The sequence below is a fragment of the Girardinichthys multiradiatus genome, chromosome 20 (assembly GCF_021462225.1).
Source record: "Girardinichthys multiradiatus isolate DD_20200921_A chromosome 20, DD_fGirMul_XY1, whole genome shotgun sequence".
Lineage (NCBI taxonomy): Eukaryota > Metazoa > Chordata > Actinopteri > Cyprinodontiformes > Goodeidae > Girardinichthys > Girardinichthys multiradiatus.
Window position 1 is genome coordinate 38,631,395 of NC_061812.1, and position 284,757 is coordinate 38,916,151.

The following is a 284,757-nucleotide window of genomic DNA, read 5'->3' on the forward strand; positions in this document are numbered from 1 at the left end:
AATAGAAACATTAAACATAAGCTAAACATAAATAGTAACTCTAGAGAGAACTAAATCTAAGAACATGTAAACAAGCACAAGAATCTAAGCAAATATAAACTAAACCAAGTAAACTATTAATCAAAGGAACAGGGAAAACCTTTAACGGCAAAGTAAACAAAAACAAAGAACAAAATGGCAGATCCTGACACATACACTGCGAACACCGAACATTTACATGATTACTGAATTATTCGATTAATTAAAGAATTCAATACTACTTGATAACTCTGGTTATCAAGTATTGAGTACTTGATAAATAAATACTGGATAGCTGCATCCCCAGTGTTTAGGACATCCAAATGCACCTAACCCAGTATACTGATATCAGTGAACATTTAAGTGTGGAAAAATTAACAACAAACAACAAAAATGTCATCATTTATCTGTTATGTACAAAGTGTCCAACAAGTCAGTCTCTTCTTTGATTACATGTTGCTACCTTTTCAATCTGGCAACAGTTTTTGAGATTCTTGTTCTCGTCGACATTACTCTTGTTCATTTGAGATCTCTTTCTTCCACTGAGCCCCATGTCTCATCAGTCTAATAGGAGTGTATTGAACAAAGCATTTCAAAAGGCGGTCTCCTCAGGCTATAGACTAACCCCCACTGTCCCTGGTCCAATTACAGCTAGAAGTAGAGGACATTTTTATTGGTCTGTGCGGGAACATTTTCATGGCTACCATCGTCTCAAGTAAGCTTCCCCTACCCTCCAGTCGAGTCATCTATTGCTCAATTACTCCTCCATCCTAAACTCACCCGAGACAGAAAATATCACCTGCTGAGACCTGTTGGGTCCCAGTGCATCACCGGTACTGAATTCCTGACCAACTTCAAACACTTAAATCTTGTAACTTATTTCCTTTGCTATCCAGAGTGCTTGATGGAATATTGGGCTGCTAATACTCCCAAGATATTTGGATAAAGAGGACTAGGATGGAAATCAGTGCCTCATTTCTCTATACAAATGATCAAAACGAGATTCAACCAGTTTTAATAATTTCTCATTTCAAATATAATCTATACCAATAAAGTATCTAAAGTAAAAATGTATTAATAAAAGCTATATTTTTGAATATTCTTGAAAAAAAATGTGTCAGCTGCTCTACCAGAAAAAACAAAACATTGGATTTGTTTTATGCAAATGTCAAGAACTCATACATCTCTACAGCAAGACCTCCTCTAGGCAAATCAGATCACAATCTTGTTTTTCTCTGCTCGAAATATAAGCCCCTTGTTCAGAGGCAACCTGTAATAAAGAGGACTGTGAGAAAATGGTCACAGGAAGCTGAAGAAGCTCTGCAAGGTTGCTTTGAGGCTACAGACTGGGACGCACTGTGCCAGCCACGTGGAGAGGACATCAATGTCATGACTGAGTGTGTAACCGACTATATAAACTTCTGTGTGGATAACATCATCCCCACCAGAACCGTGATATGCTTCCCCAATAACAAACCTTGGATCACCAATGACCTGAAGGTCCTGCTTAACAAGAAAAAAAGAGCCTTCAGAGAGGGAGACAGAGAATTATTGAGGAGTTTACAGAAGCAACTTAAAGTCAAGATAAGAGACAGCAAGGAGGTATACAAGAAGAAGCTGGAGAGCAAGCTCCAGCAAAACAATATCAGAGATGTGTGGACAGGGATGAAGAAGATCACGGGCTTCAGGCAGAGGGATGATCGGACTGATGAAGGTCTGGACAGAGCCAATGAACTGAACACATTCTTCAATAGTTTCACTTCAGAAACAAGCTACGCATCCTCCTCTCCTGCTCACAGCCAAACAGACATTCCACCTTCCTTTGACCCACAGGACCCACAGCTGTCTAGTAACACCTCACATTTTTTATCTTCCACCTCCGCCCTAGACCCCTCTGCTTCTACATGTATGCCTTCAACCATATCAGAAGATGCTGATGCTTCATTTGCTTCCCCCTTCCACCTGTGTGTCTCAAGAAGTCAAGTGAAGATGCAACTGGAGAGACTGAATCGGAATAAGGCTGCAGGTCCAGATCATGTCAGCCCTAGAGTCCTGAAGGCCTGTGCAGAGCAGCTTTGTGGGATTCTGCAGCACCTCTTCAACCTTAGCCTGGCCCAGAAGAAGGTTCCGATGTTGTGGAAGACCTCCTGTCTTGTTCCGGTACCAAAGAAAACTCACCCATCAGTCCTCAATGACTATAGACCTGTTTCCCTGACATCTCACATCATGAAGGTCCTAGAGAGACTCCTGTTGGCCCACCTGAGTAAGCAAACAGTAAACCATCAGGACCCCCTTCAGTTTGCTTATCGCTGTGGAGTTGGAGTTGAAGATGCCATCATACACCTGCTTCAACAAACCCACTGTCATCTGGACAAAGCCAGCAGCACTCTGAGCATCATGTTCTTTGATTTCTCCAGTGCATTTAATACAATCCAACCTGATTTGCTTTGTCAAAAACTCCAGAAGACTCGGGTGGAGGCCTCAACAATCTCCTGGATCAAAGACTACCTGACAAACAGACCACAGTTTGTGAGACTGAAGGGTTATGAGTCTAACCAGGTAGTCAGCAGCACAGGAGCACCACAGGGGACTGTACTCTCACCATTCCTTTTCACTCTGTACACCTCAGACTTACAGTACAAGACAGACTTCTGTCATCTGCAGAAATATTCGGATGATTCTGCAGTCGTGGGGTGGATCAGAGATGGACAAGAAGCTGAGTACAGGAAGGTGGTGGACCGCTTTGTGGCATGGTGTGGAAACAATCATCTCATCTTGAACGTGACTAAAACAAAGGAGATGATTGTAGATTTTAAGAGAAACAGGAATAAGTCAAAAACTATTTCTATCATGGGAGAAGAAGTGGAGGTGGTGGAGGAGCATAAATACCTCGGTGTTCACCTGGACAACAGACTAGAGTGGAGATGCAACTGTGAAGCCATCTACAAGAAGGGACAGAGCAGACTGTACTTCTTGAGGAAGCTTAGGTCCTTTGGTGTTTGGAGCAAGATGCTGCATATCTTCTATAAGTCTGTTGTGGAAAGTGTGATCTCTTCTGCCATCATCTGCTGGGGAAGCAGCATCAGAGCCAGGGACTTAAAAAAGCTCAACAAGCTGATAAAAAGGCTGGTTCTGTTCTGGGGACTCTTCTGGAACCTCTGGAGATCATTGTGGAAAGACGGATTCTTTATAAAATGAAGAACATTATGGAGAACCCTGAGCATCCTCTTCATGTGACTGTCCTACAACAACAGAGTGTCTTCAGTCAGAGGCTTCTTCAGATCTGCTGTAAGACGGATCGCTACAGAAGATCCTTCCTGCCCACAGCCATCAGCATTTACAACGGCTCTTTGAGGAAACCCTCATAATGAGCTACAACAACATTTAATTTCCCTTTGGGATTAATAAAGTATTTTTGAATTTAATTTAATTGAAATACAGGGGTTGGACAATGAAACTGAAACACCTGGTTTTAGACCACAATAATTTATTAGTATGATGTAGGGCTTCCTTTTGCGGCCAATACAGCGTCAATTCATCTTGGGAATGACATATACAAGTCCTGCACAGTGGTCAGAGGGATTTTAAGCCATTCTTCTTGCAGGATAGTGGCCAGGTCACTACGTGGTACTGGTGGAGGAAAACGTTTCCTGACTCGCTCCTCCAAAACACCCCATAGTGGCTCAATAATATTTAGATGTGGTGACTGTGCAGGCCATGGGAGATGTTCAACTTCACTTTCATGTTCATCAAACCAATCTTTCACCAGTCTCGCTGTGTGTATTGGTGCATTGTCATCCTGATACACGGCACCACCTTCAGGATACAATGTTTGAATCATTGGATGCACATGGTCCTCAAGAATGGTTTGGTAGTCCTTGGCAGTGATGCGCCCATCTAACACAAGTATTGGCCCAAGGGAATGCCATGATATGGCAGCCCAAACCATCACTGATCCACCCCCATGTTTCACTCTAGGCATGCAACAGTCTGGGTGGTACGCTTCTTTGGGGCTTCTCCACACCGTAACTCTCCCGGATGTGGGGAAAACAGTAAAGGTGGTGTTGAGGTAAAATAATGCTATCACTGATATCCTTGCGGCCTCAACCTCTCCCAGTCCGGATGTCGTGAGAAAGAACAGATGAAGAGCAGGAAATTAAGATTAACGCAACTTTAATTTGGGAGATAATAAGTCCAATGATTTCTAATGCAAAATGAATATACAAAATAACAGAATCTTTACCCCGATGTCTCTGTCATTTACAAGTTCCAGAACATCTTTGTACTATTGACTTTAAAGCTTACTGACAGTGCCTCCCCCTTATGCAGTCTGGTGTTGTAAATCAGCCAAGCTCCCTTGTGGTATCTATACCATGCCCAAAGTTGACCTTTATTGCTTTATTGTCCCTACAGCCAGCTTTTACTGCTTGCAGCTGTTGAGAACTTTCTAACCTCTGTTTCATCCTTGTGCCATCCTGACTCCTGCTGTGATCTGTGATCTCTCCTCAAGGCTCACTCATGTTAAATCTCAGTTTAATGTTCTAACATGCAAACTAAACTAATAGCATGAAAGTACATGATTTTAATTCTCAAAAGTGGACTCATCAGATAAAATTACATGTTTCACATTGTCCACAGCCCAAGATTTGCGCTCCTTGCACCATTGAAACCGACGTTTGGCATTGGCATGAGTGACCAAAGGTTTGGCTATAGCAGCCCAGCCGTGTATATTGACCCTGTGGAGCTCCCGACGGACAGTTCTGGTGGAAACAAGAGAGTTGAGGTGCACATTTAATTCTGCCGTGATGTGGGCAGCCGTGGTTTTATGTTTTTTGGATACAATCGGGGTTAGCACCCGAACATCCCTTTCAGACAACTTTCTCTTGCGTCCACAGTTAATCCTGTTGGATGTGGTTCGTCCTTCTTGGTGGTATGCTGACATTACCCTGGATACCATGGCTCTTAATACATCACAAAGACTTGCTGTCTTGGTCACAGATGCACCAGCAAGACGTGCACCAACAATTTGTCCTCTTTTGAACTCAAGTATGTCACCCATATTGTTGTGTGCATTTCAATATTTTGAGCAAAACTGTGCTCTTACCCTGCTAATTGAACCTTCACACTCTGCTCTTACTGGTGCAATGTGCAATCAATGAAGACAGGCTACCAGGCTGGTCCAATTTAGCCATGAAACCTCCCACACTAAAATGACAGTTTCATTGTCCAACCCCTGTAAAGTATGTTTAATTGAATGAACACACAAAAATATAAAACTATTTTAACTGTGTCGGAATCAGGGCGGTTCTAGGCATGCAGGGGGCAGGCAGAAATGTGAAGGGGGCATCATCATGGGTACACATTATGCGCATGCGCATATTTATTGTTGTAGATTAGTGTTTTCTTTACGGGATTGGGGTAAACTGTGTAATATTGTGCAACTTGCCAGACTGAACTGGTATTCTCCTGTTTGGGCTTCTTTTGAACATGTTCGGCTGGGAAAAAAATAGCTTTGGGTGGGTTGTTAAAATGTGGGCTGCTTTTCACAACATGTGGAATGTTTTTAGTAATTATTCATATCAAAATAGTTGTCATTGGTGGTAGAAAATTAAACACCTGCACATTTTGTCTTTTTACTCATTAATAGCTCATTTATTTTGAAAAAGAGAATCTGTTGAACATGACATCATCAATCAGTCAAACTGTCACTGTGAAATTACATTGGTCAATTGTGTTGGGACCCCAGCCATGAGTTACAACATTAAAGGCCAGTAAGAACTTTTCTTGAACTTTCAAAATAAATCGCATTAACTACTTCCAGCACAGCCAGGAACAGGAACAAGAGGGGTAACAGCGGACTTCCCGTGACGTCACTGTTTGAATAAAAACCCTGCGTTCCAACAAACAGACCTCTTCCACGCAGGTCCCCAGCAGAACTGGAAGGAGCAACACACACACATAATTGCCTCCTTGCTGGCAAACAAACATAACTCTTCAAACTGGATCCAGAGTGACTACGATCACATGCAACAAAGCTAAGTAATGATTTGCTGTTTGAGTATCCAGCATTCATTCATGTAAAGGATGTAATGAGACAAGCTTGACTTGACTTTTCTTCTGAGGCCTCCAGAAGCAGGCCTAATCAAACCGGATTTCCTCTACGGCCTGGAAAAGGAGGCCCGGACCGCATCGCACACCTACCTGCGTGCACGTCCAGGTAGCGAGAGCTACCCTGCTGAATCGCGGCCACTCAAGGAACCAAACATGCCTTTGTCACAGTTCGGCCGGGCCAGCTAATGCTCTTTCCCACAGCTAGGGGGGTTAGCTGCAAGTTAACCCTTTGTTCACCGTGGATGCTTTCCTCAACTTCGTCGCCCTGGACAACTTCTCCTCAGCAGAGAAGATTAGTTTAGAGTTAAATAATCTAAATAATGTCAGTTTAATGACGTTTGTTTTTGTTTGTGTTGAGAAACTCAGCTACATTAAGTGCTAGCGGACTAGCACTCAGATAAGGATGTGTTCTGTGTTGTGTTTTTAAAGTTAAAACAAACTTACATTTCAACCCTTTTATTAGTGGTATTTTAAAGATATGTGTTTGATTCTGGTAACCAGCTATAAGCTTCTTTTGTTAGCACCAACCACTAATAGCTAAGTACACGTGCTCGCCCACTTTATGAGTCAGCCGAAGATCATTTACCCAAATGTTGTAAGTTTCCAATCTAGAAAATAATATTTCCCTAAATATTATTCTACTAAACTTGATAACTAATTAAACATCATTAAGACCCATTTATCCAGAAAGGTTTGGTTCTTATTCAAAATAATATTTCCTTAAACATTATTTTACTATTTCCTTGATATTTCTTTGAATATTATTTTAACAAATAAAGGCAGCTAATTAAACACCGTTGAGAATTAGTCATCTAGAAGGCTGGGTTATTCAGCAAATCATTCTTTAAAATGTTATTTTATTAAAATAGCGTTTTATCTGATCTTGCATTGCAATTATTGCAATTATTGCCTAAGTTGGTTCCAAGACTAACTTAACTTCATTTCCAGATTCTTCAAGATAATCCTTGGTTCTCAAACATAAATACCATTACATGGTAATGTCTCATCACTCTTTGATTCACTTGTTTATATTGTACATAACCCATTGGTCGTCCTTATTATTTCATTTTGCTTGGTAGTTTGTTTGGGTTGTTTTAGTAAAGAGTTTGTTGATTGAAATATGTTCGACTTTGAGTTGACAAATGTTTGTTAATAAATTCTTGTATTTTAAGAAATTGTATGAATTCATTCCATGTGTGTGCAGAGCTTTGTTGTTCAATAATGCCAGAGCTTGGCTCATCCCTTTAAAATGTTGTCCTAACACCACCACCTTATTGGCGTGGTATTCACAGGACAACCCTTAACAGACCGAAATATTATTTAATAAAATATAAAAGTTTAATATTAAATATTAAAAAATATATTAATATTCATAATCACAAAAAATGTAAACGCCCAAAACGCTGTTAAGAGTTCATCTAATATACACTGAGGAGCAGCCTTTACTTTGTTAAGCTTTGACTTGATATTGAGAGACAGCAACATGCTGAAGAGGAAAATACAATAGATATCCAGAAAGCTAAAACCACATCAGAATATGCACATACGTTTTTGGAGGCAGGTGCTTAAGCCAAAAACAGGGCATCCATTGCCAAATTTATTTATAAAATTAAAATAAAACAGGATATATTAATGCTTTTATATCAGTTTTCTTGGAATTATGCTGCAAAATTTGTAAATGAAATAAATCAATGATCAAAAGAGACTTACTAAATCAGGTGAGAAAACTGTACATTATTTATTTTCTGACAGATTTGAAACATCACACTAATAATAACTAATAAACCATTACCAATATCCATATCATCACACTTTCCTGTAGCAAAACTTAAGACCTTCCTTCCTACTCTAGGTAGTTAATGTTAACATTGGCTCTGTTATTATGCTAATAAAATCAAACAGACAAATAAGTAACATTTTGTTTGCTGCTTTCTATCAGAGCGTTATATTCAGCCTTCGGCATATATTAGCCTGTAATGTTAACTACCTAGCAAAATGATTCCTCGACTGTTGGGGTAGAAATGCTTGCATGTAAAAAGCTCCTTGAGTTAAAGTGACTTTTACCTACACAGAACAGATTTTGGTCAGCATGCTGTAATTATACAATACTGTATGTTTGTTTTTTATAATCAACACTTTATTGTGAGAGTTAGGCTACTAGACATTCAGAAAAAGGGTTGTGGTCATGCTATTTCTTTTTTTCTTCAGACTTTACCATTAAAGTAATTAAGCAAAATGAGTGAAATGGTCTAATGGTTTGGTTGTATATCTCCCTCTCTGTCTCTTCACTGAACCTGACAAACATAAGTCAACAGCTGGATTTTATGAGTACAAAACATGGAGCAATGCGATACGCAGTCATGCGTAGATGCTGATTGGAAGAAAATGCAAGCATTTTACAGCAGGTGTGGCTCCAAAATGCCCCCCTCTCAGGTCCTTTCTCTAAAGAAACTTTAGGCCAGAATGTAATGTTTTCAGCAGTGCTATAATGTTAATAACATTGCGAACATGGTCGTGAAAATTGAGCTTTGCGTGGACATGCCTGGCGGACGTCCGCGCGTATGTCTGCAGAGTCAAGTAACGACTATGTTTTGCTCTTAAGTGTAGGAGGAGAAGGGAGAGGCAAGGCGGGGTGTTGTGCTTGTGTGATTGAGGATTGATTTGAGGGGGCCAGGCATTTGTTTTAGGGGGCATTGCCCCCTCTTGCCCCTTCGTAAAGCTGGCCTCGGTTGGGATGCGGAAGAAAATAAATGATGATTTACCTTTGTTTCTGAAAAAATATGAATAGTTGTGTTTGAGTTTTTTTTTTTGCAACATTTCACTTTATAATTTACTGCAGAAATTAAACTCTCAATAAAGAATAATTTACCAAAACAAAGTCTTATTTCAGTTGAAAGATATACAACAAGTCTGCTTTTGTCTTACATAAAGAAAGAAACCCACAATTGATAGTATTAAAGAATATGTGAGCAGGTATAAATTATTCATGGACCTACAGGATAGTAAGTGAAAAAATAATACAAATATTGAAAAAAAAGTAAAGGTTAGTATGTCAACTTAGAGGGTCATTTCTGATATTTTGATTAAATAATTAAGGCAGAGGCAGATCAAATTAGTTGACAAAAAAGGTTTCAGCACATTTGTTGGTAGTGTAATACTTTCAATGCAGCGTGTCAGTGTTGCAAACAACATCTAAATAGGCAAACAGGAGGCTTTGACCTCAGCAGGAACTGAACTATTTGTCTCCAGCGCACAAACACAACTAAGGTACATTATTGCTGAGATAACTTACATATTAGCTGAATAAGTGGACTTGCAAAGTTCAAAATTTAGAATTTTAAGATATGAAAGGACAACAATCAGGACTTCTGATGGTGTGGGAAGGACCTAAATGCACCAAAGGAAGGACCAGACAGGCAGGAAGCAAGAGGAATATGTTTAGTAAATAAAACAGAACTCACAACAAGGAGTCTGAAGCAAAAGCAAAGTCCAAACCAAAGTTGCAGAGGGAGATGAAAACTGGCAAACATGACAATGCTGGAAGAATTGATAGGGAGCAAAGCAGGGTGCATAATGGGGAGAGAAGCGGTCTGATCCAAAAAAGATTACTGGGGTGAAAAGCAGTTGAGTGATTACTGATGAGGTGCAACAGTGACAGACAAACCAGGGCCTAAATTCAAAAAAATTATCTGAATCAAAATTTTAATCGAGTTTGTTTACCAAACTTGTGCACACAAAGAATTTGGCTCAGTTCTATTTACTCTCAATCAGGTACTGTGTTTTTCAGAAATATAAAAGGGAAATAAAATAGTTTTGTAAACATCATCCTCAGAGATCCTAATTCCAGACAGAAAGTCTGATGAGAGGAGGGTGGTTAGTATAGTATGGTATAGTGGTTGTACCATAATAGAAAAGGAACACAGAGTTCATAAAACAAACTGAACAACCACTTGACGCCTAATGAAAAGCCTGAGGTATGACTTTTCTTAATATGGCTCCAGAACAGTCAAAGTTACTGGAATAACTATATACTTACAATTCTGATGGTTAGTATCTCATTAAAACAGTGGTGCACACGGTACTGGACAGCATCTGTTTGTGAACATGTTCCTTTAATGTTGAGTCTACAAAATGGTAAAAAATATGTTATTTTCAGCTTGCAGTGATAATGATCGTTACCAATTACCAACAATTTCCAAATGAGCTCAAGTTAAGTATAACTTCATTCCCAGACCCATATTTTGATTTTGAAGACAAATCAAACAGAGCAGAAATGATAATAATGTTTCTCCTGTTGTTATGTTGGAGGGACGCAACGCACCTTCAACAACCCCCTCCGCCCCCTAAGATGGTCTAGTTAATTATATTAAATTTATTTTCTAAATAACGTATCACAAGAGTCTAAGGTTACCTTTCCTATATAAAACAGGTCTATACCTTGTCCTTTTATGAAATAAACAAAATGATGTTATTTTCACAACACTGTCATTTCTCTACACGTGCCTCAACAATGATGTGTTCTCTGTATCACTCATGACAGGTTTTGACTTGGCTTTGCTGTCAGAGGGGAAATACTCCCCCGGTTGTGTGAGGCCTATTTTGGTAAGTATGTAAAAACATATAAGGCAGATAAGGTGGCAAAGGTAGACACTTTGTAGATAACAGATAAACGTTTTGAGTGTTCTTTTGATAACTGTAAAATTATGCTGCTTCTATATTGATTAAAGCAATTAATCGAAAGAAAACTTTAAAAAAAAAAACAACTTTGAGGTAGCCATCAGCTCTGCTCACCATAGAAAAAATTGTGGAGAAAACTGAAAAAGTGAGTGTGAGCGGCCTTCAAATCTGACTCAATCATAAAACAAGTTCTACTTCTCTGTATTTCACTTCACTTGAGTCATGTTTATGAGTTTATGTTTATAGATGTCTCTTAAATTCACGGACAGATTCACGGCAGAAAATTTTAAACCCAGTTATCCTTTAACTCAGCCATTAAGGAATAGTGCACGAGCTGAAAATATAAAGTTCAACAAATGTCCATATAATTGTATTCAGTTAATCAGGTTCATATATTCACTATCCACTGGTGTGCAAGATCCCTGCTGCATACTTCATCCAAATGACTGCTCTCTGCTCCCCCTTCCTGCTTTCTGCCTCTTCCTCTCTTTCTGCATCTGTGTTACAATTTAGAATAGCTCAGGAGAATAGGCTTTGTCAAATGGAGAAACCCTTTGTTTGTTCTAGTAAAAAATGTTAAGTAAAGCAGACAAGCCCAGGGGGTGAGAGGGAGGGAATGCCTAACTTTGTATTTTGGGACATTGTTGGTACAGGCTGCACTGGAAGGAAGAATTTCATAAACCGTTAGGAGAAATAGATGACAAAAATACAGAGAATGACTTGATGAGAGAGAAAGATGGGAAACAAAAGAGCAGCATTGGCAAACGCCGTTGTTTAACAGGGCTGCTCAGATCCAAACACCGAACTGGCCGGTGATTGGTCGGCTCTAGTTAGGTCTTGGCACGGGCAGCCATGACAGCTGCTTGGAAATGATAAAAACCCCTGAGAAGAGAGAGCGCGACAACAATCCAGAATTACTGTTAAATTCTGTTGTCCCTTTCCATTTTCCCAACACAGCACAGAATGATGCAGAATGAAGATCAGGAGATCAGAACAAATTGCCAGAAGGAAGATAAAATAGCTTTAGACATCTAAATGATTGTACTGCAAAGCAAATGTAATAATCTGGTGCCTTCAATCCTAAAACTGGTTTAAGGGCCTGTTTCATTTATACGCTTTCGTCTTAGTCCAGTGGGACGTATCAGAAAGGCATTAAAACAAAATCAAATTAAAGCGTTCAGCTTATTAGTGCCTCCCATAAAAAACAAAAAAACAAAAAAAAAACTATTCGGACAAAATTTTAATCTGCGTATTTATTGGTAATCAACTCATACTGTGCAAGTAGATCTTGGCAGGGTGGAAACACCAATCAGAGTGATAATTACCCTGCAGTTTGTGCTTAGCGTAAATCTCTCTCTTAACATGCTGAGCTTTATACCCAATGGGGATCCAGATGGCGGTTTTGCTGTTCATTCAATTCACTTTGCCAGTAGATTACTACAAATCTATGCAAATACAAGAAGCAAGGTCCAAAAGCAAAAGACACATCATCACTTACCACAGAACACACACACAAACAAACACCATGCAGACCCCCCCTCCCCCCTCAAGTTTTTAATGATAAGATGTCCGTTACAGTGCCTTGGAAAAGTATTCATGATTTATATCCTACTTGAATTAGGCCCTGTCCCTGCTAAAGAAACACTTCCACACCCCATGATGCTGCCTCCACCTAGCTTAGATTTGACTACGTTTGAGATGTGCATGACTAAATAATTAATGGAGTCAACAGCTTCTCCCACCTGAGCTGTGGATCTCTGCAGCTCCCCCAGAGTTTTCATGTGTCTCTTGGCTTTGCTAATTAATGCTTTCTAGAGTTGCGCAATATATCAAATTGCAGCAATTGTCTTTTCAATATTAGTGTGTCAAATATCACAAAGGATTGCTCAGAGGCAATATTTGATAGGATACTACTATACTATACTATACTATACTATACTGTACTATACTATACTATACTATATTAAATTATACTATCCACATGTCATGCATTCTCGTATTTGTACTGCATATTAATAATATATTTGTGAAGTTGGAGGGACTCTAACTACCCATAATCCCTTCAGCCACATTTTCTCACCTTTTTATTAGTAAAAGTTTTTAAAATCCATATATAATTTATAATTTTGCTTCCACTTTAAAATTTTGTGCAATTTACCGATGAAATCCACTAACGTTTATGGTTGTAATATGATTCAAAGGTTCAAGGCAGAAATACCTTTGCAAGGCATCAGATAGACTACAGTTCTAGTAATTTACCACAAGAAAAAAAAAAACATCCTTTGGGTTTTTTTTTTATTTTTACTCTCACTCCTTGTCCACCCTGCACACTGTAACTCTGCGGGGGTGTCTGCGTCACGCTGTCAAATTGCTCTGTGGTGAGTAAAGAACAGGCGCAGGTGATGGCAGCAGCAGCAGCTGAGATGGCCCAGGATGCCTTATATTATGGCACGGTGACCAGCAGTTGAAGGGCTTGTTAACCATGTCAAAAATGTCTCCTGGTAGATAACTGGAGGGTGACAACCAATGATGAGGCTGCCATTTTACAGCACAGCTCTCACATGGTACTGTATGCAATGCTGTGTTTATGGATTCAACTCTGAGACAAAGTAATCAGATGCTCATCATCAAGTCAAACACCCTCCTGACCGTCAGTTTTATCTCCCCTCTTGTTTCTGTATTGCTTTAAGTGGCATATAGATCATTTTGTGCTAAATGACAGTGTCACTGAGCCAGGAATGGCAGGTGTTTGGGATTGACACATAATGACATAATAATAAATCTCTAGTTAACAGGACACTGACGTAAAGGTTAGCGTAAACATATAGAAGGAAAACGTTAGGAGAAAAAAAAATAAATCCACCCCACTCCTGTTTGCACCAATGCAAATTCACACAACCAAACCAGAAAAAGGGTTGTCCTTTATCTCTATAGCCAGCAGACTCAGTTCTGGAGAAGGTGATAGGAGAATGTTTGAAAGCTCTTTCAGGCTGCTGCTGTTGCTGCAGGTGTGAGGTTGCTTCGAATGTGGAAAAACAACATCTAGGGCTAGCTGGCAAAAAAAACCAAAAAAAAAACATCCTCATTGTGATTACAGAAATCTAATGAGACACTGCTGAAGCCTTGTGAGACAAAACTGAAAGGCAGACATCTCTACCCTGCACAAATATAGATGTATTCATGAACAGCTTGAAGGATTTCTCTTTTTAGATGTTGTGGATGGCAGGTTGAGATGTAAAGAGGCTTCAGTTAATAAAGCATGCTTCATTTGATGATGGAGTATGATGCAGGAGCGGGTAGTCTTGCTTTAAGACTTGTGATCAGACTCCCCCCTTCTCTTGCTCTCTCTCTCTCGCTTTCCAGCTGGGCTACAGTGTAACACACACACACACACACACCTACACACATGCACGGTCACACACACTCGCTCTGCCTGCATGCCCGACACAGACGCTCTACTTACAGCGTTGGAGGCAGGACTGAGGCTCACACTATCAGCGCAGCTTCTCAATGGGGGGACGCAGCCAAGAGCAGACAGAGCGGTCATTCCACCGGAGCCTTCCGCCGAACGCGTGAGAGAGAGAGGGCGACGACAAGTGAGGAGGGCAAATTAGGACCCCTTTCATCTCAGCAGAAGAGTTTCGAGAGACTCTGAAAGAGAGAAGGAGGGAGAGAGGAGCAGCACCTATGTGGTTGATAGAGCCGTGGCTCGCTCACACCTTCAGTTTGTGACACATCCTCTCCTCACCTGGGCGGTGTTTTTAATTTTTATTTTTTGGGGGGGGATTGTTTGCGTTGATTTGTATTTAAAAAAGCAGCGGCAGAAGTCCAGTGTTTTTTTGGGCTTACCTGCAGGTGGACCTTCATGCAGAGACCCCCTCTGGTTTCCCCCAAAATGGATGGAATTAAGACGGGCAGGCTGTGATTCTGACTGAGCTTCGTCCTCTATCTGAACTGCTCAGGTAAGGGTGTGGGTCATCTCCAGGAATTCCTCTGGTGTCTGAGGACGGGAGTTTTATGTAGAAGAATGTCTGATGAAAAACTATCTGGGTTGAGTGAGGATGATATAGAATTACTTTCTAATACCTTCTGTATTCAAATTTGATCAAGCACTTTAATTGCAGACATTACCTGCTGGATTAAAAGCATTGTTGAGTAACAGCTAGTTATGATATTAGGTCCACTTTCGGACTGATTTCCTCCGTTTGGAACAGTCAGTGTTGTTGCATAGCTGAAGTTGTGTCTGCAGCAGTTGACGTGCTGTCTGTTGGAGATGAAACATCTGACTTGTTAGAGATGTGTTGCGCGCAGGTGCATCAGTGCCTGCAGGTGTGTCTCATGTTTCCACCCTCCGTCCGCTTTTACTTTCTCCCCCAGCTGGACTCCATCTCTGAGTGTCTCGTTTAAGGTTGCACCACAAAAGTGAGCGTGAGCTTCTTTTAGAAGTCTCTATCTACAAAAGCGTGGGCTGCATGCTTCTGAAAACTATCGCATCTATTTGGATTTCACGACCCTGTAAATAATCCTCCATTCTTTTTTTTTATTTTTTACTTCAACTCTGCTGCTGCGCTTTCAGCTCAGGAGATAAGCTGCAGATATCAACTACATTTTTCCCCTCTCCCTATACAAGCCTCAGAATACTGTAGATCTGCGGCTCTGTGGAATATAGCAGAAACAATTACCTGTGCAAGTCTTCTGAATAATACACCGTGCAAATCTGTGACTTACCGAGAACAACGTGTGGTAGCAGAAAAGTAGAAGAGGATTCACGCTTATTCTAAACTCCGCCTGCTGGTGATGCATAATGATATTTAGGAATTATATGCTCATTTTTCTTTGTTTATTAAGCAGCCATAATGTCACAGAGGGTAATCTTTCATTAGCGTACTGCTCTCAACCTCAACTGCATATCATAACACGAAAATGGCTAGATTTCCATCTTTAAATAATGCATTAAATCAGACCTGCTCTCATTTTACTTACTTTAAAAGTTAAATGGCTAATGGCTGTGCATACGTCATTTTAATGCACTAGCATTTGGTATAAATTATGAATTCAGTCGCATTAAAATCACTAACTTGTAGTAGGCCTATTCAAAAGCTTCAAGCTTCCAAAGCTTTCAAATTGCCTTAAAAGCCACAAGCTCCCCGATTAGTTGGATAAAATCCTTACACAGCACAGCAAACATCTTGTTTTACAGAAGGTGGAGTTATTGCAGAAACAACTTCTCATTATTAGATTTCTGGTTGGAAAGAAGGACTAACACCACGTGGGAAGGAGACGAATCTCATTATTCAGCCAGGATAAAGGTGTGTCCACATATGCTGCCCTTCATAAGCAGTTAAGCAATCCCTTAATAGGATCAAGACTGCTGTCTGTGATCAGCAATGATTTATTTAAATGTCAGTTTATTAATATAAAACCCATTTTTGTAGAAATTAAATAAATGGTGATAATAACAAATACCTAAACAAAAAGAAAACACAATTTTAAATTGATGTCCAAAACATAGTAGCAAGGAGTATAAATGTACAAATTAAGTTTGACATATCTATTACAAGTGACCAAGATTAGCCATTTGATCAGTGGGATCAGCCCTTGATTCGTGATAGGAAGGTCAAAGTAAAAATAAAAAAAATCTTTTTTTTTGACCACCCACCATTTTTGGTCTATAAACAGATGAGTTGACAGCATGCACTTTGATGCACTACCTTTGAGTTGAATATAAATCAGATAAAGGTTAGGGACAAGATTTGATGCATAAATTGGAAATATCTTGTAATTCCCACATTTTATGTTTGATTCAAAACTACTACCTCCATCATAGAAACTGCAGTGTTTTGATTTTTATACATCATTGTGCTTTAGAAAATTGGCAGCTCAAACCTCAATGAAAGTCAGAAATGGTATTGGCCGGGAAAAGCTTGAGCGGTACATCTCCTATTTCATGTGTACGTTATCTTTTTGCATTGGCTGTGTTTTATATATATATATATACACACACACATATATATATATATATATATATATATATATATATATATATATATATATATATGAACGCGTGCACATTTCTTTGAGTAAATCACTGCAGTAAATATATGGGTATTTTTGCATCTTGTTTACCTCCTTTGTTGTTCATACTGAGTAAAGATGATATCTGTAGTAAATATGTATACATCCTTCTCTAATAGAGATCTGATGCTTCTCTCTTCTTCATGCTGTTCTGCAGACTCAGCCTTACCATGTCCTGGTTGTTGGCCATGTGGATTAGCCTCGGCTTCCTGCTGCTGTGCCAGGCCACTCTCTACCAGACCATCCAGCAGCACCATGTGGCCCGACCTGGTCGCACTGACATCCTCACTCTGGGTACGTAAACATGCTCTTTGTTTTGACCTACTTCACAGCTCAGTGTTACAGCGGGTAAGATGTTGTCCTCTCTAGGTTAGCTGTTCTCAGCTCTGGCTGTTTGAAAGACAAGAATAAGGACTGCTGCAGAGTGTCAGAATGACTTGCCATGTCAGCGTGACGGGATGATTTATGGTGCTTGATATTATACAGAATAAGCAGAGGTGGGGGCTGCTAATTGTGCCTTCTCATCGATGTTATGTGACTTTGTGCAGTTAGGTCGAAATACAGTTAACAAGATATGGTTCATTTGCAGTGCTGTCTGCTGCTGTTTGGATCTTAACATGCAAGTGCTGCTTAAACATCTCAGATTGGGAATTGGGAGATGACTCACTTATGTGGTGAGGAATTCTTGACTAGTCCACCCTGAATCTCTCTCGCAGACAAATAGGAGTAGGAAAAGCTATGGGCAACACTACATAGTACTGTGCTGGTAGCTAGGGCAGCTTTGATCACTATAGCTAAGACTGAAATGACAATTATGTTTTCCTCCTTTGCCCTGGAAATGCTTGGCAATTAAGCCTGATGCCTTCTGCGCCGCAAGGGCTAAAGGGGAGGGTAGACACGGAGGCGGATCTAATTCTCTGATTATGGAAAAGCTTACTAGAATTGTGTATGGTGTATGTGGGAGTGTTACAAGGAAGGGAAAGGGTTTTTTTTTTTAGAGCAAAGGAAATGCTTTCCTTAAGCTTCTAACAATGAGTGTTACTTCCACACTGAACCCTTGTGCAGAGTGGGGCTTTCTCTCCATGCCAAGCTCCTGTTAAACAGTGATGGTGTCTGCTGCTTAGTTCCCCCTGTCTGTGTCTTGCACTGCCAAGTAAAAAGACAGTAATTGAAGCAGAGCAATAGGAAAAAAACACAGCCCTGAATTCTGTATGCTTGTGAACATTGGTGACTTTAAGCAGCCTGTCAGAGAATTGGCTTACTTTTGCTGCGGAACAGCTGACACATGAAAATTCTTGCTCTGAGAGATAAAAATAAGTTCTAAAAGTATCCCTGCCCCCATTAATTGAAGCAAAAAGGGGATAGGGATTCGTATGAGCAGGGTTTTGAATACATTTTTAAAGGGGGACTTCCATTTTTTTTTGTTCTTTTTTTCTTTTTTGTCTGGTTGGCAAGTCAAGCTTGGTGCCAAAGATGTACAAGGAAGTGCAAGGCTCAGTAAGTGTCGTTTTTGAATAATGCAGTGGACCCAAAGGGGAGGACAAGGAAAAAAAGATAGTTGTTGTTCCCTGCTTCCACCCCTTCTGGTTATATCTCTAAAAAAGTCACACAGCAGTGGCCAACATGGTTTAGGGAAGGTTTGCTGTCAGACAGATCAACTCACACACTTAATGTTCATCACACTCCTGGGTAAAGAAGTGTACATACTTCCACACTTACGTGCTCTCTTCTGGCGGAGGCCATTACGGAGTGGCATTTTCATGGGTCCTGTGAGGATACAGGCGCTGCTATTGATAACCTAATGGCTTCATCCAATGACCTCTCCTTGAATGTTAGGATAATAAGTAGAGATGCACCGATCAGAATTTTGGGAAAGATCAATAGCATAAGAAGATGTAGGAACAGCATTCAGCAGAATTTGTCCTTCCTGCCGCTAGCGGTCATTTATTATTTATATTAGTTGATGAGGTGATGTTACGCCATGTGTGTGAGAGAACAGTCGCTTTAGAACAGGGTTTTACTCTTTTAAAATAAATACAAAATTATCACAGAGCTGGAATCTTTAGCACCTTGTACTAGAGACTAGCACCATTAGTGTAGGTAGCATTACTAGCTGTAAACATCAGTCTCTGTGTGTATTCCCTAGAGTAGTGATTCCCAACCTGGGGAGCCAACCTCCCTATGGGTGCCCAGGGAAAGCTCAGATGGGGACCCCAGGCTTTTATGCCACAGGGTCTGTCTACATGTTTTGCATATATTAAAAACAAAAAAACCCACTAAGATTATGAAAAGGTAAAATGTCACTTTAATTGTAACATTTGCTGTTTTTACACGTATATCCTACTATATTGTGTCTATGGAAGTAAGATAGAAGGAAAGATAAAAACACAAAGATAAAACAGAGTACATTGTATTAACTGTGCTAGAGTGTTTTTTGCATAATCCAACTGGCATTTTCTGCACATGTATTCACTCTTGATGATGAGTTCAATAGGTACATACAGCATCCTTAACCAAACCTTGTAGACAAACTGGAGTAAAAACTAAAAATATGTGATGCATGTGTCTGTCAGAACAGGCTTTAAATGTGATATGGGAAGGAATGTATTTTATCGTGACATGTCATCCCTGAATAGAGCCGTGAAAGAACAAGGTGTCTCTAAAAAGTGTTAAAACTGGCAGAAAAGAAATAATCAGTTTGCAAGCTTCATATTTGCTGTTTGCATGCATATGTGCAGAAGCATGAATGTGCGAGTATGCATTCCTGTGTGTGTGTGTGTAACTATTTAGGCTCTTTACAGAGGTTCTTAAAGAGTTTGGCCATTAATGAGTATTATTTTTAAATAAAATAAAACCAATTGTTTCAGGGGCCCTTTCCTACTTGTTTTAACGCAATATCTGCATAACATTTCCGCAACCTATGGATGCCAATGTTAAAAGGAATATTTTTTATCCTTTTTTGTGCATTCAAGGCTGTCAGGTTTTCCATAATTATTGCATATTTTAGTAAAAAAATGAAAATCAACAGTTTGTTATAGTTTTTCTTTAATCTTAAATTTAAAAACAGAAATAAAATGTAGTTGTTATTTATAATACATAAAATTATCCTTTTTGAAGGGCCATTTATGTTTTGCAACTCTAATTAGGTGTGACGGGAAAAATGACCCTTTTGATTGTAAAGATTGCTGATCCCTGGCCTAAAGATGTAGATTATCTCTGGTGTTTCCAAATCCAACATGCTCCATGGCAGACTGAAATTCAAAGCTCAACAGAGGAACATTGTTAGGAATACATTCAGCCTTTCTGTTGCCTGTTGAAGTTGACTCGAGGTCAATTTGACTTTTACCAAATCAAAAACAAAAGTTTCAAACTTGGTATGAATGTGGCAGACAACATTTTTTTATAGGCACAGAAATATTTTAGAGCAAAAACAAAATGATAAGAGATTAGAGAGCTGACTGTCTTTATATTAGCGATTACTGTGGCTACTTTGGCCAGCATTATAAAAACGCTCAGTCTGTGTGCCTAAATTGAGAATGTAAATTTTTGCCTTCAATCTGAGATTTCCAAAAAGATTTTCAACATTTCATAATCCAGCATCTTCCATGACAGACAGGAATTAAAAGTCCAAAGTGAAAAAACAAAGCAACATTGCTGAAACATGCCAAGCCTTCCTGTTTCTACTGAGGTCTCGCTGTCTTGCAATGTGAATGAAACGCGAGCATCTCTCTGCATGTTGTCGATTATACGGTTTCCTTTTAAATGGCTTATTTCATCTTTGATAACACCAAAACTGAAAAAAGCTAGCTTTGAGTCGTCTTCACTCAATAACAGCTTCTTCACTGAAAAGTGTTGCTGTTAGTGTGACCTGGAAGAGCTTACAGAAGGTGCCTTCAATGACCAAAAACAAAGGATCATATTTTTGTATTCCAGTTGGTCAGCAACCAGACAGTTCAATGGAAAAGAAACCATCAAATCCCGCTTAGCAGACAGTTTCTGATCTTGTGAAAACATGAACAACTGTTACTTTAATGGCATGGTTATAGATGAGCTGATGAACATTCAATACCATCACAGATGTGTAATCAAAACGGAGACATTTAACATCATCACCCCATCATTCTCATTTGCAAACGGTTCGGTTTACTGTGTATGATGTTTTTCCATGAGGGTCAAGCCGACATCAATCCTGCTTAGCCATAAAGTGCTGTTACCCGATCTAACCAGAACTTTTCTCTCTGAATTGAAATGCTATAATAAATATTTGAATTAGAATTGATTTTATAATTTGAGAAGCTCTCTGGTTTCGCTGAGGCCAAAGAGCTCAGCTATAAATAGGGATGAGTATGTAGGACAAAGAATAGAGATGTCTTGAAAAATCCATCAACTTTCAAGCTTTGTTGTTTTAAGCATGTGGCTATAATAGTTTGTAGCATAGCGTACACTGTTAAGTGCTTAATCATAGACTCATACACAGCATCCATTAGCTGATCTCATTAATTTGTTGTCTTCAAACAACTCGATGGTGAAATATGGTGAAGCTGCTTTACCATGTTGTGCCCCTTGGCAGGGGCGTTTTTCGGGTCTCAAAACATTGGGGGTTTTAGCCCAAATCCAAGATATTTAGATTGCACGGTGGCGCAGTTGGTAGCACTGTTGCCTTGCAGCAAGAAGGTCCTGGGTTCAATTCCCGACCGGGGGTCTTTCTGCATGGAGTTTGCATGTTCTCCCCGTGCATGCGTGGGTTCTCACCAGGTACTCTGGCTTCCTCCCACAGTCCAAAGACATGCCTGATAGGTTAATTGGTCACTCTAAATTGCCCTTAGGTGTATGAATGAGTGTGTGCATGGTTGTTTGTGTGTTGCCCTGCGATGGACTGGCGACCTGTCCAGGTTGTACCCCGCCTCTTGCCCATAGACTGCTGGAGATAGGCACCAGCTCTCCTGCGACCCACTATGGAATAAGCGGTAGAAAATGACTGACTGACTGACATTTCTAAGTAATTTAAGGTTAAAATAACATAGCACATATTGCACCAGTTCTCTGTCTCGGCTGGTTTTAGACTGAATGTAAACTATTGTGAATCAAACAAAAAAGGTTTGCAATAATTTTGCTTTTTATTTTTGTTAGAAGCGGAATGAAGGACAAGGAGGAACAGAGTTTAGGTCTGATGAAAAACCATTTTGCTGAAGCAAAGAATGACACATTTTGAGGTATTTAGAAAATAACTTAATCTGAATTTTTGCTGACAAATGTTTTTCTTAAACTCAGAGATGTTTACTATGGGGCAGATAAATGTGCTTGTTTTGTCATCTACATAATATACCTTTTTTAAACATTACATTCTCATCAAAGTGTTCCACTCCTGAGGCCCCATTGTCTTTATTCTTATATTTCAAAAAAGGAAAGTGGTATGAAGTTGATTTTCCTAAATCTTAGCCAAATGGTAAAATCCTAAAACACATTTATTTTATTATGCCAAGGGCTTCTGAAAAATTTTTATTAACATTGTTCCTTCTTTTATGAGCCTGTTCTCTTTTATCGCCATCTTTTCAGCCCTTCATTCCACTTCTGAGGAAATTTGGCCTGCAAAAAATAATAAATGAAAAATTTTTCAACAGAGTCTTTTGTTCTGCACTGAACATGTGAGACATTAGTGCAGTTCTTACTATTAAACACTTTGACAGGAAAGGGTGTTAAGTTGTGGTGTTTAAAATATAGCATAGAGCCTCATCCTGGACCTTATCAGTACTAATATTACAGTTATTAATAACTGTATACATATGGTATGTATGTCTCACTTTCATTAAAACTGTATCCTTGTTTAATTAGTTTAGTTTACATAATATTTCATGTTAAATTCCAAAAAAGTAAAATAGTTAACTAATGAATGGTCCACCTGTGATTAATTGCTATGATTTATTTCTTAATTATACTGCATCTTTAAAGCCAGAGCTGTATGTTTAGAATCAGCAAAGAAGATATAAAAGAGAAGAGGGAGGCTTACTTTTACACTTTCTACTACGTCTTACTGGCACCAGGAGATATTTTCCTGGTTTATTGAGCAACACCTGGTTCTGTCTACATGTAGAACTAGATTTTAACACTGGCTGCTGCCATGAGATGCAATGTGTTGATCTGAAGGACCTTTTAATGTGTTCAGCTACGTTAGGATTAAATGCTTTTATTTTGACTGAAGTAAAGGACCAGATATTTTCACATTATGGTGCAAATCCGGCTAGAAGCTCACAGAGAAGGTTGCTGCTGTTTTCTATCACAGATCATTTAACTTCACCTGTAGCTCAGGTGAAAGTTCCTCAACATGACCCTGAAGGTGCTCATTAGAGTGAACCTCCACCTCATGGTTTGCTGGGTGAATAAGTGATTAGCTATAGCTTACAATTAGCTCATTCTGAGTCATCATTCAGGTTTTACCGCTATCTTCGTCTGGGTTATACCGCTCGTCGTCCACCTATTCCTGAACACCCACACCCACCGCAGGCTCACTCTCTCCAGTTGGCTCTGTGGTTGCTCTGAAATAAGCCCTGTTCGAGCCGCTCAGTGTAACCTTTCAGGTAATGAAGGAGGCAGGTCGACCTGGAGTAAACTGGTGTTCTGGACTTCTCCAGAATGGAGTCCGTCTCTGGCTGTGCGCGTAGTTGTGGATTAGCGGTGCTGCGAGTGCGCAAATAGCTATTTTTTGTCTTCTCCTTTTAACTCATTGTCAGGTTAGGTGGTTATATGGAACACAATTGAAAAAATCTGATTGTTTTTTGATAAAATGTGAAGTCCAATACCATTTTGTGGCTGCATCTTTTTAATACTTCTAAATTTCTTCTATCAAGAAGTCCAGGGCTATTCAGAAAACATCCGGTGATTCCGCCCCAGAAGCCCAGGTCTAACTATGCGCCTGCCCTTTGGTATGCCACTGTGTTGTTTTCATGTCAGTCGACCAGCTGTTGGGCAGACATTGGGGATTTGGATTCTCTTCAAAATCATTATTTCTCAAACCCAAAATGCTGCTCTGCAAACTTTTCAAAAGATTGCGTGGCACAAAAACTAACATTCACTGGACAATAACTAAAATACACAGAGAAGCAGCTGTGAGGCTAAGTGGAATGGAGGTTGCACAGGTTGTTTTATTGTCTCTATTAGATCATCTAGCAGTTTTTGAGAAATCCTCCAATCTGCCTCCAGCAACTTTGGGATGTAAAAAAAACACAAGCTGTAAAGTTTCAACATTTTTTGTAACAAATTTACAGTCAAGACAGAGATTGAGTAACAAGTAGGATGTCTGCTTTGTCACCTGCTCGGGAAGTGGCATTGCTCTCTTGTTTCCCATGAGCCTCTGCATCACAAAGTGCCCTCCTCCTACCCCTTGCGTTTTGCTTGTGCAGCGGAAGATTGATGGTGTTCTGATTCTGGGCAGCCAATTCTGGTCTCTCAAGAAATAATCCACTACATTGACAGATGAGCTGCATGTGACATGACATAAACAAGCCAGGCTATGCACTCTTCCTGCCTGCCAGCACTGCGCTGAAGGGCTCACTACCAGCACTGCTGATCCACAAAGACCCTTATTGACTGCTCTTACTGCTCTTTGTAAAACGTTTTGGTGGTGTACAATTAAGATATACAGTTTGTACCTTACTGGAAGTTTTCAACACAGACTTAGCATCTTCTGCAGATACAATTAAATTGCTCCCAAATGTGTCTTCCTGTGTGCTTATATTAAGTCATAATTAGCAGGTACCATACATATTTTACCCTTTTTTAATGAATATAGTCTATAACAGCTTAAAAGCTCTTTAGGGTTAGTGTACTGCTGCCATTCTGTCTAACCATACATTTTAGCCAAATGCTTTACCCTTCTGTGCTGTTTGTATTATTCTAGAATAATTTGATAATCAAAATCTTAAATTAAATGCAATTCTAGTATTAGTGTTATAGTCCACAATTTTTTAACAGGATTGAGGCCTGAGCATTTTAAAAGAAGCAGAAGCATTCAGAAACCTTCTTGAGAATACTTTTATAATCAGAGGAGCCAATGAGTCGAATGAGTCAATGTGAGGCTTTCAAACCTACCGACACTGTATGGACTGTCAAGGTTGGCGATGGCAACTTCATACCGTGGGGCTGTTTTGCTACGATTGGTAATGGCCCACTAAGGAATAAAACCTGATTTCAACGTTGAGGCTACATTTAGACCTCATTTAGACATGTGTCAATGTTAAGTCTACATATAGTCCTGATTTAGAGCCCTGAGACAACTGTGGCTCAGTAGGAAGAGAAGTTGTCTTGCAATCAGAAGGTTGTGGGTTTGATTCCAGCTTCCTCCTGCCATATGTCAATGTGCCCCTGGGCAAGGCACTTAACCTCAAGTTGCCTACTGATCTGTGTATTGGTGTATGATTGTGTGTGCGTTAGTGAGTGCGACTGGGTGAATGTGGCTCTAGTGTAAAGCGCTTTGAGCGGTCTGTATGACTGGAAAAGTGCTGTATAAGTTCAGTCTATTTACCATTTAGAGGTATATATTTCATCAGGGCTTAGACCAAGCAAAGCGGTCTGGTCTAAAGGTGGTCAAAGGATACGTTCAGAGTTAAAAATTTGTATGTCCACAAAAAACTGTATAATTCATGTAGAAATGCAAGAAAGCATAGACTGAAAGTTAAAAACAGCTTCAACTGTTTCAGTATAAATGTATTTTTCCTTTTTATCAGTCTTGATCTTGCTAGAAAAATACTAATGCTTAGAACAAACATTTTGAAAACTGTAGAGATTTGTGGTAAATATGACAACATACTTACATATTTGCACTGTGTTGGCTGATGGAAGTAACACACTTTTTAATGTGAAGTGTTGTTACACTTTGAGTTGTGCAGGCTGTGCACTGACAAAAAATGTTTTCTTGATTTCACCAGAGATGAAGATCACAATGTTTAGTTCTGGAATTTCAATACCCATCCAGAACCACTACAGTCTCATACAACAGCAGAACCTCTGTGGCACTGAAGTTAACTCACCGAGTTTTTCTGGAAAGATACAAATTACACATTGCTGACATAATGTCTCTGAGGCTAACGAGGAAACTGAATTTAATTAGTTTTTGTAAAAAGAAAAAAAGAAATCACCACATGAAAACAGCTGAACCTATATATTTGTGCAACTGAGCAGCTTATCTAGGAAACCTGCTTCGTTGAGAGGTGCTGATCTATTCTTTAGTTATTCTCCTAAAAACTTTTAAACCAGATATGTAAAAATGTTAGTATAGACATCTTTGAACTGCTTAGACAATATTTAGACATATTTTATTAAAATATATTTGGCGGTTTTGCATTGCACAAAGTGGGTATTATGAGGAAGAAGGAGAGCAACCTTCAAATTCTTCAAGATCCCTACAAAATAATTGCCAGATGGTTGAAATTTGGACTCAAATGGGTCTTCAAACAGGACAGCCATTTTAAACTCACAAACTGTTTTTGGAATGGATAAATCAGGCTAACATTAGGCTGGAATGACCCTGTCCTCAAGGATGTTGACATTTTTGGAAAATGCTTAAAAACTAATCAACTGATTTTTTAACTCAACATATTTAAAAGTGCTCTACAGTTTTTAATAAGAAGATCGGTTCAATTTCTATCCAGAATGATGTCAGGACCTTGCAGAAGGCTAACAAAGTAACCATGGGGGTGTATGTAAATGTTTTATTTGACATGTATAATAATAATTCAAATTTGTACACCCATTTCTTGCTTTTAAAAATCACTGAAGTAGTGAAGTATAGTGTGGTTTATATTAATTTTACCCTAAGAGAAGCATAATTGAGATTCATCATGATATTTCTGCCTATGATGGGTGTATGTAAACCTCTGATCAAAACTGTGCAGCTCGTGCATGAAAATCAGAAGACAATGTAAACATAGCATGAAAATGCTGAAAACCAGTGCAGTGGTTCTGTTGTTGTGTTTTTCTATGATCTGAAATGTCTTGTAAAGTCTAATCCCAGATGATTGGAATGCATCTTAATGAGCTCATTGTTCAACGTGCCATAATGCTCCCTGAGTGTTAGAAAGCCTTTGAGGTGAAAAAAACATGTAATTACTTTGATTAGCCGAGATTTATCATATGTTAAAATTCTGAGCAACAGCGTGATCACATGCGTGAATCCATCTGGTAAATTAAGAATTATACCCCAAGTTTTTAAAAGCAAAATTTGTAAAAACAATGTTTTACAGATTCTAAGACAATGAATCTGCTGAGGTAACAGGAAGATCAAAACATGAAGTTTCCTGGGGATGAAAAAGCCAAGTGACGTGCAGAGGGTTGAACCTGAACTGCCATCTTGCTTTAAAAAATATTCAATTTATGGTAAATAGAGATGGGATTGAAAAATGACTATTTCTTTTTACTGCCAATTGATATGGGTTGTCCAGTAAATGTAAAATTTTCTGCCAGCATTTCGTAGGCTAAGAAATTACCGTCCCCCACTTAGAAACTAAGTGCACCCACATTCTTCTACTCATTTCCATAGTTGTCAAAATGAGTGTAAGCAGCAGAAACAAGGTGAGGAATGTGCTTTTCTCCTTTACGATAATCCTTCCTCTTTGAGGTGAAGGAGTTGTTTTTGTTGAGTGACGGGTCCATCCATCTCTGCCCACATGAACGTCTTATTCAGCCAGCCTCTCCCTTCTGTTTTTGTTTTGCAATTAAATTAGCTTTATTTGTGTCCTCATTAAATTGCACCGACTAATTAGCGTGTGAATTGATGGTGAAAGAAAATTCAATTAAATAGCAGTTACTTGAAAAGGTGACGCCTTTGTGGTGCTTTCCTAAAGTGGATGGAAGGGAAGCGTGGAATGCGGACTCATGTGGAAATAGTTCTTTTTCCAGACATGTACGGAAATTTATATTTACAATCAAATAATTTCTGTTCATGGCTGGAATGACTGAAATCCCCTTTTTCTTCATGCTAATTTGTATTCAATAAACGCACAATGTAAAACCATCTAATGAACCATGAGATGATGAATATCATAGAGAATTTAAATTCAATTAGAAGTATTTATTCCCTAAACATGATGCCCATAAATCTGGTTGTTTGCCCACAAAGAAACTTAAATCCTATAATCTGCCTCCTCATGGAATTATTATTGCCTTGAAAATTGTGGGTTTAGTTGGACTCCTCGTCAATGCTTTATGATGTGTCTATCACTCAGCATATCCTTTAAGGTAATGATAGCAACCCTTTTAAAGACTCGCCAATAACTGCCTGATAATCCAGGTGCTGAGCAGTACTGTCTTCGCACCAGGCCTTCTTCCGCCCAGCTCACTGTGCACTTGAGCCAAGCAGCCCTCCCCTCACCTCCTCGTCTCCATCAGCCCCTTGGACGAGTTGTCATGGATCAGATGAGACAATTTGTCATGGATTAGTTCACTTAAATGTCTGTGTGATAGTGGAAGCAGTCACTGGAAAAGCTTTGGAATTCCATTACGCTGCCTTTTATGGCCGACGCGACGACCGAAAGAAGTGGAGATTGGACGGGTACTTTCTGTGGCCTGTGTGCTGTTTCTTGACTTCACTTACCCCCCCTACTGTAATTAGGATGTTCTGTTATTACTGAGCCCATATGTATTTATATATATAAATTTATATATTATATTGTATATATATTTATACTCCAAAGACATGGATTACGAATTAAAGTTTACTAGAAACTATGATCAGCTGAAAACAGTAAAGTATAAATCACCTAGAGAAAGACTGCTCATGCACAGAAAAAACATGCAAACTCTACACTGGAAGGCTCCGACTGGGATCTTCTTGCTGCGAGGCAACAGTGCAAACAACTGCTCCACTGTGCAGCCCTAGCTACATGCAGCACATTTATTACAAAGGTTAATTCACTGTATAACACTGCCATCTTTTTTCAACTGGTATCTTGTGCATTTCTTTATTACCTGTGGGCTCCTGAAGCCTTACAGTAGCATCTCACTGAAGTTAAATAGCTTGTTAATGTTAATGGAGCAAAGAGACATGTTGCTGGCTGATTGTGATGCAAAAGTGTGACTCTGTAGCAACATGTAAAAACATCTGCATTTAAACAATGTGACCAATTCAGTAGTTTGTTGCTGAGTGCTTACCTTCACCAAGTAGTTCCTTTATCCAAATGGTAGGATGTTCTATGATGGAAAGTAGAGAACATACCTCTATTGCTGCCATGTAAGGATTACCGGTTTGGAAAAAGTAAATGGAGTAAACAGGAAAACTTACTTTCATGGTTTTATTATTGTTTCTGCTACAAACCTGAGTCATAGAGCATTCAGAGAAAAAGAGATATTTTGGCTCTTGTTTGCCTTTTTACTTTTTTTACTTCTGGTATATTTTCTTAGACAAAACAGAAAATCACAGAGGCATCGCAAACTGCAGACCTTTCCTCTGCTCTCATTTGATCCATTCCTTCACCCACAGTTTATGTTCTTTAATATTTATAGTTCAAAATTGTTATTTCTGCTATAAAGCAAGCTATTAAAGAGAGTTATTAACTGACTCGATGGTATGGCTCTGCTTAACAGAGCTTTATGATGTCTCCTGGATTATTATGCTGGTTTTCTAGTTTGCAGTTTTGTTGTTTTGATTTGGGGTTTCCAGAGTGTTATTTTAGCAGTAGAAGGCAGCACTTTTTCACCGTATGCTGCCCTGCAAAGCACCAAACAGCCCTCTAGCAGCATTTGTTAGGATTGGTAAATATAATGTAGTTTTTGGCATCTGAGGAGTAAGATATTTGAATTCTCACAAAACGATCCGAAACATTCCATCTAAAGATCCTTTTTTGGAATGTGAGTTTGCAGCCGAGACGGTGCTTTCTCAGTTCGGTCCAGGGAATCACTCAGCCAAGCCCTGACAGGAGACACAAATGGATTATGGGGTTTGGAATTATGGAAACAGAAATACTCGCTTGAATATGTCCCAACTTGTCAAGTAAATGATTGAATGTCTGTCTAAATTTTCCACCCGGGGTGGGGGGCTCTGTCAGTGTTAGGCAAAGTCTATTTGTCTTGTCTGATGTATCTTGCTGAATCCATGCGGCTGCTGTGCCCAGACCGAGGCACATTGTCTTATCGCGCCCTCAACTGACAGCAGATGCTCTAATAATGGAAGTTAGGTTGAGATGTCACAGCTAAACGTTCGTCACAGTGCGCCTGGACAGGATGCGACACATGATACGGATGTGGCCAAATGCCTCAGTAAACGGATGGGAAGTCTTATTTTAATCCGCTGCAATCACTGTGTTGTGTGGTGAGTTGTGTGTCCTGGATTAAATATGCCACTCACTCATACTGTACTATGACAGACTGCTGAAAATGGAGGAGGACAATTAGCATCCACAGGCTGAGACGTGTATCTTCATTTGCCACAGTATCTCCAGCACGTCATGCTCAGTGAACATGGCTCGGCGCCCTGGTGGCTGCTGGGCAGGAGAGTGAGAGAATGACGGATGAGGTGGCACCTGCATGTGTCAGTCTGTAGCCTAATGACCCGCAGGATTTTTGTCTTTCTCACAGCCCCGACTATTACTGTACATTTCCTCTTTAATCCTGTAGTGCTTCGGACTTCTCTTTAGCCTTTTAGCTCATCTGCCTCAGGCCTCGTTCTGATCTTATGGCCTACTTGCGCCATCTACAAGCTGCCTTACATTTCAGTCTTCGGTGTGACACTTCCTTTAGGTTTGAAACCCTTTATTTTCAGGGAAAGATCATTTTGTTCTGAGACAGGCAGTGTATTCTTCTATCCTTCATCCCCACATCCCAGAGGTTTAGGTGGTTTGAGACACTAAGCTTTTTCAATGAAAAGACCTTTTGACCTGCTTTCTCTAAGTTTAGTGTGTTCAATGTAAATGTGGATTAAATGCCTCTCTGAGGATTTTGTTCCTCCTTTCTCTTTTACCTGAAGGCATCAACAGTGTTAGGAGAATGCCAAACTTGGGTGCAGTGTGAGAAATATACTAGAACTGAGTGGATTGAACTGAATACTGCACTGGATTCTTTCTTTGATCATGAGATCCTTTTCCCTGCTGTTTGGATTTCAGTCCTCTCAAATGAGCAAAATGCAAGGCATGTCTGCATGATTAAAGTGCTTGAACTGTACCGATGCATAACCGTATTCATTACCTCATTTTTTTTTACTTTTCTTATTATGTGCTTGTGGATATAACATTAACGCTTTTGAACTTAATCTCCTTTCTGAAAGGCAAATACAGCTTTTTATTTGGCAGCACTTTGACATTTATAATCTTTGCTTACTAAACTGAGCTGCACCCTCACCTCATTCATTTTAGGCCACAATGTTCTGCAGAATTATTCATTCACAGATTTTGTAATTTTTTTATTTTAACATTCTTAACCAGAACCCTCATTGTTGATTTTGGAACTTTATGTGTTAGACCAACACAATGTAATGCATAACAGAAGGAAAAAGAACCATGGATCTCAAAACCCTTTTACAAATAAAAATCTAAAACCTGTGACATGCATTTTCAGCTGCCCTTCTCTGAAACCCCTTTATTAGGTGCAACCAATCCAAAATGTAATCTCATTATAAATACAACTGTTGTGTGAAGGCCTCAGAGGTTTATTAGAGAACATTAGTGCTACTTAAACATCTCATGGACCACAGTTCAGTCTAAAAACTATGTATGACAGACCTTCCAGGTAATGGTGGGTAAGGAGAGTTTTTATGAAAAAGGCAGCCAAGAGGTCCATGGTCCACATTGAAGGAGTTGCAAAAATCCACAGCCAATATGAAGGTTTTTGTTAAAAGGTCATATCATAGTTGTGCACTCCTAAAATATGGCCTGTTTGCAAGATTTGCAAAATAAACCCATTGTTAAAAGAAAAGCCATTGTTGTTTTCAGCTTTCCCCAATCCAGGTAGGGAACACAACAGATGTGGAACAAGGTGCTCTGAATAGACTAAAAGTCCAACTTTTTGGCCAGTCTGCAAAATGCTATGTGTGGGGAGAAAACAACATTGCATATCACAATGATTACATCACCATTATGGTGAAACATGATGGTGGCAGCATTGATCTTGGGGGGGTGTTTTTCGTCAGCAGGGGGAGGATAAATGGTCAGGGTTGAGGAGAATCGATTAGAATTGATGAGAAAGAAAAAAAACTAGTAAAGGTTGCAAAAGATTTGAGACTAGGTTGGAGGTGCAGGAAAGCAACGCTAACACAGCCAGGGGTACAATATCATAATTTAGATCAAAGCATATTCATGTATTAGAATGACCCATTCAAAGTCCAGATCTCAATCAAGTTAAATTGACTCAAAAGACTTAAAAATATTTGTTCGCAGATGCTCTCAATCCAATGTGATGGAGCTTGAGCTATCTTAGAAAGAAGAATAGACAAAAATGTCTCCTGATGTGTAAAACACATTGAAATGTTCCCAATAAGATTTACAACTGGAATGGCTGCTAGATCTACAAAATACTAACTTGGAGTTTACAATACACCTTTAAGGTTTTTATTTGTAAAAGTGTCATTTTCCTTTCTTTTCACAATAACACATTACTTTGTGTTGGACTGTCACATGAAATCCCCAAACACTACAGACCCATTCAATAAATTAGAATATTACTGAAAATTCATTTTATTTTGGCAACCTAATTCTTTAAGTGAAACACATTTTACAGATCAATTACACACAGATTGATGTTTTCATGCTTTTATTTCTGTTAATTACATAGATTTTCCATTTACAGCTAATGAAAACATAACATTAAAAAAAAAGAATATTACATCAGACCAATAAAAAAAACATTTTTAGTACACAAACGTGTGCTTAATGAAAAGTATGTTTACTACCTGCTTAAAGGGTGTTTTTTTCAAAAGGCCATTTTAATCTGACAAACATACCCATTTCAGAATGCATAATCTAATTTACTGAATAGCCCCTTTTCCATTGCCTGTAGAAGGCCCCAAGGTTTGTAAACCCCAGGTCATGTTTTGATTGAAATTTACCCAGGTAATTTCATGTTCCACGGGTAAATGGTCCTACTCTGGAGTAAGTCTTTTCATCTTTTCCTAGGATATGTTAAAGGGATTTGTTAAAGCAGCAGCTTCAGTAATGGCAGAGGTTACTATACAAATCGTAATTGTAAAATAATTTTTATACCATTAATTTGTCACAAAAAGTTGTTTTAAGATATTTTTAAGCGAGAAAGTAGACATCAAAACTTCATCTGTGGAGTCAGTTCATCAAGAAGAACCTACATTTAAATGTTTTTTCTGAGTTTTCGGAGCAGCAGAGCTTTGCTTACAGGCTTGTTGGCTGCTAAACTGGGACTATTCCACTAACCGCTGCCTGATCTTGGCAGGCACTCTGGGATTTCCCGCTACTTGTTATCTGTTGTATCTGGCGGGTAATTGTCAATGTAAAGCGTTTAGTAGGTATGTGGTGAATAACCGCAAGTACAGGAAAATAAAACGGTATATTTTTTGCCGGAAATTATTATAGTAGCATTAATTAACTATCTCACCACAGTTCTGTAAGACAAATATTTTAATGCAGTGCTGATAATCAGAGCACTAAATGTTTCATGTACATAAACAATAAACATTTTCATAAGACTGTCTTTTTGTGTAAACCTAACTTAGTGGAGTATGAAATCTTTAATATTTTTAGTTTTTCATAGGCTCTGCAGGAGGAGAGACAACAGTTCCAGGTTTGGATGCAGAAGCTCAGTGATCCTGCCATCCTCTCCTCTACTCTCTACACATTTTCTACTTTATATACATATTTGCTTATGATTAGACAGTCAATGTATCAGTACCTTGTAATTCTGGACTGATTATCAATTTCTTTATTCTAATAAATAACATTTGTGACTAAAAAACATGTTTTGTAGTTATCTAATCATGAGGCACTAATTTATGTAGTTATTGTAAATTAATCATGCAGTTGTAAAGCAACAACTCTGGCCAGATGCAGGTTGGTAAAAAATAAATGTAAAATAATGATTTAGCCTTTCCTGCTTATGGATCCAGTGCAACTTAAGGAATAATGGAAGGAATTAATCAACTGTATAACTCTCATGCTGCTCATCATCAATTATTTGACACAAAAACTTATTTTAAACGGAGTAAGGGAGTAATTTCATCTGCTGGAGTGAAGGTCTATTGCAGTTTTCTTCACAACTTCCCCATATATCATTAGGCAGATTTAAATAAATGGTCCTTGGCCTCTCTAGGCAATGGAAAAATAACATAGGAGATTTCCTGGGATTCCTATTACCCAGGTAAAAGGTAACTGGAGAAGGGACTATTGTGACTGTTCATTGAAGTTTGTGATGTAACTGACTAAATGTGAAAATGTTTTAGAGGTAATACTAGTTGTTTTGTATTAATTCAGGGTTAACAGATACAAGTTTTATCCCATCCGGTTATTGTATCTGTTTTGCTCAGCTAAATGTTTCTTAATGTCTCTGTGTCTGTTTTGATTTTTCTTTCCACTCATGCTCAGTATCCTTAGCTAATTAGGTAAAATATCTGCCATGGAAAATGTACCAATAGCTGAGCTCAAGTTATCACCTCATGTAGAGAACAGGGGAATTAGCTTAAATCTCATTGTGTTTTTGAAGATCACAGAATTGTATTGTGTTTTTTCTTAAGAGAGATAGAAAGCCTCCAGCTCACTTAGTGTATATTAGCTTTCAGTGTTATATTTCCCCTCACGCTCTAAGGTCAGAACATTTTTCACTCTTCTCCCGGGTACAATCAAAGCATCAGTCTAAAATAAAACACAGAAATGTTTTTGTGATATATTCAATGGAGGGAGCAGCACTTCTGTCTGACGCTCCATTTTCTCCCTTTGTGCAGAATGCATGTCAGCCAGGGAATCACCATCTTTGTCACTTATGTCACAGTGTGTTACTCTTATCTTCTGTCTGGTAGAATGACAATATATCTTCTGAAGAGACAGAGATCCACCTTAACATAAAGCAAGGCTTCAGCAGGAGTTGCTCCTTTCCACACTTTATATGGATGCTGAAGAGTTGTGTACTGCCGGTGAGTCACTCTAGACTCCAGGTCTGCAACTGAATCTCGCTGTGGTGATGTTAGTGCAATTTGGAGGATTTACATCAGACGGCAAAATGTTGGGGTTTCCTCTGTTTTAACCTCTTTGTCATTCAGCGCATGAGAAATGTCACCCAGAACTGGAGGAGGCTTGAAGGGGTGTAACCTAAAAGAACAATTTCTGTTTCTAACAGTTTTTAGTTGGCAGTAGATAGTGAATTAAAACTGTGATGAAGAAATACTATAGAAGAAATGGGAAAGTGGCAAAATGTTGATGGGAAACCTTCGCTATATACACAGTCATTTTAAGTATGCATTTAGTTACTCAGTTACCTCAGTACAAACAGCAAACTGATAAAAAAAAAAAAAAAAATTCTTTCATCATTTCTACTGTCCTATCTTGCTGCTGCTTTAAAGAATAAACACCACACAGTTAAATAAATCCTGAAGATAAGTGTTCCTCTGGTTAACAGAGATTCCACAAAGTAAGATAAAATAGGGGTGGAATAAATAAGTACAAGTGTGGGAGTTGTTGTTTGGAGGCACGTCATCATGGGATGTTTGAGCCAGAGTCAGAACAACACATTTATTTGTAGGTTTGTTGTAGCTATCTGATACAATAATTAATACATCAACTCTTGCAAAGGCAAAAAATTTAAACATACAGTATGTAGTTTACACTGATGAGCAGTTTTAGTATTCTTGTTTACAGAATTAGGTTGTATTGTACATATAACAAATCAAATCATTAAAGAGCTAAGAAAATATTGACCTGAGATAGATGGGCAATTATATACAGATGTAAAGAGGTAAGCAGAGATAAAGAATATGACATTTTTGATAGAACTACAAACCCCACTTTTAAAAATATTTCAGTCCAGGTTTTACCAGTCCATATATTATATTTTTTGTATTTGTCTCAATAAAAGGTGATGCTAATTTAGAAAAAAGAAGCATTTTTCAGTTTGTTTTTCCAAAACATTTAATGTTTTTTGAATCTGAAGTTGTGTCTGTAGAATCTGTGTGCAGTGTAGAATATTCCAGTTGAAGTCTGTCCATATATTGTGTATATGCTTATATGATTAGGGTGGTATACTAAATATGGTCAAATGCAACCCAGACTCCTTAAATAAAAATTTGCCCCTTAAGCTTCAAACTAGACACCAACTTCAGCAGTCAATGATGCATTTGGGATAAAGCAATCATTTCTAGCACTGCTCATATGGTATGCAACACAGAAAAGAGCCATATCAGCCATTTTAAAAACTGTCACCCACACACAGTTAAACCAAAAACCATAACAGAATTTTAAAACAAGGTGGATTGTTAGGGCATAAGTGAGTTACAGAAATTTAAATGTAAAAAGCTATGAAGGAAAAAAATAGTTATTACCTACGTAAATTAATATTGGTTTGAAACGCTTGAAGCTTATCTGCTACTTCGTCTTCATAAGATATTGCATGCATTGCCATTGGTGTGTGGGCTTAACAAATTCAGCAGTGGAGGGGCTTTGAATTCAGGCATCGACCCCCCAGAACCCCCACCCATAGATGATATCACTGATGTGCTGCCAGTATAAAGTGAAACATTGCTCTGGAAATATTATTGACTTAGGTTAGCTGGTAGTCTGTCTGATGCTCTATAATTGTCTTTAATTATACCAAAATGTTAAAGATCAGATAAGCTTGTTCAAAAGCTGCAAAGCTGTTGACCTATGAAATTGCTTTGTGCTGTATTATGTTTCAACCAGCCATGATGACCCTGTGGTCTTAGATTAAATTAAAATCCAACCTAAATGGTGAACCTGAAGTGGACCCACCAGGTTGAACTAGCTTCAGCTGATTTTTTTTCCCCCGATTGAATGAGTGAGAATCACACACCTAACAACTGTACCCGCTGAAGGTTCGCAGACCAAAGGATTTATCAAATAATCTAAAGCCAGCTGAACCCATCAGGCTCTTTCGTGAAAAGTCACGAGCGCCTACGTTATAAGGCATACAGCATAACTTAACAAAAATTTTGAATCCCTTCATAGTGTATATTAGTGTTCTTTTCAGGGTGTGGCCAATTGAGACTCCAATTTCCTATATTTGTAATCTGTTTGAGCAACCTATGAATAAAGACGTGGAAAAAAAAATCAAGTCCGGCCAGTTTCCCTCCCACATTTGCAGACTCCGATCTACATGTCACACTAACACATTTTGTGAAGACTCACCCAGCCAACTGACGCCAACTAATGCAGGGTAGGTGAAGTCATAAAGTTGGTTATAATACTACAATTATTATACATTCAGTTGTACGAAGGAAAAATATCTGCTGGAATGTGTTTTAATTTAGTTCTTTAAATGGAAAAATATACTGCCACGTTTGTTCTGACTTTTACTTGTCACTTTGTTGAAATCATAGATTATTTAGATGAATGAAATCCTGAATTTAATGTGATTTTAGATGGGATGATTGAAATTGAGAGGAATTTATTATGAAAATAGGATGGCTAATAATTTACCTATATTCACAAATTGCATTATTAAATACTAAAGGTACATCTCAATAAATCATTTTGAGGGTAAATATGGGAGCTGGAGAAGTTGAAAATCCAAGGGACTGACTGAAGTCACCACTGTCTCCCTAGAGGTGTGATGTGTTCTAATGTCAGTAATACTGCTGATACTGACAGATGCTTCTTGTAAGGTCTTAGTAACTGTTGTGATCGCTTACTGAGGTGAGTGAGTGCAATTCCTGTAATAAGAATGAGAAATATTAATGAAACACATGGTACTGATCTGCTAATCATGCTAATCTCTTATTGTTTGCAGGGCATGGTGCTTACGTGTGTTTATGCTCTGAATCTTAGCAGAAGAACAGCCACAATAACTTTTTTTTAATGTTTGGATCTTCCTGCAGCCTTTTTGCTATTTGTGAGAGATAGTTTGGTCAATCAATCTCACATGTCTGTCTAGTACCAGACTACCATTGAACCTCATTTACTGGTTGCATCTTATTTACATTCTCCCCTCAGACATGTGCATGTTTGTTCGGTTTCAGCTGTTTCTATGGCCTCACATGTTGGGAAGAAAGAGTGATATACAAGAAAATTAGCTTATGTGTATGCAAAAGAACACACAGGGATGAAGCTGGTTGAGGAATCCAGCAGGCATGCTGTGGGGCTGCTGCTGAACCTTGGCCAGACAGATGGCATTCATTTGATCAGAGCGATGCTGTAATGGTGGGCGAAGAGCAGCGAAGAGAGGCGGCCATTAGGTCTTCATGAGCAGGCCTTATTACCAGTCTGACAGGCAGGGAACTCTTTAAAATTCATGCAAACTTTCCCTACAGCTACACTGATGTGTTGGCTGAGGTGCTGCATTGCTGTCCCAGAGCCCCAATTGTGTGCTTAGCATCCTTCACATCAACATGCCAGTGTGTCTTCTTGTTCTTGTACATGTTAGTGTTTGTTTTGCAAGCTATTAGCTGTGCTTGATGATCACTATCGCCTTTACATCAAAAAGGTTATGTGTGAATTTATTATTTTGTCTGGGTCTGATTCTCTCTTTTAAGTCTTTTTAAACCAAATGCTACTTTTTTTATTTTTAGGAGAGAAGTCATTTGTGAGATCAACATTTTCTATTTTCCACAGAATTAACCCATTAGGTTTTCTCTCTGTAAAATGATGAAAATACTGTGCAAAAGTAGGCATGTTGTCACATTACTGCCACAAACTATAATGCATTTTATTTTAATTTCATGTGATAGACCGAAAGCAGAGTAGCATATGTTAATGAATTTCAAGCACAGACATGGTTTTCAAAATGTTTTACAAATCTAAATCTGCAATTTTGGCTTGTATTTGTATTCAACCCAATTCTCTAATACTTTAATAACCCAAAATAAAATCCACAGGTCTTGTCGGGGTGCGACATTTTAGACTTTGTTTGTGGCTTTGTGTTTGTTTACCTTTTGCTTAGATGTTTCTATTTTGGTTTTTGTATCATGTTTGTTTAGTTCTCTTGCTCCCTTTACTGCCTCCTAGTGTTTTGTTGTTTCTTTCCCCCCGCTCCTAGTCTCCTTTAGAGGTTGCTTTTCTATTATTTATTATGGTTTTCTTATGATTATGATTATTATTATATTTGTTGTTATTCTAGTTCTCTTGTCCTCGTATTATTATAGTCCCCTTGTCTTCCTTGTATTCTCTAGTTTAATTTCTCATTTAGTATCTTTGTGTTTATTTATGGTTTGGTATTTGTTCACTTTGCACTCTTCTTGTTTACTAGTTTATGTTCTCTGTTCCTCCTCGTCTTGGTTCCCTTTCTGTGTTTTATTCTATTCTGTGTTAGTTCCTTTATTCTGTTCTTTCTAGCTTAGTTCCTCATGTCTAGTTTCTATAGTTCTAGTTCCCCTCCTGTTAGGTCAGCTTTAGTTATTGTTTACATTTTAGTTTGTATTTATTTTAGTCCTCTCTTCCTCTGCTTCATTCCCTGTTTTGTTCAATCAGTGTTTAGTTTTGTTTACGTTTGTACTTAGGGTTTATTTATGGTTTCTTTGGATAGATCTTAGGTTATGTTGTTCTTTTGTTCCCTCTAGTTTCTCTGTTTACTTTAGTTAATCATTATTCTAGGTTCTTATGTTTCTTTGGTTCTTTATCTTTGTCCTTAGCTTCCTTTAGTTCTGGTTCCCTGACTGTTGTTTATGCAGTGCTTACTTATAGTTTTGTTTTTATAGTCAGTTCCTTTTAGGTTATGTATTAGTCCGGTTCCTCTCATGTCCCCTTTGTTTTCTAGTTAGGTCTCCTTAGCAACTATCCATACTCCCTCAATTCTTTGAAGGCTGGTTCACACCTGTTTTCTATTCTCCTCTGATTTCCTGCCTCTGTGTCTCATTGGTTCATACCTCACTCCCATCTGTTATAAGCTCTCTAGTTCTCTTTGTTCTTCGCTGGTTCCTTCCAATTTGTCACCCTCGTTCTTGTCCGTTCTGTCCACTATTATGCCTAAGTTTGGGCTACGTTCCTGCAGCTTGTCAAAGTTGATAGGAAGATACAGCGTTCTAAATACATCCAGATAGACAGAATTCACAGAATTATTTGGATCAATACATATTCATGTGTTAGTATGACACAGACCAACATCCAATTGACAATGTGTTGCAAAACTTGAAAATTGGTGGTCAAAGATGCTTTCCATCAAATTTGGCTACAAAATTGAAACTAGCGGATAGAAACCTATCCCAAAACTGTTGTAGGTGTAAGTGCAGTGAAAGGTAGTTCTACTGTTTTCTTTTGAATTTTCACATGCAATAAAGTTTGAGGTTGCTGCATGGCAACATATTTTTGCAAGTCACCACAAATTATTGTAGATTCCCAGACATGAGTATTTATCCCAATAAACTGCTACTAAGATGGAATTAGAATAATTGTTATGAATGGAATAAGAAAAAAAGTATTTATCTAGATGGCCATGTTTTCCCAGAGCTTTCAATAGAAAATTAAGCTGCAGTTTTGTTGTTATGAAAATGAAAAATAGAGAAGAGAATGAGGTATCATTGTGATTTGCCATGGATGTTGGTATTGAAACGAGTTTGAACATTTACTAGAATGCAGTGTGTCTGTTGAGTGATATTATGTCTTTGTTAAACTCACAGTGGGGATTTGTCCAGAGTTCATCTGTCCTTCTGTAGTCTAGGTTGGGCCCCACCCTCCTACAGGATGAATTTGTTCAGCAGTATTCACAAAAAGTTATATTGCAGTAACACTAAACTTACTGTAAAGAGGCATGACTTAATATTGCCAACAGATGTGTTTGGAAAATTAAGTTCATTTTTGTTAAATAATTCCGTTTTCAGCACTACCCAACCCATGGGGCTTTTCCCTCTTTCACCAGCAGCCCCAGCATACACACTCTACCCACCCCTCCATAAATATTCTTAAAAAATTTAAAAACAACATGCAAGTGTGATTTCCTTGGTGTATTTGTTCCTTTGCACTCAATTCTTTTGTTATATGGGATGAAAGAGGACATTTTACTATTTAATTTTCCAATGATTGTCTTCTCGTCCTCTTCTGGCTGGAACTTGTCACAGGGCGGAAATAATTTTTGGATCATTTTTAGCCCTTATCTTGTCACAGTCGCAAATCCATTTTTTAAAAGGTTAGACATTAATAGCACAAATTCCCCCCTTTTTCTGCCTCCTCTGTCTCCTTTTCCTGTGATATGAGATTAGACTTTTCACCCAGAGCAACAGACAGAGACTAATCCACGGCCGATGTGAGATATTAGTCGTATAACCCCATCGTGGGGCTGACAGCTCTTTGGAGTTTCAGATATTGGGCATTTCATAGGCCCCTTTAAAAGTAAGACTATACGCTTGCTTTGGCACTTTGTGCATAAATGAAGATAGCACATTAGTTCTGAAATGCCAAAATGTGTTTAAAGCACAATACTGGTACAAAATCGATTTTTTATTCTGTTAAATACCAAGAAAAGGATTGGATCAGTCACTGGGGTCCATCAATCACTTGAGTCACTGGGGCAACAGGTCCAGGAGAAAAAATCCAGACATCCATCTTGATCTCATTCTGAGATATTCCGAGGTGCTCCCAGTCCATCCTGTTGGTCATGGGTCTGCATCAGGGTTTCCTTCCAGTGGGGCTTTTCCAAAAAAATCTCCAAAGAGGGGTGTCCAAGAGGCATCCTCTAAATATGTCCAAACCACCTAGGTGATTGTTTTGAGGACCAGCGGCTCTATTTCAAGTAACCTCCATATGTCTTCACCCTAACTTTGAGGCTGAGTTCAACCACCCTATAAAGGAATCTCTTTAGTCAGTTGTATTTGTAATGTTGGTCTATCGGTCATGATCCATATATCATGACTATAGGTAAGGTTTTAAACTTAGACATGTTAGTTAAAGCAGAATTTTGCTTTTAGGTTTAGCTCTTTCTTTACCACTGTTGTGATTATGAATCTGATAATATTATTTAATATTAATATTTTAATATTTTATCAAATAATATTTCAGTCTGTTAAGGGTTATCCTGTGAATACCAGCCCAGTAAGGCGGTGGTATTAGGACAAAATAGAAAGGTGTGAGACGAGCTCTGACATTATTGAACAGCAAAACTCTGCACACACATGGAATGAATTCACACAATTTCTTCAAATACAAGAATTTATTAACAAAATTAAGTCAACTCAAAGTCAAACATATTTCAATCAACAAACTCTTTACTATGCTAAAACAATCCAACTAAACTACCAAGCAGAATTAAAGAATAACAAAGACTAATGGGATATGTACAATATAAACAAGTTGATTAAAGATGATTGTGAACCATGACCGAAAGAGTGATGCAACATTACCATGCAATGTTTATGTTTGAGAGCCAAGGATTATCTTGAAGAATCTGGAAGTGAAGTTAAGTTAGTCTTGGAACTAACTTAGGCAATAATCAGCATACCTTTAGACAACCATTCACAATGCAAGATCAGATAATATTATTTCAATAAAATAATGTTTTAAGAATGATCTGTTGAATAAAACCAACCTTCTGGATGACTAATTCTCAACGGTGTCTCATTAGCTGCCTTTACTTATTAAAATAATATTAAAATCAATATTATTAAGGGGATGGTAAAATATTTAAGGAAGTACTTTGGAAAAGAGCCAAATCTTTCTGGAGAAATGGGGCTTAATGGTGTTTACTTAGTTATCAAATTTAGTGAAATAATGTTTAGGGACTATTATTTACTAGCTTGAAAACTAACAACCTGTCTGGGTAAATATTCAGCTCAGCAAGATGTTTTTCTGCCGCGGAAAAACATCTTGCTGAGCTGATTACAGACGTGGAGAAAAAATACACGGACTCTTTCATCATAATACTGGGAGATTTTAACAGAGCAAACCTCTCCAATGAACTCCCCAAATACAGACAGCATATTGAGTGTCCCACCAGACACAAAAACACACTCGACCATTGTTACACAGCTTTAAAGGGCTCATATCATGCTGTTACCCGGCCTGCTCTGGGTTTTTCGGATCATTCTCTAATCCACCTCATCCCAACCTACAGACAGAAACTAAGAGCTTCCAAACCCAAGGTTCACACTGTTAAGAAGTGGACTGAGGAATCAAAGCAGATGCTACAGGCCTGCTTTGAATGCACAGACTGGACTGTTTTTGAAACCTCAGCCACTGACCTGAACCAACTAACTGATGTGGTGACATTATACATCAGTTTCTGTGAGGACATGTGTGTGCAGACCAAGACCTTCTGCACCTTTGGGAATAACAAGCCATGGTTTACTCCACACCTCAGGAATCTGCGCAGGGAAAAGGAAGAAGCTCACAGCAGTGGAGATTGGGCGCGGTACAGGCAGGCCAGGAACAGACTTACAAAGGAGATCAAAGCAGCCAAGAGAAGCAACAGTGAGAAGCTTAAGAAAAGCCTTTCTACTGGTGACACTTCAGCTGTATGGACAGGTCTGAGAAACCTGACTGCCTATAGGAGTCGTCTCCTGGCCAACCGTCTGAATGGCTTCTACTGCAGACATGACAAGATGCCATTCACACCTCAAATCATCCCCTCCACATCCCATTCAGGAACAAGTTCTTCCCACAAAGCTACCAACCCCCTACCTGAAGAAGAAGACCTGATAACGTCACCCCATCATGCCTGAAAACCTGCGCACATCAACTCGCTCCGATCTTCACAAGGACCTTCAACAAGTCACTGGAGAAATGTGAGGTCCCCTCCTGCCTCAAATGATCCTCCATCATCCCGGTGCCCAAGAAACCCACCATCCTAGGATTAAATGACTACAGGTCTGTAGCCCTGACGTCTGTGGTCATGAAATCCTTTGAGCGGCTGGTGTTGAAGCACCTGAAAGACGTCACAGGGCCCCTGCTGGACCCCTTGCAATTTGCTTACCGAGCAAACAGGTCGGCAGATGATGCTGTTAACTTAGGTCTACACTTCATCCTGCATCACCTCGACCACCCAGGGACGTACGCCAGGATCCTGTTTGTAGACTTCAGCTCGGCCTTCAACACTATCTTACCAGTCATCCTCCACCAGAAGCTCACCCAGCTCAACGTCCCAGCCTCCACCTGTCAGTGGATCAACAGCTTCCTGACGGACTAAAAGCAGCAGGTGAGACTGGGGAGCATCTTCTCTCGAACCAGATCAATAAGTACTGGTGCCCCCCATGGGTGTGTTCTATCCCCACTCCTCTTCTCCTTGTACACAAATGACTGCACCTCATTGGACTCGTCCGTGAAACTCCTTAAGTTTGCAGACAACACCACTGTCATTGGACTGATCCAGGACGGTGATGAGTCTGCATACAGACAGCAGGCGGATCGGCTGGTACACTGGTGCAGTCAGAACTACCTCGAACTCAACCCACTCAAGACTGTGGAAATGGTGGTGGACTTTCGAAGAACACCACCCCCATACACCCCCCTCACCATCCTCAACAATACTGTATCGGCCGTGGACCACTTCAGGTTCTTAGGAACCACCATCTCTGAGGACCTGAGATAGTCTTCACACATAGACACTATTCAAAAGAAGGCCCAGCAGATACTGTACTTCCTGAGGCAACTCAAGAAGTTCAACCTTCCACAGGAGCTGCTGGTCATCTTCTACACTATCATTCAATCTGTCTTGCCTTCATCCATCTCAGTGTGGTTTGGCTCATCCACAAAACAGGACAAGTCCAGACTGCAACGAATAATCAGGAATGCAGAGAGAATAATCAGGGCTGACCTTCCCTCCATCCAGGACTTTTACAGGTCTAGGGTCAGGAAAAGAGCTGCTAAAATCTCTGCAGACCCCACACCCTGCACATAAACTGTTCAGAGCTTTACCTTCTGGCCGCCGTTACAGAGCACTGTTCGCTAAAACCAGCCGCCACAGAGACAGTTTCTTCCCCCAGGCTGTTTCTCTGTTGAACATTCAATAGAGTACAAAACAACAGCATACAGATGTTGCAAATGCACCTTTTTATTATATATGTGAATATTGTACATTGTAAATATGTATATTCTGTAATACAAAAACAAAACCAAAGAGCACAAGTGTACCGGAGTCAAATTCCTTGTTTGTATGTACGAACTTGGCAATAAAGCTGATTCTGATTCTGATATTCTTTAGTGGGCAAGCACGTGTCCTAAGCTGTTAGCAGTTAAAGCTAACAAAGAAGCTGATAGCTCAGTACCAGAATCAAACACACACCTTTAAAAATACCGTCAATAAAAGGGTTAAAATGCATAAGCGCGGCCGGCGCGTAATGGCCGATCTTCAGTGTTTAAAATCACCCTTTAAATAAAGTTCGTCTTAACTTTAAAAACACACAAACACAGAACACAAAGCTGAGCATGTGTGCTGCAGATAGCCTGCTAGCACCACGATAGCAGAGTTCAACACAAACAAAACCAAACTTCATAAAATGAAAAACGTTTAGATAATTTCATCCTAAATAACTCTATTACTCTGCCCAAACCTAACCTCGTATGAACCATGCTGAGGAGTTGTCCGGGCGATGACGAAGTTTGAAGAAAGCTCTGTGAACAAAGGGTTAGCTTCCAGCTAACCTCCGGAGCAGTGGCTAGGCGGCCCGTTCTGTCCGTGGACCACACTGCACGTTACCACGGGATGCGGCTCCTGTTGTCGTCCTTTCAGACTGGGAAAAACCGCTCCACTCTTTGTAGAGACAACGTATCTACTGGGGACTACTCTGGAACACAGTTTGCTTCTGCAGGCGTCAGAGAGAAAGTCAAGCCAGGCTTATACCTTAATTACCCCTTTTTATGAATGAATACCGGATTCTTTCCAACAGTAATTCATCAGTACATAACTTGTGCATATGATCGATGATCGTATGACACCCTTGGATCCAGTTGAAGAGTTTATGTCTTTTTGCCAGCAAAGAGACATTAGCACGCTGCCTCTCCGGCCAGTCTCGCAGCGGAGTCCGGGTGGTAGATATCAAACCATTGGAAAGAGGGGTGCTTTTATACAGCCAGTGGCATCATGGGTAGTCTGCTGCTACCCCTCCCTTCCTCAGTTGCTGGAAGTCGGTTAAATGCAATTTATTTTGAAAATTCCAGAAAAGTTTGTACCGGAGTTTTAATGTTGTTTCCATGGCTGTAGGTCCCAACACCACTATCCTCAACCTGTCAAACAATATACCAATCCATATATCCATCCTTTATACTGATCCCCCTGAGGTAAAGACTGGTTCTTTACCTGGATGGAACCATTCACCTTTTTTGGGTTGGGAACCCTTGCCTCAAACTTAAGGCAGCTGTCTCTAACCAGTGCCTCCTCACACCTGGCAGCAAACAATTTCAGTAAATGCTGATAGTCATGGTTTTAAGACACCACATAAATAAAAACCATATAATCTCTAAAAACTAAAGATGGGGCTCTGAGGTTCCCAAGCCAGACACACTCCTCAATAATTAGACCTTGAGCTCCTGTCCATGACTACCACTAACAAGTCGTGTGAGTAGGCAGAGTTTATGATCTGCACTGGAAACAAGCCTGACTTTGTACCGAAGAAACATCAACAAAGCTCTTTTTTTGAATGTACAAGAATCAGATAGGCCTTAGAAGCAACCCTAGAATCCTGTAGCCTCATAAATTACCGCAAGGGACATGGTCAAACCCTCCAAATCCACAAAACAGATGTTGAGTGGACAACCAAACTTCTATGAAAACTTCAGCAACTCTGTAAGGGGAGAGATTTGGCCAACATGAGAATGAGGCTGAAAGCCACATCTATCTGAATCCAAGGTTCTGCTCTGTATGGCTGCTGTCAGACTCAGAGCAAAAAAAGAGCCAGAGAACACTGTGGGCACCAAGACAAAGCACTCTGGATAATTACAGGAGAGAGGGAATCCATGGAGCTGAAGGGTACAAGCTGGAGGATGTGTGAATGTTAGCTAACTCTACCTAATGCTAGCTTGCTACAGTGATCATATACACAATAAGTCCTGCGTACAATGATTTAATGGTTGAAAATATTAGTAGTTAAATAATGCTGTGACTAGTGATGTCACCCGCTTCCAAATCAGTGACCGACAGTCTTCTGACATCATGTTTTCAGCACCCTTCGGCAGGGCTTGAACCACATCCAACCAGCTACTAAAAATAGTAATCGTTAAACTTAATGTGAAAGATGGGCATAAGTATTGTGATCTCTCAATCGTTGAGATACACTGTCTACTTTTGTGAAAAACTGGCTTACACGATCTGCTAGTCCACAGGTGCCGTCACAGTCCTTCTTGTTGTCATTGACATTATATAGTGCCAATTCACAACATATGTAGTCTCGAAATACTTTACAAAGACAGTTCAACTGAATCATACAGATTCCAAGTCAAGTACATGCCATTTCAGTCAAGAACATTCCCGTTGATCCTAGTTATCAACCGAATACCTTAACCCTACCCCAATATAGTCAAATTCATTAAACACAGCTGAAGTAATGGTGGCTAACGTTTTAGGTATAGCAAGTTGTAGCTTTTTAGCATTATGGAGACTGGAGACATAATTTAGCATATTTATAAGGACAATGTGGACATATTTTATGCAGGTTAGTGAGAAGGAGATTTGAAGCCATCAGTGTTTATTCATTCAAAGTTTGTCTTAACATTAAAAACACAACTCAAAAAACATTTTCCAGCATCAATGCCTAGAGGCCTATTAGAACTCAAGCATTTTAGGACTACAAAGAAAATATCTGATTTGGCAATGCAAAATTAAAATAAACAATATTTAAATTGTTTTATCCTTAACTTATTTTCTCTGCCCAGGCACAACCTCTTAAGTGAACTGTTCTGATGAATATAAGGACATCCTATGTGGGTAGTGAGTTCAGCAGGTCCGATGAACAAAGAAACCATGGCAACAGCTCTCTGCCTACCAGCTTGGAGGGGGAGCATCTGCTTGGACTGCACGCCTTAAGCGTACAGTCCAAGCAGATGTTGGAGACTCCTCCTTCATGGGAGCTGTGCAGGAGGAAAGGTTAAAACTGTGCATTATGGGATTCAGGGGTTTTACCAGTCTCTTTTCTGTGTGTAGTTCAGTCACAATTTCATCCCATGGCTGGGCACCAACAAAATGTTTTATAGATCTCTATTTGAAAATCCTTTCAGATATTCCCCCCTTTCTCATCTGTTGGATATCCAGTGTTTTTTTTTTTTTTCATAATATGTGATTGTTATGTGAAATTTATTTGAGAGCCAAAAAGTTAGCATGACATAGAAGTTGTCTCGTTGGAAAAATTAGTCCTGGAGCCAACACTCCTGTTGCTGCCTTTTATGACATTACCATCAGCAATAGTCAAGGATGGAAAATAAATGATCTGGTGTTGGTTCATTGCTGATGAGAAATGTTGCAGATTAATCAGTGAGCCAAAAAAAAATAATTCTCTATCTTACTTCATTCTAGTTGTTTGTATTTAAAACCCATCTATTAGGCTCCACATGGATGTTATTGAATGTTTTCCAATGGCAGTTTCACTTTAGAGCTCTATTAATGGCAGTTGTATCAAACACATTATCATCATTTAAATTTGAACAGTTTGCACTGTTTAAGTGAACTACAGAAAGGACTGCACTTTCAAGAACCAAAAGGGAATTAACAAAGCATTAATGTCACTTACTCATTAACACAAGGGGATTGTAATTTAATCATTTAATTTAAAATCTTAATTATAACACAAAAACTTGCTCTAATTATTATATTACCACCATATGATATTCAGTAAGATGTAATAACATGAATGAAACATTTTTTGGCTTAAGACATAAAAATCTTCATTACTGATTATCTAGAAGTGGAGTTATTGTGCTAAAACATGCTCTAATTTAATTATTTGTATTTTTAATAACTTTTTTTTTACTTTTTTACTGCTATAGTCCATTCCCTATGTTCAAACTCAAAGCAGCATGTAACACTGACAGATCATAAGCATGTAAGTGTCTAGCACTGCCTCGTCCCTGATGTTAAATTAAAAGCTGCTTGTTGCATGTACAAGATTGCATTAACGGCATAACTCCAGGCTTGTCACCCGTATTTCTTTGAGATCTCGCCATTCAGAAACTTGTTGGCGAGATTAAAGCGTGTTTTGTCTCTTAAAAAAAAGAGTATGCTCACAGCACAGCTCGTTTTACAACACAGTGTAGATGTCTGTCAGTAGACTGCCAAGGCCCCATTGTGTTTATGTTGTGAAAACAGGCATGAGCTCCGCCGCGCTGCACTCTTCAAAAACACGAGCCAACATTGAAACAATTTCATTCACAGGACTGCACAAATGAGTTGTGGGGGCGGGGGGATTTGTCTGTCGGCTTGTGTGTTCAGACACAACGTTCATACCAGTTTGCAGATCTAAATCCAATTCATCAGCCCTTAATGGTCTTCACAAATGGTCTCTCCAGGATCTTAACTCAATGAGTTGATGGATTCAGCAGAAACAGAGTGATAACATATGGTGCACAGAATAAACAGACAAGGGATGAAGGGCTGGTCATAAACATGGGACACAAGTAAGGGTCCTATTGTCTTGTCACTTTACAGTGTGTCATTTCTCTTTTTTACCATAAAGGGGATTCTTTTTTCTTATAACCAAACTGGGGAAAAGTCAAATCTAAAGTTTTGTGGGAGGTCTAAATTCAACAAGTGACATCTGTTTTTCGTTCTGCACAGTGACATTTTCACTTCCAGCTGAAACACGCAAAGGGTGTGTATGCACCAGCTGCACCTTTACCTCTCTAATAATTCAGAGGAGTTTTTAAAATGTTTTATAATGCCTTGCAAAAGTAGTTGCACTCCTTGAACTTGTCACATTTTCAGTCACAAGGCTCAATGCACTTTACTAAGATTCATAAAACAACCAAGTTATACCATACACGGGGAAACAGAGGGAAAAGGATTCATAAATTTTTGCAGCAACAAGATTTATTAAGAGATTGCCCTGTATTTACCTCCACTAATCTCTGGTCAGCCTTTGTCCAGTGCTGGACAAAAAAAACATACATCATTATGCATGTTTTGGTGAGGTAATACTGTGTTCAAGGTGATGTGGATCTGAAGAAGCCTCTGAGTGAAGACATTCTAATATTTTATAACAGTCTCATGAACAAGATGTTCAGGGTTGTCCGTAATAGTCGTCATTTTATGAAAAATCCTTTTTTCACATTCATCTTTTTAAAGTTTTTTAAGTCAGTGGCTCTGATGTTGCAGCATCAGTCCTCATGTTCCGATGGGTTTTGCAGTTGGCCGTATGATTTTAGGAAGATGCGTTGGACAGTGCTCTGTGAGATATTCAGAATTTTGGATAATTGATACTGGTTCTGGTACTGTAACAAACCTCTGAGGCTTTCACAGAACAGATGTATTTATACTTAGATTTGTTTACATACAGATGAACTTCTGAAGTCAACTGGTTGCGCTGTATATTATTTATGGTATCAGATTAAAGGGGGATGAATAAAAATGTGCACCATACTTTTCAGATTTTTGTTTGTAATACATTTTGGAATAATTTTCTTCATTTTTCTAATACTTCACAAATTTATTTGCGAGTGTGTTTATCAATCATTTAAAATCCCAATAAAAAATAGGGGCCTTTGTTGCTGTAACATGAGAAAAGGTGAAAGTGTTCAAGGTGTATGAATACTTTCACGAGGCACAATTATGTGGTGGTTATAATGGAAAACATGTTTTCATGTTACACAAAGCTGAAACTGAATTACAGAAATAATCATCAGCGGTAAAGCCATGTTCACTGGCATGTTGCTTTACCTGTGAGAGGAGTTCTCAGAGCAATCCTGTCCCTTAAAATCGCTTTGCTCCCTCCGTTTTTCTACATTTCAACATGATCACAAAGCTCACAGGGCTCCAGAGCAGGAACAACAGCAACTTTGGCAAATTGCTAGTCATTTTCTCAGGAGCAGCAACACTTACAGAGAACCCTGTCAACTCCATTAGGAGTATGATCTTATTTGTGAAAGGAGTGAGTTTATGCAGGATGACACACACCGTCAAATAGTTCTTTTTTTTCAGTCCAGTATTCACCTGAAAGGTGCATGATATTGTAACGTCTACAGCTGAACATGTGCTGCAACATTTTAACTTTAAACATGGGGTTTTAACACAGAGGCTCGGTTTTAGATTCACAGTTTAGTTTGTGTATAACTCCTTCCAACCATGACTCCTTCTTGGCAACTGATTACTCAGTACCATCTACGTAAAAATTTGACACAGGTGGTAGGCTGTCTTTATTGCTTTCACAGTGGGATTTAAATAAGAAACATATTGGAGCAGAACAAATCCAGCACCACTCAAATGACTTACCAGTTTGATCCAAACAATTTGGGAACTCAGTCAACATCTCTCAAAAAATTAAACTGTGTGTGTTTTCTGAAAAGACAAATGTGGGTATTGGGGGGGTGTTAGTTAAAGTCAACCTGGTTCTGTAATGACTCTGAACCTTGAAACGAAGTAGTAGCATCTCAATAATAGTCTCTTTCTGTAAGGGTTATCAGGAATTATGTCATGTAAAAATGACAGGTTTAACACTAGGACAACTACACAATGGTGAGCCATGGATATAATTATATATATAAAAATATATATTGTTTGCCATTAAAACGCATTGGAAGATTCCTGACAACGTACTTTGAGACCGAGAGATCACTGGACTTTAGCCAATGACACATTCAATGCTTAATGCCCTATGTTTCCCTTTATGCCCCCTTCAGCTCCAGGATTCCAGCTTCATTTTTTACAGCTTGCATGTGCTGGGGACGTGGCCAGCTCAATTACAGATTTTTAAACAGCCAGAGGCAGTTTAGAGAGAAGCCTATCTTTGTAACTTCATGACAGAACTGTTATGTTAAAGAAATAATGCCAAGGTCTAGTCATGAAGAGGAGGGTGTCTGGTTTGGGAACCTCAGGGTCTCATCTTTTTCTTTTTGCAAATGATGTGGTCCGGATCTTCATCATCTTGGGAGAGGAATGTCAAAGTTTCCCTTATAGCACTTTTACCCTCTCAGCCTGATCTTGAATAAGCAGAACAGGATGGATGGACGGACGGACAGATTGAGAACAAGCAAATTTCCAGAGAAACCCTGGCTGAGAGTCAACTCCAGGACCAGTGGTACCCGCATTCACTTACAAGCTAAGCAAGTTGAACGTTTAAGCTCATATAACAGTTATGTAAGCTTTAAGCCTATTCATAATTTTGGATTGCCCTGGGTTTGTTCTGATGACTTACAAGAATCAGTTCTGGATCAGTGACTTCTGCTAAATCGACGGAGTAAGGGACTCCTTTTCTCACCTCACTATTTCTTAGCACTTTTATGCAGCTCTGCTGACCTAACTTTACGCTCCGCTTGGCAGGAACACTTAGTCTTCTTCCCATCCACTGGTATCAGCTCACTCTCCTTCTCTCACACCTTAGCTTTCTTCAGCCCTGACCTAACAGAGAGGAACAAGTCTTCATGATTTTTTTACCTACCACATCTTGGGACTCCTTGTCTGAAGTTAGGAGTTTTTTGTGTGATCAATGTTTTCCAGGCTTGACATCTCGCTTTCATTAGGATATCTCCCCTACAGAAATTACTCGGGCAGATGTATCTTCTTCTTTTCACTTTCCTGCTTTCACCTTTTGTCTTGCACTTTTCCCTTTAACTCACCCTTTCCCTGAAGTGTTAGGGTGTTATTGAAGTCTTCCTCGTGAGTGATCTCTCCCCCACAGAAGGTGGGGAGAAACTGTATGGTGTTAAAAAATAGATGTTTGACTGAAACGTTATAATGCAAAGTGGAAGGCAAAGCCAGTGCAACGCAAATGGTAGAAGTGAGTGCAACCTCAATAGAAATATGCATCACTGTCAAATGAAAATATAGACTTCTGATGCTTTTGGATGTATTTTAACACCTGCAAAAAAATGCATATGGCACTGGATCTTGAAGACAAAAGTGTGATATTTTAGTTTATGTTCACACTATGGTGCTATCACACCTCACTTAGTGGTGCAAAGCTGTCATATTAGCAATTTACCAAGTATTCAAAAACACAGCAAACAAATGCATTTTTACAAAGTTAAATTATGAAGAATGGTTGTTGAATGCTCTGCTAAAACTCTTTAGATTGTATTTTCCTTTTTCATCTTTTTTTGGGAAAACATTTTGGGATCAGAGTAGGAAGTTGCTTATCAGAAGTTTCATGGTGCTCCAGTGTGGGCTGGATCAGAAGCAATCATAGGATCAGGATTGAAACCCAGTTGTGAACTGGCTTTGCAAAGGTCATGGCCCATTTCATCATTCAAGAAGCTCCCATGCTGAAACCATGAGTGCTAAAATAGTAAAGAGAAGGATAAAAGGTGACTGAGGGGTTGCTTTAGATAGGGTCTTTTTTGACAATATACATGCAACCCAGCAGAGATTCAACAATTCTCATCTACTCCAAAAGCTCACTTGTAGCTAGCAAACAAATGTTTGGAGGAAAGGAAATAGGATGGACGAACAGCTGTGTGCCCTGACCCACTACCTCACAGATGCCTGTGAACTGATTTTAACATCATTTGTCTTCTACCTCTTCCCTTTGAGACAGGAGACCTGAGAAAGGGAGTAGTTTTATCCACCCTTAATGCCATATTGATATCAAAAGATTTCAGCTCAGTACACTTTAGACAGCATAGTCAAGTTGAGAGTTACCAAGAGCAGAGTATATTTATTTAATACAACACTTTCTGAAATGCCAGCACCTTTCCCATCACTTTCTGCAGAATTACCCCACAGCTGGGTTATCTCATCCTTTTCAGTGAAGCATGTATCTGCTCATTTCTGTTGAGGATTTTAAGAGCTGTTTTTTACTTCAATTTTCAAACCATAAAGACATTTTGAATTGAGCTTCTGTGAAGTTATTATCAGTAACAGTTTCTTTGTCCATTCATCCGTCCATTTTCTATACAGGTCCTTCTCAAAATATTAGCATATTGTGATAAAGTTCATTATTTTCCATAATGTAATGATGAAAATTTAACATTCATATATTTTAGATTCATTGCACACTAACTGAAATATTTTAGGTCTTTTATTGTCTTAATATGGATGATTTTGGCATACAGCTCATGAAAACCCAAAATCCCTATCTCACAAAATTAGCATATCATTAAAAGGGTCTCTAAACGAGCTATGAACCTAATCATCTGAATCAACGAGTTAACTCTAAACACCTGCAAAAGATTCCTGAGGCCTTTAAAACTCCCAGCCTGGTTCATCACTCAAAACCCCAATCATGGGTAAGACTGCCGACCTGACTGCTGTCCAGAAGGCCACTATTGACACCCTCAAGCAAGAGGGTAAGACACAGAAAGAAATTTCTGAACGAATAGGCTGTTCCCAGAGTGCTGTATCAAGGCACCTCAGTGGGAAGTCTGTGGGAAGGAAAAAGTGTAGCAGAAAACGCTGCACAACGAGAAGAGGTGACCGGACCCTGAGGAAGATTGTGGAGAAGGGCCGATTCCAGACCTTGGGGGACCTGCGGAAGCAGTGGACTGAGTCTGGAGTAGAAACATCCAGAGCCACCGTGCACAGGCGTGTGCAGGAAATGGGCTACAGGTGCCGCATTCCCCAGTCCTGGGCTACAGAGAAGCAGCACTGGACTGTTGCTCAGTGGTCCAAAGTACTTTTTTCGGATGAAAGCAAATTCTGCATGTCATTCGGAAATCAAGGTGCCAGAGTCTGGAGGAAGACTGGGGAGAAGGAAATGCCAAAATGCCAGAAGTCCAGTGTCAAGTACCCACAGTCAGTGATGATCTGGGGTGCCGTGTCAGCTGCTGGTGTTGGTCCACTGTGTTTTATCAAGGGCAGGGTCAATGCAGCTAGCTATCAGGAGATTTTGGAGCACCTCATGCTTCCATCTGCTGAAAAGCTTTATGGAGATGAAGATTTCATTTTTCAGCACGATCTGGCACCTGCTCACAGTGCCAAAACCACTGGTAAATGGTTTACTGACCATGGTATCACTGTGCTCAATTGGCCTGCCAACTCTCCTGACCTGAACCCTATAGAGAATCTGTGGGATATTGTGAAGAGAACGTTGAGAGACTCAAGACCCAACACTCTGGATGAGCTAAAGGCCGCTATCGAAGCATCCTGGGCTACATAAGACCTCAGCAGTGCCACAGGCTGATTGCCTCCATGCCACGCCGCATTGAAGCAGTCATTTCTGCCAAAGGATTCCCGACCAAGTATTGAGTGCATAACTGTACATGATTATTTGAAGGTTGACGTTTTTTGTATTAAAAACACTTTTCTTTTATTGGTCGGATGAAATATGCTAATTTTGTGAGATAGGAATTTTGGGTTTTCATGAGCTGTATGCCACAATCATCCGTATTAAGACAATAAAAGACCTGAAATATTTCAGTTAGTGTGCAATGAATCTAAAATATATGAATGTTACATTTTCATCATTACATTATGGAAAATAATGAACTTTATCACAATATGCTAATATTTTGAGAAGGACCTGTATATTCTTCCATACTGGATCGCGGAGGAGCTGGTGCCTATCTCCAGCAGTCTAGAGGCAAGAGGTACACCCTGGACGGGTCGCCAGTCCATCGCAGGGCAGTTTCTTTGTATGTAGTAAAAATACTTTATATCCCTGTTAGTCAGAGTGGTGTGAAGTTATCAGCTAGTCAAGCTAGGACCTGTGTTTGTTGGTGTTTTCTCAGCTGAACAATGTCTATGCTACTTGTGGTAATCTAAAATAAAAATCTTCGTAACAGTTTATGCAAATGTAATTTTATGAATGTTGATTGTGTTGTCATTTATATAGAAACCAATGATATTTTGCACAGGAAATACAGACAGAAGCTGGCTGCCATCGATGATCTTCCTGCATTAAGCTTACTGAGAAGGGAATATGTAAAGTATTTAATATGTGAAAAAGTGTTTCCAGTCAGAGTGCCTGATCAAACACTACTATAACCAAGGCTTCTAACACAGTTCCTGGACCATCTAATCTAGAATTAAGTAAATTAAGGTGTTAGTTATTTACTGCCTATAACCTTTCAACAGAAGCACACTTTAAGAAATTGGAAATTTGTCTAATTACAGGGATTGAATGGGAGATTAGAAAAAATTCACACATTCTATGTTAACTCTGTATAAATCTGGGGTTGTACTGTGAACTGTAATCCCTGTCCAGCATACTGCACTGCTTGGTATTATAGGCTTACCCCCATATACAGCGTCCATCTCTGCTCTGCCACGGTACATACTCCGCAGTATCTACGCACCCTTTATAATCAATGAGGGCATTTACACTTCCTCTGCAGGGCGGCGCAGGGTGGCGGCATATGCACAGCCATCTGGCAAAACTTGACCGATTCTATTTTTGCCAGATGGCAGAACCAGATCGGATTCAATCTACACAGATTGCACTGCACCAACAGGAAACTGAACGTGCACATCTGTATTTTCAAAATAATTTACTAAAGACAGAATAAATTTTCTGATAGATTTATTGATAAATACACATTTATTTGTATGTGTATATGTGGATATTACCAATTGTACACATTGGATCAATTACTGGGCTATACACAATAATTAGGCAATCAAAACCTAACAAGTAAACATTAAATGAACTGAAGTAAGCAAAGACTATAACTGCTTTGTACTCAGTGTACTCAGCCATTGTAGAACAAAACTTGTGAAAATATTGTGATGCAAAAATACAAAAAGTGAAGCAGTTTTAACAGTTTTAACTTCCACTGAATGAGTTGTTTTATTTTGACTTCTGCATTTATTACCGGCTTTTACTGAGTGATCCTAGCATGATTCTTGGAGCGCCTCTGGGCTTTGCAGCGGAATGCTTCCAGTGTAAATCAGGACTGGAGCGAATGCCATCAAAGGGCAGGGCGGAGCAGAGTGGAGACGGACACTGTGTAAATCCAGGGATAGACCTAAACAAAGCTCTTAGGGACTAGTGTTCGCCACTTTCCAGCCTTTTGAAAAACCGTGATATCCCTGCTACCCATAGGAATGTTTCAGGGAAGATGTGTGACAGGAAGGATCAATAACTGAACACATATCATATTCTTATCCCAAGCTGGCAACACTAACGCTCCAAAAATTCATTACACCATACATCTGCTCTACCTCAGAACAATGAAAACAATTGTGAGATCCCCACGTTACAAAAAAAGTTAACTCTCCACTCATTTTTTTTTTATGGCAGCATACAGTATCAGCAAAATTACTGCGGCTCGGAGTCAACACTGCAGCAGCCTTGCTAGAGTGTGTCAAGCCCAGAGGGTTTTAAAGCTTTGATCTAAAGCACAATACCCGCTCTGTGGGGGGGGGGGGGGGTGTACATGCACGTACACAAATGAGCGTTCATGCTACGAACAAGAAAACACACCAAAACTCTCCCTCACATGTAAAATCCCCTTTGATATAGTTCCAGGCTTTTAGCGGATGATTAGGAGAGGGGACCGAGCTAAGGTCTAGAGTGATAGGAGGAAGTAGGAGCCTGCTGCTCTTTAGTTAGAGGAAACCAATACTCTGTCTGTAGATAGAACGGTAATTATGCTCAAGGGTTGAGGTTAGAGAGGAGTGGAAGCCCACGAGAGGGAGAGGAAAACTTGCCTGGAGGGTTGATGTCTGATTCCTTGCTGCGTCACCTCCAGCAGACTGCAATTAAAATTTCTCCAGAGGGTCTGTGTTCATTGTGTGCATATGTGTGTGAGTGGGGTGAGGTGAACGCACGTATATTTACACTGTGGTGCAGGGTGCGGATTTCATCCTGTGCTGCATAAATGCAGCTGAGGATACTCCTGTGCAGTCTGGACACTTTTTTGTGTGTGTGTGTGTGTGTGTGTGTGAGAGAGAGAGAGAGAGGTGGGCCTTTGCCTGTTAGCTGAATCCACTCCAACACTTGTTGGTGGTCTAAGAGCTATAAAATATTAATGTCCTCCTTCTCTTAATGATTCATATAGTATGGTGATACTTGCACTCTGCTTCTTCTCTTACTTTGGTTAAGGAGAAAGGAATGAGCGAGGGAGAGCCGTCACAAATTTCAGCTCACCACATGCAAAGAGCTGAGGGATCACAGTGTCAGTAAACATTATTCATAAACACATGTTCTCCTAGGAAAAATGTTTCTAGCGTTCACATCTAGAATCGTGCTGCATATTAGCAAGAGAGCGTCTGCCGACTGCTTATAGCAGCACGTCGCAAAATGTCCACTTAGGTAAACAGGAAACAAGGGGTTTCTTTATTTGCTGTGATAAACCCTCCGTTATCAGGAGACAGTCCAGGGAAGGTTCTCTCTCTTTTTTACTCTCTCTCTACCATGGGATAAGGAAGGGAAAGCCTGGTTTTAATACGTTGTCATCTAAAAGAAACTGATTCGTATTATGTTTGTTTTATTTATTTATCACCTGGCATCGATTGGAGCCTCCAAATCAACACCTGGGACTAAATGAAAAAGAAAATGAGCTCCTCACTCTAACTCTTTATCTGCCTCTTTTCTTAACTCCCCAATCCCTCAACCTGCCTTATTTTCATTCAATAGCACTTTAAGAGATGGCAACATTAATATTAACGTACAGGAAAAAGTCACAGTGTGGAAAAACTGGCTAATGTTTCCTCGCACACGCACTCACACACAGGCAGGACTAAAATTGGCTCATCTGCAGGACCAGCTGGATGTCTATTTACAATAATAGGTGAGGTAATAAACCGCAGAGCTCTACTTATTTGCCTGTCTTAGAGAAATTCATAGGGCTGATTGGCTTTAACGCGACGACATGTCTTCTAGCTTTGAGAGACTACACTTGTGCCTAAGATAAGTGTCAGCATAATCCCCCTTATTTTGGACAAAGATATAATGAAGCCAAGGCTTTTGTTGTAGGTGAGTTGTGAGAAAGGAATAGGAAACACAAAGTCAGTGTAATAAAACTGTTTGATTTGACCTGCTTAACTACTCTTCTATGCTGGAAAGATATAATGTGGAAAACAGTATCTTTCAAAATTATCCATACCAGTAAAAACATTCTTTTATGTTAAAGTCAAACACTTTAGTGTATTTTTGGGGGACTTTGTGTTACAAACCAACACAAAGTAGCACATAATTGTGAAGTGGAAGGACAAGGATAGATTATATTTAAATTTTACAAAAATAGGAAAAATGTGTCATTCATTTGCTGCTACATATACTCTATTCCTAAAAAAAATCAGATGCAATCAATTCTCTTGGAAGCCACTTAATTAGTAGATAGGGTCCACCAGTGTGTAATTAATCTCAATGTAAATCCAGCTGTTCTGTGAAGGCCTTGGAGGTTTGTTTGAGAACATTAATGAACAAACAGCGTCTTCATGATGCTGTTTGCTCGGAGGACTGTCATGGAGTGACATTTTTGGACTTTATGGTTTCTTTTGCTAGTCCTTAGATCTTAGGTTGTTGTGCTACCTCCAGTTCTCAGTTTCCTTTAGTTCATGTTTATTCTTGATTCTGTTTTCTCTTGGTCTGTAGTTTTCGTTTAGGTCTGTTTCACTGTTTTGTTAATCAGTCCCTTTCTTCATGTCTTAGTCTTATTAGGTTCACCTGCTCCCTCTGTCTCCCTGCGTCCATGTCACACCTGTTCCCTGTTTCTTTGATTACCTGCCTTTTGTTCCCCTCTTTGTGCTCTGTGTATATTCGTAGTTCTCCTTGCTTAGTTCCTCACTGCTTCGTTTGTAGACTATGCTACGTTTTTGCTACGTTTTTGCCTTAAGTGACCTGCAGAGTTCATGTAAGTTTTGGACTGTACTTATGATTCATCCCTGCAGTGTTTTTGTTACATTTTGGATATTGTTTTGAATAAACAAGGAAGTACTAAGATGCGGCTACCAAGCTCTTGTCTGCGCTTTGGTCCGACCCACAGTCCTCCCCCGACATTGACATTACAGGGACAAAGTTGTGGAGACATTTAAGACACTGTTATAAAATAATGTCCCAATTTATCATCGAAAATAGAAAGCGTGTGGCATAACTGTAAACCTACCAAGACATGGCTGTACATCCAGGCAAGTAAGTGACCTTTGGAAACTTTAGGGGCTCTAGTAATCCACAACTCAGGTGGAAGGGTTTGTTAACAGGATAACTATAAGTCTTTATGAAATAGTTAAAGGAAAAAAGATATGGTAAGAAAGTATTGTTTGGAATTTGCCCTAACCTATGTACGGGACACAGCAAACATGTGGAAGAAGGTGCTGCTCTATTGAGATAAAAACAATTTTTGGCCTTCATTTAAAACAGTATAAGTGTAGGAAAAGTAGCACTTGTTGTCACTCTGAACACACCATCCCCACAATGAAATATGTTGGTGACAGCATCATGCTATGGGAATGATTTTGTTCAGCAGGGGCAGTGAAGCACGTCAGAGTTGATTAAAAATGGAGGGAAATTCTTGACAATCCTCAAAGAGGTACCAGAAGACAACTTATTTCTGTATTCCAGTGGTGTAGTCAAAGTTTAGATCTAAATCCAACTGAGAACATATGGCAAGACTTGAAAATTTATCTTTACAGAAGTTTTTATCCAATCTGACTTGAGCGTGAGCTATTTTGCAAAAATTGCAGTAATTGTAGTAAGTGGTGGTACTTTTTTCAAAGGCACTTTAATACTATACAGAGTCTTGTATGTTCAGTGATGCTCACCTTCATTTAAGGATTCGGCAGGAATGATAAACCCCGCTGGAATTCTCCTTCCTGTTACTCCAGTGAAATGAGAATATGCTGACGCAGAGATCATCACTCGTTTATGCTTTGCACTGTGGAGTAACAAGAACATCTATATCTTGCACCTCACATTTGTTGAGGATTTGTAGAAAATAAGCAACTCAAAACTCAGCAAGAATATTTAGTAAAAAATGCTCCGTCGGACAGGTCAAAGTGGTTCCTTTGTCATCCCTCCAAACCTTACTGACTCTGGTGTCAAAATGAGATCTTTCCATGTAATCCATGCAACATTTAATAACTGCTCACAGTTAACTCCATTAAAGTTACAATAAATATCCTTATGTGTAATCCATGCAATAATTATTAAAACACACAGTTGAAGCAGTAGGGGGTGAAACATGCATGTTCTCATATTCTGGAGCTGAGAGACTGGAGGGGCCTGTGTGGAGCCACATATTATCTGCCACATGTTATCTGTCTTATCTTTTGCAGAGGTATAAACAACAAGTATCCAATGATGTATGATGATTTTACATTCTTTCACATGTATTAAATGACATTAGTAACCTTTGATTAACAAGTTAAAAGATGTATGATTGAAATGTGGGTAAGAACTGAGGTTTGACATTCTCAATCAGCTATATATGAAAGAGATATAACGTTAATCATTTGTGAAGCATGAATAAAAAGAATGAAGTGATGGTTTTGTAACTGTGTTTTAAAGTAAATGCTGAAAGCTGAAGAATGGAATGTGTAATACTGTGTAAAGTTTAAAACTGAGCAGATTAGGGAAAGAACTGTAGGATGACCAGGAGTGACGAGAGCCAGTGGCTTGCTGACATCGAACCTTTTGAAGTCTAAACGGGAGGAAGGGAGGATGCGACTAGAGCCAGCTGCGTGGCTATTATCGGCATCTCCATGGCCGAGAAACAGAATCAGTACGTCATGATGACCATGGCTAAAGTATTGAGCAATAACCAAGAGGCTGAGCTGAATAGGTTGTGCAATAATTGAGAAGCCTAATAAGGGGCTGACTGGTGAAAGCATCAAGCACCATAAAAGCAATGCTGAAGGAGGGAATGGGCTTCGTTTGTAGACTATGCTACGTTTTTGCTACGTTTTTGCCTTAAGTGACCTGCAGAGTTCATGTAAGTTTTGGACTGTACTTATGATTCATCCCTGCAGTGTTTTTGTTACATTTTGGATATTGTTTTGAATAAACAAGGAAGTACTAAGATGCGGCTACCAAGCTCTTGTCTGCGCTTTGGTCCGACCCACAGTCCTCCCCCGACATTGACATTACAGGGACAAAGTTGTGGAGACATTTAAGACACTGTTATAAAATAATGTCCCAATTTATCATCGAAAATAGAAAGCGTGTGGCATAACTGTAAACCTACCAAGACATGGCTGTACATCCAGGCAAGTAAGTGACCTTTGGAAACTTTAGGGGCTCTAGTAATCCACAACTCAGGTGGAAGGGTTTGTTAACAGGATAACTATAAGTCTTTATGAAATAGTTAAAGGAAAAAAGATATGGTAAGAAAGTATTGTTTGGAATTTGCCCTAACCTATGTACGGGACACAGCAAACATGTGGAAGAAGGTGCTGCTCTATTGAGATAAAAACAATTTTTGGCCTTCATTTAAAACAGTATAAGTGTAGGAAAAGTAGCACTTGTTGTCACTCTGAACACACCATCCCCACAATGAAATATGTTGGTGACAGCATCATGCTATGGGAATGATTTTGTTCAGCAGGGGCAGTGAAGCACGTCAGAGTTGATTAAAAATGGAGGGAAATTCTTGACAATCCTCAAAGAGGTACCAGAAGACAACTTATTTCTGTATTCCAGTGGTGTAGTCAAAGTTTAGATCTAAATCCAACTGAGAACATATGGCAAGACTTGAAAATTTATCTTTACAGAAGTTTTTATCCAATCTGACTTGAGCGTGAGCTATTTTGCAAAAATTGCAGTAATTGTAGTAAGTGGTGGTACTTTTTTCAAAGGCACTTTAATACTATACAGAGTCTTGTATGTTCAGTGATGCTCACCTTCATTTAAGGATTCGGCAGGAATGATAAACCCCGCTGGAATTCTCCTTCCTGTTACTCCAGTGAAATGAGAATATGCTGACGCAGAGATCATCACTCGTTTATGCTTTGCACTGTGGAGTAACAAGAACATCTATATCTTGCACCTCACATTTGTTGAGGATTTGTAGAAAATAAGCAACTCAAAACTCAGCAAGAATATTTAGTAAAAAATGCTCCGTCGGACAGGTCAAAGTGGTTCCTTTGTCATCCCTCCAAACCTTACTGACTCTGGTGTCAAAATGAGATCTTTCCATGTAATCCATGCAACATTTAATAACTGCTCACAGTTAACTCCATTAAAGTTACAATAAATATCCTTATGTGTAATCCATGCAATAATTATTAAAACACACAGTTGAAGCAGTAGGGGGTGAAACATGCATGTTCTCATATTCTGGAGCTGAGAGACTGGAGGGGCCTGTGTGGAGCCACATATTATCTGCCACATGTTATCTGTCTTATCTTTTGCAGAGGTATAAACAACAAGTATCCAATGATGTATGATGATTTTACATTCTTTCACATGTATTAAATGAAATTAGTAACCTTTGATTAACAAGTTAAAAGATGTATGATTGAAATGTGGGTAAGAACTGAGGTTTGACATTCTCAATCAGCTATATATGAAAGAGATATAACGTTAATCATTTGTGAAGCATGAATAAAAAGAATGAAGTGATGGTTTTGTAACTGTGTTTTAAAGTAAATGCTGAAAGCTGAAGAATGGAATGTGTAATACTGTGTAAAGTTTAAAACTGAGCAGATTAGGGAAAGAACTGTAGGATGACCAGGAGTGACGAGAGCCAGTGGCTTGCTGACATCGAACCTTTTGAAGTCTAAACGGGAGGAAGGGAGGATGCGACTAGAGCCAGCTGCGTGGCTATTATCGGCATCTCCATGGCCGAGAAACAGAATCAGTACGTCATGATGACCATGGCTAAAGTATTGAGCAATAACCAAGAGGCTGAGCTGAATAGGTTGTGCAATAATTGAGAAGCCTAATAAGGGGCTGACTGGTGAAAGCATCAAGCACCATAAAAGCAATGCTGAAGGAGGGAATGGGGTTGTTTCCTCGCAGAAGACCAGCGAACAAGATCGGACAGAGAAAATAAGCTTAGATAGAAAAGGAACAGACACACAGCCCAACTGATTGACTGCATTAAAAAGAGGATCAACCCGTGAGCCCAGAAAGGACTGTGCCTCAAGATTAAGACTGATTTAATCTAAAGCCTTTTTATAAAGACAACATAAGTGAACTTGATCGGTGAACAGTTGATTGCTCTAGGTTTCAGGCTTCTGGAAGTCCTGAATCAACCTCATTTATGTCTCTGGGTTTCCTTCAACTCTTCAGCCTCTGGAAACTACTGTCTTCGGAGATACATGACAACAAAGATCCTGTTTAACCATCGAAGCCTGGAGCATCAGTGCCGGCCACTTAAAGGAAGAAAACTGAAGATTGAGTCGTATTCCCTTCAAGAAACCACTCGTTGCTACCAGAAGAATCTTCTCCATCAGGTGCATGGATGAGCCTCCGTCTTCAAAGCCTCTCCAAACTCACCAGTTTCAGCATCAGGGAAAGACAGGTTGAGTTGATTGATTCGTTTCTATTATTGAAATTATTTTGTGCTGCTGAATTTAAGCTGTTACTGACCCCTGCAAAAGCATTACTAATTAAAGAAAGCATATAAAATTCTAGTTAAATCGTGGACATTCAATTATGTGAGTCACCGTATTTTTTGGTTTTTCATTGGTGGTAAAAAGTCTTGTTGCCTGGTTCCAAAGGTTATTTTCTCTGAGCTCAAATTGAAATGACCGGTTGTAGATAACTTGTGACAGAAGCATCTTCTCTCTTACTGCCCAAAGCCTTGCCAAACAATGATTAATGATGATTGATCTAATGTATTATAGGAGTAACAATTTCTAGGCGTTAATAAATCTTGTCAAGGTGTTGAGAGTACAAACAAAAGGTGGAAAAAAAAGTTAAAAGAAAAATGGAGAAAATAGAGAGAACAACTATACACCCATCATAATACCAGAATGATCTGAGATCATCATGACTGGATTTATATCTGATTTGAGATCTGCTGACTTGGAGTTGCCTTCCAACAGTTTTGTCAAACATTTAGTCATGCTGAGGTAAAACAAGTAAATGTGACTGCCACTGGAGGGAAACATGAAGCAATCTAACTCCTGGAAACTTTCCCTAAACAATAAACGCATAACTTAACAGGGGGATGAATGACTTTGAACTTCCTTTTGACTGTTTTTATGTATTTGTTTTGCTACATGTACTGTGCCCACCAAGCTTATTACCTGTCATCTTACCTGAATCATCATTACCTGGCATCCCAGGTAAAGATGACTAGACCTTCTTGGAATTTTAATTAGTAATCCATAAGTGTTTTTCTGAGGTATGAATGCGACATAACACAGGTCCTGTTTACATGACAATGATCCGTTGAAACGTTTTTTTCCCCGTATCTGTTAATATGTCTACATGAGAGGCATTTTAATTACAATCTAAAGTTCACACGGCAACAGTGGAGACGTGAAAATGGGGTAATTCCTCTGCCATTCCACTAGCTGGCAGTATATTCTTTGAAACTCAACTACATGCACAAAACATTTCCTGCATACAAATATGGAAAGAAAATTAACTCTTTTTTGGACAACCATTTTTAGATTCAAAACAGTGAGCAGCACAAGTAAATACTCTTCAAACCGCCATCGGTAATGTTGATATCTTCATCTTCTGTGGCTTTTAAACTGGTCAGCAGCCGTTATGCTGTGCATTCATATCTACTGATTTCAGTCATACTGCAGATGAGCCAGGACTTCCCTATAAGAAAGATTCAATTTTTCCCGTCTACCTAATGGAGACTGCGACGTTTTCAAACCATTACACTCTGGAAACCGCTCTCAAATTGTGCCATTTTCAGAGAAAATATGCGCTGTTGTCATGGAGACAACCAGTAGAATTCCAGCTAAACTTTTTCATTTTCACCAGAAAATGTTTTCGTGTCAACAGGGCCATAGAGACCCATTTCTTTTAGCGACTGGCCTCTTGGCCATGCGAGGACAATATTTATCTTGCCACTAAACACAGTGAGCAGGATAGATATGAAGCAAAAAAAAAAAAACTAAAAGAATGCCTTTGTTAGAGATTTGTGGAAAAGAGGGGCATCTCAGGTTCACCAAGACATCACAATTACAATTAGACAGTATCTACGTGACAATGCACTTGTTGTTTTGGAGTATAGCTCCAAAATAAATCGAATTATAATGGTCATCAGAACATCAACTACTGTATCTTTTGAATGCCATTTCTGTTAGATACATCTGATAAGTGTTGTGCTTTGTTGGCTTGTTGGATGGCCTTTTACTGGCTTTGATCCACACACACTTGATGTATACTTTTAGTGGCCGAAATGATAAATCTAAAAGAGTCATGAGGACATTGTGATAAAGGAAAAAAGAAACGAGACTGGAAAATGTAGGTTAATCACAATCACCGTAATATCATTATTGCAGTGCTTAGCAGCAATTGCATGTTTGCCTGATTTGTGCAGCTGTATTTGGGAGGTATGTGTGTGTATTGATGGGTGGGGTGTGGATAGTCAGTCATTTGGCTAGTGATTTGTAGCTGGCTTTAAATTGTGTATTTAGACAAATAAAATGAAAGCAAAAAAGGTTTTAAAATCTCATAAACTGAGGTAACTGAAACTTTACCTAAAACTGTGTGCTTTCTGACCTTTCAGCAACAGACACTGCAGGTGAGCCTGGTGTAAATCTGAGGTTGTGAAAAACAAACTCTTGTCTGGTGGAGGATCTGTGATGTTACGGCCATTCTGTCTTCTAAAGGCCCTGAAAACCTTATTAGATTGCTTGGTATTGTAAATTCTTTAAAATACGAGATTTCAAACAAAACTTGTTTGGCTACTGCCAGAGAACTGAAAATTGACCATCTCCGGGATATTAACAGGAAAATTATCAAAAACATATAGATAAATAAACTGAAATGGTTCAAAAGAGACAAAATCAATATTTTTCAATGACCGTCTCAGTAACAATTGCTAATTTTTCTTCAAAACCTTTGGGGTGATGTTGGGGGAATAGAGTATTAGAGTGGAATGTGAACTATCTAGAGAGAGTGTGTAAAGAGGAATGGTCAAAGAACCCTCCTCCAATAGATTACAACCTTGAAAAATGATAACATCATATTCAAAAACTTATAATATCGTTGAAAAGTAATTTTATTTCTTTAACTCAGTTTAATAAGTCCAACACATTAACAGACTGATGTTTTCAAGCCTTTATTTCTGTTAATTATGATGATTTTCCACTTACTGCTAATGAAAACGTGACATTTAAGATTACAATATTGCATCACTTTAATAAAAATTATTTGCTTTGTTAATACAGAAATGTGGGCTTAATGAAAAGTATTGTCAAGTTTGTCGGTTAAGCCAGAGATCCAAGTGCAGATATGGCCGGCAGACTTTGAGTCAGTTTAACGGAAGAATCCAGCAATAAACAATAAATACTGAGGCACAGCTGGAAGATGACAAAGGAACCAGTTGAGCTTATCAAAGAACATTTAGAACAACTGAGGCAGAATGAAAGCAGGGGAGCTGAGGGAGGGAGACTAATTAACACAAGCAGAGTTGAAATGAGACCCAAAGAAACTATCAAACCATGAAGAAAAATCTAACAGAGATCCGACAGAAATTGTATTTAAAATGTACAAAGAGCAGAAGAATGAACTAAGAAACTAGTGTGAAGCGTTACAATCGCTTCCATGGCTGCAGTTGTAAAAGGTTTGGTGTGAAGATCCTCAACCATTTTGTGCACCTTTGTGATGAATTAGAACAGAGGCTGCAATTTTGTCATCCATGAAGATACTCCTAAACCTTCTTCCACCTCTCTATATAATTGCTACCTAAAGTGCGCAACATTCCTCCCACATCGTCTGGGGGTTATTTTGTTTTAGGTGGAACCATGTGGACTGTGTGCCTGGGGCTTTCCACATCTGGACTCTGTCACTCTCCTCTGGCAGGACTGTGCACAGCAGTGATGGCCGCTGTGAGGCATGACTCCTGTCATATTGCTTTCTCTGTTATCTCCTCTGGGTCAATGTGCACACAGGCTACTTACATGAGTCAGGTACATGTTTATTTATGTGCTAATTCTTAGACAGGTCACATATTTTATTTGTCAGGGTAGATGGGGAGGGGTACGTTCTTGTAGAACAGTCTGTCTCCTCTCTGGCTTGCTCCTATGTGCTGTCAACAAAGGCGACAACAGAGCATTGTCTGTTTGTTTACGCACCATAGGGTGCTCAGGCGCAAACTGCTGCCTCTGGCTGTTTGCGGCGTGCCTCCCACCCTCAGCCATGCCAGTGTGTCACAATTAGAATAAGCACATCTGTGCATAACAACAAGTAGTGGATTGTCTTTAAAAGTATCCATATCTGTTTTCTTTTTACATTTTGTCTTTTTACAACTACAAACTTGAATGTATTTCCTTGATTTTTTTGTGACAGGGAAACATAAAGAAGAGCATAGTGGTGAAGTGAAATGAAAATGATTCATGGTTTTCACATTTTTGTACAAATAAAAATCCATTTAATTAGTAAATACAGGCCATTTTAGGTCATTTTATCTCAGCTGCTCTGTGCAGGCCTCAGAGGTTTTTTAGGGAACACTGTTGAACAAACAGCAACATATAGACCAGACAAGTTAGATATAATGGTTCTTAGCTGACAGGCTGTTAGAGGAAAGCATTATTCAGAGAAGCAGATAAGAGGCACCTGGTAACTCTGGAGGGCTGCAGAGATCTACAGCTCAGGTGGGAGATTCTGTTGACAGGACAACAATTAGTCATGCCCTCCACATATCTGGCTTTCATGGTAGACCAGCAAGAAAAAAGCTATTATGAGTAGTCCAGGATTTTAAAACCATGTACCTCTATCACACAAAATACCAATAAAATGCAGTGAAATTTGTGGACTTAATGCAACAAATTGTGAGTTCATGGGGTGCTTTAGATATAGTTGATTTCTCAGATGAATGAACTTGAATGTTATTTAAACTTTAGTCCAGGCTAAACGTTTAGGAGCAGGACTGATGGCAGAGGAGATGCTAGGTGCAAAGGAGAAAAAAAGAGCAGAGAAGAGTGCCAACCTAATAGTGGGGGATAGTTCCCTGCCAAAGGGAGATGGCGTTCCATCTCACTTACGTCCGTTTGCTCAATTTCCTCCATGTGCGGCAGAGCACCTGAGGTCTAGCTGTGGCCTCCTAAAGCTCCTACGAGATAATAGCCAATCGTTCTCTTCCTACTCCCAAATCAGACAGAGCAAAAAGACCTTGTGCCTTGTTTAAGATTTCGTATGAAGAAACCCCTGCTCCGGTATACACAGACTAAAAGAAAGGCTTAACAGCCAATAGCACAAAAAAAAAACAGTCTTTGGTTTCAGAGGTTGTGTCAACCAAACAGAAAGGTACAGCTGTTGTGTAGCACAGCATCACTTCTTTCACATATAATTATTTGTAAAGTATCCTCTTATGATAACTTTGATGTCAAAAATCCTCATAATCCAAATATTACCCTAAGTGCCGCAGTTTGTGGGAGCAGAAACAGTGCTGTGATAACAACAGCAAAGCACTAAGTTGCAGAGCTGCTGCTGCTGATGCTTTGATGTCTTCTCGTATTATCCTCCTACGCAGCACCTTTGTCTTCTTTGTGGTTGTTGAACAAGTCATATGCAATTATCAGACACCTCTTGTGGTGGCGTCAACCAGTCTCTTATCTGCCAGATACTTAGATCTCCTTTCAACTTGGGGTTCCAATGGGCTCAAACCAATTTAAAGTGTACTGCAGAAGACCTTTAATCTAGTAAAAGGCTAAAAAAAACAAAAATGGGGAGTTTTATATTTATAGTTTCAGTCATATTTTGAACTTTTTTTGGAGAAGAAACTGATTCTTTATTTGTTTTGCCACCCTTTTGCTCCTCTTCTGGTTCTTTTAATTGGTTTATTAAGTGAAAACTGAAAAATTAGCTTCTAAAAAATGCTTGCAGCAACATTTCAATAGATCAAGACACCCTTTACTCTGATAGCCCTAAATAAAATCTGGGGCAACCAAAAACTTTCACAAGTCACCTAATTACTAAATCGAGTCCACCTCAAAGGTTTGTTTGAGAACATTATATTATATATATTAGTATATTATAATAAATAATATTATATATTATATTCTAGAATTGCGCCGCTCAAGGTGGCAGCAGGTTGGAGTAGCTCTGTTACTTTTGATTCTGATTTATTCTTTTTTGGAACTATTCCTCTTGTGGTGGATACAGTTGATTTTTTTTTTGGACTACTGTCCACTCCGGTGTCGGATGCTGTGCAGCTTGGAGGATTTTTCTTGATACTTTCTATTTTTGGACATTTGTTATGATGCATTGCCATGGCAACGGGGTTGTTTCTTACAACCGGGAGCAGCTGATTAATATCTCAATTGCTCAAATAATACTTCAACTACAACCCCAAATCCCTGATGAGTTGAAAAGGAGACGCCGTGGATGCAGAGCAGGAGCTAAGAGAAGAGAGAGAAGGAGGAAGTTCAAACCATCTCTTCCGTCGATTATGATGGGCAATGTGAGATCGTTGGGAAACAAGTTGGATGAACTCCAAGCCCTACAAAGGACCCAGCCAGAGTACCGGGCATGCAGTATCATGTGTTTTACTGAGACATGGCTGCAGGATCATATCCCCGACTCCAGCGTCTCTCTGCCGGGCTTTTTAACCATACGAGCAGACAGAGACTTAAAGAGGAGCGGCAAATGTAAAGGAGGTGGACTGGCAGTATTTGTGAACAACAGATGGTGTCATCCAGGACATGTTACTGTGAAGTGTCAACTCTGCAATCCAGATATTGAACTGTTGGCAGTAAGCTTTCGTCCATATTATTTACCCAGAGAGTTCACCAGTGTTATTTTGGCAACAGTTTACGTTCCACCTTCCGCTGTTGCCGACACTGCATGTGATGCCATCAGCTCAGTTGTTGCTAAGCTACAGACACAAAACCCCAATGCTTTTGTGGCAATTTCTGGTGATTTTAACCATGCTTCACTCTCTGCCACACTTCCAACGTTTCAACAGTTTGTCAGCTGCTCTACCAGAGAAAACAAAACATTGGATTTGTTTTATGCAAATGTCAAGGACTCATACATCTCTACAGCAAGACCTCCGCTAGGCAAATCAGATCACAATCTTGTTTTTCTCTGCTCGAAATATAAGCCCCTTGTTCAGAGCCAACCTGTAATAAAGAGGACTGTAGAAAATGGTCACAGGAAGCTGAAGAAGCTCTGCAAGGTTGCTTTGAGGCTACAGACTGGGTCGCACTGTGCCAGCCACATGGAGAGGACATCAATGCCATGACTGAGTGTGTAACCGACTATATAAACTTCTGTGTGGATAACATCATCCCCACCAGAACCGTGAGATGCTTCCCCAATAACAAACCCTGGATCACCAGTGACCTGAAGGACCTGCTTAACAAGAAAAAAAGAGCCTTCAGAGAGGGAGACAGATAATTATTGAGGAGTTTACAGAAGCAACTTAAAGTCAAGATAAAAGACAGCAAGGAGGTGTACAAGAAGAAGCTGGAGAGCAAGCTCCAGCAAAACAATATCAGAGATGTGTGGACAGGGATGAAGAAGATCACAGGCTTCAAGCAGAAGGATGATCAGACCGATGGACGTCTGGACAGAGCCAATGAACTGAACATATTCTTCAATAGGTTCAGTTCAGAAAGAAGCTCAGCATCCTCCTCTCCTGCTCACAGCCAAACAGACATCCCATCCTCCTTTGACCCACAGGACCAACAGCTGTCCAGTAACACCTCACATTTTTTATCTTCCACCTCAGCCCTAGACCCTTCTACATGTTTGCCATCAACCATATCAAGATGCTGATGCTTCCTTTGCTTCCCCCTTCCACCTGTGTGTCTCAAGAAGTCAGGTGAAGAGACAACTGGAGAGACTGAATAGGAATAAGGCTGCAGGTCCAGATCATGTCAGCCCTAGAGTCCTGAAGGCCTGTGCAGAGCAGCTCTGTGGGATTCTGCAGCACCTCTTCAACCTTAGCCTGGCCCAGAAGAAGGTTCCGGTGTTGTGGAAGACCTCCTGTCTTATTACAGTACCAAATAAAACTCACCCATCAGTCCTCATTGACTATAGACCTGTTGCCCTGACATCTCACATCATGAAGGTCCTAGAGAGACTCCTGTTGGCCCACCTGAGTAAGCAAACAGTAAACCATCAGGACCCCCTTCAGTTTGCTTATCGCTGTGGAGTTGGAGTTGAAGATGCCATCATACACCTGCTTCAACAACCCACTGTCATCTGGACAAAGCCAGCAGCACTGTGAGGATCATGTTCTTTGATTTCTCCAGTGCATTTAATACAATCCAACCTGATTTGCTTCATCAGAAACTCCAGAAGACTCAGGTGGAGGCCTCAACAATCTCCTGGATTAAAGACTACCTGACAAACAGACCACAGTTTGTGAGACTGAAGGGTTGTGAGTCTAACCAGGTAGTCAGCAGCACAGGAGCACCACAGGGGACTGTACTCTCACCATTCCTTTTCACTCTGTACACCTCAGACTTCCAGTACAAGACAGACTCCTGTCATCTGCAGAAATACGCGGATGATTCTGCAGTCGTGGGGTGGATCAGAGATGGACAAGAAGCTGAGTACAGGATGGTGGTGGACCGCTTTGTGGCATGGTGTGGAAACAATCATCTCATGTTGAACGTGACTAAAACAGAGGAGATGATTGTAGATTTTAAGAGAAATAGGAATAAGTCAAACACTATTTCTATAATGGGAGAAGAAGTGGAGGTGGTGGAGGAGTATAAATACCTCGGTGTTCACCTGGACAACAGACTAGAGTGGAGATGCAACTGTGAAGCCATCTACAAGAAGGGACAGAGCAGACTTTACTTCTTGAGGAAGCTTAGGTCCTTTGGGGTTTGCAGCAAGATGCTGCAAATCTTCTATATGTCTGTTGTGGAAAGCGTGATCTCTTCTGCCATCATCTGCTGGGGAAGCAGCATCAGAGCCAGGGACTTAAAAAAGCTCAACAAGCTGATAAAAAAGACTTGCTCTGTTCTGGGGACTCCTCTGGAACCTCTGGAGATCATTGTGGAAAGACGGATTCTTCATAAAATGAAGAACATTATGGAGAACTCTGAGCATCCTCTTCATGAGACTGTCCTACAACAACAGTGTCTTCAGTCAGAGGCTTCTTCAGATCTGCTGTAAGATGGAGCGCTGCAGGAGATCCTTCCTGCCCACAGCCATCAGCATCTACAACGACTCTTTGAGGAAACCTTCATAATATGAGCTATAACAACATTTAATTTCCCTTTGGGATTAATAAAGTATTTTTGAATTGAATTGAATTGAATTATTGAATAAACAGCATGGTGAAGATCAAGGAACACAGCGGACAGGTCAGGGATGAAGTTGAAGGAAGTTTAAGGCAGGCTTAGGCTATATAAATAGTATAGAACAACAGCAAAATTAGCAAGACATGGCTGTCCACCTAAACTGACAGGCTGGGCAGGGACAGCATTATTCAGAGGCGCATGGTATCTCTGGCCGAGCTGCAGTGTAGCTGTGGCAATGGAACCAATCTACATACAAAATTCTGTGTGCGGCTAAAAGCTAATACTTCATGTCACCCTGAAGATGCCATTTGCACAGTGAAACATGTTTTTTTGTAAGACGTGTAATTTTCCTCCAACAATAATGCTCAACTATGTGTTGATCTATCACATATGCTTTAATCCCAAATAAATACATACATTTAAGTTAATGCTTATAAAGTGATAGCATGGGAAAAGTTCAATGGATATTTATACTTTTGCAAGGCATTCTGTGGTAGACTGCTTTTTTTCATTGGTTTATTGAATGAAAAAATTAACAGCATTACCCTATAAGACAGCATGGTGGTCCATTTTAAATAGGGAATGGAATTCTGTCCAATATCTGTCTTGAGTTTATTGCAAACACAAAGACCGATCCAGCACACATCAACATCCCAAGGGTCTGATCTTTCTGGCCTAACAGGAAAAGAGCCGCAGGTGAATGGTTAGGGAACTCAAACCCTTGAAAATCATGGCACAAATCAATGAGCTGAACTGCCTGTAAGGAACACCGGGCAGCCTTCGACTTCCCGATTGCAACACTATCAACATTTCACGATTATATGACAGGATGAGCAGCATACTGGGAAAACCACTTGGGCCCTGTCCATCAAGCTAGAGACATATGAGCTGCTGGAGCCCTTCAGAGATGAAGCAGCGATACCACCCACATGCAGTGCAAACCGCCCACAAGCACCCATTCACATGCATGTTCATGTTTGCATATTCATATTGTGAGCTATCAGAGCTTGTAAGCAGCAAATCCATTTGATATAAGACATCAGGGGAGATTAACAAGACAATCAGCACCGCCGAGATACAGCTGCTTTTTTCAGTTCCACTGCACTTCCACATCTTCTTCCCCTGCTCCTGAATTCCTCACTGTAAAAGAATCCAATCTTGATATGTACTGTAGCATATTGGCAAGTGCTTTTAATGTCTCCTGTTTCTCTCAACTCAAACTCTAAATCATTGCTAACCGCCTTAGACTAACACCTACAGAAAAGTCTGAGAGGTTAGATCAGACTTTGATCCCTCAAAGACAAAAAACAGACACTTGAAAAAAGGAAGATCAGATGGACTGTTTTTTTTCCCTCTCTCCTAATAGGCTCTAATGCTTTTAAATGTTGGATTAAACAAGGAGGCTCTTGTTGTTACAGAAGTTTGTGGGGAGACCCAGAAGATCCGTGGATGCAATGAGAATCAGATTCAGATAGTGTTTGATGGCGAGAAAGATGCAAGAGAGAATAGGATGTGCAGTTTGATTCTCAACACAAGAAGCCATTCAACACACACTGTAAATAATGCAGGCTTAGACACTAATCCCTTACAGCATCATCGAGAATGCCATATACGTTTTGTTCTTTCCAACTAATTGCAGCAGGAGGATAAATCAACAAGACAAGTTTAAGTATGCCAAGCTTTTATCATACTTTAGATGTGATGCTTTAAAAGTAAGGTACCTGATTCAGTGTCTCTGGGGAGCTACCATGACAAACCAAGCAGGTAGGGAGACTGTAAGCTAGATGGCATCAAATTGGGGGATTGCAGAGAAACAGATGGTGGTAGGCTGTATGTTTACATCGCCAGTTTCAACTGATGAGACCTAAAACACACACACTGGTGGACTCCCAAATCACTCCCATTAGGATGAGTCAGACAAGAGAGCTGGCCAGTGTCGAGAGGAAATCAAGAATGCTTGTTTTGGAATTAAAGGAATGTGTAGCGCTGGTGGAAGAGACAATGAGACTCTTCTTTTTACTGCTATTGCTCAGACTCTCATTGCAGAGAGGATGTTTTAATTTATAGAGGCTCATGCCAAGTTTTTTCAACACTTCATGTTGCTGTGTGCATGCTGAGATATTTGATGCTTCATTTGTGCACTTGTGGACTTACTGTGACCTGGTGCTTTCTTATGTATGTGCATGTGTATGGGTTCGCCCATGCACAGAGAGTGCCTTGCAAAAGCAGTCATGGCCCTTGAACATTTTTCACCTTTTGTCACGTCACAATCACAAACTTTAATCTTTTTATTGGGATTTGACATAATAGATCCACCTATTTTCCATCAGCTCTGACCAGCTTCCTTGTAGCTATAAAACATAAACATCTAAGTAACATTTATGCTGCCACCACTATGTTTCATTATGGGAATTCTGTGTTCAGCATTAGTTTTGGCCACACAGAATGGCCAAAAAGTTTACTTTTGGTATCAGCTTACCAGTGCATCTTCTTCCACATGTTTGATGTGTCCACTTGGGTCATAGAATATAACTTCCAATTCAAAAAGGAATGGATGATATACCCTCATCTCTCTAACGGGACAGATGAAACCTTCTCCTTGCTAATTTGTTCAGTCCCTTACCTGCATTGTTCCATCAGCACTGTCAATAATTAAAACCTCCTTAAGACAGGGTTATGTTCCATCCTACTTCAAAATGGCTGAGGTGACCCCTGTCCTAAAGAAAGCCAATCCTGATGCTAGCTCGATCTGTAACTTTCATCCTATATCTAAACTGCGTTTTCTGAGTTAATTTTTAGAAAAGGTGGTAGAAACCCAGCTCAGATCATGGTTCCGTAGGTTACAGATTTTTGATCCTTTTCAGTCTGGCTTTCTAAAGCAGCACTCCACTGAGACTGCTTTAGTGAAAGTTTGTAATGATCTTGTAAAGACTGCAAATGCTGGTAAATGTTCAGTATTGGTTTTGTTGGATCTCATGGCTGCTTTTGATACTGTTGACCACACAACCTTATTAAATAGGCTCAAGGTTCTGGCTGGCATTTCTGGTTCTGCGTTGGATTGGTTCTCTTATCTGACCAATAACACATTCTGCATCAGGTCAGACAAGTAAACCTCAAACTCTGCATCTATGTCCTGTGGTGTCTCACAAGTATCAGTTCTGGGACCTTTATTATTTTCATCTAACATCCTTGCATTAGCTGGCATCATTCAGACATTTTCACGTATGCAGATGACATCCAGTTGTATGTTTCTTTTAAACCTCACCAACTAGATAGGCTGTCCACCCTTATGCAATGTCTATCTCGGGTCAGCGACTGGCTCACTAACATTTATCTAGTCTTACATACTGATACGACAGAAACTTTGATAATCGCTCCTAGCCACCTGCATGCTCAAATCAATTATACAGTTGCTTATTTTTGCCCAGCAAGCACATCTACAGTAAGAAATTTAGCAGTTACATTTGACACTTCATTAGGCTTTGAAACATCTATTTCTCTATTTCTATTTCTTGTTCTTGTTTCTTTCATAAAAAAAAAAAAAAGAAACGTCTCTAAAATACGTCCCATGGTCTCCCAAGCAAATCTAGAAAACATTATCCATGCATTCGTGTCATCCGTCTAGACTATCGTACTGCCCTGTTTATAGGTCTGGACAGATCTTCAACGAAAACGAGTACATTTTCTCATATCACCCTACTCTTATGCTCCTTACACTAGCTCCCAGTTGAGTTTAGAATTCGTTTTAAAATTCTTGTACTTACCTACAGGGCTCTAAATAGCCAGGCTCCTAACAATTTGCGTCAGCTTTTACCAAACACTGCTCGTCGTTGCCTTCAGTCAGTAGGTCAAAATCTCCTGGATGTCCCTTGTACAAGGCTGAAAACCAAGGGAGAATCCAGCTCTGAAACTGTGGAACAGTTTGCCTCTGCAGCTTCACTTTGCTGACTCTGTAGAGATTTTTTAAAAACTAACTGAAACGTGTTCTGTTCCGCCAGGCTTTTATGCCGTGATTTTATTGTGTTTTTTATGTAGACGATAATGTGAATTTCTTGTACAGTGCCTTGTGACTTTGTATTCGTGAAATGCGCTTTATATATAAACGTTAATACCCAAAATGGGGCTAAATACAAATGTTTGCATACCTTAGCAGATTATTGCATAATAGAAAAATAAAAGCACACCATCATCAAATACCTTCCATTTCACAATTGTCCTCTACATTATGTTGATCTATGACCTAAAGCCCAGGTAAAATAAATTGATTGTTGCAACATGCAAGAATGTAAAAAGGTTCAGTTGGTGTTAATACTTTTGTAAGGCATTTTACATAATGAAAATGTTTGTCTTTGTGTAATCATATACGCACCCTTACAAATTGCAGTTTTTATCTTCAGAAAGCCCACCTCCTGAAGCCCAGGAAGCTTGTTCTCATTCAGAAGGTGACAACGTCTCTGTCTGCGCCTCCCAGCTCATTAAATGTGCCAGTTGCTTTTGCTTGACGAGTATCTAAGAGATAAGCAAACACAAATAATGATTCATCCACATGTAATTACTGTGGATTATCATTACATTATAGTCGCCACATTTAAATGTCATCTTCAATGTTTTCTTATGTAATCTGCGCAAACTTTACATAGCTGTCTTTTCATTCTCTACCTTCACAAACCGTGTGCCTTAACAAAACGTTACATGCAGTTAGTCGGAAGTGCTGATGTTTCACAAAGACTTTTTCACCCTGAAGAACAGGCAATGATGCCTTATGGAGATACATATCTGTGAAGACATGAGGCAGCTGCGCCTGAATGCTACAGTCAAGTCAGGATACTGTTCCTACTGAAATCCTCCCACTCTGAAATGCAGAAATAACTCCTGAATATGCAGACAGGATGATCGGGTTTCATTATGTTAAGACATTTTTAACTGGAGGCAGGGAAATGGAAGTCTAAAATGTTTTTTAACAGCTAAAACAAATTAAAATAATTAAATAGTATTGGATAGCAGAACAACATAAATAAAAAAAGGAAATTATAAAGAAATAGAAAGTCAGAACTCATGAGCATTACTTTTAGAATGAAAAAAAAAAAAACACAAGCGAATATCTTTTCTATGTTTTACATGCATTAACAGTGGTTCTGGCTTTTAACATTAATTACCCTGCATGGCAACTGTTCCTGTGCACATTCTTGTTTAACACTGTTGGATTATCAGCTTTTACACTGAATATGATTGCTAGAAAAGTAACTGTGCCTTTTATTTTTCATAAAAAGCTGCACAAACGTAGCCAGGGTGGCTCTAATTTTTAATCATAGTAACAGGTAAGAATAATACGTTGGTTTAAAAAAAATATTATTAATACTGGTGTGTTCAAAAAGGACACATGAGGCTCAGGGAGCACGCTTCATCTTTTGGGTTTGTTAGAAACTAAAATCTATTTTATAGTTTGGCCTTGGAGGTGTAATTAGGCTGCTACCTGGCGAATTCCCTCTGATGCCAAAGTTTTAAAAACTCACCAGGCTTCAAAGCAAAGAAGTACCTGAGAAGTAAGAAATCATTTAATTCTTTACATAATCTGACTGTACACCAGTAAAAACAAAATCTTTTTTTAAGCACCAAATACCACCTCTAGGCTAGGCTCCTCAGAGAGTGAACAATGGCTGATTTTAGCCCTGCATTTTTTTGCTTCCAGCCTCTGTGTTTCCTTCATGTTGTGTTGACTGTTTGTGGCACTCTTTAAACCAGAAATGTAAAACATAAATCTGTGCAGTAAAGTGTAGAACATTGCCCGCTGCTATAAAGTTTGAGTTGTTTATGTAACAATGACAAAGAGTAAAAACATCTGGAAGCAAGTAAATGAAAAGCATATGAAAGTGATAAAACATGGAAAGACTGAGTCTGGGTAGCACTGGAACAAATGACAGCATTGACTCAGACACTGTTGAGAAAAGATGATATTACAGGCTGTAAGAACAGCATGCATTCCCTTTGATTTTTTCTCCACACCTCTTCTGGCCAGAGTGGTTCTGAATTGTAATTTATTTTTAAAACATTGAACATGATGCATTGCATGTGACTAAACGCATCACAAACCGATGCAGTAAAGCAAGACTTGTGAATGTAGGTAAAAAAAGAGACTAAAATGAAGCCAAATAGCAAAAATGAGAATTACATTTTCAGCTTAAGAGCTAACTGTCAACTGAACCTTGGAATGAACATAATAAAGGGTTTTTAAGTCTCAGTACTGATGTGAGCCATTGAAATTGGATTGTGTGCTGATGCTTAGCGTTCCCTTGATGTTCATTTACCACACAGTTGTAAACAACCCAATTCCAAAGGTTTCCATACTGTGAATTGCTCCACGTCTTGTCTCTTTACAACCACAAGCTTCGATACAAAAGCATCCCCACAGCATGATGCTGCCATCACCACTTTGGTGATATGCAGTGTTACTTTTAGTATTGTTTTCAGCCACACATAGAATTTGGCATGTACACTCAAATGTTACATTATTATCTAAGGCATCACATATTTGCTGTGTCTGCTGAGTTGCTTGTGGCAAACTGCAATTAGGACTTTCTTATTTTCTTTTCGACACTGTTCTGTCAAGGACAGATGTTTGCAGTGCATAACCAACAGTTTTTTAACAACATTTTCTGCCACCTGAGCTATAGATTTCTGTATCTTCTCTAGTTACCAGTTATTTTGGTATTTGTGATGCTGTTTGTTCACTAATGCTCTCTGAGAAACCTCTGAGGCCTTTACAGAACAGCTGTGTTTATACTGAGAGTAAATTGTGTGCAAGTGGACTCTATTTAAAATTCAGGCGAATTCAATGGCAATTTCAACCTGGAAAGACTCACAAAGGGAAGACAGGGATGCAATTAGAAAAGTTTATTAGTGAATGTTTATTTCTTTGGCGCTCAAACCCCAGTGGAAGACGTGAATGCTGAGAATGACATGCACTTGAATGAACATCTTAAGGCTAGATTTAGAGATGTCTTCCACCCTGGGATCCAATCCTGGTGGTGGAGTGGAGGTTTGAGGAGTTTTGGAAAGAGTTTGGAAGCCAAATGGTGGAGATGGGGTGGAGGAGGGTCAAAGTTCCGCTGCAGAACGGAGGGATCCATTGTTGAAAATCTTTTAAAGCGGAGCCTTGAAGGATGATTGGCTGGGGAGAAATGCAGACTTGAGGCTGATTGGTGGAGCAGAGCCGCATTGAGGAGTAATTAGACAAAGCTGGAGGTGATGGTGAGTCTTCCATGTTGAATTTTTGTTTAAACTCCATTAGTTACACTGGATGTTAATGAGGGGTGTCAGAAGTGAGGGGGCTAAACACCAATGTAACTAATCACTTTTAAAAACAATTTGTCATTTTCCCTACAATTATGTCCTACTGTGTGTTGATCTATCGACTAAAACCCCAATATGTTTTTGTATTAATAATGTGACAAAGTGTGAAAAAGTTCAAGGGGGGGAATGACCTTTACAGAGCACTCCACATTGAAGTCAAAACAATACTTTAATATATGTTTGTTTGTTTATGCTATTCATTAAGCTGTTTGATCTCAGCATAATTTTAAAAAAGCCCAATAATTGGTTTAGCTTTTTTCTTCTTTTATCAGAAATAACCATGCAACAATTTATTAAATCAAAAACATCTTTCCAAAATGATCATAAGAATACAACAATGTGCAGCAATTTTGATTTTTTTATAACAAAAGTGATATTTATTACAATAATCCTTATTGTGCTTATTACACAAATTTTACATGACATTTAATGCTGAGTTTTCTTCTTCAATTGACTTAATTGAGGAGTTTCCTTCTGTTTAGGTGATATTGATGAGTTATATTTGTTTTACCTGTATGTTATGCTGCAGTGGTTTAGAAAACAAAACAGGTTTATAGGGCTTATCTTTGTTGATATTCTGATTACCCTTGTGCTCACTGAATGTTACTGTGGCTGTTTTCATTAGATGTCATTAAACCCCAACCCAAAAAGGTAAAAGAAAGCCTTAAAAAGAACTCAATAATCAATCAGTATCACTTCAATCTTGTGTCATCACTGTATATCTGTAAATAGTTGCTATTCCAGAGGGCATTTACCCACATTTTTAAATTGTCAGAGTGTATTTGCTGTGTTGGAATACTATAGTATGATTATTATATTCCATAATGAATAATGCTTTAAATATCATTACAGCAGAATTAGCAGCAAAGATCATTGTTCCATCACCTCAATTTTAACGCCTTGCTTTGAATAAAAATTTAAATTGTCACAAATTTAGGGTTGAACTGCTTTTGCACCTTTGAATTTGTCCCTATATAGTTCTGCTAGAGATAATCTGAGTGCATGCTTTAAGGCATGTATTCAGTGTGGCAGGACTAGCAATGTCTGGCATGAAATTATCACTGCATGATAATCTTAGGTTAAAACACCATAGTTTCACGGTACTATTACAAAAATGTAATTACAAATCCACAACATGATCCAATAGCTTTTATATATAATGCTATCTTAAACATGTAGCAATTAATAATTTGCGGTTAGTGCATGATATAAAGCAAAATATAGAATAGAAGCCAGCTGCGATTAGGATTAGTTTTCAAGTGTTTGTTGGGGAATATAAGAAGCCATTGTTCACTGGCAGTGTGCAGCTACAGGTGGGGAAGGGGCAGCAGTGCATTACCTTATGTTTAAAACAGCTGGAGAAAACTATGATCCCTCTGACATCTCATTAAATAGACTTTTAACTTTCAAATGGCACAATGGAAATTTGTTTGCAGTTTTATAACTTTTTAAAACCTTGGTAGAATTTGACATTGGTAACCAGCCCATGTCTATTGGAAACACATTTACATTTTCATAAACTAATGAAAGAAAGTAGAGATATGCTATCTCTAGCTATTTGTCCTTTTATTTAGAGCAGGTTTACAACCAATAACAAAATTAGCTGACTGACTTGTAAAACACTTGTTTTAAAAAAGGTCACAATATAGACTTAACTGCATAAAGTTGTTTTTAAACATATAGCATATGAACACTGCTTTAACTGTACGAGTAACTTCTGCATTTTTATGGAACTTTAAAGTAAATAACATTGCATTTGATTTGGTAGCTTTCTGCTGGCTGGAGTACAAATTGGTTGGCTCATATGACAGATTTTGCACATACAGGTACTATATTTCCTATTATTGTTGTCCCTAAAAGTTTTTACAGGTCTACTAAGCATATTAATATCCAATAAAGGTGAAAATGAAATTCCTTGGCTGACGTGTGCTTGCTGTTGCCCTCTAAATATGCTGGGAAAGAAAGAATTCAGAGTACATTGAATTTCTAGTTTCGGTCTTTATGTGTCTGTCACAGTTTGAAAGCAGATGCAGATGCGTCACAATTTAATTTGGCTATTGACTTTTATATTTTGACAAACCTCCATATTGTCTTTTTAGACTGCTTATTACTTTTGATTTTACCAGCAAACATGAACAGATTTGAAAGCAAAAACAAGAATATTTTGTTTTGTTGTATTATGAATAGAAATCTGTAGCAGTCTCAAAGGCAGCATTATTACCATTTAATCTAGTGCTACGTGCTCCAGGTAATTTTCAAAACAGACTAGAGATGTTTTAGACATGTTAGTTTATTTTCCCTGGTTGTTATTGACCTTTTATTAAAAGTATGTTTTTTCTGTCAGTGCATATAAAATGCCACATTAGAAACTGTCTTAGTGGTTTCTTGGTGTGGACTCAGCTTTTAAGCCCACACAACAAATTTCTTTAAGGCCTTGAGATTCCGGACCACCCAATAAAGCTTGATCTATTCCAGAAACCAGTTTTGATATGTGTTTGTGCCTTTTGTTTTCCTGTGGGAACACCCAGCTGAGTCAAGGTTTTAACCAATAAACTGCCATGCTCAGATAAAAGGAAACTTGTAGGGATGTTCAGGTTAAAGTCTGGAATCATCAAGTCTCAAACCTGCTTTAAATTGGAAACTGGTGGAACAACAGTAAAACAAGTTTTACATTCTTGTGGACACAGAGAATGGAGACCAAGAAATACACTTCTGTTCAGAATTACCAACTTCAAGCTGGTCTGGAAGTTGCAGACAGTTGGATAGCCCAAAAGCATTTGTTATAGTTGAGCTATTTGGCCATGATGAAGTAATTTAGGAAAAATCAAGGTTAAATTTTACACCTAAGCATAGTACATCAATTGACAATCATGGCGGTGGTAGCATCATGCTGTGGGGCTTGATTTGCTGCCTGTGGTATGAGTTCATTGCACAAAGTGGATGAAATACCTAAGGAGTATCTGCAAATTCTTCAACTTTACCTAAAATTAAGGGCTAGATGGTTGAAACCTGGACATAATTGGGTGTTCAAACTATGACTACTATGATCCCAAACACATATCTAAATTGCAATAAAGTGGATCAAGCAGGCTTAAGTTTCTGGAAAGTCCCCATGAAATCCCTTACCTCAGTCCTAATAAAAATTGAATTGACTATGCTTAATAGTCTGGTCTGTAAAAGGAAACCAGATTTTAATTAAACTGTATCAATTCTGACCCTAAGAGCTGTCACATATTTAGCCAGAAATTTAACTGGATGGCAACAAAAAGGGTTTGTTGAAAAATAAATTAGGTAAAATGTTTGTTCTGACATCTGAAATCAGCAGTTACTGAGCAGAAATGTTTTCTTTACCGCCTAATCAAATACTGCTGAAGTAGCATATAGGCTTTTTGGCTCATTGTTTATGAAACGTGACACAGACCAACTGCATGTGACACACAGGGGGAGTGTAAACGTGTGAAAAAGGAGTCTTTATTGAAAAATGAAGTGTGTCATAAGACTTAGAAAATTACAATGCCACCCAATGCAGTGCAGCAGATTCTGTGCACAAGGGTTGAGGGTTGCCATGGAGACAGGTATCTGGACTACACAAGTCATGGTTTATCAAACACCCTCAGGTATTTAGCCTAGATGCTTTAGACTCTCTGAAACCTCTGCACAAATAGCTATTACTCATGGTTGCTCTGGAAGTTTGTTACAAATTTACAGCAGCTTAAAAGTTCGAAAAGAAGTTTCCACACTTCTAGCTTGAAACTATATGTTCAGCTACTGAATTTGGCTTTGTAAACACTTTAAAGTTGAGCAGCGGACACTATCAGGAGCAAAAATCAGCCAAGACTGGGTTCAGAGGCTATAACCCAAGTGAACAGGAATCATTACAACCCCATGGACCTGGACCTGCAGAAATAAAGCTGTCTGCTCAGAGCTGAGGAAAGAAAGGTCAGGGGCCAATTGGTGACTGGGGAATGGGTCAGTGATTACAGTAAGAGGCTCGGTCTCTCATTGATTCCTGAACTCTGCGGAGTGACTGGAGCTTTGGCAGACATTGTGAGACACAAATGGAGCCACTGCATGGTAACAGGAAGAGACAGGGGCCAAGGACAGGCCGAGGACGCCCAAGCAGCCGAGTCAGGGACAATGAAGTCTTTCTAAATGAGAGTTGGAAGGTCCATGTCAGCGAGGGCTGAGCAGGGACATCACAAAATGTGTGAAGTGAACCGGAACTGAGCACCCCTAGAGAAATACTTTGCTCTTACTCCCACTAGTAAAGTGAAAGATACAGTCCGTCCAGTACATTCAATTTACAATTGTATATTTTTGTGCATTGCAGTTCTGGTTGCTTTGTACCCGACTTTTTCAGCACACCTTAGGGAACTGACGACCAGAGTTGGATAGTAACTAGTTAAATTGACTCATTATTTTGAAGTAACACTACTACAATATCTGACTACTCATCTCATCTCCAGTTACGTCACTGAATAAAGAACAAGGATGTTACACCAGACAATACACAGATACACGCACCAGCTTTATTTTTCTATTGTTATTTTCCATCTGCTAAGCCTGTTGTCCCATTTGGAGATCAAGTGAAAACACAGTAAATTAAATTGTATCACAGAAGTTATTTTGCACTGTTCTAACATATATACATTATCTACTGTAGGTATTGATTTCTCAAGCTTTATGTTGTAAAATATTATTGCAAATGTGTGCTTCTTCTGTCAGAAATTATTTTGTAATCATTTGTCATTTGTTTTTACTCAGTTATTATTATTTTATTCTTTAAAATCAGACCTTGCAAAATTTTACATTTTTGGCTGATTACATATATTTTAAAAATATTAAATCAAATGTTATGATCACACATGTACTCAGTACTTGAGTAGACTTGTTACCAAATACTTGTTTACTTTTACTCGAGTAATTTTTGGGACAATTACTTTTTACTTCTTCTTAAGTAAAAATATAGAGTAGTAATGGTACTCTACCCACCTTTGCTGACGATCCTGCATGGATTAAAGAGAGTTATAGACAGTAGATGGATCAATGGCTTGATCTTCCACAGGACATTTAGTACTGACTAGTCGTCAATGTGTTCCCTCAATGGGAATTTTTCATACCCGCTTTGCCAATTGATGGCTTAAAATCATTTTCTGTAATCTACTTTAAGAAAATCAGGTCATATGACTTCAGTAGATATCATATTCCTGAAGGAGGTCACACAACTGTATTGTTTTTTTTGATTGATCTGGGATTGTATTCTCTCATAGGGTTGAAACCAAATATTTACATACATTATTTAAAAAGAGACATAACCTTTTGTCCTCTGTGTCTGACAGTCAGAATTACAAAATTGTTTATATTTCAATGCCAGAATAATGAGGGAGATAGTTTAGAGCTTTGTTCATTAAATTCAGAGGTTTACATACACAAACAATGTGCAAAATATATACAACGAACATTATGTTGAAACACTTAAGGAACCTTTAACGCTTCATCCAGGATGTTAATATTTAGACACAATTGGTCTTACAAATGGAGAATGGCCTGAAGCATACTACCAAAGTAGTTACGAAGTGCTAGATATTGAAGTGACTCTGAAAGAGCCCTGATCTCAGTCCCATTTTAAACTTGTGGGTTGAGCTGAAAATGTGTGTGTTAGCAAGACACACACATTTGTGTGTAATTTGAACTCTTTTTACGTGGCGTTAACTGCCCTAAACCGGAATGAGAATTGCAAGCATTGGAAATATGATATGGTATGATATAAAAACTTAATCTAAATACTACACAATTGAACTGATTGGTATGTGAGATGTGTTTTTGTGATTATTTATAGTCATAAATTTATATTTATATTTATAGTCATAAATAATCCACAATACCGCCAAGAGAAAAAAACCTAATATGCACTAATTAGTTACATGGCAGAGCAAGATATTAGGAAAACATGACATTGCAATATTATTTGTGAGATAACAACATTGATTGTGACTAACACACATTTTATTCTGCAGTCTCCTTTTTCATAGTTATGATGTCTACAGTAAGTTTCTGGAGCTCAATCTTGATCACTAAGAGTAAAGCACGTTGAGGGCATAAAGGACAGTGAAAGTCTTTTAATGGAAGGCACCTGAAATGTTGTATTCTGCTAAATATTACATCTAAGCAATACTTTGCTCTAGCAATATTGCACAATTGGTACTGCAAATGCACTTTATTAGCTGTGCAACATTAGTACAACTGGATATGAAATGGTTTGTTTATGCAGGTAAGAAATGGAAGCAGGAAGGGATGAAATGGCAACCTGTGGGTTTGAAAGGGGTTAAAAACATGAAGCAGAACTATTTGTTAATGGAAACTTAGAAATCCTTTCTTGTCAACTTAGTAAAGAGCTGTAGCTATTTATGGTTTTCTGTCATACAACAATGGAGTCAAGCAGATAAGATAAAAATGGATTAATAAAAGAAGCACTAACTGTCTTTATGTTGTTTGTTTTGTTACCTCGTATTTCCCTAGAATGGCAGTGAGGATCAAAGGGCTTGAGTAAAATGCAACGTTTTCATACTTCAGAGAGTAGCTGTCACAGTCTAATGGGAAAAGATGCCAAGTTCTGCAATGATACTTTTACACAGCAAGAGAGACAGGAAATATTTACAAAGTCTTGGTAACACCATCATCCTCTGCCTCTGCAAGAGCACTGTAATAGAAACAAAAGCATGACTGAAAAACTAACCTTGCCACTGTGTCAAATTCTTACTTAGACAATTAACTGTTTTAAAGATTCTGGAAGGTTAAGAACATTGCGCTGCTCTGAGGTAATGTTTATCTTTCACTTTTATCTTTGTGTAAATAGTTGGTTTACAGCAAACAGTATACTATTGATTAAAAAAGGAAATGACTTAATTCAGATACAACTTTACACACAATTTGCACCAACACATTAAGTTGTCCACCCATGCTCCAAGGCAGACCTTACTTCTCTGTACTGTTATTTTCCTTTCTGAGCCCTCTTCAGCCCCCTTCCTATGCAGCCTTTACCCCCACTGGGTTAATCAGAGGTGGAGGCACTCACAGACTTTTCACTGTAATCTGTCTAAACACACTCATGCAGCATAAATCCACAACCACAGAACCTTATTACTTTCATTGGTTGCAATAGGAATTATTTTTTTCCTGGGGCATACGAGAGGCCCCAGGAAGAGTATTGCGTAGAAGAGAAGGTTGGGCAATGCAAAGTTATAAAGAAATTGTGATTGTCACAGTCTGTGTTTTTCTGTGTGAGTTCCTGTTGTTTCCCTGAGGAGCGTCTGCTGGTGGCCGTGGTGTGCAGCTCTACAGCTGCACACCTGCAGGCAATCATTTGCAGGTGCTTTTAAGGAGCTGTGGGACGAGCATTCTTTGCCTGAAGGTACACGTTGAGTGGTCTCCGTGAGCTGCAACCGTGGACCTTTCAACCACAACCCTCCGACAGCTAAACCCTGGATACAGTTTCCGGATCGACCTCGCAAGAGCCACCGCATCAACCTGCCTGCCTGCTCTCCAGTAAGACCATTCCGCCAGTCACGTCCTCGGACTACTAGGACCTCGGATAACACACTCACACGGACTGTGCACAGCCCCCAAGCCACCACCTAGGATTTTCCGGTGAGCCACACAACCACAAAATCCTTTCTGGAGAAATAAGTTGGGAACGTTGCTAACTTTCCCTTTCATTCACAGAGGCTGGTCGCTGAGGTCCGCTGGTCAGGTCCAGCCTTATTGTTTTAAATAAAACTACCAATTCTGTCTTACCGGTCCGCCTCTGATTGTTTCTGCATGTGGGTCAAGAAACTCGAGTATTATGTCAATGATACTGTATAATGATGGTGAGAGTGGAAACCACTGGAGTTCAGTGAACTCATTGGCATGTTCAAGACACTAGTTTGAGAGTATTTGGGTTCTGTGGCATTATCCTGCTGAAGGTAGTCATCAGAAGTTGCATACACTGTGGACATGGTCAGCAGCAGTACTCAGGTGGCCTGTAGTATTTAAATGATGCTTGATTGATACTAAGGGGCCCATGGTGTTCCAAAAAAGTATCCACCACATCATTACACCACAACCACTAGCCTGTACCGACAATACAAGGCAGGATATATCCATGTTGTCATGTTCTTTGCATGAAATTGTGACCAACTAAATGTCACAACTGAAATTGAAACTCATCAGGCCAGTGAGTCTGTGCAAATTTAAGCCTCAGTTTACTATCTATTTGGCTTCTAATCATCTGAAACAAGTTCGCCCATTCCCCTCTGACCTCTAACATCAGCAAGGCATTTTTTGTCCATTCGACTACTGCTCACTCATTTGATCTTTTTAAAATCTTTCTCTCTAGACCTGAGAGATGGCTGTGTGTAAAAATCCCAGTTCAGCAGTGGTTTTTGAAATATTTAGACAAGCCTTTTTGGGACCAATGACCATGCCATTTTCAAAGTCATGCAAATCTCCTTTATTCTCCAGTTTCAAGTCAACCTTATCTTGTCTAGATGCCTAAATGCAATGAGTTTCTGTCATGTAACTGGCTGAGCCACTGTCTGTGTAAACAAGCAAGTTCACAGATTTACCTAATAAAATTGCTTCTGAGTTTTTGCAGCCAAGAAACTGAATCCAAATTCAGTTTCTTGCCTATGAAAGTCGGAATTATCCCTCAAGTGTGTGTTTGGGCCTTCAATTTACATATGTCAAATAATGCAACAACCCTAGTGCTCATGATGTGTGTACCCCTTAACACAACCTTGTTGGGTTGAATCAACCCAGGGCTGGACTGGTCTACATTTGACCGATGACTAAGTTAGCAAAACTAACCCAAATTGGGATATTTTTTTATCGCAGTAGTTTTAAGAGCGAAGGTTGTCTGATCCGAATGGATCCACCTACAGGAACTCATTCCTGGACCAACTTTACAGCCCCAAATGGAAAGAAAGCCTTTATGCCTTACACACTTTCTTTTGGGATACATTTCTGTGTTTTGTTCAACTGTCACATGAGGACAGCTTTTGAAAACACATTACTGTGCCGGTCAGGTGGCGGAGCTTAAAAATCAGCTACCACCACGTTTCATCCCGGGGCTCACAGAAAGCAGCATGAGGCTGAGCTAGAGACACCCCCAGTATGAAGGCTTGTGGGGGCTCTAAATATAGAAGCCATTTTACATATTTCTTTTCATCATAACCAAGGCCCGCTGCCAGCGTCTCATTTTCCCATCACATAAATTGGCAGAAACTTGTACCATTTGCGTTGTTCATCTGTTTGCCACAGGCTTCCTGTTCACTTGAAGGGACAACTACACAAAGCAAAAGTGAGGTTTCTGCATCTTTGTTTGACTCCATGTATTGTAGTAGAAACTGAAATGTAGTGGAAAAGACTGGACTAAAAGAAATTGGGAAGTGGGTTTTTAATTTGATGTTGAATATTTATGAATTGAACACTGCAGTTGCATATGAAAAATCAAAATGAAAACAACTTGAATCTGAATTAAAATGGTAATAATGCATCTGATTGGGTAAAAACGTCTTTGTGAGAGGAAGGTGAAAAAAATAGGAAATGATCCAACTTGAGTAACTTTTATAAAGTCTGTTGCTCCTTTTTCTTCATAGGTAGAGGAACATTGTAATAAATAATGTGCCTAAACAACAAATAGTAGTATTTATTCTGCTTCATAAATTAACATCAGGGTGAAAAAAGCTATTCTGCAAACTCCCCCAGGTGTTTACAGGTTAGGTTTGAGAAGTAACTGTCAATCTGGAAAGAATGTTGAAGAAGTGTTGAAGCAAAGAGACCATAAAAAGTTAACTTTCCTGTCTGCTATTTGTAGGATGATGGACAGTGAAATAATTTTAAAAAGAGAAAATATAGATAGAAGCATAGAGGAGCTTCCTACTTTATCGGGTATATGCTCTGTACCCATGCTCTGTGATGCACCCATGCTCCATGGGGATGGGATTGGGGGTATGTTACTACAGGCCATGGCTGTAAGTCAGACAGCTTCAAAGTGAGGGTTGGATTTCACCAGAGCTGCCTTTTATCACCAATTCTGTTCTTAACCTTTACTGACAGAATCTCTTGGTGCACCCAGGGGCAGAAGAGGTCAGGTTCGTTGACTTCAGGATTCTGTCTCTGCTATTTGCGGATGATGTAGTCCTGTTTGTGTTGTTGCGCAATGATCTCCGGCTCTCATTGAAGCAGTTCACAGCCGAATGTGAAGTGGCTGGGATAAGGATCAGCACATCTAAACCTGAGGCCACAGGCCTCAGTCGGGAAAGGGTGGACTGCTCTCTCTGGTGGGAGATGAAATGCTGCCTTAAGTGGAGGAGTTTAAGTAGCGATCAAGTAAGAAGGAATTTATTTGTCACACAGTAAAAAATAAAAAACAAACTAAAATTATCTAGTCTCGAGGGTAACTATTAAGTAACATCTTCTTTTTGATCTTTGAGGTCTAATTGTTTGGGGATGTTTGGGGAACATGTAAAAGAGGACCAACATCAGTCTTCATGTCCTAGCTGCAGGATCAGGTCAGCAATGACTTTTGATCCATCTCTGTTCAAAGTCTCCATGATAAACAACTAATGTACTGGTCAATGCATAGCAGAATTTCCCACCACATTATTGTTTTACATTCTAGGACCCAGCACATGGGGTCTACCCTGCACTGTAGAATGTTAGCTTCAAGCTAACAAGTACAACCAGCTGGATTCTGAGGTGTTGCTATGCAGTCAGTTATAAAAAAAAGCACTGTAGTCTCTTTTGTAGGAGAATACATAATGATTGGGAAATTGCTGCTACACATAATTAAATCAGTCTTTTTCCCAGAGATGACGCAGTTGTGTTGTTGCCAAGTTGAGCCCAACTTACTACGTTTTTCATCCTCCATTTCTGAACACACCAGATTCTGTGTGTCTTTACTTGGTCACTAGACTGCACCCTCAACAGTTAGGCTTCTCCTCTTTAACAAGTCATCTATTGGCTTTCATACACATCAAAACCTGGGTCAAGAGTGTATTTAAAATTTTATTTTGCTTCTAAGCCATTGCCAAAATAGTGTAATCACCAAAACAAAAAACAATAATTATTAAACTTGACCAAATCTGTCTTTGTAAGTGTTGTTTCTGAGGAGCTTGAGATGTACTAGACGTGTCTATTTGTAAAACTTGGTAGAAGTAAGAGCAGTGAGGGGGGCAGCCAGCAGGCTAAAGTTCTTAATAACCCTGCGATAAAAGTTTGCAAATCCTAGGAAGCGCTGGAGCTGCTTGCGGGAGTCCGGGACGGGCCACTCAAGGACAGCCTTTATCTTCTCCGGGTCCGAGCGAACCTCTCCACCCTCCAAAATATACCCCAAAAAGGTTACTGAGTCTTTATGAAAATCACATTTCTCAGCCTTTACAAACAAGCGATTCTCCAGCAATCTCTGTAGAACAAGGCGCACATGCTGACAATGTTCCTTAATGTCCTTTGAATAGATCAAAATGTCTAGATAGATGAAAACAAAAACATTCAAAAAATCTCTGAGCACATCATTGATGAGAGATTGGAACACCACAGGTACATTGCAAAGTCCGAATGGCATCACTAAGTACTCGAAGTGTCCCAAGGGTGTTTTAAATGCAGTCTTCCATTCGTCCCCCCTGACAAATACTAACTAAATCATAATCATTCCTGAGGTCGAGTTTAGTAAAAACCCTGGCACCATGAACTGGCTCAAAAGCTGAAGAAAGGAGTGGAAGTGGGTATTTATTTTTTACAGTTATCTGGTTTAGTCCCCTATAATCAATACATGGGCGAAGAGAACCATCTTTCTTACCCACAAAGAAAAACCTGGCGCCTAAGGGAGAAGAGGATGGGCGAATGATTCCAGCCATAAGGGACTCGTTAATATAATTTTTCATAGTCTGACGTTCTGGTCCAGAAATATTGTATAGCCTACTAGTCGGTAAGGGGGCTCCGGGAAGTAGCTCAATGAAACGGTCATAAGGTCTGTGTGGAGGCAGTTTCCCCTCGTCTACTGGCGGACCCATCCTTTTGGCCCAGTAGGACAGACAGGGCAGCTAGCAAGAAGATGCTCGGAAGAGCCACAATAAAAACAAAGATTAGCCTGACGGCGTCTCTGTCTTTCCTCAGCCGAGAGGTGAGTATGCCCAATCTGCATGGGCTCCGGCTCAACGTTTTTGGGTAGGAATGGGTGAGCGGACAGCTAAACGAACCCAGTTGGGGCTTTGTATCTTACTGGCACTAAAATCTTGTCGGGACCTCTTCCTCTCTCTTATGCGGTTATCAAGTCTGGTGGCTAGATTTATTAACCCATTAAGAGTCTTAGGTTCATCAATCACAGCAAGCTCGTCCTTAAGGGGGTTCGTTTAGAGCCTGAAAAAAACGCTGTTTTGAGAGCACTGTCATTCCACCCAGAAGCTGCGGCTAAAGTCCTAAAGTCAATTGAGAAATCAGAAACTGATTGGCCTCTCTGTTTCAAGGATCAGAGTCTTCGGGCTGTTGCAGTCTGATCCACTTCGTTGGAAAAAACGTCTCTAAACTCACTCTCAAAATCAGAGAAAGTACATCCAAAATCGCAGCAATTGTTAAAGCAGGCCTCCGCCCATTTTAACGCCTTGCCTGACAACAGTCCTAAAATAAAAGAAATCTTGGCATGATCATGATGGAAGGATTGTGGGGATCGGTTGAACACAAGTGTACACTGCAACAAAAACTCTCTGCAATCTCCAGACTCACCGAAATATTTTTCGGGGTTGGGGGAAGTGACGTCATGAGAGGGAGGGAGCTGCTGCGTGACCGGTGGGTCTGCAGCGCCCCCTGCGGCTGGACTGGACACACTATTCAGGGTATGTTGTAGCAAGGATGCTAGCTGTTCGATCTGGAGGTTAGTCTGTCTTTGCTGTTCAGCTAAGGACCGGAGAGTGGAGTCATGCCCCTGGATTTGGTGAGATTGTTCAGAAATAGATCTCCTGAAAGCCACTGCTGGGTCAGATTGGACACAGTGTTCTGTCATGGTTTTATGGATAGATTTGACCCACATGCAGAAAGCAATCAGGAGACCAAATGATGTTTACAAAGGTTTATTTTACAAGGAACAGGTATTGGGAGTGGAGCTGGAACCGGAAGACAACTGCAAAGATAAGTAGACACGGTAAGGATATATAAAGTCAGGAAATGATGAATATAACAATATAACAAAATCTGTCTTACTAAGTGGTTGAGTTTGATCCGCCAGGCGGGGCGAGACAGCAATGGAAACTGCACACTGAGATGAATGAAGCTGGTAGGTACTTGGACTCACTTGAGGTGACTCAGAGGTTCGGCTGATGATGTTATAATGTGGGAGGGTGGACAGGGTTCGCTTGTGGTGGTTCGTAGTTGATCCAGGAAAAGCTCTGTCGGATTGCGGCCAGCAGTCCCTTAGGAAGCAAAGTGTTGGTAAGCCGAATACAATCCTCGTGGCTAGGAAACCCTTTCTCCAGTAGCAAAACATCCAGGTAGATTAGGATTCTTCAAAGGTTAGGTCTGGTATAGTAATCCAGTCTGCAAGAGGCAAATACAAAATTACCAAAAGGTACAAAGACAAGCGTACACAAACTATGGCTGGAGTCAATACCATTGAGGGTAAGACTCTGGCGCTGAACTGCTGGTGGCAACCATCTTAAATACCCTCCAGGGATGATTAATGGGATATGGAACCCCAGAGCCACCTAGAGTAACAACAGCATCCAGATGTTGCAAATGCACATTTGTATTATATATGTGTATATTGTACATTGTAAATATGTATATGCTGTAATACAAAAACAAAACCAAAGAGCAAAGTGTACCGGAGTCAAATTCCTTGTTTGTATGTACGAACTTGGCAATAAAGCTGATTCTGATTCTGACCTAGAGGCTAAGCACAGAGCAACAACAACAACAGCACACAAATCCTGACAAAATATGGTTTTAGGACAGACGTAACAGTTTGATGCAATTGTTAAAATGTAAATTACTTTCTGCACAGGTTGTGCAGAATGCACTTGTTAATGTTCTGAAACTCCTAAACTAACAGTTAACCTTCATTCATAACTTAGACTAAATATTTCAACAGTCACACTGCATATCTCTCATACATGTATTTGCTCTTTGTAGTTCAAATGGTCATTTAGGCATAAATATTAGCATATTGGACACTCACCGTTCAATGGAAGATCACTTACTTCATCCTGGATTTGAGCTGAGTTTTATGAATTGCAGGCTTTCACTTCGTTTCATTCATTTATGTTTTAAATAAGAGATGAGGTACATTTTGCAACATTTTTCAAAACAGCTAAGCGGCACAAAGCATAGCTGCCTAGGGCCTCTAGGTCAACAAAGGTCAACAAAGGGCCTCTAATAGCCCTTAAATACATTTCAACCTGGAAAGCCTCACAAATGAGAGAAACACAGAGATGGCAATTAGAGGAGTTTTTTAGCTGATGTTTGTTTTCTTTTGGCGCTAGGACCCCAGTGGAAGACATGGATGCTGATAATGACATGAGCTTGAATGAACATCTTAGGGTTAGAATTAGAGAAGTCTTTCCCCACTGGATCCTGATACTGGTGGTGGAGTGGAGGCCTGAGGAGATAAGGGAGTCAGAAGGAGCTTGAAGCCTGATGGTGGAGATGGGGTGGAGGAGGGTCAAAGCTCAGCTGAAGAGTAGGAGATTCTGCGTGTGAAGGTCTTTTAAAGCAAAGCCTGGAGGGATGATTGGCTGAAGAGGAGTGTGGATCAGGAGCTGATTGGTTGAAGCGGAGTAGTTTTTTTCATCAAAACTCCATATTTTAGAACTTGTTCCATTATGTTTTGTATTCATATTTAGCAAGAAAGAGTCAGTCCAAAAAAACATATCCTTTTTCCCTTGATAGTTTTTTTTTTTTTCAAAATACCACAGTCATAATAATTAAATTTTTTAACTTTTTAATTTGATTGACACAACATTTTAATTCACTTAAAAGCCAAGATTTGTGCAGTATTTGAAAACATGTTCTTCATCTTCTTTTACTTCTTCATAGCTCTAATAAGCCTCTATCGAAACAAGTTCCACAATAGAGATATTTACATATTATTTATTTGTTTATTTATTGATAGTTTTGAAGTTTCGCTATTTATTTAGTTTATATATTTTTGGAAAATCGACTGAGTCTGAACTAAAACACTGTACACCAGACAAGACTGCAAGAGCAAATAAGTAACAAAAATAACTCAATCTACACAACTTTTATAAAGCCAGTTTATATAATAAAGACAGCAAATTAACTGATATGATTATTAACCCGGGCTGGACAGTGGCGCGGTTGGTAGCACTGAAGACGTTTCTCCTGTCTGTCTATGTCACGCTGTGATGGACAAGCGACCCTGTCCAGGGTGTACCCAGCCGCTCGCCCAATGACCGCTGGACATAGGTACCAGCGCCCCCTGACCCTGCACGGACAGGTGGGTAAAGGCAGTGGATTGATGGAGGATTACCAAACAGTCAATGTTGGGACTTTACTCGTTGACCTACTAGTTAATTCTAAAACATGTTTTATATGCATAATGTACAAACAAACAGACATGATGGTGTTGTGGCCTTGTTTGTATGTATGTGGGCCCCCCTTAATCAAATTCTGCTTAGACCCCAAGTCAGATTTGGGTTGGCCCTGTGTATCAGGCTGGAGTATAGAGCTGTAGTAACGGAGTTCTACCATGTGACGCAGCTGACCCAAAATGGCACAAATACAGCTGAGAAGAGGATAGTGTATTATAAAAGCGAAAAATAATAAAGGGGGATTTTACTTAAAATCAAGATGAGTTACAAGTGCCTATTCTGAAAACTGTAACTCTAAAATAAATTTAAAGATATCAATAGTATCTTTACCAAGAGCATGAGCACAATTTTGTTTTGATTCATATCTTGGACTCTTTTGCCATTTTCCACTTCAGAAAATTCTCTTTTTTTCTCTAAACAAATGGCCCAGTCTCAAAAGAAAAATGATGGATCACAACCTTTAGTGAGATTTCCCCCTACTGCAAGTACATTTTTTGACATTGGTAAGCTGCTACAAACATCAAGGCTCTCTGTGCAGCACATTCCAGCATAACAAGAAACTGTTGAGTGCTCAAGTGGGAGGAAAAAAAATACATGTCTCTTGGCATATTTTGTGAGGTGAATGACAAAATGATGCCCAGAGGAATTGCTGCAGTGGTGAGCAAAAATTACCCTTAAATTCAATCTGTGTTGTATTTTTCTTGCCTCTGTGGCTTCAAGTTGCTTGTCTGACATGTAATTCACGACGAAAGATGTGTGTTTGAACATTTGTTCACCCTGTCATAGTTTCCCACTACATTAATAATTGTTGGTATTTCAGAAGGGAGATTGGCTCTTTCCTCACCTTAATTCACTCTTAATTATCTCTGATCCTTTATCTGACTTCTAAAAGAATCTATTCACCAAAGACAACAACAGGAATTATGCTCTTTTGTAGACATGGAAGACAGTGGGAGGAGTAGGAGTGTATCTGCACATTTGGAATGTCAAGTCAGATTGTTTCTGCATTTCATCTCTGTGGCTCCCTATCTATTCAACTGTTTATCTGTACCTCAGCCAGTGTATGTACGGGGTCCTGTGGTGTGTTTCTCTGTACGTTTGTGTGTTTCGGTTGCCAAAGCAGGGAGGCAGGCAGGGAGCTGTGTCAGGGGCTGTAGGGGGAGCTTTCAAATCCCAAGTCAGCAGGGGATTGTGTGTGAAATACAGATGTTAGAAATGGCTCCACTGTTTTCCTATTGTTATCACTGCTCTTTTGGCGCAGACAAGAACAGGCTCGGTTTTTGACTTGACAAGGGAGGAGCAGAATGATAAATTGTCCCGCCAGCTTTCTTCCAATGCCCCCCCACCAACCACCCCCACCGTCTTCCCTCACAGCTGCCACACCCCGCTGTAGATAGCATAAAATAACCAACAGATTACAAAGTTCTACAAAGACAGCTACACATTAAGTAGGGGAGATAGCAGTCTCTACCGTCTTGTCTCTCTAGATGCCACTCAAGAAAACAGGCCATGAATTAATGAGATACAAACAGGGTAAAATCACATTTAATAATTTATTTCAAAGGGCTGAAGTGAAGACAGCAAATAAACTGACAGTCTCAAGACAAAGAAACTCAATGAGATGTGCAATTCCAGTCAGAGGTTTGTACAACCATTGTGAGCATGAACCTCTTATGCTTGGGTGTTTAAGGATGTATATGTATCATTCTTTTGCCAGTGTCGAACAATTAAACAACATAGATCTATGATGATTTATGAACAACAAGCAATGGTTGGACATGTTTTAAGCTCAGAAGACCTTTCTTATTTTAACAAAGAAATATCAAAATTATATATATGGCCTGAAGTTTATACATACATACACCTTATTTAAAATTTGTTTACATGTCTCCTAGTAAGCTGCACATAACCACAAAGTGTTTGTACCCAACCCTCTGGTATAATTCTGTCTGGATATCTGACCACTTATTTTGGCAGAGTTAATCAAAATTCCTTTGCATTTTTTATAGGGTTGAGGTCAGGGTTTGGGTATTGTTTATCTATTCCCAAACCAGTTTTGATGTGTGTTTTGGATCATTGTCCTGTTGGAAGACCCAGTTGTGTCTGTTGATATGTGGTGAAACTGAATTGGAGGCAGTTCTGTCCCTATAACTATCAACTTTGTTAAAAACCACAAAGCAGTGCCCACTGGCAGGATAAATAGTCCCAAAGCATAATTCTGTTTGAGGGTTGGTACTGGGTTCAAATAACTTAATATTTGTGTCATCTGACCAAAAAACGTTTTTCCAGAAGCCAACCAACAAATTTAAATTCTCAAGCCTCCCAAGAAGAGTGGTCACATATCCAGAGTTACACCAGAAGCTTCTTGATAGCTACAAAAAGCGTGTGGCTCAGCTGCATCTTGCTAAAGGACGTTAATCCAAATACAAATGGCTCAATGTTGTTTAATTTTTTTAAACAAAAAGAACAGTTCAAATCTGTCATTTGAAGACCCAAAAATGTTATTTTCAGGCTCATGATGAGTTTATGTAAACTTCTCGGTTAAGCTGGATGCATGTACATATTGAATTCTGTACCTGTCAGTGGAAATAAGATGTCAGGATTGTGCAGAATGGGGTGCTCTATAAAATAATCATCTATTGTGAGACCTCCTAATGATAATGATTTTTACAAAACCTGTGTCCCAGTCTAGCTCTAACCCTAACCCTATATACACACTAATTAACAAGCAGAACAAAGACGTCAACCCTCAGATCTTCTCCACTGAATGCTGACGGTGGGCAGTTGAGCTGTAGCACCAATTAAGGCCGGTGCTTCAGTTGCTCAACAGGAAAAACTTGTAGTATTCCTCTGTGAAATGAAGTCTGACCTGATGAATTAGGACTTCAGGCTCATGTTTAGCACATACTTTTAACTGTTTGTTAAAACAGCTGACTGCTTGAATGAGGAGAGAAACAAAAGATTTGGCAGTATAAATAAAATAGAGCAGAAAGCATCTTGGCTAATTAAAGACTTGGCATAAAACAAGAACAAAGTTAGGAGGTGGGGACGTCTCTGCACTAATTAATCTACAGAGATCATAGGCATATATTTGGCCACTATTGATGTACTTATAATTCCATATATTATTAGAAAAACATACACACGACCATCTTGCAGTATGTTTTTTTATCACAGCATGTTGCATTTTGAGTATAAAGTAGAACTTTGAGGCATTCCTGAGATGCTCACCTTCACAAACTGATTCGCATTACAGTCTGCCCACGCACACAGAACACAAAAACACATAACCATCATGCAAGCCACATCCCCAAAAGGAAAAGTTAAAGATCTAAATTCCTCCACTCCAAGCAGCAGTAGCACTCTGCATGTGTAACATTAATTTCTCATGATGTCAGTCAGCTTTCATCAGCATTAAACTTTAGCGTGCCCACGAGACGACAGTTCGGGACACACGTAGGAAGACTCCGGAGGGCTGAGTGGGAAGAAGAAGTAGTGTCCCCCTTTGCTGCTGTTTGTGGTGTAGTCCCGCTGCCAAAGAGAGAGAAAGAAAAAAGGTGAAACCTACACATTTTAATACCTCATTTTCAGAAGCTTTCCTGTGACCCGCATGGTCATGCTTCCCAGTATGCCTTTGCTGGCTTTTCAATTACAGTACAGAACAAAATAGGATGTGGTGGTGGGAACCTACACAGCCTCGGTGTTGTGGGGGATGAGATGCAGTAGGTGTTTGTCTAAGGTCGCAGCTACATCTTTTTCTTTCTTTATTATCTTGGTACAATGTTGATATACAGTGTTATATACGGCAGATTTGAAAACCATGGTACAGTGCCTTGCAATACTATTATTAACCCTGAACCTGAACCCATTCTGTCATGTTGCAATCACAAACTGAAATATATTTTATTTGTTTACATTATATATCAATACACACTATGCATAATTGTGCATTGGAATAAAAATAATATGTTTTTTTATATTTATATTCAGCCCCTCTGGATTATTGCTTTGTAGACCCACCTTTCGCTGCAATAAAGCGACATGTCTCTTGGGGTATGTCTACCAGTGTTGTGCATCCATTCTTCTCAAGTTCAGTCAGAATGGATCGAGAATATCTGTGAACAGCAATAATTTTCTAGTCTTGCTACATATTCTCTATCACATGAATATACTTTGATCTAAACCATCCAACAATGGTTCTGGCTGTATGTTTACAGTTGTTGTTGAAACTCTGCCCTAGAGGTATTTTAGAGTTTCTAACAGATTTTCTTCAGAGGAAGCTATTTGTCTCAACCTGTAAGCCTGGCAAGCTTCAATGCACCTGCTGAAGAAAAGTTTCCTCACAGCATAAGGCTGCACCACCATGTTTCACTGGTTTCACTTTTGAATGTTGACCCAAATGTTCAACTGACCATAGCCATGTCTTGGTAGGTTTGAGGTTGCGCTATACTCTTCCATTTTCAGATGATGGATTGAACTCTGTGAGATCTTCAAAGTTTGGAATATTGTATTGTAATATTGTATTGTAAACTTCACCATAACCTTATTATTGACCTATTTGTTGTGTTCTTTGGTCGTTTGTGATACTGTATGTTGACTAATTGTCTCTAACAAACCTCTAAAACCTTCAGTTCAGGTTTTATCTAGGGGTGTGAAGGCAAGAGGGTGTTAATTCAAATGCATAAAACTTTTCAGATTTGTATTTATGGAAAATAATAAATCATACATCCTTTTGCTTCTACTTTAAAAGTATCTGCTATGTTTTGTTGCTCTAACACAGAAAGTCCTAAAAAAATACATCGAAGTTTGTGGTTGTAAAATTAAAAAAATGAAGAAAGGTTCAAAGCGTATTAATGCCTTTGTAGCTGTTCATGCTTTTTAGTTGCTAGTATTTCTTCTCTTGTAAAGATATACAATTTTCTCCACTGCCATGAGGTTCTGGTTTGGAGTTCATCAGAGCTCTTCGAGCACAATACAGCTCAGACATTCAGCGTGTTTGATGAAGCATGCGTAACTGTCTGGCATTGTACTGTGAAATTCGCTCTCTTCTCATTCTGCCATAATAGGTTTATATTCACATGCACGTCTTTCAGTTGGGAAAACACTTAGACAGAATTTGACACTGTCCTGCTGATAGTTCCCACAGGAAATGGAGGAAAAATCTTTAACAGTACAGCGATGTGGAAGTCAAGACGCTGTCTGCAGGGCTGAGCGGCTTCCTCTTCTCGCCTTCCTGCAGCCTCTAAGAGCACAGCAGCATTTCCATTTATCATGCATCACCTTTCCATGATAGCATAGCCAGCTAGTTTTACATTATGTATTGTGAGCCGAGTTGGTATGAAGGCTTATTTCCACAAAAGCAACAGTCAGCGCTTAAAAGGATTTTCTTTTTTAGCCTTTTTGCAATTCTGCGAAGTGGACAATGGTTCCAATCTGCCTAACATGTTGGTGCTACACAGAGACTTTGACTTTTCTAGTTTATTATTTCTTCAACTAATCCAATTGGCCATGGCTAGACAGGAGCTGAAACATGTATCTGTGTTATCTTCCAGAGCTTAACGCTCTAAACTTCAGTGCTTTAACTTTTAGCTTGTGAGTACCTTTTTACCCACCCCTGTGGTAGTTTAACTTTATTAAGACCAGTGAGTAATTCCTGAAATCAAATAAACTGCATGCTAAATGGCAAAAGGGAAACAAAGGTAAAAAAGTAGTTTAGACTGCTGCTAGGAATGAGAAATCCTGTGGGCCAAAATAGATCCAAGAAAGAGCACAGATTCAAAGATTCAGGAACTCCTTGACTGTAGATATTCCTCCGTTTGCTCTTCCATTGGAATCTGTGCAAGCCATCAATATGATGGATTAGTCTTCTCCTGCTGGAGAAAAACAAAATTACTCAGTGCAATAATTGCAGCTGCCCAATGGTGAATTGCTCTCTGGTTGATAAGATTTCACTGTCACAATGTCGAATGAATTACACACAACTTGAAGGACAAGTCGAGTACCTCTGAGGTTAGCACTCTTTTCTTCCTCCATCTCATCTTTAATACTCTTTAATGGAACCTCATCTTAACCCACAGTTCTTATCTAAAGCTGCAGGAAAAAGCTAGTTTTTTATGCTTAGAAAAAAGAGCATTGAAAAAAGTATACAAAAAACAACCTCCCGCAGAAGCATTCTTCAGTTCCCCAATTTCCATGTCGGGGTAAGCATTTCCCCTTGTTTCCCAGGGCCAAATGTTACAAGAACTCAAGAAGAAATCATCCAAACAGTAATTAGCGCTGATTCTTGCACGGCAGCCCTTAATTTGGTCGACGTTTTCACCATGCAATTATGGCTTTTAGATAACTGTGTGAAAATAGAAGTTATGTATGAATGCCCCTGCTCATCGCCGCTGCTTTAAAGTGCATGAGGTGAGCCGTTTTGTCTCACAAATTAATGGTCATCCCACTTGTATTTGAATACAATTCCTAAACACACACTTACAGCCCTGTTTATGCCTGTCTGTCTGTTAAATTACTGGAATCAACACCTACAAACCCCACAGCTTCAAAAGACCATTTTATTGAAAGATAAAGTATATTATTAGAATTTTCCACCAGAGATACTGCTTTGGTCTTAATGGAAGAGTAGTAAAAGAAAGCCATTGTTGAAGAAAAAGACATAACAAATTCAGTTGGCAAAGGGAAAGAATTGGGTTATGACTTTCTCATTAGAGTTCTGAATTTTCGGACCACATTCACCGCCTTACAAAATCATTCACCCCTTTGAACTTGTTAAAATTTTGTCACTTAAGAACCAAAATTGCAAAAGCTATGTATTATTTTCCTTGTATTTTGCAGTTAAAATTCAGAAAAGTGTGGAGTGCATTTGTTTTCAACCTCAAAGGCTGAATACTCCTAGATTTAGTCCATATTGTTACTAAATATTTCTGAATAGAAATTAGATCTGTTTATTTTTTATGTGGATCAGCACTACATAAATAAACTGAACTGAATAGAATTGAATAGAGCAACCTTTCTTTTCACTTAAGAGTTGCAAGTCTTTCAGGGTATGTCCCTACCAGCTTTGCACACCTAGAGACTGACATCCCTGCCCATTCTTTGCAAAATAGCTCAAGTTCAGTCAGAAAAAGAAAAGCATCTGTCAGCAGCAATTTTAAAGCCCTGCTACTGTGACTTAACTAGATTAAGGGCTGGGCTTTGACTGGGCCATCCTAACACATGGATAGCTTCAATCTAAGCCATTCCATTGTAGCCCTGGCTGTATGTTTAGAGTTGTTGTCCTGCTGTAAGGTGAACCCCAGCCATAGTTTCAATTCTTTTGCAGCCTCTAACAAGCATTCCTGTGTCTGATGGAGAAACACATCCCCACAGCGTGATGCTATCACCAGCATGTTTTATCAATTGGACGGGGTGTTCAACCAACATTTTCCTCTAAACATTACATTTTTGTATATGGACTGATATGTTGGTGTTGGCTGACCAAAGCACCTTCTTAAACATTTCCTGTGTCCCCTACATTGCTCATCCTTCAAAAACTGCTCTCCCCTTGCCGTTCGTCAATAAAGGTCAGATTTGTGGAGTACACGTTTAAAAGTAATTAATCAATAGTCTCGGCTACTTCTCTGATTAACTGTCTTGATAGGTTTGCAGTTGTAACATATTCTTTCTATGGATTAACAGCTTCGGATATTGTTTTATAACCTAACCCTGCTTTAAACCTCTGCACACCTTTATCCCTTAACTGCCTGTTGTCCTTAACAGTCTTGATGAAGTCTGTTCACTAAAAAACGTCTGAGGGCTTCAGAACAGATGTTTTCATTCTGAAATTAAATTACAGGCACATGGACTCTGTTTAGTCATTTAGGCAAAGTGTTCACACGTTTACTCACAAATATGCCCTACATTGGTTGGTCTGTCACAAAAAATCCCAACAAAAACCTCAACATCTAAGGCTGTAATCTGAAAAATGTGCAAAATATCAAATGGTTAAACTACTTTTGCCAGTCACTGTATGGAAGCAATTGCATTACATGGTGCAGATAGCCCTGTAACTATAGCAGGGAGACTTGCAGTGCTCAAGTAATTAATTCATCAATGAGTGACAGTTAAGCTGTGGGGCTCACTCGTCCTTAATAAACAGATAGAAGTAAATTTATGTGGAAGTTCACGGCGCTTTTTTTCTGTTTCTTCCTGCTTTTGCTTCATTTCGGCTGACACTCATGCATGTGCATTTATACATACTGCAGTTGTTGCAGTTGCTGCCCGCAGCCATGCTTTTATTTATATTCCTAACGTCTTTGGAGTCCTCCTAAAGTTGTCTTGCACTTGAAGGAGGATCCATCAAGACGGTAGAGGAGAAAACAACAGAGGAGCAGAGGTCAATTGAGAGCGCGGTGCACATCAGAGGAAACAATGGCTGCTAAATTATTGAGTCCTTCCTGTCCCATCAGCTATTTGTCCCACGCCTAATGGGTTTCCTTCTCCAAAAGGCAGCATGTGGGAGAGGAAAAGAGAAGGAATTTACTTCCCTGTTTTCAGAGGTGGAAATAAATATACTGGGCTTTTTGCCTTAAGAGAGGAGGGTTCTGTCTCATCTCGTGTAAGACATCTCTTCAGACTTTTACTTTCACTTTGGCCTCTAATAACACTTTACTGGATACATTTTGACAGCTTTAAACTATTAATTAATGGTCTTGAACAGTGAAATTCCAGCCATACAGTGAAAAATCCTGTTATAATCTAAACAGTCATTTCCTCATACATATATATTGAAAGGGCTGTACTGCCAGGTTGTCTTAACTGTTACTGTCTGCAACTATAGCGATCAATCTGCAACCTCTCTTTGATTAATGCACTCTTACCCCCTACAGCTTTTTAGATTTAACTCTCATCACACCTCAACGGTCAAGATGAGTTCAGCACAAGCAAGTATACACACATATCCACACACATATCAGATATGTTTACAGTCAGGAAGCCAGCCTCTGGACACACAACACCGTGTCTACACAAACATTTTTAACAAATTTCCAGAGCCGGTGTGTGCTCCTGTGGGGTTTATTGGGTAGGACAAAGTCATGCTGCGAGTTCAGGATTCTCAGTCTGTCAAGCTGGCAGTCAGGACTCTGCAGGTGTCTCCTCAACACAAAAGCGAAGTCAAGGGCCAATAAACAGCAGCAAAAAAAAAAAACAGGAGCCAAATCGATAGCAAGACCACACATTCTCCCTGCACTCAGTTCAGAATCTTCTTAATCGCTTGGAAGTTTGGCCGCTCCTCGCCCACGGCAATGAATTCACATGCACCCTCACACCTCAGCCACAGGAAAGTGTCACACTGTGGGCTGCAAGCATCTTGTTCTAAAATTGTTACATCAGTCCATATGCTTGCCCAGAACTTACAACAGTTGTTACGAAGGGTCTGTTTGGGTATCTTTGTTGTCAGATTGTTTAAATCAGCACAGAGGGAACAAACTGAGCTTCAGTTTTCCAAATGTTCTTCTTTTCAAGGTGTCAGCTGTTTATGTAATTTGTTAAATTAGTAATATTCTCTCTCATTGGGTATTATTTTGAAATGAATACTGATAAGGAGGGATATACTGATATTTTTCATTTTAAGTTTGGGTTGTTGTTCAAGAACCCCAGAAGACAATAAAGGTACAGCTTACAAAATTTGAATATCACGAAATATTCTTGTCATTCATATCCTAAAGTAAAACTCATTTATTATATAGATTCATTACACATAGAGTGAACTAGTTTAAACATATATTTCTTGTAATTTTGATGGTAATGGCTTACAGATAACGAAAACCCCAAATTCAGTGTCTCAGAAAATTTGAATATTACATAAGATTAATCAAGTATGTTCATTACTATGCACTCGATACTTGGTTGGGGCTATTCTGGTATTAATTACTGCATCATTGTAACATGGCATGGAAGCAATCAGCCTGTGGTCCTGCTGAGGCCCATGGTGCTTTGATAGTGGCCTTCAGGTCATCTGCAATGTTGGGTTTGGTGTCTCTCATCTTCCTCTAGACAATACCCCAACAGATTATCTATGGGTTCAGGCCAGTTTGCTGGCCTACCAAGCACAGTGACATCATGGTCACTGAACCAGCTTTACATACTTTTGGCAGTGTGGGCAGGAGCCAAGTCCTGCTAGAAAATGAAATCCGCATCTCCATAACGCTCCTCAGCTCCTCAGCAGGAGAAAGCAGGCTTAGTGACCTTGGTTTCCAAATGAAATACAAACTTCACTTCCATCTGATAAGAGACCGTTTTTTTCTTCTTAGCCTAGGTAAGACACTTCTGACATTGTCTCTGGTTCAGGAGTGGCTTGCCACAAAAATTTTAACATTCGTAGCCATCTGTAGGGTTTGTCTGTGCATAATGGCTTTTAAAGCACTGACTCCAGCTTTAGTTCACTCATTGTAAAGCTCCCCCAAATTCTTAAATAGATTTTACTGCAGTTATTCCTGTTGCTGGAGCACCTTTTTCTGCCACACTTTTTTTTTCTACTCAACCTTCTATGAATATGTAACGTTTCTTAAACACTGAATTTAGGGTTTTCAGTGTCTGAAATGAGTGACAAAATACTGAATTTTTTCACGATATAATCACTACTCTAATTCTTTGAGCTATGCTTGTACATTGAAATTTGTGGTTTTATTATGGCAAAATGTGGAAAAGTTTATATAGCTCAACAGAGACAGTAACTCTAAAGGAAGCACTATGCTCTGTGGACATGGAACATGAAGACTAGCAGTAACTTGCATCATCAGTCTAGTTGTGTTTTTAAGAGGGACACTACAGGCTGAGATCAAGCAAAGATATTGTTTTCATGTAGGGTACACAACTCTGATGTGAACCCTGGATCAGTCTTTCAATCATTCCAGGTTGGATTCAGCTTTAGGTTGCTCAGTAAAAATTACATTTTATTGCCTTACAACATTTGCACTTGTTTTTTCTGTACACTATAAAATAAACGCATAGTTAAAAATGATTGCACATATATACACATATACACAAACCTCCAAGGTGCAAAATGTCTTGAGTTATTTTCAAATTGGAATATATTTTTAATGTAGAGATGGCAGAGGTCTGTAGCTGGGCTGGTATTTCTTTAACCTAGCAGTTTGAACAGTCAGAAGTCAGTCTTAGCCTAGAGCCGTCGCAATAAAACAGTCAGAGGAGCACAGTCCACCAAAGAGTTGGTTGATAAGAATAACCCATGAAGAAGGTAACAAAACAGCGAAGGGATTTAGGTTAAAACTAATGAGTTTTATTATTCAGTTACTTGGTTTGTCTTTGCAGTGCTAGCAACTGCCTTGGCATGCAGTTTTACATTAAAAATGTTAAGATTAGGTAAATAAAGATCACAACCTTATAATTTCTAATACAATTTGTTTTGGAAAATTCACAGCACATAAAAAATTGTTTATAAAATATTGCCTTCCTATTTTGACTTTATGACCAATCTTTTGGTCAAACTATGGATATTACCTAGCATTAGCTTGTTCTAACTCCTTAGTATACTTGGTTTTGTCTGCTATGAGACATTTAGTTCAATGGGTAAATCATACGTACATTAGCGATGTTTTGCACCCATTTTGACAATTGATGATCAAAATGATAAAAAAAAAAAAATTATGCAACTTCAATAAATCCTGTCTAAGTAGCTCATAAGTAGTTTAGTTTGATCAGGGGCCCTAATCTCTGTTTAATATTCATAAGAGTCAACTGGTCCATGTATATTAAATTAAATGTAGGATTTGAGCATTTTTATGATTCTTGATCTACAGAATTTCTTAACATACTTAAACTGTCACCAGATTGTTTCCTACAGTATCTTTCCATAAATACTGGCATATTGAAAACTATATATTACGTAGGTCTATACAAAGTAAAAGTAAGGTAAAATGTTATTTCTATGGCTCCTTTCACAGACATATACATCACAAAGTGCTTTACAACAGCAAAGTATTTAAAACACAAAACACATTAGGCAAAAGCATTTCTGAATAAAAATGTCTTTAGTTGTATCTTAAGAGTCTGTTGAGTCTGTCCAGCATAGGGACAATGGGAGAGTGTTGCAGAGCCTTGGAGCCACTGCCTGAAAAGCGGGGTCTCCACAGGTCTTAAAACAGGTTTGTGGTATCGCCAACAATATTTGATATGAAGACCCATGAAGAGTCCAAGTGTACATAGAGGATCCAAAAGGTCCAGAATGTATTCAGGGGCCTGGCCTTGGATTGCCCTGAAGGTTAAAACCAAAATTTTGAAATTATTCCTGAAATAAGAGGGAGCCAGTGCAGGGAGGCCAGAACAGGAGTTATGTGTGCTCTTTTTGTCAAGAGCCTCACTGCAGCGTTCTGCACAGACACAAGGCAGAACGTAAATGAGTAAATGAAAGGGAAATGGGGAACATCAACTTACATCTGTGAAGCATGTTGGTTGTTTTGGATGCAGTCTTGTTCTGAATACTGCATGAATAATGGGGTTAAAGGGTGTTGAATTCTGTTATCTCAGGTGTTCAGCAAATGTCATTGTCTCATTAGATTTTTCTGCATTTGGCAGATCTGCATTATTTCGCTATCTGATAATGAAATTTCAATGCTGAATGAGTGTCCCATGTCATATAACTATTTGCCTAATTAAACAGAAAGTAGGCCATGCTGTCAGTTTCCCTTGCAGTGTCAATCCAGCATACTAAGATGAATGAAGTATCTGGATACTATAGTGTGAAGGTAGTGGCATTATTGGGTCATTGCAGCGGTATCTGAGGTGCAGCTCCATCAATCATTAGCAGTGGTAAACACATCTGAATACATGGCCTGTGACAGCTGTGGTGCTAATGAAGCACAATTTGTTCTTTGTCTTAAAAAAATCACCTTTATTGTGCTGAGTGATGTAAGTTAACAGATTTCTGGTAAAATGAAGTAATTGTTATGGATGCCAGCACTACTCCAGGTGAACCTTTTAAAAAATCAGATAGAAATAATCACAATATAAATGCCATATGAAGGACTACATGGATGAATTTGAAGTTTCTAGCTCAAGGCACTTGGAAGCTAAAGCAAATGACAGCTTTTCCAAATATTTCTCAACTTACTGATTTACAATGTGATTTTTTCAGATAATATCTACTTTTTGTCCAAATTCGTATACAACACATGCAATTAATTTTAGATACTGTGTTGGAATACACTGCTTAATTATGCAATCTGTTTTCAGGATTCCTGTTGCTGACAGTTCTACGATAGCATAGTTCATCTTTAATAATTGCATCAATGAAGCAACGGCTCAATTATTAACCACTGCAGAGATCATTATTTAGCAGCAATAGATGGGCTTGAATATCACATGTAAAAACATTTTACTAAACAACAGTGAACATAATTCTAATATAATGCAACAGCTCAAGTCAAAATTAAAATGAAAGGATGTTTTACTCCCACAACCATTGTAACTGTCAATGACATACATCTGATTTAATTACTACAGAATCTGTGTCAGACTTATATTATCTGTGATCATATTTCCTGCATAAATTCAGGTTTTTAGTAGAAACTGTACATGACACCACAGAAAGCTTTTGCTTCTAATACAACGCAGAATGTATTTTTTTATATTTCCCATGCAGGATTTATGGGTGTGAAATGGCTCGGCAGATAAAAGCCGACTTCTAAGATGCCCCTTCTCAGAGAAAGGAGAAAAATAAAAGAGACACTGCGATATCCCCTGTGTAAGATCTGTTTTACACAACATTTAAATGAGAAATTGTGTATCTTTTTTAACACTTCTCAGTAGCCATTAAAGAGAATTTGTACAAACTCGCTAAGGTTTGGAGCACCATTGCTATACGCAAGTGGCTAACCACCATTATTACATCTGGGGTCTGAACAATTACGAGGGACCATGTTCTTGTGAATATGTGTCACATTAAATTTGTCCTGACAGCAACGAAGGAGGGAGGCGAGGACAGGAATGCTGTAGGGATTATTTGTTGAGCTCGGGAGCCCATTTCTTCAAGGCATTAGCTGCCTGGTGGAGCACTGAGCAGCTGACAGGGAACCATGACACAGCGTGTTGGACCATTTGGGAGTGTTACAAAAGAACACACTTGAACGTTTTGTGTGTGAGAAGTGCAACTTAGACATCTCAGAAAAACAGTATGCTTATTGTTAACAAACTGGAAAGAAACAGCCCAGTAGCTCAAATGAAATTGGTTGCATGTTAATTATGGTGTGGTTTATTACAAAAAGCCTAAAACCATAAAATCTGAAGAGTCACTGATTGGTTTAAAATGCAGAAATAATATGTAAACCATCTGTTGCAGCCTTGTAATGAGAGGTAAACCTAAAGGAACATGTACAAACGATTTTATGCCAACATGTTCACCACTACCATAAAAGCATCACGTTAGAGAGTGTATTTTGAAAGAGTGCAACTTTATCCCTCCATCATAAATCAAAATGATCAAATTAAAGTCCAACACATGGTCTAACAACTTACCAAAACTCTATTTTGTACCATAATGACACACAAGAGTTTTGCTTTCTATGTACCTCAGTTTTTGAAAGTTTCGGTACAGGTACAACAGCAATTAGAAGCAATTGCTAAATACTAGGTTTGTTGTAATTTAACGAGAAAAAACCCTTATGTAAACAGGGAGAGAAATACCCTAGAAATTCATTTTTGTTGGATGAAACAGTGGTTACAACATTAAAGGTCAGTATAAACTTTTCTAGAACTTTCAAAATAAATTGCATTAACCAACTTCCAGCTCAGCCCAGGAGTAGGAGGAGTCAGAGTTGGAATCTTTGACCCAAAGTCTCCTTTCCCCCTCGGTCTCATTCCAGCTGCAGACAGCGGCTAATGGAGGGACCAGAGCACGTGTCAGCTAAGCTTGAAGCTCACGGGCAAGTAAGGTTTCTTCTTTGAAGAATCCTTGGATCCAAAAGTGACTACGATCATGTCGATCATATGCAACAAAGTTAAGTCATAATTTTGTTGCTTGAGTATCCAGCATTCATTTATAAAAAAGGGTGTAACAAGACAAGTGTGGCTTGAGGTGTGTTCTGAGGCATCCAGAAGCAGCCCTATTCGAAGCGGACTTTTCTCACGGCCTGGAGAACAAGGCATCGGGACTGCAGCATTGCACACCTTCCTGCGTGCATGTCCAGGGTGTGAGAGCTACCCCCACTGAAGGAGCCGAACGTGCCTTTGTTGTACAGGATGGCTGGGCCGGCAACCGGCCAATGCCCCCACTAGCTGCAACGCTGGCCCCTTTGTTAATGCCCACACGTGGATTAACGGACAGCTCCGCTTCCCTCAACTTGTCACCCAGGACATCTTTCCTTCAGCACGGTTCACGTAAGAGGTAGTGTTTGAGCAGAGAAGATTAGTTTAGAATGAAATAATCTAAATAATGTTCTTTTTTCATGATGTTTGGTTGTTGTTTGTGTTAAGAAAACTCTGCTAAGGTAAGGTAAGGTAAGGTGAGATGAGGTGAGGTGAGGTGAGGTGAGGTAAGGTAAGGTAAGTTTATTTATTCAGCGCTTTTCAGCAACGAGACACTCAAAGCGCTAAGTGCTAGTAGACTAGCTGCTCAGCTAATGATGTATTCTGTGTTGAGTTTTTAAAGTTCAGATAAACTTTATTTAAAGGGTGGTTTTTAAACACAGATTGGCCATAACGAGCTATCAATGCTTATGCATTTTGATCCTTTTATCAATGGTATTTTAAAGGTATCTGTTTGATTTTAAAGGCATGGCAATTTTTTTTAGCTTCAACTGCTAACCCGTAAGGTAACACATAACTTATGACTGCCATCTTATAAATCTAATAAAAATAATTTATCCAGAAAGATTGTTGGTTTCCAATCTAGGAAAATAATATTTCCCTAAATATCATTTTACTAAATCTGATAGCTAATTAAACCCCATTAAGACTCATTTTTCCAAAAAGGTTTGGTTCTTATTCAAGATAAAATGTCCTTAAATATTATTTTAATATTTTCTTAAATATTATTGAACTAAATAAGGGCAGGTAATTAAACACCATTAAGAATTAGTCATCCAGAAGGTTGGTTTTATTCAGCAAATAATTATTTTAATTGCTGAGTATTTCTTATAGAATGTAGCTCCTCACCTTTACTCTGTAATTTCCAACGAGTTGCCAATATTTCCAAATCCAGCATGTCCAATGACAGAGACTGAAAGTTCAGAATTATAAAACAGAGCAACTTTGCTCTAAAACATCCAACCTTCATGTTATTTTCTTATGGTCTTGTTCTCTCTCACTCTTTTGCCACCTGGATGAGCCACAGCAATTTGTGTGTCATAGTTTCCCTTTAAATAGCTTTTTGTCTCTGTGCTTCTTTTGACACTAAACCCCTCACTAATAATGACAATCACTTACTTTGAATGTATTTTTGATGGATGTTATTGACTGAAGAAGACATAACGTTAGCTAATTTCATTATCAGTGAGCTGTTCAAAAAATTGGACAACACTATGTTAAGTGTTGCTGCAAGCGCAAGCAGCTCTCAGATATAGTGCACTCAGTAATCAGACAAAGATCACCAGTTAGGTCAAAACACATTAAATTGGTCTTATTCCATACAGTCTTTTTCTAAGTGCCCTTTAGTATCTTTTTTGCTACGCAAATAGAACTAAATAATAACAGTTTTTATGTATTTAGCCTTAACCTTTTCAAAACAAAGACAGCATAAAACCAAATAACTTATTGTAACACGGTAATATGAAAAGAAATAGGCTATATAGTTGAACTGTTACCTGGTGTGACACTGTTTGAACACCAGGTAGCACGTGTTAAGAACCAACTGGCGTCTTAAAAGAATGAATACTGCCTTCAGCATAAATATACAAAAAGCCTTTCAAGGACTCTATTATATCATGACCTTGCATGCCATGCTTACTCTACTGCATAAGTATATCTGTAAACCTGACCTCTGTACACGAATGATTAAAAATAAGCAGGTGGGTATTCAACCACCTATATGTCATGATCAACAGCTATTATTGTATTTGTTTGATGTGATGGATTGGGACAAATACATGTACTGCTACACACCCATAAGTGTGTATTATAAACCTTAAACACTCGCTTGTTCTGATATTTTGAAATTGTTCCTCAAAATTCTGAAATAAGAAAAGCCATGATTGTACTGGAATATAATGTTTTGATAACTGGAAAAAGAAAATCTCACAACCCCAGGCCACTAAAAAAAAGAAAAAATGCAAGTAGATAAACAATGCAGAAATGTATATCTCTACCCATACCCTTCTGTGTTATTTGTAAATAACTTTGCCCTTAAGGTTTGCTTTATTTGAAAGGACGGTGCTCCAAAACAACATTGCCATAGAATTTCAGATTGGTATTTTAACAGTGTGACCTTTGAGTGAGATGAATACATGAAGACAGCAGCGTTGGAGCCTGATGAATAGCTTGGGTCTTTTCCCAGCTGGGAGAGCAGATGCTGAGAGACAGAATGTGTTTTTCTATCCTCCTGCACTTCCTTTTTTCCCTCCCTGCATCTAATCTTATATTAGAGACTGGGGTTGGGGAGAGGAGGACGTGGAGAGTGTAGGGGCAGTTGTTTGGAAATGACACACTATTAACTGTCCTGGCGTTAATCTTAATGCTTCATGCTAGAGGATACACACAATCCATTTTAATGCAATTAGCTCTTGCCAGGAAGGATGAGTTATTCAATGGAAGCATAATTGCATCCTCAAGTTTTTACACTGGTTCATTCCAGGGATGTAATTACTTTCATACATGGTTTAACACATGGTGCCATTCAAACATGCAGCCTGCGAACAAACCAAAGCTCTCGCTGGGACACGTGCACAATCATATGGAATTAAGTTGACAAGCAATACATCACACAATCACACAAGTTTACCTCATTATACAAAGTAGAAAAGTAAAATTGCCTGGCATCAAGTTTCATCAGTGCTTGCATTCACACTGAATCCCCAAACAGCGACCCCAGACACATCGGGCCTGGAGATTGATGGCCTGACTTTGGATGCATTACCCTGAGGGGGACAAACATGTCTTTCTGCTGTCTTCCAAAGTCATCGGGCTGCTTTGTTGCAACATCAGTGTAACAAAAGCACCAAATATTATAGTCTGATATTTCAGGGGAAAATAATGTGGGAATGCAAATCACACCCTGACAACTTCTTTTCTGTTTATCTCCTCTTACTTTTTTGTGATTTTGTCCCATGGTTTTCTAGAAAACCTCTAAGTCCTCCCAACGTTTCTTGCTAAAATCTTGCTTTTTCTGTGTTTTAACATTTATTGGTTGAAAAAATAAACAGCTACAGTGTCTGAAAAAAGTATTCATACCCCTTGTACGTTTGTACTTATCATAACAAGTAACAACTTAGCATGTTACGACCACAAACTTCAATTTATTTTGTTGAGGTTTTATATGAAAACCAACAGAAAATAGTATGAAGTTATGAAGTCGAAGAAAAATTATACATGGTTTTCATCTTTTTTTACAAATAAAACTCAACTTGTAGACTGGCCACCGTGATAGCCTTAAATAAAATGTAGTGCAACCAGTTTTCTTCAGAAGTCACCTAATTTAGTCAATAAAGTCCGCGTTTGTCCTCTGTATAAATTTGACTGGATTGTGAAGGCCTCAGAGGTTTGTTTTAAAAACACCGGTGAACAAACAGTACTAAGAAACACACCAGGCAAGGATAATGTTTTAGAAAAGTATTAAGCGGGGTTACATTATAAAGCAAGTGTTGAACATCTTACAGAGAACTGTTCAATTCTTCATATGAAATTTGAAAGAGTATGGTATAACTGCAAACTGCTTCTCATAGTCCTTAATCCACCCTCCTCACAATTAAACATGGCATCATGGTGTGGAGAAGCTAATTTCAGGAGAGACGGTTAAGCTAGTCAGAGTTGACTGAGTTATGCACAGGGCCACTTTGGAGGAAAACTGTTAGAGGCTGCAAAAGACTTGAAGACTGAGGCAGAGGTTCACATTTCAGATGACAATGACCCTAATCATACAGCCAGAGCTAAAATGGAATTGTTTAGACCAAAATATTTCCATGTGTTAGATCGGCCTGTTCAAAGTTCAGAACCACTGTAAATTTAATTGAGAGTCTTTAACAAGACTTAAAAACTGATGTTGGCAGATTGTATCCATCCACTATGACTAAGCTTGAACTGCTTTGCAAGAAAAGAGGGGGCAAAAGATTTATCATTTAGATGTGCAAAGCTTTTTGATATGTACCTCAAAAGATTTGCAGCAGTAATTACAATGAAAAATGATTTAACAAGATAGTGAGTCAGGAGAGTTGAATACAAATGCACACCACACTTCAGATTTTTATTTGTGAAATATCTGGAAAACCAATTAATATGTTCTTGCCACTTCAGTGATATGCACTAAATTGGGTTAGTCTATCACATAGAATACTATTAAGACATTGAAGTTTGTGGTTGTAACATGACAAAATATGAAGATGTTCAAGCATCATGAATAATTTTTCCAATCTGCTGTAGTTGACAACTGCTGCTATTGTGCAACCAACTAAGAGTTGTCTCTTTGACTTTGTTTAAATTTTCATCCTGCTTGCCTTGTACTGAATAACTCAAACACTAAGCCCCAGTCCCATTTCAAATTTATTATTATTGTAAATCAGACAGAAGGCAAATAAGGAAGGCTTAAAGCAGTGTCCCTGTGAGGCCACTGCTTAACCAGTGATGTCTGTGCAAATAAAGGATTCTGTGCAGTGGGACAGGGAGAGAATAATCCCAGTGGGTTGCCAAGAGGGAGATTGTTCCTCAGTCCAAATCTGTAAATAATGGAGATGAAAGAGAACCAGGCCTAAGAATGATCTCAAGTGGCCCTGAGCAGCCCACGGGCCCAAGTCACAACCAGGGGGGGAAACAGAGGCCCTACATCCACCCACAACTCCAGTCCGAGCTTCCAGTTACATTTGGCAAGACAGCTAAGCTTAGCCATTTAGAATGAGGGGGTTGTTCAGTTGTTATGCAACTGTTTTACTTTTTCAGCTCATATTTCCTAGTGAACCAACTCACAGCTTTAGAAAGGAGAGCAGGATTACATTGCTTTGGGTTTAAAACTTTTTTTTCCCCTTTTGCCTATGAGTTGTTAGGTCAAACCTAAATGTTAATAATTACACATAATGACAGTTATACATGCTTGGAAATTATTATGATGGCCAATCATAACCAATCAAAGAAGCACATGATCTTTACACATACAAGCTGGTTGACTCTCACAGAAGTTGAAAAAATATGTTTGCACTTAACATGACTATGTACTTAGGTAAGCATGGATACCGCACGTTCTATTGAAGGTTACTGTGTCCTTCATAGTGTAGCCCTCTGTGTCATAATGCATTTACACCATACTGTGTGTACAAATTTCAGATAAGCTTTCTTTTATTTCTTTAAGCAAACTCAACTTATCACTTGATGTTGTCCAAGACCCTTACTTTTACAGACCCCTCTGGAAAAATCCCTGCCAAACAATTTATATTAGCAGCAGAACTTGGAGCTGAGGCACTGCTCACATTTAGTATTGTCATGCATTACAGTGTACGATCACCTTTAGACGCCACCATGTACAGTTCCTTGTGAAATTATTAATTCCCTTCAAACTGTTTCTAATTTTCTGATACAAAAATTATTCATTAACAATGGATTAGGGTATGAGCAATGACGTGACCAGTCAAACAGATCTTTTGAAATATTTCTCTACTAACTTTATACATATAGACCAAGGGTGTCGAAAGAGTGACCCTTGGACCATTTATGGGCTTTAAAAGGATTGGGTGCTGCCCACAACCTTAATTCAAGAACACTACAAATTTCGGGCGCCACCACAGGTTGGTGCACGGGTCAAATTACACAGAGAAATAAAAAATCTTCCTTAAATGGAAAATGTTAGGTAGAACACAAGATATTAATTGTTTATTAAACATGTTTTTACTGTCATTTTAGTGTAATTGTAAACAGGACCACAAACATCTAAAGAGCAGAATTGGGCACACCCATCAATAAAACTTGCATAACGAAAGCGGGGAGCAGAAACAAAAAAAGGACTGGAAACGAAACTGGCTTGGCTCTAACTCTAGTAGACAGTAGATGAGATGACAGTTTAATGATCCAGCGACGAATTAACTGAACCAGGGGTATATATACATGTGAAGCTAGGAGACTGATTGGCAAAGTGCAGGTGGACCAAATGAAGCTGATGGCAGGCTGACTGTGGCAAGGAGTGGAAACAACATAAATGGGCTAAACAGAGAAGTGATCAAACTATCTAACCAAGGGAAGTTCTTACAGAACATGATCTATAATGAATGATGAATAGAATACAAGAATAAGTTAGGAATAAAAGTGACACCTAGAAAACATATGTAATAATCAGCACTCAAACAAGAAACTAAACTTAAAGTAAATTAATCCTAAGCACCACATGGAAAACGATCATGAACAAAGTCCAAAACAAAACTCAAATACCCTCAGAACATGACAATATACAGCAAAGTAACAATTTTCTGCCTGGCAGATCAACTGGAGCTGTCCACCAATGTTCAAGAGCAGATTTGTAATTAAAATGTGTGTTTTTGAAATTTCATTAACCAAACTGATCAATAATCAGCAAATTTATCCAATATGTCACTGATAAGTGACATATTGGACCTAGTGTGAGCATACAAGTTGGTATTATGTGCATGCACTGTTGCACTTCACACTAATAATTGATGCAGAACCTCAACATAGAGGAACATTTGCATGATTGGTAGAGTGATTCCACTTAATAACACTCAACATAACACATGCCAGAGCCTGTGCGTCTGCTGACATGCTCTTGCAAAGTTCAGGCACGTCTGGTGATGCAGACATCCCGCCAGCTCATTCATAAATGATCTGAGAGTATGATACAGCCCAAAGGAGAAAAAAAGGAAAAATGTGTAGCTGTCTAAGTGAATTTCACTGACATAGTGCTTTATAGGGTGCATGTCGGACTTCAGAGTGGAAAGAGCAAGAAAGTGGATTCTGTTTGGTGTGGCACCTCCAGGCCACAGCCATGGACACACAGGAGAAACTATGAGATCCCTTTTATTGACTTGATATTAATATATTTACCATTTTACACCAAAATACTGTGTGAAGAACACTTTAGGTGTTTGTCTTATTTTCCCCGAGTTCCCTGACATTCACAGAATCTGAATATGAAGATGAAGAACATACAGAAAATGTTGTTAATTGTCTTTTATTTTTCACTCGAGCAATGGTGCTAATTTCTGATAACACTTATGGGGAGTATAAGGTTATATCCAGCTCAGCTGAGACAATACACAATATAAGGTTCACAGGATGAGAGGGGAGAAGGTTTTTGTAATATTATTGGGATATCTAAGATAGCCCACGTTTTTCATTATTACAAACGGGAAAGATTTTGCAAACCACAAACTCTGTTTAAGAGTTTGGCATCAACATAAAATAATTTAGCCCACATTTTACAAATTCATATATTGTGTGTTTAATGCATGACTAATTTTAAGGTGGTTTCATTGCTAAAAATGGTGAAAACAATGCCCTAAATTGAGTTAAGAATCTCTATTCAGTGTACTACAGTCAACTACAGGTAAGCAAGGGGAACCCAGATTCATTACAAAATCTTTAGGACAAACCTCTTTAAAATCGCTATGAAGCCCTGCAGCAATTTTAAGTGTTTAATGGTAAGCCAGTAGTGGTATTCTTGTAAATCCTTCATATCTTGTCTTTCACTCAGTCACCTTTTTTTTTTCCAAATGAGCACCAAAATGTTGCTACTCAAACAATTTTAAAGTGTTGGATGTTTTTTCGAAAAGTTGTTTCAGATTTTGCGAAGTGAGGTTCTTTGAAGTTATTACTGTGGAGACTTCCTTTACCAGTGTTAGAACCATGTCGTATCACAACAAGCTTGTTAGAAAGGTAAATAATTCCTCAAAGTGGTGGAAGCTAAAACAAAATGTGGCATATGTTTTAGCTGATTTTGAAAAAAAAAAAAAAAAAACTCAAACAGAAAATGTCATATCACTAAGAATGGAATGCAGTGTTAGTGAATATTAATCTACAACTTTACAAGGGACTACTCTTACATATCAAATCTACCAGATCCATTGCAACGTATAAGGAAAAGCAAGTTTATTTTATAGCACATTTCAACTAGACAATTCCAAATACTTTTCATTATGAAAAAAAGTACTTTGCAGTGACAAAAAACATTTAAAAAGTACATTGCAGTGGCATGATAAGGGAAGAAAGAAAAGTAGGTGAGGTGGACTACAGGCTGAAATTAATGTTTTGTTTAATAGTTTTAAAAGAACAATCAAAAGCAACTCTAAACAAATGGGATTTAGCCTTGATTTAAAAGAACTCAGAGATTCAGCTGTTTTGCAGGTTTCTGGAAGTTTGTTCCAGATGAATGGGTCATAAGATGTGCATAAGATTCTGGGGCTGCATGGTATACTTAAACTAGAAGACCTGAGTGGTGTTGAAGGTTGATACAACACCAACAACAAATCTTTAATGTAGTTTGGTGCTAAGCCATTCAGTGACTTAAACTAAAGTAAGTATTTAAAAGTCTATTCTCTCAGATTCATGGAGCCAGTATAAGGACTTTAAAACTGGAGTGATGTGCTCTACTTCCTTGGTTTTAGTGAGGATTTGGGCAGAAGCGTTCTTGATCAGCGGTAGCTATCTGATGGATGTTTTAGGTAGACCTGTGAAGACACTGTTGCAATAATCAATTCGACTAAAGATAAAGTCATGGATGACTGTCGAGATCCTGTTGGGACATTAGTCCTTTGATTAGAAATATTCTTCAGGTGCTAGAAGACTGACTTACTGATGCGCCTCTGAAGTTTCAGGTCCATATTTCGGGCCTGATCAGTGGTTTCCATCTGTAATAACTGAAGCTATGTGCTGACTCTTGATTGCTCCTTCTATGGTCCAAAAATAATTACTTGCATTTGTTTTTATTCAACTTAAGAAAATTATGGCGCATTCACGCAATGATTTGCTCTACGCCTCTACCCAATGCTTAAATAGGTTAATGGTCTATGGGGAGCATATAGATTCAATTCAATTCAATTAAAAAATACTGTTATGATTTGTGGGTGTTTTGGGGTTTTGTTGGTCTTATTTCACAGTTGAAGTTTAGAATCATGTTTCTGTTTATTTTTCTGGTCATGTTTTGGTTCATGTTTTGTCAAGGTTGGTTTTTGGATCTGGTTATGCTTTCGTTTCATGTTTTTCTAGTTATGTTCTTATTAATTTGTATTCTTGAATTCCTGTTTTGCTCAGTCATGTTTGTTCTCTCCTGTCAATTAAGTTTATTCGGTTCACCTGCACCTAGTTAATCTCTCTCCTTTTTTGCACCTGGTTCACACTCCATATATACACCTCCGTTCTGTTTATTCCTTGCAGAAACATTTTTCAAATCATGCTCATGTCTTGCTTTTTCTCGATCATGTCATGCCTGTCTTGCTTGCCTCATCTGCCTGTTTTGATCCTGCCTCATCTGGAGTGAGTTTTTGTTAATTAAATCCTTTTCACTTACCATCATGCTACTGCTAGTCTGCATTCTGGGTTCCTACGCTGCACACAGCCTAACAAATACTTTATTAATCCTGAAGGGAAATAAAATTTTGTTGTAGATCATATTATGCAGGTTTCTTCAAAGAGCCATTGTAGATGCTGATAGCTGGGGGCAGGAAGGATTTTCTGTAGCAGTCTGTCTTACAGCAGATCTGAAGAAGCCTCTGACTGAACAGACTATTGTACAACAACACACTGTTGTTGTAGGACAGTCTCATGAAGAGGATGCTCAGGGTTCTCCATAATGTCCCTCATTTTAAGAAGCATCCTTCTTTGCACAATGATCTCCAGAGGTTCCTGAGGAGTCCCCAGAACAAAGCCAGCCTTCTTTATTAGCTTGTTGAGCTTTTTTAAGTCCCTGGCTCTGATGCTGCTTCCCCAGCAGATGATGGCAGAAGAGATCACACTCTCCACAACAGACTTATAAAAGATATGCAGCATCTTGCTGCACACACCGAAGGACCTAAGCTTCCTCAAGAAGTACAGTCTATTCTGTTCATTCTTCTAGACGACTTCACAGTTGCATTTCCACTCCTGTTGTCTGTTGTCCAGGTGAACACCGAGGTATTTATATTCCTCCACCACCTCCACCTCTTCTGCCATGATTGAAATAGTGTTTGATCTATTTCTGTTTCTCTTAAAATCTACAATAATCTCCTTTGTTTTATTCACGTTCAAGATGAGACCACACCATGCCACAAAGTGGTCCACCAGCTCCCTGCACTCAGCTTAATCTCTGATCCACCCCACGACTGCAGAGTCATCCGAGTATTTCTGCAGATGACAGAAGTCTGTCGTACTCGTACTCATCGTCTTCCGCTTTATCTGGGACCGGATCGCGGGGGCAGCAGACTCAGCAGACTCAGCAGAGACACCCAGATGTCCCTCTCCCCAGATACCTCCTCCAGGGAGAGCCCAAGGCGTTCCCAGACCAGCAGAGAGACATAGTCCCTCCAGTGTGTCCTGGGCCGTCCCCTGGGCCTCCTCCCGGTGGGAGGTGCCTGGAACACCTCCCGAGTAAGACGTCCAGGAGGCATCCGGTATAGATGCCCGAGCCACCTCAATTGGCTCCTCTCGATGTGGAGGAGCAGCGGCTCTACTCCGAGCCCCTCCCGGATGGCCGAGCTCCTCACCCAATCTCTAAGGGAGTGCCCGGCCACCCTACGGAGGAAGCTCATTTCAGCCGCTTGTATCCAGGATCTCGTTCTTTCGGTCATGACCCAAAGTTCATGGCCTTGGGTGAGGGTAGGAACGTAGACCGTAGACCTTGTAAATCGAGAGCTTAGCTTTTCGGCTCAGCTCTCTTTTCACCACAACGGATCGGCACTGAGCCCCCATTACTGCGGCAGCCGCACCGATCCGTCTGTCAATCTTCCGTTCCATTCTTCCCTTACTCGTGAACAAGACCCCGAGATACTTGAACTCCTCCACTTGAGAACTCCCCTCCAACCTGAAGAGGACAAGCTATCCTTTTCCAGTTAAGAACCATGGCCTCAGATTTGGAGGAGCTGATCTTCATCCCAGCCACTTCACACTCGGCTGCAAACCACCCCAGTACATGCTGTAGGTCTTGGCTAGAGGGGGCCAGTAGGACCACATCATCTGGAAAAAGAAGAGACGAAATCCACTGGTCCCCAAACCAGACTTTCTCCGGCCCTTGGCTGTGCCTACAAATCCTGTCCATAAAAGTTATGAACAGGACCGGTGACAATGGGCAGCCCTGCCGGAGTCCAACATGTACCGGGAAAAGTTGTTGGTGTCTGATTCACAGAATAAAAAATTTTGGAAAGTAAAAAGTGGCTTGCCAGACTTATTAAGAAAAAAATTCACCTTTTCTTTCCCAGAATATGTTAAAGTTGTCTATAAAGTTCAGAGATTTCCCGGCACATGCTTTTTTAAGCCGTTTGTTGAGCATCAGCAGTTTACTAAATCTCTGATCTCTCTGTCAAAATGTCTATAGAGGTCCAGTAAAACACATCTTGACATTAAGTCCTGAACTTTGTTTCATCTGAATAAGAATCCTCCTTCAAGATTTCTGATTGTTGCTTCACAACATCAAGAGCTCCTCTTTGTATGATGAGGTATTTCACTGTTGGATGCTTTTTCATGATCATCAGTATTTTCTCTTAAGTTTTCAGAGCCCATGTTATTGACAAAACATTGTACTTTGGTGTTTTTCTTGCTGCAAAAGTGTTTAAACTAATTCACTGCTCTATATCCCTCTATTAGGATTTGTGGCTTGGTGTCTGGCTCTTTCTAAAGCCAGTTAGGAGAAAACCGTTTAGAGTGTAATGTGTTGTCATACCTCTCGCTGGTGAAAGATGGGCTTTCCTTCGGGAAGTCATAGCCTTGAAAAAGTGAAGCAAACCTGTTTTCTAATGGAATTCCAGGGTTTTCAGTTGGTATGGTCCCATAATTTGTGGTGAGAGCAGTCCACCGTTGTTTTCTCCTTTGTGCTGGGGTTGAAGAGATGTTTCACTGTTTTGGCGGACAAGCTGTTTCATCTAGGAGCAGGCTTCTGCCTGTTAGCCATCTCCCTAGATCTTAGGAAAGGGAGGGCTATTGGTCAATTTACTCTCATTTATATCAGCAGTCTGTTTCTTAGTGGTGATAGTTGTCTGTCAGTCTTATCACTGTTAAAAATCATTGGTAGGGTCGTTTGTTTTTCATATCCAGCATTTGCCTTACACTTCAAGCCAAAGAATTTTCATTTCCATTACTACATCTTTTACTGATTAGCTTGTGCTACAATAAAAATTGTAGTTACTTTTAACGTGTTCTGGTCCTTCTTTCAAAAGCGATAAAAAAAAGGGAACAAATTTTTAAAGTAGTTTAGTCCAACTTTTCTGTAGTTTTTGGCTGAGAGATAAGAAGTTAAGAGTAAACAAATGCAAGCAAACAGAGCACTGGGAGAAAGTGTCCAAACAAGCAGAGAGCTGGAAGCAGCATTAGTCTGCTTTAGCTTCACAAGGATCGGAGTAAACTTTTAGATTTAGCACTAGGCTGTCCAGGCCTTGCAGTTGTTTGAAAGCTACGCGGATGAAGCAAATTTATTTAGTAGATATCTGCTTAGCTTGTTTTCCAGTTTGAACCATTCCATTCATTAGTCTGGTAATGGCTTTCACTGTTTTAGGATTCTCACAACATTGCTTTGGGGTCCACTGGTACCTGTGAGCAGCCAACAGAGATGCTCTTGTGACACAACCTGTGGACTCCACCCCTAGCCAACCAGTGATTGACATTCTTCTTAAATCACATTTTCAGCCTGATTCAGCTCGCTTGGAACCCCTGCCAAGTAGGTCCTAAAAAGGGGCCTGGTACCAAGTAAAAGTTACTAATGGAAAACCCTAATAACTGATTAGAGCCGAGTCAAGCTGTGCTGAGTAAGTACTAGTGGAAAAGTGCCATAAGAGTCTCAAACCCAGATTCAACAGGGTATCAAGCTGAATGCATTTAACATCATATCCGGGGCCCGTAATACTAATTTACACTTACTTCACCAGATGAAGCCACATGCTTACCACATTTGGACAGTGCTTTGGGAGACAGATTTTACTTTGATGAGTAATATCAATGTGTTTTGATATCGGAATATCTCATTGCATGAGATATTATCTGGAATCCCTTTGTTGTGTTTTTCACGAGTTTCAAACGAAGATGGGTAGGAATGTGAAAGCCACTCTTTAAACATGCTTAAAAGACTTTGAAAATACTTTTCATATTATGTTGAAAATTCACTATTTACCAAGATCAAGTGCTATGCTTTATTTGTCCTCGTAGATCTTAGTTTTTCTTGTTGTTGCTTTCTCACATGATCTCAATGTTTCCCTTTTTTAAACTTTTTTTTACTTATTTATTAGGCAAAAAGTACGACTGAAGATTGCAGACAAGTACTAGCTCACTATTTGGCTAGAAAATGTGGGACTGCACTTTAAATCAAATATACTGTAATTGCATATTGATGCTAAAGAGTTTCTTAACTTTTTGTAAGGGTGTTCTTATTGTACTCTTGTACAATTATGTGCAGGAAATAGAATAATATGACTAGAGCCAAGTCCAATAAGAGAACATGTTGGCTAAGAAGAATGCTCTTGAAGATGCTGAAAATAAACCAGTTATAGCAAATATCTGTTATCATTCATCAGTCATGTTGAAGCACACACATTGTTCCTAAACAAATGTAGGTGAAAAAGCTACTTGTCAGTATTTCCAGGGCTAACAGTGACAGTTATTGCACCTAAAGTTATTATCCTGCAGCCAGGTTATGGTTACTGCCTGCTGCAATGATAACACTACTGAGCCAGAGTGTTTACAGTATGTACTTTTACCTTATTGACTGTTGCTGCCGCATTTCCCTCCTGAAAATAGCTGTTGTTACACTTCTCATCTTGCTATGTATTTTAATGTGCATTACGGTAATTTAAGTTTAATTTCAATAAATAGATCTAAACATGAAGAAATTAAACCCATTCTGTTCAAATTAAGCATATCTATGAAGTGTGTGTGATGGTTATCATGTGCCCCCCTTTGTACAGAGCATGGGTATTGGGATGAAGGTTGTAAAATATAAAGTGTACTGGTGCATCAATAATGGGTACATTACAGTTGTTGTGGCATTACCATCTAATGCTGTTTCCTCCCACGTTTAATAATCACCTGAACATATGGATATCAACATGCATTATTCTGTGCAAGGTCAGCACAGTGCCAATTATTAGCTTAAATAATCAGAAAAAGGTTGGGCTACTACCAGTTAGAGCCACTTCCAAGCATTCACCTTGTAGAGTTGAGTGAGTCTTCAACAGTACAGACAGAGTTACTGCATGATGTAGCATGACATTAAGTAATGTAGGTTCCACTGGTGCCACAATTGAGAAGGTTATTAATTTCTTTGCATATGAATGGTAAATATCGTGGTAGGATTTTGGCAATCATGCAGTAGAAATTTTAAGCATATCTAATCAAATCTACAGGTCCTTCTCAAAATATTAGCATATTGTGATAAAGTTCATTATTTTCCATAATGTCATGATGAAAATTTAACATTCATATATTTTAGATTCATTGCACACTAACTGAAATATTTCAGGTCTTTTATTGTCTTAATACGGATGATTTTGGCATACAGCTCATGAAAACCCAAAATTCCTATCTCACAAAATTAGCATATCATTAAAAGGGTCTCTAAACGAGCTATGAACCTAATCATCTGAATCAACGAGTTAACTCTAAACACCTGCAAAAGATTCCTGAGGCCTTTAAAACTCCCAGCCTGGTTCATCACTCAAAACCCCAATCATGGGTAAGACTGCAGACCTGACTGCTGTCCAGAAGGCCACTATTGACACCCTCAAGCAAGAGGGTAAGACACAGAAAGAAATTTCTGAACGAATAGGCTGTTCCCAGAGTGCTGTATCAAGGCACCTCAGTGGGAAGTCTGTGGGAAGGAAAAAGTGTGGCAGAAAACGCACAACGAGAAGAGGTGACCGGACCCTGAGGAAGATTGTGGAGAAGGGCCAATTCCAGACCTTGGGGGACCTGCGGAAGCAGTGGACTGAGTCTGGAGTAGAAACATCCAGAGCCACCGTGCACAGGCGTGTGCCGGAAATGGGCTACAGGTGCCGCATTCCCCAGGTCAAGTCACTTTTGAACCAGAAACAGCGGCAGAAGCGCCTGACCTGGGCTACAGAGAAGCAGCACTGGACTGTTGCTCAGTGGTCCAAAGTAGTTTTTTCGGATGAAAGCAAATTCTGCATGTCATTCGGAAATCAAGGTGCCAGAGTCTGGAGGAAGACTGGGGAGAAGGAAATGCCAAAATGCCAGAAGTCCAGTGTCAAGTACCCACAGTCAGTGATGGTCCGGGGTGCCGTGTCAGCTGCTGGTGTTGGTCCACTGTGTTTTATCAAGGGCAGGGTCAATGCAGCTAGCTATCAGGAGATTTTGGAGCACTTCATGCTTCCATCTGCTGAAAAGCTTTATGGAGATGAAGATTTCATTTTTCAGCACGACCTGGCACCTGCTCACAATGCCAAAACCACTGGTAAATGGTTTACTGACCATGGTATCACTGTGCTCAATTGGCCTGCCAACTCTCCTGACCTGAACCCCATAGAGAATCTGTGGGATATTGTGAAGAGAACGTTGAGAGACTCAAGACCCAACACTCTGGATGAGCTAAAGGCCGCTATCGAAGCATCCTGGGCCTCCATAAGACCTCAGCAGCGCCACAGGCTGATTGCCTCCATGCCACGCCGCATTGAAGCAGTCATTTCTGCCAAAGGATTCCTGACCACGTATTGAGTGCATAACTGTACATGATTATTTGAACGTTGACGTTTTTTGTATTAAAAACACTTTTCTTTTATTGGTCGGATGAAATATGCTAATTTTGTGAGATAGGAATTTTGGGTTTTCATGAGCTGTATGCCAAAATCATCCGTATTAAGACAATAAAAGACCTGAAATATTTCAGTTGGTCTGCAATGAATCTAAAATATATGAATGTTAAATTTTCATCATGACATTATGGAAAATAATGAACTTTATCACAATATGCTAATATTTTGAGAAGGACCTGTATATGCTGCCTTATGCAAGTGTTATTTGCTCAAGGCACATTGTTTTCCTATACAATTAAAACAGATGGTATATACCTTGTGATGGGGTTACAAGTTTCATATATTAAGGAAAATGGTTTTGTTTAAGCCAAATTCTTTCACAAATTCTCATTCGTCCCTGACTCAGTTTATTTTAAAAACACTTAGCTATAGCTTTTTTGCATCATAAAACAAACTTGTTTCACAAAATCATGTCAGGTATGTTGATATATTTTGGAGATGGAATGTCAATTTCTGCAGAGAAGAAGCTAGAATTATACACTCACCGGCCACTTTATTAGGTACATCTGCAGCATCTGTGTGATGCTAATATGCCAATATGGACCAAACTCTCTGAGGAATGTTTCCAGAACCTTGTTGAATCTATGTCACGAAGGATTAAGGTAGTTCTGAAGGCAAAAGGGGGTCCAACCCGGTACTATCAAGGTGTACCTAATAAAGTGGCCGGTGAGTGTATATGTTTATAATATATGCCTAAAATATATATTGTATGGCAAATGCATTAAAAAAAGCTCCACAAAGGTTATAAAAAATACCTTTTTAAGCCGAATGTAATTTTCCATTCTGCTTCGTTTGATCAACTTAACTTGTTTGACAAGGCACCATGCGCTGGGGTGAGGTCAACCACATTAACCTTGCTTATCTTCCTGAAGCATCTGTTGCAGGCTGCCCTCCATCACTGCTGGCCTTCCACCAGAGTTATGACAAGTCCTCTGTCACAACTCGGCCTTTACAGTAACAACTAAGGAGAGTGAAAGTATCTCAAAAAACGTTTAGTCTAACATTTAGCATGCTGGCATAGAGTATTTTCTGTTGATGGTGTTTAATGTTACTTCAAGGTAGTTGCACTTTGTATGCTGTTCACAAGGAGCATGAGTGGTGATGGGTGGTTGAATCAGAAACTGTCCAGAGACAGCAACTAGAGCTTGTCTTACAAGCCAGCATGGCAACACCATCAGAGGGCAGTGGGGCTTAGACGGGAGCTGCAGCGATATCTTGTACCATGCTGGTCACATCTTCAAAAATCCAGAGCATGAAAACTAAAGAAAAGCCCACTTCTGTTGCTTGTTTTTGTTTTGTTGACTTTTTTTTTCTTCAGTTTCCTTTACCTTTTGTTCTAATTCTCACAACAATAGGGGATAGTATCTGCTCTATGTTGTGTTAGTGTGCCGGTCAGTGGCTTGTAATGGTTTGTGTTGCTGGCAAACTTGTTTGATGATTGTAATTGCAGTGAGCCACATATAATAATTATAAACAGAATATGTTAAAATTTCTTTGTCAGCTCTCTGCTGGCCCATTTTTGCAGCATTATGTTTTTCTCCCTTTTTTACACATACTTTTTTGCACGTGTCGCTCAGGATTTTATTTCACAGACACAATCAGACTTTAGTCTTTGTGGAAGAAGATAGAGCACCCATTATTCAGGCTATGGCCCTCGCCCAGCTTGCTTGGTCACCCATCCTTACCTGAGTGACAATGAGGCTGAGCAGCAGACGAAAGCCATGAAAGGTGAATATGACAGCGAGCAGGCTTCTGTGACTACAGACGGTTGTTTGGGTAGAAAGAAACAGAGGGAACGGAGCTGTTGGAGGGCCCAGATCCGGGGGTCATTGCTTAACTGTCAGCGAGGTGGTCGAGCGAGGAGGCTGCCTCTGTGCTGTACTTGTCCTGCTCTAGCAGTCAGAAATGCCTAAAGACCATGGAACATTCAAGTGTTTCCACTCAGTAACTACCAAAGATGGCACTAAATGTCTGATGAGTGCCCCTGCAAACACACGCCAGATGCAATTAATAGATTTAATGCTTTAAGATTTTATAACAATAAGAATTGCATTGTAATACTGCAATCAGCTAACATTTTGTTGAAATAAGTGCAAGCTATTATTTTCACCCCAGAAATGAAGCTGGCTGCTTTGAGGTTGACAGCTTCTATGTATAGTTAACCCCAAATGTATTAATTTCCATTTGGTATCAAAATGTAAAATTACTTTCTTTCAATCAAGAAGTTTGTTTCTAATGGAAATGAGACAGCCATCTCTCAACAGATTATAAAACGATTTAAAAAGAGTATCAATGTTGGAAAATGTTTTGTATCTGTTTTCATTTTCATTATGTTTGTTATGTTCATGTCAAAATTGTATATATTGTTCTCAGTAATCCATTAAAAACTCTTTGTCACAATTACAGCCATCAGGCCCATCTTATGATTGTTGACAAGTGTATTTCCACTCTGCACAGAGATTTATTTAAGGACAGTTTTAAATTTATGAAAGCTTTGTTCTGCTGTGTTGTGAAGACACAAACAATTTTATTTTTTACTTTTATTAGCGCCAGGGCCAAGTTAGAATTAGACCTAAAATAATTTATGAATTAGTGAAACCTGAATTATTCTACACTGATTAAAGACTCTTATAAAGGCAGGTTAAAACACAGTGTGTTAACTGTAAAACCCTTGGTCTATACAGTGAAACAAAAACTGCATTTTAGTGTTCTCATGTATATTACTTTAAAATATGGCTTTACTTTACTGTGCGGTTTGCAATTTGCGAAACCCTTATTTTATCTGTGAAAAAAAAAAAGGGGGATTTTTTCTGTATAGATATATACAGGGGTTGGACAATGAAACTAAAACACCTGTCATTTTAGCGTGGGAGGTTTCATGGCTAAATTGGACCAGCCTGGTAGCAAATCTTCATTGATTGCACATTGCACCAGTAAGAGCAGAGTGTGAAGGTTCAATTAGCAGGGTAAGAGCACAGTTTTGCTCAAAATATGGAAATGCACACAACACTATGGGTGACATACCAGAGTTCAAAAGAGGACAAATTGTTGGTGCACATCTTGCTGGCGCATCTGTGACCAAGACAGCAAGTCTTTGTGATGTATCAAGAGCCACGGTATCCAGGGTAATGTCAGCATACCACCAAGAAGGACGAACCACATCCAACAGGATTGCAGACAGCAAGAGGAAGCTGTCTGAAAGGGATGTTCAGGTGCTAACCTGGATTGTATCCAAAAAACATAAAACCACGGCTGCCCAAATCAACTCTCCTGTTTCCACCAGAACTGTCCATCGGGAACTCCACAGGGTCAATACGGTCAACACTGCTATAGCCAAACCTTTGGTCACTCATGCCAATGCCAAACATCGGTTTCAATGGTGCAAGGAACGCAAATCTTGGGCTGTGGACAATGTGAAACATGTATTGTTCTCTGATGAGTCCACCTTTACTGTTTTCCCCACATCCAGGAGAGTTATGGTGTGGAGAAGCCCCAAAGAAACGTACCACCCAGACTGTTGCATGCCCATAGTGAAGCATGGGGGTGGATCAGTGATGGTTTGGGCTGCCATATCATGGCATTTCCTTGGGCCAATACTTGTGCTAGATGGGCACGTCACTGCCAAGGACTACCGAACCATTCTTGAGGACCATGTGCATCCAATGGTTCAAACATTGTATCCTGAAGGCGGTGCCGTGTATCAGGATGGCAATGCACCAATATACACAGCAAGACTGGTGAAAGATTGGTTTGATGAACATGAAAGTGAAGTTGAACATCTCCCATGGCTTGCACAGTCACCAGATCTAAATATTATTGAGCTAATTTGGGGTGTTTTGGAGGAGCGAGTCAGGAAACGTTTTCCTCCACCAGTATCACGTAGTGGCCTGGCCACTATCCTACAAGAAGAATGGCTTAAAATCCCTCTGACCACTGTGCAGGACTTGTATATGTCATTCCCAAGACGAATTGACGCTGTATTGGCCACAAAAGGAGGCCCTACACCATACTAATAAATTACTGTGGTCTGAAACCAGGTGTTTCAGTTTCATTGTCCAACCCCTGTATATTGCTACAATCAACTTGTCTAGTTCTCCTGAACCTACTATCAAGCATAATTTCTTCTTATGAGCTGGGTGGATTGTCAGACCCTTTTATCCAAGGGAAAAAAATCACATTTTTTTAATTTTCATTTTAAGAAAATGACAGTAGAATATTTAAAAAAATCTGTTTTATGGAATTTACTGATTACTTTTGAAGATTTGCTTGGAAACTGTATTTGAATTTAGAACAATCCACTTGCCAAAAAATCAATCACTGGTACAAAAGCTGCTTTCTTAGATGGAAACAGAAGGCATGGGCTCAATTCAGGGAGCTAATACAGTATCCCTTGGGTGTTAAGTGCATCCACAGGTCTACAGAAGATTTCTTTGTTTCTTTTTTTTTGGATGCTTTTCTTCTTAAAGGTTAATAGAATCTGTTGACCCCCCAAATACGTTGTTGCCTTTCCTTAGAAGAAAGAAAAACTTTGGATCCTATTCCCTTTGAGTGACATTTATTGTTTCCTTGAATCTTCCTGCACCTAGTTTGAGGCTTCGTATTTTTGTGGACAACATATCTGCTGCCTTTCATAAATCTGTACATACAAGACGTAGACACATTTATATGGGAACATTGCATTTCCCTGTATTATACCCCCTCTTCCCTCTCATCGATCAGCACCTCTGGGTGACAGCAGGAAATCACATAATATTACCAGCCCTTTGTTAATATCGTTAGCGGATATTGTTCTGAGGCGAGGTGTGGACTTGCCCAATGTGATTAATTCCTATGATGAATTTGCCCTGTTGTTTAGAGACCGCTAACTGACTTCAGTGATTGACCTGAACCAGAAGCCTTTTAGGCATTTATTGATGTTCACCGAGTGTTATTCCTTTAATGACTGCACTATGATCATTGCCAGCTTTATGGCTTGAGGGAAGCCAAGTTGAATTAGCAAAGTTTGACTAAATGCAGTTTTAGAGGCTGATGGCCACATAACAGAGTTACTGTGTACACATGTGGCTTGGCAGTGTTAGTGCAGCAGCAGTGTTTATTGCCTATCATTTTCTGGTTTTAGGGAATAGCTGTGATAACTGTACAGGTTCTCAGATGGGCCGAGGGCAGACACATGCCAGAAGGCCTGAGTGTTTTGTGGGAATGCCAGGTCTCAGTAGGATTTGGCATTGCAATTCCAGTCAAACTAAGTCACCAATGTAAATTATGTATCTAACCAGCTAAACGGTCAAAATCTAAATTTTTTTTTTATTATTCTAGACATCAAAAGAAAAAAAAGTTTGATTATCTTCAAAAAATTTGCACATACTAATGCATGCAAACCATGCATTTAATTCCTCAAACAAACACAAATATGCATTAGCTACTAAAATACTCTACAAATGGTGTGTTTGTGCTGACACTGTTTGCTTACGTTTAGATGGGTAATTATGCATGCATTTAAGAGAAGGTAAGTGGTGCATACTTATGTAGATACCAAACAGAAAAAAAATTGCTCTGATTTCGCAATAACAGAGGTGCATAAAAGAAGTACCATCTGCTGAAAGCTGGTGGCAATTTTGATGCAGGAGAAGAAAAATTATCTCAAAGCGACATGCTGTGCTACTGCTGCTTTACAGAAAACAGGGTGGGGCTGTCACTGAAGGTAGAATTGATCTCTTCTAGTGTGCTCTGCCTAATGTGAGTATTTATCTGATCATTATGCTTATGGAATGCAAAGAAGGTTATCTTTGTTATCGATATGCGATGCTGGAGAAGTACTTTGAGGAATCTCTGCTCCATCTGAATGGCTCACCAAGAAAGAGCATACAAGGATGTGGCACATTTCTTCATTAAAAAAAACAGTATGTAATCAAGGTTCAGAAATAACAAATGTTTCTTTTTTGTTCTCATAGATAATTCATTCTTACACTACATATTCAATTTATTTTAACTTCAGTGAGTGCTTGTTATCCTCAAACTAATCAGTTAAAGTGATAAAACACTCAGATGTGAAGGAGAAATGTGTTTTATCTCTTTAATATCTTTTTCTCTATATAATTGATCACTTCACCTGCTGTGGATGAAACGAAGGTAGTTGCGAGCTGGTGCAAACGAACAGATGCATACCGCCTTCACCTGCTGTACTTGATGGGCGTGTCTGCATCACGAAGTTATCAGTGTTACCTGCATTATGAATTCGGTGCAGAAATACAGATGCAAAATATTTGACAGAAATTTTGTAGATTGTGATGTTTTGTGAATTCTCCCAGCTTAATTTCCATGATTCCAAGTGTATTCATTTTCTCATGATTTTAAAATCCAGTCAAGAGCTTAGTTTGTTTCATCATCCATCTTTTTATATTGTAGTCATAGATGTGTGGTGTAAAATTGCAGTTTGTATAACACTAACAACACACATTTGTGTAGGTAAATTGAAATATTTGGATGAGTCACAGCTGTATTTATCATTCATAATGTCTTTTCAATGTGAGCATGAGGAATGTCCTATCAGCTGCTGAATGGTTGCTGGATATTTCTTGTTTTGCAGTTAAATTAATTAGGAAGTAACAAATAAAGTGCAAAGCTTGAAATTTTAAAACTAAAAACATTCGCCAACAGTCAAAAGTGCTTCCTTAAGCGTTTAATATCTCCATTTATATGCCTCTCATTTAAAGCTACAGATAAGGTGCCTTCTGCAGATTACATGTGAAAGATGTTTCTTTTTTGTGCTATAGACAGCACATCATACATTCTTGCACTGCTAAAGGCTAAATCTGTGAAATTGAATCCACTGTTTGAACTATGAGAACCTATGCTGTGCTAAATTATTCTAATAAGACAAAAGATTGCACACCTAAATTCTTTTCATGTGAGATTGTACTCTTTTTTTTTTTTTGTATTTTGTGTAATCTGCAACCCTAATACAGCACAGTATAATCTCCCTAAAAAGTCTACATAGACCCTGACTACTTAAATACCTATATTTGTGAAATATTTATACTAAATCCAAGATGTGATTTTTTTATAAGGTTTGTCACTTGCCAATGTTACCCCAGCCACTGGTATTTATTATTTAAAGTTTTGCAGTTCTATTTTCACTGTCATGCATAATTGTAGATTAAACTAATTCCATTATTCAGTTTGTGTGGGGTATTCAAGCTCTCATAAATCAAACAGTTGAAAATTTGACCCACCCATGGCTGGCTCCTTCGTGTGTGAACACACTCCTGTCTGCTTCATTAGCTGCATGTGAGCTTGACTAACACGTCTGCGTGATGACCTCCAGTTGTCCCCTCATGCTGACCATGTTCATGACCATCTGACAACACGCCACATGAGTCTCACCAGCAGCAGAGAGGCTGAATATGCGGCATGTTGATTTTTATCACCACTCGCCATGTGCTGAATACCCACAGGGTCCTGTAAACTCCTGTCTGCAGGTGTGTAGGCATAGAAAGAAATACAGCTGTTAATACTCTGTGGTATTTTACATTTTTACCAATTCTAATGAAAAAGAAACTCAAACCACCACGGACTACTCCATAATCTGATGCCATTTCCATTGAGCCTTCTCGTTCCTCATTTCATGAAACAGCTGAGCATTAAAAATCCTTCATATTGTTGCCTAACCAGATGTACAGTGCTGTGAAAAAGTTGTTTGCTGTTCAAGACTGAGCCTTTGAGATCAGTCATGAGGAAATTTGGCCCACTTTTCTTTCTAGTGTTGGGACTCCAGCCATGGGTTACAACTTGGATGAACGTGGACTCTGAAATGTACACACACGCAATTGAGGGACACAAGAGTGGAAGTGCGAGTCGTGGGACAGGGCCTCAGTGTCACACTAACTTGCACCTAACACAGCCCAGGAAGAGAAGAAGTCATAACTGACTCCCCATGACGTCACTGTTTAAACAAAAACGCCAAGTTCCAAGATGGTGGTCTCTAAAACAAGGGTCTCCAGCAGAACCTGACGAAGAGACACAATGTGCGTGAATTGTCTCCTTGCTGGCAAGAAGGCACTCTTCAACTTTGATCCAAATGTGACTACGTTCACGGTAATTGTGTGCAACAAAGTCAAATATTGATTTGCTGTTAAGAGTACCCAGCATTCATTCATAAAAGGGGAGTACTAAGACTAGCGTTGCTTGACTTTTCTTTGAGGCGCGCGGACGTTGCAGAAGCTCCCAAGGGACGTTGTCCTTAGTTGAAGTGGTTTTTCCCACAACCTGGAAGAAAGGTATTGGGACCACAGTTCAGCCGACTGAAAACAGCCGCCCACCACAACTACTGAGTAGCTGCAATGCTAGGCCCTTTGTCAATGCTCAGACATGGATTACCAAGACAGTTTCACTCGTCACGATGTTGTGTTCAGCAGTTGTTTTCATTTTGGAACTTTCTCATGGATGTCATTTTTGTCCAATGTTTTTCCTATTGTTGAATCATGAACATTGTCCATAGGTGCTAAGTGTTAAGTGCATCCACAGCTCTACAGATGGTCTACAAACACCCAAATACATTGTTGCTTTTTCTTTGAAAAAAGAGGACTTTGGATCCTGTTCCCTTTGAGTGACATTTATTGTTTTCTGGAATCTTCCCCCACCTTGTCTGAGGCTTCATATTTTTTGGGACATCATATTTGCTGCTTTTCATAAATCTGTACATACAAAAAGGAGACACATTTGTGTGAGAACATTGTATTTGTACTGGATGTCATTTTTGTCCAATTTATTTCCATTTGTTGAATCATGAACACTGTCCTTAACTGAAGCAAGCAAGGCCTGCAGTGCTGTAGATCTTCTGGTTTTTCTTGTGTTTTGCAACAAAAGGGTTTGATTTGGCCATGGATAACCAGTTTAAAATAAAAGACTACTGATTTATTGTTACAATTTGTTACGGTATAAATTATTTATTTTTCTTTAACACCACCAAGGGACATAAATCAAGATTTGTGGGAGAAGGCTTTGATTTTAAGGGTAAAGGTCAACAACATATCTGCAATTTCTGGGGCAAATTATTATTTCTAAATTCCATTCCGAGTTTTATAATCATAACTGTTCTTTTAAAACTACTGAGTATGACATGTACTAATATTTATGAACGTTTTACAGAACTAGGAGACACTTGTTTGCCAGTATATGTAATCAGATTAATATGGATCATAGATGTTGTTGGTTTTTGTTGTTAACTCATGCTCTCTAAAATATTCATGTCAAAATGACACACTTTATGTTTTAGTGACATTTTCAGTTGTTGCACACACAGCAGGCTTATTATGATTACTTTAACAATGTCAGATATTCCATAAATACTTAAAGAGCTGCGTGGTAAAACTGATGTAATGGGGATGAAAGCTACTGAAAGCCATTATTCCGAACTGTTTAACCTTAAGGTTTATATATCTTTCTTGCAGATCTTTTCGTAGTGTGCATAATGTTATATTTGTTCTACAGTAGTTTGTAGATACAATACTGTATTTTTGAATGATTTGTTTGCAATATGAATCCCAAAACCCTCATGATTTACCATTCTGTTGGTTATGATGATCCTCAACAAGGTCCGTAGTTATTCTCTTTGAACATCCTGCAGCACTTATGGCAGCCTTTTCATTGCCAGAATAAAATGCTGTAGATCCATTGCACAGAAGGCTCCACCATACGTTTGCATACAAGGATCTGAGTCTTAGTGGAGCTGACAATGCCACCTCCTGACTCAGTCTGCTCTCTGTGGCAATCCTTTGATCCCATTCACTTTTACTGCTGGATGTGAGACATACTTGCACACACTCATAAGGAATTGGAGGCACTTGGCCCCCACCGCAGGGGATGCTCATGCACTCAATAGAGCCAATTAGAGCAGGAAGCATTTAGTGATTCATGCAACATTTGACACATCCCAATGGATCCTATTCCATCCTTTCTGTCTTTAGTCTCCTTTTCTCTCCAATTCTCGTCTTTCAATCAGTCTTTCCCTGAATGTATATGTCTCCGGCTGCCAGATGATAATGAGATCCGTCTCCTGTTCTATGTTAAGTTGCTGAAGTGAATCAGTTCACCCAAAATTGTTCAATGCATTTGGAATGTGAGGTCAAAGAGTCATTGAGTTTTGAAAAGAGCACGTGTTTTCTGAAGCCACAAACACTTTCTTATCACAGCTTTTGCCACAGACCATGTAACTTTGTTGACAGGATCACATGGATGAAACATGCATCAAAAAAGCAGAATCTACTGTGATTATTATCTTTTTGTAAATACACTTGATAAGGTCGATTTGTGTGCTGAATTCAATTCATTTTCCCTATCCAAGACGGCCACCATAACCTGGATATCTAACCACTTTCGTTGTTTCGTATGTCCTAAACCTTGAAATTGGATTACTTCACAGCTATTTCAGGGCTGTGGTTGTTTCTATTGCTAGTCAACATTTTTGAACCTCACTCTTTCCATCCACTCAATTTTCCATTAAAATTCGTAGATATAGTTAGCTGTGAGCCGTAATTATCAAAATAAACAGAAATAGACTCTTAAACTTTTCAGATGATTTTCTAATTTATCGGGATGTACCTATATGTATTTGACTAAACATAGTGGAAACCTAAAGGGAAATTAAGTGTCTCGTTGAAATTTAAGACACAATATGAAGACAATTCTTAGAAGTCATAAAAATGATAGAAATGCTATTTTGTTTAATTAAATGCAAATTGTATCATATTTTAAAACCTAATAACCATTGAAAGTAGGAAAAATAAATAAATTACATCAGGATTCATATTTTCAAAGAATAAGTAATTGCACTTTGCTGACACAAAAAGAGCCTTCGAACCCCACTAAAACAGAAAGGTACAACCATACATGTATGGTGTTGTGTTGCCATCCATGTGTGGTCTTTGCATTTAAACCAGTTTTTGCGTCAGGATTCTGAAACAACTGGAATTTTGCGTACAAAAGAATTAACATTGCAAGTCTGACAGGCATAGCTGGGCATACAGCAGATCTAAAATCAGCTCTTTGCAGTACCCTGGAAAATCATTAGTGGCATGAATTAAAACAATTTGCATTTTAGAGTTCAGTTTTTTAGAAATATATAATATTTTTTGGCATATGGACTTTTCCAAAGTTCCACTCCTTCCTCCTAAAAGAGCAAGATATGACTGGAATTTGAGTTCTGCACTTATTCTGTGATTTTTATACATTTGAGCCAAGGCCATACAGAACTCAAGGGGTGGGGTGTTAGCCAGTACTGCAGCAGCACATTTTATATTGATACATTTCACCTGCATACAGATACGACAGGTCAGCATGTCACTGCTGCAAAAACTATACTCCATCCTTCCAAGTCAATCTGATGGATCTGTTGCTGTACTGGTGTAGCTTAGGTCTTTTTGGGGGGATCTTATTGTTTGCCTTTGGAAGCTTTTCACTGAGTATCTATGCCTGCTTACAGGAACTGGGAGCGACAGACAGGAGAGCATACAGAAGAAAGGGACTGAAGGTTACACATACGATATGTTTTCTGCCTCCTTTCTGTTGCTTGTTATTGCCATCTCTCCATCTCCTACACTCTCTGAGGCCGTTATTAGCATGGATGAGTCTTCCATTCCCTAGTGCTCTTGGGGGAGGCTCTCAACCAGTCAGCTCATATTTAGTCTCTCGAATGAAACATTCATAACTCTGGTATGTGGTCTTAAAACAACGAGTGCCACTGTTTGCCAAAGACCTGCATCAATCACAAGTCAGGAGGAGCCAGCATAAGATAAAAACAAGTGCCCTTGTCAGAGCAATTTGGGATCACCTCTGGGGAAAGCGTGGGAGTCATGGACACACAGTTGGACAGAGGGATTCATGGAAATAACTTCCATTGAGTGTTCATAGACTGGACATGTTTCAGTAGGATTATTATTTTTAGTCTTTCCCATGTGATTTTTTAAAATTATTATTTAAAAAGCTCAACACTATATTGTAATAATGCCTTTTGTTAGCTCTGGTGTATTTTCAGACTTCAGCCTCCGTCTGTTGTGTAACCTAACTCAGCCCACGCTATTTTTCTAAACACATTAGTGCTGAATTATGGGTATGCATCGTGTAATTATTGAAGTAATGCCCACAGAAAAGGCTCTCCCAAGAGGCTAAGCTGTTGTTATTGTTGTTATTATTATCATCATTAGTGCTATCAGCATGTCTGCAGAACAAATATTCTGGCTCTCGATTGTAGGACAATTGCTTATTAATCCACTACGAACAAGGCCTCACGATTTGTGCCTCAGCAACAAACAGAAAGAGCCTCTCTGCTCAGTAACCCCCACAGTATCTCATATGGAATCTGCCCTTTTTCTTTCTCTCCCTTATTCTATCCAAAGCTGTTGAGTCTCTAATTAAATCTCTAACAAGAGAAGAGTGAGCACCATGGGATGCTATGAACACATGGTGATGAACCTCAGTGGGAATCTAATGAGAACCCCCTTCTATATATCTCTCAGCTTTTTTGCTATAATTGTGTTAAACAATATGTGCATTTTAATTTTCACTCAAACCGATATGTCAGAGTTGAAATGTTTTCAATTTAGTCATTTTCAGATGTTTGTATGCACGAGCAAGGAGAACATACATCGTTTGTCAAAGCACAATAAAACCGCAGGGGATGTGTGTAGATATACTGATGGTTTCAGTAAGTCATCATTTGGCGTGTGACTTTCCCCTCTTCCTTGTGCTCTCCTCTGCAGTTTCTGAAATGTCACAAACAGCTGCTACGTATTTTAGCATGCGGTCCAGGTGCTCTTTAGCTGTCTAAAGGCTCCCCAGCGCTGCACGGGGAGAAGGCATAGCCTCAAGGTCTCCTCTGCGATAAAGAAAAGAGAGCGGGTGAATGGAGAAAATAAAATTAGCGACAGCCTGCAAGATTCACACACACGCAATGACAATTGTGATGCTCCAGAAAAATACAAACATCCTTCAAATTCCTATGCTTAAAAATGCAATATAAATGTAATAAATATATTACAATTCTTTTGTACTTCTCATGAGCTTTTCCTTCTGGTTCAAATGTGCTGCACATGAGAGCTTCACTCAGAGGGAAGGGTGAGGAAAAGGTAAGGACAGTGATGGCATTTGAGATTCACTCAGATGTGGGAGAAAATATCTGCATTGCTGTTAACAGCCCTACGGTTCATGCTCACAATGCAGAAAGCCCTTTCACAAATATTGTCTCTGCGTTTGGCAAGCATGCAGTATTACTGTGCTACCTAGTTTGTGCACAAAATTTTGAATGCCTCATCAGATGTAACGATATTACTCCATTAAGGCCTGATGCAAGAAATGATAACAGGAAACTCTATTCTTTAAGTACTGAACTGTTTATTAGATGTTTTTGACAAATGCATATAAAAAGCAACATTATTACATGAATAAATTGTAAATATTTGCAATAGAGACACTTTTCAAATTCTTATCAAATTATATTTCTTCTGTTATATGCAGGTCTAAAAGAAACTGTAAGTCCAATTTTTAATTAACTATATAGCAGAGACAAACATTTTTGTTATTGTTTTAATAATATTTGCTCCATGACTAAAAACTAATATTTAAAAATGCACTAAAAATGCAATATTTCTATGCATACTGCATGGTCAGAAGTGGCTTTAATTTTCCTATATCTTGGTCACTGTTGTATTGCTCTTGCATCTTATACTGCTCTATATTTACTCTCACTCACTTAAAACTGTGCACATATATTTATATTATATTGTAGATATGTTTATACTGTTTAATTTGTACTGTATTGCACCGACTACGCCAAAACAAATTCCTTGTATGTCCAAAAACGTACTTGGCAATAAAGCTTTTCTGATTCTGATTCTGATTCTGATTCCGGTCATGTGTATATATCTCAAAATGAAGTCAACATTAAATGAATACATTATTGACTAAATTGCTTTACCTCTGTATGGAGTCTGAATTAGACCATTTAAAATCATAAATCCGAATTGAACAAATTCCTGTGTAATTAGATTATCATGTTCTGCTGGATAAATATGTAGCCAGTGGCTGATGAATAAGATCCCTGTTATGGCTGTATTCTGAGCTCAGTATCAATGACCATGGCTACTTTCCTTTTTGTGCGGGGGTTGCATTTGTGATGCAGACAGATGTCACCTTAGGACGAGTGTGGGTGCTCATGTGTAGGTGTTAGGCAAGAAAGCAGGAGAATTACAGGTGGACAGGGCTACAAAAAGTGAAGGTTGTGACATAACTGAGTCAATTAAAATGGACCTTGTTGCTGTCATTCCTCTTCTTCCTTCTAGCTCCATGAGTGTTTTTCCAGGTAGTTTTACCTTATATCGGAACAAACAGAACATAGGGAATTGAGGATTGAAACTGAGCTACAACAGCTTCCAAAGCTATTCATAAACCTTGAACCTTTTGTCACCTTACAACTAAAAAATGTCAATGTATTTAATCTAAATTTTATTTGATAGATATACACAAAGCAGTGCATAATTTTGCCCGAAGATTATACAGGCTTTGATGACAATAATCTAAAGAATGCATATAGATTTAGCCCTGTTCAATCCGGCACCATTAAATACAATTTTTTCATTTAGGGGAATCTGCCCATACAACCTATTTTTGCGTTCAAAACTATGGTCTAGATGGAGGAATATTAGAATGGCCCAGTCAAAGTTCAGACAATTCTAATTGAGATGCTGCTGCAAGACTTGAAATTTGCTGTCACAGACAATCTCAATTCACAAGGGCCCTGCAAACCTGGTAGGAACATACCCAAATAATTACAGCTGTAACTGCAGCAAAATGTGGTCTGCTAAACATTTGAAAAACATTGTGTTGGTCATATGTTAAAGTTTATGGTTTTGACGAAATGTTAAGGGATAGGATTACTTTTCCAAGGTACTGTACACACCAGATTGCTTTTATTTTTCTGTTCTTTTTTTACTTCACTTCTACGCTGTTCTTTTTTGGGCTGAAAACGTAAGGTAGAAAAGGGAGCAATAATTGTTGTGCATAAAAAGAGTGTTGATTGGAGGGCATCTTTGTGCCTGGCTAAATGGAATTGCTGAGAGCTGGCACTCACATACTGTACCTAATTTCAGCAGAAGAAAGCTGTAAAAGACATATCCCAGCTGATGCCAGAAACAGGCTCATTTTCTCACAGAGATGAAGAAAAAAAAAACGGAATGCCTTTCAACCTGCATCCGCTTCTCCATGCTGAGAACAAGGGAGCCTTTCACTTTGAGTGGAGCTTTCAAGCGCAAGCGAGAGTGAAAGAGAAGCAGGCAGGCAAGAAAAGGAAAAATGAACAACTCAGCGAGCTTGGTTTGGGAAGTGTTTCATCACTCAATGTGTTGTGAATCTGTCCCACCGCTCAGGCTCTGCGACGGCAACTGCTCCAAGGAAAGCTTCCCGCTCAGTGCTGTCTACTGCATGACATTCTGCAAAGATGGAAGCCCACATGGGTAGTTTTCCTTAATGCTTTTGTTGGCATTTTTTTTAAAAAGGTTTTAACTATAAATTAAGGTTAAACTGATTAGAAATTTTGTCATTTTCAAACATTTGCTTTATTGTTTTTGCTGATGCGGATCAGCTGAAGCTACAGTATCAAGCCTGCTGTTGGGCTCTGTTTTTTATTTAAACCCTAATGGGAAGACATTCTCCCTGTGGGAAACTTTCATTAGCAGAAGCTGTTTTGAATAACATATTAGCTGCCCAACTGACCTGTGAGAGGTCTTGTTTATTGCTTTCTTAATTTTTCACTTGATTTTTTCAGCTGGTAGGGCTTTAATCTGGCTGAGTCTGTCCAAGTAAATTCTTAGAAGTGTTTTAAACGCGATTTGTAATAAACACTGTTGCTCAATTCTGGAACCTAAACTTCAGTCATGCCTAAAACAACAAGACTTCAGACAAGACTTAGAATTGTGCTCTGAAACTTTGAGACTTACCTTCGACTCGAGTTCTGGGACTGATAAAGTACCATCAATAGAAAGACACATGGTTTTTCCAAAATAAAAGCACTTGTAAAGCACCCAGTTTATTACCTTGGAGCTTATGAATGCAGATTTAGAACTATTTCAGAAGTCACCTAAGGGTTTCCTAGCAATCCTCCGACTCAAAGGAGGAGCTTTTAACCCCTTTATCATGTGCTATAAAGTAAAAAGTGGACTATTTAACCATGGCGACCTACAGGTATAACAACTACACTGATACAAAAACATGAACAGTTCTTTAAAAGAAAGAATGTCCATATAATTTATTCAGTTTAGCTGTTTCTATCACTTTTCAGTCAGTCATTTTCTACCGCTTCTTCCATGATGGGTCGCGGGGAAGCTGGTGCCTATCTCCAGCAGTCTATGGGCAGGAGGCAGGGTACACCCTGGGCAGGTTGCCAGTCCATCGCAGGGCAACACACAAACAACCACGCACACACTCATTCACACACCTCAGGGCAATTTAGAGAGACCAGTTAACCTAACAAGCATGTCTTTGGACTGTGAGAACTGTGAGAACCCACGCATGCACGGGGAGAACATGCAAACTCCATGCAGAAAGACCCCCGGCCAGCAGTCGAACCAAGGACCTTCTTGCTGCAAGACAACAGTGCTACCAACTGCACCACTGTGCAGCCCTGTCACATTTCAATGGGTTGAAAATTATCCATCCCTCGGTCTGTCTGACCGACCGTAAACATGCTTAATAAAGCAATAGAAAAGGCTAATTGTTAATCTGTTTGTTTAGTTTGTTTCAGTTGTTTAAATTAATAATCTACTTCAGTTCTGTTCATGTGTTCAGTTTATTTGCTGCAGCCTGTACAGTATACATCCTATTTGGGAATGTTATGTTCAGTCATTTGAGACTTTAGACTTGACTTGTAGTTGTGGCTAAAGACTTGAGATTTGAATTCGACTTGGAAAAAATGTTTTGTGAAAATTAAGTTTTTTTCTTTCAGGCGACACTTTTTTTCTGTCTATTCACCACTAATGTATTCAACCCAATTCAAAGAGATTCACCTTTAGAATAGAACACAGACCACCTTTAGGTCTAGCACAGACCGAAGTCATTACCAATCTCCAATGTTTCAAAAATAAGTAAATATTGTTGCATAAAGGTTAGAAGGGCCCCCTTCTGGCTGTCTCTTATTTGTCCTTTTTCAAGGTGAGCTCCCTGGTGTGATTATAATTGAAAATTAAGTCTTTGCCGCAGTATAATTAAACCGTGACCTTTGAACCCAGATGAGCCCTCAGATGCATATTAAGCGATATGGGAATCTGGATCTATTAACATACTCGCTCAAACAAAGAGATGTAAGCACATACTCAGTCTCGCCCACATCCAGTCACAGCGTAACAAACAGTGACAGCTCCTTAATTATCACCTTACCTAAGTTGTTAAAGAACAGTCTTCTGCCTCCACCGTTTGATTCACACGGTTTGCAAGTTTTGGGGAACATCTCATTTATTATTAATTAATTATCAGGATGTACCATAAAGGTGCTGGAAATGACAAGGAAAAAGAACCTCACAGCCCAAGTGGGGCTAATTTGGGTTGCTTTGTTAACTTTGGGTAGGGAAATTTAGCAGGTTATGACTCCATAATATTCTGATACCACCTGCTTTTATTGAGCAGACACATATATTACCTTTTCAGCAGCTTAACTGAAGCGGATTAGACAATTTAAAACTAGTTTGCCTTGTAATTTCCCTTTCATGAACTGAATACTTAAAATGTTTCAATCCTTACTGGCTTGCTCTGCAGAAAACTGAAAGGCTCTTTTTTGCTTACATTCTTATGATTCTTGATGATTCATAGATTAAAGTGGACAATATTTTGATATGTGGAATGAGCAAAAAGTGCCAGGAGCCTTTCAGGAAATGGAATCACCACTGGATTTTGGTAAGAAATAAATATTTTAGTACTGGTAATATACATATGATTAATCATTATGATTCTTGGAATGTTTTTTTTTTTTTCATAAGGAAATACCCATTAGTATAATAAAGTACCCTTTAACTCAATTTAATAAATGTAATCTCCCTTCCATAGCCTTCTAATTCAGGGCAATATTTCTCAAAGCCACACTCAGGTATTGCAGTTTCAGAACACTGAAAGATGTGAGGAGAGAACAGGCAAAAAGTGTTGTGTGCTACCTATCCTGTTTAAAATATGTATGGGTTGCTATGAAATTCTCAAGGATTAGCCCTTAGTAAACATTTACACCAACATTTTTAAACAAAATGTCCAACGTTCTTTAATTCTTGTGTTTAAAACAAGAAATAAATACTAGAAGTTAACTTGATCTGATTAAAAATTCAACTTAATCTTTACCTCTGATAAAATAATATAACATGTGGATTATTTCATTAATATTTCTATATAATCATCTTTAACATTTATTCATCGCAATTTCATTTTGATACATAGACTTAAGTAAAAATATTACTCGTACTCGTCGTCTTCTGCCTCGGTCGCAGGGGCAGCAGAATCAGCGGAGACCCCCAGACGTCCCTCTCCCCAAACACCTCCACAGCTCCTCCGGGGGAAGCCCAAGGCGTCCCAGGCCAGCCGAGAGACATAGTCCCTCCGGCGTGTCCTGGGCTGTCCCCTGGGCCTCCTCCTGGTGGGACGTGCCTGGAACACCTCCCAAGGGAGGCATCCGGTATAGATGCCCGAGCCACCTCAACTGGCTCCTCTTGATGTGGAGGAGCAGCTGCTCTACTCCTAGCCCCTCCCGGATGGCCGAGCTCCTCACCCTATTTCCAAGGGAGTGCCCGGCTACCCTACTGAGGAAGCTCATTTGAGCCGCTTGTATCCGGGATCTCGTTCTTTTGGTCATGACCCAAAGTTCACAGCCATAGGTGAGGGTAGAAACGTAGACCGACTGAAAAATCGAGAGCTTAGCTTCTCGGCTCAGCTCTCTCTTCACCACAACGGATGGGCACAGCCACCCTTTTCCGTTCGAGAACCATAGTCTCGGACTTGGAGGAGCTGATCTTCATCCCAGCTGCTTCACACTCAGCTGCGAACCGCCCCAGTGCATGCTGTAGGTCTTGGCTAGAGGGGGCCAGCAGTCCACGTCATCTGCAAAAAGAAGAGACGAAATCCATCGGCTCCCAAACCAGACCCCCTCCAGACCTTGGCTGCGCCTAGAAATGTCCATAAAAGTTATGAACAGAATTGGTGACAAAGGGCAGCCCTGCCGGAGTCCAACAGGCACCAGGAACAGGTCCGACTTAGTGCCACCAATGCAGACCAAACTCCTGCTCTGCTTGTACAGAGACCAGATGGCCCCTAATAAAGGAGCCCCGATTCCATACTCCTGGGGCACCCCCAACAGGGCACCACAAGGGACACAGTCGAATGCCTTCTCCAGGTCCACAAAACACATGTGGACCGGTTGGGCAAACTCCCATGAACCCCTCGAGGGTACTCGAGGGGTTCATGGGAGTTTGCCCAACAGTATAATATTATTACCTAACACTAAATTTACCCGACAAGGGTGGCTTGAGTGGAGTTCCTGCCTCAAGTGGAGGAGTTTAAGTATCTCGGGGTCCTGTTCACAAGTGAGGGAAGATCGACAGGTGGATCGGTGCGGCCGCCGCAGTAATGGGGGCGCTGTGCCGGTCCGTTGTGGTGAGATCCCGGATACAAGCGGCTGAAATGAGCTTCATCCGTAGGGTGGCTGGGCACTCCCTTAGAGATAGGGTGAGGAGCTCGGTCATCAGGGAGGAGCTCGGAGTAGAGCTGCTGCTTCTCCAAATCGAGAGGAGCCAGTTGAGGTGGCTCGGGCATCTATACCGGATGCCTCCTGGATGCCTTCCGCGGGAGGTGTTCCAGGCATGTCCCACCGGGGGGAGGCCCAGTGGATGGCCCAGGACACGCTGGAGGGACTATGTCTCTTGGCTGGCCTGGGAGCGCCTTTGGCTCCCCCCGGAGGAGCTGGAGGAGGTGTCTGGGGAGAGGGACGTCTGGGTGTCTCTGCTGAGTCTGCTGCTCCCGTGAACCAGTCCGGGATAAGCCGAAGATGATGAGTACGAGTACTGAATTTAGTAGCGTTATTCAAGTGCTTGCTTTGCATAAAAACGTAACGTTTTTGTTGTTCTGGAACATAGACTATTATTGAGGTAATTTGTCCAGCTATATGTTTTGGTAAGCTAGTCAGTTGCTAAATAGGCATGCCTTTTGAAAACAGTGCAATCCTAATAAGATTGTTGGATGACAGTTAGTTAGTTACCCCATCATGACTGGGTGCATTTTGTTGTGACCAGAAATTGTTGAAACAATGACACTGATTGCCTCTTTTAAGCCTGCTTATCAGCAGTGCACAGTCACAGGTGGGGTACCAGCAGAGTTGAGTTTACGCTCCATGCAGGCATTAAAAAACCACAATATTTCACTTCCAAGTAAAATCTTTCTCGCAAAGCTCTATTGTACTGTCATCTAGTGAAATCTAATAATATGCTGAATCTTTGTTTGAGACACTTGAAGTGAGATTGGAGATATTTATTGATTTGCTCTATTTTGTTGAGAGCATGGCTGAATAAAAACTGCTCCTTCAGCTAGCCAACAACACCTTGTTAGAACACTTTTAAATTATTTTTCTGGTGGCATTTAGCATCATTTTAGATAAAAGAAACAATGAGAGTGGCAGACAAGGAACAAATAATCTGTTAGATGTTAATAACACAAAAGTTTAGCAGAGCTGCCCATCAGTGCTAAACTAAGAGGTTATTTTATTGTTTTGTTTTGTTTTTAATGTTCTCTAAAATTTGAAATACTTTGGATGATCAAATTTGAAATAAATAATTCTACACTGAACTGAGGTTATTTGAAACTTTTATTCTACTTCTATTTTTTGGCATTAGGACTTTTTTATTAGATAAGTACAAAACCCAAAACACGATAAGCAAAACTTGTAAAAATTTCTACTCTAAATACTGATTTTTTAAAAACATTTTGTGATGTGTAAAGCCTTATGTCCTTTCATTCTCATTACTGTATCATTATACCCCTTCTTGATACAAATAACCCACTAATAGTATAATAAATTAAATCAAATCAAATCAAAAACTTGCCTTAATAGCCTGGCTTTTCAGATTTTATATCTCACTTTTTTGGGCTAATGTTTTTAATTGCTTTTAGTATTACAGTTTTAATGTTTTTTTTTTTAAGTTGATTTTTTTCTGTTTCCTCATTTATGATTGTGTTTTCTTAATTTTACTTTTTATATGACATTTTATTCCAGGATGCATGTTAGATTAGTAATAGTACAGCTATATAAGTAATAGCATCCTCCAAACCCATAACCTTTGTCCATCTATGCTTTGAGGTCAGCAGTATCTTCAGTTGAATAACACATAATATCCCACTCTTTGCCAAAGAGGAGGTCTGTGTTTAAACGGAAATCACAACAGCTCTTAATCTCGGCTGTGAACAAAGGCAGAGCAAAAAGAATCAATAGCATTAGAATGTACTTTTTACTCCCACTTATCTTTGTCTCATTGTGAAATATGAAGCAAAGAATGAACAGGAGCTTTTAAAAGAGCTTTGAATGTAGATTGAAAGTAAAATGGGAGCAAGTTGTATTTCTAAATGTGTGAGGAATATCCGTCTTTGGTCCACAGGAGCTCAGGGAACCTTTAGTGCAGCTCAAGCCCAGCCATGCAACCTAATGTCCCAATTGGCCGCCTCAACCAGTCAACCATTAAACCACTGAGTGAAATCTTCTATCGATTGGATTTTGCAGTGAAGTGATTTTAATGCAGCTCAACCTTATTCACTGACTGCATGTGAAATATTTCAATGACATATTACACTTCATTTTGTATCCATCGCCTCTGTCCACTGCTGCATACAGCCGCCTGCACAACAGGAATAAATCACTTCCTGGCTAGCTTATTACATGAAATGAAGGAATTCATCATGGTGACAGTTGGCCGTTGCGAGGCATTCACTGTGATTTATCTGGTCGAACTTGATTGATTCATTAACACTGAGTGAACATTGCTATACGGTGGGGACACTGAGGTACGCCTTGCTGTGTGCCACTGCACATCCTGGAAGAGCCTGTTTCCACTGTGAAGGTCTTAGCTGCTATTCTTCTTTATTAATAACTCACCACATCACTTTACCTTGGATATGAAGTGCTAAGACCATTTTCTGGCAAATGAGATTGGGTTCCTAATTATTATATCCATATATGCTGGTGAATTTAATAGAGTTTTTGCTGAAAAACCCTGCAAAGTAAAGTGCTAAACACAGGACCAAATCATTTCTATTCTTAAAGAAACTGTACCATGTTGCCTGGAGTATAATGACTCATCCATGACAGTTCTGGATTGGTTTCACATTTTACGGATTGGTCAGTGGTTGTGCCTTCATATGGTTAGTTTAATTTCCATGTCTTCAAGGGAACTGCGGTGCATGGCAGGAATGTGGTGTTTAAAGACTTTTTTATGTTTAATTGATGACAGCTTTTGGAAAGACGTTTTCAAACCCTAGAATACCATAGGATAAAATACAGTCATTCTAATCTCTTTTGGTTTGATTGTAATACATTTTTATATAAATACAGTCCAGATATTTTCAAACATTGCTTAATAAAATACATAACATTTTAATCAGATTTGTTTTTTTATTAAATCAGATTAAACTTAAAGTGTTTTAGGCCAGTTACAATTCCCAAACTCATTTATGTTAAATGCCAGAATAATGACATAGAAAAGATTTTAGGACATTTTTATTTTTTTCTTCAAACCTCAGGGCTTTAAGAAAGAGTCAAATGGACTTCTCTTTGAAGATGTTCCTGTTCCTTTGAAGATGGTTCGCCTTTCATCCAAAAGGCTTGTTTGGTTCTGAACGTGGTTGTATTTAACAAGTTTATATGTTGTAGTCAGAACAGTCATACTGAAAGGGCCATTGAGGCCACTAATGGGGAAGTCAGAACACGGGTCACTGGTCCCACCCTCTGTTCAGCTCAAGTTTTGGGTCACTTATGCTTGATCATCCACATATGCAATGCTATGTGATTTGTTTTGGTCACATTATGAGTAACTTTAAAACCACCTGGGGAGAGGAGTCAGGGCTGCAGAGTAGGTGTTAGAAAGCTGAAATAGGCACAAAACAAAAAACTAAAATAGGAGGCCACCTTCTCTGTTTAGTGTTATTTCATGTTTAACAAAGATGGCTTCTTTCACTCCTCTCTAAAATCACCTGTCTTCCCTGTCTAAAAGGTGCACATTGCTGTCATCAGCATGTTTCTCTTGTCCTTGAGATGTAAATGAATCGCTGATTTTTGATCAAGTAAATATGCTCATATGTGTTGAGCCATCCATTTGTGTAGCTACTGTATGACTTTTGTCCAACAGTATTATTAAATTAAACAGTACTGTTATTAGGTACTGTTATCAAACAGTACCATATTATCTAAGTATGAGGAATTTATACACATTTCTGAATTTAAAAAAACAAACAATTAAGTAAAGATGAAGAAAACAAACTTCCTCTCTGATTATTATGGCTTTGAACAAATAGAAATGATTCTGGGAACTCTAACTATCCTAAAACAGTTGAGCCTGATTTGATGTCACACAGTTAGGTTAAAATGGTTATGTCCTTTCATATAATGTACATAACTATCTGGTATCAAAAAAATAAATACAAATTGATTTTTGACTGGTTTTGTGATTTTGATTGAAGTGTTATGTAGTGATCTGTTTGGCTATAAGATTTTACATTTCTTTTCCAAGATTACACATGTCTAAGTGCTTGTACATATTCATAGAAATGTTGATCTCAAAAATGCGGAAATTCTTAATAAAAATAAAAATATTAACTTACACTCTGTCCTCCCTCCTGTTGATAAAGAGTTATTTAAAGAGAAAACAAATATGGTTAGCTCGTGGGCTGACAACCCATTCTATTTTTTTCCCGGCTGGAAACCCCATTCTCTCTTTTTTATCAATTGCAGTCTACAGTTGTTTTCATAATCAATAATTTCATAGATTTTTTTGGGGGATGATATACATTATTTTCTTAAATTACAAAACACAAAGTTGATTTTTTTCTTTTGTTTTTTATATTCATAAAAATATGCATTCTTGCCACATTTTAATCACTAAACAACTTTTACGTTTTTCTTCAAAAGGTTGTTTCCACAATTTTAAACAATTTCCTTTTTTTTTCCCCCACTTCTTTTTCTATTTTTTGTCGTCGTATTGGTTTTTTGTCGGACCTTCACAGCACAGTTCCAGGGGTTGGACAATGAAATTGAAACACCTGGTTTTAGACCACAATAATTTATTAGTATGGTGTAGGGCCTCCTTTTGCGGCCAATACAGCGTCAATCCGTCTTGGGAATGACAAATACAAGTCCTGCACAGTGGTCAGAGGGATTTTAAGCCATTCTTCTTGCAGGATAGTGGCCAGGTCACTACATGATACTGGTGGAGGAAAACGTTTCTTGACTCGCTCCTCCAAAACACCCCAAAGTGGCTCAATAATATTTAGATCCGGTGACTGTGCAGGCCATGGGAGATGTTCAACTTCACTTTCATGTTCATCAAACCAATCTTTCACCAGTCTTGCTGTGTGTATTGGTGCATTGTCATCCTGATACACGGCACCACCTTCAGGATACAATGTTTGAACCATTGGATGCACATGGTCCTCAAGAATGGTTCGGTAGTCCTTGGCAGTGACGCGCCCATCTAGCACAAGTATTGGGCCAAGGGAATGCCATGATATGGCAGCCCAAACCATCACTGATCCACCCCCATGCTTCACTCTGGGCATGCAACAGTCTGGGTGGTACGCTTCTTTGGGGCTTTTCCACACCGTAACTCTCCCGGATGTGGCGAAAACAGTAAAGGTGGACTCAGCAGAGAACAATACATGTTTCACATTGTCCACAACTCAAGATTTGTGCTCCTTGCACCATTGAAACCGACGTTTGGCATTGGCATGAGTGACCAAAGGTTTGGCTATAGCAGCCCGGCCGTGTATATTGACCCTGTGGAGCTCCCGACGGACAGTTCTGATGGAAACAGGAGAGTTGAGGTGCACATTTAATTCTGCCGTGATTTGGGCAGCCGTGGGTTTATGTTTTTTGGATACAATCTGGGTTAGCACCCGAACAATCCTTTCAGACAGCTTCCCCTTGCGTCCACAGTTAATCCTGTTGGATGTGGTTCGTCCTTCTTGGTGGTAGGCTGACATTACCCTGGATACCGTGGCTCTTGATACATCACAAAGACTTGCTGTCTTGGTCACAGATGCGCCAGCAAGACGTGCACCAGGCTGGTCCAATTTAGACATGAAACCTCCCACACTAAAATGACAGGTGTTTCAGTTTCATTGTCCAACCCCTGTATTTTTCCCAGAAAACGTCAACTGGAAGTATAACCAGTTTTGCATAACATTTCAACAGGATGTTCTCTTGTCTTACACCTTCTGTAAGCATGTTCTCTGATGTGCTGATATTTGCACCTGTCCCATATGAATAGTCATTTTCAACACAGTTCTGACCCACATACAGAAAACACTCAGAAGTAAAGTTTAAACGTGTTTTTATTGTCAGCAAAGTAATCAGGGACGAGAACTGGAAACACCAACTGTACGGGAAGAAAGGAGAAGGGACTGGTGAATAAACAGACAATATATTGCAACTGATTAAAGAGATCTGAGAAATGGCTTACTAAATTGCTGTTGCTTGAACCACCAGGGGTAGAGAGATTCAGAGTCTTAGCTTGCGAAGTGAGGTTGCTCAGTTGTCTTCTCAGCTGCTGGTTTGGTGCAAACCAGATGAAGCACAGGTGCCGGTGCTTGCGATGGAGGGTGGAACAGGGTACGCTTATGCCTTGGTCCTGGAGTTGAAGGAAGCAGGAAGCCTCCAGCTTGGTCCGTGTCCGAAAAGTACAAACGGTTGGGAGAGAAATCCACAAGAAGGTAGATCCAATATTCAGTAGATGATTATCCAGATTGCTCAGAGAACCTCTGGAACGAAGTCGGGTCTCAGCAAGGTAAACAAAGCCTCAGGTAAAAACCTGCGAGGGAGCAAATACAAAAGTTAATAGAAGCACATGACCGAAGCAAAAATCAGTAGAGGCTGAGCTTGTTACCACTGAAGGCACCTCTGGCATCAAAGTGCTGGCAGCCTCCCGCTAAAGTACTCCTCCATGCAATCAGCAGATAGGTCGCACCTGTCATCTAGCGCACCTGAGAACCTCCAGCACCAACTAAGAAACACTGAAGCCATGAATAAAAGTACACCATACACACACACAACAGCACATACACACACACACACACACACACACAGTCACAGACTCTGACAGGTATCTCTTTTAGAGCACACAATTTAAGAATTTAAATTATTAAAACAGACTCCTTACTTAGGTTTGCATTCACAATTCACTGCCAGTTGTCCTGCAACAAACAAAAATGCATATCTAAACAGCTGACATGACTACAGGGGGTGTTTATTAATTTGCAGAATTCTTTTGGAGAACTGACAATGTTAAACAGGAGATTCTTCATTAATGCTGATTTACTAGGAATGCCAAAAGATCTAATCAGAAACGATGTCAACCAGATTTTCCTAAATGAATTTTGACAGCCTGGAATCTTTTGCTAGGGCCTCAAAATGCACTAGTTAAAAAAAAAAAAAAAAAAGCTTTGCATCTGTTATGTACTCGTTCTTAGATTGTTTTTTTTTTATCTTTCAATGTTTCCTTTTTATTGTAGATTTATTAAACATATAATAAGCAGAACAAAATGTTGTTGGGAGGTGATTATTCAAATTTCCATCTGCATTCCTTCTATCTAGAGTCATGTGTTCAAACGGTACCAATGTATAGATGCAAGCTTGTAAAACAATGTAGTCATTTCTGTACTGGCTAGATATTTGGACTCAGAGTATACTGGTTTAGATGCGTTTTGCTCATTGACGAATACTATATTAATATTCTAATTTAATAGTTAGTAACGGACATTATTTTTACTCAGAAGCATGTTAATAATGCAATGATAATCATAGCTTTAAGAATTATTTGCTCTCATCCCACCAAATGGCTGATGAGCTAATAAGAAATTACCAGGAATAAACTTGAATCATTGTTTTACAATGTCTGTGCAGTTTATGTCTATTTGTTATCTTCCTTAAAATGCGGCATTTAAAATGAAGTCATAGTAGATGTAAGAAGCTATTTAAAAGGAAAATTTATTTTCTAAAATACCTTTGAGTGTTACAAAAGAGGTGATGGTTGTAGAGTACCCATATTCAGACAAAGGGAGGCAGAGGTGGAGAAAAAATAAAGATGTTTAATAATACAAAAAGCAATTGATGAGTGGAGCAAGAAACAGATGAGACAAATGTGCAGAGTGGAAGCAGCTGAAAGTGCAAACAAAGACACAGGTATTCAATGAGAAAGAACAGAAACTAAACACAGACCTGAAACTAATAAGCCAGACACAAACAGAACGCAAGTACATATGAGAAAGACTCAAAACCAACGGGAAACTCAGAAACACCCAGAACACAGGAAGTAAAGAGAACACTGAACAGAAAGGGCCAGACTAAAACAGGAAGCTACTAATAAGAAACCAAAGACAGATCTAAATGCAAGAAATTTAACTACCTAAACATTATAAAAAAAAATTTAACACATTACATTGAGGCATATTTGTGATTCATTTAAGCTGCAGGAGAGCGAGACTTTCATCGAATAACAGTAAGGCTAAAGATAAATACTTTAACATTTCAATATCTGACATGGAACATTCTGGCAATGGAAATGTTGGCAGCCTTACACTAACTGCTCTGTCACATACATAGGGGTGACATCCCTTAGGCTCCCATAGCAGAAAGACTGGAAAAAATAGTTTCAATGCTGTTCTTATATCCTCTTTTATCATACAGGGGTGTGCATTTCAATATTTTGAGCAAAACTGTGCTCTTACCCTGCTAATTGAACCTTCACACTCTGCTCTTACTGGTGCAATGTGCAATCAATGAAGACTGGCTACCAGTCTGGTCCAATTTAGCCACGAATCCTCCCACACTAAAATGACAGGTGTTTCAGTTTCATTGCCCATCCTCTGTAGTTCTTAAAAGCAAATCTAACATTGATAAGAGCATTGCAGAGCTTTTCAAAAACTGGATGCTGGAAATCACAAAATTCTGATTGAGGCATCTCCAGTTCAAGGCATGATATTTCAAATGAAAATCAAAATAGTTTTTTTTGTGCTTGGCAGCCAGTTATAAGGATAAAACCTATCTGTTCAGTGTTTCCTGACAATGACTTTGAACAGAGGGCTAAAAGCACTGAGGCAATCCATAAAGACAATTGGGCTGTTAGTCCAGGATCTGTGGACAATATTTTGTCCAGTGAAGTGTTTGACAAGCTCTTGTCTTGCTTATTCTGTTGTTTTTGCAACTTTGTCTTATTTCCTCTCTATTTAGAGGTGACTTTTTACCCTTACAGCAAAACAGGTCAGGTTATTTGCTAAATTTTACCTTTAAAACAATAAACTCAAGTAAGTTATACATGGCTCATTTTGGCTAAATCTTTCAAAATAGATCCAATATGAAACAAACATGTGAGGCATTGGTTGGGCTAAACGGTTGGAGAAAAATACAATTGGTTCATACCTTCCAAATACATTGCTATCTCATTATATCTCCCAAGTGATGTGACCTTTAAGTATCTATTTTAGATATTGTTGGAACTAAGTAATTGCTATGGTCCGGGAAGGTGAAAATGTGCAAATACTCCATGCATAGCCACTCTGTTGTGTTTGGTTCAATCTCTTTGGAGAACTTTGCCAGGAAATGTAATAGGTCTTTACCATTGAGAACCAGCTATCTATCCATGTTTTGATGCCTCATATTGGCTTTTACATGTTGAGTATCAGTAGAAACCACATATGTGTTTTAGCCCCGTGCCATTTGTGGGATGGAACTAAACACTGGATACCCATGGACATCTTGTTACATTTATTGAAGTTCCAACAGGCCACATCTTTATTTATCCAAGAAAAATATGTAGAAACGTCTGTCCAAATTCAGGTTAATTCAATTCAATTCAAAAATACTTTATTAATCCCAAAGGGAAATTAAATGTTGTTGTAGCTCATTATGAAGGTTTCTTCAAAGAGTTGTTGTAGATGCTGATGGCTGTGGGCAGTAAGGATCTCCTTTAGCGCTCCGTCTTACAGCAGATCTGAAGAAGCCTCTGACTGAAGACACTCTGTTGTTGTAGGACAGTTTCATGAAGAGGATGCACAAGGTTCTCCATAACGTTCTTCATTTTATGAAGAATCCGTCTTTCCACAATGATAAATGTTAAACAAAGACTTTGACATTGGGGCTTAAACAGTTGATCAACCCTAGTTACTTTCAACCACATTTAAACATATAGATGTCTTTATTCGACAAGCTTTCACCTTTAACTTTTCAGCAGCATTTTATCATTTCTGACAGACCTTAATATGATATATTCAGTTTTTTTTCACTAAGTATTGGCTGGTGGTGGATCATCTTTCATTGAACTCTCCAACATTGAGGCTTTAACATTCAATTTAAGATTACTTCAAAGCTCTATGAATTTCCTTTCAGATGTTTCCTTGTACTTCAAGATTCTGTAAACAACAGTGTAATAGTTAGAAACCAGATGTAAAAATATGCCACACTGTGTTGCTCATTGATATTTCCTCTTATCAGAGCCCTCCAGCAGACGCTTGCTATGGTGTATAGGCCAGAGGAGGTGTGTCAAGCTGTGTTTGTGGCATCAGCAAAAAACTACACCACCCTCTGAGGGCCAGATGCCAAATTTGGGGGTGATTAATTAAAGATTCAAGGAAAAAAGGTGGGTCTGGAGACATTTATAGCCTGAAAAGAGTTTGCATCTATATCCTCTGCAGCCAATCTAAATGATATGAGACATTTTAAATATATTCAAATCAGCTGCTTCTGCGTCCAGCTGAGCATCTCCGTACGTCTGCCTGTTTGTAAAATGTACAGCGGTGGGCTGAATCAAAATGTCATTGACAAAAAAAAATTGGTTAATAATTGAGACATCCCATTGGGTCTGTAGAGATAAGCAGAGGAGTGTCACAGCACAGTAACTAGTGGGGATTTACTCTCCTCCTGTTGAGATCAACCATCTGTTGCCAAGCTCTGAGACTTGCAGCTTAATTTGATTTTTGTGCAGGGAACAGCTGGTAAATATTGTTATTGCATTTTCTACAGTTTAGAGTGCATAGGTGTTGACGGATTGGAGCAAGAACACAGAAATTAATGTACAAATTACCCCAGGACGTACTTAATCTAAGAAGCACTGCTTCGCAACTTTGTTGACTCAAAGAAAACCAGGACAAAATTAATTAATTACCATTTAAAATCACTTACTGGTGCTAATCTGAAGACTTGCTTTTAAAGCTTCATTTTAAAATTACAACGAATGAAAGGGCTTGCTATTACAATAATCTTTGTGTTTTGGCTACAGTCTCATCTAGCAGCATGGGTACACTTTTTCCCACTTTCTGAATATAAGTAACTTTTGCTTCTGGTCTTTATGGTTCCTACTGTCAGGGTTTCTGTAAAGACTGTAAAAGTCAAGACAAAAAGAGCAAGGGAAAGTAGTTCTAATTCCAGATAATTCTTCCAATTATATTCTCCTAAAGTTGAATCTATTCATCAGCCAATATATCCAGATCCATCTCTCCACCTGTCCATCCAGCTATTTGTCTGTCTATCCACGTTATCTGTTTATCTACCTGCATCATATCTATCTATCCATCCATCCTTCCTCTCTTTCAGTCTCTATTATTTTCTCTTTTCCTGTCTTTTAACAGGTTCCTTATTTAAAGCATGGCCACAGTAGAAACATCTGTAGTAAAAATCCAGAATCCATAGCACTTGAAATTGCCCAAGAAAGGATTTAGATCCCTCAATCCCAGTTTTATGTCAATTATCTTAAAGAAAAATCTCTGGTTTTGAGCGAGAATTGTTGAGGAATTGTTGCTGCTGATGACGAACAAGTCTGGAACATACTATTGTTCAGTCTAGTCTGGTGCGATGCCTTACGCGCCCTACTCGTACACCTCACTGGCAGTGTCTTTAATGAGAGACCTGAAACATGAGAAAAGAAGGCATGCGTTAAGAATAGTGAAAAAGAGTTGTTCTAAAAAAAGTATTAAGATGACAGATAGTTCAGCATGATGTGGCTCTGCATGCGCATGTGTGTTCGAGAGACACCAAGAAGAGTTGATGAGTATGTAACAAGCGGCTTCATCAGAGTGAGGAATGAGCTGCCAAGTGGGATCTTTCTTTTGACCTACCTTGGAGAGCAATGGCTGGATGGATGGACAGATGGGTGGATGGATAAATGGAGGGAGACAGAGAAAAGAGAAATAGGGATAGGTGCAGTGCAGAGGCTGCTTTCTTCATTGCCTGTCAAGGCAGCGTCTGTCTGGCAGAAAACCATCACTTATCTTCTTGCTCTGATCCCACAGTCACGATTTGGAGCATCACCAGTACACAGGCAATGACCAGGGAAATGAAGCAGCAGACATGATGGATAAAAAGGATGCCCACTGCTGCTCTTGGCACCAAACCAGCTTTATCTTTTACAATAAATTGTCCAGCCTGGGAATGAAAAGTAGATACCAGTGTGGAAAAGTAGTTCCATTATGGACCATTATGTGCTTGAAAATGTATTTACCCTTTTTTTCAACCCTATAGATTAAATATTCACTAAATGTCAACAAAATTCAGTTTTCCAATATGTGTATTTTTCTTTGAAGAAAGATTTTTCTCTGGTTGCTATCTGGCTCTCTCCCACCCCTGTGTTTTTTTTTTTCTCGACTTTTCTTCTCCAGTCACAAACCTCAGGAAATGCGTTGCCCCGGCATTAGTATGCACACTGAGTTCAGTCACAATTTGCTGTGGAGCTACACGATTTCACAGTCCACACTGGTGGCACAGATCACATTTACAAGTGTCCAAAGGCAAGACCAATGGCGAGATTCAGGTTTTCATTTCATCTGCTTTCAAATTTGTGACAGCTACAATACAATAGGATGCCCAGCATACATGTAAAGTATTTGAATGAAAAGCATTGACATTGTTACTGGACGTCATGAGATTCTATTATTTGGTCATTTTGTTGCAAATAAAAGGCAATGACAGAAAAGATGCACTGAAAAGGACACATTTTATTCATTGTTAGTGTTTTTGTGGGCTGCATTGTGTTTAGCACAGTTGTCTCACAACTAGAAGATAATTTGTTCAAATTTCTGCCTTTCTGTGCGGAATTTGAGTTTAATCAGTTTCCTGTTGTGTTTAAAAGGAAACAAAGAGCCATCACACACTGTATCCTATGCATGAGACTGATAAATTTGGATAGACATGGACATGACTGGTTGTTAAATATAATCCTCAATTATTTTTATCTTTTGTGACCCTCCCCCCCAAACAGTAGAAATATGATATGGTCTCTTCTCCTATTCGTGTAACATCAAGATGCTATCTCCAGCGTAAAAGCTTATCAAGTGGACTATAATGATATTAAGTGACTGAATTGTGTGTTTTGATGGATATCACTGTGAGTAATCTGGTCCTAAATTGTATTTCAGGTCTCATATTGTTCTGATTTTAGAGTCTGCAAATAACTACACTCCACCTCTTCTCTAATTCTGAACCTCCATCCCCAACCTCCACCAATCTCTTGCCTCGCTCATAGTCATTTGTCATAGCTATGATGCTTTCCCACAGGTAGCTTAGAAACCCATTTAAGTGTTCCATGACACAAAAATAGATTATCATTGTCCAATGTCTGCTCAGCTCACAGTTAATCTGTTGTACATTGTTTTCTATATTGTATTTTCATTAGGTCCAAATCTGCTCCCTGTTATGGATAAATAAACTTAACACCATGTGTCTGTTAAGGTCTTGTGAGAATAATTAGCTTATACAGTTAGAAGACACAACAGAGAATGGTGTGTGTTGCATGAACTTTCTTATCAGATTGTTGAGAGACAATCTAAGACTGCAACCGTAAATATAATCAAATCCTCAGGCTTTATTCATAGGACCCTTTTCAAAGGCAAAGCAGGCACCACAAAGTGCTTCACAGCTTTTAAAAACTAGAAAAAAAATACAAGTGCAAAAAAGTAAAGAAGTTTTTAGTATTCAGCATTAGACAGTCAGTGTGAGGGACTAAACAAACAACTTTGTTAATGTTGATGATGAGGAAATATCATCAACAAATGTCATTATCAATCATTTGTAAGGGATGGCATTACAGAAAAACCCAAAGTTAAAGAAACTGACTTTTTATAGTTTAAATTTCACGTCAACTCTAAAGCATACTTTTTAGCTTAAAAGAGGCCTTCTGTAGGTTTTTTCTTGAAAATGACCTAGAACTTACTGCAAGTGATTTTGTTGTGTGTTAAGAAATTATTTTAGGTGCTTTCTTTGATGGGGTAAAGTGATAAAATTATCGATTTAACAAGAGATTCTGAAAAAATAAGTTGTTCATGTAGATTAAAGCAGTTTGTGAGCACATCACTTTTCTGTCTCTTTCTTTGTCCACAGCAACTTCCTGTCCTTGCTGCCACAGAGAGCGAGGTCAGCTGCTAAATGTCAAATCTGACATCATTACTCTACTTTTTTAAACAGGAGATAAGTGCTTAGCACATCGATTTCCCTCAGTTTTCTCCCTATTTACATTGACCAACAGATGGAAGTCAGTCTTTGAGGAGGAGATCGATGCTCTGCCAAACAATTATCATCTCATGAATGCATGATTGAAAAGCCAATATCCGGTTTGATAAGGTGTATATGGGAAAACACTTTGTCATGCACATGGCCGACATTGACACGGGGCCTAAATAGAAGTTATAAGAACTTAAATATAAAATGTTTGACAATATGTGAACAACTATATATTATTGATCAATAAGAAATAGTGAAGTAAACTTATTGGCTGAAATAAACTCAGATAGGTTACACTGAAATACAGACAACCATTTTTATTTATTTTTCTACTCACATTTAGCCAGCAGCCTAGAGCTGGAACAGCACTGGAGTGCAATCCAAAAGAATGTTTTTATTCTAAGAAATAATGTAAAAAATCAAACATGCAAACAAATAAGCAAAATGGATATGAGCTTATTAGCATTTGCTGTAAATGGAGAACTCGTACTCGTACTCGTTGTCTTCCGCTTTATCCGGGACCGGGTCGCGGGGGCAGCAGACTCAGCAGAGACGCCCAGACGTCCCTCTGTCCAGACACCTCCTCCAGCTCCTCCGGGGGGAGCCCAAGGCGTTCCCAGGCCAGCCGAGAGACATAGTCCCTCCAGCGTGTCCTGGGCCGTCCCCTGGGCCTCCTCCCGGTGGGACGTGCCTGGAACACCTTCCGAGGAAGGCGTCCAGGAGGCATCCGGTATAGATACCCGAGCCACCTCAACTGGCTCCTCTCGATGTGGAGGAGCAGCGGCTCTACTCCGAGCTCCTCCCGGATGGCCGAGCTCCTCACCCTATTTCTAAGGGAGTGCCCGGCCACCTTACGGAGGAAGCTCATTTCAGCCGCTTGTATCCGGGATCTCGTTCTTTCGGTCATGACCCAAAGTTCATGGCCATAGGTGAGGGTAGGAACGTAGACCGACCGGTAAATCGAGAGCTTCGCTTTTCGGCTCAGCTCTCTCTTCACCACAACGGACCGGCACAGCGCCCCCATTACTGTGGCAGCCGCACCGATCCGTCTGTCGATCTCCCGCTCCATTCTTCCCTCACTCGTGAACAAGACCCCGAGATACTTGAACTCCTCCACTTGAGAACTCCCCTCCAACCTGAAGAGGACAAGCTATCCTTTTCCGGTTAAGAACCATGGCCTCGGACTTGGAGGAGCTGATCTTCATCCCAGGAGAACACTTATGTAAAATAATGCAAGGGCCTTGCTGCTCTGCTTCATGAAAAGCGGGCAGATTATTTGCACAACAGAGTGCCCGTTTTCCTGCATATGACGTGCAGGACATTTCTGCATCCACCCAGAATTCAACATTAAGTATCTGCTGATGCATTTTGCTAATTAGTTAATACATCGAATCTTATCCCAGATGACACTACTTGCAGAAGTTCTGGTATGCAACAACTGCTGACTGAGATGGTCACTATGTTGTCTGCATTACATTCCCTGACTATCTATATACAGTATTTAGAACCATTTAAGAACCTTATGGCCTGTATTTAGGCTCCTTCACAGGTCTATCCATATATCTTTTACAGGTAATGTCTCCTCAGGAAGTGTGCTCTTTTCTGCTTTTGAAAAAGGTAGTTTTGGGGTTATGAATTTACAATTTAGTTCCTCTTTTAACCGTTCCACACTCAGTTAAAATGAGCATTGACCAGCGTCTTGTGGACACTAAAGATAGGTCAGGTGTTGCTACCTGGGCTGCAGAATGCAGGGAAAAATCGATACCTATATTCTCTGACTTTGGGGAAGTTTTGGTTTGGCACAAACATTTAGATGCTCGAGAATAACATGAAGAACTACTGAACACAATTTTCACAAGAGGTTTTTAACTACCTAACAATCCACACACAGAAAAAAATAAAATACCAATTAGTCAATAAATTATATTTAATACATTGGAATGACCTGCTTACTGAAGTTTAATAAGTACTTCAGTAAACAAGCCTTTTTTGGCAATGGCAACTTTAAGACATCTCTTGTATTCCGAAACTAGGTGCTAGCATTGCCTATATGTCATTTTGGCCCATTGTCTTCAAACAGTCAACATTTTGGTCTCATTTGAGCAGACTATGTTCTCTCAGTATTTCACTGGCTTGTCCAAATGTTTTGCAGCCAATTGTGAACAGGTTTCATTATATTTATTCCTCTTGCACAGTGAATGTGCATAGAGTCACATTCACTTTCTGCAGCTGTTTGTTCGTGGTACTTGGCTGTTGGACAACTCTTCCGTTTATTGTTTTTACTCGTTTTTCAGAAATGTGAGCTGGTTTGAGTTGAAACTATGTTCTTTCCATATATGGATTATGCAACAGTGCTCAATGGACCATTCAGAAATGTCTGCATCCAGTGCCATCATTATTTTTTGCAACAATAAGGTTGTGAACGTCTTGACAGAGCTCTTTGCTTTTAACCATCATAACATGCTTCTTGTGTGATACCTTGCTGATGAGAAACATTTTGTAGGTTATTATTTAGGACTACAGAGCTGATATAAATGACAATCATAAATGTGATCAATACTTATTTTACTGTGGATAGAAGTTTTTGTGATTCAATCTATTAAATCTCTTGATATAGTTTGATGACCGACAGTACATTTCTTTGTAGTCTCTCACACTGCACAACCCTATTTCTGGCTTAACCTACCTGACATAAAAATAAGATAAGCAGAATATAAGAAAGGAGGCACAATCCATCTCTGCATTTACTGCAGCCTTGTTATACGATATAAAAATTCAGCATAGCCCCTACCTCCTCCCCTCCACACATGATATAGTATAGTATCCAGCAAAGCTTTACTCACACCTGAAAGATCACAAAAGTAGGTTAGATATTGCATATATTTACCACAATCATTCACACTTCTTCTATCCATGTCTAAGGTAACTTTAATGTGTTTTCTCCAAAGCTGTTTCTTTTTAACTTTTTACCCCTCACTGGTCACCTCTTTTCCTAACGACCATGAGGATAATAAAAACTTGATTTGACATTTAAGCTCTAATGGTTGTCAGATGTCCCTTTAGTCCTCCTCCTCCCCCCGTGGGGCTTTAGCTTGTCAGTGGGTCTTCTCGCCGCGGACCATGACACGGAGAGTTATATATGCCAGGGTATTACAGAGCCCTTCTTAATCCGGTTTGTCACACTGCTCCCTCTGGAGTGGGGTAATTTCATGGTGTTGAACTGGTATTGATAGAGCCTCAGCAAATGAGGCACGCAGCAATCGTTAACTTTAATAACCATAAAGATGTGAGCGCTGAAGTCGCATAGAGCCACAAGAGGAACCCACACAGGTGATTAAGAATCGACCATGGCCTTGGCCAACATGCACCTTGCATCTCTTATTTACACTAATGGAATTACCTGTTATAGATGTCAGGACTATTACCACCAACGGTGCAATTGCTACACTATATCTTTCCCTTTTTCAGTTAATTGGAGCTTGTTTCCAAGTTTCCATACACTGAAAATACTCATTAAAAAGATAAAGTATAATTATTTTATTTTTTTATTTTATTGTTTTGATTTACCATCCATGGTGGTTTTCTCTAAATTTGTTATAAAGCAGTATTAAGCATTCTGTGAGAGTTCAGCTAGATTCTGAAGAACCAGAGGAGGGAAAAAAAACATTTATTTGCGTGACTCAAGTATAGCTGGGTCAGTGCTTCCTGTCAATCAGCTTGAGCTCTGGAGTGTTTTTTTCCGCTTTTCCAACCCAGCCCCTCCCATCATCGAGTTTGTGGTAGCTCCAGGCGCTACTGTAGCTGCCATGTCTACTTGTTTGTCTGCTCCCATTACTGCGGGTGATGCTGCCTCAGGAGGAAAGTGAAATCCAGGCTGGAGATGGGTAAGTGAGAAACCAGCCTGAAGTCCATACTCTGGCTGAGGTCAGAAAAAAGCAACGTGCTGATGCCCACTTGATAAATGGGGAATTCATTGTAGCTCAAAGTGCATCAGTGACAGGTCAAAGTGTTTCAGACAGGATTAAATGGTTAACAATGCCCAAGATAAATTCATTTGGTATTCTTGACAAGTCAAGTTTTCTTTATATAGTGCATTGCAGGCACTAAAAACACAATAAATGTGTAAATGCAAAGAAAAAAAATGTGTTCTATTGGATGACATATAAATGTAATAAAAACACTGAGCGCAATACTTAGTGCTTAGTAACAAAGGTCCCACAACTGATGATTACTGCTTTAAATGTACTTTGAGCGGAAATCTGACTCCCCGGACTTCCTTCTTGAGGCTGTTTTATTATTTGCTCTGCCTGGAGTTTATATTTTTGCAGTTTGTCCGTCAGTCCATTTATCTGTCTGTTTGCTAAATATTTCGAGTCAACGTTGTGAACAGATTTGGATGAAATGTTCAGAGAAGGTATGTATTAGGACAAGGAACAGATGGTTAGATTTTGGTGGTTATATGGAGACCCAACTGGATCCAGGATTTTGTTTTAAGGATTCTTTATTATTTGCAGACCATTGTGTGTCAACAAGGAATTCCCACATGGTTCCTCACCCTGTCAGCAGCTGACATGCAGTGAATAGAAGTCACCCTGAATATAGCTCATCAGTATAGGAAAAAGCTGACATGCGTCAATGACCCTGTTGGCTTGGCGGAGGTCTGTGCTCTATGAGTACTGTTCTAGCTATTCTTTTACTAGAGTCTTACAGTAGAGCACTATCTTCTAAGAAATCCACTGCAACTTTGCAAGTTCTCCCACTGAGAAATCATGGAGGGGTCTGACATTTTCATCTTAGGTGCATGTCCACTGTGAGAGACATAATTTAAAAAACTAAAATTAATCCGTAAATCACAATGAATGATTTTTATAATAATTCATTAGGGTGTTACTGCTGTAAATAAGTATTTGAACACCTGCCAATCAGCAAACATTCTGGCCGTCAAATACCTGTTAGTCCGCCTCTGAAAAGTCCACCTCCACTCCACTTATTATTCTAAATTAGAAGCACCTTTTTGAGGTTTTTAGCTGCATAAAGACACCTGTCCACCCCACACAATCAGTAAGACTCTAAATACTGACATGACTAAGACCAAAGAACTGTCCAAAGACACCAGAGATAAAATTTTAGACCTCCACAAGGCTGGAAAGGGCTACGGAGCAATTGCTAAACAGCAGCTAAACATGACTGTCAATCTCCCTCGGAGTGGGGCTCCATGCAAGATCTCACCTCGTGGCGTATCAATGATCCTAAGAAAGGTGACGAATCAGTCCAGAACTAGCCGGGAGGAGCTGGTCAATGACCTGAAGAGAGTTGGCACCTCTGTTTCCAAGGTTACTGTGGGTAATAGACTAAGACGTCATAGTTTAAAGTCATGCATGGCACAGAAAGTTCCCCTGCTTAAATCAGCACACGTCCAGCCCCTTCTTAAGTTTGCCCATGACTATTTGGATGATCCAGAGGAGTCATGGCAGAAAGTTCTGTGGTCAGATGAGACCAAAATAAAACTTTTTGGTCTTAATTCCACTCACCGTGTTTGGAGGACAAAGAATGATGAGTACCATCCCAAAAACACCTTCCCTACTATGAAGCAAGGTGCTGGAACCATCATGCTTTGGGGGTGTTTTTCTTCACATGGGACAGGACGACCGCACTGTACTAAAGAGAGGATGACCGGGGCCATGTATTGCGAGAATCTGGGGAACAACCTCCTTCCCTCAGTTAGAGCATTGAAGATGGGTCGTGGCTGGGTCTTCCAACATGACAATGACCTGAAGCACACAGCCAAGATAACCAAGGAGTGGCTCTGTAAGAAGCATTTCAAGGTTCTGGAGTGGCCTAGCCAGTCTCCAGACCTAAACCCTACAGAAAATCTTTGGAGGGAGCTCAAACTCCGTGTTTCTCAGCGACAGCCAAGACACCTGGCTGATCTGGAGAAGATCTGTGTGGAGGAATGGGCCAATATCCCTGCTGCAGTTTGGGCAAACCTCGTGAAAAACTACAGAAAACGTTTGACCTCTGTAATTGCAAACAAAGGCTACTGTACCAAATATTAACACTGATTATCACAGGTGTTCAAATACTTATTTGCAGCAGTAACACACAAATAAATCATAAACAAAATCATACAATGTGATATATATCACATCACACAACGTATATATACAGGTCCTTCTTAAATTTTAGCATATTGTGATATAGTTCATTATTTTCCATAATGACATGATGAAAATTTAACATTCATATATTTTAGATTCATTGCACACTAACTGAAATATTTCAGGTCTTTTATTGTCTTAATGCGGATGATTTTGGCATACAGCTCATGAAAACCCAAAATTCCTATCTCACAAAATTAGCATATTTCATCCGACCAATAAAAGAAAAGTGTTTTTAATACAAAAAACGTCAACCTTCAAATAATCATGTACAGTTATGCACTCAATACTTGGTCGGGAATCCTTTGGCAGAAATTACTGCTTCAATGCGGCGTGGCATGGAGGCAATCAGCCTGTGGCACTGCTGAGGTCTTAAGGAGGCCCAGGATGCTTCGATAGCGGCCTTTAGCTCATCCAGAGTGTTGGGTCTTGAGTCTCTCAACGTTCTCTTCACAATATCCCACAGATTCTCTATGGGGTTCAGGTCAGGAGAGTTGGCAGGCCAATTGAGCACAGTGATACCATGGTCAGTAAACCATTTACCAGTGGTTTTGGCACTGTGAGCAGGTGCCAGGTCGTGCTGAAAAATGAAATCTTCATCTCCATAAAGCTTTTCAGCAGATGGAAGCATGAAGTGCTCCAGAATCTCCTGATAGCTAGCTGCATTGACCCTGCCCTTGATAAAACACAGTGGACCAACACCAGCAGCTGACACGGCACCCCAGACCATCACTGACTGTGGGTACTTGACACTGGACTTCTGGCATTTTGGCATTTCCTTCTCCCCAGTCTTCCTCCAGACTCTGGCACCTTGATTTCTGAATGACATGCAGAATTTGCTTTCATCCGAAAAAAGTACTTTGGACCACTGAGCAACAGTCCAGTGCTGCCTCTCTGTAGCCCAGGTCTGGGGAATGCGGCAACTGTAGCCCATTTCCTGCACACACCTGTGCACGGTGGCTCTGGATGTTTCTACTCCACACTCAGTCCACTGCTTCCGCAGGTCCCCCAAGGTCTGGAATCGGCCCTTCTCCACAATTTCCTCAGGGTCCGGTCACCTCTTCTCGTTGTGCAGCGTTTTCTGCCACACATTTTCCTTCCCACAGACTTCCCATTGAGGTGCCTTGATACAGCACTCTGGGAACAGCCTATTCGTACAGAAATTTCTTTCTGTGTCTTACCCTCTTGCTTGAGGGTGTCAATAGTGGCCTTCTGGACAGCAGTCAGGTCGGCAGTCTTACCCATGATTGGGGTTTTGAGTGATGAACCAGGCTGGGAGTTTTAAAGGCCTCAGGAATCTTTTGCAGGTGTTTATTTTTGGGTTTTCATGAGCTGTATGCCAAAATCATCCGTATTAAGACAATAAAAGACCTGAAATATTTCAGTTAGTGTGCAATGAATCTAAAATATATGAATGTTAAATTTTCATCATGACATTCTGGAAAATAATGAACTTTATCACAATATGCTAATATTTTGAGAAGGACCAGTATATATATATATATATAGTACTGTGCAAATGTTTTAGGCAGTTGTGAAAAAATGCTGTAAACACAGAATGCATTTCAGAAATATAAATGAGGATTGCTTATTTTGTATGTACTGTTTATATGCATTTTTACTTTTGCATATTTAGGTTTCAGCTGCACTTATCTACAAATAAATAGTCCCTACATATGAAAAATAAAATTGGGCATAATGAAAAAAATTATTTAAGATTAATTTTATTCAAAATGGATTATTGTTGTGTTTTTCATTAGATGTTAAAACAGCCTAACTTACAGCTTCTTATGATAGTACTGCAAACAAGCAGCTTTTGTAAGAGCATGCCATAGTCAAGGTGGTTTGGCCTGCTTTGTTCTAACAAGGTTATGGTAGATGACTGAAGTTTTGTCCTGTTGTATTCAAATAAAATTTTATTTCAGGGTGAGATTATGCTGCAGTAGTGAAAGGCTTTACCAGGAAAGTCATTGAATATAGAATTCCAGATTCTGGCAGACAGTGAAGAAAAAAGTTTTTCATACCTTACATGGAGTTTAATGCAGTTTGACAGGTTTTTTGGCGCCATCTTTAAGAGGTCATTTGAAAAACAACTCTTGAGAATTCCTCTTCAACATCATTTCTAAATCCCAAAGCTGACTGCTTAATGTAAGATAGTAAAAATCAGGAACATACACAAAATGTATGCAGACTGTTCTTTTGTTGTATTATTTCTGATCTACATAGATGTTTTTCATGTTCTGTGATTCCCTTTTATCATCATAGAAGTGACATTTCATTATGAATACATAAAAACAAGCAGCAATTTTTATATATTTTTTTTAACTTGGACTACTAGGGAAGAGCAGGAATTTGAGGTGTAAATGTGGGTTGTGTAGTTTCTAATAAAATATGTACACCTTATCAGCTGCCAGAAGACTTGAAAAGTTGTTCCCTGGCACAGCCTCCGAGGCTCTCGTTTGGAATCCACTTGACAGAGCTTTGTAGCATGTTTAAATATTATCCTAAGTAATCGAGGGAGTGTTCATAAAGTTCAGATTTGATGTTTAAATAATGAAAAACTAAATTCCGACGAACATCATTAAACGTATATGCATTGGGACAGCTGGCTCGCAGCCACTTTGAAGCCTCTTGAAGCGGATCATTAATTTCCTCCCTTTTCTGTTACTCAAGTCTTAAAAACAAAAAACAATCAAAACAAACAGAAATTTTTTTATTTTCAACAATTGTTGAATAACATGAAATTCATCAGGCCCGAAACTGCACATTAGAAAAATGAGAAAAAGGGTATTTTTTCCATTATGCATGATTTCAGAGCAAGAAAGGTTGACTGGAAAAAAAGCTTTCCACAGAAACTTTATGCTGGTTTGATGTGACTTCGTCAGCTCATGGTACAAAGCAACTTTATTACCTTTGGATGATTGTGAGCATCTCAACTTGTCTTCAAAATGTGTATAATTTGAGCAGCAATTTGAACTTCAGCTGTTACCCTGCCTTGCAAATAAGAACTTAGTGTCAAATCTACATTTCATACGTCAGCATTTATTTCACTGACAATAGGAATCACAGCTCCTGCTGCTACCTGAGATGAACATTGATAATTAGGTGTTCTTAGACAGTAGATAGCTGTCAGTTACACAGAGGGACTGGGAAATGACAACAGGCCCATAAACAAGTAGAAACTGAGACACAATTGGACCAGTTGTTTATGTCGTAGTAATTCTGATCCTAACATCTGAACATTGCAGCTGAAATCACTAAGTAACCAATGTCTCTCCAATCTGCTAGTGACCGGTCTTGCTAAACCTGGGGTAGTTGTGGCCTTGGTTTTATGTTCTTAATGATATGAGGCGCACAGTGTGGTATTCTGCTGCTGTAGCACATCTGCTTCAAGGTTTGACATGTTGTGTGCTTAGTGATGATATTTTACAAGTCCATCAAGTCATTTTTTACAATGTCTAGATGTTCAAAGGCATTAAGTTGCTCCCATGTATATGGCTGATTTTGTGTTGACAAGCAATTGAAACTGTGTATCTAATAAAGTGGCCGCTTAGTGTATGTTGAGCTTTTGTGCTTCTTTTGACTTCATTTATAAACATCGCACTGATACAAAAAACAGCTAACTCTGCATCCTGTTCCCTCAGTAATAATACCCACACTGAATAGTGTTGCTGTCAGTGTAACTTTAAAATGTTGAGATATGGCGTGTTTAATGATTCCAGTCACCAGCTAATTTTGTTGTTGCTACTCTGGCAGAAATTATTGCAGCTGGTCAGCCTGTGATTCCTGCCCTTTGCCACTCTGCACATGTTAAAGTCGTTGTTTCTCAAGTTAAATCAAAATTAAGGTTTTTAAATTATTTTTATTTCCCCAGTTGTATTTATGCTGTCACTTGTGCATGCAGTTTCCCTTCTCAAACATTTTCAAGCACACTGAGATCAAAAAGGAATTATTCGTAAGCATTATTTGTCATGAAACAAAACTGTCACTTTGATTCCTGTGCACTTGAAGTCTTTAGGTACTGCAGATCTGACATGCTGCTGTGACCTTGAATATAGGTGCAGAAATAAAACAGTCAGCAGCTGTGCGTTAAACTTTTTGATGAGAACATACTTACTTTATATGCAGCTTGAAAACAAGCAAACTGGCCTGCATTGACTGATTATGACAATGACAACACTTCATACCCCCCTTCTTCTACTCAACCCTTTCAAATGTTGGATTTTATGATTTGCAGAAACACTTTTGGAGCTTACAAACTACTTCTGACTACCCTGTAACCTCTCAGGTGTGTAATTTATCCATCAGTCACAAAATCACTGGCACTCATGTCAGATTCTTGGAGGAAATAAAATTTATTTTCTCCAGCAGTTAACATTTTTCTATCACTTTGAGAGCCTCATCAGCAAGGACAGCAGTAATTTCAGGCTGCGTAACAGATGTTACAGACTACTTCAGCAAAAAGTGTGATAGGAGACTGTTTACATATGGTTTTTTTTTTCTTCCCAGTGGATTTTTCCTACTCTGTGTAGAAAACAAAATGAATGTGTTCAACTTTTGAATCCCCTGCAGGTCAAAATGTGGTTATTGAAAACCACCCATTAAAACGCCATCAGGAAATGTTATTACAGACAGTATCCTTGCTGCATAAACACATGTTATTTCAGAAGTCAGATATATATCATCAATGGGTTAATCAATCTTCCCAATAAATAGTAATAACTAAGCATTCTGTTGTTGAAAGATGGATCAATTTACATTACGTTACAGCAACAATGACAGATACAGTGCCTTGCAAAAGTATTCATATTGTTTTAGTGGTAATGGGCTCGCATTTTTACTGTACGACACTGTGTAAAAATTACATGGTTTTACAGCATTACAGAGATTTAAAATAAAAATGTATAACATTATTTCTTTTAAAATAAAAAAGCAAAAAGTATTACTTTGCTGTTGCTGAAATACAGCTCATTGCAGGTACAATAATATATCCTATGACATGTTTGTATTGTTGAGAGCACATCTGAGTGTTGACAGTCAGTCATTTCATATGCTTAGGACAATTATTTAAAAATAAGAATAAGTCATATTGCAAAAAATTATATTAAGAAAAATCCATTGGTACTTTGGTCACAAGTCATTAACATTTCACCAATGACAGCAAAAAACAGTAGTTCATCTTAAGAGACTTTTTAAAATAGATGTATACAGCGTTGGAAGACTACAGTGAAATATGGAATTAACACCCCTCTGAATTTATTAGAAGCATTTGCCTGCGTATAACTCAGAATATTAGCATTTAGCATTTTAACTTAAAAATAACAACCTGAACTACAGTCATAGGTGGCAAACTTTAGTTTCCCGCTGTCTTTCTTGTAAACACAAGAAATGAGAGTTAGCAATGCAGTAATGTGCTAAAACATGGAGGGGAGGGGTGACTCCGTTCCCAACTCTAGTTGCAGCAGAACTTTCTCTGGCAGTTTACTATGAGGAGTTTAAACTGTAAGAGCAGGATGGTGGCACATTTTAATAGTTTTAAAAACATAACTTTTTAAAAGTGTGGTACATCTTAAGAGCAACAACTGGCCCATGCCTACTGTTCGGAACTTGCCTACTACAAACTTTGATGTATTTTATTGGGATTTTATGAAATGTTCAAGACAAACTAGTGCATCATTTTGAAATAGAAGGAAAAGGACACATAAAAGTCTTATTTTATCGAAATGAAAATCTGAAATGCATTTATACTCAGCCCTCCTGTCTCAATACGTTGTAGAGGTATTTTGGGTCTGTCTCATACAGCTTTGCACTATTTTTGCCAATTTAAAAAAAGAAATTGTTTAAAAATAATATAAACTAAATTAGATTGACACCTGAACCTTTCCATTCTAGCTCAGACTTTGTGTTTCGGGCTTTTGTCCTGCTGGAAGGCAAACCACCGCCTTAGTGTCTTTTGCAGGCTTTAACAGATTTTGTTCCGGATTAGCATGTTCATCAATCTTCCCATAAACTTTGACAAGCTTCCTTATTCCTTGTGAAGAAAACAAGTCCCAAAGCAGGATTCCCCCACCATCATATTTCACTATTGCGATGGTTTGTTCAGGGTGATTTGCATTATTAATTTTCTACTGCACGTAGTGTTTTGGAGGCCAAAAAGGTGACTGAATGATAATGATAGGACACTTCAGATTTAAATTAGTAAAGAAATAACGTGAAAACCATAGAAACCTTTCCTTACACTTCGCAGCCATGTGCTAAAATCCTGATAAAGCATCTGTGGTGAAATATGTTGCTGTAATGTAACAAAATGTGAAAAAAGTTCAAGAGGTGTGAATATTTTGTAAAGTACTGTATACTGTTTATGGAGATTTGGTATTTACCTGTTTTAAAAATGAAATGTCTCAGTTCTAAATCCTTATACACCTCAAATATAATTTCATGATGAAGCACAACTTGTTTTCTCAAACTCCTATCGCTAAATCCTACATTCATCTCCACAATTTACAACCCCCCCCTCATTACTGGCTTGTAATTGGCCATTGGGCTAAGCCGAAAACAATGAAGCATTGATTTCCTTAAACGTAATCACCGCATCCAGTCATTTAATGATTGCTGTCACTGCAGGACATGGGGTGAAAAATGACCAGCCAATGGTCCCATCGATGCCCTTCACCTTCTCTCACCAAAGGCTAGAATGCACAGCCACCCACTCCATCTTAGCAAGTTAGTTTAAACCCCCTTAGCTGCCTGACAAGTTCCAAGCACTACATCCATTATGAATGCAGTCATGTCTTAAGTTGTTTTTTGTCCAGTACTACACTGGAATGCACGCACGTTTGCATTCTTGAGCCAAACACATCTATTATGAAATATTGCATGATGTCATATGCTTAAGTATATCTAACATACACATTAAAATGCATAAATCAGAAGGTAATTTACCACACTCTGAGCTCCCAGGGTTCTGAATGGGATTAAGTGTAGTTCAAGTGGCTATTGTTGTTTAAGTGGCTCTTGTGACAGACTGAGTAAAGTAATCATGGAGCTATTTACACTGCACTCTGCTTCACATACCAGATGGTTCACACCTAATGTCCACCTGGCCGGAGCTTACACCGCTGATATACACACACACTGATAGGTTTGTGTGTATGTGTGCGTGTTAGGAATAGTTAGGGGGGGGGGGGGGTTCCGAGCAGAATGTAGCAAAACATTATTCAAAACATGAGCTCTATGAAGCACAAAACTATGGCTTTACAACATAAATTGAAAATATCATTGTCATATTAATGAGCACAATATTATTTTGCAAAGAATTGTTTGAAATACAATAATTGTTAGCTTAGTTTATTTCAAGTGTCATGAGTTCACATTTTGGCTGAAGTTGTAAAATCCAGCCTGTTGGACGGAATCTCACTACACCAGATGTCCACACCTGACACAGGTTACAATATGCAAAATCCTAAAGGTCACCAAGAGAGTTGGAAGCACAGCTGGGGAAAAGAGAAATTAGCAAAATGGGGATTTACTGCAACTGATTCTGTTATGGCACTATTTACCAATAATAATGCAATTATAAAATGTTCAAATATGATGCAGACCCTACGCCACAGCCAACTGTGCCCACAATAATTGCTTACAATCTGCAGGTGACACTTTATTCAGCTTTTTGTTTGTGACCATTTTCAATGCAGAGGCAGCTAGCACTGTATTTATGTTAAGTCAACCAGAAAGGGCTGAGCTTTTGACATTTTGATGTTAATACAATTTTTACCATGTCTTTAGTTTACACTAAAGACATGCTATTTTATTTAATTTAAAGCAATAACATATACATATATATTGCGTTAAAGAAATTAAATTATTTGTTTACTTACATTTTCTCTTTCTTGTATTTCTTTTTTGTGGGATTAGTGGCCTTTATTTTTGTCATTCTTTCGAAGGAGGCAGTGGGGTGGTGAGAGGGGGAAGACATGCAGCATAGGTCTCTGGGGTCAGGACTCAAACCGAGGATGCTGTGCCAGTGACTGAGGCCTCCGTATTTGGGTCACGCACTCTACTGCTATGTGATGCACAGCACCCCTCTTTTATGTATTTCCATTACTAATAAAATATGCTTAAGTAATTAATGAAAAATCTGCAGAATGTGCCAGTATTTTATCTAATTACTCGAATAATTGTTAGAAAAACTGACAGAATACTCGATTACTAAAATAATCTTTACCTACAGCCCTACATCCTGCTTTATATTAAGGGTTCAAGATGGTTTTGGGGTTCTAATGGTGTGAGGGATGTTTTTTTGGCAGCCTCTCCACATCTCCATATCCATCACTTTATAATGACAGTGTATCCACCTTCTTATGGCTACTTCCAAATGAAAACTTTCAATGTCATGCTGGTTTCTTGAACATAACAAAAAATTCAGTGTAATCCAATGGCCTCCACTGCCACCAGATCTCCATCTAATAGAGCACCTTTGTGATGTGGTGGAACTAGAGACTGGCATCATGGATGCACAGCCAACAAATCTCGAGCAACTGTATGATGCTTTTATTTCAGTATGGACCAAAATCTCTGATACTTCTTACAGACACCTCTATGCCAAGAAAAAATAATTAGGGCAAAGGGGTGTCCAACTTATTCTAATGAGTGGCAGGTGTGTGTTTGTCAGATTTAATTCAATTCAATTCAAAGATACTTTATTGATCCCCGAGAGGAAATTAGAATTCCAGTACAACCCATCCAAAGATACATTATGACACAAGACAGGGGGGGGGTCACCGAGGCTTTGCTGCCCACTCACAGGTGCTGCTCTTGCTAGATGAGAAAAGAGACCACATTAGGGAAGTAGAGGGGAAAAAAAATGACATTTCACACTTTGTCCTTAGCAGGATACAGTTTGAGATTGCAAACAAACTCGGCACAAAGAAGCAACACGTATGCAAAACAACATCATGACAAGATCGGTGAAGGCAGTGTGAGGGGGTGCATATGTTCATCTTGAGCATGTGTGTATGTGCAAGTAAGTCCATGAAGCACTGTCACAGAGACCATTGTCCTTGATGGTATGTTGGAATGTTCATCAACCGGCCATTCTGAGCAGCTCCACAGATGTCCTCAGGGAAGGGAGGGGGCAGAGGGAGCAGAGCGTCATGTTTACATAACTTCCAGGAGAAGTTGAAGATAGCCAGCCATCAAGGCCATGCAGGGGAGCCAGATTCAGAAAAACAATAATTATTTGGGATAGGCTGACTCTTAATTTTCCGTCAGCCTTGAGAGTCTCACTGGTGCTTGTCAATGGCGAATCCAAACAGCCAAATTTCTGGTCTTTCGCCAGATTCGTGCGAACATCTTTCTCCAAGATTTATCCCATTTCACCCCTGAGTCCAGGAACCGCAACCTGCCTGCGATCCTGTGTAAGGATCACATCCAGTCTGTGATTCAGTTCATGTAACATCTCAGAGTGCTGATCGCCCTGAAGATCCCATCACACATCCCAGGCAGCCTCACAATTGCCAGAACAGCTGCTGACATTCTCCAAATTTCTTGATATGCCAGGTAACCGCTGACTCCAAAACTGTAATCTTCAGAATAGAAACAGACAGGCAGAATTGGCCTAAAATCTGTTCAAGAATGTGCCAGTGTTTGAGGCTTGCTGTCTGACACTCCCCTTGTTTTGTTTCTTTCTGCTGCCTGTTTTTAACTTTATTACAAATGTCAACTCTCTGATTGTGTATGATTGCCAAACCTTGCCGGACAGAGGAGCCTTTACTGAAAATGTATTAATGAGAAACTTTACTAGACATAAAACTTCGACCTCGTTATTGGGCATCCCAGCTCACCTATGTCGCGTCTGGACTCCACCTTTCCATCGAAAGCGAGCCCGCCACCGTGGCAATCACAGCAGTCGGCTGGTAAGATTAAAGGCCGCTTTAAGGTGCTGTTCACCAGCCTCCTTCAAGATATACAGGCTGGTGCCTCACCTCTGTTTTCCATTACGTGTATTGGACCCCATGGATGCCTGTCTGGTACCTGTCGGTGGTGGCCAAAATGCAATGTTCCAGCCCCGTGGTCCCTGCTCACTTCGCCCCTGTAGACGCAGGATAAATCATCATAACTTGCGGCCTCTGTGTAGGGAGTCCCAGACAGCAGCAGAAGGCGTAGACCCGCCGGTCTCTGCCAGGATCGGTTTGATAAATGCTAAGTCACTGGCAAATAAAATCTGCATCATTAAGGTTTTCTTCTCCTCTCAAGGATTAGATTTCTTATGCATAATGCAATCATGGACAAGAGGCTTAGGTGAGTCCAGCATTTTTAATGAACTTTTACCGCAGAACTGCTGCTATTTTAATTCTCCACGGATGTCTGTTCGAGGAGGACGAATAATGACTGAAAAGTTGTTTTACCTGTAACAGATGTTTCCAGCCTCTTTTAGTAGTTTTGACCTTAGCCTATTTGAACTTGGCAGCTCTCACACTGTGCTGTGTGCGATCGTCTATAGGCCACCAAAGTACAACAAAAACTTCATAAATGACTTTTCTGATTTTTTTGGCGAATATTATGCCAAAGTATGACAGAGGTCTTATTGTTGGTGATTTTAATATTCATGTGTTTTGTCCTACTTTACCTATGGCTCAGTCATTTCTCAATGTTAATGACTCTTTTAATTTTGTGCAGTCTATGACTCGTCCTACGCATGAGCATGGACACACTTTTTATCTGGTTTTATCTTATGGTCCACCAGTTTTTAACGTAGTGATTAGTGACCCATTATTATCAGACCACATGCCTGTTTTATTTGAGATAAAGCTGTCATGTATTAAAGCAAAACCTCGCACTGCCGCTCTACTCTGTCGTGTTCTTAACCCTTCTACTGCTGGTCACTTTTCATCTGCTTACAATCAGAACTGCACCATCCTAGAGACTGTGGGAAATAAAACCGAGGATCTCAGCTAATAGCTTTATTCTACCAGCAAAGCAGCTCTAGAATCAGTGGCACCATTAAAAATTAGATATCCTATAGATAAATATAGGCCTATTGTTCTGGTGAACCATAGGCCTGTCTCTAAACTACCATGAGAAGTCTATAATCAACTAATGTCTATAATCAACTAATGGTATATCTGAAAGAACAAAATATTTTAGAGGTTTTGCAGTCTGGTTTTAAATATTTTCACAGCACAGAGTCAGCTCTTCTAAAAGCTTTTAATGATATATTTTTAGCAACTGACTTTGGTGTTGTCTTGGTGCTGTTAGATTTATCTGCTGCTTTTGACACAGTTGACCACAGAATTTTACTTTCTCATTTGGAACAGTAGGTGGGCATTGGTCATACAGCTCTAGATTGGTTTAAATCTTATTTGGCCAAGCATACTTTCTGTGTCTGTCTTGATGGTCACATGTCCTCCTCTGTTCCACTATCCCTTGGTGTCCCGCAGGGCTCAGTTTTGGGCCCTCTCCTCTTCATGTTGTCCCTCTTGGCTCTATTTTTAAGAAATATGGGATTTGTTTTTATTGTTATGTGGATGACACGCAGATTTATGTCCCGCTAAAGAAAATGGACTCCACCTCTCTTCAGTCTCTGCTTTTATGCTTGGAAGACTTGAAAGCCTGGATTGCCCTAAATTTCCTAAAACTTAATGAAGAAAAGACAGAGGTGGTTTTTTGTAGTTCCAGTGATGACTCCCTGACTGATATTGGCTCCTTGGCCCAGTATGTCAGGCCTATTATTACAAATTTAGGGGTTAAAATGGATGCTGGACTTGGAAACCCACATTAGAGATGTTGTAAAATCCAGATTTTTCCACTTGAGGCAGCTAGCGAAAGTACAACCTATCCTTTTAAATCAGCATTTTGAAACAGTAATCCATGCCTTTGTAACCACACGGCTAGATTACTGTAAAGCACTCTATAAGGGTGTCAGTGACTCATGCATTTCCCAGCTTCAGAGGGTACAGAATGGTGCTGCACATCTCTTAACAGGTACAAGAAAATGTGATCATATTTCCCCTATTTTAGCCTCTTTGCACTGGTTGCCAGTACATTTTAGGATTCATTTTAAAATCCTTTTATTTGCTTTTAAAGCTCTTAATGGCCTTGCCCGGCCCTAACTTTGCCAAAGACAAAGCGCAAGCTCAGAGGTGAGCGTGGTTCTTCTATAGCAGCTCCCAAGCTGTGGAATGACCTTGCCTTGGGCATTAGACAGGCCTCATCCTTTCTGATTTTAAATCCTTTCTTAAGAGCCATTTCTTTTCCTTGGCTTTTGACACAATCTGAGATGTTGACTTTGTCTCACCATGTTTTATTTCATTATTTTATTACTACTTTTATATCCCACTTTGTTTATTGTTTTATGATTGATTATTTGCAATTTATGATTGTGTATAGCACCTTGGTCCTGTGGGTGTTTAAAGTGCTTTATAAATAAAATTGGTAGGGTATCAATGTCCATGAGGTGGATACAAACTGACACATGGTTCGTACAAAAGGTCCTGTAGAAAGCAGCTCCATTTCGTCCCCAGATACGTAGCAAAACTACAAATGTAAAAACAGCAAAGGATCGAAATGACCACTCTGTGGTTTTAGGCCAAGACAGTGATCTTCATGAACACTTTGTGGCCCCCCTTACATTGTATACTGATTCAATATTATTGTGCCACACTTAATAAAATAGGAAACCAACCAACTTTTAGGAGCAGCTTTTGTGATTATTGCATAATGTACAGTGTTATAGCCTTACTGTACAATTTTTATTGGTCTGTGTGATTTATTCTATGTGCTCAAATTGGCCAAATTTTAAAAGAGCTTCCTTTCAGAGCAACATCTTTCTCACCATATTTCATTATCACTTGACTAAGATTTTCTATAGAGCAATTGTTTCAAATTTAACTGAAATTTAAAGAAGTCAAAGACAAGTATGTGGGGTCTGTTGGTCAGAAACCACATTCCTGTGTTTTCCATGTTCTGCTTCTTCCTGCCCAGAAACATCTAACAACAGGGCTGAGATAGTGACTCTAATGCGGCACAACAACTGGGTCCGGCAGGACTGGAAATGTTTGTCTTCTAATCCGGAACTATTTAGACTTTGGTCTTGCCAAGACAGACATTGATGAAAATGGAAGAAGAAAACTGTTTCCAAACTTGTCTAGACTACCTGGTGATCAGTTCTGTAATTCATGACCAAAGTCATTTTAAATATTTGCACATCTGTTTGGACAGAGAAAAACAAACAAAAGTAAATGCTTCTTTCTTTTGCCGCAGGAAATTGTCTTTAAAATGTTATATATTCAAGTAAAATAATGTACTGAGCAGATTAGGCATGGGTCTTATTTTCCGTTCTGTTTTCCAGTCTGTATATTGAGTAGGATATATTAAACTGTTCTTTCCTATCTGATCTCCCGTCCTGGGATGAGCTCCAGTTTTAATTGCTGGATGCTGCTGTATGTTACAGTGGCTGTCATAGAAAGATAAAGAGATTTTCCTGGGGCATGTAGGAAAGGGGAAAGCATTGATGAAGGGCCTTTCTCCTCCAGCTCTGCTGGCTGCTTTAGACCCATGCTTTATAATTGTGTGTAGGGGGCACTTCCAGTGGCTACCTCATTACTCACTAGCATAGCCAGTCCCTGGCAAGAAGACACACCTTGTCTTTTAGTTCTTTCTCACTTATTTCAGGGTGTCTCTCAGCTCCATCACCCAGCACCCTCCCATGGGTAATCCTCCCTATTGTTATTTTGACCCACTAGTGCCACTGCTGCATATCACCTTCTCTGGTTGAATTTGTTTGACGCCCTCCTTTGTCTGAGGCAGATTGTACAATATTTGCTCTGACTGTCAACTATGCTTTGGAGTTAATGTTTTAGTGTGGCGCAGCCTGAGATTGCGTATCACGGTTGCAATAGCCCAATGGGTCGACTTTCGAAGTCCTCATGGCTATGTGGTGCTGACTGTTAAGACAAATTAGTCGCATACAGGTTATGTTAACAGTATCAATACCCCATACTTGATGTGGTAACTACAAATTTCAAAGGGTTTTAGTTGGGTTTTATATAATAGGCTGACACAAAGCAGTACATCTAACTATAACCACTAAATTAAATCCAGTGTAACAAGTTGCCTTCAAAAGTTACCTAATTAGTGAACCGAGCATCATTTTATTTTATTTAATCTCAGTATAAATCCAGGTTTCTGTGAAGGCCTCAGTGGTTTGTTAGAGAATATTAGTGGAAACAGCATCGTGAAAACCAAGGACTTCAGTAAATAGGTGAGAGACAGACTTTTGGAGAAAGTTAAAGCACGGTATGGTAATATAACAAAATCCCAAGCTTTGAACATCTTACAGATTGTTAGAGTTAAAAAGCTGATAATTACAGATCAGTGCAAAATAAGACAAGATGAACCAAGTAAGTTTGACTTACAAGGGTGAGAACCAGTCATTTGCTAAACACCTTCTCACACACCGGGAGAAGGCCTTGCACCAGCCTTTTATTTACAACTCACATTCTTACAAGTAAAAAGCAGGAATTGGTTCAGCCAATTCTTACAGAGATTTCAACTTAGAAGAGTGGTCATTCCCATATATGGTATAAGAATGTCATGTCCAGAGATTGATCCACTCCAGACCACATTCCTTAACTCTCCACTCCCTTTTACACATTAAAAAACAATCACAGGAATCATCTTCACTAGAATAGAACTTAAAACATAACCCTTGTTTAAACTAAACAATGATAAGTTATATAAATTTTTCCAACAATTCCCTCCTCTTTATTATTGATTAGTTTAAATAACACATTCATGTATACACTTCCAAAAGCTTTATACATACACCTCATTAAACAGTAAACTATTGTTAAGTTTAGTGACTTCTCTTCCAAAGTGTCATCATAGTTCTGGTCCTCATCAAGAAGTTGGTAATCCTGCGACAACAATGTATCAACAATTCCTCCAACCATCCTTAATATCATTGCTCTAAAACATGGAATAACACACAGTAAAAAACAACAATAACACAGCAATGACAGGGGTTATGATTTTCAAAAGCAGTTGCCACCACGGTCCAGAAGTAAGCCATGAAGAAAGGCTTCCTCAGCCGGGATGGACATCCTGCTGCACACCCTTTTTAATTTCATTTAATTTGCGTATAGCATCGCTCATTGTGTGTCCATCTTCACCTTTGGTTTTTATCAGGGATTTAGGTGCAGCAGGTCTCGTTCATGAGAGCGCAAACTCCAAATGAGGCCGTTAGCAGGTCCAACAACATCCTGTTCTGCAACACCATGGTTCGAAGAGCTGTGACTTCTGTGGACAGTCCTGTAAGAGCTTTTGTGGTTGCATTAACAAACAGTCCCAGTCGATAATCTATAGTTTCTAATCTAAGCATGTTCTTTCCTACTCCCAACCATGGGAATAAACTTAGCAAAGTCTTATTTCCTGTTGATCTATGCTTAAAATTTGTCAGGAACATCTTATCCCCACACAACGTCATGTGGCTTCACACGGATGAGTTCCCTCTTACTCCTATTCAGGGAAGGTTGAACTGAAATGACATAAGTGTGATCAGTGACATATACAGGTGCACATACACCACTCCAACTTAGAGGCAACTGCAAATAAATGGCAGTTCTACACATCCAGTGAAATCTATCTATTGCATAAGTTTATGTTCAAATTAAATGTTTCAACAACATATTTCCTTTAAATTTACCTATCAGTCTCTCTCTCCCCCCTAAATGCTAGGAAAGAGTGTTGGTTTCTTCACTGACATTGAGACGGACCCTCCCACTTTGGATCAGACCACATTTTCTTCTTAATGGTCTTAATCAGCACCCAGTCACCTTCTTTCACATCACCAGGAACCTGTGGGGCTTCAGAAACATCATTTGGCAGATTATTAGCATTTTGTATGTCTCTAAACTGTAATGCCTTCATCATGTAATCTGCTAACGTTGCCTCTTGTTGTGGATCTTTTAGGTCTTTTTGGAGATCTGGAATATAATAAAGTCTGCCATGTATTATTTCAAAAGGTGTTAATCCACCCTGAGCTGATGGGGTTATCCTCATATTAAGTTTTACTATATCTAAACATTCAACCCACTTTCTTTGTGTTTCTTCCATTGTGCTACCAATTATACCTTTATTTTTATTTATTTCCATACATAATATGTGCTGTCCAAGATGTTAATAAAACCTGTATGGTGTCATGATAGACATGGCTAAATAATATTTAATTTGATCTTTCCTGCAAATGTTTCTCTTTGGCCATGATTATGTTGCTCTTTTTTAATCATTTGGTTCAATAACAAATTCTTTATTTTTTTTTTTTGGTATTCATCAGCAAGGTTATAACAGCTCTGAATAATCTATTCCAATTTAGCTTTATTTAGATACATCTATTCTAATCTATTTTTATTAAATGCAGTAAGTCCTCATTATATTTAAAAGTGAGGTCGCTATTTCTGTTAGTTGCTATTTTTTAATAATGCTTGGTTTACTTTGAGTTTCATTAGTTCTGAAAAACTCACTCCTCATCAGTTTAGAAGGCTTAATAAAATTGATTAACACAAAAATGAAGGGCATGTTATGTCTTATAATCTTAGTTTGTCTTACCCAGTTTTATAAACACACCTGTACAGTTTCAGTGATCTATAGCTCTTACCTTTTTAATTACACTTTGTATTTATTTCAAGTAACTAAAGTTTATTTCAATTAACTAAAGTTTTCTCAATTTCAGGAATAGTAATTCTGTCCAGTAATTTTTTTAAGGAGCATTTCATCTTGTGTTAAATTTTAAATCTAATTTGATCATTCTGAATTTGACTTGAAAAAGTCCAAACATTTCGACAAAATTAAAGACAGGTCTATGAGCTTTCTTATGTTTATCAGTATTTCAATTCAGGTAGAACCTTTACTATCGTGAGATGATTTTGGAAAAATTCTGAAAACCTTATTGAGGTAAATGTTTGGCAAATGATCATTAGAACATCAGGCCTTTATTAGCGCTTTTAAGGTCCCTCAAAGACGCTCTTTAATGAAATCAATCATTCCCATTCATACACATTCACACACTGACAACTTTTCCCTCATGGCTGTCATGAACATCCACTTGATGGTTTTTAGGAGTTTGTATTTTTATAATGTAAAGCACCTTGAATTGCCCTGTCTGCAATGTGCTGTACAAACAAATTTACTTAGTTACTTCTCTATCAGAGCAATTTCATTTACAAAAATTCCCATATAATTTTCTTTTTATATTTTTAAAATGCACATTGTTTTCTCATATCGCCTTTAGTTTTCACTAGGTTTGCTTTGAATGCTTCAATTCTTTTTTATCCACCAAGGATCAATAAGGTGGTGTTTGTGGGGTCCACCTTGAAGGTGTTGTCTTTTGGGTCTGTCCAGTCTGGAGAAGTGTCACGTTATCATTGTCATGTCAGTGAGGTTCATTAGTCAGTTAGAACTCTGGTCATTTGGTCTTGGGTCGTTTTTGTTCATTTGGTCTGTGCACATAATGTCTCATGGATCCAACCAATGATTAGTCAACAAAACTTCCACACAGTGTGATGTTATTTCTCCAGCTTCCACATGTTGAAGAAAAATTTATTGTTAATAAATGAACTGCATTTCCCAGGAACACTGCATTCCTCCTGGATGATCATCACCTGTTGAAAAACTGCATTATTATATTAGTCAGTTGTTTTACATATTCAATCAGATCATTATTTAATTTCCCTTTGGGATTAATAAAGTATTTTTGAATTGAATTGAATTAAACATTGCAGTAGGTGAAATTATTAGTATCTCATCTTCCGCATAGAAGGTATCAGTAGGGGCTTGTTTTTTCTTTCCAATGACCACCTTTTCAGCATGCACTGCCCAGTTCTGCCAACTGCTAACTGAGCAGGTGGGTAGATCAATATTATGTTTATGAGCTGGTTATTAAATTTGGGGATCCCTCTCTCATAGTTTGTGAAGTCGGAAAAACTGATGGTGAATATGGTGATGCCTCTTCAGTTATTTCTCCCACTGGCGCTGAGGGTTCAGGCACTATCGCAGCTGCAGCACCAGGCTGGGGCTGTGGCTGCCTGCCCCTCCCCCTTACTACACAAGTGTCATTATCTTCTTGTCTGGCAACTGCTATATAAATCTCCTTGCTCTTTTTATCGTTCCCTGTCTTTCTTTTATAAGCTTCACCAAGCCAATTTTTTGCCCTTATTGATTCTTGGCTGAGTTTTTTCCTTTTCCTAAGTTTATCTTTGTTGTAATCTGTGCCAAATGGGTACAAGCAGGAACCGAAAGATGTCCTTTAAAATCATAATCTTTCTGCCATTTAGCAAGATTTTTAACTGTATCTGGATCTTTAGAGTGCATAAACTTTGCATCTCCTTCTAACGAGGGCTGCTTCTGGACACAGTTCCCCATTTTAAGAGTTTTCTGTTTATTTTATTATAATTTTTTTATTTTTTATTTTTATTTTTTTTATCTATTAAAAACTATTGTTAAGAACTGACTTCTACTTCTATTAATTTATATTAGCACTATTTATTTGATTCTCTTTCCTTTATTATACAGGTCCTTCTCAAAATATTAGCATATTGTGATAAAGTTCATTATTTTCCATAATGTCATGATGTAAATTTAACATTCATATATTTTAGATTCATTGCACACTAACTGAAATATTTCAGGTCTTTTATTGTCTTAATACAGATGATTGTGGCATACAGCTCATGAAAACCCAAAATTCCTATCTCACAAAATTAGCATATCATTAAAAGGGTCTCTAAACGAGCTATGAACCTAATCATCTGAATCAACGAGTTAACTCTAAACACCTGCAAAAGATTCCTGAGGCCTTTAAAACTCCCAGCCTGGTTCATCACTCAAATCCCCAATCATGGGTAAGACTGCCGACCTGACTGCTGTCCAGAAGGCCACTATTGACACCCTCAAGCAAGAGGGTAAGACACAGAAAGAAATTTCTGAACGAATAGGCTGTTCCCAGAGTGCTGTATCAAGGCACCTCAGTGGGAAGTCTGTGGGAAGGAAAAAGTGTGGCAGAAAACGCTGCACAACGAGAAGAGGTGACCGGACCCTGAGGAAGATTGTGGAGAAGGGCCGATTCCAGACCTTGGGGGACCTGCGGAAGCAGTGGACTGAGTCTGGAGTAGAAACATCCAGAGCCACCGTGCACAGGCGTGTGCAGGAAATGGGCTACAGGTGCCGCATTCCCCAGGTCAAGCCACTTTTGAACCAGAAACAGCGGCAGAAGCGCCTGACCTGGGCTACAGAGAAGCAGCACTGGACTGTTGCTCAGTGGTCCAAAGTACTTTTTTCGGATGAAAGCAAATTCTGCATGTCATTCAGAAATCAAGGTGCCAGAGTCTGGAGGAAGACTGGGGAGAAGGAAATGCCAAAATGCCAGAAGTCCAGTGTCAAGTACCCACAGTCAGTGATGGTCTGGGGTGCCGTGTCATCTGCTGGTGTTGGTCCACTGTGTTTTATCAAGGGCAGGGTCAATGCAGCTAGCTATCAGGAGATTCTGGAGCACTTCATGCTTCCATCTGCTGAAAAGCTTTATGGAGATGAAGATTTCATTTTTCAGCACGACCTGGCACCTGCTCACAGTGCCAAAACCACTGGTAAATGGTTTACTGACCATGGTATCACTGTGCTCAATTGGCCTGCCAACTCTCCTGACCTGAACCCCATAGAGAATCTGTGGGATATTGTGAAGAGAACGTTGAGAGACTCAAGACCCAACACTCTGGATGAGCTAAAGGCCGCTATCGAAGCATCCTGGGCCTCCATAAGACCTCAGCAGTGCCACAGGCTGATTGCCTCCATGCCACGCCGCATTGAAGCAGTCATTTCTGCCAAAAGATTCCTGACCAAGTATTGAGTGCATAACTGTACATGATTATTTGAAGGTTGACGTTTTTTGTATTAAAAACACTTTTCTTATATTGGTCGGATAAAATATGCTAATTTTGTGAGATAGGAATTTTGGGTTTTCATGAGCTGTATGCCACAATCATCTGTATTAAGACAATAAAAGACCTGAAATATTTCAGTTAGTGTGCAATGAATCTAAAATATATGAATGTTAAATTTTCATCATGACATTATGGAAAATAATGAACTTCATCACAATATGCTAATATTTTGAGAAGGACCTGTATATGCTTTTATCCTATTTACTCTAGTTTATTATTATTCAGTCTCCGCTCTTTTCTTTTTTATATATATATATATATATATATATATATATATATAATAGAGGTACATTTATTATACATATCTTGTACCATCGAATCAAACAGAAATCCTCAACGGGCCCCCAACATTTCCCGGAAAACAGGCTTCTAGATCAAAATCTAGTTTTGATCCGGAGTTCTACTCTCGGAGAATGTAGGGGTTTTAGACTGAGATATGATGGCACCTAATACGAATTCCTTACAACACCTCAGCTGTCAACAACTTTATGTTAACACCAGCAAGGTTTCGGGTTGTCTCACTGAGAGTGCCGTATGATTCTGCAGACACACAAATACATGCACCAACACACAATCACTTATAGGCCTAAATCACCTAGACTAGGTTTTATGTGTTTTACGCGCTTTTCTTTTTTAACTCAGAATTTTTCCATTTAGTTGGTTTGCTTTTGAATCTCCTTAAGGGAAATTACGAGTACCTCTAAACTCAAAAACTCCTATTTATTCTTATTTTTCTATGGAGTTGGTTTGCTTTTGAATCTCCTTAAGGGAAATTACGAGTACCTCTAAACTCAAAAACTCCTATTTATTCTTATTTTTCTATGGAGTTGGTTTGCTTTTGAATCTCCTTAGGGGAAATTACGAGTACCTCTAAACTCAAAACTCCTATTTATTCTTATTTTTCTATGGAGTTGGTTTGCTTTTGAATCTCCTTAGGGGAAATTACGAGTACCTCTAAACTCAAAAACTCCTATTTATTCTTATTTTTCTATGGAGTTGGTTTGCTTTTGAATCTCCTTAGGGGAAATTACGAGTACCTCTAAACTCAAAACTCCTATTTATTCTTATTTTTCTATGGAGTTGGTTTGCTTTTGAATCTCCTTAGGGGAAATTACGAGTACCTCTAAACTCAAAACTCCTATTTATTCTTATTTTTCTAATATACTTAGTTGGTTCCGTCTTACTTGTGCGTTCGTTCACACTGTCTGTCGAAATGCGTTGATCCTCCTTCCTGGTGCCCCTCAGCCGATTCGGCGGTTACCAACACAGAATTCACTGTGCAGGATTTTTGTTCTCCAGACGTTCTGGAGGCTGCGCAGACTGGAACCCCACACGCACCGCTGGGCCCCTGGCAGCAGATTTCCAGTGCTCCGGCTCGAAGGACCTAAGAAATGTTAGAGTTAAAAAGCTGATAATTACAGATCAGTGCCAAATAAGACACAAGATTAACCAAGTAAGTTTGACTTGCAAGGGTGAGTGCCAGTCCTTTGCTAAACAGCGACTTTCTTCTCACACACCGGGAGAAGGCCTTGCACCATCCTTTTATTTACAACTCACATTCTTACAAGTAAAAAGTGGGAATTGGTTCAGCCAATTCTTACAGAGATTTCAACTTAGAAGAGTGGTCATTCCCATATATGGTATAAGCATGTCATGTCCAGAGATTGATCCACTCCAGACCACATTCCTTACCTCTCCACTCCCTTTTACACACTAAAAAACAATCACAGGAATCATCTTCACTAGAATAGAACTTAAAACATAACCCTTGTTTAAACTAAACAATGATAACTTATTTAAGTTTTTCCAATACAGACCAATTTCTGAAATGCGAAGGATATGGCACAACTTCAAAGGCAAGGGAAGGCTTTTAGTCATCTGGAAAAGATTATGGCACATCCACGCATTGATATGTTCTATGCAACTGCAAAGACACCAGGACATGGCCTTCCACCTAAATTAACAGGGTGGGCAAAAAGACCAGTAATCAGAGAAAAGTCCAAGAGGTCCATAGTAACTCAGAAGGAGCTGCAGAGATCCACAGCTCACATGGAAGAATATGTTGACAAATTTGGCTTGCTCTACAATTCAGACGAACATGGAAAAGTGCTAAAAAGGAAGCCAATAAAAACACACAGAGCTTTATACATGTTATAACGTGACGTGGAAAAGTTAAAGTGTGAATGCTTTTGCAAGAATTTTTGACTATATTGATAACATATGCAAGCAGATTAAAATTGAGAAATGGACACACAAAATACAGTGTGTAATGTTCTTCATGAGAGTCATCATGAGCTGATCGGTATAAAGTGGGGACAGCCAGCCCTGAGTGGGAGGCAATTTGATGACATAATTGAGATTCCTTGAGGGCCAATTTGTTACACATGCTTACAGTGTAAGTGCCTCATGATTGTACTGCTGCTAAGCTGACATAATATAATGAGCAGTAACTGACTTTAACTAAACTCCAGTCTCATTCACATTCGGTGGCGTCCCCTGAAATGTTCCACGGGGGGGCCACATGGGGCCTTTAAAACTCTCAAGGTGGCACACCAAAATCAAAACCAATGATTGACTTAGAAAAATGTTGTGATGTTGCATTGTTACTATATAATAGGAACTACAAAAAAAGAACATCGTAGCCTATTTGTTTGTTGTTTTTACAAATTTATATTTTAGACTGAAGAGCATTTATAGTTGCACAGCCTACTTGTAGAAGCCCTTCACATAAAAAAAAAAAAAAAGACACAGAAAAGAGTGTGCTATGAATCAGAAAAAGGCGGACCCAAGATTCAGCCAGACACAGTACTGAAAGTTTAAAAGGTTTATTCAGCCACAGGAAAACGTCACACAGGTAACACTCCTCACAGCTTCCAGGAATCACTGAGGCAGAAAGAGGGATTAGTGACTTGTAGTCTCTCCAGATTTTGCAGGGATCAGAAAAGTCACTAACCTGCTTTTGTCTTGAGTGGAACTTGAAACCCAGAGGGGAAACCTCAGTGGGCGGCAGGCGGTGATCTCCACAGCACAGGTAAGAAGTGACTCCAGGCTGAATAATCTGAGGGCTAGGCTGGCTCAATAATCCAAGGACAGAAACAGGGTCAAAGATAGGAACAAGAGGCGTCAGGCAAGGGGCAAGGGGCAGGCAGAGGTCAAGAACAACGATCAGACAGGAAGGAACGCAGGATATCTACTCACAATGGCTTTCAAAAATCTGGCACCGTCTGCTTGTCAGAGTCAGTATATATCAGGGAAGACACAGGTGCTTGGCATTCCACAGATTGCACTACATTGCAGCAGCCACCAATCTAATCTGCTGATTGCAGCCAGGTAGACAGGGTAGAGCAAACGTGCCAGAATCATAACACTGTGACAGATGAAGATATTTATTTCTCCTTTTCAGAGCATCTGGGATAATCCTTGCATCTCCAGAACACTTTCCAGGACCATAAATACTACAGAATAAACATATATGGATGGTCATTCAGTGTTTGATAAACAAGGCGCTAAACATAACTGAATGCATTAACTGTAATGGTGATTTAAAAGATTAATGACCTGTTTACAATAGTGGCGATTGCAGTGTGTGCACTGTTTAAATGCCTGCATGACCCCCAAGTCAATGATCAGACCAGGTGATTTTTTACCGGTTTCTTTAATAAACAGATTCAGGGATGCAGGTATGAGGGTTTGTGGTTCTACAAAAAAGAATACACAAGTAAAACACAAATTATATGTAATTCAATGTAATCACAACTTCCTATATTGGTAGATTACATGGAATATTGCTCTCAGCTACAATGGTCTGCATGCTGTCTTGTAAGCCTAATTAATAGGCCCAAAGGGCTTTATTTGTAGCCTGAACTATATTTGGTAACAAATGAAATGTACAGTTTTATCATTACTGCAGTCCTGTGTTTCAATCATTTATAATGTGGAGATCAAATAAAAAAAGGCAACTAATAAAAATGACCAACTCTAGGTAAAAACTCTAGCCATATCTCCTATTAAGTAAAAAGAACTAACAGAAAATGTCAAGAACAACAAACCTAATTAACAAATTATTATAGAACAGTGTACATAACCACTCAAAGACACTACATAAATTTTATCCAATCTTATACAATTTTATCCAACCGTCTGATGATTCTAACTGCTTTGTTTGCATCTGTTCTTAATATTACTCACAAACCAGCCGCGCCTGTAATATCGAGCTCGAAAACTGCAGCACAGTCCTGCCTTCAGAACTTTAAATTATTTCAAGTCACAAGCTGGATGGGAACCTGCTGCAGCCCCCTGCAGTGCACGAGGAACTCTGCCTTTTACAGATTACCGAGCTCACCCTGCTCACCTAGTAGGCTGTTAGTTTAATGACAGAAGGTGAGCTGTCCACACATCAGCGATATGTGGACAGGGCGGGGGTTGTCACTGTTCACATCATGTGACATCAACTGTGTCACTGTTCTGTCTGTGTTACCGGGCCAACAGCTTAGACGCTGACAATTTAAACAGACAGAACAGTGGTTCATTATCCTACAAGTATATAGAAGTGAATTAAAACGCATAAGCATAGCAAATTCTAGTTATCCTTTATCGCTGCATTCACTAGTAATCGGAAAAGGCAGGTTCGCTGATGTGTGGACAGCTCACCTTCTGTCATTGAACTAACAGCCTACTAGGGGCAGGCGATGAGGGTGGGGGTTGTCACTGGGGTGGCCACTGTTAGCCCTCCAACCCCCCAAAGGCACCGCTGTTCACATCATGGCTGCTTGCTTGGGAAGTTGCTTTTAAAATGTATTAGTAAACTGTAAATAAATATAACTCATATTTACTGACCACGTTCTCTGTTTATGTCTCTTTAGAGGGGGGGACTTGTGAGGTGATTGCTGCTCACAGATGCTGCAACAAGAACCGCATTGAGGAGCGATCGCAGACGGTCAAATGCTCCTGCTTGCCCGGGAAAGTCGCCGGGACGACACGCAACAAACCCTCCTGTGTCGATGGTGAGAATATCTAACGTGTTTTAATATAATGCAGCTGCGACTGACAATTTATGTCTAAACTGTTTTGTATGCTTGATAACTGTACATACTATCCATCCTAATATCTGTTGAAGACAGATTAGCATACTTACAAAGATAGCTGTGTCCCCTTTACTTTCAGACAGGAGAAACAAAGGTATAAGTGGAGTTGTGGTTCCATACCTGTGATTGGTTTTTTTAAATACTTTTGATAAAAACCTGCCAAGGGCATGAATAATTTTAGGCTAAGCTGTAACCATGATTTAGATGTATATGTTTTATTCTATGCTTTAAGAAAACTAAATTGCCTGGAATAGAGTGGTGTATTTACTTAGTATACATATATACCTCACATAAACAACAAAAAATTCATAGGAACCGAAGAAATGAGCTAAACATTGAACAGAAGAAGAGAATAATGGAAAATAATAATGACTTGTTTACATATTTGTTCCGTACTGAATGGTGAAAACAGCAGATATTTATGAAGTGACATCAAACATTGAAGGAAAATAAAAGAAAAAGATCAGAGTGTTTTAATGAAAACTTAATTAGCCTGAATTATAATATCCAGTCAGCACTATTGCCTCTCATACAGCATCAGCATCTCTGTGACCGAGTTGCTCAGTACTGACAGAGTATCTCCAAGGCAGATGTGGAACGAAGGGGCTTTTTTACATTTCATTCCTTTGTAAGTCAGTTGTATAGCAAGAGCAATAAACGCATTACTGTTTCCTAAAACAGTCCTGGAGGTTTCTGTCATTTGTTCCTAACCTTCTCCCACTTTTTTGATGCTTGTCACTCTCAGCTACAGTGGGCCTGTTTTCAGAGTTCTACATAATAAAGACCATAGTTACTTAGATACTTAGACTGGTCTGACTGATTCTATGTATGAAAACTCTCCCTATTTGCATAAAAAACACAAAATGAGAACATTATTCTCCCTTTTTTGGCATGAGAACCATCTTGGAAGTTATTTAGTTTAAAACCTGTCAAACCTGGCCTAAGTTATTGTATACTGATATTCTTGAACATTCTTCACTTTTCCAAATATGTTGCTAAATCCTTGTCTTGTTTTATGAACTAAACATCTTGGATGTTCTCATTTTGTGAACTTGATACATTTTAACACCCCTAATATAATTTGTGATAGGATCATCCAGTTTAACTAGAAAGCAGGGACGACAGAATGAAATATTAGCTGAGAGTAGAATATCCTCCGGAGACCGCTTCTTCCATAGTGGGTCACGGGGAAGCTGGTGCCTATCTCCAGGAGTCTATGGGCAAAAGGCTGGGTACACCATGGACAGGTCATATATATATATATATATATATATATATATATATATATATATAAATATATATATATATATATATATATATATATATATATATATTTATATGTATATGTATACATATATACATATGTATGTGTATGTATACATGTATGTATATATATATATATGTATATATACATACATACATACATACATACATACATGTATATATATATATGTATACATATATATATATATATATGTATACATACATACATGTATACATACACATACATATGTATATATGTATACATATACATATAAATATATATATATATATATATATATATATATATATATATATATGACCTGTCCATGGTGTACCCAGCCTTTTGCCCATAGACTGCTGGAGATAGGCACCAGCTTCCCCGTGACCCACTATGGAAGAAGCGGTCTCTGGAGGATATTCTACTCTCAGCTAATATTTCATATACATATATACATATGTATGTGTATGTATACATGTATGTATGTATACATATATATATATATATATATATATATATATATATATGACCTGTCCATGGTGTACCCAGCCTTTTGCCCATAGACTGCTGGAGATAGGCACCAGCTTCCCCGTGACCCACTATGGAAGAAGCGGTCTCTGGAAGATATTCTACTCTCAGCTAATATTTCATATACATATATACATATGTATGTGTATGTATACATGTATGTATGTATACATATATATATATATATATATATATATATATATATATATATATATGTATACATACATACATGTATACATACACATACATATATACATATGTATGTGTATGTATACATGTATGTATGTATACATATATATATATATATATATATATATATATATATATATATACATATATATATATCAGTCATTTTCTACCGCTTATTCCATACTCAAGCTTTCTTGTTATTCTCCTTTTTTGTCAGACTTTTGTTGGCAGCCGCCTACCTTTTTCTGTGTGCTTTGCAGTGTGGGCAGCTGTTGTCAGTGTTGGAATAGCTTCTGTTTCTTCACGATCTTCTGCCACAGCCTCCACAACCTTTTGGGATATGCACACAGATGCATATTGATGGAAAAGTCAACTTTCTCTCGAAAACAAAGACAAAAGCCTAGATTCGATTGGGTTTCTAAAGCATAAAAGTATGGCCAAATGAAGTCAGAGAAATTTATATTTTGTACTTCAATTTAAAGTTGCTAAAAAATCTTTACCACATCTTTACCAAAAATGCAACTACATTTGATAGATATAATACTGTTTTTGAAGTTGGAATTAGCTTTTTTTTCTCTTTAAACAGACTTTTTAATGATCCTTTAATCAACACCACAGACAAATATGAGAATTCTTTCAAATATGTCATTTTCTGCTGTCTGCTGTGCTATTTAAAATAAGGAAAATTAAATCAACCATGGCGAAATACGGTGCTGCGCTTCTGGGCATCATGAGGGTTGGAGGTTGATGCAGTTCAGCTGCTGAACACCTGAACACTAAGTACGTTGCAGATCACATTGCTTCAGGCTACTTGCGCTGATGGAAATGAATAACTAATAAACAGGCAAGAAAGCTGCAGGCTAATGCACCTGGATTACCTTGGCTGAAAAAAAAATACACAATCAGACAGAGGCAGCTTTTCGTGGAGGAAATTTTCAAAGAAAAGGAAATCTGAAAGGAAGTCCCTCAGTTGTGAGCCTTTTCACCTTCGCCTTTAGAAACAGGTCAAACGTACCTCTAAGTTTCATCTCGCAAAGAAAAGACACCAAAATGTCTTCATTATGAGCAGATCGAGAACCAGGCCACAGAGGTACTCTGTGGTTTTCCACAGCTGACACTCCAAATGATACGAGAAAATAAATGTCGAACAACTCTTCCACACTGAGTATACAAGAAACCTCTGATCTCTTCTTATATCAGAGGTGGGTAACCTGTGGCTCCAGAGCCACATGTTGCTCTTCGTCCACCCTACCGTGGCTCCTTTCAACTGAAACCAAAAACGATATAGAATGTAAATGTAAACAAAATCGGAAAGTTGGTTTTAGCTGTCCCTCTACCTATTTTATGCAATATCTCCATGATATTTGTACACAATTACAGTTTTTTTAGTCCAGTGCTTTGATGTTATTTGGCTGAAAACTAAATGCATTATTTAGGTAAATATGTTACCTATTTTTCTTCATTTCCATTGACATGGTAAAGACTCATCTGGCCTTGTTCCACTCTAGAAAGTGTATGTTGTTCCAATAATAGTTAAACAATAAAAATAATAGTATACAATATACTTTTATAAAAGCTAAGTTGTGTGTCAAGAAGGTTTTGCTGCTCTGGACAAATTATTTTGATTGACAAAAAGGATCTTGGGATCAGAAATGTTGCTGGCCACTGCCCTATAGTAATGGCCCCGTCACAGTGCGTTGTGTTTCAGTGACATAAGAAAACACACTTGCCTTAGGTACATAAATATTACTCCAGCATTGCCTTTCTATGCACATACAGGTCCTTCTCAAAATATTAGCATATTGTGATAAAGTTCATTATTTTCCATAATGTAATGATGAAAATTTAACATTCATATATTTTAGATTCATTGCACACTAACTGAAATATTTCAGGTCTTTTATTGTCTTAATACGGATGATTGTGGCATACAGCTCATGAAAACAAAAAATTCCTATCTCACAAAATTAGCATATTTCATCCGACCAATAAAAGAAAAGTGTTTTTAATACAAAAAACGTCAACCTTCAAATAATCATGTACAGTTATGCACTCAATACTTGGTCGGGAATCCTTTTGCAGAAATGACTGCTTCAATGCGGCGTGGCATGGAGGCAATCACCCTGTGGCACTGCTGAGGTCTTATGGAGGCCCAGGATGCTTCGATAGCGGCCTTTAGCTCATCCAGAGTGTTGGGTCTTGAGTCTCTCAACGTTCTCTTCACAATATCCCACATATTCTCTATGGGGTTCAGGTCAGGAGAGTTGGCAGGCCAATTGAGCACAGTGATACCATGGTCAGTAAACCATTTACCAGTGGTTTTGGCACTGTGAGCAGGTGCCAGGTCGTGCTGAAAAATGAAATCTTCATCTCCATAAAGATTTTCAGCAGATGGAAGCATGAAGTGCTCCAAAATCTCCTGATATCTAGCTGCATTGACCCTGCCCTTGATAAAACACAGTGGACCAACACCAGCAGCTGACACGGCACTCCAGACCATCACTGACTGTGGGTACTTGTCACTGGACCTCTGGCATTTTGGCATTTCCTTCTCCCCAGTCTTCCTCCAGACTCTGGCACCTTGATTTCCGAATGACATGCAGAATTTGCTTTCAACCGAAAAAAATACTTTGGACCACTGAGCAACAGTCCAGTGCTGCTTCTCGGTAGCCCAGGTCAGGCGCTTCTGCCGCTGTTTCTGGTTCAAAAGTGGCTTGACCTGGGGAATGCGGCACCTGTAGCCCATTTCCTGCACACGCCTGTGCACGGTGGCTCTGGATGTTTCTACTCCAGACTCAGTCCACTGCTTCCGCAGGTCCCCCAAGGTCTGGAATCGGCCCTTCTCCACAATCTTCCTCAGGGTCCGGTCACCTCTTCTCGTTGTGCAGCGTTTTCTGCCACACGTTTTCCTTCCCACAGACGTCCCATTGAGGTGCCTTGATACAGCACTCTGGGAACAGCCTATTCGTTCAGAAATTTCTTTCTGTGTCTTACCCTCTTGCTTGAGGGTGTCAATAGTGACCTTCTGGACAGCAGTCAGGTCGGCAGTCTTACCCATGATTGGGGTTTTGAGTGATGAACCAGGCTGGGAGTTTTAAAGGCCTCAGGAATCTTTTGCAGGTGTTTAGAGTTAACTCGTTGATTCAGATGATTAGGTTCATAGCTCGTTTAGAGACCCTTTTAATGATATGCTAATTTTGTGAAATAGGAATTTTGGGTTTTTATGAGCTGTATGCCATAATCATCCGTATTAAAAGACAATAAAAGACCTGAAATATTTCAGTTAGTGTGCAATGAATCTAAAATATATGAATGTTAAATTTTCATCATGACATTATGGAAAATAATGAACTTTATCACAATATGCTAATATTTTGACCTGTACATGTACCACAGATAGTTTGGACATGTCAGGAGTTGGCAAACAGATCCACAGTTCCTTTTGGTGCTCAATTGCCACAGTAGTCTGAGTTCTCCTTTAGACAATCTGCAATTACCTTGTTGGCAGACAATGGAGACGGTAATGTTCCCACAACATCCTGTAGTGCATTGCAAGCATTTTTGTGGCATAATATTATTGTTTGAAGAAATGTGAAATTCTTATAATCAGTGTTAAGCCTTAAATCCAGAATTTTATTTTTGGGCAATGCAACTCTTCTTCTCTTCTACTCGAGCTACCTTTCATATCTGCAATATTTAGCTCATCTGTGAGTTGTATTAATTATAATGCCTGAACCCATCCATTAGTGAACCAAGGCCAAATAATGCATGGTGCATATCTAAGAGAAACTATAGCACTCCACAGAACTCAGTATCTGGTATTGATTGTAAATTCACTGTTCATGGTCTGCATAGATGTAGCATGAAAGCTAAAACCTTTAACCACAAATAATTTACAGTTGAAAATAGCTCAGTTTTCTTGTTGTAATCATTATTGGACTTGAAGTAAGGGTACCTAAAGAGACTCGACAAAGGTATGCAAATTAGACAATTTGAGATAGAGGTTTAGGTGCTGTGGAGAACATTTCATGCCTCTCTGCTTCAACCTCACCCAGGGAGAGAATTCTTACTGTGTGTATTGATTAACAAGCACTTTCAGAAGGCGTGGTGATAAAAATAGAGATGACAAGTCACTGAGCTGTACTGCTACATTGTTGAGCACAACTGCCCCCTCTGAGTTATGTTAAGTTGACCTGTTAATCATTTTTATTTGTCTTAGTTGGACCCTGCTTTGATAATATCCTTGTCTATCAAACACAAACAAGACTCTTTGATATTTATTTTGATCTTTAGCGTACAATTGGAGTTTAAGGGTATACAAAATAATTACATGATTATTTCTTGTTAAAATAATCTGATATTTCAAACACACCAACAGTGTCTTCAATATATTGGGACCCACAGCCATGGATTTCAACATTAAACTCCGGTACGGACCTTTCTGGAACTTTCAAAATAAAGTGCATTAACCTTCTTCTGGCACAGCCAGGAAACGGGATAACTGTGTACTTCCTGTGACGCCGCTACCCAAATAAAAGCACAGCTGTTGCTACATCCGCCCTGTTTCCACACGGCCTTCGAGAAGGACCGGTCAGGGGAGGCCCAGCGCGCTGATGTCTTTCGCTGGCAAAAAGACATAAACTCTTCAACTGGATCCAAGGAAGCCATACGATCATCGATCATATGCAAAGATAAGTAAGGATGAAATACTGTCTATGTATCCGGTATTTTCATTCACGAACGGGGGTAATTAAGGTACAAGCATTGCTTGACTGTCTCTCCGAGCCCCCGCAGACGCAAACGGTGTTCGAGAGAAGCCCCTGCAAAGACGCGGTCTCCCAGCCAGGAAGGAAGACAGCAAAGACCGCAGCGGACAGGACGAGCCGCCCAGCTACAGCTCCGGACCTAACCATTTTGTTCACAGAGCGAACGCACCTTCAACCCCCGAGGTAACCGCTTGTTGACAGTGGACGTTTCTTCAAGTTTCGCCCCTTGGACAACGCTTCCTCACCACGGTTCATGAGGTTATGTGTTTTGGGCAGAGACAGATTTAGGATGAAATGATCTAAACGTTTTTCATTTTATGAAGTTTGTGTGAAACTCGGCTATCTTAGTGCTAGCAGGCTATCTGCAACACACGTGCCGGTTTGTGTTCTTTGTATGTTTTAAGGTTAAGAAAAACTTTATTTAAAGGGTGATTTTAAACAGAACATTGCTCATAACACGCCGTCCGCGCTTATGCATTTTAACCCTTTTATTAACCCTGGTATTTTAAAGGTATGTGTTGATTCTGGTGCTAAGCTATCCGCTTCTTTGTTAGCTTAACTGCTAACCGGTAAGAACATGTGCTTGCTACTAAAGAGTATTCAACAGAAAGGTTGTTGGTTTTCAAGCTAGTGAATAATAGTTACTAAACATCATTTATTAAATTTGATAACTAAGTAAACACCATTAAGCCCCATTTCTCCAGAAAGATTTGGCTCTTTTCCAAAATACTCCCTTAATAATATTTCTTCGAATATTATTTCAATAACTAAAGGCAGCTAATTAGACACCGTTGAGAAATGGTCATCCAGAAGGTTGGTTTTATTCAGCAGATCATTATTTAAAACATTATTTTATTAAAATAATATTTTATCTGATCTTGCATTGTGAAGGGTTGTCTAAATGCTTGCTGATTATTGTCCAAGTTAGTTCCAAGACTAACTTAACTTAACTTCCAGATTCTTCAAGATAATCCTTGGTTCTCAAACATAAACATTGCATGGTAATGTTACATCACTCTTTTGGTCATAATTTCCAATCATCTTTAATCAACTTGTTTATATTGTACATAGCCCATTAGTCTTCGTTATTCTTTAATTCTGCTTGGTAGTTTAGTTGGATTGTTTTAGCATAGTAAAGAGTTTAATTGAAATATGTTTGACTTTGAGTTGACTTATTTTTATTAATAAATTCTTGTATTTTAAGAAATTGTGTGAATTCATTCCATATATGTGCAGAGTTTATGCTGTTCAATAATGTCAGAGCTTGTCTCACACCTTTCTATTTTGTCCTAATACCATCGCCTTACTGGGCTGGTATTCACAGGACAAGGAGATATGCATGACAAACAGTTAAGCATGCACAAACTCACTCCTAAGGACAGTTTAGAGTCAACAGTTAAACTAGCATGCTTCATTTTTGACTATGGGAGGAAGTCAGAGTACCCTGAGAGAAACCATGTATAGCTTGGGATAACACTCAAACATTATGCAGAAAGCCCCATTCTGAAACCAAGCAGCTATTTGCTTTAAGGCAACAGTACAAACAACTGTGCAGAATTTTATGAGACAAAAGTAGTTCAACCGTCAAGTAAAAAAATGTTTACATGGTTTTAATTTTTTAACTAATAAAAATCTGAAAATTGGCATCAATTTAAGTCAATATTTTGCTGAACCATATACAATTACTACTGCAGGTCTTTTTGGGTATGTCTTTATCAACTTTACACATCCAGGGACTGAAATGATTGTCTGCCGTTTTTCACAAAATAACTCAGCTCAGTCAGATTAGATGGAGAACATATTTGAATATTGATTTTCAAGTCTTTCCACACATTCTGAAATGGTCTCAGCTCTGCACTTTGACTTGCTATTCTAACACATGCTTTGATTTAATCCATTCCATTGTAGCTCTTGCTGTGTGTTTTGAGTTGTTGTCCTCTAGGGAAGGTCAACCTCTGTCCTATAGTCTCAAGTCATTTCCAGCCTTTAATAGTTTGTCTTCTTGGATTGGCCAGTATGTAGTTCCATCCGTCCATTCTCCAATCAGGTCTGAACAACTTCCTTTCCCGGCTGTAGGGTAGCATTGCCACTGCATGATGCTGCCACCACCCTGTTTACCTGGATGATGGTGTTTTCAGGCTTCATGTGGGTCAAAAAGTGAACATTTTGTCTTAATCCAACCAGAGTACCTTCCTAGTGTCCAGCAACAGATTCTCCCACCTGAGATGTGTTTCATGACCTAGCCCTGCTTTACATTTCTGAATAACTTTATTCCTGACCTGTTGCTGTGTTCCTTGGTTTCATTATTCTGCTTCTTCAATAATGTACTCTAACAAAAGACCTCTGAAATCTTTCAGAGGAAAGCTGTATTTGCACTAAAATAAAAATACAGATGGTGTATGTTTTCTCTCACTCACTCTTTATTTATTAGATGACCTTTTGATGGCTATTGGTGCCCTAAATTTTATTAAGGGGAATTGGGATGAAGGGGGTAGAATACAAATGAAAGCCACACTTAATGTTTTCCATTATGTGCTATTTTGACTGAGATTCTCACATGACAAAGTTTGAACAAGGTCTGGGAACTGTCGTTAACTAAGGATTTTTTTTTTCAGTGTTTGGACGTGGACAGCAGTTATTCTTTTGTTTGGAAAAGCTACTGCTGAAAGTTGTTTCTTTTTGTGTCAATGGAGCCCCATGGGCTGAATCTGCACCATGTGAGGGATTATAGAATACAGGAGCCAGTGGTCTGTCCCCACAGCGGTGCACCAGCCTGGCCCAGATGGAGCTTTCTCCCCAGGTCCTTGTGTTATTAATGTTCCATCGGGATGAGGAACGACGCTGTACCCCAGCTCATCTCCCGGCTCCCCGGAGGACACCTGCTGCCACTGTATCATACCCAGGTTATATATCTATTAGACAAAACATTATATATAAATATCTGGCACATGGATGGAACAAATAATTAAAAGCTGATCTCCAGAGGTCACTTGGACATGATTGAAGGGTAGAAATATGAACACTCCTTCATCTTTAAGAAACATTTCAGAAACAGGCATTTTTTCCCTGATGATCTTTATTACTCATCATTGCCATCAAACTCTTCAACATCAAAACACACAGAAGATCAGAGTCATTGTCGAGTGTTTACTGACGTGCGGAGATGGGCCACATGGGGTTTTTATCACTTGCTGTTTGTAACTGTTTGGGCTGTTATTAATATACGGGGATGTGACGACAGCTTACACTGAGGCATCATCCTCAGTGGGGGGTCTGCTGTCAGAGCATCCTTATAGGGTGAATTGATTATCAGCGTTGACAAGGAAAAGTATGTCCCAGTTCTGTCAGGGCCAGCGGAGCTCCAAGAAAAGTACATCCCTTTCAAGAAGTAAAACGCTTACATCTCTGCCTCGCCGGACCAATAACAGCCGCTTGGATTAGGCGCTCATCACTGCACCATTGCCTTTATCCCTCTGTAGCAGACATACAAACCACAAGCCTCAGCATGGACATGCACACACTTGCATTTCCAGCTATTGTCTCAACACAGAAAAGCTGATGCCTTAATGTGCACTACCACTTTGTGTTGTCATGTAGCTGCTGTATTAGCAAAGGCTTTCAGCAAGAGACACACAGATGTCCCCTCACTGTTGATCACTGAAGGGTAATGAACCCTTCTGTTTGACTGCAGGCCCACATAGTAGTCCATGACAGGTTTTGATGCTACATTTGAGATATATCCTGAGGGTGTAAGGGGTAGGGAGGTCATTACTTAACCTTAATAATGCAACAATTCCTTTCATCTCAAATATCCTTATGGGAGGGGGGAGAAGCATATGTTTAAAATCCAAAACTGTCATTATGATATAAAAGGTGGGATTTTTACAGGAGCAGAATTCCTTTCTATCTGAACCTGTAATTGTTTTGTTACAAAAAGTTTAAGAACAGTATAAGGCTTTGACCTTAAACCTGCCTTTTCTTGATCTGACCCCTAGCTTTATGAGTAGGGTGGCTACAGTGAACCAAGAGAGGAAGCTACGTCTGAATAAGAGAAGAAGCTAGGCACTTACAGAAATGTTACTGCACATGCCTCACTAGCTATTCAAGGGATATCAAGGGAAATATTTACATAGTGTTTGCAGATTTTTGGCATTTAGACAAAATATAATCTCTGATTACTGGTTGTTTCACTTCCAGGATTCTACATAACTGCTGTCCATCAAAAAAAAAAAGAAAGAATACTATGCTTTGCAAGCATATTTATATTTCATATCACTTCACAAAGGTTTTGGAGTTTTTTTACAAATCAAAAATCAAAGCATGGCGTCCTTCTTTACTCTGATGCCCCTAATAAAAATCCAGTGTGACAAACAGCCTTCAGTAGTTCCCTAAGTAGTAAATAGAATCATTCTGTGTCTGATTTTACCTCAGTATAAATCCAGCTGTTCTTATATGCCTCAAAGGTTTTTACAGAACATCGTGAAGATCAAGCAACACAACACACAGGTCATGGAAAAGGTTTTTTATTAGGGTTAGGCTATAAAATAATATCTCAAGCTCTATAATATTTGACGAAGCACTTATCACTCCATTATCTGAAAAGGAAAATAGTCTGACAAAAGTGAAAAGCTACCAAGACATGGATGTCCACTTAAAACTGACTGGCAAGGAGAGCAGTCAAGAGCTATCTGGTAACTCTGGAGAAATTGTAGAGATCTGCAACCATATGCATAATGTGTCATGATATGACATCTTTGACTTTGTTGTGGTCTTGTGTTTTCAACTTTTTATTTAGTTTGGGTTTTTGCAGTCTGTTTATTTTCTTTTGCCCCCTGTTAGTTTTGTTCTCTCTACCGCCTCCTAGTGTGTGTTGTGTTTCTCTCCTCTCGTTTTCAGCTTCTTACTGGTTGCTTTCTTTTTACTTTGTGATATTATTATTATTACTATTATAGTTGTCTTCCTTGGATTCTTTAGTTTAGTTCCTCATTTAGTATCTCTAAATGAGAAACCTAACCTAATTATGGTTAGGTATTCTCCTTCCGGCTCTTCCTTGTAGGTTTTTAGTTATTGTTGGTTTGTACATATTCTGGTTCTGTTTCCTTTCCATTTTTGTTCTATCACTGTTGGTTTAGGTTTGTTTACTTTTGTAGTCAGGTTTCCCTTATGATTTATATTTTACTAAGTGCTTAGGTTGTTGTATCCCCTCCAGTTTCTCAGTTTCCTTCAGTTCATGTTTATTCTTGATTCTATGTTTTATTTTATCTTTGTTTATAGTTTCTTTAAGGTCTGCTCACTGTCTTGTCATTTAGTTCTTTTCCTCATGTTTAGTTTTATTAGGTTCACCTGCTCCCCCTGCCTCCTTGTCACACCTGTTCCCTGTTTCTTTGATTACCTGCCCTTTTGTTATCCCTCGGTATATTAGTTGGTTTTGTGTCATTGTATTTTGCTGGTTCCTTCGCTCACACTCGCTATCCTCGTTCATGCCATGTTCCTGCAGTGTTTTCAGCTTTGTAAGTTTTTGGACTCCGATTCTGTGTTGTACTTGCAGTAATTTTTGTTAAGTTTTTGATCTTGCAAATAAAGGAAGGATTTATTTAATATGCTGCTTCGAAGCTCTTGTCTGCACTTTGGTCCACCCCAAAACCCCAACATGACATTTTTTTCCATGTATGGTGGAAAACTGACATCACCATGAACACACCAGCCCCTCTATAAAACAAGGGAGTGGCAGCATCCTGTTGTGGGGGTGCTTTTCTTCAGCAGGGGCAGGGTAACCGGACACAGTAATGGGAGGATGGTTGGAGGTAAATACAGGTCAATCCCATAAGAAAACCTGTTTGAGGCTTTACGAGACTTGAGACCAAGATGAAGGTTCACTTTACAAGATGAAAACAACCCTAAACATACAACCACAGTACAGTGGAAATATTTTGATTAGGGGTGTCCAGCTTTAGTCCTCAAGCATTTTATCAAGTTCTGCAGGAGTGTGGAAATAACCCATTCATTTGATTTAGGAATGAATGCAGTGAAACATGCAGGACACCAACCCTTTAGACATATCTTTGGACACCACTTGTTTAGATGTAACAACATTTAGCTGGACACAGAATCTGTTCAGTATTGGGAATCTGTAGCAAGACTTGAAAATTGATATCCACAGGTGCCCTCCATCCAGTCTGGAGCTTAATCTTGTTTGCATAAAGAGTGGGCAAAAGCCACAGTCTCTAGATCGGGTGGGTTATTAGTAAAATAGTTTGAAAACCATGTCTCATTTCCCTTCCAACTCTGTCATGTACTACTTTATTGTTGTATATCACAAAAATTCCACTAAATGCACTGACATTTATGGATTTAATGTGACTAAATAAGCAAAAGGTCTCATGGTATGAATAGTTTTGCAAATTACTGTAAATCTGATATTTAATTTGAATTTCATAATCAGAATAGGGAGAAATAAATCACACAAATAACTGTTTTTCAAGTCTAGAGGTGCTGTGGTGTGGTCATTATAAATTCAGCAATTCAGAAAGGCTGGAGTGATTATGAAGCCAAACAATATTTTCTGAATAGCTAATCAAAACTTGGCACTCTCCTTTTTCAGACTTGCTAAGATTAATGTTGAATAATGACTCTCTAAATCTGACCTCAGGTTCAGGGGGACAAGTCTCAATTCTCCAGTAATTATACGCTTGCTTCATTTCCTCCATGCTCCTCTGACCTTTCCACTACTTCACTCCTTTTTGCTGAATTGTTTCACTCCTAATTTTGTCTCATTTTAATGGAAATATTTTCCCTGCTTAAATCAATCAAAATATGCTGGAGATCAGTACGTTGACTTTTTGGTTACCAGCTGAAAGAGTCAAGCTTTTTATTCACAATTTTTCTTTTTGGTGGCTTCAAAGAGGAACAAAACAACAGCTGACAGCCCATGAAAACTTTTTTTTTTCAAGTCAGCTGAGCGCCGTCTGGCCTCTACTAGTTAAAAAACTTTAAGGGTTTATTAAACCCGCAGACACGTATTCATGTTTTGACACAGACACAGATCAATTCTTCATCTCATTCGTCAAGGCTTTCAGACATTCTGCTACCTGGCAGGTACGTGTCAGCGAGTTCAATCCATCACTGAACCTCCTCGCTAGAGAACTGACAGATGCACTTGTAAAAAGGTCCATCTATTCATGTTTTTCAATCAATTTAAGTCCCCACCCCTTGCCTGTTTGTCTATCAGAGCTTAAAAAGTCCAACCTGTTTCATGGCTAACATCTTGAATAGAAGCCCTTCCACTGTTTGCTTGCTGATTATTTCAACCCTATCTGTCATCTTTGACAGTTTGCCAGAGCTGCTTTAAAGAAACATGAGGTTTTTGTTAAATAGTTTTGACGCATTAAAACACAGTGAAGTCCTTCATCTTGTAAACACATAGATCTTAAAATTATTTATCAGTCAGAGAAAAAATTCTGGACCCACAGAAGAAGAGTGAAGTTGGCCGATGTTGAAGCAAAGGTCATACATTGTGAGCTGATGGTTGGGGGAGTAGTTAAATAAAACCACTGCTGGAGGTGAATGGTCATGAGAGAGTGATGCATGAATTCCTGACCCTCAAAAAAATGACATTTCTCTAGCGGTCAAGGTGAGAGTCAGGTGTCCTGAATTTGGTGCAGCAAAAAACAAAAAGTCACAGCATTCCCATTTAGAAAAACACTTTCACTAACAGAGTATTGCAAAGCTTTTCTAGTTGGATCTTTTGTGTGTGTGTGTGTGTGTGTGTGTGTGTTCCTGTCTTGGCATCACAGTGAAAACCATTTTCCCGATTTCACCATCAAGTTGAGGACCGTTTGTACCAAAGTGAGGACATTTTGTTGGTCCTCACAACCTATTTTGCTAACAGTTAGGTTTAGGACTAAGGTATGAATTGACTTTAGGTTAAGGTTAGGGTTAGGCATGTATTGGTAATGGTTAGGTTTAGGATTATTGTCAGGGTTAGGGCATAGAAAGAGTTGAAAATGACTGAAAATCAATGGAAGTCAATGGGAGTCAACACATGGTCCTCACTACATATAGCAAAACAAGAGCGTGTGTGTGGTGTGTGGTTTGATGGTAAATTAAATATTAAAAGGCTATTTTGAACAGGATTGGAAAATAAGAGTAATAGATACAGACAAATACAAAAACATGTATAGTCAACAGAGATTTCACACTATTCACAGGATAACAGCTTAATGTAATGTTTGAAATGGGGTAGTAAGGAATATAAACTTATTGAATCCTACCCCAGTACCTCCCAATCAAAGCTGTCCTTGTGTCATTACGATGATCTGTCGGTAGCCATTAGACATTATACTTGTGTTTAAACATTCAACAGCTGTCTTTAAATTATGACAAAATAGGTTCATTATGAAGTTACAAGTTGCATTATATTATTTTTCACACACACATACAGTACATATCAAACGTTTGGACACACCTCATTCAAAGAGTTGTCTTTATTTTCATGACTGTGAATATTGTAGCTTCACACTGAAGGAATCAAAACTATGAATTAACACATGTTGAAATATATACTGAACAAAAAACTGTGAAACAACTGAGAAAATGTCTTATATTCTAGGTTCTTCAAAGTAGCCACCTTTTGCTTTGATTACTGCTCCACACACTCTTGGCATTCTGTTGATGAGCTTCAAGAGGTATTCACCTGAAATGGTTTTCACTTCACAGGTGTACCCTGTCAGGTTTAATAAGTGGGATTTCAAGCCTTATAAATTGTTTTGGGACCATCAGTTGTGTTGTGCAGGAGGTGGATACAGTACACAGCTGATAGTCCTACTGAATAGACTGTTAGCTGCTTTTTGTCTTGCCTGAATACAAATTCTAAGTAAAGAAAAACGAGTGGCCATCATTACTTTAAGAAATGAAGGTCAGTCAGTCCGAACAAGTGGGAAAACTTTGAAAGTGTCCCCAAGTACAGTCGCAAAAACCATCAAGCGCTACAAAGAAACTGGGTCACATGAGGACCGCCCCAGGAAAGGAAGACCAAGAGTCACCTCTGCTGTGGACGATAAGTTCATCCGAGTCACCAGCCTCAGAAATCGCAGGTTAACAGCAGCTCAGATTAGAGAACAGGTCAATGCCACACAGAGTTCTAGCAGCAGACACATCTCTAGAACAACTATTAAGAGGAGACTGTGTGAATCAGGCCTTCATGGTAAAATAGCTGCTAGGAAACCACTGCTGAGGACAGGCAACAAGCAGAAGAGACTTGTTTGGGCTAAAGAACACAAGGAATGGACATTAGACCAGTGGAAATCTGTGCTTTGGTCCCCCATTGCAAGTTCATATTGAAAAACCGTCCCTTGGCATGTAGTTCATCATTTTAGTGTTAAACTTTGGATTTGTTTCAGCTTATATCATCAAATTCCCATATTTTGCTTTGCTCCGGTCCCACGCCCACCACAGAATTGACACTCTTTGGCATTACAGTTTCTGGAGGCTGACATTATTTTGGCTTATGATTCTCTGCTGGTTCTCACAACACACTTCCTCGTCTTTGATGTTGCAATATAAAGATAATGAGGTGTGCAGTGTGAAGTGCTGTCTCTGATGCAGTAATGAATTTTCTAACTAAAGAGTTGTTAGGAACCTGGGTAAAACCTAATAAATAGTGTTCAGCACATGCTAAATGCTAATAAGTTACTGCAAAGTGTATTTTCTACTGTAATATCATTTACATTGTTTTCAGGAGTTGTTTTTATTTAATTCATTAAACTACTGTTTTTGACCATAGTGATTTACTATATTTTATTTTTATTTATTTTCATGTAGACTATATTTATCAAAGTAAGGGAGAAAAAGCAAAAACATTTTTACAAGCAGGAAGGCTCTTAAAGCAGAATCTTTATGCTTCTGTCATTCTATCTGATCTGACCAGCTTCCCTAGTGTTGAAGAAAGCGTCCCCACACCATAATGCTGTCACCACTGTGCTTTACTGTAGAGATATTGTTTTCCGTGTGCTCACCAAAAAAGTTTAAGTTGGTCCTAATTGAGCAGAGAATCCTCTTCCACATGTTTGCTCAGTCCCCTACTTGGCTTGTAGTAAAATGAAAATGTGACATTTGGGTTCCTTGGTCTTTATGATGCAGTTTGTTCGCTAATGTTCACTAACAAACCTTTAAGAAAATCACAAAACAGCTTTAAATATGCTGAGATTAAATTTGTCAATACTAATAGGGTCACCTCTGAAGGAAAGTGGTTACATTGTATTTTATTTAGGGATATCATACTGGATGGTAATAAAATATGTAGGTGGCGACTGTGGCTCAGGTGGCAGGAGTACATCCTGCAACTGGTGGGTTGCCGAATCCCCTCTCTGTCCATCTCAGTCATTGTGTACTTGGGCAAGACACTTCACCCACCTTGCCTGCTGATGGCGGTCAGAGGGCTCAGATGCACCGATTGCATGGTAGCCTCGCTTCTGTCAGTTTGCCCCAGGGCAGCTGTGGCTACAATGCAGCACTGTAAGTGTGTGAAGTGGTGGATGACTGATTGTAGTGTCCTCAGGATTTGATAAAGCGCTATACAAGTGCAGGCTATTTACCATTTACCATACTGAGATGAGATACTTTAAATATTGTGCCTGTGGTGTGTGTAAATTCGGAATAGAAATACTTTAGCATGGCACTAAACCTGTATGCAGAATTGAGTTCTTGTATGTGTGCACCGTTTTCTTCATGCTGCTTCTGCTCATATTCCACTAGTTGATGGTCCATAACCTTGGCAACACATGCTGAGAGTGATAACATATTTTAGTTTTAAAAAAAGGACTTTTAAAAATTGTTATAACTTCTTCCAATCACACTGCAGTTTGACCTTCACCTCCTTTTTTTGTCAGAAAGATAAAAGGAGCTGATCATTCTAAATGTTGGCGGCAAGCTCGATTAATAAATAACCGACCTGCAGAAAAAGACTGTATTTAGGAAGAAGAGTAGAATTACAAACTACTTTAGGCTTTGAACTCCTTACGTTTGCTGTCAGGAAGCTGAAGTGGAGGAGAGCGATAAACAGAAACTACTTCAAATGTGAATAATAAAAAGCTGGCTTTTAAATTTTTGCTGTGATTTATTTCTGAAAGATTCTCACTATGGGACATCTTGATTTAAAATGAATAAATAAAAACCTTAAAAAGTTTTATTAAATAGGACTTGTTGTGTTCATGTATATTTTTATCTTAAAGTCCAGAAATTAAGGACAGGAATGAAAGCAACTGCACTACAGTGACTTGCAAAAGTATTCTTGTCTGTTAAACATTTTCACATTGCAAGTACAAAATGTATTGTTTTTTTATTAGATTGTATGTGACAGATCATCACAAAGTTGCTCTTAACTGTTAAGTGGAAGGGAATTGATACATAGCTATTATAATGTTTTACAAATAACATCTGAAAACGGGGCCTAGTTTCTCTTTGTGTTGGTCACACAGAATCCCAAGCAAAATGTGTTGTAGTTTGTGGTTGTAACAAAATGTGGAAACATTCAAGGTTTAATAATACTCGTGCAACTCACTATATATACAAACATTTGGTCAACCTTCCAGTGCTGTGTACAAAGTCTTTTTTCATGCTGTAAAATGACAGAAAGCATAAAATGCCCCAAGTGAGAAACAAAGGGATTTGTTAAAAGCAGATAAATCTAACAGAATTAATTTAATACATAGATAAATGTATGTGATTCAAGTGGTTTATGCACACAGGGTTTTTCTCTTATACTGTCGAAGATACTGACCTGTTGAACATATATGTTCAACAAATATGAACATGAAAGTACACATCCAGAGACACAAAAGGAAAACAGAAAAGGAGGGGATGTTTGATGAGAAACAGATAATATATTTGTTATTGTCAGACAGCCTCAGGACGAATCTGGTAGATGTTAATGAGAGGCAATTAGTTTTGATGAAAAATTAGATCGCTCCCTTACTTACAATGAAGCTATATCAAAACAAAATAATGATTCATTTTCTTTGCTTAAAACATTATTGTGTACTGCAAAGCTGCCCAGGCAGCAAGGTTACAACTGTTCTGAGGCCAAAGAGGAGGGAGAACAATAATAAAGAAAGATGATAAGGCTCTCGTGTGGTGATGCTCATAATATAGCTCATGCATGATGAAAGCTGTCTAATGTGAACACAAGATATGTTTGCATATGTACAATGCCTTGCTAAAGGATTTAGACCTCTCAAACCTTCTTTTGTATTCTGTCATGTTGCAACTGCAAAGATCAATGAGCTTTTTAGGGATTTATGTGAAAAAGCAACAAAAAGTAGTGCATAGTCAGAAAGTTGAAGGAAAATATAATGGATTTTCACATTCCACACCTGGAGGTTCACCCAGGTGTGGTGGTCTGCTTGGATTTATGTTTACCAAATGGCACAAAGTGGTTCTAGTCTGTCAAAATAACTCAAGCTAAACTACCACACAAACAAGCAGGCTGTGTATTATTTATCCATCCATCCATCCATACATCCAAAGCACCTGAGGCATACACCCGAGCACCTTGTTCCACAGGTTTGCTGTGTTCCCTACATGGCTTGTGGCACCCTGCAGAACAGAACAGTAGTTACTTTACTGAGTTGGAATTACACATACTTTACTTTTATGTTACTTCTAAAAGCCATTGGTTGTAAGAAATTCTATTTAGGGGCATCAGAATAAATGTACATCACACTATTTCTGTTTGAAAAAGGTTGAAGATCATGGATCAGTATACTTCCATGTCACAATTATATCCTACTTTGTCTATACTTTATTTTTCTGTCTTAGAACAATAAAATACCTTAAAGTTTGCAGTTTTAGCATAACATAACGTAGATATGTTCAAAGTGCATCGATAGTTTTGCAAGGCACTGTACATGTGTAATAAACTCACTTTGATTTTTTATGGCTCTGTGCTCACCTTCTGCAGCGTCCATTGTAATTGGGAAGTGGTGGTGTGAGATGGAACCGTGTCTGGAGGGAGAAGAGTGCAAGACTCTGCCTGACAACTCTGGATGGATGTGCTCATCTGGGAACAAGATCAAGACCACAAGGGTGAGAGCTCACACATGCTGCATTGCAAACGTGTCCATGTTTGCAATTCACGTATGCAGAAGACATACAAATGCTTGCTGTGTGTGTACTGGTTTCATGTCTTTTAACCCTGACACACAAATGTGCAAAGAATACCAAGTTCCCTATAGAACATTTTCAAACAATACATGGCAACAGAGGATTTTTCAGTTTAAATCAACCGCATCCATTGGTCCTAAAATCCTTAAACTGCAAATAAACTGTATTTGAATATTCTAATTAAATGCTTGGACAAAGTTTTTCCGTCGCTTCCTGCTTCTGTAAAATGTTTTGCACTCTTTGCAGATTACTCTGACGTAGGTCTGTGCCCGCTGTATACCAAGGTTGGTTCTGTACGGGAAAGCAGCCTGTCTGAGAAACCGTAGCATTAAAAAGTACAGTGTTAAAAAAAAAAGTGCGAAACAAACAGTTGGTCTCCGCCTCGGGCCACATTCCTCTCAGATCAGGTTATGGTCTAGTTTGCTTCTCTACTGCCTTTTAGCTGTCTAAAGAGATTCCCAATGCAGCATAAAAATAACAGAGAAGGGAGTTAAATCCTCAAAGCAAGTTGTGATAAGTTGATCAGCTAATTTGAATTCATTTAACAGCCCCCCTCCCTTCCTGTCAGTGCTTAGACTCAATGACTTTGATTAAAAACAGAAACTAATGGGATTGCAGGGTGGAGTAGAGGGTGGGGGGTGTAGACAGCATCGGGGTTCCCAAAATTATTCTATAGATTTGTTTGTCATCATTTAGAGGTAAAACTTGTGCTGGGGCCTCTCACAGCCACCACTGGCTTAAACGAGTTGATCGAACAGGCCTTTTCAGCCGTTCAAGGTAAGATTGAGCACTTATATCTCTCTGAATAATGCATCTCTAATTTTCAGTTCATTCCTTTGCACAGTTTGAAGTAAATAATAAACGTCATAAAACTTATTTTGATTTGTTTTTTTCAGTCATTTAAGGATGCAAAGTTCTGCACACAAAGGGAAAACAAAGCACCAGATTAAAATGGCGTTGGCCTAAAATCTCAGAAGAGCGCCAACAAAAAGTCAGGCCTGAGGCTGCTTTTCAACCCGATACACACATGTCCTTTTCTTTCTTGACCCTCTCTTTGCAGAACACCCAGCCATACTCCCCTTTTTAGCTTCTGGAAGCAAAATGCAGAGGATGCGTCAACAGAAATTGAGCTGCATTCTTGCTTCTGTAAAGGTTAGTCTTTTTATTAAGATTTTTTGTCTTTTTTTTTTGTTTTGTTTTGCTGTCTCTCACACACATCAGCATAAGAGCTGGTAGGATTGTGGTAGGAGTGTGACCAACTCATGTTCAATGACTTCCTATTAACCTAAATACTCAGTGCGAAATAATCAAGTGTGTGTTTACATGCTGTGCATGATTGGGCAGGCGTGAGACAAATACTGATTTTACTGCCACCTACTGTAAATATTTATCATCCAGCACAGGCAGTCAATGCATAAATGAGGAGTAACTTCTAGTATTTTCTCACAGTAATGATTGCACATATGTCACTAAATGTGTAGTGTCGCGATGGGTTAACCTTTCTATATGGTCGGAGTCAGAGCCCTCTGCAGAACTCTGCTGTCTGTTATCAGCCCCTATTCCTTTCATTGTCTCTTTTGTTCCAGGCCTCGTTTTTGATATCAGCCACTGTATATGTTTTATTACAGTGCCTTGCACTGGTCTGCCAATCCCATTAGGGACTAATCGTGTCCTTCTATGTGTTCATCTATTTGTGTGCTTCTTGAAGTGTATGCAAGCCTGTCTTTCTTTGATTTCTTTGTGTGTGTACATAGGTGAGATTGCGAGGCAAGCCCCTTTCTGTTGTATGGTGTGTTATCAGAGGCCACTTATTCCCCTTTGAGGCTCTTATTAAAGCAGCTATAAACATACAGCATAGCCCACAGACTACATGAAGGGCCTATTATCCTGCAAGCTGCTTTCTTTTTTAATTAACATTCATCATTCACCTGCCTCTCTGGTCAAAATGCCCAAACAGGCATTTGGCCCAGCAAAAGTATTAATACCTCTCAAACTTTTTCACATCACAATCATAATCTTCACAAGTATGTTGTAAAGTGCCACCATCTTTTGCTGCATTAAAACTGAAAGTCTCTTGGAGTATGTCTTTACACGCTTTGCAGAACTAGGGACTGAATTTTTTGCCCATTCTTCGGTACAAAATAACTCAAACGTAGACCGAGTGAAGAGCATCTGTGAACATCAATTTTAAAGTCCTGCCGCAAATTCTTGATTTGATTTGTGTCGAGACCAGAACTGTATAATTGTGAATGGGAAAAAAAAAAGACAAGTTTTTCAAAGATTTTAACAATAAAGGTTAACCATAAGAAATCGTATCTGCTGCTTGCTACAGGCTTCATAGCGGTTTCAGCAAGCATATGGAAGAAGGTTCCTGATTGGATTAATTTTAATTTTGACATCGCCAACTTATTTATTTTACTCAATGATTTAAACAAATTCACTGATTGAAATGTAACTTAATTGTAGTTGCAATTTAGCAATCTGTATTTATTGTATTTTTAGGTTAGTTTTAGTCGACTAAATGTTATTACATTTATTCAACTAAAATATAAATTTCATTCATTCAGCATTGTATTCTTTTTTAAGGCCTCTTTTTTATTTCATTACTACTAGCTGCTATAGGTATCCTAGAATGGAATGGAATCCAATTTAAATTTTGCACTACAAGGACAGATTTATTTTTGTTAGTTGAAACAACTTTAGAATAAGCCTTAATGGCTATATTTCCGTCTTGTCCCACATTTCCACATGATAAAAATTTGATATTTAATTTTATCTCCCCCAAAATATTTCTTCCTTTTATTCGTCAATGTTCATAATTTTTTTCATACTTTTAGTCGTATTCTACATAGGTTTTGTAATTTATTTATTTTGTTGTCTGGTTTTTGTGAGGGAAAAAACGTTGCTGATAAAAGTTTAGTTGAAAACTTTATTCAACAAAATAACACTGGATCTGATTTGACAAATATTGAAATTTGTGGTCTCCATGCAAAACAGTATTTGTGGCAGAAGGAGAACATTGCACACACTCACTCTAAACACACCCATGGTGAAGCATGGAACTGATGGCACTGACAGAGGTGCTGGTCAGAGTTGAAAGGTAGATGGTTGGAGCTAAATGCCGAACAAACCTGGAAAAAAAACTTATAGAAATTGAATAAAACCCGAGACTGGCATGGAGGTTCACATTCCAGCAGAAGACAACCCTAAACATACAGGCAGAGGTACAATGCAATAGTTTCAATCAAATCTTATTCATGTGTTTAGGTGGCCCAGTCAAAGTACAGACCTAAATCCTATTGTTGATCTGTGGCAAGGCTTGAAAATGGATGTTCATAGGCGCTCGATTGAAGTTGACTGGGCTTAAACTATTATGTAAAGAGGAATGTGCAAAATGTTTTGGCAGTTTTTTTTTTGTTTTATTTGTGAAAACATACAAAAAAAAAATGAAAACATGTATGATTTTCTTAAAGTTTACAACTATGCACCACATTGTGTAGGTCTATCACAGAAATCCCTACAAAATTACTTCAAAGTTGAGGTTGTAAATGACAAAATGTAAAAAAAAGGATGTGATGATACTCTTTCAAGGCACCGTAGGTGTTCCATCCAAATCCAGAAAACATAATTCATTATTTTTAATTATTTCACCTGCAGGGTTTTAGTTTGCTCTAAAACTGTCAGTAATTCGCAATGCAACCGGTGTTTTGAGATTAATTTCTATTTATCATTAAAACTGGCATGAAAAACAGGAAGCCCATCACACTCAGTGGCTCATACCCATGTTTCTCCTTTTTATGTCTTTCAGAGAGGGAGTCCTTCATTGCCTGTTCTGTATCAGCAGACAAGGCAGGCCCTTTTGTTTGTGGAGGTCACAGTGAGAGCAATGCTGGGGAGCACCCTCCAAAAATGGCTTGCCCACCATAAATCTGCATTACTCGCTTCGCTGGCCAAATAGATCAATCTGTTTTTGCTTCAAAATAAACAATAAGGACAACAAGCAGAATCCAAATAGCTGAAATAAATAAAAAGTGTTATTCTCCCTTAATTTTAAATTGTAAAAAATATGGTTGTTTGATTACCTCACTGTCTGTACAAGATTGAAGATTAATATTTTGTCCAAATAAAGAAAAGAATGTAATGTAACCCTTTAATAGATATCTTGTAAACTTTAATTTCTCTTTTTTTTTAATTCTCACTGTCCGCTTAATCTCTACAGTAGTAGCTTTACATATAAAAAGAAACAGAAATGCCACCCTTGATAAATGCTTCTGCTAGTTGGTTTAAAGTAGGCATGGGACCATATGAGATTCACATGTAAACATGCCACAGCTTAAAAATTTTACAGTTTTTACAAAAAAAAAAAACATTAACAATAACCAAAAACATGATCTAATTGTTTTCATTAAAATAGAAATGCATGTATGATTAATACATCTATCCTTACACTGATTTACACCTACTAAATTTATTTGAAGTTTTTAAGTGCTTATTGAGCAGGATATTGTCCCATTTGTAGCCATTTTTCTCTTCATACAGTAAAGTATAAGAAGCTTATATTAGGCAGTAGTCAGGCTGTCTGCTACGGTGGAGCCTGCAGTCAGCTGTGTAAGAGACACGTTTTAAAACAGTGTTGCATTCAAGCACATAAATTGTTTCTTAACAACTCTTCCTTTTCAACTATATTCAGGTTTGTAACTCGCAATAGTTCCAGTTAGACATCTTAACCTGTACTCTGGTTCTGACCAGCAGTGTTACTCTCATTACTCTAAGCAACTGTCACAAGAATGCTTGATATTTAGGAGCTTTGCTGAGATTGTACAAGTCTCACTTTTTTTCTAAATAATCAGTCCATGTTTTACTCATCAGGGTTTAGCTGCACTACAGTAATGTTACTGTCAAAATTGTATCCTAGGCACACCATCTGTCACACCACTCAAGTTCTTTAAATCAGTCTGTACATTTTCAGTACATTTTCTAGCAAGATGTTTCATGTTTGGCCTATAAAAGCCACTTCAATAGATGGACGGAAAATAAAACCGCTCATAAATAATGATGCTCCTATAGCTAATTGGTAAAATAAGGAATTTTCTGCTCACAAACAATAGCTGCAATTTCGAAATATGTCCTCCCTGCCTCTTTTTGCTTCTACGGAGCTCACCCATCTTTTCCTGCATATACAGGTCCTTCTCAAAATATTAGCATATTGTGATAAAGTTCATTATTTTCCATAATGTCATGATGAAAATTTAACATTCATATGTTTTAGATTCATTGCACACTAACTGAAATATTTCAGGTCTTTTATTGTCTTAATACGGATGATTGTGGCATACAGCTCATGAAAACCCAAAATTCCTATCTCACAAAATTAGCATATTTCATCCGACCAATAAAAGAAAAGTGTTTTTAATACAAAAAACGTCAACCTTCAAATAATCATGTACAGTTATGCACTCAATACTTGGTCGGGAAACCTTTTACAGAAATGACTGCTTCAATGCGGCGTGGCATGGAGGCAATCAGCCTGTGGCACTGCTGAGGTCTTATGGAGGCCCAGGATGCTTCGATAGCGGCCTTTAGCTCATCCAGAGTGTTGGGTCTTGAGTCTCTCAACGTTCTCTTCACAATATCCCACATATTCTCTATGGGGTTCAGGTCAGGAGAGTTGGCAGGCCAATTGAGCACAGTGATACCATGGTCAGTAAACCATTTACCAGTGGTTTTGGCACTGTGAGCAGGTGTCAGGTTGTGCTGAAAAATGAAATCTTCATCTCCATAAAGCATTTCAGCAGATGGAAGCATGAAGTGCTCCAAAATCTCCTGATATCTAGCTGCATTGACCCTGCCCTTGATAAAACACAGTGGACCAACACCAGCAGCTGACACGGCACCCCAGACCATCACTGACTGTGGGTACTTGACACTGGACTTCTGGCATTTTGGCATTTCCTTCTCCCCAGTCTTCCTCCAGACTCTGGCACCTTTATTTCCGAATGACATGCAGAATTTGCTTTAATCTGAAAAAAATACTTTGGACCACTTCAGCAACAGTCCAGTGCTGCTTCTCTGTAGCCCAGGTCAGGCGCTTCTGCCGCTGTTTCTGGTTCAAAAGAGGCTTGACCTGGGGAATGCGGCACCTGTAGCCCATTTCCTGCACATGCCTGTGCACGGTGGCTCTGGATGTTTCTACTCCAGACTCAGTCCACTGCTTCCGCAGGTCCCCCAAGGTCTGGAATCGGCCCTTCTCCACAATCTTCCTCAGGGTCCGGTCACCTCTTCTCGTTGTGCAGCGTTTTCTGTCACACTTTTTCCTTCCCACAGACTTCCCACTGAGATGCCTTGATACAGCACTCTGGGAACAGCCTATTCGTTCAGAAATGTCTTTCTGTGTCTTACCGTCTTGCTTGAGGGTGTCAATAGTGGCCTTCTGGACAGCAGTCAGATCGGCAGTCTTACCCATGATTGGGGTTTTGAGTGATGAACCAGGCTGGGAGTTTTAAAGGCCTCAGGAATCTTTTGCAGGTGTTTAGAGTTAACTCGTTGATTCAGATGATTAGGTTCATAGATCGTTTAGAGACCCTTTTAATGATATGCTAATTTTGTGAGATAGGAATTTTGGGTTTTTATGAGCTGTATGCCAAAATCATCCGTATTAAGACAATAAAAGACCTGAAATATTTCAGTTAGTGTGCAATGAATCTAAAATATCTGAATGTTAAATTTTCATCATGACATTATGGAAAATAATGAACTTTATCACAATATGCTAATATTTTGAGAAGGACCTGTATAATCATTGTAACAGAAGAGGATACTACATCCTTCTTCTGTTTTACCAATAAGTGACCACACAACAATTCAACATATTCCCACTAAAATAAGTCTTCTGTTTTAAAGTAAACAATTCATTTTGTGATTACTGTGAGAGTTATGGTGCCATTACAGACTTTACATCATGATCCATGTACACTATCGCTCAAACGTTTTAGATAAAATTTCTCACTTCATGGGTTGCTTTATTTTCAAAACTGAATGAACACACATCAAATTATGTAGCAAAAAAGCCACCCTTTGCTTTGATTATTGCTTTGCTCTCCATAAGCTTATTGAAGTGGTCACCTGAAATGGTTTTGAAAAAAAGTCCTGAAAGAACATCCCAGAGGTTCATTCAGAGACGGCCAAAGGTTAATGTTGCAGTCATCAGAGCAAACAGCAGCTATTTTAAGGAATCTAAAATATATAATATATTTAAAGTTATTTTACAATTTTTTATTTGCTGCATACACTCACTTTATTAGGTACACCTGTCCAACTGCTCATTAACGCAAATTTCTAATCAGCCAATCACATGGCAGTAACTCAACACATTTAGGCATGTAGACATGGTCAAGAAGATCTGCTGCAGTTTAAACCGAGCATCAGAATGGGGAAGAAAGGTGATTTAAGTGACTTTGAACGTGGCATGGTTGTTGGTGCCAGACGGGCTGATCTGAGTATTTTAGAAACTGCTAATCTACTGGGATTTTCACACACTATCTCTAGGGTTTACAGAGAATGGTCCGAAAAAGAGAAAATATCCAGTGAGTAGCAGTTCTGTGGGTGCAAATGTCTTGTTGATGCCAGAGGTCAGAGGAGAATGGGCAGACTGGTTCGAGCTGATACAACGGCAACAGTAACTCAAATAACCACTTGTTACAACCAAGGCATGCAGGAGAGCATTTCTGAACACACAACACATTGAACCTTGAGGCGGATGGGCTACAACAGCAGAAGACCACACCGGGTGCCACTCCTGTCAGCTAAGAACAGGAAACTGAGGCTACAATTCGCACAGGCTCACCAAAATTGGACAATAGAAGATTGGAAAAACGTTGCCTGGTCTGATGAGTCTCGATTTCTGCTGCGACATTCGGATGGTAGGGTCAGAATTTGGCGTCAACATCATGAAAGCATGGATCCATCCTGCCTTGTATCAACGGTTCAGGCTGGTGGTGGTGGTGTAATGGTGTGGGGGATATTTTCTTGGCACAATTTGGGACCCTTAGTACCAATTGAGCATTGTGTCAACGCCACAGCCTACCTAAGTATTGTTGCTGACCATGTCCATCCCTTTATGACCACAGTGTACCCATCTTCTGATGGTTACTTCCAGCAGGATAACGCGCCATGTCATAAAGCACGAATCATCCCAGACTGGTTTCTTGAACATGACAATGAGTTTACTGTACTCAAATGGCCTCCACAGTCACCAGCTCTCAATCCAATAGAGCACCTTTGGGATGTGGTGGAATGGGAGATTCGCATCATGGATGTACAGCCAACAAATCTGCAGCATCTGCGTGATGCTATGTCAATATGGACCAAACTCTCTGAGGAATGTTTTCAGTACCTTGTTGAATCTATGCCACGAAGGATTACGGCAGTTCTGAAGGTAAAAGGGGGTCCAACCTGGTACTAGCAAGGTGTATCTAATAAAGTGGTCAGTGAGTGTAATTGCACATGTGCTCCTTCACAGTTTTGATGGCTTCACTGAGAATCTATGTACAATGTAAACAGTCAAAAACAAAAGGAAAACCTTAAAATGAGAAAGTTGTTCTAAAACTTTTGACCGGTAGTTTATAGTAGTACCATGCTGTTTTAGTGGGCATAACTCAAAAGATTTTTTGTGGTTTCAGAAGTGTGATTTAAAATTACTGATTCAATTTTAGTAGTGATTTTACCAGATTGTGATTTATTTGTTTTATATTAACAATATTTTTAGGTTCTGTCACTCTAACATATGATTATTGGTGCACTTTAATAAAAGTGATGGGTGGCACCACTTTCGTTTCCACACCATGACTGTCCCTGTTTTTCATGAAGGAAGATATTTCCAAGCAACTTTGTCTGTCTTCTAAGTAAACCAAATTAGCTTTCTTCCAGACAGCTGACAAGCAGTGCACAGCAACAGATGGGAAAGAGGAACAGCAGAGGTATTCTATATTCAATAACTAAAATACCATTGGCACTTTTTCTAGTTTCTCATTTAAATGACAATAAGCCACAGAATTTGTATATCAAAAGATCTTGCACTTTTGAAAAAAGGGACTTTGTGATGGTATACATTGGTATACCTTGATGCTGGTAACTGGTCCATGCCTAGTACAAAGCACCTAACCAAAGTAGACGGGCTCCTTTTCAACCTTTTCTTGTTTTCCAGCTAGACATGATATGCTGCTGTCAAAGGAGGCAATACATTTTTGTAAAAAGAGCAGATACCACTTATTTAAATAAACAACACTCAGCAACAGGCTCTAACCCATCTGTGAGGACATTCTAAGAGCAAAACGGGCCTACCTGCAGATTTATCACAATCTTTATTGCCAAATATGGGCACCCAACTTCGTAGGCAAAATATATGCAACCACATCAAAGGCAGTTTAAGTTATGCAGGAATGATGTGCTCCAGCACTGCTTTATCCTGCTGTTTCTGCCTGTACAGCATCAGAACTAAAAACAGGATATTATGAACTATATGGTTGTAAATTATATGTTTAACATAAAAGACATGAATTTTCTAAACAGCACGAGTCGATAAAATAAGAGATGCCATGCAGGCTGCCAACTGTGCCCCCGATCTTTATCCTTGTGACATATTTATAGAGGTTTTGAGTGAAGTAGTTCACTCTAAGTGCCACAGATTATTTTATATATTTCTTTTTCCATTGTCACTGTTACATTAAATAAATCTTGATGTATTTTGGTGTCTTGCGTCTTCTGTTTTTAAGAGGAGTAGTCCTTATTGGAGTTGTTGGAAGGGATTTCTCCACAGGCACGACTGATTCATCAAGGATAAAACACGAAAGGAGAAAAGTTGACTGCATTTGTACTAAATTGTTTCACTGAGGCAATTGTCCTTGGACCCTACCGACTGTAGTCAGAGTAAATTGGAGTTTAAAGCAGTAAACAAATTAGAATGCAGACATCTAATTTGCCAGCAACAATAAGCAGACTAGCAGGAAATCCTTGATCTATCTGATGCTACCTGCTGGACTATTCATTTCAACAGGACTAAAAAGAGCAGAGGATATAGTCTCTTACACATCCATGTGGGTTGATATTTTCCTACCGCTTCTCTTTTCCTGCTAACAAACCACACGGGGATTGGGTTTGAGACAGACCGTGATCCTCGATATGCAACCTGCTACTGCTCCTGGTCTTGCAGAGTTAATTTTGATATGGCTGGCAGACAGTGGAGATGATACAGAAGCAAATATGGGGCAGATGAGCCAAGGGGATTACAGTGCTTAGGAAACATAGAAGAAAACAGGACACTATTTCATGGGTACACTTTTATGAAAAACATTTTCATTTTGAACAGTTTTTTTAATGCAGCTATAACACTAAACTTTTCTGTTTTTTTTTTTGGAAAACCTTCTGGACAACAATCCTTCAAATAAGTGATTTATTTGCCTCAACATATGAATTAGAAGTATATAATGAAATGAAATTAGGTTGAAAGGATTTGAATGAAGTGATAACTTCTTCAGGTGTTAGTAGATCAAACAGCCCTTAGAAGGGCAGCAGTATCAGTAACATCTCCGGTTTTCCCCAACAGCAGGAAGTCTTGTCAGTGTGATTTCAGTATTATCTGTCCACCAGGTTGCATCCAACACATCCATGGTAACCAAGTACTGTAGTGACCAATTGTTGCCAGTAGTCCCACTACTTCAATACCTCTTTGGGTTTTAGCTCAGAGATACATTACAAATCAAGGACATACAAATATATGCAATACAGAAAATGCTCCACTTTGTCGCAAGCATGAAAGGAGCACAGCTAGCTTGCTATAGTGTGTGTCAAAAACAAAAATCAGCTGTTACTTATTGGCAGTTTTACATGCCTGCTGCTGTAAATCCATGCGATAACCCAAACACCAGAAAAAAGGAATGATTTAGTTGGTTTAGAAAGGTCAGATCTAAGCTGTGCCCTTTAAGCACAAATCATTCCATACATCATTATTGTACAGTGTGCATTTAACTTACAATTGCTTCATTGCATTATCCTGAAGAAGCAGACTAACCAAAAAATCTACCTTTACTTGTGTTGTTGCACAAATGATTTTTAAATCAATAAATGAGATGGGAAGGAGGCAAGAAACTGTAGAAGTTTAATAGATGCAGACATATTGCACATTGTTTTTATTGAGCTTCTTGGTGAGCATGATGCTGAAAAGCTGAACATTCAATAGCAGTCTCAAGGCTGCACAAAGCACCATTGAAATGTGTTCATGTCTACAGCTGATGATGAATTAAACGTCCCTGAACTGAAGTCATGGAGAGACGGCTCAGACTCAGCAGCATGGGCTTCAATTTAGTAAGGCCAGAGTCATTTAATCAGATTAGAAGAAAATTTGTGGCTGCATTTGCCTGTCTGAACAGAGGTCCTAACAAAGGAGATTGCAGGATCATATGGGGTGTCTGCACATTGAGAGACACAGTCAGTAATGTAACAGGGTAATTACATAAACCAGACATACACAGCATGGAAACACACCATGGTGCGTTTGTGAGAGTAACTTTTCCACAGTGTTAAACACGCCTCCACTTTCTTTACTCATACAAGCTTTTCAGCAGAAGGATACACCAGGAGATGAGGCAGAGCTTTACCAAGCTATGGAGTTTGAAAGGTCTACTGGTCAATTTGCCCCTTCGCCTAGTTGTACCCCCATCTCATTCCCACGAATTGCCATTTTGGCCCAACCTATTTCCATTTTGCACCCATGTATTTATTCATTAGGTATTTTTTTCTTAGCAGTTAACTGTGAATTGATTATGGAGATGAAAAGTCATAAATGGTTTACTTGAAATTTTATTTAGTAATATATGATTTGCTGGTTGTATTAAACATTGTATATTACAATGTATTACATTGTATTAAATCCTATTGTCAGTGATTATTGCTCTGATCCATCTTTAAATGATTTGACATATGATATTGACAGATTATGACCTTTAATCACACCAAAACAACTCTATGTGGCCTCCTGCTGGAGGATAGTAACTACTTGAGTCATCTAACAGGCATCAGGCATAAGGTTATGCCCACTTACCTAGTATCAAATCCTTCCTAAGCAATTTGTTTTCTTTGTGGCAGTGCACATTAATTTGCTGAAAGAGGACACAGTCATTGGGGATGGCATGTGAACCCTTTCTGGTGTGCGGGCCATGCAGCGCCATATGTAGTAAATTGTAGCACACTGTGTATTCTGAAACATTTCTATTAAAAGCGGCATTAACTTTGGCTACGATGGCTTGTCTGCTGGATCAGACCACAGGGCACCCATTACCCTGTCATTGATTGACCACTCTTCCTTACTGGAATAAATACTGACGCTTGCAAAATGGTAACATCCCACATGAGCTTTACTTTTGGAGTTGATTTAGCAAAGTCGCTAGCCACCACAGTTTGACCTTTGTCAAACTCTCTCAAATCCCTACACTTGCCAACCTTTCCTGCTTCTAGCACATTAACGTGCTGTCATAACAGGTAGCATGATGACAAGATAATCAGTATGATTACCTTCACAGTGGTCATAATGTTATGCCTTATTGCTATATAACCACCTATCCTCACAGTAGAGTGAGGATATGTGAATATAGAAATAGTTTTAATTTTATTTCTTGGTTTGTCACACTGGGTAAAAAGCATTCTTCTGATAAATTCAGCACCATTTTATACCCACAAAGTTGTAGTACTAAAACTACAAGAAGTACAAAATGACAAAGGGGTGAAATGAACAGCACCAGTTCAAAAGACTCCTCTTGTTTTACAAATTCAGCAATTCCTTAGGCTTAACCCTGTTACTTTTCTGTTTTTTTCTCTCTAAGTGTATGTTTGTTCTCTTTCCTCTTCCTCTTCCATCCCTGTGTTTCAGATTCATCCCAGGACCTAACAGAGGGCTCCCGGTTGCAGGACTGCACGCCAGGCTCTCCCCCTTTATGGACTTTTTTCTCCTCATTGAATGGACTAAAACTATTACATCCATGGCTACGGACTGGCTTACCTGGGACGGCGAGAAGGATATCCACCCAGATAAAACAGCTTTGCTCACTTGGTGCCAAGGATTTGAAACCACACTAATCCCCTGTTTGATCAATGAGCACTGTAGCCGTGACTCTTTTCTCTTCTCCATGACTGTGTCCAGTTTCCAAACTACTCTAATTATGTTTCCTTACCCTGTCTTTACCTGAAAGGCTGATACAACATAGCAGGGCACATTTAGAGGTTGTTAAAATATTTGAAGACAATTTCCTGGCCTGCCTAAAGGTGAATCAGTTGACGGGTGCGCCCAAAACTGAACATAAGATTCACACAACTGGGGGCAAAGTAGAGTCAAATTACCCTAATTTTCTTTTATTTCAGTGCAGAAATCATTTGCGTTTGACTTGCTGATGGAGACGTACACCGTTTTCTGTGAATCCAGGAAAAGGCAAGACTTTAAGTTACTGGACCTACTAGCTGCCTATAATGAGATAATGAGAACTCTTCTGGTCTGACTTTATGGCCCGAGCTTCATAATCTATAAGGGACACTTTGACTTTTATTGCTGGGCATGCCCAATGTAGATTCATGAGCACTACATTTATTTTATGTAAGATCATTTGTGTAAATAAAGACATAAATACATAAAATACGCTGGAAGATGGCAGATCCAAAAGGTTGATAAATGTATCATTCTAATAAAAGCACCCATGGGGGAACATCGATCAGTCCCTGAATCTATTCAGAGGCTAAGGACCAGCTTTTTATGCTTGTGTTGGAAAAAGGCTGCAAATTGTTATACGTCCTGGATACTTTTGTCATTCAGCAATGCTTTTGGTTAGTTCTGAAAATGCTTGTAGTTTCTGTGAAGATGAGGAAAAACAATGTATAGAACTGCCTCACATATGAAAGCAGTGCTGACAACACTTCTTGACCTTTTGGCCCAGACGCAGCAGGGACATGGAGCAGTTGTGGATAAAATATGAGCATGATCATAAGAAACAAGAGTAATGTATATCTCTCTCTCTCACACACACACAGGAGAGGGAAGATTTGCTTACAAGGACAGTGAGAAAGTATTAGTCCCAATGGAGAAAAATAGTTATTCCCCAGTAGATATAAGACAGCCTTATGAGAAATAAATTTTTTTTCTATACTAAAATGTTGTCTCCCATTTCTCCAATACTGTGATGGTATCATGAAAGATGTGCCTCTTATGACTATTTGATATGTCGTAATATGTGGGTGGAAGATCTTGTCAGAGTTTCATTTATATCATGTGATAACATTGCAAGCAGTGTTTTTTGCTTGAGTAAACAAGCAATCAACATCGGCGCAAAGAGAGTATGAAAATGACTTCCGGGAACACAACACAGTTGCGTCTGCCACAGCCACAAACGAATCTGTGATGCTTCATTTATACAATTCCCTTGGTGGCGGAGTGGATTTATCAAAACAGAACATTCAATTCATTCATGCAATTAGAATAAAGATTTTCAATATCGGGGTGGGCAAAATTCCAGATGATTTTCAATATCAGCCTCCTTTCTCGACTGATATTAGATTCGTCTCTTGTCCCCGTGGATGCGCTGGTGCACATTCATCATTTAGGAATATGGCTAGTTTCATGGAGCACAGTGCCTCACTGAGCAGTCACAGAAGGTATGAAAGAGACAGATGCATCAATCTCCCAGCGGCCTTGCCAGAATCATGAAGGAATATGCAAACTTTGGGAAAAGAGTGAGAGCTGTTTTCCTTTTCGGCTCCTCAGTGGTCCTCTTCTTCTTTGTTTTCATATGTTTTGTAGTAATTAACATCATTTAGTGAAAAGGAGTTAAAAACATTTCTGATTGGGATGCACTGAGAAATTGCCTGGCTACCAAAATCAACCAATTTTCAGCTAACCTTAAAAACTCAAAAGTGCAATCTCTTTTTAGCGCCATTCCTAATGCTTTTCATTAAGAAAGTTGCTACTGTAGAAAAAAAAACTGGCTATTTTAATTATCAGTGGGACGTTTATGAAGTCAGCGTAACCACAAAAGCGTTCAGATGCTTCTCGAAAGAAAAACAATATTTTCAACAGCGACATGTCAGTTGTTTATTCAAGATGCTTTAACGGAGAGAGTCTTTTTTGGCAGGAACTATTCATTTCTTCTGCAGTATGGTAGGTATGGAAAGGTGCCATCAGCATCAGGATGTTAGTTCGTAGCTGCCTTTGGAACGTTTGTTAAATCGTTAAATTGACCTGGAAACAACATCAGGAGATGCTGTTTTTATCCTTTTAAACTCAAGTTTTTTCATGAAAAATAGTGAATTTGGAAATAATGGCAGTTTGTTAAAAATCTTAGACTTAAGGTAAGCAAAAATACACAAAGATTGATGTTTAAGGCCTTTATATACCATGTCCGTTTACACAAGCCTCTTGAACAGTTACGTTGTGAAAAGATGTTAAAGGAGAGTTAAAGTTTGCTGCACACAAGAAATAAAGGAGTGAGGGAAATGTGGAATCATCACAACTTAGAATACTTACCAATGATATCCCCATTGCAGGATTTTTCTAATATTGTGCAACCCTAGTTGTCATAGTTAACCCTTAGATATTTAGTTTTAGTTTTAACTTACTATTAAATCCAGTTTTACTTTCACTTCACTCTGAGACACACAGTTTCTCTTCTGTACGGTGGCTATTAAGCAGAAACCGGTGAAGGCTAAAATTAGTGTTTTCATAAAACGGAGGTCAGAAATTGAACACAAATTTGCCAAAAATCGCAGATCGGTTCACCTCAAGTTTCTCAGTATGTATGACAGTGTCCCACTGTGTTTTTTCTTTTACAATAAATGAACATTTTTGTTTATGTATGTATTTATTATAGTATTCATCTATGTGGATTGTAATGCATGTACCCAAAATCTGTAAAACAGACTTCCTGCCAAGTTCTACTGTGAAGATAATCCTCATCTTCAGCACTCATGAGGGAAATCATGTGTTTCTTTACTCTACTTACTCAGGTTGTAAGTGGATTCTTGCTTAAAACATATGTAGGGTTAGAAATTGATTATTTTCTATTCTCTATTATGCTCTTCTTTGGACTTTCACGAAATTATAGGGTCATGCTGAGGAGTGTAGTCCTCCTCCACATATGACAGAGTAAAACAGAACGCAGCATTTAAAAACGGGAGTTTTGGCATCCTTCCTCTTTGCTGTGCTGCAATCCCAAAACCTATCAATGAAACAGGTAGACAGCAGTGTCCATGTGTTGCTGAAGAACTAATCAATAATTGACAGCAAGGACAACTTTTTTCATGAAGAAATTTAATTACTCCTTTTTGTGAAACTCAGATTTTCCTTGTATCTGAATGCTCGGATCATGTAAAAATAGGGCCATCCACTGTTACAAGAGAGAACCCTTGTCTTTGTGCTTTGTGACATTCATATTCCTTAATCATTTTAAATAACAACCTATAATGAAAAGGGCACACTTCTCACCTGTGATGGCTTTAAAGTCTATAATTGTAGTCATTATGGAACATGATTCACTGTGAATATGCTTTACAAAGAACGTCCACTGCAGCTGGACTACCAAAAGCCTTCCAAAATCATTAATGACACAAAGCCCTGCTTTCAGTGATAGCTACTCTGTGACTTCAGGCATTACCACTATTTTCTGTGAGATGTAAATGTACTCCATCAGATAGCTTTATATTGGATTTGATTTAATCAGTGCACATAAAAAAGACAAGAAGTCATAACAAACTCAGTAATGAAGAAAATCAGACTATTCACAATAGTTTTTAGTGACAAAATTAGTTACAGAGTAGATCAGTTGTGTACGACTTTGGGTTTGAGCACAGGTACAGCCTTTCACCCTGAACTGGACCTCTCTCATCGCTGTGTCCTCTGCTCTAATGACACCAAGAAACAAAACAATTTCTGTGAGACACGTAATATGTATTTTTTCTTGTGGAAGTTATAATTAAAACAGGTCCAATATGTAATCTTTGGAGGGTGGTAGACATTATTGGCTGCACTGTGTCACAAGTTGCTCTAGATTTCTGTTATTACTAGGTGTGTCCTCACTGCTGCAACTAAGTTTAAGTTATTCATGAGCACTAAGTTATTAGTAATTATTTTAAAAATTACAAGTCAAAATGACTCAGCAGTTAAGTTGCTGTGTATGTTAACCAATTAGATCTTAAGGTTTATTTACTGAGACATAGCAGCAGTTTAAATTATGTTATGATGTACAGAAATGAAAAAGGTAATTAAAAAAATAAGACATATGTATGATTTTAATCAATTTCAATTTGATTTGCCAATATAATTATTTCATGAATTAAAAAAAATTGAGACCTTTAATGACGAGCTGTGAGGTAGGAGCCAGACCAACATGCAGACAGGAAGCAGAATGGTGAGTTGAAATGGTTTAAGTAAGGATAGAAATACAAAGACTTACAGGCAGACACTTGGAGAGCTTAGCGTGGAGCACTAGATGCTATAGGATGAGCTGATCAGAGGAAACGAGTTGCAGCTCAGACAGAGAGAAATGCAGATCAGCTGAAGGAGGGAGACTATTTAACCCCGTACAGAGTGTTGAGAGTTATCAAGCAGGGGCAGAAAGACAAACAGAAATAATATAAAGTGTAAAAAGGACCAAACAAAAAAATACATTGATAAACTGAACAAAAAGCACAACATTATTTGGGAACATCTATCTAACTAATAAAGAGCACAGGGAAATGACCAGAATAAGGCAAGACCAAAAACATAAACAGCAAGAATCAACAATACACACACAAAAGAAAATCAAAAGTGAAACAACTCAGGATCGTGACATTCAAAATATTTCGAAAAAATATTTATTTGTTTGACATATGTGTTTTCAATTTTATTCAAAAGACCTAATTTAACAGTATATTATGGTGAATTGTATATACAATTATTTTTGGGATTTGTGTAACTGTTAGCCTTCTATGGCAGGAATTTGAACTGGGCCCTGTTCTAAGAAGGAAAACAGAAAAAATTCCAAAGTATGGGGCAGATAAGGGGGTGGAGAAGGAGGCAGGAGGCAGTACCAGTCATGTCTTTAAATTGTAATTGTAAATTAATTTTCTACTAATGATAGAATTATGTGGGTGGGGGGCCATCTATGATTATTTTGTTGCTGACCCAGGAAACACTGTCAGCTGGCCTGACTGAGATATGTATTATAATGTGCTATACCGAGAACCATCTCAAGACTAGAATCTGGCAGCATTCAATTGTTAATGTGTCACAATATATATATAATATATAAAAAGCAACACTGTCGCTAAGCAATATTTGACCTAAGTTACTACTTATATCATATCCTCCATTCTGGTTTTTACCTACCACTGCAGCATTCATGCTAAAATATTAAGAAAATAAACATAAACGTGCAGAAAATCTGTTGAAAGTCTACGCTGATGCCAAAGAGCTTTTGGTGGAGAGAGAGGTATGGCTAGGGTAGTGTGTCCTCACTAGAAAAACTAAATTTGTCATCGTTGGATGCAATCACCATAAAGAAAGAAATCAAGATGAGATTCGGCAATCAGTGGAAATCCTATATACAGACTGCTAAAGGCCAGAACAAGATGTCACTGCTAGCCCCCACAGCACAGGATTTATCTGAGACTACCGCCTAAATTTATGTACAGAGGGAAGTTAAATGGTCTGCCTTCAGTCCTGGCCTCAACCAACTGAACATTTGTGGCATTAGCTTGGGCATACTATTCATGCCAGAGTGGCCAACACAACCCCACTGGCTGACTTGCAACAAATGTTGGATGAAGAAAGGAATGCCATCCCACAGCGATGTGTGACCAAGATGGTGATCAGGATGAGGAGGTTGCCAGGTGTTGTGGCTGAGTACAGTTCCCGAACATGCTGCCAAGGCTGTGGTTTGATAAATCAATAAATTGTCAAACTGCCAATATGTCTTCTTTCTTCAAACTTCAATCATTTAAACCAATAAATGGCACCAAACAAGATTCAATTGCAGAAGAAGCTAATTGGCATTGGCAGAGAGGGTTTGGTTTGGGATGTTTGTAATGGCCGTCATCAACTCTGCCCATTCAACTCAAAAAGGTAGTTTCTTTACAAATGTTGCACCATTTAAAGGGAAATAGTCAGGGTTTCCTATGGTATGAAATGTATGTCCAAGAAACATTGTTAAAATAAAGGAATAATTATACAAACAACAGATGTCCTTACTTTTTTAGTCTGCTAGTTTTATTTTGTGTTCCTTTTTTACAAAAAGTCGGATATTCTTTTAAAAGAAATTATAAATATTACCTTTTTCTACAGGCTGCACGGTGGTGCAGTTGGTAGCACTGTTGCCTTGCAGCAAGAAGGTCCTGTGTTCAATTCCCGGCCGGGGGTCTTTCTGCATGGAGTTTGCATGTTCTCCCCGTGCATGCGTGGGTTCTCACCGGGTACTCCAGCTTCCTCCCACAGTCCAAAGACATGCCAGTTAGGTTAATTGGTCACTCTAAATTGCCCTTAGGTGTGTGTGTGTGTGTGGTTGTTTGTGTGTTGCCCTGCGATGGACTGGCAACCTGTCCAGGGTGTACCCTGCCTCTTGTCCATAGACTGCTGGAGATAGGCACCAGCTCCCCTGTGACCCACTATGGAATAAGTGGTAGAAAATGACAGACAGACCTTTTTCTACAATAGTATACTGGCAAATATTTCATCTTGACAGATAACTTTTAGTAAAAAAGGAAATAAGCAGTGCTCAGAGTTCCTATATAACAACAGCTGATTGGGCATTGCTTTTTTGAGCAGAGGTCAGATACAATTTCATGTTGTTTGTCCAAGTTTGTGTAGAGTTCAGGGAAGCAACCTGGCCTTCAGGCCAGAGACAAAGCCTGGCACTGTTAGTCCAAATCCTGCCCACACAGGCAGTTTATTGCAATGAAATTACCTGGGGTATAGATAACAGAGGGGAAAGCTACATCATTTATCTTGTCTACACACTGCCTGGAAACTTTTGTCATGTTATTTGGTTTATGCAATTTAATTTAAACAGTGTGTATGTCACAAACTTCCTGAGTTTCAGCATAATCTGCTCTGCATGGTTGTACAGCTCTATTTAGAAGTACATATAAAGTACATTTGGGCTGAATACTCCCATGTAAGTCATGAGATGTAACTGCAATTCCTTATTTGTGTCTCCATCCATACAGTTGCGGTAGGGCTATGTATCAAAAGGCTGTTGTTTTCCGCAGGATAGTATTCACATTGACTGTGGATCATACCTGTGTTGACCTCATAGCTATATCATTTTCTAACTATAACCATACATTTTTGATTTCTACCTTTAACCATTAATGAGTAGCATCAAGGTAAACAAAAGAGGGGGTGGAGGGTAGAAAATGTACTCCATGAGTCTGATAGCTGCTAAAGTGCCTTTCAAAAGTATTCATACCCTTTGAATGTTTTGGATGTTGTCACATTACAACCACAAACTTCAATGTATTTTTTTGGGAGAAGCGACAAAAAATAAAAATCTGAAAAGTTTTCTATATGGGTTCTTGACACAAATCTTTAAATGAACTTAGGTCTTGACTTTGACTTGACCACTCTAACACATGAATATGTGTTTACCTAAACCATTCTACTGTAGTGCTGGATGTTTGTTTACAGTCACTGTCCGGTTCAAGGGTGAACCTCAATCCTAGTCTCAAGTCTTCTGCAGCCTCAAACAAGTTTTCTTCCATGATTGCCCTTTATGTTGTTTAGATCCTTTTCTGCTGGCCTAAAAAAATGTCTAAATCACAGACTGTTATTAATTATATTTTGTCCTTGAATACCTATAAAATTACTCTGTCTGCCTCCTTTAATAGCTTTTCCCCTGGTTATTGCTCCCAGATGTTTATTTTCATATTAAAGCATTTTACCAATTTCATTTCAGCAATCATTACCTGCCTGGAGCTCTTCACAAACAGTTCTGCGGGCCCTGTAGAGCAAAATAAGTGTCTATCAAACTGTTGTTTCAAACAATCAGATTTTGAGATAGTGACACCAAGGCCCCCAGTTATGACGCAGTATCGGTGCCAAAATTAAGTGGCGTCACTGTCTGGAGTCTGGCAGTGGAAATGCCAGGCAAACCCATGAAGCGAGGAGTCAGGCAATCTACGACGTGGCGAGATCCTCAGAGACTTGAACCTGGCATCCGGCTGGACCCAGGCAGAAACCCTGAAGACTTGGGCCTGGTGTCCGGTGTGTACCCAGGCTGGAACCTAGAAGACTTGGCCCTGGCGTCTGGCTTGGACCCAGGCTTAGAGTCATCAGGTGCATGGTCAGTCAAAAAGTTAGTCATCACATAGTCAGGCTCTGGTGTGTCATGCTCTGGTGTGTCAAGGTGTGCGTCAGGCTGCAGTGTGTCAGGCAAAGAGTCAGGCTGCAGTGTGTCAGGCAAAGAGTCAGGCTGCATGCTGTGAGTCCAGCGGCTTGGTTGCCTTAACGGCCACGAGAAGAGGGTCGAAGAGACCTCCAGCGGAAACGGGAGCTGGAGCTTCTAACCATCCCATAGCAAGAAACTCAGCCTGAAGTAATGAGTGCACCAGGTCCAGATCCTCTGGGTGATCCATTAGATGGAGCACGAATCTACAGCAACGATTCTTCATAAGTTTCCTCTTCATTTCCTCCAGCCTGGCTTCAATCCTACTCGGGGCTGGAGGCTGTACTGGCGGCTGAAGAACCGCAGAGGCCATGACGAGCTCAGGCGCTGCTGCTGCGGGTGTGACGAGCTCAGGCGCTGCTGCTGCTGTGGAATGCTTGCGGCGCCGGCGACATCTCCGACGAGACGGGGCAGTGTTCCGAACTGGGAGAGTGCGCTGCAGGCAACTCTGGCTCCGAAAACGAGGAGGAAAAGCAGACTGGAGCCAGTGACTTACTCCGGGGATGAGGAGAGGGTCTGTGGTGCAGCGGACCGGTACCCGGAAGGGTAATGGCCAGCCTGGAGCCCCAAAACGGTGACCGCTGCTTTCTCTCCTCTGCAGCCTGACATGAGCTCTTCTCCGCTTCCCGTCTCAGGTACTCCCACAGAGTAATCACACCATTGTCTGCTTGGTCCATTTGGCTGGTTCCTAATGTCGAAGAGGGATTTTGGGTCGGACCAAAGTGCAGACAAGAGCTTGGCAGCTGCATCTTAGTTTATTCTCAAAAAGGTCAAAAACGTAACAAAACACTGCAGGTATTAATCAGAGACAAAATCCAAAACTTACAAAACACTGCAGGTACCGTGGCAAAACGTAGCATAAGCGAAGCATAAACAAAACATAGTCATGGTAGGGAAAGGGGTAGTGACGAACACAAGGAACCAGCGACGAACAGAGACACCAAACCAACTAATATACTGGGGAAAGACAAAGGCAGGTAATCAAGGGAACTGAGAACAGGTGCGACAAGGAGGCAGGGAAGCAGCAGGAACAGGTGAAACAAATGCAAAGGCTGAGGAAGAGTGACTAAATAAACAACAGAAAACACAAACTAAGCAAGAGAATAAATCAGAGGAGGAAATAAAGAACTAGAATAACTATAAACTAAAGTAATCAGAGAAACTAGAGGGGAACATAGAAACAATAACCTAAGAAATAAACAAAGAGTCCATAAGGAGAATCTAAGTTACAAAATAAACAAACCAAACGAAAACAATAACTAAAGCAGGACTACAATACATACTAGGAATGATAGAGGGAGGAAAAGAAACTAATAAACATGAAGCCCAATCCAAAATGGAAACAACTAAACAAAAGTTAGCACAAAGCCACAAGCAAAGTCCAAAATGTCACTCCGTGACACTCTGTGGCCGACTATCTGTCCCGACAGAGGCTCCCCCCCCGGGGATTGGAGGCTGCATCCTCGGGTCGTATGGCAGATATGGGATTGGTTGGGCAGGGCCCAGGTCAACCTTTTTGCCTCAGGGAGCAGTACACATTGCCTCTTGTGGTTTACCCTGCCGGAAGCCAGCTCCCCACTGGGGATGGACACCCTAGCAAACGCATGGCCAGCCGGCCTGCTGTATGCCTTTCCCCCGTTTCCGTTGCTTCTGCCCACTCTCCACAGAGTGAGGTCGTCGAGCCTGAAGGTTCTGTTGGTGGCCCCCGAGTGGCCCATGAAGGTCTGGTTCCCACTGCTACTCAGTCTGCTGGACGGGGAGCCATGGCCTGTTGTCTCAGTTGGAGGGGAAAGTTTGGCATCCATCTCCGGGCCATCTTCTCCTCACGGTGTGGCTGCTGGGGGGTGCTGGCAGCTCCTGACGGATCTGGAGCCCTCCATTCAGGGGACACTCCAGAATGCCAGAGCTCCTTCCACATTGAGGACCTATGCCCGCTGCTGGCAGCGTTTTGCGGAGTGGTGCAGACGCAGAGCAGTTGACCCAATTTTGTGTTCCCTGCATAATATTTTGAGGTACCTGCAGGGTCTATTGGATGCCGGACGGGCAGCATCAACCCTGAAGGTGCAACCTGGCTGCCATTTCAGCCAGCCACGACGTCGTGGATGGCAGACGAGTGGGGACACACTATTGGGTGTCACAGTTTCTCCGGGGTGCAAGGAGGCTGTGCCCCCCGTTACGGAGACCGGCGGCAGCATGGACCTCCCACTGGTGTTGAAGGCCCTGAGTGGGCCACCTTTTGAGCCTATGTGTGCTGCCCCATTGAAACTGGTGTCTGTTAAGACTGCTTTTTTGTTGGCGGTAACAACAGCCAAACGGGTCAGTGAGCTCCACGCACTCGCCATCACCCCTACCTGCCTGTGTTGGAAGGCAGGCGGGTCCGGAGTGTGGCCAAACATAGCCTTTCTCCCTAAGGTTCTGCCCCCAGGCTACGTGAATACAGCCATTGAACTGGGGGCATACTGCCCTCCCCCATTTCAGTCCGAGGAACAGAGGCTGGCTAACACGCTGTGCCCGGTCTGGGCATTGCAGCTGTACATGGTGGCTACAGGGGCTATTCGCCGGTCGGACCAGCTGTTTGTGTGCCATGGGGGACAGAACAGGGGGCGAGCCCTTTCTAAGCACAGGCTGTCGCATTGGGTCGTAGATGCTATTGCGCTGGCTTATGAGTCTGTGGGGGCAGCTGCCCCTACTGGTGTTGTGTGCCATTCCACCAGGAGTGTGTCTACGTCCTGGGCGGCACTGAGGGGCGTGCCGCTGGGTGATATCTGCGTGGCGGCGTCATGGGCAACACCATGCCCATTGAGGCGCTTCTACCGCCTCAATGTGGCACATGAGTCCACACTGGCCTCGGCAATCCTGCCTCTGGCCCCTTCTACTAACTGAGAGGTGGGTGACTACTGCATTCCTCGTGACATTGCTGGCATAAGTCATCCACTGTGTTTACTGCCACTCGCAGTCAGGAAGGAATGAAACAGAATAGACGTTACGCTGTAACTATGGTTCTGTGAATTCCTGGATGACTGCCAGTCACACTGGTCCCTCGGAACTTCTCCTCTGCGAGAAGATCCCAGAGACCGAACGTAGCCTTCCACGTGCTACTTATAGACGCACGCCCAGGTGGGCTACGTGTCACTTGCGTGACTTTGTTTACATTTAATCTCGACCTGCGCGGAGCGTGAGGAGACATATCCACTTTGTTTACTGCCACTGGCAGTCATCCAGGAATTCACAGAACCATAGTTACAGCATAACTTCCGTTCTCAAACATAAATAATGTTGCATGGTAATGTTGCATCACTCTCTTGGTCATGGTTTTCAACTGTCTTTGATTCACTTGTTTATAGCCCATACGTCTTCCTTATTATTTCATTTTGCTTGGTAGTTTAGTTGGGTTGTTGTAGCATAGTATAGAGTTTGTTGATTGAAATATGTTTGACTTTAAATTGACTTGTTTTTCTTAATACATTCTTAATAAATTATTTTTTAAATTCTTTAAAGAAATTGTGTGAATTCATTGTGTGTGTGTGTACAGAGATTTGCTGTTCAATAATGCCAGAGCTTGGCTCATCCCTTTTAATTTTGTCCTAATATCACCACCTTATTGGGCTGGTATACACAGGACAACCCTTAACAGACCGAAATATTATTTAACAAAATATTGAAGTATTAATATTTTGTTAAATATTATAGAAACTCTCTGAAAGAGCAACACTTTGACTCTGGTTTCAAACTGTGCTCTCTTGTGTAAAAAATTACTTTAATAAACCTGACTAACTCATCTTCATCTTAACAGTGCATGGATAATGCCTTCTTTTTTTCCATAACAGCATGTACCTCAAATCAGCAGTGACATGGTTGAATCTTGGACATGATTAAACTTTCCAACAGGATGATGATCAAAAAGATGTCAATGTCTGGTTTTTAGAGTAGGACCCAAGAGCAGACAGGAACGTGGAATGAGACGAGCAATGGCTTGTTAAAAAAATTAAAAAAGCAACCTGCAAAAGGCAGCACTAGGAAAACATGGTGTGGAGCACAGGAAGAAAAAACCAGCAGGACCTGAGAGCACGAAAGATGGAAGTTAAAAAGAATAATCCAGTGGCGAACAATGCGAACCAGAGCACTTACAGTCTTATGCATTAAATTAGAATATTAGTAAAAATTTAAATTTTTTCGATAACTCAATTCACTAAGTTAATCAAAATATATAAATTAATTACACATTATAGATTTTTTTTTTTTTTTTCTTGCTCTGCTCTTGGTGGAGGACGCACACGTTTTCTCTCCCTCCCTCTTGCCTGCTTCTGCATCTGCTATTGTTTGTGTTTTTCTCACAGCCTCACTTTACACATCTTCCTAACTTGCAAATTATGGATTTGGTCAGCTGGTCTCTCAAGGCCATTCATCAAATTTTTTCCACGGTAAGACAGGGTAAAGGAGAACCCTCTTGCCCAGCCAGTACATTCTTCTCTGGATATACAATGGATTCCTGGCAACAGTAAAAAATTGTGTGCTTGACTACAAAGTCGGTTGAGGACCCAGAAAACGTTTAGATATTTGGATTTTTGATAGCGGGATTTCTGCTTTTTGGAGCCGGCGGTTACCTGACTTATCGAGTGAGTAGCAAAACGTGGGCAGCTGTTCAAAGCATCCCAAATCTGCCTGCAATGCTGGATGGAATCTACAGAGCGATCAATGCTCAGACTGAATTGTTAAGACAGCTAAGGCGCAAGCTGGATACGGTTCTTGAACAGAATCATAGCTTGAAAGGGGCTTTTGGACTCAGAGGTGAAAGGATTTAATCATGGAGAAGGTTGTTCGCTACAGAACTTTGGGAAAGTCCCAGAAATTTTGATATTTGGATTTGCAATTGAGAGATAACAGTAAAAACTTAAAGTGGTTGGAAATCCACACAACTGCTTGAACAGAACAGTTATTATTTTTCGAAATCTGGTGCCCCAACATGGCCTTGGCAACCTCTCCTAAGTGGCTGTCGACAAACTATCTCCTGAATGTTATGTAAACATTGTGCTCTTACCCAGCACCCCCAAACAACTGTGACCCAGATAAGACTTTGCCGCCGATTGAGAAAACTTCCATCTCTCTCCTTAAGGACAATGGTGCTCTATCTGTATTGACAGTATAATTCTTGCACACACACTCACAGTTATATATTCGCACCCCCAGGATTCCACCGCACTCTTGCGAAATCTTTTCTTCTTGTGTGTTGCTTAGCCCTGCACCTAATTGTGTGATTTCATTACTTTTTCATAGATTTTTTCTTTGATCAGAAGGATTACCAGCAAAAACCATAGATTTTTAGTCTTATCAGAAGGATTACCAGTGAAAACCAAACATTATGAGGAATAGAAAATTTGGACTATAGCTGCTCTTACACCAATGACCCAGCTTTCTTATTTAGAGTACAATGGACTGTTATTAGTTAGTTCAACTTCAGTACCAGTAAAACAATATATTATCAGTGTCGGGGCTGGAGTTTTTTGTGTTATGTGTTCTGACTGTGTTTGGCTCCTAGTAGGCGCTAGTGTTCAGCAGTGGTGGAGACAGGTGTTTTCCATCCCCGGTGATTGAGCCCTGGAGTACTTAAGCAGGAGGCAGCCAGCATCTCATTGCTCGATTATTAGCCTCTGTGGTAGCTACTCAGCCAACCTTAGAATCAAGTTTAAGTGTACTTTGTCTTCGGCTTCGTTTAACCTGCTTTTGCTCTTTCTAGTCAACTGAACCTGTGATTACCTGGAGGATAGCCAGGCTGGCCCTGGTGGCTCAATTCCTATGCTACCTTTGTTCCAAGGACCCTCCAAGGACAGACCTACTACAAGACGACCAGCTATCACTGAACCCAGGAACCCACTCCGGCTGGCTGCTTCTGGACTCCGATCATCGCTGGTCACTAAACCATACCTGTCCAGCCTCCACCACACCACTGACTCTACGCCTGCTCTCCAAGCACAAGCCCAAGGAACTAGAAAACTATTGTACTTACCGTCTTCGTTTCCTTCGCTATTTCTCCAGTTTGAATCCCTCTCCTCCTGGCGGATAACCATTCTCCCTTCTAGTAAGATACATTACACAGTTAACATCCCGCTTAGTTTATTGTTTTCACTCACCTGTCATTTCCTTTCCTACAGTTGTGCCTGCTCACTGTACCGTTGCAGTCACTTCAATAAAACCTTTAAACTCGAACTTGTTTCCCTTGAGCGTGATTCTGCATGTGGGTCAGATCTGTATGCAAAACTATGACAATTAGCACCTGAAAATGTGGATTAAAGCTGTTTTGTACCAGTGACTCAGCTTCCCTAGTTAGAATTCAGTGGAATGATGAGACTATCAATATTATCATCTTCTTTTAGCATAAGATGCTTTATTATTAAGAGTGGCTTGGAACCAATTTCTACCAGTAAACCCGGAAGGATTATTAATTATTGTTACTACCAAGGATTATTAGTGTGATTTGATTTGTTTTTCTGTGTTCTGTATCATTGTAATGTTTTTTCCTCATGTACAGCGCTTTGAGTGCCTTGTTGCTGAAAAGCGCTATATAAATAAACTTGACTTGACAAACAGCTTGATGCTTTAAAGCCTTTGTTTCTGTTAATTATGATAATTTTCCACTCACAGCTAATGAGAACACAACATTTAAAATTAGAATATTACATTAGACCAATACAAAAACATATTTTTGTTTTACTCAGTGTCAAATATATACTGTAACCCTGGATTTACACTGCATCTGCTCCACTCCGGTCTGGTCCGCTGTGAAGGCCCGGAGGAGTTCCAAGAACCATATGCAGATCGTGCAATAAAAGCCAGTGATAAATGTGGTAGCAAGTCCGAAACAACTCATTCTATCGAAGTTAAACCAGTCAAACTGCTTCGTTTTCGCCTAATGCATCCAGATATTTTCATGTGTTTTGTTCTGTAATGAGTGAGTTCACTGTGTGCAGCAAAGCTGTATTTGTTGCTTAGCTTGGTGCATTCAATGTTTAATTGCCTGGTTTATAATACCTTAGTTAACCCAGTAACCGGTCTAATTGATCTAATGTAAACAAGGAACTTAATGCTGTCCACATGCTCCACCACCTGCCCCTATATGCAGAAAGGTGCGTGTTCACACACATATACAACAATATGTGTGTATTTATTAATACATCAAGACGTAGTCTGTCTTCAGTGAATTATTTTGAAAATCCAGATGTTGTGCTTGTTTTGTTTCCTGGTGGTGATTCATGCATATTGACTCTGACTGTGCTCCGGCATCCAGCAAAAATAGACTGGTTGAATTGGATGGCCGTCTGCACACCGCAGCACTTGTGCTCTGCCATCTGATGACAGCTGACTTTCTTTTCCTGACTCTGCTGCGTCTCTCTGTGATAGTGACTGAAAAATATCTAAAGAAATATCAGATTATTTGCTGGTGTATATGTTGCTGGCTATTGTAGCGGTAGTCAGTTTGACGACATAAAAGAGTGTAACAAAATCGCAATGGATTGGTCTGGATATGCCTTTTTGGTGAAATTTATAACCATATACAACTGTTCATTTCAGTGGCATAAATTTACTTTTTAAAATATTTTCTCAATGTTTCTTTTCCGCAAATGCATTTGGATTTTTCATGAAAATTCGATGTCACAGGCACTGTAACACCTGCTTAAAAGTTATTTTCAAATGATACTTTTAATCTGACAAACTAGCCTCATCACAACGCATATTCTAATTTACTGAATAAGACTGTTTATACTGAGGGAGGAGTGGAGAATTGCATGGGATGCTGATGGGTAAATAAGGAGCAGCTGAGGCAGAAGGTAAGCAACAAAGCTGAGGGAGGGAGACTAATAAATATGAATGGAGCTGAATAGAGATACTAAGGGGAAAGCCCAACTGTAAGGGATGAGCGTTTGAGGTAGGACCAAAGTGCAGAGGAGAACTCCAGGACACGGTGAATGAAGGTAAGATCATTTAATTGCTGCATGAGGTCATGGGATTCCAACTATGACTCCTCCTTCCTGGGATAGGCTAAAGTAGGTTAATGCATGTATTTAAAGGTGCAAAGAGTTTCCTAACAGCATATGTTTGTGCACAGTTCAGAGTCAATGTTTTATCTATGTTTTTATCCATGGCTGAGGGCACAATAAAGAGCAGAGCACAAGAATACACTAAGACACTAAACATAAAAAATCACTTCATAAGGCAAACAATCTTACAATAATGTGCACAGTGAAATGAACGGGATAAGGCAATACCTCAAGAACATAAAAAGGAAAAGATAAAAATACAAAAATAGAAGAATGAAGAAAACCAAAACCCCAACACTGATGGATCATGTCAAAAAACGGGTCAAAATTGGTTTTGGAACAGACAAAGCAAAATAACATGAAGCTTCTAAAATTATTTTGACACTTAATCCTAGTGTACGTTTGTGAACGATGCCTGAAAGCCATTTCTGTGCCAGGAAATCAATCAGTTTAGAAGAACTCCACTGTCTCATATGAAATGGTGAAGTCAGAATTATGCCGGCGCCTTCTTGATAACTATAAGAGCAGTCCAGTCAGTGTACCTTGCAAAGGGACATTCAAGCAAATCTTAGGGGGAGTATATGTGTATATTAGGGCCTATCTGTTTAGAAATAACCCTTTGTGGCTAAGAGACAATTCTCAATAAAGTTAAGCTTGTGTGCTATTGTTTTCAAAATTAATGGAAGTTGTATTTTGTATATTCATTTCATCCCTTGATTAAGTAGAGAGAGACTAAAAGGAAGTCATCAGAAGAACTTGCCATATTTTAACTAATGGGAAATTTGATTACATTAATCTAATTTATATTACTTTATATTGTCAAATTTGAATTAGTGATTGAATGGGTGCAGGAGGAATCTGCTTATCCTAGTTCCACCTCCAGTCAGTGAGCTGACACTGTCCCTGGTATGCAAACGGCAGACACAAGGGCAAGCAGTAGGACAGAGTCTTTCGAACCCGTTGGAGTCAAAACCACGCTGGAGGGCCAAAGTATGCCTCATTTAGATTCAACACAACCATTCCTCTCAAGCACATGAAATCCAGGTTCCATGCTTGCAGTCTGTATAATGTCAACAACCCAAACAAGCAAGCCTTAAAGAGACAACTGCATGTTTTGCAGTGTTTATTAGTTCCCTGAAAGCTGAATTTTCTGTAAATTACCATAAAGTGCTGCCTGTGCCCCAAACGCATATACTCTACAGCTGCTTATCCTGTTTAGCAAATCCCCAAACACCCCCCAACAACCGTAGAACTCACAAGCATACCTCTATTAAAGTGTATAGCAAACCTTGTTGCTGCACCAGAATGTTAACACGACCATGGTGCAGGAATCAATTTGGATGCTATTCCCATGACAGTCCCTGGATATGACTGTCCAGGGTATTTTCTATTTCGTTTTACCTTCACCACCTTGTTTTTCTCATAAGCTATCAGCCCAAATAGAATGGCATCTGTGTCTGAAGGCGATGACCATTGATCCACACTGGAAGTGAGACACTATAGCCTGAGCCTTCAGCACAATGTATTTTCTTTGTCAGCCTCTACTCAAGTGTGTGGCAGCACAATGGTTCATGCCCACATGTTAGTGATGTAGGATAAAACATTCTTGTTTTTGTTATATTGCATAAATAAATAAAAAAAATCTAACTCCAAAATGCTTGGGAAATGTAGAAAGAGTGTCTTACAATGGATGTTATCAGTGTTATCTCTAAGGTGAACTGAAGCCAGATATGTTGGTTCAAAACAAGATTTATTCAGAGATCAGGAGCATGATTGTTACTTGATCCTTTAAGCCAGAGAGGTTGTATCCCAAAAATTGAGGGATGTGTACTGACTAGTATTTTTCCAAAGTGCAAGACTACAGATGTGCAGGGCAGCAATTTTGGGGTCCGAATAAATCCAGAGGAAAAAATGGATGGCAGACCCCAAAAATTAAATACTGCAACGGTCTGAATAAGGTAATGTGTCTGATCTGGTTGAGAGCTTTCATAGGTGACCCGTTTTCAAATCTGAGTGAGATTGCTGATGGTCAGGGGTTGGTACTAGAAATCACTCTTGAGATTAAACAAGAAAGAAAAAGTCTAGAAAGAAAGGAGGTGGAAAACAGTGGAAAAACAAAAATGAGCAAAGAAGTATTGAAAATACAGGTTCTAACCAGAGGGGAACCCCTAGAATCTTTCAGGTATTCAAAGTGAGCCCATGGAAGAAAAACCAGGAGAAGTTATTAAATATTTACAAATAAATGAAAATGAAATGAAAATCAGGTTTGCTTCAATATTTTCTGACATAGTACACATTAGTTTTTGTTTTGAAAATGATCCATTTAAAAATATGCTGGCTGTAGTCTACAGGGAGAGTTCCCCGAGTTAAGTATTTAGTATTAAGTATTTTGTATTTGCCATTAAACCAAATTTGTAGCCTGTGGCTGTTTGCTTAACAGCTGCAACTGCTATTTTGCTGACATGGTAACAGTTTACATAGGGGATATAGCTGGAGCTGGAGGTCTCCAACAGCCCAAAAAATGTGACTTTAAAGGAGTAGCTCAGGATTTTTCAAGAGACTTTCTGTTAAAAGATTGTAACCAAGCAGTCAATATTTTCCCTGCAGTAGGTAACTCGCATGTTTGCATTTGAAGGTGATTTGCGCAGAACCTGATGATTATTTAAATAGGAAGTGAAGGATGGAGGTGGTGTGCCACCAATGATTGTTCAGTGTGAAACACACACTGAGAACAGAACATGTGAAGGGTTTTCTGGCCTAAGGAACTACATAACAGAAACGTAAGGGAGCCAAAATAATTAATAAAATTGCATTCACATGAACTGTTATAGTATATATATATTTTTTACAAGATTTTTATTTTATATCTGACATTTACTCAGACCAGAAAGACTTTTACATGTTCTCATAAAATGGTAGTGGACCTTGGTCGTAACCCTTCGTGGACACGCTGTAACCTTTAGCCTCCTGGACCAGCTAACAATCGGTCAGGAGAAGTATTTGCTGCAGGTAAAATATTAACTGAATTTAACAAAACCTCTCTTCAGACACCCTGAACTGTCCCTTTAGATGACAATGATATTGGCAACAGGTTAATATGATATTGTGGATTACATTGTTCAAATATCAGAAGCTTTAAATTGTCTTCTTAATAGGTGGTATGGTGGTTCAGGTTGTGGGGGTTTACAGGAGTTAATGGGCAGGTTGTGGGACGGCATGGGCCTTGGGTTAAAGAAGGTGCAAATTTGTTGGGCCCATTTTGCCACTGTCATAATTTGGTGAGAAGAGTTGACAGACCTGTATTATAATAATAATAATAATAATAATAATAATAATAATAATAATAATAATACATGTTATTTCTGGATGCCTTTCAAGACCCTCAAAGTCACCTAAACTGCAACATAAGAACAACTATAAAACAGCAGTAAAAATTAATAAGACAGTTAAAACAATTAAAAGAATAAAACACAAAAAACAGCAGTATGTGTATACTGTGTACAGTACACAGTGTATACTTAAACCAGTAGTGATCAATATGTGTATCTCACATCTTCTTAATGCACATCACGGGATTCTCTAAAAAAAAAATACAATTACTGTTTTGGCCCAATCAGGTAAGCAGTTAAACAAGCATCCACGCCTCTGTTTTGTAGCAGACTGATTCCAAATGCCACCTCATGTGTTTAAAACTGCCATTACAACAGTCTGTGAAAAGGTATGAAGCACAAGTAGTTTTCTGAGCTGATACCAAGTTTAACTCCGCACTGTTTTCTACATCTGCTGGCAAACTACACCCAGCTACACTCAATGTACAAGCCAATAATACCTGCAAGTAACGCACAATCTTCATGATACAAAAATTCAGGAGAGGCACCAAAAGCAATTACATTTTCACCTGCAGCATATGTTCATCAAGAAGCAATTAGAGTACTCCATCTCTGCTCGTAGTAAGGTTTGTTCATTTGATTACCGTTGTAAAACAACTCTGGTAAGAGTACGTGACATTAAAAAACTGATAATAATATATCATAAAAATATATTTTAATAACATCCATCAAACTTATTTCAGACATAGTTTGGTACCTATTGAACAAGTCATAGTCATTTTTAATTTTTGAGATGTTTTTGTTTTTTGATATTTTGTTCTAAATTGTTACTTAATCGGGATGAAAGTTATCTTTCCAAAGATGTTCTCTTGCGTAATCAAATCCCTCCTACACATGGTTACAGTTGAATCAGATGTAAGAACACTGCATGGATTTTGAGAAGATTCCGTCACAACGAAACACAGAGATGGTCTGTGAAGCAACAATCTTTTACAATCGTTTCAAGCCAAGCTAATGTTCTGGTTGATGGGTTCCAAAGGATTATCAAGTTTGAACAACATTATCTACAGAACTGCTGCATCTTCTGTTACTTCCACCAAAAGGGTTCACACAGATAGACTGATAATGAACCTGATCCGTCCAGTTACCCTACCATGCTTACAGCTGCAGTACAGCCTATACCAGACCTCAGCATCTTACAGCATTATGTGTTATATCTGCATGTAAATCAGAATATTGTGTTGTTTCTCTGTTTGAATGGTTACTTTAGCATTTTGTATGTATTTTTCTAAAAAAAAAAAAAAAAAACAGTAAGATGATTCCTAATTTTTCAGTGTCTCATGTAACATTTCATTGTTAAGTTGCAATGACTTGTTTTAGCAGTAGCTTATAAAAATCATATTTAGAGTTCTTATCAATTATATTTTTGTAATAATTGTGCTTGTCCTCAACAACAATCCTATTTACTAATTTGGCCTTGGGCTATACCACTGCTATCATTGCAGTCAACACCAGAAGGAAGATGTAAGGAAAGAAATCCATTACTAAGCAATCAGAAAGTTGTTAGGGTAAGGTAAAGTAGTACGAGTTCAGACTACGTCACAAAACAGCTCCACTGTATAGTAAAGGAATGTCCCCTGACTGTGCACTCATTTCATTTAATAAAACACCGCCACCGTCTGTTTCCCTTAAGTGGTCAGAGCAAAACTATTTAAACTCACTCCATGTATGAAATACTTGGTAAATGAATGTCTGGACTGTTTCATTGATTAAATTCTCCCAGGACTCAGAGGGTAAGTGTGTGCACTCAGCCAAATAATCTCTTTTTAATTTCAGCACCTCCAGAATTGCCTTCTAAACACAAATAATGACAGTAGCAGAAAAGCACTGTAGACCTGTCTGTGGGCTGATATGAAATTCGTTGATTGTTTCATAATTTTCTAAGCCTGAAATAGCTATGTCCCACAGCAGGATGAAGATAAGACTTCTACATAGAGGTTTGTTTTTCTGCATGTTAAAAAACTAACATCCTGGTGTTTCTTACATTAGATTTTATAGACCATTATACATATTTTAAAAGCGTATTTTGACAGTTTGGATTATGAGTTGAACAATTAACACCCAAGGTGTTAACCGTGTCCTTTTCTTATTACTGTGTATCATGTCAAGAAAGGTATTGTGCTGCACTAAAAATTTTTAAATGATTAATATTCAAAGCATAAATTATTTAAATATTTTGCTTCAAGAATTAGAAGAAAGAAGACAGTTCTCTCTGGACCACTCCCCCTAACTACATTACATAAATACCACCTGCCTATATTAAATAAAATCCATTTAAACATTCCTGATTGCACAAATTATTTGTGTAGCCAGGTTAAAAGAGTTAGGAGTCAAAGGCGGTATAATTAAATGGGACGATTCTGAAACCTAATACAAGATGTAATTAAGGAAATTAATAAGGTGTCAGCCCCCTTTCACTGGATGATCTGCCTGATGATTAATCACAGCCTGGGCTAATTTGATTTGTGACAAGGAAAGGGATGACTCGCTAAGTCAGTTAGGAGGGCCCAAGTCGACAGCATATGACATTAATAAAACATGAATAGTGGGGTCTCAGTGAGGAACAAAAATCCACTTGTGATCCTCATGAAAGAATCAAATTAAAGGAGACTTTGGATAGATAGCCTTGTGACAAAGCCCCAACAGGAGTCTTAGTAAAATGTAATTAAAGCTCCTGACGTTATATTATTGTTAACTCTGAGTAGTTTAAACTAACATGTTCATGAAGGGAACAGGTTTGGGACAGAGTGTTTTAATTGTAGGCACACTACAATCTAACAATACTGATGGGACACTGTGTTTTATGAAAATGGGAGTAAGACATTACCCACTAAGCCAGCTAAAGTGGGGACAGGATTTGCATATTTTTTTTGCAAAATCTGGACCATAGATGAGGAGTTCATAAATTATCAATCATAAACTAAAGACCAAGTTCTGGTGATTTTACAATTAGCAGTCTTAGTACATGGAATGTAAAAGGTGGAAGTAGAGTAATAAAAAATCAAGGAGCAATGACAGCACAATCTGGCATACAATCAGAGACAATAGTAAAGGTTCTCAGAATATGTCTCCATGAAGGAGGCATAATCTGAGAAGCTGTCACTATGACAAAAATACTTTAAAGTTACCTATTTTCAGCATCAGTGAGTTGTTTAAAAGTAAGGTCAGGGGAAGCACAAAAGTTGGAGGAAATTATTAAAACCTTGTTTAAAAAAGATATCTTGTACACCATGTACATAAATGGCTGGTGGTCATTCAAGCTCCAAAAGGGCAGAGCGAATATTGCTTCGTATATGCTTATATATGCTTCTTAACAGCAAGAGACAGCAAGACTTAATGGAGACTAAACAGAGTTTATCAAGGTAGCTGTTCTGTCATTTTGAGCTTACCACATCTGTTTACTATGGAATTTGCTGGATTTGTAAATGTTAGCTGCCTTTTGGAAATGTCACAGTTAAGAAAATGTTCAAATGTTCTAGGGAACACACAAGGAGACTGCTGTTTAAAGTTAGTAATGATATGTGAGATCATGATAATTGCTAATATGAAATACTATAGATGGTTTAAAATGTTTATATAATATACATGTTTTAAACTGTCAACATCAAGTGATTTTGTCTTTATTTAAAATAATTAGGGAACTCCTGTTTTACACACATGGCATGACATTGCTTCTGGTAATTTGTTAGTGGCAGGAAAGCAGGAGAAAAAAATATTTGAAATACCACATTACCAGGTCAAAAAGAATAAAAAATCAACACATCAGAAAATTGGCCAACAAAATCTGGTCAGTACCTATCTAAAAAAAATACAGCAGCTTGCAACTGCTATATTTGCAACTTGCAAGCTGAACGGTTGCATGGGAAAAGAGTATTGTATGGTCCCATTGGGAAGACCTTTTAACCATCTCCTAACTAATGAAGATCAGCATACATCTGCCTTACTTTTGGTTATCTTTATTAAGATAACAGACATTACACAATGAGCAGACTAAAGTATAAAGATGGTGACTAACTACCACAACAGTAAATCAATCTGGCAAAGAATGTGTGTTATACTGGTCTTATTGGATGGATACAGTCTTTTACGAAATGTTTTTAATTGTCTAAATATTGGTCTGTCTGTAGACACTGTCAAGTTTGTGCCAGGGTATATTTTCCTTAGGTTATATAACTAAGAGAAGAGATTGCATGATGAGTAAAGTCAAAGACATGCTAAATAAGCCTAACTGTCACTATATTAGGCCACCTTCACATTTCTGGTCCTGATGCTCAATTTCAAAGTTTTGCTGAAATCTGATTTTTTTGCATGGTCATTCAAACTACAAATTAAATGCAACCGCCATCAGACTTCAGTCTGAACGGTTCAAGACCCCAAAGTAACCAAAGTAACACTGTTGTGTCTGTGTTATTATGAAGTTGTTGAGCAATGGGAGCTGACAATATTATGACCACATAATAATAATACAAAAAAGGTAAGAAAAAAGGGACCACAACTAATTACAATGGCCTTGGAGCAGTGACTGCTATGTCTGTAGAGTAGTCTGTTTGGATGCATAGTCAGAGTCAGGACAATGACGTGAAAGCCAGACGAAATGCAACATGACCGTTCTGACTGTGGACGTTTTGAAAACTACTGTATATGTGTCCGAGTTAGTACAACACATGAAAGTGGCACAGTTCAGATTTTTTTTTTAAGGTGAAACTATTTGAATTGGGCCATTCTGACAACCATGAATAAGTCAAATATGGGCAAAAAACCTCACATTTTGGCCGCATTGCCTTGAGTGTGAACATAGCCCTAGTGAATCACATTGGTAATCTCATCCACAGAAATAAACAACTGGACACTGAAGACCTTAACATCTGCAGAGTTTGATCTACACACATTCAGGGTAAATGTTATGAATGAATAAATGAATGAATAGAGACAAATTTGAACAGTAATACTCCAATACAGTCCAAACTTGGTTTTTTAGAGGTTTTTAGAATTTGCTTCCCACATCTTGTTTTAGCTGCAAAACTTGTTTCTTGTGCTTTAAATCTGTGTTCACTTAATGTTCAGGATATGTCAATGGTAATGTTAATTTATTTATATAGCACATAAAAACAACAAAGGTTGACCAAAGTGCTTTACAATGCATTCAAATGAGCAGGTAAAGCAACAATAAAAGCAAGAAAACACAAAAATATAAAACAAAAAAACAAGTAAAGGTGAAATTAAATAAAGAAATACATCATGTTACCATTAGCTTTAAAAGAATCCCAAACTCAGCTAGAATAAACACCAAGGAATAAAGTTGGGTCTTGAGCAAAGATTTAAAAGTCTCGACAGTCTCAGCGGTCCATGTGAAAAGCTAAACTGTTCTTAAAGTTTGGGGCAGAAATGGCAAAGGCTCGATTACCTCCGAATTCTAGTTTGGATCTCAAAGAGAAACTGGTTGGTTGACCAAAGTGCTCTCAATGGATTGTGGATGTTAATTACATCACATAGGTAATATGGGGTCAGACCTTTTAAAAAGCAAGCAATAAAATCTTTAAAAAATTCATCCTAAAATGAAAGGAAGCCAATGGAGAGAAGCCAGAACCGGAGATGTGTTAATTTTTTAGTACCTGTTACAAGACAAGTTGCTGCATTCTGGGCAGTTTGTATGCGTTGCAGAGATGATTTACCCAAACCAACCTACAAGGTATATGATAATCCAACTGTGAACATAAATTACTTCTTCAAAGTATTTGTTTGGGAGATATGACCTCGGCAATAAGTCTTAGTAGAAAAAAAATGATTTCACAATTACGTTAATCTGTTTGTCTGATTTAAAAACACTATCAAAAATAATACACAGATTATTGACAGCAGAGTGGCTGTATAAATCCAAGAGAGCAAGATTGTCAAGAGAAATACATTTACCAAAGCTGCTGACTTCAGTCTTACTTTCATTTAAATTCAGGAAATTCCGTTTCAACCAAATTTTAATGGAGAACTCAAGAGTGTTGGAGGGGATTGATCCTGCCAGGTTTAATGGGCAGATAAACATTGGAAGTAAATTATATACTTTCTCAAAAAGGTAGCATGTAACGGTTACAATGCAGAGAACCTATATCAGAGCCCTGAAAACCCACAAATCAGAGGATCTGTAGAGAAGGAACATTCTCTTTACTGAACAGAAAAACATCTATTTGTTAGTTAGGAATTAAACCAAGATAAATGAGTGTTTGTTTAGTTTTGTATAATTTTTATATAACATCCAATCCAGTCTCCTCTTTCCAAATTGTACTGCTGTAACAAAGAATATTACTTAATGGACTGCTGACTGTTTTTGATGACCACCTTTTAGTTTGTGCCTTTTTTTTTTTTGAGCACATTACAACGAAGGTCCCACCCCAAGAAACAAAATCAGGTGTAGGTTACCACAATTGCACCACTGTTGTCAATACTTAGAATATCCCCTTTTTGCTAATATAACAGCACTTAATATTAATTTCACAAGGTTGGAGTGTACACAGAGATGGATCTTTGACCATTCCTCTTTTCACAATCTCTCTAGATCGTATAAAGTCCTGGCAGTATGTGAAATGCCACACTAGAAACAGTTGAACACTGGAGTTGCTGTTTGCAAAATCCCCGACCCCCAACAACCCCCCCACCATGAGATATGTGAAGAAATGGACTGATGAAGCCAGTCTGGCTTTAAAGGCTTGTTTCACGTCTACTGACTGAGAAGTGCTGTATGGCCTATATCTGGAGAAGGTCTGGAGAAGGTACCTGCCCCATGGAAGACCTCTTGCGTGGTCCCAGTTCCCAAAATTGTGCACCCGAGGGAGCCAAACCACTTTAGGTCAGCCATCCTCACCTCTGATCTGATGAAGACAATGGAGAGGATTGTTCTAAAACACCTTTGATCCCTGACAAACTCTGAATTGGACCGTACCTGTATCGTTCAGGGATGGAGGTTGAGAACGCTGTCATCATCATCTTCAATGGGCCATTTCACACCTGGTCCATTGTGGAAAGACACCCCACACAGTCAGTAAGACTCTAACTACTAACATGGCTAAGACCAAAGAGCTGTCCAAAGACACCAGAGACAAAATTGTAGAGCTCCACAAGGCTGGAAAGGGCTACGGAGCAATTGCCAAGCAGCTTGGTGAAAAAAGATCAACTGCTGGAGCAATTATTAGAAAATGGAAGAAGCTAAACATGACTGTCAATCTCCCTTGGAGTGGGGCTCCATGCAAGGTCTCACCTCGTGGCGTATCAATGATCCTAAGAAAGGTGACGAATCAGTCCAGAACTACATGGGAGGAGCTGGTCAATGACCTGAAGAGAGCTGGCACCACTGTTTCCAAGGTTACTGTGGGTAATACACTAAGACGTCATACTTTAAAGTCATGCATGGCATGGAAGGTTCCCCTGCTTAAATCAGCAGATGTCCAGCCCCATCTTAAGTTTGCCCATGACTATTTGGATGATCCAGAGGAATCATGAGAGAAGGTTTTGTGGTCAGATGAGACCAAAATAGAACTTTTTGGTCTTAATTCCACTCGCCGTGTTTGGAGGACGAAGAATGATGAGTACCATCCCAAAAACACCATCCCTACTGTGAAGCATAGGGGTGGAAGCATCATGCTTTGGGAGTATTTTTCTGCACAATGGACAGGATGACTGCATTGTATTAAGGAGAGGATGACTGGGGCCATGTATTGCATAATTTTGGGGAACAACCTCCTTCCCTCAGTTAGAGCATTGAAGATGGGTCGTGGCTGGGTCTTCCAACGTGACAGTGACCAGACGCACACAGCCAGGATAACCAAGGAGGGGCTCCGTAAGAAGCATATCAAGGTTCTGGAGTGGCCTAACCAGTCGCCAGACCTAAACCCTATAGAAAATCTTTGGAGGGAGCTCAAACTCCGTGTTTCCCAGCGACAGCCAAGACACCTGGCTGATCTGGAGAAGATCTGTGTGGAGGAATGGGCCAATATCCCTGCTGCAGTTTGTGCAAACCTCGTGAAAAACTACAGAAAACGTTTGACCTCTGTAATTGCAAACAAGGGCTACTGTACCAAATATTAACATTGATTTTCACAGGTGTTCAAATACTTATTTGCAGCAGTAACACTCAAATAAATTATTAACAAATCATACATTGTGATTTCCAGATTTAGTTTTTTAGATTATGTCTCTCACAGTGGACATGCACCTAAGATAAAAATTTCAGTTGACTTCAGATAGCATCAAATAGTTACTGAGACCTATTGTCCCCAAGCTGTCAACCTTTACTGCCAATTGTTTTTAATCTTCCTCATCATCCTTCTCATTTTTTATTCAAACTTTTACTTAGATTAGACTTGTTGAGACCAATAATTTAAGAACCTGTTCTCAAAAATATTTACATTAAAAACAGCTTTTCTGGTAAAACAGCACAAATAGAAAGACCAGCTCCAAACTTTTAATATGTTCCAGTTATTATAAATGTCTTAATCATTGCTTTTACTGTTGATGCTGGCAAATTTAGAGAAGTAGCTTGTTTCCTGTATGCATTTCCTGACTTATTAAGATTAACACATCCCTTGCTTGAATGGTGTGTTCTCATGTCTTTCCCATTTGGGAAATGGCTAAGAGAAATGGGCTTCTGTGTCCCATAGTATTTTTTGCCTGGGCAACAGAAAGTTGAGAAGGGTCAAGCTGAAACATGGTGAACAGAATGTGGGGAGGTGTAAATAGAAGTCAGGTTATCTGGCTGGGTTGTGTTGCACCCCACCAGCTGTAATAGAGGTGTGAATTTTCCACTCACATCACACAGATGTGTCACGGGGGTCCTGAGAGAACTATTGAGGGTGATCTGCAGCATCAGTCAAGTAAAATCCCAGCTCTAACATTTACCCTGAGCAAACTACGAAGTATGTCTTCTGAATGAAAGTCAATACACCCATTGAAGTAGTGGCAGACACAAAGTCATGACTCAGTCTGCCTCCCCCAACAACTTCCTGCAGTGATGCAAAAGATGAGCTGGCAGACATGAAAAGGTCACAATATGTAATTTTGGAGTAGAGCAGAACTCAGATGCTTCAAATAAGGTTGCACGTTTTGAATTACGGTCTCTTAAGATTTTAGCTGTGCACCAAAATGAAAGGTCAAAAAGGAAAGATCTCATAATGGCATTCTGATTATACGCAATAAACTAATTCTGTATAGCTGTTGCTAATAAGCCATCTTCATTCAGCTGTAACAATATTGTTGTTGCTCCATGAGAAGAATGCAAGTGCTATTAAAATCCATTTAAGTGTTTTAATTGCAATGCAAAAAAATATGTGAAGCAACTTGTAATGAGAATTACTGATTAGCAGAGTTCTATTAAAGCTGAAACTCACAAAGTGTTAATCTCAGATATAAAACAGCAATGAAATATTTGCATTTGTCTCAGTACTTTTATATGTAAGTAACTTACATATAAAAGTAGCTAATTACGTACACTGTATAAAGACAACACATTTTTTACCTTTGGACATTAAATTAGAGTAAACAGTTACTGTTTCATTATATTTCTTTGCAACATGTCATAACAAGAAGTGAGATGATGTATTAGGAAATCTATTATTATTTTGTTCTTATTCAGAAGTCTATTATACACCAAGATTGCTATCTTTAAAACAATGTGAATTCCGATGATGACATGTCATGGCTTTATAAACATCTGATGGTTAGTTCACAGCATTTAAATTAAATTGTGGAACTGTGTATTTATTTGCCAAGGCACCATCTCAGAACACACTCCTTCCTTGTGTGAAAGCATGAAAAAATTTAAAGAAATCAGGTTAGACATCAGGAAGAGCATTTTGGAGCTCTGGTTCATCATTGGGTACAATTTCTAGTCCCCTGAAAAGGTGATTGGTTCAAACAAATACACACATGCATGAACAGCACACAGTCATACTCTCATACCTGTTTTGTGTCATAGAGATATGTAAGAATTATGATTATTGATTAATTAATATTTATCAAGAATTTTAATTTAAAATCATGATTTGAAAAAAAACAATATTTCTTAACCAAAAATCATTACTTACGAATCAAAATCAGAGATGACCTATGGTGTTGTAATTATGGCTCAAGGCCTTTGATAATTACAATTATTAAATTTTCAGTAATAATTGATAACTATTACTAGATGTCACTGTTTAATGAACCGCTTCACCGAATGTGGGGGAACTTTGATCTTATTTTGACAGACAAATCACTCTTACTCAAAATAAACACAAACGCTTTCTCTTTATCTACGTGAATATTTATTAAATCAACAGCCCTGATACACCTCGCTATTCCGATTCAAAAATCTTCACCTAATCAAGCATGCAAAAGTTCTACACAAAAGGGGTAAAATAACTAACTAAACAAGATAAAACAACATTGAGTGTAAATGAAGTCAAACCAGCATTTATAGCAAAACAATAGAAAAATATGGTACTGAGCAAAGCTTTCATAAAACCCCCAAAGTAGGAGCTCAGTGAAACATGAAGGGTCATAAAACCTTAGGCGGCAACTAGTGGAAAAACACGAAGAGTACAGACAAAGGAATATTGAGTTTTCACCATGGGGTTCTAGCAGTCCAACTTTAAGTTCACCCGAGTCGGCGCTCAGGTGTTCAAAAACACCGTTAGACATGCACAGCTTCAAAGCACAGCAGCTTTCAGAGTCCAACAGCAATCCAAGTTTCAATAAGACATTGCATGCACATACACCTTAGAACACATTGGACTATAAGTGGCGATTCTAAATCGCCCTAAAATCCTACTCTATCCTGCCCACGCTATTTCTAATAGAAATAAAAACAAAACCGGATTACTTGCTGTAGTCGTCTTTAGAGCAGGGGGAGAGAGGGGGGGAGCAGTTACGCGTCCGTAACTAACTCAGAGGGAAGCAGTCGTCTTTGTCCTTGGCCTTCTTTGGCAAAAGGGGAAAATTATGACGGACCGTCAGCAGTCGACTGGAACAAAACAAGGAGGAAGATTTCGTCTCCTTGAAAATCTCTGTGGGTTTTGGTCACGGGTTAAATCCACGTCTTCAATCAGTAAAGTAAAGTTTCCTGGTCTTCTTATCCCAGGAACCTCTTTCATGAATTTGGCCAGTGGGGAGAATGAATGAAAACCCATGTGTGAGTTTCTTCTCCAGAAGGAAGCGTGCCTCAGTTGCGTGGGTAACCTGTCCCAGTTTCCAGCGTGAAAAGCAATGGCGGGCATCACCGGTGCCCTTATATAGTCCACTGTGACATCAGAGCTGTGACGCCCCTTCCTATCAGCTGCAATTCCTGCAGGGAGTTGTGGTAGCAGACCATACTGGGGTATTTAGTAGCAGATGACACTGGAAGGTATAGTAGTGAACAAATGGTCCAACAGATATGTGTTTTGATAAAAAATGTAAAGCCCAGAACACAGCAAAATACCTTGTAAAGATGGTGTCATTTACCAACATGGATTGAGAGGCCACTAAGCAGGAAAGAAGCCATTACTCCAAAGGAAACACAAAAAGACAGATCACAGTATCTTACAAATGCTAAACTAAAATTATTTGTGCAACTTGACCATTGTTGTATTTAGAGGCTTGCAAGCTTGAGGACACCATGCTAACTGCGAAGTGTTGGGGTGATAGCATTAATTTGCTGAAGGACTGGAGTCCTAATCTCAGTACCAAAAACGTTTGTGGGCAGAGCTGAAAGAGTATGTGAGAGCAAGGCGGTCTACAAACTGAATCACTACTGTGAAAAGCTTGTGAAAGGCTACCCAAACTGTTCCAAATGATGCAGTTTGAAAGGCAATTCTATTAAATACTAAGCAAATATATGGACATTTCTGAGAGTTAAAAGAAAATATTTCTAATATTCAATATTCTCTTCACTCTCATCTACTGTCAAAATCCTTCTGGTTATACATTTTAGTAATCCTAACTAATCTAAAGCAAGAGAGTTTGGTTTGATTTAATTTCAGAGAATGAGAAAAATAATGCCTCCCACTACAGCATGAAGCTGTTGCAGAACTGGAGAGCTCCTTCAGTGCACAATTTTTTATATCTTGTAAAAAGGCTGTTGGTTTTTCATTTATGTACAAATATACATGCAAATCTTGTATATTTTTGTTATTTTTAACAACAGTACAGTATTATTTGTATTATTATTATGTTGTAAATCTTTCCTTATTGTACAGCCTTTTTTTTTCCTTTTTTCTTTTCTTATATTTTTACCTTTGTGTGAATCACATGCTTCCAATTGGCTATCACTTTGCTGCTGGTACACCAGAATTTCCCCACTGTGAGATATTATGACTATTCTATTCTATTCTATTCTATTCTATTCTATTCTATTGTAATGTGTATTTTTATACAGCGTATGTGACTATCTGGTTTCAACTCTACATCAATACAAACACACAAAACTTAACTTTAAGCATTTTTCAAATCTAGAGAAAAAATATTTAAAAGCCAAAAAGCCGCCTTTCGAGCACAGGGTGAATTAAATAAAGACCCGAAGCTCATTCATTTCAATAAAATAATAAAAGTAAGAGTTTTAGAATTAGCATCATAACAGGTAAAGCTTAAATGCAAACAAACTTGTGTTTTTGTTTTTTTTGTTTGTTTTTGTATAATTGCAATGTAAATTAATTAACATAGGCTGTAAATTAGACTTTCATTAGAGAACAGATTGCTGGGATTAGGCATATTTGCATAAATTAATCAGCCCATGGCACTTCAGTACAGCAAAACAGCAGCAGCAAAGTTACAAATAGGTGCTATTGTAACTTATCTGTACTGTTATATAAAATAAAATTTATTTAAAACATTAAATATAATATTAAGGGAGAATATGAAACAGATGTTGATTTGCTGAGTTAGGAAATGTGCTAGCCAAATCAATGTACCTAAACTGTGACACAAAATGTCCAATGTACAAAATGCAGACTTTGCATCCAGTACAGATAAAAGAGGAAAACTATCTCAAGAGAAGAAACTGAAGAAATCAATGGAGAAATCAATGGAGACAAAATAAATAATAATAGTAAAAGGCAAGATGAATGATTTGTATTCACTGTAGAAATACTGCAAATGTCTAACTGTTAGCCCTTTTCTACAGGTCCTTCTCAAAATATTAGCATATTGTGATAAAGTTCATTATTTTCCATAATGTCATGATGAAAATTTAACATTCATATATTTTAGATTCATTGCACACTAACTGAAATATTTCAGGTCTTTTATTGTCTTAATACGGATGATTGTGGCATACAGCTCATGAAAACCCAAAATTCCTATCTCACAAAATTAGCATATTTTATCCGACCAATATAAGAAAAGTGTTTTTAATACAAAAAACGTCAACCTTCAAATAATCATGTACAGTTATGCACTCAATACTTGGTCAGGAATCTTTTGGCAGAAATGACTGCTTCAATGCGGCGTGGCATGGAGGCAATCAGCCTGTGGCACTGCTGAGGTCTTATGGAGGCCCAGGATGCTTCGATAGCGGCCTTTAGCTCATCCAGAGTGTTGGGTCTTGAGTCTCTCAACGTTCTCTTCACAATATCCCACAGATTCTCTATGGGGTTCAGGTCAGGAGAGTTGGCAGGCCAATTGAGCACAGTGATACCATGGTCAGTAAACCATTTACCAGTGGTTTTGGCACTGTGAGCAGGTGCCAGGTCGTGCTGAAAAATGAAATCTTCATCTCCATAAAGCTTTTCAGCAGATGGAAGCATGAAGTGCTCCAAAATCTCCTGATAGCTAGCTGCATTGACCCTGCCCTTGATAAAACACAGTGGACCAACACCAGCAGCTGACACAGCTCCCCAGACCATCACTGACTGTGGGTACTTGACACTGGACTTCTGGCATTTTGGCATTTCCTTCTCCCCAGTCTTCCTCCAGACTCTGGCACCTTGATTTCCGAATGACATGCAGAATTTGCTTTCATCCGAAAAAAGTACTTTGGACCACTGAGCAACAGTCCAGTGCTGCTTCTCTGTAGCCCAGGTCAGGCGCTTCTGCCGCTGTTTCTGGTTCAAAAGTGGCTTGACCTGGGGAATGCGGCACCTGTAGCCCATTTCCTGCACACGCCTGTGCACGGTGGCTCTGGATGTTTCTACTCCAGACTCAGTCCACTGCTTCCGCAGGTCCCCCAAGGTCTGGAATCGGCCCTTCTCCACAATCTTCCTCAGGGTCCGGTCACCTCTTCTCGTTGTGCAGCGTTTTCTGCCACACTTTTTCCTTCCCACAGACTTCCCACTGAGGTGCCTTGATACAGCACTCTGGGAACAGCCTATTCGTTCAGAAATGTCTTTCTGTGTCTTACCCTCTTGCTTGAGGGTGTCAATAGTGGCCTTCTGGACAGCAGTCAGGTCGGCAGTCTTACCCATGATTGGGGATTTGAGTGATGAACCAGGCTGGGAGTTTTAAAGGCCTCAGGAATCTTTTGCAGGTGTTTAGAGTTAACTCGTTGATTCAGATGATTAGGTTCATAGCTCGTTTAGAGACCCTTTTAATGATATGCTAATTTTGTGAGATAGGAATTTTGGGTTTTCATGAGCTGTATGCCACAATCATCCGTATTAAGACAATAAAAGACCTGAAATATTTCAGTTAGTGTGCAATGAATCTAAAATATATGAATGTTAAATTTACATCATGACATTATGGAAAATAATGAACTTTATCACCATATGCTAATATTTTGAGAAGGACCTGTACAACCGAGGAAATCCCTCAGGGCCAGGGCCAAAAGTTTGAAGCCAAAAAAAAAATCTGCAAGTTCGAAAGAAAAACTTGAATCTGAAAAGTAGTTTTTTTTTTCCAGTTTCACATCTGCTTTTTTTCAGTTGCAAAACTTTTTTTTCCAGTTTTCAAATTTTTTAGGGGGAGGTTCAAAATAATTTTTCAGGTTCAAATGTTTTTCTTTTGAACAAACTTTTATTTTTCAGGTTCAAATTTTTTTCTTTTGAATAAACTTTTATTTTTCAGGTTTAAATTTTTTTTGTTTGAACAAACTTTATGGCCCCAATTTAGCTCCATAAACATGCATCAACTTGCTAATTCTACTCAAAAGAGAGATGTTTTATCATACAGTTTGAGATATTTAAGACCTATTTCTTCTGTAAAAACACAATAAAGGTGCATTTTCATCATGCAAGGCATTAGAACGACCTTAGAAAACCTGGTCTGGGACATTCTAGATCAGAGTCTAGAGCTACTTTTCTACAACCTTTGGATTAATATGAATGGCTCCTTGAAAGGCTCTGCATATGTAGAGCTGTTTTATTCAAAAATAAATAAATACTGTTCATAAATTGTTAATAAATATTCCATCAAATAAATAAATGTCCCCATGAAATAAAACAAAATAAAATTTAAATAATAAATGTTAAGCTTATTTTGTCATTTCTTTATTTACTTTGAGATTATTTGCTTCAAGGGTTATTTATTTATTGATTTGCTGCATTTATTTTACAAAGGTGTTTTATTTTGTGACAATTTTATTTTGTAAGGTCCCTTTATGTATTTCAGAGACTTTTATTTTTTTTAACTCCATTTTTATTTCAGGCTCTTTTTATTTCATGTTCTTATATTCAAATGAGGGGACGGCGTTTTCTCTGTTGGGTGAGTTTGATCAGTGTGCAGCTACCCGAGAGACAGCGAACTGCAGCAGAAAAAAAAACAGGAACTAGCTGCAAAGTATTGAAGAAGGAACCAATGCCTGTCCGGCGCTGTCCTGGCCTATCCTGCAAAATATCTAAGAAGGAGCAGGACAGGACAGGTCTTCACCCCTTGTCTGCTGTCTCTGCCTGCCCTGTCCTGCTCCTACTTAGATATTTTGCAGCTAGTTCCTGTTTTATTCTGCTGTGGTTCGCTGTCGCTCTATTGAAAGCTGCTTTATTCAATATTAAATTTATAAATACTCTTATTAATAAATGAATAATATATATTCCATCAAATAAATGTTCCCATGAAGTAAATATTTTTAACATATTTTGTAATTTCATTATTTACTTCAAAACTTATTTATTTATTTACTTCAACATTTATTTATTTATATATGTATTTCATAGTCGAGGACTGGACCATTTGGACACCTGTGTTCTAGTTTAATTACAGACACTTTAAAACAGTCTGGAATTCATGAAACCTTTGTTGCTCATAATGGTTTTGTAAAGCCAATATGTCTTGTGAGCATCATTACACTCAATGGTTGTTAACCACTTGACCACAGCTGATTATACAGGTTGTCTAAAATGATTGGCAAACATTGTGTTTGGTTCAACTGGTATTGGCAAGAGTTATTCACAAAGTTAGATGTAATGTGGCATCAACTGAGTAAACCCCACATACTCACTGAAGGACTATGGATATGTCCATCGAGATTCTATAGCCATTCAAAAACATTCAGGGTCGCATGGGGAACTGTAGCTTATTATTACAAGAGCAAAGTATCTGTCCATCACAGGGCTAACACAGAAACACAGGACAGAAACTGTCGAAACACGCACTCAACCTTAGGTCACCTTACACATTTGACATTTAAACATACTAGTTAGATGGATAGTTTTACATGGAAAAAACCCAAAAGTCAGCTTTTTACTATTTTCAAATTCTATTCTTTGTCAAACAGGGGTATAACAGGTTTTAGAAAATCAGTCAACCTTCTTTAATAACACTTTATTAATCACTACATCTCTTGTGCTTGCTGTTGAAAATATAGCATTTTTGTCCGTCATTATACAATACTTTTCTTTCTATTGGTGCATTTTGCTCTTTATCTAATATTTTGATCACACTCATACAGTTTCATACAACGCCTTGAGGTCTCTCAGGAACTGCATATTTTACACAGCTTACATCATGCTGAGATACAAATCAGTCAAACCCACTGGAGATTTACACAAGGACAATTGTTTGCATGTTTGACATCTGTCTAGGCAGCTGAAAACATGGCAGACAGTTTGATCTCATGGGCCTCTTTCCTGCATTTATTGTCCTGTGGACATCGTCGTTTCACACAGGCAGAAGTGTGCAAGACCAATAATGAGGAGATAGTTTGTGACTTTCCCTGAGGACATAACATTTCATAACACCATCTAATGAGCAGTTAAACTTCCCATGGTTATGGCCTACGGTCTGCCTGTTCACAACCTGCCAAGCACCAAACAACCAATTAAAAACCACCCTTCTCTAATAGCTTTAAATTACTTAGATTCATTTCATTACATTTTGTCACCTCATTTGTGCAAAATTGTTGTTCCTTACATACATTTTGTACATGTTACACACTGGTAAATTTAGTGTGCAACTATTTGGCAAATACTAACCATCTACTGCATATGCTGAACGTTGAACAGGACATTTTATGCTGCTTTACTGTTTTCACATTTTATCACAATAGAACCACAAACATCAATGTATTTTATTATGATTTTATGTTACAGTTTGACATAAACTAGTGTATACTCATGAAGTGGAAAGGAAAATATGCAGGTTTTTCTAATTTTGTGACAAATAAAAATCTGAAAAGTGTGGCTAATATTTAAATTCTTAAAACTTAATGTTTGGCCATTGTTCGATCAACAGGTACACTAACATCAGATCGTTGCCAACTTTAGACCCAAGGATTCTTCGAAGTAGAGTCTTACTTGCCAGCGACTATTAAAGACATTCAGGTTATTGGGCTGCCGTGGGTGATGAGAAAGATGTGCAGCTGGGAAAACTGTTACATTAGTGACTCCATGACATCACAAAGATTTCAGCTGTGACTCCTCCTCCCAGGCCATACTAAAAGTAGGTTAATGCAGTGCACCTGGGGAGCTTTTACCAGTCTTTGTTGTGTACATTTCAGTCCATGTTTCGTCCCATGGCTGGGGCACAACACTTGGTCTTCATGATGCTGTTTGTTTAGCAATGTTCTCTAACAAATTTAAAGCCTTAATTGGACTGTTGAATTTACATTAAGTTACACATATATGGATAGTATTTACTGATGGTGAGTTCTGAACACAATTGGTATAAATGGATTTTATTTAGAGGTATCATAAAAAGGGTCCTAAATTCATATACATGCCAAACACTTTTCAGACTTATATTTCCGAAAAGAAAAGAAAAAACATAGATCATTGTTCTTTTTCTTTTTTTTTTTGATAAATTTATTTATGATTTTTCAGAGTTAAACAGCCAAGACAGAAGAAAAACGACAACAACGAAAAGTAAACAAAAACAACAAGAACAAAAATCAACAAGACACAACAGTCAAAACAGTGTCAGCTTACTGGAGAACTGATAAAAGAAGATAAAATATGATCACATCAGACTGTAGAGCATAATCAAGCACGAGACAAGAGTCAAAGGGAACAACAGACATTTCTGGAGACATCGTATCAAACTGTTCACCATTAAACATGGAATATCAATAAAAGATGAAAGCAATAAATATAATGACAGTAATAACAATAACAATAAAGAAGAAAAAATAAAAACAATACAGGTCCAGATTAGTGTGACAGTCATTTTAGCCCATTATTTTGTATGTTTCTATTAAAAGGACCCCACAAATCAAGGAGCTTATGATGGTTGTCTGACAAAGAGTATCGAGTTTCTTCAAGATAGATACAGGACACCATATCATTAAGCCATTTCTTAAAACAAGGAGGGGTAGATGATTTCCAATCCCGCAGAATAACCCGCTTTGGAACCACCAAACCAAACATTAGAGCCTGCTGCAGAGACATGGGAAGAGTAAGAGAGAATTTAGAGCAACCCAAAATTATCAAATGTTTATCCGGATATAGAAGCTTGCCATAAGCGTTACTATAAAATTTAAATACCCTGCACCAGAAGTCCATAAGCTTGTGGCAGGAGCAAAACAGATGACCCAAAGTCCCATCATCTGATTTACAGTTATCACATGTTGGTGAGACACAGGGAAATAGCTTATTGAGTTTGGTTTTAGAAAAGTGCAAACGATGGATAACCTTGAATTGAATAAGTTCCAATCTAGAATTAATAGAACAGGTTTTAATTCTTGACAGACTCAGATCCCACAGCTCATCTGAAATCTCACCTAGTCTATCAGAGGCCCAGGCCTCTTTTATATGATTAGTAGATGGGGATGAACTGAAAAGATTAATAAACTGAGAAATTAGCTTTTTAGAGGTAAAGGGCTTTTTTATAAGCTCATAGAGACTACGCTGCACCGGTATGGTTTCAAAGTGGGGGAAATGCTGTCTGACAAAATTACGAGCTGGCAAGTACTTGAAAAAGAAGGAAGACCAAATTTCGATTGGAGTAGTGTGAAGGAAGCAAAGTTATTATTGATGTATAAATTCTTAACAACAGCTATGCCCTTATTTAACCAGTGCTTAAAAACTACATCCATATTGCCTGGCTTAAATGCTGTGTTCTGAAAAATAGGAGCATAGATGGAAAAATCATGGAGATTCAGGACAGTCTTTATCTGCTTCAGAATCCTGAATTAATTTTTTAGTATAAAATTATCCTTCAGCAACTGAAAAGGCAAGGAAAAATTGGAAAACAGTACAGCAGCAAGAGAGGAAGTAGTAAGTGCTAAGGACGCAAGGTTTTCATTCAGCGGCCAGTTGGGCAATAGCGAGTCAACCTCTTCACCCCTTGGATAGACATGACTCCAGAAATCCCAGGTTCTGGCATTACAAGCCCAGTAATAATAATGTAGAACAGGAAGGCCTAGGCCACCCTCAGCAGTAGGTTTCTGTAGGTGACACTGAGATTGGAGGGTGTTTACTGACCCAGACGAAAGGAATTATAATGGAATTTATCATCATAAAAAAGGAAGCAGTGAGATAAATGGGCATATTTTGAAAAAGATAAATCAATTTCAGGAGGACCACCATCTTGACAACATTAACACGACCAATCAAGGAAAGAGGGAGGAGCTTCCACCCGTCGATCATAGATTTAAGTTTATTGATTAAATCCAGAAAGTTATGTTTAAAAAGGAGTTTAGGGTCCCTTGTGATATTTATCCCCAAACACTCAAAATAACTAGTGGAAACTTTGAATGGCAGGTTACTAAGAAAAGCAGTGTCCAGACCATCTGAAAGAGGCATAAATAGACTTTTGTCCCAATTTATAGTAAAACCGGAAAACTTGCCAAATTTTTTTATAAGAGTAAGAAGCGGAGAAACCCGTTAGTCGCTGCTAGCTCGCTGCAAGTTGCCTCCAGAGCCGAAACACGGACATCGGTAGAGGATAGAGCCGCGTCTATGTCGTCTAAATGGTGCTGGACCTCACTGTGCTCTGTCTGCAGGGTTGTTAAATGAGCCTCAACGGAGTCCAGGCGTCCTTCCAGTGATTTCTTGAGAGAATCCACGAGGGTGTAAACTTTAGAAAGATCATCTTTGTGGCTATTGACAGGAGCTAATATGGTCTCGTTGCTAACAGTAGAGCCCGCCTGAGCGATCGACTTCTGGGCTTCATCTTTCCTTGGCATAATGTGAAATGCCAAAATTGAAATATACTGAAGAAACGGGTGCCTACTAGTCCTCGGGGGAAAAAATGAATAACTTTGGTGCAGTAAATAAATTTTAAATGGAGGCAGTGACACGTAGCTCCAGAAAACACGTCTATTCCATTACTGCACGCTAGCGCCCCCTACATCATTGGTCTTTTTAGAAGTATTTGTATTATTTCTATGTGTTGGTGCATCACATAAAATCTTAATAAAATACATCAAAGTTTGTGGTTACATTGGAACAAAATGTAGTGTATTTCAAGGGGTGTAAATACTATTCCAAGGCACTGTGTATGCCACTCCATTCTTGGCAATATTTGTGTTGTTTCAGTCTTCACACACACACAAAAAAAAGACTAGTATCAGCTCTATGAAACATTCATGCTTTTCAGCTGAAAGACCAAGGTTCTAAGATGACGTACCTGCAGACAGTGATGACTTTGTCTCCCACAGTCCTGAAAAACGTGCTTTGAATCTAATGGACACTGAAGTCCCTCCCCCAAGGCGTTTCACTGATGAATGCTTCCCTCACTTTGGCAGGAACCTCATCAACAATTTTTATAAGGTAGATGCATGGACTCATTGATGTGCGGTGCCCTTATCCCCCTCTACGGGTGTGTCTATCATTGTTACCTCAGGACACATATGTGAGCAGATTGGGCAGCCTTGTTTTCTTTAACAAAACTTTAACATCACCCATATCTCTGGGCTTATTTATCACAGTTAGGCAATATCCAAACGCAGTACTCTCATTTCATTTGTTTTCCAGAAAAATATCAATCCTAGCCGTGCAATACTATGGGAAGTGTTCGGTTTCTTTTGACATAATTTAAGCGTGCCAGCAGTCCATAGAATGGACAGTTTCAGTGACCTTTCTTGCTGATATCAGGCTCAAGAGAATATACGCTCTGATGTTGTTACAACAGGCCCTATCGTTCTCCTCGTTCAGCTTTTTTCTGCCTCTGTCGCCGCTCATCACTGAATGGCTGATTGTATCGCCTCAGTAATACGCTATTAGTCGATGATTGCGCTCTCAATGCTCCTTTTGTTACAGTAAGTGTATTAATTATTGCACGCGTAATAATCAGCCCATTGTTGCTCTGTAATTAGGCTGTCACTAATGAATTTTAAGAACTGTGCCCCATCCAATGTAATTGAATCCTTTGACTCTCGGTAACCTCTCTAGCTAAAAACTTTTGCAGCTGCTGCTGCCACAGTTTCTGATCATGCACGTGTTCGGCTTGCTCTTTTACTACAAGCTCAGCTCTCACATCCAGTGACCTGAAAATCTTGCCAGGTTGCAACAGCCTGATAGGGAGCTTTGTTTATGTCAGGATTGCAGTTTGTCATAATCCCCTAGGGCACTAATGAGTGGTAGTCATATTAATTGGAGACACATGCAAGAATCAGTCAGGAGCTTCCGTTCATCTGATATTATGAACAATTTGCTCCATGCAATGGCCATTGGTTGTCTGTAATGTGCTGTCTGATTTTCCCAAGACTTTCTCATTAGGTTTCTGTGACAAATGAAAGTGAGCTGTGATCCAGACTTTACAGACTTTATAGTGAACTTCTCACTCTGCTTCTTTAACTGGCTATCTGCATGTTTATATGAAGACCCTGGTTTCAAGGAGCATCCCTAGAAGATCCTAGATCTTCATAATGAGCATGGCTACCGCCGGTTAGGGAAGTGAAACAGATGTTTAATTTTCTATTTCTCCTCTCCTCAGTAGATTGGCTGAATTTGGGATATTACACTCAAATTGAAGCTTTGCAGAGACATGGTTTTCTCTTTTTTGCACAATGTCAAGTGCAAATCAAAGTCATTTTCAGAGAGGACACCTCTGCACATATAGTCATAGTATTGTTATCTGCTTAACAAGATGTTAAACCTGTTGAGGAACAGACTTCACTAGACCTCTGAGGATCTAGTGAAGTCTGTGGTATCTACCATCCTTGTTAGTAGCAGATCCTTTAAGTCTTGTAACTTGATAAGTAGGGCCACCATCGATTAGACTTGTTTGTCCAGTTCTTCCCACTGATGCTTCATTGAACTCAGGAGTTTTGAGGACAAAAAGCCTGTTTTCTCAAGGAGACCCAGAACTTATTTTCCCACAACTTTAATTTACCCTGGCTGTGAAGGTTTCCACTGTAATAGTGTAGACTGAGATCTCGCTCAGTGACTTAGAATTAGACTTAGAACCAATGATTCTGTAATAGCAACTGCACCTTATAACTTACATAGTCTCTACAGAGTTCATAGAAAAGTGTAACTGTAATAAATTTGGAATAAACATTTCCACCTAGACTGATATATTCTTTTGCTTTTGGAGTGACAGAAGGGAGACAAGAAGAGATATATCTCTAGCACTCCTGTTGTCCTCATTTTCTGTTACACCCTGTGTCTTCCGGGTCAAAATGACCCGTCTTCACTAAACCCCCAATATAAACAGCTTAATTGAAATTTGAACACCAAATTTCATCTTGCATATTGTAATGAGCTCAAAATGTGTGAATACTTGAGTTTTCCCTCTTCACTTGAATTTCTATAGCTTAAGAAAAGAAAAAAAAAAGGGCAAAAAGGAGTTTTGAATACATTTATATTCATCACAAGCTCAGGCTTATTCTTTTGAACTATAACAACCTTGGTGATCTTCCTCTTCAGGAGCTGCTGTCCGAGTTCATAAGAGGTGAAGAAATTGTCACATGTCACATTGTGACCCCTCAGTCCCTCTGTCACATCAAGCACAACTCACATCCCCTGGTTCTTCTCTAGGCATCCACTGGTCAGCTTTCCAGTATAGACTTGCATTTTCCAGGCATAGCTTGATTTGGCATCGCAAACCACCCATGACTTGATCCCATATTTTGCTGGCTTGCTGGGCATATACTGCCGGAAAGGACAACGACCTTTGGACAAAAGACATTAGCATCAGTGATTAGTATCAGTGTCACAGAAAACAGTCAAAGAAATCAATAGTGAAAATCACTTTTATTACAAATATGAAAACAGATTACCTCTAAATGGAACCAGTTGTTCATCCACTGTTACGTCAGGCCCTGGATTTTAGAAGTAGGGCAGCCGCTCCACCCACTTGTCCCATACCTCTCTTATGGCTGCAAGTTTGTCTGTCACACGTCTTGCTGGTCTTGACTCACGGTCATCAAATCGTAGCAGTCTTGAGTAGGTGTGAAAGACTTTGAGTGGCATTGTGGCTGGGAAAATTGGCCTTCCACTCTCAGCATCCCATAGACTAGCTGCAGCCTTACCTCGGGACCTGTATAAACCTGCTAAGATTAGCAGCCCTAAGTAGGCCTGCAGGTCAATCTCATCCATCTTTTTCCAGCTTTCTCCATATTTGCGAAAACCCTCCAGATTTGTCATCCCCAGGATTATTTTTTCTATTGCTGGTGTGATAAACAGGTAGAATGTAGAGACAATATCATGGGCATGAGAAACGGCATACCTACGGTCATATGCTGCTGAGGACCATGTTATTTTGCCATTTTTTGAAAGGAAAGTCTCTCTTTCAGCTTCAGGGTTTTCTACTTCTTCTGAAGATGATTCAACATGCTCTGGGCTGTATTCCTCCCCATCTTCTTCTTCGGATACATCCTCCACTTCCTCTTCTGAATCAGAGTTGTCTTGCTGGACATCTGAGAAAATCAGCTCTTCAGCATCTTCAGCAGTATAACCTACACTCAAGGCTTCAGCACAGACAGAATTCGGGGTCCTGTTATCTGCAGCACCGTTATAACCTCTGTAAATAAACAGGTGGTCTTCTGAAGCCTGCGAGCACACCACCTGATTTGTCTTGTTTACTTCTGCTACTGATTGATCTGAGACACATCTAAAACATTGTAACATTCTGTGGTTTGTAAATAACTCTGTGACCTTGATTTCAACTCTATTTGTCTCACGGGTCATTTTGACCCGAAGACCACCTTTGTACCTTTTTTTGTACAGCTTAAATGGAAATGTGAATAAAACCAACATTTCACTTTTTCTATTGTTGGGGCCAATCTAGGAAAAGTCATAAAATTTCAAGTAAAAAAAAAAACATTTAGTGGATTTTTTGGGGGGGTTTAACACAGTGGCGGGTCATTTTTACCCGAGGACAACAGGAGGGCTTGTCATATACTTATGACAGCGCATACATAGTGAACCTAAAAGTCACATGAACATTGTAAGATTCACAGATAAAGCCTGAGAGATATGTCGGAAAGGAGCACCATCAATGTCTTGTTTTATAAAAATGTATGCCTCCTGTTTAGATAATTCCCCTGTGTTTTGTTATGGTGTTAACTCACAGGTTCATTGTTAAAGTGATCAACTTCCTTGGCGTTTATACCCCTGGTTCGAATCATTTATATGTTGGTTCCTAAGTTGTCCTTCTGGCTTATGTTCTGTTTGTGATTCTTCTGTTTTTCTTCCTGCAGTTTTAGTCTATTCAACTCATTTTGTTCCTTCACAACCTCAGCTTGTGACAGAGGGTTGATTATCCAGCTGAAAGCAGCCAATGTCATGAGCGAGTGCTATTTTCATGAAAGGGTGACATGGTCTGTAACAGTTCTTTGGTAGGTGGTACAGATGGCAGGACCTAAGGATTCCCAGCAGAATATTGCCCAACACATCCCGCTGCCTATACTTGATTGACTTATCTCCATAGATCATCCTGTTGCCATGCATTCCCAAGGTAAGCAATGCAAACACACATGACCATCCATATCATGAAATAGAAACAGGATTCATCAGATTAGGCCACCTTTTTCCACTGCATTCTGATTCTCTCCTGACCAATTTGGGTTTGGTCAATGGTTGACAGTGGTCATGGGCACCCTGGCTGTTCTGCAGCTATGCAGCCTCAAAGATAAACTAAAAAAGTGTGACCACTTTTGATAGATAGTGACCACTGGAGACAAGTTGACACAGTTGATACCCATTAGAGTTTGGCACTTGTCAAGCTCAATTAAATCCTTACCCTTGGATCTTTTCTGTTTTTTTGACATACCAACTTAAATGACAAAGCATTCAATTGCTGCCTTTGAGTGTCTAGGCTACTTTGGAGACAAATAAAGGGGTTTAAACTGAATTGAGGTAATATATCACACCAACTCACAGGTGCCATGATGAAGAGATTTTTTGTGTTTTTTATTTCATCCAGTCATAAAGCTATGCCTTATGTTGGTGTGTACAGACTCAATAACATTCATATGACCTTTACTTTGGAATGGTTTAATGTAAATTTTATACAAAAATGCTCTTTTCTCTTAACTGACTATGTAGCATTAGCACCACTGAAGGGCCATGGCTGAAATACCTATGTCATGTAACACCTAAAGGCAGTCAAAGGTCAGGTTGAGAAGGAACAGAAGGGCCACAGATGGAGCTGCAGAGGATGGCCCTGTTGTGCCCCTGTGCTGTCATATCACCCCACACCAAGCCCCAACTATATCCCACCATCCAACACCCTGGAGGTCCAGGCCCAGTGTTCAGATGCAATGACACACTGTAGTGTGCATGCACTTGTGGCTTCACACATGTATGTTGCACACAGTGCCATCAACACACACGCTGAGATGATTAATAATTGGGGAGCAGCTTGTATTTAAATCAGATTCCAAGGAATTTAAATGGAAGTGTGCTGCAACTGTCTACGATGACCCCCCCAGGCACGATGGCGAGCTTAAAAAGAGAGCAGGTGGTGGGAGTATAGATAGCGCGACATCTCTCTCTTTCATAATGTCAAGCCTCTGGCTCTCTGCCATTGTTAGATGCTTTGTTCTTTTATTCACATTTTCTCCTGACATTTTTTGCGACTTGAAAAGTTATCTTTATTATAATTTCACAACTTTAAGACTGCTTGTCTCAACTGTAAAATAGCGTTTTATATACAATATAAAAACGTTGTTTTGCTTAACATTTGCTTGATTGAATAATAAAATACATAGTCTTACTATAAAAGTGTCTTTATGTGGGAAAAATTAACAAAAAGGACTTTCTATACCTGTATAAACTTTCAGAGTCACAGGGAGGTTGGTGCCTATGTCTAATGGTCAATGGGTGGGGTATTCCATGGAATGATTCCAATCCATCTGACAAACATGTTATTGAATTGAGAGAGGAAGGTGGAGTACCAGGAGAAAATCCATGCATGGAGAGAACACACAAACACCACAAATAATTGCCTCATAAGGAAACTTATGCAACAACTGCACCATCATGCAGCCCTCAACAATGACAGTCATATCCAAATCTACTTACCTACAAATAATTTAGAATATGATGGAGTTTGTTCACGGAAAACATCTTTCTAAGATTTAGGTTATAGTGAGCAGCATAACACACTGAAATGTTTAAAGGCTGGCTACGCATAATTCAGTGAAGTTAATTTTGTGCTTCTAACTTGCAGCAACAGAGTGGTCACAGAGAGTGGTACAACACTGTTAACTGGAAAATTATTGTTGACTAACAGCACTGATAATGTTTTAAGTCAAGATTGAAAGATAAGAAATTAAAACATAAATATTTTTGAAAATCATTTTTTTGCAAAATTTCAGGCAAAACAACGTTTAGCATCAATGAAATGTAGCAATAAACTGAACTGAATGTCATTAAACAGAGAGTAAGAATTTCTTAAGTGAGATTCTGTTTAAATGATATGAGCAGTTAAGCAATTTATTCATTATAAATCCAGATTAACTAGATGGTTAGCAGAGGCAGAAGCTAACAGAACAGTTTTCAGTGCATGTTTCACACAGGAAGATCATCTGCTGCCGCACTGCCTCCAACCTCAATTTCCCATGTAAATAACCATCCAATATAAAGATGTTGACAGTTTAAATGTTCATAAATTAGAGTATTGTCATGATCTTCCAGTGTTAGGGTTTTGAGTTTGTGTTTTGTTTATTTCCGTCTCAGCCAGTGTAGTGTTTTTGTTTACTTTATCAGCCAGGTGTTTTCTGTTCATCCACGTCATTAGATTACTTCTGTTAGTTGTTACTCCCTAGATTCTTGTGTTTCATGTGCTTGTTTATATTTTCCTATAGGTCTGTTTTTTTTGCCTTGGTTTTGTTATTTAATCCAGTTTCCTTGTTTTCTGTTCAGTTCCTCATGTCTCTGCTTTCCCTCTGCTCATTAGTTTAATTAGACACATCCCCCTCAGTCCTGCAGCCTGTCCCACATCTGTGTCATGTTTCCCCTGATAACCTATCTCCCTGTTTCACTGGTTCATACTCCACTTTCCTCAGTATATTAGTTTCCTGGTTTTCATTGTTCCTCGCTGGTTCCTTCTGTTTACGTCCATGATGTTACCTGGCTCCATGTTTATGTCTTTGTTCTGGCTTTGTTCTGTTATTATGATTATTATTATTATTAAAAGAAGAAACCTTTCAACGCACTATGCTGCTCCCGAGCGTTCATCTGCACTTTGGTCCGAACAAACCACAACAGATTACGACAACTATAGATGAACTGCAATTATGTTGATAAGATTGGAGTTGCTTTAAAAGCAGTAGAAATACTCTTTGCTATACTAGATGTTAGCTTCGGGCTCCTGCAACAACTGATTTCGATTTATACAATCTACTGCAGCTAGGATACAAACAGCTTATAGTAGAATTTAACTTGAAAAACCTTTTTCAAGTGAAAATTTATCCATTTAAGGCTATGTGATAGTCTCTTTTGGGTCTGTATTCCCTGACCTTTGTTTTGCTGAGCATGAGTATGACTCAATGGGAATATGATTTGTTGTGTGGTCTGAAGGTTGTGCATTCAGTTCCATCTTTCTTCCCAATCACATGTCCAAGTACCCTTGGGCAAGGCATTTACCCTCACATTGGTGTTTTTAAGTCAAGTCAGGTTTATTTATATAGCGCTTTTCAGCAACAAGGCACTCAAAGCGTTGTACATGAGGAAAAACATTACAATGATACAGAAAATCAAACACAGTAAAACAAATCAAATGACATTAATTAATCCTTGGGAATTTACTGGTAAGAGCTGGTTCTATTCCAATCTTTCTAATAGAGGTGATTAGCTCATTAAGTCCTCTGTGGTAAGGAATTCATTCTGTGCTAGAATAAAAATAATAATTTAATCCTTGAGGTCGCTGGTATGAGGCAGTTGTGGTCCCATCATTCAAATAGTAACAGTCATGGGCACTCACTAAAGTTTAAGTAGAGTAGTTTGGTCACTGGTATAAAACAGTTTAGGTCCAAACCTTTTAAATACTAGTAATGTTTGGCTTTCACTGGTATGAAATAGTTGTAATACAAACCTTCTAAGAAATCTAAAAATCTATGGTCATTGGTGTAAAAACAGCATTAGTCCAAAATTTCAAATACTAATAATATTTGGCTTTCGCTGGTAATCCTTCTGAGAAATCTGAAAATCTATGAAAAGTAATGAATAGAGTCTGAAGTAGTACAAAAAACCTCAGCAGGGGTAAGCAACACACACATAAATAAAGATTTAGCAAGGGTGTAGTGGAATCATGAGGGTGCGAGTATATAAGTCTGAGTGTGTTTGCAAGAATTAGACTGTCAACACTGATAGAAGCACCATTGTCCTTGAGAAGAGAGGTGGAACTTTTATCAATCAGCCGCATAGTCCTATCAGCACACAGCTGGTAGGGGAGTGCTGTCGAAGAGCGTTGTGTTTATATAACATCCAGGAGATATTTTGTCGATAGCCAGTTGCCAAGGCCACATTTGGGTGCCAGATTTAGAAAACAATACATGTTGTGGTTCAGGACGTTGTGAATTTCCAACTACCTTAAGAGTTTTACTGGTATGTCTCAATTGCAAATCCAAATAGCCAAATTTCTGGTACTTTCCGCTGATCTCGAGCATACAACTTCTCCAATATTATATCCTTTAACCTCTGGAGGTGGTCCCGTGCAGGCACAGAGTTCAGGCAGGCGACCAGGAGGTTGTTCCGTGCTGCCACAGAGTTCAGGCGGGCGACCAGGAGGTCGTCCCGTGTAGGCACAGAGTTCAGGCGGGCAACCAGGAGGACCAGGAGGTCGTCCCGTGCAGGCACAGAGTTCAGGCGGGTGACCAAGAGGTCGTCTCGTGCAGGCACAGAGTTTAGGCGGGCGACCAGGTGGTCATCCCGTGCAGGCACAGAGTTCAGGCGGATGCCAGGACCCGCAACACAGAGTCCTGGCAGTCGGCGGCGGAGATTTGTAGGCCGACAGAGACGCAGAGACCGCAGCGGCAGGCGACGGCAGCGGGAACCCGCAGGCTGACCAGGAGGCCATCCGAGTAGAGTAGAGGACCCTGAGAGCATAGCGTCCGGCTTGGACCCTGGCAGGGACCATAGAGTCTTGGACCTGGCGTCCGACTTGGACCCAGGCGGGAACCCTGGGGAACTGGAATGTGTGTCAGGCATGACTTCTATGAGCACCCCGCAGTGGAAACCAAGAAGGTGCTCAGGACCTGGTCGTGGAGGCAGCCCGCACACGGGCTCCTCCGGAACATGGCCTGGCGAGCCCTCAGAGGCTGAAGCAGAGCCTGCGGGGCTGCCAGAGACAGGAATAGAGACTGGGGAACCCTCGGAGACCAGAACGAGTAAAAGCTGCTCTTTGAACTCCCCAGAGACAGGATCCGGCAGTGCTTCCTCCTCGAAACCCTCGTCTGTGGGTTCTGAGGCCAGAACATGGACAAGCTGCTCCTTGATGCCCTCAGTAACATGAACGGGGTCCGGGGGTGGTTCGTCCTCGAACCCTTCATCAGGGGATTCAGGAACCAGGACAAGGACCAGACTTTTAAAGAACCCCTGGAAGACCTTGAGACCAGGAGCAGGGGCTGAGGCGTCGGCCAGACCCTCAGTGACGTGAGCAGGAGCTGAGGCGTTGGCTGCACCCTCAGTGACATGAGCAGGAGCTGAGGCGTCGGCTGTACCCTCAGTGACATGAGCAGGAGCTGAGGCGTCGCCGAGATTCTCAGTGACGCGAGCAGGAGCTGAGGCGTCGGCGGCACCCTGAGTGGCGTGGGTAGGAACTGAGGCGTCGCCGAGACCCTTAGTGGCGTGGGCAGGAGCTGAGGTGTTGCCGAGACCCTCAGTGGCGTGCGCAGAAGCTGAGGCGTCACCGAGACCCTCAGTGGCGTGCGCAGAAGCTGAGGCGTCGCTGAGAGCCCCGTTGACTTGAGCCGAGGCGTCCCTCTTACGACGTCCTCTGCGACGTGAGGAGGAGGTTGAGGAGGACTTAAGCTGTGAGTCAGGCTGTGAGTCAGGCTGCGACTCAGGCTGTGGTCCTGGCATGGACTGCTCAACAGCAGCTGCAGTCAGGAGACATGATGTGGGCTGGACTGAAGCAGCGCCCTGGAGACCTGACGTGGGCTGCTCTGCAGCAGCTCCCTGGAGACATGACGTGGAGTGAGCTGCAGCACCGCTCGTGTGGCTTGGTGTGGGTGATGGAGGACGGCAGTAAAACTGCCTTACTGCCGTTTCATAATCCCTCTCCATCTGCCTGATCCTCTCCATCAGCTCAGGAGAGGAATACATGAGGCTGGTCATCCTGAAGCTTTTGATTTGGTGTGCATAGAACCTTAAACGCTGCTCCAGCTTGTCAGGTGTTGCCTCAGAACACCGGGCTGGAGCGAGCGAAGACGGCATGGGCAGAGGTGCAGCGAGCCCGGTAAACTGTGCTATGGCAGACGAAGATGCGGGCTTATGCCCTCATGTCAGCTGGCAGGGAAACCACCTCCTCGCCCGCCGAACCACAGGAAGGTGCTCCGCGCCAACGTTTCTTGCGGCGGGAGGAAGATGACGGTTTTGCTGCCGGTACGGAAGCAGGAAGGGAACGTCAGAGCTGAGGCGGAGGGAAAGAACAGCCCTCCTAAACTCTCTGGCACTGGGCCGCCTCATGCTCTATCTGCTCCAGCAGCAGTGGAGATGGCAGAACCTCCAGGTCCGTCGGCAGATGTCTCATCGCTTCCTCCATCTGCTGCTGAACCCAGCAATCCCTGGCACTCTCCTGCCTACTGTCCGCTAGGTCCATTTATGGCGGAAACATTCTGTTATGACTAGAGCAATGGGGGACCCCAGAATGCAGACTAGCAGGCAGCATGATGGTAAGTGAAAAGGATTTAATGACTAAGCAACAAAAACTCATTCTCAAAAGAGGCAGCAAAAAAACAATAAATGGGCTGGCAAGACAGACATGGCTATCACGTTAAGTGTTTGAATCGGACCAAAGTGCAGAAACGACCTTGGCAGCCACATGATGAGTTACTCTTGAGATTTTATTCCAAAACTGTCAAAAGCATCACAAAAATCACTGCAGGTACATAACCGAGTTCAGAGCCAAAAACCTACATGAGTACTCAGTTCTCCAACGTAGCAAAACTGAACATCAACAAGGGTAGTGACGAGGAATAGTGACGGAGAAACCAGCGGGGAACAAAGAACACAGACCAACTAATATACAGGGAGAAAACAAAGGCAGGTAATCACAGAAACTAAGAACAGGTGTGACAAGCTGACAGGGAGGCAGAGGGGACAGGTGGAACTAATAAACAATAAAGGAAAACATAAACCTAAACACAGTTAACACAAAAACACAAACCAAGTCCCAGGATGTCATATCATGACAATGGCATGACCATAAAAACAAGACATGAGCAAGATCTCAAAATGTTTCCGCGAGGAATAAACAGAACAGGTGTGTATATATGAAGAATGAACCAGGTGAAGCAAAACAGATTAACTAGGTGCAGGTGAACCGAATAAAGATAATTGACAGACAGAACAAAACGTGGCTGGAGCAAAACAGACTCTTGAATACAAACTAACAGAAACTAGAACATCATGAAACTAAAGCATGACCAGATCCAAAAACCAAACTTGACAAAACATGAACAAGACTAAAACATGACCAGAAAAATAAACAGAAACATGATTCAAAACTTCAACTGTGAAATAACATATAAAGAAAAATCCCAAAACCAAAAACCAAACAACCCCAAATCATAACACATTGTGTATCCAGAGAAGAACGTCTCGTCTGAACAAGAGGGTTCTCCTTTACACTGTCTCCCCGTCGAAAAAAATGGATCAATTACGTTGAGAGACCAGCTGACCAAGTCCATAATTTACAAGTTTGGAGGATATGCAAAGCGAGGCTCTGAGAAAAATACAGACAAACAGCAGAAGGAGGGATCAGCAGGGAGGGAGGGAGAGAAAACGCGTGTGTCTTCCACCGAGAGCAAAGGGGGAAAAATAAAAAAATAAATTTTCTTAGGTATACAGGTCCTTCTCAAAATATTAGCATATTGTGATAAAGTTCATTATTTTCCATAATGTAATGATGAAAATTTAACATTCATATATTTTAGATTAATTGCACACTAACTGAAATATTTCAGGTCTTTTATTGTCTTAATACGGATGATTTTGGCATGAAAACCCAAAATTCTTATCTCACAAAATTAGCATATTTCATCCGACCAATAAAAGAAAAGTGTTTTTAATACAAAAAACGTCAACCTTCAAATAATCATGTACAGTTATGCACTCAATACTTGGTCGGGAATCCATTGGCAGAAATGACTGCTTTAATGCGGCGTGGCATGGAGGCAATCAGCCTGTGGCACTGCTGAGGTCTTATGGAGGCCCAATATGCTTCGATAGCGGCCTTTAGCTCATCCAGAGTGTTGGGTCTTGAGTCTCTCAACGTTCTCTTCACAATATCCCACAGATTCTCTATGGGGTTCAGGTCAGGAGAGTTGGCGGGCCAATTGAGCACAGTGATACCATGGTCAGTAAACCATTTACCAGTGGTTTTGGCATTGTGAGCAGGTGCCAGGTCATGCTGAAAAATGAAATCTTCATCTCCATAAAACTTTTCAGCAGATGGAAGCATGAAGTGCTCCAAAATCTCCTGATAGCTAGCTGCATTGACCCTGCCCTTGATAAAACACAGTGGGCCAACACCAGCAGCTGACACGGCACCCCAGACCATCACTGACTGTGGGTACTTGACACTGGACTTCTGGCATTTTGGCATTTCCTTCTCCCCAGTCTTCCTCCAGACTCTGGCACCTTGATTTCCGAATGACATGCAGAATTTGCTTTCATCCGAAAAGAGTACTTTGGACCACTGAGCATCAGTCCAGTGCTGCATCTCTGTAGCCCAGGTCAGGCGCTTCTGCCGCTGTTTCTGGTTCAAAAGTGGCTTGACCTGGGGAATGCGGCACCTGTAGCCCATTTCCTGCACATGCCTGTGCACGGTGGCTCTGGATGTTTCTACTCTAGACTCAGTCCACTGCTTCCGCAGGTCCCCCAAGGTCTGGAATCGGCCCTTCTCCACAATCTTCCTCAGGGTCCGGTCACCTCTTCTCGTTGTGCAGCGTTTTCTGCCACACCTTTTCCTTCCCACAGACTTCCCACTGAGGTGCCATGATACAGCACTCTGGGAACAGCCTATTTGTTCAGAAATTTCTTTCTGTGTCTTACCCTCTTGCTTGAGGGTGTCAATAGTGGCCTTCTGGACAGCAGTCAGGTCGGCAGTCTTACCCATGATTGGGGTTTTGAGTGATGAACCAGGCTGGGAGTTTTAAAGGCCTCAGGAATCTTTTGCAGGTGTTTAGAGTTAACTCGTTGATTCAGATGATAAGGTTCATAGCTCGTTTAGAGACCCTTTTAATGATATGCTAATTTTGTGAGATAGGAATTTTGGGTTTTCATGAGCTGTATGCCAAAATCATCCATATTAAGACAATAAAAGACCTGAAATATTTCAGTTAGTGTGCAATGAATCTAACATATATGAATGTTAAATTTTCATCATTACATTATGGAAAATAATGAACTTTATCACAATATGCTTAATATTTTGAGAAGGACCTGTATATGGGTGAATGTGGCTGTTATGTAAAAGCACTTTAACTGAAAAGCATTACCAGAAAATTGCTATATAACTTGTAAAGTAAATTTGCTACAATTGATTTTTTTTTTCACAAAGAAGTGAAGTATTTCACTTACATGTAGCACGCTGAACTACTTTTAGGTCTTACTTAGAACAGTGGAAAGTAAAAACATAATAATAATACACACAAGACTGAAAACTGTTTCAGTAAATAGATTTTTTTTTAGGAAATATTAACTCTGAACCATGGTCAGACTAATATTATAAACCCAAACAAAGGATGACACCCTTTCCTTTATGATAAAAACTTTGAACCAGAATTATTAGTCAGCTGCTTGGTCAGTCAAAATCTCCAAAAACATGGGTCTCATATATGCAAAGTCCTGCACATAAAATAATAATCCATTACTGATGGCTGGCTAACCAAAATGGAGCCAGTCCCATGCTGTCTTTTTGAAGTGTGGTGAACTACACGTGTCAAGAGGATTTATTATTAGCAAAGGGGTTTAGCTATAAATATGCCACATCATTAAAAAGTCTAATTACACTGCTGTCCAAAGTCTCACAGCAGACTAGTATAACATCTTACACACAAGGGGACAGCAGCAAACATGAACAAAAAGGCCTATTGAAAAAGAATTGGGACCCAAGAGGCAATTTACTCCAAATAACTATTTATGAAGTAAAAACATTAAAACAGCCCTCATGCAGTGCTCCAAAAAGTATTTATATCCCTTGAACATTTTAACAGTTTGTCATGCTGCTGACACAAACTTCAATGTACTCATATATGTGATAGAGAAATACAGAGTCCATGTCCCTGTAAATGAAAAGCACCTCCACATCCTAATGCTACCACCACCAAGCTTGACCAAGAGGATGGGGTGTTGAGAATATTAGTTTGATGCAACACAGAGTGTTTTGCATGCAGGTTAAAACATTTAGTTTTTCTCTCATGTTTTTCTCCACATGTTTGCTGTGTCCCCGACAATGTGGCAATATGTAACTGCTTCCTGGCTGCTTCTTTAAGAAATGCTCTCCTTACTTGGCTCATCAGTTTAGGAAGACAACCATGTCTTGGTAGGTTTAAAGTTGTGCCATCCTCCATTTTTGGAAAATGTATTGATGAACATCCATCATCATGTGCAGTTCAATGATTGAAATATTGTTTTATAACCTAAACCTGATTTAAATTTCTCCACAGCTTTCTTCTTGACCTTTCTGCTTTGTTGGTTTTCATGAGGCTTTTAAAGACAAGTTGTTAACCTGGAGATAAGTTTGGTGAACACAAATGCAGGCCATATTTTTCAGATTTCTTTTCTGAAAATATTTAACAGCATCATTTTTATTCCACTTTACAGTTGCCCATGCTACTTTGTATCAGTTCCTCACATAAAATTCCAAGAAAATACTTTGAAGTTTGTGGTTGTGACATAACAAAATGTGTAAAGTACTTTTGCAAAACACTGTAGTACTGGTGTCTCACCATGCATTGCTTTTAATTATAGTATTGGTTCTGATCTTCCTGCGAGAGAAAATAAAATGATTTTTTTTTAGCATAATTTATTTTCCAGAGTGGAGTGGAGCCATATATAGTCAGTCGGTGTAATAACTGAACAGCTCAGCATGTTACTGAAAGATCATAGTGGCAGTGGCACTACTGTATCTCTTAGAAGTAGCTATGATTTACAGATTAAGCCGGTGATGCCATCAGAACTGGTGGTGGCTTTGACAGAGCTGCACTAAATCACACCTCAGACTACATAGGAGTAAAGGTCTTGATAATGTTCTGATGCAAAATGATCAGCGGCACCTTGCCTTGATTAGCAGTGACAGCCTGACAAGACGAGTGCTGCGACAGCAAAAGCTGCGTTAAGATGTGCGGAGGGGAAGACAGGGAGTGAGTGTGAAGACATTCAGTAAGAGTGATAGGAAAGGGAACGGCAGAGGTGGAAAAAGTGTGAGAAGTGACAAGGATGGGTCCTATAATGAGGATCTTAATCAATGAGAGGTAGTGGGAATCAAGCTGACTGGGAGACATGCCTTCTAGAAAATACAAACATCCATTACAACAGGAAACATAATCAATGTGTCCTTTTTAAAGAACCAGCTGGCAAACAATGAGACATTCGACAGAGCTTGATAATGCCACCAAATAATTTCCCCTCCACAACCTCCATTCTATTTTCCATCCCTTCCCCCCCTTTGCCCATCTTATACACCCTCACTGTGACAATATGTCATGCAATGGATATAATTGCAATAATGCAATTTGGTTTGGAGGCGGATTGAGAGCATAATTTGACTCAACCCCGACGAAGTGACAGGCTAATGATTTAGCATGGCCACTGGCTATTGTGAGAAGCGAGCGCTTTCCCCACTACTGAGCTAATTTCCACTGATGATGGTCTTAGCGCCTGCCTTTGTGTCGACACAAAGAGAGCGCATGGCCATGAGGCAGACAGCTAGATGATGCAACCCACCCACCCATTGCTAAACAAACACATGTCTCTTGTCTATGGGAGAAGCGTCCCACTATTCTCAATAAAGTAAAAGCACTAAGTGGGATAGATCTGATGTAAAGGAAAAGCTTAACCAGGAACACGACAAATTCCAAGGAAGGGCTTATTCTTTTTTCTCCAGGCAGTAAAGCTCTTCAGGAGACAAGAGAACTGAAAAGAGGAGGGATTGCATCAGCATCAGTACCAGAGGTAATTATGAAAGTCATATGTTGACGCAAGGTCAGGGAAACAATTGCAGTCGGTTGGGAATGGGAATAAATGTCTTAAATTGGTATTTTCCATGTTTGTAAATCTTTGTGACATATTCTAATAAACAGTCTCTTGCAAACATATTGATACCTCTTGAATTTATTCACATTCTGTTTTTACATTACAACCACAGACCTCTGTATATTTTATGGGGATTTTATGTCATGCCTCAACAAAAACTAGTGCACAATTGTAAGGTGGAAGACCTTAAAGATACCGCCAGAGCTACAGTCATGTGAAAAAACCTGTGAAAGCCTATGACATATTTGGACATATGAATATTTAATATCACTTTTACCAATACTGAGAAAGTCAAGTAATATAGTCAAACAAATCTGAAAAAAGACCTTTTAAAACTTTAGCAAAATACTATAAAATGCATTTCCTGGTGAGGAATAAGTTAGGACACTCCAACATTTACTCCTAATTAAAATGGCTAATATCACAAAGAGGCACAAGAGGTGTCTGTGATTACAACATCATTAATCAACATTTTGAAGGTGGTTCGCCTTGTTTAAGATAAGGCAATGCAATGTTATTCATATAACACCATTCATACACCAGGCAACTCAAAGTGCTCAAGGTCTATAAGTACTTTGCAAGAACTTAACAGGAGTTCAAACAAAAAGGAATTTCAACAGAATGAGAAGTCATCTTTTTCATAGTAACAAGGTTAACAGCTTTTGCCCATGACCAGAGCTGTGAAACGTCACACTTGATACTTGGCCAGTTTTAGACTAAGACTAAAAGAAAAGATATTTTCTCTGAGTTTGAAAAAAGTATAGCACAAGCAAAATTGCCACTGGTGGGCTTGTTCTTCTGGCTAGACATGATATGAATGTGAAGTGTGAAAAGTCAGAAAATTCTGTGAAACCGCGTGCTTCTCTGTATGCATGTGTGTAGGCAGAGTAAGAACATGGCTTGAATCCAAGCTGTGGAGTTTATTTATATCAGCTTATTTCTATGAGCCCTGCAGCTGGTTAAGATGAAAGGGTTGCCCCAGCATGTAAGGCATGAATGTATGTTTTCTGTGTGTGTGAAGGAGAGTTAGTGATGACTTTCATCCAGGTAAAATGAGTAGCGTAATCCTTATATCAGTTGTTGTGAGATTTTGTGCCACAGGCAAAGAGAATGAAATGTTTTGTAATAACTTCGCTGCACTCTGTACCCTTTTACCATTCTTTTGTTCCCCTATAATATCTCTTTCTCCTTGTTTTATTTTACTTCCAATTTTCTTTTGTAAATTATCTGTCATTTCTTTTTTCTCTTTCAGTCTCTATTTTTTGCTCTTGGCAATCATCTGCTTTAGTTTCTTTATGGCTGCTGTTGTCAGGCATAGGCATGAGGCTTGTCCATCATTTTGCGCAGAGGAGCTTTATGAAAAGCAAAGGCAGAAAGGGAAAACTATATCTTGGAAGTATAAAATCCCCTCAGCTGGGCTGTGGGAGGATTGTAGCAATGCGAGCAACATTTATAAAGGTTGGCACCAGGAAAGCTTTTCACTTTCTCCACCCGCTTCACCTCAGCTTGAATCAATGCTCCAAAATCCTCTAAAGCCAGATCCTCTTACATCCCATCAATTATTCAGCCTGACTCTTTTGTATAACTGTTCTTGTTTACAAGGACTGCCTGGCCAATTGTAAATGTTTGCGTGCCCACAGAGGCCTCCCATCATCGCGTGACTCCACATGTTGATTACACAGTGATTTACCTCGATTAGGCCATCCCCCATCACTTGCATCTGTGCTGACAGTACATCTGTCCACCTGGCTGGGAGGCAGCTATAGAGGGGGTAATGAGAGACACCACACTCACTGCCTGCGGAGCTTGTCGTCTGGGCTGAGGTCTGGCTGAGGGCACAACATCTGGCTACCAGGCCCAGCAGATGTGCATATATCTGTGTGAATAGAAGTCAGCTTGGTGTAGCATAGGAGAGAATGGTTGACATTTGCAAATTTACACATTAATGATGTAAAAAGTCATATTTCTTCGTCTGGCCACATGGCCAAAGAATGGAGTTCTCTATCATAATCTTTGAATTTAGGTTTTCTATTCACTTTAGTGGCCAGAGATGCATGAAATGAAGCACCTAGGCATACAGACTGTTTATAAAGACCTTTGTGGACGAATGGGTTGATTTTAGGAGCTTAGTATGTACAAACATAGTACAGCTTTGGGATGCCATCTATGCAATAAATCCAGCTGTGAAATTTCCTTTGCACTAAATATTCCACTGTTGATTGTAATTGGTTGTCAGGGAATTATGATTATTTCATTATGAATATTCATTAAAAAATATAATAAAAATCATAAGTATTCATTTCTAACAAAAATTATTCCCAATGAATAGATATTAGATGTACACTATGGGGTTGTGATTATGGGTCTACCAGCAATAAATAATTACAAGTAATTAATTGCCATTAAATAATTAATTATCAGCCAAAACCTAGCTAAATGTAAAATCTTTTAAAAATCCATCTACTTTCTCAAAGAGCACAGTGAAATCTTCATCTTAGTAATGATGTGTTAAACCTCCAAATTTTTTAAGGTGTTTTTTTTTTTTC

At 39.3% G+C, this 284,757-nt stretch overlaps 1 protein-coding gene across 18 annotated transcripts; it reads left to right on the plus strand.

The window, feature by feature from the left end:
• Positions 1-14,272: 14,272 nt before the first annotated feature.
• LOC124856821 (chemokine-like protein TAFA-1) lies at positions 14,273-229,184 on the plus strand. 18 transcript variants are annotated; one of them, XM_047347708.1, is made up of 7 exons: positions 14,278-14,768; positions 17,039-17,175; positions 192,039-192,179; positions 211,960-212,084; positions 212,859-212,939; positions 213,059-213,314; positions 225,082-227,542. In XM_047347708.1, the coding sequence occupies exons 2-5, from the start codon at positions 17,052-17,054 to the stop codon at positions 212,862-212,864; spliced, it is 396 nt and encodes a 131-aa protein (XP_047203664.1). In that variant the 5' UTR covers positions 14,278-14,768; positions 17,039-17,051; the 3' UTR covers positions 212,865-212,939; positions 213,059-213,314; positions 225,082-227,542. The 18 variants fall into 18 exon arrangements, with proteins under 18 accessions (XP_047203650.1, XP_047203651.1, XP_047203655.1 ...); XM_047347709.1 differs by having other exon boundaries at positions 213,223-213,314; XM_047347706.1 differs by lacking the exons at positions 212,859-212,939; positions 225,082-227,542 and adding exons at positions 212,409-212,446; positions 215,971-216,320 and having other exon boundaries at positions 213,223-213,314.
• The last annotated feature ends 55,573 nt before the right edge of the window (positions 229,185-284,757 follow it).

Excerpts from the sequence above, each read along its gene's own strand:
- LOC124856821 (XM_047347691.1), top strand. The coding sequence starts at position 17,052 with ATGTCCTGGTTGTTGGCCATGTGGATTAGCCTCGGCTTCCTGCTGCTG. Across the intron at positions 17,176-192,038 it reads CACTGACATCCTCACTCTGG|AGGGGGGGACTTGTGAGGTG; the intron begins GTACGTAAACAT and ends ATGTCTCTTTAG. Across the intron at positions 192,180-211,959 it reads CAAACCCTCCTGTGTCGATG|CGTCCATTGTAATTGGGAAG; the intron begins GTGAGAATATCT and ends CACCTTCTGCAG.